The 282851-nt window shown below is 40.6% G+C and overlaps 5 protein-coding genes, 1 non-coding gene and 2 pseudogenes across 11 annotated transcripts; 5 read left to right on the top strand and 3 right to left on the bottom strand.

Moving 5' to 3' along the window:
• Window positions 1–13874: 13874 nt before the first annotated feature.
• LOC138992593 (F-box only protein 31 pseudogene) lies at window positions 13875–15113 on the top strand (annotated as a pseudogene).
• A 7837-nt stretch (window positions 15114–22950) lies between these two features.
• On the bottom strand, window positions 22951–28011 carry DSPP (dentin sialophosphoprotein). The gene is made up of 4 exons (XM_070409190.1): window positions 27961–28011; window positions 26861–26947; window positions 25769–26737; window positions 22951–25059 (listed from the first exon to the last, which is right to left on the bottom strand). Exons 1-4 carry the CDS (start codon window positions 28009–28011, stop codon window positions 22951–22953), a joined length of 3216 nt encoding a protein of 1071 aa, XP_070265291.1.
• A 36642-nt stretch (window positions 28012–64653) lies between these two features.
• On the top strand, window positions 64654–126912 carry SPARCL1 (SPARC like 1). 3 transcript variants are annotated; one of them, XM_070393146.1, is made up of 12 exons: window positions 76937–77292; window positions 100811–100884; window positions 107714–107778; window positions 112564–112740; window positions 113121–114059; window positions 115396–115468; window positions 116641–116759; window positions 117213–117333; window positions 118849–118985; window positions 120790–120938; window positions 121533–121681; window positions 126489–126912. In XM_070393146.1, the coding sequence occupies exons 3-12, from the start codon at window positions 107725–107727 to the stop codon at window positions 126515–126517; spliced, it is 1947 nt and encodes a 648-aa protein (XP_070249247.1). In that variant the 5' UTR covers window positions 76937–77292; window positions 100811–100884; window positions 107714–107724; the 3' UTR covers window positions 126518–126912. The 3 variants fall into 3 exon arrangements, with proteins under 3 accessions (XP_070249232.1, XP_070249247.1, XP_070249240.1); XM_070393131.1 differs by lacking the exons at window positions 76937–77292; window positions 100811–100884 and adding an exon at window positions 64654–64756; XM_070393139.1 differs by lacking the exon at window positions 100811–100884.
• Window positions 126913–133543: 6631 nt separating this feature from the next.
• On the top strand, window positions 133544–133678 carry LOC139001411 (small nucleolar RNA SNORA29). The gene has a single exon (XR_011470002.1). It is a non-coding gene; the product is annotated as a small nucleolar RNA SNORA29 (small nucleolar RNA).
• An 11490-nt stretch (window positions 133679–145168) lies between these two features.
• On the bottom strand, window positions 145169–174140 carry NUDT9 (nudix hydrolase 9). Of its 4 annotated transcripts, XM_070393066.1 has the most exons (9): window positions 173935–174140; window positions 173026–173034; window positions 161045–161284; window positions 158888–158983; window positions 156896–156982; window positions 152374–152485; window positions 148843–148989; window positions 147004–147088; window positions 145169–145684 (listed from the first exon to the last, which is right to left on the bottom strand). In XM_070393066.1, the coding sequence occupies exons 1-9, from the start codon at window positions 174138–174140 to the stop codon at window positions 145506–145508; spliced, it is 1161 nt and encodes a 386-aa protein (XP_070249167.1). In that variant the 3' UTR covers window positions 145169–145505. The 4 variants fall into 4 exon arrangements, with proteins under 4 accessions (XP_070249167.1, XP_070249160.1, XP_070249144.1 ...); XM_070393059.1 differs by lacking the exon at window positions 173026–173034 and having other exon boundaries at window positions 173927–173945; XM_070393043.1 differs by lacking the exons at window positions 173026–173034; window positions 173935–174140 and adding an exon at window positions 173174–173588.
• A 25649-nt stretch (window positions 174141–199789) lies between these two features.
• On the top strand, window positions 199790–225089 carry HSD17B11 (hydroxysteroid 17-beta dehydrogenase 11). Its single transcript, XM_070393078.1, has 7 exons — window positions 199790–200122; window positions 203112–203219; window positions 207195–207326; window positions 208912–209018; window positions 215199–215336; window positions 220951–221067; window positions 224339–225089. The coding sequence occupies exons 1-7, from the start codon at window positions 199910–199912 to the stop codon at window positions 224427–224429; spliced, it is 906 nt and encodes a 301-aa protein (XP_070249179.1). The 5' UTR covers window positions 199790–199909; the 3' UTR covers window positions 224430–225089.
• A 9217-nt stretch (window positions 225090–234306) lies between these two features.
• On the bottom strand, window positions 234307–236495 carry G6PD (glucose-6-phosphate dehydrogenase). Its single transcript, XM_070393089.1, has one exon. It carries the CDS (start codon window positions 236484–236486, stop codon window positions 234939–234941), a length of 1548 nt encoding a protein of 515 aa, XP_070249190.1. The 5' UTR covers window positions 236487–236495; the 3' UTR covers window positions 234307–234938.
• A 21455-nt stretch (window positions 236496–257950) lies between these two features.
• On the top strand, window positions 257951–259226 carry LOC138992672 (tubulin alpha-1B chain pseudogene; annotated as a pseudogene).
• Window positions 259227–282851: the final 23625 nt, after the last annotated feature.

Consider the following 282851-nt stretch of genomic DNA (forward strand, 5'->3'; position numbering starts at 1 on the left):
AGTTTGGAGCCAGTGTCCAGTAGTCCCCACAGGTCCGATTATTTCCTTTCCTGCATTGATGTATGGTTTCCCTCATGAAATTTCATAGATCTCTTTGGGAGAAATATTAATGGTGTAAATTTTTGGTAGTAGACTGGGGGTTTTCCTCAAGGGAATCTGGTCTCCCCTTCATTCAAGGGGTTCTGGATCTGCACGCAGCGTCTCAAGTCTGGGAATTGATTGAGGGGCTGTATACCCATCTCTGTTTTTATTTGAGTTAGACTTTTGTTCACTTGATGTAGAACTTTTCTGTTTATACATAGAAAGTAAGAATTTCATAAGCTCACCATCTATTTCACTTCTAGGAACACCATGATTAACTAGCCAATGCCACCAGTCTGTGCAAGTCAGACTTCTAATTACTGTTTTGACGCTGCTGTCCATTACCGTAACCACACCAACTTGTCTTTGGCAGTTGAGGACCGTCGCTTGGACCCTGCCTCCAAGATCCATTACCCTTATTGCATTTAGGTTTTCAAACTGAAGGATCCCATGTAAGGTTTGGCCTTCAGAGAAGAACAAGTTCCTTTCTCAGAGTATTGATGAAAGCTGTGTCTGCTGGACCCTCCCGGAGTAGGTAAATACATCTTAAACGACAAATCCACTCCAGTATCCCCATCTCCCTAAGTTTCTGAACCCCTTCCTCTACATCAAACCAAGGGGAGCCAAATATTTCCATTTCACTCACTAACAGCCACCTTTGGTCCATGTTTCAGTCAACCAATCAACCAAGCCCTTAGAGCCCTTTCTAACCACCAAGCTGCAACATTAAATGCATATTCTCTACTTAGCAAGCACATATCAATAAATTTAGCCTGATCCAACCTTATGTTCCTTTTACCATTACTCCCCACCCTAAATATCCATTCCCACACATTTCCTGAATTTCTGCTATAAAAATACAATGAAAATGAATTACTAGAAAAATTATCACACTTGAATTTCATGCAGTGTCAAGTTGCTATAAAGATTATAAATGTTTACTCTCAATTTCTCTATTTCTTAACTCTAACAAATTGTTTATAGGCTGTAATTATTCCACTGGTCACACTTTGATTAGCATTGATACCAATATTATAAACATATGTAGGTTGAAAAAGTTGTTTCAAGAGCTCTAATAAGTTAGAATTAGCAATCATGTTGCCAAAGCTCTAGCCACAGGCATTCTAGATGGGAACATTTCTCCATCAAACACTACTCTGAAGATAGGTAATTAAAACAAGGAAGAAAGCGTGTGACCAAATTTATCTATACACAACTCCAATATTATTGAGCTGTTGTTTACCTACCTGATAAGTCTAAGATAAACTTACTTATCAATGACCATTTTGATTCTAGATATCAGGCTTTCACTGTCACAGTGGTTCTCAACCTGTGGGTCGCAACCCCTTTGGCGGTCGAATGACCCTTTCACAGGGGTTGCCTAAGACCATCCTGCATATAAGATATTTACATTATGATTCATAACAATAGCAACATTACAGTTATGAAGTAGCAAGGAAAATAATGTATGGTTGGGTCACAACATGAGGAACTGTATTTAAAGGGCCAGAAGGTTGAGAACCACTGGAGAACCATGAAGACTATTGTGGATTTATTTTTCTGTTTCTGATTGTTCATATTGGGGGGGGGGGGGTTTATTGAAAGGGCGAGGGCTGCGCCCTCCATATTGCCCCGAATCCTCCATTTTGGGCAGCAGCCATGTGCTCAGCAAGGAGCTTCTTCCTGGAAGCCCAAACCTCTGCTAGCCACACCTAGGATTTCTTTAAACTAACCAATGATAATCAAGGGAAGTACGTGCCATAGATACGACCACATCCTGTGTAACAAGACACCGACTTGTGCCTGGCCAATCGGCAGGGCCCACAGTCCTCTCTCCTCCCCTTACTCCAACCCCCCTATCAAACCCCTCTACCCACAAAGCTCGATCTCTCTCTCTTCTTGCCGCTGTGTCGATAAGGAGGCTGGGGGAGCCAAGCCCGGGCTTGAATAAAGACTCTTATGCTTTTGCATCGGACACGGCTGGCTCCCTGGTGTGGTTTCTTGGGGATCCTGAAATCTGGGCATAACACTTATCTTGTTTGTCTTAGGTCTAGTCAGAACGGAAAAGAAGATGGGGATAAGATTCTTTGGTTGAACAAACTGGCTACATTACTCATTTACCTTCTTCAAAATGAAATTCAGTCCCAACAATTGGCAGGTAATGACAGGTGAATATTTGAGTTTTACCAAAAGATAAAGCCCAGAACCCATTAATAACATCAGGCTCCTAACTGTCCTTCAGACAAACCACAAAAGGTGAGGAGAAATATGTCAACAAACCAGAAACCCAGGGTCAGAGAGACTCCTGGGGGAAAAAAATATCTATGAAATCAGTGCACAACAACCTGGAAATTTAGAAGAGGTCTCAAGTTCAATTTAGAGATGGGAACTGTTAAATACCAGAACTTGACCAATTAGGGATGAGATCCTAGTAGCAGAATGAAATAGACAGGACGGAGACAGAACATGGACCTCTGGTCTACATGAGACAGGTGAGAAATGGCAGTGGGAAAGTTATGCCATGCTCAGGTTTAAACAGCGGGAAATCTGTGTTCAGAACACTGGCACTAAGAGGAAATGACAATGTGTTTTCAGAGTATAGAGAGTAATCAGCAAGACAGAAACACAATTTATGGGAATAATGCAAAGTCCAACAGTTGCTGGAATGGGCAATATTCAAAGAGCAGGTGGACATCTGGGAATTCTGCCAGAATTTGGGAAAAAGACTAGCAAGATAAGCAGAGTCTTGGTTTTAGCAGAAACATACTTCCTGAGAAAGTATAAATGAGCTCGGGCTGAGAGAGTAAAAATCTCCCCACCATTTATCAGAGTGGACTCACAGTCAGTTGCAAACTTAACAGAAGACATCTCTCCCAAGGACACTGAGGCTGTACAGTGTCATAACAACCCCCTACTTTAAATGATTCCTGATTTATAAATTAAATTACTGGGAGCTTTATTCTCTAGAACCATAGATTATCAGATATTTTGCTTTTTAAAATGTCAGTAAAGATAAAACACCTCACATTTGCTTGGAGGATCTAAGGTACTTTGACACAGAGAACCATTCTCAACTTACAACCTAGGAGCAGAGAGTCAAATAAGGGGTCTCGGGCTACAACAGTCCACATCCATCTTAACTTTGCACATTCCAAGGACATGGGAACCTGCATTTACTTTCATAGTCCAAACCTGACATTGACCCCTTTGGCCACAGCTTGCTTTGCTTTGAGCCTCTCCAACACTTTTAAATATTATCTAAATCCCACCCTTTCCCCAAACCCTATAGTAGTTCTATCTTTTCCTTTGTTTGCTGAGATGCCTGAGGTTGCTCTGATGCGCAATCTCCTTCCATGGGTTGGATCGATAAGTCTGACTGTGTCAGACAACAGCTTGCTCCTGGTCATCGCAGGCTGGCTGGGCTGGGAAAATTCTAATCAGCATACCACAGAGCGATGAGGAAGCCATGTGGAAGCCCAGTGAGAAAGGTCAAAGGGGATTGCCATGTGGGGACAAGGTAAGAGTCCACCTTCCAGAATCAGGCTATTAGAAAAAGACAAGAAGTAAATGGGCTTTGGTGCAAGGCTAAGTGTTGGTCTGTGAGAGCCTGAGTATCTGCCTCCAGTTCAGGTTGGTCTGAGGATAGGGAGGTGGAACTAGAGTGGCAAAGAAACATTCAGTGGTTTCAATTAAGGAAAGTACTAGGGAGGCAGGAGCTGGAACCCAGCTGGTTGTCTACAATATAGGACAGTGGTTCTCAACCTTCCTAATGCCGCAACCCTTTAATACAGTTCCTCATGTTGTGGTGACCCCCAATTTCATTGTTACAAATTGAACATAATTAAAGCATAATAATTAATCACAAAAACAATATGTAATTATATATGTGTTTTCCAATGGTCTTAGGCGACCCCTGTAAAAGGGTTGTTTGACCCCCAAAGGGGTCTCGACCCACAGGTTGAGAACCGATGATAGAGGAGCTGGCAAAAGGAAGCTCAACACAGCAAACTCTGCCTGGGGGGGTCTGCCTGCAGCCTCACCCAGGGAGATGCCTGGGAAGTAAATTCTGCAAAGGACAAAGCATTTCCTCCGCAGACATTTCTTCATCTCTTCAAAGAGAAAAAAATACTAGAGAGAAAAAGAGGGGAAGGGTAAAGGAAGGAGGGGTATAACCAATGGCAATGCCCAAAATAACGGACTTGGAAGTGAAGGAGGGAGCTGGGATAAAGCACTCTGTAAATGCAGTGCTTCATGCTGGAGTGGACTTGCCAACTAATGGAAAACACGTGGAGTCTAATGTGTTAGTGATCTTTAGACTACACCATTTTCCTGAGCTACATGAGTGCCCCATAGGAATATTCTTTTTTATTTCCATTTTTCTCTCCCTTTTTTAGCATGTGAACCCAAGATCTCTATTCAGAGCGGAGAGTTTGGGAACATTGTATTGTTGACTTGTTTCTTTCTCTGGAGGATTTGCCTGTGAGCAGCAGTGAATGGATCTCTGTGAGAACACAATGATATTTTCATCTCTGACCGAACTATTCCATTTTGTTCCTGCTCCTTTTAGGGAGAGGAAAATTGTTCCTGGTTATTTTGGTCTAAAGTTTTTCAAAACTTCCATTACAAACCATAAAGCAAGTTTGAATTCTGGGAAATTCCATCCCAGTTAATAACTTTAAATGTATTTATATGGTGAGGTATGACTCTCTAAAGGTTATCTTTTTATAATCTGTTTTTAAGAAATAGATTTTATTTTATTTTTTTTTTTATTTTCCTCTTAAAGTATTACAAAGGGTATTACATAAGTATCCTTTTTCCCCCCCCCGCCCTTGACAAACCACTACCCTCCCTTACCCCCCAGTGTCTTATGTCCATTAGTTATGCTTATATGCATGCATACAAGTCCTTCGGTTGATCTCTTACTCCCCTCCCTCCTGCCCCCCAACTCTCTCTGGCCTTCCCACTGCAGTTTGACAATCAGTTTGAGGCAGCTCTGCCTCTGTATCTATTATTGTTCAAAAGTTTGTAATGGTTTTTATTATCCATGAATGAGTGAGATCATGTGGTATTTTTCCTTCATTGACTGGCTTGTTTCACTTAGCATAATGCTCTCCAGTTCCATCCATGATGTTGCAAATGGTAGGAGTTCCTTCTTTTTAACAGCAGCATAGTATTCCATCGTGTAGATGTACCACAGTTTTCTAATCCATTCATCTACTGATGGGCACTTAGGCTGTTTCCAGATCTTAGCTATGGTGAATTGTGCTGCTATGAACATCTGGGTGCATATATCCTTTCTGATAGGTGTTTCTGGTTTCTTGGGATATATTCCTAGTAGTGGGATCACAGGGTCAAATGGGAGTTCCATTTCCAATTTTTTGAGGAACCTCCATACTGCCTTCCATAGTGGCTGCACCAGTCTGCATTCCCACCAGCAGTGCACAAGTGTTCCTTTTTCTCCACATCCTCTCCAGCACTTGTCGTTTGTTGATTTGTTGATGATGGCCATTCTGACAGGTGTGAGATGGTACCTCATTGTTGTTTTGATTTGCATCTCTCGGATGATTAGTGACTTTGAGCATGTTTTCATATGTCTCTTGGCTTTCTGAATGTCCTCTTTTGAAAGGTGTCTATTTAGATCCTTTGCCCATTTTTTGATTGGATTGTTTATCTTCTTTTTGTTAAGTTGTATGAGTTCCCTATAAATTTTGGAGATTAAGCCCTTATCAGATATGACGTTGGCAAATATGTTTTCCCACGAGGTGGGTTTTCTTGTTGTTTTGTTGATGGTTTCTTTTGCTGTGCAGAAGCTTTTTATTTTGATGTAGTCCCATTTGTTCATTTTCTCTTTAGTTTCAACTGCCCTAGGAGCTGTATCAGTGAAGAAATTGTTTTGGCATATGTCTGAGATTTTGTTGCCTTTGTATTCTTCTAGAATTTTTATGGTTTCCTGTCGTACATTTAAGTCCTTTATCCATTTTGAGTTTATTCTTGTGTATGGTGTAAGTTGGTGGTCTAGTTTCATTTTCTTGCATATGTCTGTCCAATTTTCCCAACACCATTTATTGAAGAGACTATCTTGGCTCCATTGTATGTTCATGCCTCCTTTGTCAAAAATTAATTGAGCATATTGGTTCGGGCTAATTTCTGGACTCTCTATTCTATTCCACTGATCTATATGTCTGTTCTTGTGCCAGTACCAGGCAGTTTTGAGAACAGTGGCTTTGTAATACAGCTTGATATCTGGCATTGAGATCCCACCTACTTTGTTCTTTCTCAGGATCGTTGCAGCTATTCGGGGTCTTTTTTTATTCCAGATGAATTTTTGGAGAGTTCGTTCTAGATCTTTGAAGAAGGCCATTGGAATTTTAATGGGAAGTGCGTTGAATGTATAGATTGCTTTGGGTAGTATGGACATTTTAATGATGTTGATTCTACCAATCCAAGAACATGGTATGTTCTTCCATCTGTTTATGTCTTCCTCTATCTCTTTTTTCAACGTCCTGTAGTTTTCTGAGTAGAGGTCTTTAACCTCTTTAGTTAAGTTTATTCCTAGGTATCTTAATTTTTTTGGTGCGATGGTAAATGGGATTGTTTTTCTGATCTCCCTTTCTGAAAGTTCACTATTGGTGTATAGAAATGCCTCAGATTTCTTGGGGTTAATTTTGTATCCTGCTACATTGCCAAATTCATGTATTAAGTCTAGTAGCTTTTTGATGGAGTCTCTAGGGTTTTGTATGTATAATATCGTGTCATCTGCAAATAAGGACAGTTTTACTTCCTCTTTTCCAATTTGGATGCCTTTTATTCCTTCTTCTTGCCTAATTGCAATGGCTAATACTTCCAGTACTATGTTGAACAGGAGTGGTGAGAGTGGGCATCCCTGTCTTGTTCCTGTTCTTAGGGGAAATGGTGTTAGTTTTTGTCCATTGAGTATGATGTTGGCTGTGGGCCTGTCATATATGGCTTTTATTATGTTGAGGTATGATCCTTCTATTCCCACCTTTCTGAGAGTTTTTATCAAAAATGGGTGTTGGATTTTGTCGAATGCTTTTTCTGCATCAATTGATATGACCATGTGGTTTTTTTCTTTCAATTTGTTTATGTGATGTATCACATTTATTGATTTACGGATGTTGTACCATCCTTGCATCTCTGGGATGAATCCTACTTGGTCATGGTGTATGATCCTTCTGATGTACTGCTGGATCCGATTTGCTAAGATTTTGTTGAGGATTTTGGCATCTATGTTCATGAGGGATATTGGCCTGTAATTCTCTTTCATTGTGATGTCTTTACCTGGTTTTGGTATTAGGGTGATGCTGGCTTCATAGAATGAGCTTGGAAGCGTTCCTTCCTCTTGAATTTTTTGTAGTAGTCTGAGGAGGGTAGGTTTTAGTTCTTCCTTGAATGTTTGGTAGAACTCCCCTGTGAAGCCGTCTGGCCCTGGGCTTTTGTTTGCTGGAAGCTTTCTGATGACTGCTTCAATTTCTTCCATAGTTATTGGCCTATTGAGGTTTTTAGATTCTTCCTGATTGAGTTTTGGAATGTTGTATTTTTCTAGGAATTTGTCCATTTCCTCCAGGTTGTCCAGTTTGTTGGAGTAGAGTTGCTCGTAGTATTGTTTAACAATCATTTGTATTTCTGTGGGGTCTGTTGTTATTTCGCCTCTATCATTTCTGATTTGGTTTATTTGGGACCTCTCTCTTTGCTTCTTGGTGAGCCTGGCTAGGGGTTTGTCAATCTTGTTTATCCTTTCAAAGAACCAGCTCTTGGTTTCATTGATTTTCTGTATTGTTTTTTTGGTCTCTATTTCATTGATTTCTGCTCTAATCTTTATTATCTCCTTCCTTCTGCTCACTCTGGGGTTTTCTTGTTGCTCTCTTTCTAATTCTTTGAGTTGTAGAGTTAGATGATTGACTACCATTTTTTCTTGTTTTTTGAGATAGGCCTGTAGAGCTATAAACTTCCCTCTCAGGACTGCTTTCATTGTGTCCCAGAGGTTTTGGATTGTTGTGTTTTCATTGTCATTAGTGTCCAGGATGTTTTTAATTTCTTCTTTGATGTCATCGGTAACCCAATCAATATTTAATAACATGCTATTCAGCTTCCAAGTGTTTGAGTATTTTGGGTTGTTTTTATTGTAGTTTATTTCTAACATTATGCCATCGTGGTCTGTGAAGAAGCTTTTTATGATTTCAATCTTCTTGAATTTGTGGAGACTTTGCTTGTGACCCAATATGTGGTCTATTTTTGAATATGTCCCATGAGCACCTGAGAGGAATGTATATTCCGCAGCGGTGGGGTGAAGTGTTCTGAAGATGTCAATTAAGTCCATCTGATCTAGTGAGTCATTTAGGATTGCTGTTTCTTTGCTGAGTTTTTGTCTAGCGGATTTATCCAGTGATGTCAGTGGTGTATTAAAGTCCCCTACTATGATTGTATTGTTGTCGATCTCTCCCCTGATATCTTCCAGAAGTTTTCTTATGTATGTGGGTGCTCCTGCATTGGGTGCATATATGTTTACCAGGGTTATATCTTCTTGTTGTATTGATCCCTTTAGTATTATGAAGTGGCCTTCCTTATCTCTGGTTATGGCCTTCACTTTGAGATGTACTTTGTCAGATATAAGTATTGCTACCCCAGCTTTCTTTTCCTTTCCATTTGCGTGAAAGATATTTTTCCATCCCTTCACTTTCAGTCTGTGTGAGTCCCTTCTAATGAGGTGGGTCTCTTGTAGACAGCAGATGTATGGGTCATGTTTTTTTATCCATTCAGCCACTCGATGTCTTTTGGTTGGAGCATTTAGTCCATTTACATTTAAAGTTATTATTGAAAGGTATTTGTTTGTAGCCATTTCTTTTTGTGTGTGTGTGTGTGGCTGTTTTCTTTCTGAGCTTGATATTTCTTCTTTTTACACCAGTCCCTTTAGCATTTCTTGCATGGCTGGCTTGGTGGTGATAAACTCCCTTAGCCCTTTTTTGTCTGTGAAGCTTCTTATTTCCCCTTCAATTTTGAATGATAGCCTTGCTGGATAGAGTATTCTTGGATTCAGTCCTTTGCTTTGCATCACTTTGTAGATTTCCGTCCATTCTTTTCTGGCCTGATGTGTTTCTGTTGAGAAATCATTTGATAATCTAATGGGAGATCCCTTGTATGTTACTTTCCGTCTCTCTCTTGCAGCCTGTAAGATTCTCTCTTTATCCTGAACATTTGCCATGGTAATTATGATGTGTCTTGGTGTGGGTCTTTTCGGGTTCACCTTGTTTGGGACTCTCTGGGCTTGTGTGACTTTTTTCTTCCCCACCTCAGGGAAGTTTTCTGATATTATTTCTTCGAATAGGTTTTCTAATCTATGTTCATCTTTCTGTTGTTCTGGCACCCCTATTATTCGTATGTTGTTTCGTTTCATGTTGTCCCAAAGCTCCCTTAGGCTCTCCTCCTGTCTTTTAATTTTTTTCTCCATTTGCCGTACAGTTTGAGTGTGTTTTGCTTCCTTGTCTTCTAATTCACTAATTCGGTCCTCCGCTTCTCCCAGTCTACTGTTGATACTTTCAATGGAGTTTTTTATTGAAGCTATGTCACTCTTCATTTCTTCTTGGGACTTACTTAAGTTGTTGATTTTTTCATCTGTTTCTTCTAGCTTCTTGCATAAGTAGTTGAGTTTTTCATCTGTTTCTTCTTGCTTCTTGAACATGTGGTGCATGTACTCTAGGAACCTTATTCTGAATTCTTTTTCCGTCATGTTGCATATCTCTGTCTCACTTAGCTGCTTTTCTGGCGAGTCCTCCTTTTCTTTCCTTTGGGGGTTTCTTTGCCTACCCATGTTTGATCTCGCTGACATATGTAGATGTTGAGGTGTTCAGTGGCTGCTCCCTGGGTGGCAGGGGCTCCTTGGGTTGTGGTTGCTGCTCAGACGGTTGCAGTAGCAGCTGCTTTCCAGTTGGCAGCAGCTCCTCTGGTGGGTGTTGTTCACAGCTGTGTTGGCTCTTCTGGCTGGTGGGGGGAGGCTTCACGTACAGTTGCTGTTCCACAGACAGAGGGTGTGGTGATCAGGAGGCTGTGGTGATCAGGAGGCTGCGGTGATCAGGGGGCTGCTGTTGCTTGGATCGGTCTGGGAAACGCTCCTCTTACCAGCACTGCATGGTCTGGGAAACGCTCCTCTCTTATGGGCACTGCATGGTCTGGTCAGTTCCTCAGGATGCCCCCTTTAGTCTCAGTTCTCCGCAATCACAAAATCCAAATCTCAAATCTCCTGGCGCCAGCAAACCCGCGGAACTCCTTACCCTGGTCAGGGTCTGTGTCTGTCCCAAGAGACGCGGCTGTCTGCCATGCGGTCTCCCTCCGACCCTCTGGGCTCAGGTCTGGCAAACTTTCCTGCCCAGATCCCTGGTTTTTAACCTTTCCAGGGGAGGTCTGCCCTTCCAGGCTGCAAGCCGTCTCACCAGCTGAGTAAATTTGCCAATTCGGGGTGGGTGTTATTAGTTTCAGCTGCTTACTCCGTTTGCTCCGGGACAAGACCTGGGACGCGTCTGCCTATATCGCCGCCATCTTGCTTCCCTCAAGAAATAGATTTTATACGAACAAAACAAAACGCACACCCTACTACCTTTCCTTATTTGTGGTCTAAGCAGGTGTGGAAGGAATTCCAAGGTCAGGATCAAGATGGACCTCTGAGAGCCAGCTCAAAAGATGACACTGTTACCTTGCCTCTTTTACTGCAGCACAAATCAATCCAAAAACCCATCCCCACAACCACTGTTGCCCCAATCTCTAAACATACACAACTACTCCTATGTTTCTTTTATTTTTTAAACACTGCTTCAAAGAGGGAAAGAAACGTGGCTGTACGGAGAAATGTAAATGTGAAAAGTAAATATGGAATGATTACTAGCAATAATAATATTTTTCCAAACCAATGGCAGTCAAATCTTTTTATGACAACCAACAGTCAGAATGACATTTTATTATTTTATTATTTTTTATTTTATTTTATTTTTTACCAGATATTATGACTGCATTTATGTGAAATACCCCCCCTCCCCCACCACCACCATCACCATAGGCATATCCCTGGAGGCATATCTGTACAGAAATCAGATTAGTGACTGCCTGGGGCTAGGGCGGGAAGACAGGGAGGGGGCACTGGGAAAGGGAGGCTACTGTTATTGGGTATGAGTTTCTTTCAAAGTATTGCTAAAGTCCTACAATTGGCTCATCTCTGAGGGGGCATGGCTAGGCCCTAGGGGGTGTGGCTGGACTCTGGGGCCTGACCAAGCCAGCTTAAAGCCCAGCTGAGGCATAGCAGCCCACACTGTGGTGGCTGTTACACATGGAGGCTTGGAGGAGTGCCCTGGCGTCTGCAGCCTGGGCTCTTCACTGGGATGTCGGTGTCCGAAGGAGTGCCAGGGCCCAGCTGAAACAGCAGAGGCCTAAGGCAAGCGGTGTATTCAGGAACACTAAGCCGAGCTGAGAAGGCAGCGGCCTAAGACAACCTGCCCTGGCAGAAAAGCACGTGGAGGCGAACACAGCAGCACTCTGATGTGCAGGGCGTGGAGGAATCGCAATCCCAATGCTGCTCCCGCACTGCTTGCTGCAGGACCTGCCTGTGGAGATGCTGGTGGAGATCTTCACCTGGGTTCCCGGCACTGACCAGCCCAACCTGGCCAGGCCTGCACCAAATTCCACCACATCCTCCACATCGACAGCATCTGGAGAAGGCGCTTCCAGGAGGAATTTGGCGTTCGTGAAAACATGCAGAACCTGGATATGATGGGTATGTCTGATCTAGAAGTCCATGCGAAGCTGTTCCCATACAGAAACATTTTGGGATTAGAACACTAGCGTATGTAGCGGTAGACAGCTTATGCATTACTGGTTGGACATACAGGCCTTCCCTTCACACCCATGTAGGTGGCTCAATACATTTCAAGCCCTCTTTCAGAATTCACCTGACGGAGAGGAAACCAGCCACAGTGGAGTGCATGGAAGGCAGCCACAGCAGGCCCCACAACCCCACATACAGATTGGAAAGGACAGGTTCACCACCCAGTGCAAGAACACAGACCACCGAACTGATTTCCCAACGGGGGTTAGGGAAGAATGGGGGCAGGTGCTGGAGGACAGACAGCGGTTTGACTGGCTGACCTACTGCCGCCTCTATCTCCCGCCGAGCCACCCTGACAACCTCATCAGGCCAGGCCTCTTCCAATACGACTATGATGCCTTCGGCCTAAAGATTGCCATGCTCAGCTTCCATGGGAAGTATGCCAGGGTCACCAAGATCACGGAAGTCTCCAACGAGATGTTAGAGATCCACCTCATGCGCCGCATCAAGCTCCGAGATGGCGAGATCTTCCACAACTTCAACCAGCTCTCCCACGAGGTCCAGGAGAACGATGAGCAGGTGATCCGAGAGCAGCAGCAGCAGCAGCAAGAAGACAGGACTGAGGAAAGCGAGGGCCATGGCTGGCAGAGCCCTGCCCAGCCCAGCATCAGGGAGTCCAGGGCTGCAGCTTTGGAGGAGCAGCCGGTCCCATTTGTTCTGCCAGTGGGCGTGGTCCCAAGAGACTGGAACTACCCCCACACCTGCAGGATGTGTTTCTATGGCGTGGACACTTTTACCTTACTTGGCTCAGCCGACCGCTGGCGCTTTCCTGGAGTCTTCATCCTGTTCGATGAGAACCACTTCGGGTTCATCTTCTGGAGGTGAAATCTTTCTTCCTGTGGGGCAGAGTCCAGAACACCTTCCAGAATGCAGAGGCACCATCCCCGCAGGCCTTCCTGGAGATGCTCAAGAACATTCAGTCCATGCCCTAACCGGTTTGGCTCAGTAAATAGAATGTCGGCCTGCGGCCTGAAGGGTCCCAGGTTAGATTCTGGTCAGTGGCATGTACCTTGGTTGCCGGCACATCCCCTGTGGGGGGTGTGCAGGACGCAGCTGATCAATGTTTCTCTCTCATCAATGTTTCTAACTCTCTACCTCTCTCCCTTCCTCTCTGTAAGAAATTAATAAAATATGTTTTTTAAAGAATCAATTGTATAAATATAAAATAACATAAAAAACATTCATGAGAATGTTTAAATTTGGACCCCTCGTACATTGCTGGTGGAAATGTAAAATAGCTGTGCCAGGTTGAAAAACGAGACTCACCAAATGGCCCAGAAGTTCCACTTCTAGGTACATACCCAGCAGAAATGGAAACATGTTCACACAAAAAACTTGTACACAATGTTCATAGCAGCGTCACTGATAACAGCCTCAAACGGAAACAACCCGAATACTCATCAACTGGTGAATGGGTAAACAAAAGGTGTAAACCCATACACTAGAATATAGCATACAGAAAACTTTAAAATGTTATGCCAAGTGAAAGAAGCCAGTCACAGAAGACGAGATATTATGACTGCATTTATGTGAACTGTCCTTGTCCCCCGCCCCCATCTCTCTCTCTCTCCACACACACACACACACACACACACACACACACACACACACACCCTCTGCCCATAGGCATATCCCTGGTGGCATATCGATACAGAAACCAGATTAGTGACTGCCTGGGGCTAGGGCGGGAGGGAAGAGAGGGGGCACTGGGAAAGGGAGGCGACTGTGACTGTTAATGGGTATGGGTTTAAAGTCCTACAATTGGCTCCTGTCTGAGGGGGGCCAGCCTGGACTAGCCCTCTTAAAGCCTGGCTGAGGAGCAGCAGCCCACATTGTGGTGGCTGTTACCTCTGGAGACATGGAGGGGTGAGCTTGCTTCTGCGGTGTGGGCTCTTTGGGGGGATGTATGTATCCTCAGAAGCACCAGCGCCCAGCTAAGGCAGCGGCCGAGGTCAAGCCGACCCCTGCAGAAAAGCACGTTCAGGGGGATGCGGCATTGTGGTGCTGTACGGGGAGTGGAAGAATAGCGAGCCCCATGCCGCCCCCGCATTGCTCACTGCAGGACCTGCCAGTGGAGATGTTGGTGAAGATCTTCGCCTGGGTTCCCGGCACTGACCTGCCCAGCCTGGCCCAGGCCTGCACCAAAGTCCACCACATCCTGCACGACAGCATCTGGAGAAGGCGCTGCCAGGAGGAGTTTGGCATTCGTGACAACATGCAAAATCTGGAGATGATGGGTATGTCTTATCGAGAAGTCTATGTGAAGCTGTTCCCATACAAAAACATTTTGGGATTGTGGCAGCTAGATACTGAGCACTATAGAACACTAGTGAATGTAGTGGTGGATGGCTTATGCATTACTGGTTGGACGTACGGGCTTTCCCTTAACACCCATGTGGATGGCCCACTGCAATTCATCCCCCTCGTTCAGAATTTGCCTGACAGAGAGGAAACCTGCCAAGGTGGAGTGCATGGAAGGCCGCCTCAGCAGGCCCCACAACCGCCACATGCAGATTCAAAAGGACAGGCTCACCCTCGGTGCAACAATAGAGACCACCAAGAGGTTTTAACAATGAGACTTAGGGGAGAATGGTGGTTGGTGCTGACGCAGGAGGACAGATACCAGTATGACTGCCTGACCTACCACTGCTTCTACCTCTCACCGAGTCACCCGGGCCCCCTCATTTGGCCAGGCCTCTTCCAAGGCAACTACGATGTCTTCGGCCTAATGATTGCCATGCTCAGCTTCCATGGGAAGTATGCCAGTGTCACGAAGATCACGGGAAACTCCAAGGAGACGTTAGAGATCCACCTCTTGTGCTGTATCCAGCTGCCAGACGGCGAGATCTTCCACAACTTCAATGAGCTCTCCCGGGTGGTCCAGGAGATTGACAAGCAGGTGATCCGGGAGCAGCAGCAGCAGCAGCAGCAGCAGCAGCAGCAAGAAGACAGGACTGAAGAAAGCAAGGGCTATGGCTGGCAGAGCCCTGCCCAGCTCAGCATCGGGGTGTCCAGGGCTACAGTTTTGATGGAGCAGCCTGTCCCGTTTGTTCTGCCTGTGGGCATGTGCTCAAGACTCCACAACTACCCCCGAACTTGCAGGATGTGTTTCTATGGCTTGGCCTACCCCAGAAGCTTCCCTTGAGTCTTCATCCTGTTTGATGAGAACACTTCGGGTTCATCTGTCTGGAGGTGAAATACTTCATCCTGTTCGGCAGAGTCCAGAACACCTTCCAGAATGTGGAGGCACCATCCCCACAGGTCTTCCTGGAGATGCTCAAGGACATTCATTCCCAAACCCCTGGGAGGAGCAGCTTGAAGATTTGACCTTCTGAACAGGTTACCCACCTTTGTTTTTTTAATCCTCACCTGAGGTTATTTTCCCATTGATATTTAGAGAGAGAGGGAAAGACAGAAATATTGATGAGAGAGAAACACATCAGTTGGTTGCCTCCTGCCAAAGCCCGGACCAGGGCCAGGCTGGGTAGGAGCCAGCAACTGAGGTAGAAATAAACCTTAGTCCAGTTGTCTCAACCTTCCTAATGCTGCGACCCTTTAATACAGTTCCTCATGTTGTGGCGACCCCCAATTTCATTGTTACAAATTGAACATAATTAAATCATAGTGATTAATCACAAAAACAATATGTAATTATATATGTGTTTTCTGATGGTCTTAGGCGACCCTTGTGAAAGGATCATTCGACCCCCAAAGGAGTCGTGACCCACAGGTTGAGAACCGCTGCCATAGCCCTTTCCATCCACAGGTCCAGGTTCTATCCACTGAGTCAAACCAGCTAGGGCTGAGCAGGTATTTTATATATATAATTTTTAAATTAAATATTTATTGTTCAGATTATTACATTTGTTCCTCTTTTTCACCTATAGCTCCCCTCCATCTAGTTCCCACCCCATCCTCTACCCTTACCCCCCACCCTCACTATCCTCATCCATAGGTGTACAATTTTTTTCCAGTCTCTTCCGGTACCCCCCACACCCCGAGAATTGTCAGTCCCCTCCCTTTCTATGCCCCTGATTCTATTATATTCACCGGTTTATTCTGTTCATCAGATTATTTATTCACTTGATTTTTAGATTCACTTGTGGATAGATATGTATTTGTTGTTCATAATTTTTATCTTTACCTTTTTCTTCTTCTTCCTCTTCTTAAAGGATACCTTTCAGCATTTCATATAATACTGGTTTGGTGGTGATGAATTCCTTTAGCTTTTTCTTATCTGTCAAACTCTTTATCTGACCTTCAATTCTGAATGATAGCTTTGCTGGATAAAGTAATCTTGGTTGTAAGTTCTTGGCATTCATCACTTTGAATATTTCTTGCCACTCCTTTCTGGCCTGCATAGTTTCTGATGAGAAATCAGCTGACAGTTGTATGGGTACTCCCTTGTAGGTAACTGACTTTCTTTTTCTTGCTGCTTTTAAGATTCTCTCTTTGTCTTTTGCTCTTGGCACTTTAATTATGATGTGTCTTGGTGTAGTCCTCTTTGGGTTCCTTTTGTTTGGGGTTCTCTGCGCTTCCTGGACTTATAAGTCTATTTCTTTCATCAGGTAAGGAAAGTTTTCTGTCATTATTTCTTCAAATAGGTTTTCAATATCTTGCTCTCTCTCTCTTCCACCACCCCCATAATTCAGATGTTGATACACTTGAAGTTGTCCCAGAGGCTCCTTACACTATCTTCATATTTTTGGATTCTTTTTGTTTTTGTTTTTCCGGTTCGGTGTTTTTTGCTTCTTCGTATTTCAAATCTTTGACTTGATTCTTGGGATCCTCTTGTCTGCTGTTGGATCTCTGTGTAATATTCTTTATTTCAGTCAGTGTATGCTTCATTTCTAGTTGGTTCTTTTTCATATCCTCGAGAGTCTTACTAAATATATCAGTGGTTTCTAGAAAATTCTTGAAAAACCTTATAACCGTGGTTTTGAACTCTATATCCAGCAGTTTGCTTTCCTCCATTTCTGTCATTTGTGACCTGTTTGTTTCTCTCCGCATTTTGGCTGGTTCCCTGTGTTAATAGGGTGGCTTTCTGTGCTAGGTGTCCTATAGAGCCCAGTGGCTCAGCCTCCCCAATTACCTGAGGTGGACACTCTTGGTGCACCCCTTTGTGGGCTGTTTGCACAGTCTTGTTGTAGTTAAGCCTTGATTGTTGTGGGTATTTCTGGAAGCTAGTCCATCCTTGCTGCTTGACACAGTCACTGCAGGAAAGAAACATCTGCACAGCATATGTTTCAATGGACCTGGCATACTATTCTTAATATCTTTGCTCCCCTTCTTAGTGGTATGTGTTTTAACCAAAGTCACCTCTCTGAGAAAGGTTGTTTCCCCAGGTGGGAATTTTTCCCTGGAGTTAGGGATCAACAGGACTAAGGAAGGTAATAAATCAGTAAAATCCCTTAACTAGGTGCCAGGCAGGTAGTTAATCACTTTAACTATGAACAATCACGCTTAAGCTACATAAACTTTACTTAGGATAATCTCCTTCAGTTACTTCCTTATAGCTTAACAGAGCAATAGAATAGTGATCTTGGAATGGAGATAACAAGTGCCCTAACCTTTGGAATAGAATGGATAGGATTAAAATCAAATGGTATAAATACAGATGTAACAGGAAAATAAAAACAGAACCTGGCTAGAGAACCTGGCTAGGCTGCTGATCACCTGAACACTGTCTCCGTGTCATTCATTCTTCGCTGACTCTTGTCCACACTTTTGGGAACCCCTGGACCTGTTGGGGCTGGACCCCAACAAGGTATCACTGGGAGTAATTGACCTTCAGGCCAATTGGCTGTGAGAATCAGCTGTGTCTGCAGTGGGAGAACTTTTGTGCTGGAGACTTATGGGGCAAGACTTGCTTCAGTGGGGCTTTGGTGCTCACTGAGTCTGCCCCCTGAGTGTCCCTTATGGATATGAGGAGCTATAATCTGGATGGTCGCACTCTGACCACTGGGTACACTGGCTCTTGGATCTCTAAGAAGGTGCTAATTTAGCCTCTGCCTGAGGCTACCCAGCAGGAGCTATAGAGAGATCTGCAGATTCCTCTTCTTTGTTTGGATTTTGGAGATGCTCAGATGAGGCCCAGCTGTGAAGCAATGCAAGCTGCTGTGGGGCCTTGGGCCTTCTTTTGGTTGTTCTGGGTCTCTCTTACTCAGCCGCAATTTGTTAGGTAATTTTAGATTGCAACGGACCAGACCCTTTCTTATGCAAAAGCCTCTGGGCACAGCTTGGGTGGGGCAGGGTCTCAGGGAATCAACAGGGCAGAGCAAACAGCTATGGCTGGTCCTCAGCCCTGCCGGGAGTAGCCCCGGGTCTCAGTGTCCCATGGTAATCGCTGCAAGCACCTCTGAGAGAAAGCCTCTCTTGAGGTCTCCCGGCTGCCAGACAGTCCAGTTTCTCCCTGTATGAGTCTGGGTCCCCAGTCACTTGCCTGGAACTGGAGTTCAGAGCAGTTGGGAGCTTGAGACTCCCTCTGTATTGAAAGAAACAACCATATCCTCAGTTTCCAGCCCTTTCCATGTGCACCTCTGTACCTCTGCACCTCTGCACTTTACTTCTGCACCTCCTCTGAGTCTCAGTGTGCTTTTCTCTTTCCATTTAGTTGTAGAATTTCCACTATGCCAGCCTTTCTGTGGTTCTGGATGATGTCCATTTTGTCTTTTAGTTGTATTTTTGAAGTGGTTGTGCGAGGCAGCAATTTCTGGTGTTTACCTATGCCGCCATCTTGGTTTCTCCTTCCAGAATGACATTTTACATCATGTCCTGGTATAAGCATACTTAGACATATGTGTGTATATCCTATATAATAAAAGCCTATTATGCCAAGTGTCCAGTTGTCTGCTTGGCCATTCAACCAATCAATGCATAATATGTTAATGATATGCTAAGGCTGCTCAACTGCTCACTATGACGTACACTAACCACCAGGGGGCAGATAGTCCACAGGTCAACCAGTCGCTATGACATGCACTGACCACCAAGGGGCAGACGCTCCACCTGGTAGGTTGGCTTCCTGCTGGGGTACGGCTGATTGGGACTAAGTGAGACGAGCTGGACATGCCCTGGAGCCCACAGTCCCTCCCTGGCTGGCCAACCTCCAGTGTCCCTCCCTGGCCCCAATTATGCACCGTTGTGGTCCCTCAGCCTGGCCTGTGCCTTCTCACAATCCAGGACCCCTTGGGGGATGTTGGAGAGCTGGTTTCAGCCCAATCCTGCAGGCTGGGCTGAAGGACCCCACTGGTGCATGAATTTATGCACCAGGCCTCTAGTGAGTATATAGAGATAAATGTCAAGTTTCACAAAACACTACATCTGATGCACTATGATTTTCCTTTTTTATTATTTCATTTTATAAAATTTTGGTCATAAGTCACTAAACTGATATCAGTACTTACTGAGTGACAAGCCCTAGCTGGTTTGGTTCAGTGGGTAGAGCATTGCCCTGCAGACTGAGGGTCTCAGGTTCAATTCTGGTTAAGGGCACATGCTGGGTTGTGGGCTCAATCCCAAGTAGGGGGTGTGCAGAAGGCAGCTGATCAATGATTCTCTCTCATCATTGATGTTTCTATTTCTTTCTCCCTCTCCTTTCCTCTCTGAAATCAATAAAAAATATATTTTTAAAAAATTAGTGACAACATGCAGTTTAAAAAATTACTCTTGTGGGCAATATTAGCAGATAGCTTATTAATCTTTATTCCAGAAAATGACCCCAAACTAATTGTGTTTTCTAACAGCAGACTTCCTGTGTACAAAGGGTCTACTCTTGAGACATTCTTTTAAAGTGTCTCCACTTTTGCCTCAAAGGTCCAGAGGCTGATGCCAATTTCATTACATAAGAAAACCAGGATCATAGTCTTCCTTTGCTGTTTCTGGAATCAGCTTTAAGTTCTGAACATCTTCCACCCTCAGGAACACTTCTTAAGATGAAATCTTTATTAGAACTGGCTGAAACTGTATGCAGCTTGGGCCATTAGACTCTGGTGACACCTGAGGAGTTCACTCCATGAATGGCTCAGAAAGTAATGGAAAAATAGGCAGAGATTAAATACTTATGGCAGTTCACAAAGTGAAATACAACACAGATTATCAATCTGTGTTCTATTCAAGGTACATTCTTAGGTTAAAAAGTGCATTGTGTATAGTAGACTTCCATGTGTTTTAAAAAGGGGACATATATGATTATATGTGTATAAAATATTTTTGGAGAGTTCAACAGGATATTAGTCATGGGAATTGCCTCTAGGGAAGAGAAATAGAGGACTGGGAGTCTAGGATTGCAGAGATCTAATATTTTTGTACTCCTTTTCATAGTGTTTGAATTTTTTATTTTGTATATATACATATATTACTTTTTCAATTAAAAATAGTTCATTTTTGCCTGGCCAGTGTGGTTCAGTGGTTGAGTGTTGACAGATAATCCAGGAGGTCACAGTTCAATTCCCAGTTAATAATTCTCTCTCATCATTGATGTTTTTCTCTCTCTCCCTCTCCCTTCCTCTCTGAAATCAATAAAGATGTATTTATTTTAAAGTTAATTTTATAACATGTTATGTAAACTCATTAAGATAAAGGGAGATTTCTTTGAGGACAATTATATAAACAGATGTTTATTATAACACCAAAATTCATTACCTGTCATTTACATATCTTGTACAACTTACAGAGTTCCACATCCATTGCCTGAGTGCTCATCACAACCTTTTGAAATAGGTGGGACAAATACTAGAAGCAGCACTTCATACATTTTTAAAAAAAAAATAACCTAAAGTTTAAAGGAGTTCAAAACCTAGAGCATACTTTCACAAAAGAAGTTTGAAGTGATTGACATGATTTGCATATGTTGAAACCTGAAATTTCACAGTATTTTGAGCTATCAAGTAGTTTATGAATAGCAGTGTTTTAAAGCCTTCAGAGATATTCCTTGCAGTATCGATCTCTTAACGAAGAAACTCTTGTATATGGGAGTAAGGAGGCAGAAAAAACAACCTACTGAAACTCTTTGTGTAAAATACGCCTAATCTTAGAGCATACATTGTCAACTAATGCCTGGTTGAAAATTAACATTTAAAAAGTTGCATCCAGCCAAACCGGTTTGGCTCAGTGGATAGAGTGTCAGCCTGCGACTGAAAGGTCCCAGGTTCGATTCCGGTCGAGGGCATGTACCTTGGTTGCGGGCACATACCCAGTGGGAGGTGTGCAGGAGGCAGCTGGTCGATGTTTCTCTCTCATTGATGTTTCTAACTCTCTATCCCTCTCCCTTCCTCTCTGTAAAAAATCAATAAAATACATTTTTAAAAAATAGTTGCATCCAAAACTTCCCTATATAGATGTTTAACTTTGAAATAGAACAAACCTAAAATAATTGCCTACATGAAAAAGAGGGAAATGAAAAATCATCACTACTAAATCTTGAAAATATACCCTAAAGTTTTATGGCTATGTTCATTGTATCTCCAGTGTCCCCGGACAGTCCAATTTTCACCTCCTGTCCCCAAGTAATTATTGATAGCACCCCTTTTACTCTCAAAAGTGTCCTAGTTTGAGTAATAAAGTATATCTCCACCCTATGAAATATGACAGTCTAGGGCCGTAGACTCTAGGCCCATGGTCAGTAAACTGCAGCTCGCGAGCCACATGTGGCTCTTTGGCCCCTTGAGTGTGGCTCTTCCTAAGCCTTATTAAGTTAATAACAATGTACCTACCTATATAGTTTAAGTTTTAAAAAGTTGGCTCTCAAAAGAAATTTCAATCATTGTACTGTTGATATTTGGCTCTGTTGACTAATGAGTTTGCCGACCACTGTAGACTCTAGGCTCATACATTTTTAAGATCCTCACATTCTAGCATTTGGGCTTCCTCCCAAAACTAAAAATTACCCTCATTCATGAAAAGGCTGAAGATCCATGCTCAGATTTTAGCTACATACGTATAAGACTCAAATAATAATAAAAACGAGTCGTTTCCAAACACTGCTCACCAGCAACTGTTGGCTTTATTAAAGATGAATAGTGAGAAGAGTGTCTCCAGGCCTGATCTGGAAGTTTTGGTTTGTGGGGGTTTAAAAGGGAAATGTGAACCAAGTTTGACTTTGTGAGATTGAGGCAGAAGACAACTGATTTCACTTAACAGAGTTCAAAATTGAACACCACCATCCCTCCCCACTCCGCCCCACCCAAAGTCCATTCTTGTCTCCATTTATTTATTACTATTTGGAAAGTGGCTCCTGGAGGCAAGACACTGTTCTAAGCACTGCACCAGTTTTGTCAGTAGTTTTAGGGACTTTGTGCTAAATTTCCAGTGGTTTGCAGGAATGTAATACTAAGTATCAGGTTTTGTTTAAATCAATGTTTCGATTCCTCTCTAACACTCTAGAATTTCCCTAACTTGGAATTGCTCTATTCAATAATTACAAAGATTATTCCCCAAAAGGTTAAAATATTGCTGCTTTTTTTTTCCGTTACAGGTGCATTTCTTGGGATAAGTAAATGAATTAGTAGCCAAGGTGGGTATGGTAACAGCATCCTTTACTCAGCAGTGAGCAGACCATCTATTCAGAAAATATAATTACTCAAAAGATTAAGGCAAAGTCACAAGCTGTTTTTAAGAAGTATTTACTTGCCACATTCTAAAGCACTTGGCATTTGGATTGAGATTATCCTGTAGTACGTGATTACTTGAGATATCTGTATAAAGTATTCAATAATACTTTAATTGTTCTCTTACGTTTAGATGTACAACTTTAGCAAAATCTTTTCAGAATATATTTTAACACGCATGTACCAAAGGCCACTCATTCAGATTCTCTCTGAGGGAATTGGGAGTTGGACTGAATCCAGCCATTGGGCTTAATTCTGTGGTTGTTTACATGCCTTCTGTTTTTTTCTCCCTTCTCCTTACTTTCTTGGAAATCTTTATTTCCTGTCACTCACCAAACTTTTCACACAAGAAATCTTGTGGGGTTTTTGTTTATTCTAATCATCACTGGTTGAGTGATTACTGTCACTGCCTTCACTGTCACTGTCACTGTCACTATCACTTCCATTGTTGTTGCCATTAGGAGACTTGCTCTTGCTGTCATTCTCATCACTACTGTCAGATGCACTGTCGCTGCTTTCATTGCTGTCACTGCTGTCACTGCTGTCTGATTTGCTGTCACTGCTGTCACTACTGTCACTGCTGTCACTACTATCGCTGCTGTCACTGCTGTCATTACTGTCACTGCTGTCACTACTATCACTGCTGTCACTGCTGTCATTACTGTCGCTGCTGTCACTACTATCACTACTATCACTGCTGTCACTGCTGTCACTGCTGTCACTACTATCACTGCTGTCACTGCTGTCACTGCTGTCACTACTGTCACTGCTGTCACTGCTGTCACTGCTATCTGATTTAGTGTCACTACTATCACTACTGTCACTGCTGTCACTACTGTCACTGCTATTTGATTTACTGTCACTACTATCACTACTGTCACTGCTGTCACTACTATCGCTGCTGTCACTGCTGTCACTACTATCACTGCTGTCACTGCTGTCACTGCTATCTGATTTACTGTCACTACTATCACTACTGTCACTGCTGTCACTACTATCACTGCTGTCACTGCTGTCACTACTGTCACTGCTGTCACTACTGTCACTACTATCTGATTTACTGTCACTACTGTCACTGCTGTCACTGCTATCTGATTTACTGTCACTACTATCACTACTGTCACTGCTGTCACTACTATCGCTGCTGTCACTGCTGTCACTACTGTCACTGCTGTCACTACTATCTGATTTACTGTCACTACTATCACTGCTGTCACTACTGTCACTGCTGTCACTACTGTCACTACTATCTGATTTACTGTCACTACTATCACTACTGTCACTGCTGTCACTACTATCACTACTATCGCTGCTGTCACTGCTGTCACTACTATCACTACTATCACTGCTGTCACTACTATCGCTGCTGTCACTGCTGTCACTACTATCGCTGCTGTCACTACTATCACTGCTGTCACTGCTGTCACTACTGTCACTGCTATCTGATTTACTGTCACTACTATCACTACTATCGCTGCTATCACTACTATCACTGCTGTCACTACTGTCACTGCTGTCACTGCTGTCACTGCTGTCTGATTTACTGTCACTACTATCACTACTGTCACTGCTGTCACTGCTGTCTGATTTACTGTCACTACTATCACTACTGTCACTGCTGTCACTACTATCACTGCTGTCACTGCTGTCACTACTGTCACTGCTGTCACTGCTGTCACTGCTGTCTGATTTACTGTCACTACTATCACTACTGTCACTGCTGTCACTACTTTCACTGCTGTCACTGCTGTCACTACTATCGCTGTTGTCACTACTGTCACTGCTGTCTGATTTGCTGTTACTGCTGTCACTGCTATCACTACTGTCACTGCTGTCACTGCTGTCACTGCTTTCACTGCTGTCACTGCTGTCACTGCTATCTGATTTGCTGTCACTGCTGTCACTACTATCACTGCTGTCACTACTGTCACTGCTGTCACTACTATCACTACTGTCACTGCTGTCTGATTTATCTTTGCTGCTCTCTGATTCACTATCATCACTCCCGTTGTTACCATTGCCGTTACTGTCACTATCGCTAGCATCTGATGTGTTGTCACTGTCCTCATCTCCTTCTCCTTTTGAATCACTGTCGTTGTCATTATCTTTTGATTCATCTGAGTTATAAGATGCATCTCCTCGGCTACTGCTGTCATTGTCACCTTCAGAATTGGCATCATCATTGCCATTAGACTCATCGCTGCTGTTGGGATCATCGCCTTGCATGGATTCATCGTCAAACTCATAACTATCATAACCATCACTGTTACTCTCACTACCTGTTTGGCTGTGTTCAACCTTATTTCCAGGTTCTGACTTCTGGCCAGGTTCTTGCATGTTGTCAATCTCCCCTTGTGTCTGGACATTTCCGTTGCCCACAATCACTCCATGTTGTCCTTTACTCTCTTTATCGCCAATGACTTTCCCAGCTTCTTTGGTAATATTGTTTCTATTGCCACTGCTGGGACCTCCAATTTCTATTCCCTGTGGAAGAATGGATAGAAGAATGGGTAATTAGTAAGTTTTATACTGCAAAATTGCATTGGTCTGAGGAACACTGGCTGAGAAAATTGACCTGTGAAACAGAAGGTCAGCTTCCAGTACTTCAGAAACATCTGTTTGTGAAAATGTGCTGGATTCAGTACTTGAAAATGCTCTAGTGTTTGGGTTATATAACAACCCAGCCACATATTTCACCCAGTAGGAACTTTTATGGTGCAGACATTATTTAGCATAAGACTTTTCTAGAATTTTAACCAAATTTTCAGAAATATCTGATTTTTTTTTTTTGTATATTTTTGTTGTATATTGCCTAACCAGTTTTGCTCAGTGGATAACGCATGGACCTGTGGACTGAAAGGTCTCAGGTTCGATTCTGGTCAAGGGCATGTACCTTGGTTGCGGGCACATCCCCAGTGGGAGGTGTACAGGAGGCATCTGATCAATGTTTCTCTCTCATCAATGTTTCTAACTCTCTATCCCTCTCCCTTCCTCTCTATAAAAAATTGATAAAATATTTTTTAAATGTTGTATATCAGAATCTAGTAAGAACTCTGGCTTTCCCATCAGATAGTCAAGTAATTTAGGTATGAAAATACATGAACGCTAGTCATGATTATTTTTTGTGCTACCATTAGTTGGGTAGAAGAGAGAATTTAAACTGCTATTTAAAAAATCAACTTCACAAACTAACCTTATCTTGGCTCTTCCCATTCGTACTTGGCTCTGATTCTTTGGTAATTCCATTATCCACACCATGGCTTTCTCTGTGATTGGTGCTCTGGATGTCCTCCATTCTTGGGCTATCATTTTCTTCTAGGATCCGATCGGAATCCTCCTCACTCTCGGAGTCATTGTCTCCATCTGTGTCGTGGGGATCTTCTTTGTCCTCAGGGTCATCATCTTCACTGCTAATTGAATTTTTACCTGAGCTATTATCATTGCCGCCTTCTTTTCCATGACCCTGGCCCTCCTGGCCCTGGCTGTTATCAGTGCCATCTTTTCCATTTCCCGTTTCTTCACCTTCATTATCACCAGAGCCCTTGTCTTCACCCTCATCTGTTCCATCCCCACTAGGACTCCCATCAGAATTATCGAGGCCAGCATCTTCTCTATTGCCAACTCCGTTTCCCCCTGGTGTTACCCCTGCCCCCTCATGACCATTTCTCTCACCTTCTTTCTGAGGTGTTACTGCACTTGTGTCACCCTCATTCGTACAGGAATTCCCATTCGTGTCATCCTCACGGCCTGTACTATTACTGCTTCCAGATACTTGATGCTCATCTTCGTCAACCACAGTGGCATTCTCACTCTGACTTGCATCTCCAACATCCCCATTTTTAAAATTCTCATCAGTAGTTCCATTAATATTGCTCCCATTTGCTGCGCCAGTCATGTCAATAGTGCTTACTTGTCCCCTAATACCATGTATTCCATCATGACCATATGTTTCTGGCTTTTCTGTGCCCCCATTCACATCCTCGGGATTTCCCTCTTCATTTGCTGACATGGAATGTGTAGAACTTTCCCCTCCTATTCCTGCCCACTCAGGGCCATTTCCTTCTACTTTGTAACCATCTTTGGTATACTGTTGCCTTCCCGTTTCATTTTCATGCATAGGGATACCACTTTCTTTGGTGGTATCATTAGCATATAACTCATCCTAAAAAAGAAACAATTCAAAATAAAGAGTGAATATCATCGTGAAACTGAAAAGCTGAGCATCAATTTTTTGGAAGGTAATGAAATCTAAAAACACCTTAGAAACACATTTTATACCCTATACCTGTACTGGCACTTTTAATTTTGCTGGAAGACTTAAATTCACAGATTGGCCAACAGCATGTCTCTCCAATGACTTGATTTGAGGAACCTATGAAAATCAAAAACATTCTTATTTTGTGTGCATTCACACACACACACACACACACACACACACATTTTTCCCTAAATGAAGGGGTGGGGGGAGATATAACACAAAGGCCAACATATGCTCTAATTAGGTGGAAAAGAGAAATGACTTTTTATAGGGTTTATATGGAATTTAAACGGGCATACAGATCGTTTTCACAACGGTGTTGCCAATTTTATTGAAGAATTAACCAGACCATTCATCTCAACTACAGAAGAGGAACAGTCTTTTCTAAAGATAAGAGGGTAGATCTTGGGTGTTTCTCTACAATAAGCCTCTTGCAAAGTATAAGACCTACCCTAAGTATAATCCTGGCCAAATCCCCCAGGAGGATAGTTGGTATGACCAGAGCCAGTGCATAAGAAAAACCAAGTAATAGACTATGTGTCCTCAGGAGCACATTTGAAATAGTTGAGGAAATTCTCAACTACATTAATACCAAAGCATTTGGTATTATGAAAACATGTAAAAAATGTTAACCATAGCAGCTGGCTAATAAAATTACAAATGGTTGAATTTTCTTAATTTTTCTTTGTTGGTGTTGTTTTTATTTTCCAAATTTTCTACCGTGAGCATATAAACATTAACTCTGTTAGTTTTCTTCTATGTTAAAGAATGCTACTTTTCTTTCTTGAAAACTTTCTAAGCAATACAGGTTTCTTTGATATTAGTGCAGTTCAGGGCACATGAGCAAAGATGAACAAAATCTTCATGATTTCTGGGGATTGAATGTAAATTGATCTAAATGAATTTTTAAATAAGAATCCTTCTGAGCAGCATGAGTTTTGATTGGAGAAATAGGGGCATGAACTTGGAGTCATGTTTGGCTTTGTTGAGACCCCCAGAGATATCCTGTCAAGTCTTTCATGCAAATCTGACTGTTTAGGCTCAGCTTACGTGAAAAGGCTTCTATATTTATGTTAGGTTAAAAGGGATAGACAAATAAGGAGGTTTTCTGAAGATGGCATACTCACCGGAATGGCCCATGCTGCTGCCCAAATGCAAAAACAGATGATTATCTTCATTTTCTTCAAAAATATTAGTTAATGGCTGTTTAAAAAAGAGAATAGCACAACATTGCTTACAGAACAAAAGAGAATAACCACAGTAATGTATCATTTGGTTTGTAAGCATTTGCCTTTTTCTCAGGCAAGGAGTATTTATCGAGCATAAGAAGGCAGCTGCCAGGACTCCGTGTTCCAGAACATCCCTGGAGTGGTCGTGGAGATGTACGGGCATCCTCAGGTTCAGCACCAATGGAACCATCTAGAGCAGCGGTTCTCAACCTGTGGGTTGCGACCCCTTTGGGGGTCAAACGACTCTTTCATAGGGGTTGCCTAAGACCATCGGAAAACACATATATAATTACATATTGTTTTTGTGATTAATCACTATGCTTTAATTATGTTTAATTTGTAACAATAAAAATACATCCTACATATCAGATATTTACATTACGATTCATAACAGTAGCAAAATTACTGTTACGAAGTAGCAACGAAAATAATTTTATGGTTGGGGGTCACCACAACATGAGGAACTGTATTAAAGGGTCGCGGCATTAGGAAGGTTGAGAACCACTGATCTAGACTTTTTTGCCTCTGCCAGTGAAGGGGAGCAGCCATATAGCCACAAAGTCATCGCCATAATTTGTGTCCTTCTGCTGTTCTTAATGGTAATAATATCTGTCTCTTCCGAATAGTTTTAATCAAGTATTAACTAATGGTACTAAGATTGTGTTTAAAAGATGAAGCACTTATCAACCCCTCTCTAAATGCATCCACTTGGGTTCTGCTACTGTAAGGGACAGGCATGAGGGGGCCTAGGCTCATGGAAATAACATAGAGTTTGGATTAGAGACCTGGGCTCGAATTCTACCTTTGCTACTTCCTGTGTGAGTCTGAGAAATTTAAACACTTTACTCAGCCTTGTTTCCTGCATCTGGGATAATAGTAATGCCTGCACTGCAGGACTGCCCCAACCATCTCAGCAGAAAAATCTTCTAGGAGAAGCCTTCTATGGCTCCATTTCTGAGGGTGCTTAGTGTCTCTTTTTTACATGCAGCAGCGTCTACACACCTCACTGGTAGCCTATTGTACTGTTTTTGGTGGGGTTTTTTTTCAAAACAAAAAACCTAAATTTGTTAAAACAGTTGATGAATTCAGAAAATGATCACGGAGATCCAATTTCTGTAGATGAGGAGTTTCAGATGAAATACACAGAGAACATAATTACAAAAATAGTCAGATTTTCAAAACTGGAGGTGAATAAAAAAACACTTCAGCCAGACAATTAAGAAAAGTATACAGAGAGCCTCTCAGCGTTTATTGTACTGTTTTAAAATAGCCTGGCTACCTGCACGTTCCCCTTCCCTACTGAGCGCTCCCGAGACCCACGAGAATGTCTTGGAAATCACTGTATTCCAATACAGAGCACAGAAAAAGACCTTTTCTGAATATGGTTGATGAATAAATACTTACTAATATAAGCAATACCTGGCACTGCCCTCTGTATGGAGCAATCTCTTAATAAATAATAGCAATTATTATGAGGGACTTATAAACATATGACCCTTTATTCCTGTTAGAATTTACATTCAGAAATGGTCGAATATACATTCTGATACATTGGGATAGGCATTGTATAGTCCATGTGAATCAAAACTTTAAATTCCCATTTATTGCAAATTGGATTGCTTGATGTAATGATTCCATTACTGTAGAAAGGAAAGGAGAGTTTTATTCCTATTTCATGAACTCCCACTGGGTTTATAGTTTCTAACGCTGCATGTTATAAAATAGCCTTTATTGGACTTAATGTTGTTAGTGGAAACATAATAAAGCCTCCGTGAACATCAACTGCCATAGTCATTGACATTTCTTCACAGGAGAGAGGACACAGTTTCAGGGCTACTGAGAGAGGGGCGGGGGGAGTGCTTACTCTTGTAGCCGCTCAGCAGAAAGCCAAGACCTCCTTCCAAAATGCTGTAGGTGAAAAGCGAGGCCAAGGTGACCTCAGGACAAGCATAATGCAGAGCTCTGGCATGGATGTTGAAGGGCAGCTGTTTAATAAGCAGGAATTATACTGTACTTTGCAGTCTCAACCCTAATTATTACAGAGAGTCTGCCGAAGGCCAGTCTACACTGTGATTTAGAGGAGCCATGGTGTCCTGGAAAGGTACCTGTAGTGAAGGCCGGGGTTATGTGCAGCCCGTTTCTAAACTGTAATCCAGAAATCTGACCACATTAGCTCCCTTTCATATCCGCTCCAGAACAATTCAATGATGCATGATGATGCTCAGCTGTTTCCACAGGTAGGTAAATGGCTTGAAAGATTCCTATAGAAATAACCTCACGCTAGCCAGTTTGGCTCAGTGGATAGAGCGTCGGCCTGTGGACTGAAGGGTCCTGGGTACGATTCCGGTCAAGGGCACATACTCAGGTTGCAGGCTCAATCCCCGGTAGGGAACATGCAGGAGGCAGCCGATCAATGATTCTCTCTCATCATTGATGTTTCTATCTCTCCCCCTCTCCCTTCTTCTCTGAAATCAATAAAAATATATTTTTTAAAAAGAAGAAAAAGAAATGCCCTTAATTTTGTCAGCCTGAAAACAGAGTCTTAAGAATTATGTGTACCCCCTCCAGATTATTTCATGTCACAAATTAAATGAGATTTAGAAATTTTACCTATTTTGGACAACTTTTTTAAGTGAAAAGCAAAGCCTAATTAAAGCCCTGTTTGAAAGCCCAAGATGGGTTTTTAAAATCTGCCTTATCTAATTTCTTAACAAAACTAACCAAAGCACCAGATAATGATCAAATTTCCACCTCAGTTTGCCAATTTTTTAGTAATGTATCTTTCTTTTTTCAAAGCTATCATCTTGTAAAATGGAAAAGCCTGACAGAAGTCAGAATCTCTAGCTATTCTGAGTAGAAGTGTTTGGGTACAGCTTTTAAAGCCCTAATGTCAACTGGCAAAAAAATAATTTTTTAGGTCAAAAATTGGGGTTTTTTTAGGGACCAAGAAATTATATGTAAACTGAGATCCATTCATGAATTCAACAAGCATTTGAAGATCTAATATGAGCCGGATAAAGGCTCTAGAAGACAGACATGGGCCTTATCACCGAATTGATTAGACAAACTTTGAAATAAATATAACTTAATGTGCTAAATCAAATTCATGTTTATTTTTTAACATAATCAGTGTTTAAGTGTTACTATTGTTGGTATTTAAAAGAGGAAGAGCCCTGGCCAGGTGGCTCAGTTGGTTGGAGCATCATTCCATACACCAAAAGTTTGTGAGTTCAATTCCCAGTCAAGGCACATACCTAGGTTGCAGGTTTGATCCCGTCAGGGCACATGCAGGAGATGAGTAATAGATGCTTCTTGCATCAATGTTTCTAACTCTCTCCCTTCCTTCCTCTCTGAAAATCAATAAAAACATATCCTTGTGTGAGAATTAAAAATAATAATAATTTTTAAAAATAATAATAAATAAAAATAATAAATAAAAAAGGAAGAGATTGTTTCTTTTTCATTCAATCCCATCATGTCTTGCATTGATGAGACTAAAAAAATCATTTAACTAGGCTCAAGGTTCTCAAAACTGGGTTTCTGAATAAAAATAACAGTAATGGCACTTTAGCGAGTTATACATAAAATATTTTAATCACTCATTCTGTTGTTAAGATTTTAGATTTAAAATATTTGCTTCATCTTACATATATTCTTTCTATTAGCAACTGGTATTTTAACACTGGCTATTTTTTCAAAAAAAACCTACTCTTCAGTAATGCAATATTTTGCTAGATGGAATCAGTATTGCTTACCACATAATTTCTCGAGATCTTTTAAAACAAACTCTTGATTTGACAAGTCAAAAGAGGAGGAAAAAAATCTAATCATACAGGGTTATTCACTTTTTAAAGTCTAGTTGGCTTCTCTGAAATTCAAATTTCTTTCTAAAGGTATCTGTTGGTTCTGAGTAAAGAGGATGTTTCATCTTACCTTAAAAGCCTTCAAAGGGACTTTGAAAATTCAGGATTTCTTATCTTTTTCTTTGGAGCCTGAGTGGCACACTGTCCTAGACTTTTGCATGATAATTTCGTACCTGCCGAAATTTAAACTCAGTTTGATAATTTTCTCCACCAATCACTGTTTAGGATCCCTGATATAGGGTTATAGCGTGTCACCGTGTCTGTGAAGCACATAATAACTTCCTCCTCTCCCTCCACTTGCTGATATGCGTTTGCTCACTGAACCATTTGGTACTAGACTTACTTTTACTTAATTAAATAGCTTTGGGAGGCTGTTTTGCATTTTAAATATAGAGAATCAGTGTAACATATCTGAAAAGAGCCACTTAAACTCTGTCACCCTGACATTTCTTGTCTTACTAAGGTTGGCAATCTAAGAAAACTCTAGGTTTCTCTAGTAAATATGACTGCTTATTTAAGACCCCTGTCATTCCTTAGGTGGGTATTAAAGTTTCTGTGCTATAATCCCAGAAATGTCCACATACAACAGCCTTGATATTGCTCTGAGAGGTGTCTTTAACAATCTATAAATAGTAACTCCATAAATTCTCTCTGACCCAGACACTGACGTGAAGTTTTAAAATGTATCAATTTATTATTCAAACTACGTTTTTAAAATACCAAAATTTTTTGTGAGGTACTTAGATGTGCAAAAGGATGTACAGACAAAAGATTGAGCTACCAATGATCTGTTTTCTGTCAGCTGTGCAAGACAAAATAGAAAACCAGGTCATATTTCTAGCAGAAAGTTTTGGTACTTGAACTCAGCATTGTTTTGAGCCCCCGACATGTGCTATGATGCAGGTACTGTAATCTCTAAACGGTTTCTCCAATTTGTGAGTTTAAAAACTTGACAATCTATGTCTTTCCATGAACTTGTTCAAAATTTTCAGGAATAATCTGATATTTTTGTACGTTATAACATCAAAAGATACGAACCACGTTGGACCACTTAATATACTACTACCCAACAGTAGTACAGAATAACTACAGAATTAAATAGAAGACTATTAGAGGGAAAGCAGTAAAGTTGGAGGATAGTAGGGAGAATGGAAAGAGGATTTGCCTGGAAACTATGCTTTCATAGCAAGCATTTTGTTTTTATTTAGACAGCATGTTTATGTGGGTGGCTTAAAAGAGCTAACCAAGTTTTAAGAAGTCTTAGGTTATGTGTGGGAGTAACACAACACCCTCACTCTCACACAGACACCAGTGGAGCTTAATGAACTGAGCCTGCCTTCCCTTTCCTTTCATTTGAATGAACATGAGTTATAGTCAGAGTTTCAATAATTGATAGAATTAGTAGATAGAAAAATCAGTACAGATAACAAGTTTTTAAAAGAAATATCAACCAACTTGATCCAATTGACATTTGTTGAACACTCTGTCCAACAGCAGATCACACATTCTTTTCGAGTACGGGTGGAACATTTACTAAGATAGACCTTATTCTAGGTCCCGAAACAAATCTCAATAAATCTAAAAGGATGTGAGTCATACAAAGTATGTTTACTGATCACAATGGAATTAAATTAGAAATCAGTAACAGAAAGATCTCTGGAAAGCCCAAATATTTGGAAGCTAAATAACACAGTTCTAAATAATCAATGCGTGAAAGAAGAAACCAAAGGGAAATTCAAAATGTATTGAATTAAAGGAAAACACAACAATTTATCAAAAATTGCAGACCGTCACTAAAGCAGTTTGTAGGGAGAAATGTATAGCACTAAATTCCTGTATTAAAAAAGAAAAGGGTTTCAAAACAATGACTTCACCTTCCACCTTAAGACACTTCAAAAATAAGAAAAAACTTAAATTCAAATTAAGAAAAAGAAATGAAATAATAAAGATCAGAACAGAAATTGATAAAAAAAAATTTAAATAGAGAAAGTTAATGAAAGCAAAATCTGGGGTTTTGTTTTGTTTTGGTGGCTGTTGTTGTTTTGAGAAGCTCAATAAAATTTATAAGACTCTGTCCTAGTTAATTAGATAAATGAGAGAGAAGACATAATTATTAATATAAAGAATAAGAGATGAAAATACTACAGGTTTTATAGACATTAAAAGATTAAAAAGAGAATACTATGAACAACATTATGCCAATAAATTCAATAACTCTAATGAAATGGTTAGATTGTGTGAAACCACCAACGCTCACTCAAAAAGAAATGGACCCTGGCTGGGTGGCTTAGTTGGTTGGAGCATCGTCCAATACACCAAAAGGGGGTTCTATTCCCCGTCAGGGCACATACCCAGGTTTTGGGTTTTATCCCAGTCAGGGCTTGTGCTGGGAGCAACCGATCAATGTTTCTCTCTCTCTTTCTCTCTCTCCTTTCTTGCTCTAAAATAAATAAATAAATAAAAACATGTCCTCAAGTGAAAATAAAAGAAAATTCTGCCTGCTATACATTTTAATCTATAGTAAAGGAAAATAGATCAGTGGCTTCATGGGGCCTGGGATGGGGGGAGGCATGGAAAGGAAGAGGTTATAAAGCATTATGAGGACATTTTTATGGTTACTTGTCATTGTCTTAAATAGGATGATGGTTTCATAGGTGTATATATGTCAAAACATCAAATTTTACACTTTAAATCTGTGCAGTTTATTGTCCATTACACCTCCATAAAGCTGTTACAGAGAAAAAGTAATTAAATCATTTCAAATCCTGTAAATTGATAAGTTAAAACTATGGTTTTAACAAGGGCTCCCCAAAAGGAAACATAGACCTCAATTGATTATGGAAACCAAAATGTAAGATCTGTATTCAGATATCTATATCAATTTAGTAACTAAACATGTTATCTAAAAAACCCTCAATTAGGATTGTTATTCTGTCCCTAAGGAAAGAATTTTGGAATGGAACTCAACCTAGTGGCTACTCTATTACCATGACTTTGAACTATCTTCTTTCCTGTTTTCTTAAATTTGGATAAACAGTAGCTGAGCCAAGTGCCAAAACTAAGGCAAGAATAACAATAGCAATACAGAGCCTGAGAGAATGTCCCAACTCAGATTACTTCTTGTTGACTCAAACTGGTTCACAAACCAGCAGAAGGCAGGCGAGTCGTGCTTCTCTGTGGGGGCAGATGTATAACATCCCAGCCGGGCATCTTTGATTGGTGAAAGCTTAAAAGGCAAAAACCTTCAATTCAGCCCTAGTCGGCTTGGCTCTCTCACATCAATGTTTCTCTCTCTCCATTCTCTCTCTCAAAAAAAAAAAATCAATGGAAAAATATCCTCTGGTGAGGATTAACAAGAAAAAATGAGGAAAAAACACACCTTCAATTCCATTGTCCACTGTTGAATTAATGCCCGTGCAATTGGGAAAACAGATATTATCTTAATTTTTGAGGAAAAGCAACCATAGTAGGTTTTTTTTAAAAGTGGCAAACATTTCTTCTAGAATTTCTTATTCTATTTCCCTCAAGTCTACAGTTGGCATAATGTCTTTGAAATATCTTTATTTTAAAAAGACATTATAACTGACCTCAAGTAACAGACATGTCTTTGGGGCAGTCTTAGCTTCCATTGTCTTTTTTTTTCTTTTTTTACAGAGAGGAAGGGAGAGGGATAGAGAGTTAGAAATATCAATGAGAAAGAAACATTGATCAGCTGCCTCCTGCACACTCCCCACTGGGGATGTGCCCGCAAACAAGGTACATGCCCTTGACTGGAATCATACCTGGGACCCTTTAATTCACAGGCTGATGCTCTATCCACTGTGCCAAACCGGTCAGGGCTCCATTGTATTATTATGACTGCAAATACAACAGTTATTAGACCACATAACCTTTTCTTCCTATGAAAAAAGGAATACTTCAACTGTTCTCTTTTCATTTGCATATATTTTCTCCCCTTTTTTTGAAAACTGTGTTTTAGATATTGAGAGCTATTAGAGAGCAATAATTAAGATTAGAGGCTTTGAAGTCAGATATATCTGGGTCAACCCCTACCTGTCACTTACTGTGTAACCTCATCTAAGATTCAGTTCCTCATCTGTATAATTGTGTTATAATAGCTAACTTATTGAGCACTTATATATACACAACAATCTAAGCTTATCTCATCATCCTTAAAATGATCACACATGATAACACAGTTATCTACATCATAGAGATAAAGAAACTACATCCTAAAGTGTCACAACCATTAAGTGACAGAACCCAGATTTGAAACCCAGAATTCTGACCTTAGAACCTGACTCAGCCATTGCGCTGAATTAACTGCTTACTTCTTAATGACACTGTGATGGTAATACATGGAACACTGCACAGTTCCCAGCACACACACCTAACTCCTTATAGGGGGAGCTATTATGAATTTCATGGTTTTTCACTAAGTCCGAGTCGTTTGTCACTGACCAAATTGTCCTAGGATTATTGGCAAAGTGATGCCTTTTAAATAAGACCCCCAAACTTTGACAGGTATTTTATTCAATACTATAAGTAACTTACTAATCTTTAGTGAAAACAAAAGTAAAATGGCTCTCATTCTTTCTCTCCGACTGAATGTTATGACTCCTAACAGATTTACCTGCTTCCAGTCTCTGGACCCTGCTCCTAAACCTCTCACACCGATGCCTGAGTGATCTTTCTAAAATGCACATCTAATCATGCCACTACTTAGATTCAAACTGTGTTTTTAAATTTTCACCCAAGGATATGTTTTTACTGATCCCAAAGAGAGAGAGTAAAACATTGATGGTTGCCTCCATACACACCCTGACCTGGGATCGAACCCACAACCTTTTTGGTGTGTAGGACGATGCTTCAGCCAGCAGAACCACCCAGCTTGGGCTAGATGCAAACCTTTGAGTGACTCTTTCATCTGGCTTGGAACTTCTTACACTCCAGCCTCACCTTGGGCCACTCCCCTTTGAAAATCCCAAGACCCTGAGCATGACGGGGAAGGTCACAGAGAAGCAGGGCCAAAGACATGGCTGGGATCAGGTTGCCAGATGTCCTGAATACCGAGGGCATAGCCTGTATTTTAAGGACTTTTTCTGCTTTCCGTATTGACTTTGTGAGGATGACTTAAATGTCCTGTACTCAGCTCTTCTCAATCATCACAAAAAGCTGGCAATTTATGCTAGTTTTCTACCACAGTAATTGGTGCTTAAATCTTTTATTTGGCAGCACTGAAAATCATTCCTCCACAAATAAAGATTTTATACAATGTAATACTTTATCCTCTTGCAGACAAACAAGGTCAGAAAAAGAAGAAAGCAAGACAGGCTTAACTTGGACAGCAAAACTTTTATTTTTGGTGTGTGTGTATGTGTGTAAACTTCATTTCTACCACTTCCTTCCTCATTACATTCTCTGATTCAACCCTCCCCTACCCTTCTAAGTGCCTACTGAACAAAAGTCACCTGCCAACCTAGTCTTTTGCTAATATGCAATGATATAATTACATCCCCATCACAGGGCTGCTATGAGGATTCAATAATGATGACGGGTGTGACGTGTTTGATGCAGTTCCTGAAACCCAGATGACTATCGATGCCAATAATAATTAAAATCTGGCATAATCACTGACAGACCCATGGTTCTAAAAGCAATCCGACAGTGGGCCAAGAAATTGAAGTCCCTAATTCCCGTCACTCAAGGAAGAGTTGTGAATGGATGTGACTCCAATGGGCACATCATGGCACCCACCAGGAAATGGGTTAGGAATGCCAGACCACCCAAGCACACTCTGTCCCATGGAGTATTGCCAGGGTAAGTGATACACAGCCCAACTCCACCACTACCACCACCCAAAACACCCACTCGGAGAGGGTTTTCAGCCAAATGTAAATCAGTGGATAACTTGCCTACGATTGCCTGTTATAGACATGGGCTTAGACTCTCCTCAAATAACAAACCACCCTTCAGTTCAGAAAATAACAGGGTTCAATTTTAATGTTGTATCTTCCCCATCACAGGGATGTGGTAAAGGGGGATGAGGGCGGGAGGGAAGAAAGAAGGAAGGAAAAGAGAGAGAAAGAAGCTAAAATATCTAAGGCCACAGCAAGAATTGAGCTACAATGTTTTGCATGAGCTACTATGAATTTAAATAAGCAAAGACTAGCTAAGATAGTATCCCTTTTACTTTTGGTATGTAAGATCTGATGAAGCTTCGAACAGAAAGGGTCTTCCAAAATATTAATATAATTAAAAGAAAGGGAAAATACCATGCTCTGTTTTTCAATTTTAGGTCACAACCTACTAATAGATCATAAAATCAATTTCAGTGTTTTTGTGATGAAAGAATAGAATAGGACACCACACATGGTAAATGTGTTTTTTAAAGGTTTCTTTCACTTTGCATATGTATTTGGGTTACAATGTAATATTTATTGTTTATAGTGGATTGTAGCAAGCTAATTGCTCCTGGCATCACAGGAGTTTGATCCAGGCTCTATTACTTACTAATTTTATGGCTTGTGACAAGCTGTAATTTGCTTGGATGTCAAATGGAGATAACACCTGCAAGAATTCTTAGGAACACCCTGACTGGTTTGGCTCAGTGGATAGAGCGTCGGCCTGCGGACTGAAGGGTCCCGGGTTCAATTCCGATCAATTGCATGTACCTTGGTTGCATATCCCTGGTGGAGCGTGCAGGAGGCAGCTGATCGATGTTTGTCTCTCATCGATGTTTCTGACTCTCTATTCCTCTCTGTAAAAAATCAATAAAATATATTTTTTTTAAAAGAATTTTTAGGAAGTAAAACAGGACGGTGAATATAAATAAACTCTTTCGGCATGGTGTCTGCCCCCAAACAGTCACTTAAATGTCAGTTTTCTTCTCCTTTCCACTTAAGGTCTCATCTACATGAATAAATGCAGGTACCACAGCAACAGTCATTTCATTTCCCTTGGCCTCAGTTTTCTTATTTTGAAAGAGAAGAGCTGAACTAGATGAATGATGTGCCTGCTCTACAATGACCTGACTTAATTGAATGGTCATTCTATTATCCAATGAGAGGGATTTTCACTGAAATGTCTTGTAAATCTCAAGTGCTGGGAGGGTGGTGCACCCAGAGTGGGCATGGAGGCTCCATCCCCTTACCCGCCTCCCCATACCTTGCCCAATGAACGCCTCTCTTCCATTTTGCTGTGAAATGTAGAGAACAGAGAATATCCATCTTACAACCATTGTAAAGGAAGTTGATTGAGACAGAAATTATCAATGGTTGTTGAAGATGTGGGCATATATTGGATGAGGTACAGGATATTAGCAAAATGTCCAAATAACCCCCCTTATATATACCCCAAATATTAATTAACTGCAAAGGGGAAGTGAGGACTTTAAGGTGGAGAAATCTGGTGGAGAGCAACATGCCAAGTGATCGAGGTCAACACCAGCAGCAGTAGGATGGGTTAGCACCACGTGCCCCCCTGTTGTGAGGCACTGAGAAGAGCACAGTGTCATTCCAGTGGTACACTTGCCAACAACAGGTGGCCTGAGTCTGGTCATCTGGTTATAAGAACAAAGAAATGGACCCCATTGAAGACCATCCCATTGAATGAAAGGCTTCAGCTTTTTAAAACTGTCAAGCATGTGAAAGGCAGATACGGAGTGGGAGCTACCTGGCTGGTGTAGCTCAGTGGCGAGCGTCAACCCATAAACCAGGAGATCACAATTCGATTTCTGGTCGTGGCACATGCCCGGTTGCAGGCTTGATCCCCAGTAGGGGGTGTGCAGGAAGCAGCCAATCGATTATTCTCTCTCATCATTGGTGTTTCTATCTCTATCTCCCTCATCCTTTCCCTTCCTCTCTCTGAAATCAATTATTTAAAAAAAAATTTTTATAAAAGGAGTGGGAACTATTCCAAATTGAAGGTGTCTTAGAAGACAAGACAGCTGAATGCAACTCCTTTTCCTGGATAGGATCCTGAATCAAAAAGGAAAAGAACCATTTGGCAAAATTTGAATGGGGTTATAGGGTTAGACAGTTGTATTTTACCAACGTTGACATGATTATTTGGAGAACTGTGGGTTGTTTTTATATGAGGGTGTCATTACTTTTAGGAAATACACATGGGAGTATCTAGGGGTGATGGACATCATTTCTGCAGTTAATCTCCAAAGGTTCAGAAGAAGGCTAATGATAATGAGTGTGGGTGATGCAGCACATGAAGTAAATAATAACATTTGAGGAATCTGGGTGAAAGGGATATAGCGATTCTTTTATGTGTTCTGGCAACTGTCCTATAAGTTTGGGACTATTTCACAATAAATTGTTTAAAAAATTAAAAATAAGCATCTTCATTATATTGATAGAATCTTAAGACAATTTAATGAAAAGCAAAAATCTCAGAGAGTTACATTGCCACTCGACACAATTGTAACAAATATTTCTCTACCAAGGTGATCAGTGGCACTCAGATACTTACTCCTGCTAGAGGTTTGTGTATTTACCTCGAGATCAATCCCTAACTTTGAGTCAAATGGTGTGTCTAGTTTTGAAAGACAATGTAGAAATTGTAATTATCTGTCTATAAAAACACTGTTTTTCCATGGAAATACTATTTTTATGGGAAGCAGTTTATGTGATGCTATCTTAAAACATATAAACTAGTGACACAGAACACAGAAAAGACCCTTTTACAACAAGTCATGCTGGAGTGTAGACATAACAAGTAAAACTACTTTCCAAATACATGGCATGAATCTGCTATTTTTCTGATCTTTATAGCTTTTCTAACACACACTGGCCTCATTTTATGATTTTGTTTTTTCAATTTTATTTGCTTATAAATTGCAATGGTAACACTACACCTTATCAAATTTTAATATGTTCATAGCAACTTGAAAAGCTCCCTGAGAGTTATAAAGGAGCATGTAACAAGTTGTTCTTGCCTACAAGCCCTGTATATTGGCAATCAGCTTGCTTCGAGGTATGCCAGAAATGTGTACCTAACGTACTTATGCATATGCCTGCATTTGGGCAGAGGAGAAAAACCGGTGCTATGCTATACCTTGGGCTGAGGTTTGCAGGTTTCTGGAGACCTCCTGGGATATGAATGTGCTAGTATATGAAACATGAGTTTATTATTTTTTAAAGAATTCCAGAAATAGTCTTTTCTAGTATTAGAAAAATCATTTTTATCTTGGGATATTTTCTTTTTATTTAATTTCATGGTCCCATGGGTTAGGATAAGAATGAGAGTGAAATTGAAAATGTACCCCACTCCGTAGCACGGCCTGTTTGTTTTTTAAAATAGAGAAGAATCAAGCTCAGCAGTGTCACACCACCATGTACAGCACCAGACTCCTCCCCACCCCTTCAGTCCCCACCCGGCCCATGGTGAGACACACCCGCGCACTCCTCTGCATGCACCTGCAATTGGACCAGAGGAGAAAACCCGGTGACATGCGGAACCTCCGGCTGCAAGGCTGGCAAAGTGCTGGGGGGGGTTGCGGGGGGGGGGGGGCGGGTGTCGGAATCTAGTGTATTTGGAAAAAGAGTAAAAAGAGAAGGAAGGCTCTCCCTGGGGGATACTAAGTGTAGCGGGTAAACTATTGGCCCCTGTGACCTTTGACCCCCAGTGTTACACCCATGAATATGTTACCTTACATGGCAAAAAACACACATGACTTTGCGTGTATAATTAAGGTTATGACTCAGTTGACCTTAAAGTAAGGAAATTATCTTAGATAATTTGGGTGGGCCCAAGGCAACTTAGGAGTGGGAACTGTTCCAAATTGAAGGTGTCTTAAAAGACAAGCCCTTAAGAGTCAGAGAGGGGACAGGGTAGAGACATTGAAAGCATAAGAAGCAATCAGTGCACTGTTGCTGACTTGCAGAGGGAGGAAGCCACAAGAAAATGGGAACCTCAGTCCTACAGCTGCCAGGAACTGAATTCTGCCAGCAACCTGAATGAGCTCAGAAATGAGTTCTTCCTCAGAGCCTCCAGAAAAGCACACATTCCTGCCAACACTTGATTTGGGTTTGTAGTACCCTGAGCAGAGAATCCAGCCATGCCATAGAACTGAGAGATAATAACTTAGTGTTGTGTTAAAGCCATTAAATTTATGATAATTTGGTAGATCACCGTAGAAAACAAATACACTAGGTGTTGAGGTTGTCACTGTATGTGGCAAAAGGTAATGAAACAGACAAGAGGCCTAAAAACATGATCACTTCTTACTTCTGCTTAAAACTTCATCAGAATCCAAGAAAAGATGGTGTGATAGAGACAATGCTACCTTCACCAAAGCATTCGCTTCCTGGACACATGGTTCCCAGCTGTTTGTGCATCTGGAGTGGATCCATGGGACTGAGCTCTGGTTGAAAGAATGTGGGCAAAAGAGACATATGCACGTCTAAGCTTGCCCCTAAATTGTCCCGTGCAGTCTCCCATTTCTCTCCCTCCCCCGTGCATACATGCAGACAGTGAAGACATCTACCCAGAAGGTAAAAGGACTGACATAAGTTTTACCTTTTACTTCCTATTGTCACCACATATTTCAAATAAGGAAGCATATTTTAACACCAAACCAATAGGAAGAATATACTCTCATTAAAAATTAGTCTTTCTCAAGAGAGCACAGTTGACAACCCTAGTGATACATATATATCACTGTCTCTATCCTTTTCATTTCACTTTATAGTCTTTAAATCTTTGACATGGACTGGCACTACCTCGAAGACAAGTGCTTGGGAACCACGGTACTGGATGGGAATCTCAAAGGCCGTTGATTTCCATGAATACAATAGAGCTTAAAGTTCAGAGCCCTGGGAGGGGCCCTAACAATTTGTTCATGTGGTCATATGATTTTCTGAAATATGCAAAAGTGACAGATTTTAACCACAATCAGTGAAGACTTTGTTTTTTCTTTCCACTCTGACTTCCCTGATGTCCACCGCTGTTGCATGGCCGCAGGCACTTTGGGAGTCTAGTTAAAATAAAAGGTGAGATGGGGATACACTCATTTTGAGCCGAGTGGGATATTTATGTGGTTCACGCTGGTTTCTGTGCAGAGTGGACTTATTGTTAGCTGTCCCCGTGGAGAAATGGCTCCGGAAATACCGCTACCACCGCGGAGCCAGCTCACCTGGCCTCACCAAGCGGCAGGGTCAGAGCCAGTTCAAGAGACGGCCCCAGAGGCATGTGGGTCGCCATTGAGAAGCAAGGGTTGAAATGCAAGGAGACAGAAATTAGTCTGTAAAAGGGCTTTTAACATCAGACAGGCAAAATGGTAGTGGGAGATTCAGGTGTCATCTATATCTTCTCAAAGCAGAAGTTCTTTCTTGTCAAGATTATATACTCAATGATGCAGGATATACAATTTTTAAAAACACCATACATTATTTATGTCAAATCCTCACTGGAGGATATGTTTTTATTGATTTTTAGAGGGGGGGGGGGGGGGGGGGAGAGAGGGAGAAAGAGAGAGAGAGAGAGAGAGAGAGAGAGAGAGAGAGAGAGAAACACATCTATGCGAGTGAGAAACATAGATCAGTTGCCTCCCAAAGACACCCTGACCCAGGACTGAACCTGTAGCCTAGGTATGTGCCCTAACAGGGAATCAAACTCACAACCTTTTGGTGCACAGGACAATGCACCAACAAGCTGAGCCACCCGGCCTGGGCCATACATCTTTTTTTTTTTTTTTTTTTTTTTATGAAAATGGCAAGAAATTTAGCTTGTTTTTTTTTTTAAACAGTGAGAAATTACAATCTTCTAATTTGGTTTTTATATAAGGCGTAACTTCTTTTATAATTTAAATTCATTTGATCTATAACTAAAGAAAAATATAAAATAAAAATTAATTGACTATAAGGCAAAAGCAGTAAAGATGAGAATGAAATACATTGAAATAAATCCAATGTTGAGAAGAGAACTGTAATATCCTTTTCAGATTATACCAAAAGCAAAAATTAATTAAGAGAAAGTGATAAATTTCAAATATAAGTAACTAGTAGACACTTATTTAGCCTGGAAATCTAAATAATGAGGAAAAGTAAATCATTGGAAAATGTTTTCAATTTTCTTTCTGCTGATTTGACATCTACAAAGATATAACAATAAATCAATATAATGAGGACATAGACACCAACTAGTTTAATGTGTCACCAACTCAGAGTATTTACAATTAATCATTACACGGGGAAAAGTTTAATATACTGACATCTTTATACTCAGAAATGAAAGACATTTGAGAGATCTTTTTTCCAAATTTGACAATGTTATGGGCTGATTTGAGACCCTTCAAAATTCTTATGTTGAAACCCTAACCCTCAGTACCACAGAATGTGACTGTAGTGGAGATATGGCCTTTTGAGAAGTAATTGAGTTAAAACGGGGTCCTTGGAGTGGGCCCTAACCCAACCTGACTGCTGTGTCAATAAGGAAAGGATATTAGGACACAGACAACAAAGACAGAGGTGCAGCCATATGTGGTCATAGCAAGAAAGTCACCATCTGTGAGCCAGGAGGAGAGGCCTCGGGAGAAACCAAACCTGCTTGCATCTTGATCTTGGACTTTCAGCCTCCAGAACTGTGAGAAACTAAATGTTTGTTGTTTAAGCCACACAGTCTATGCTATTTTGTTAGGGCAGCCCTGGAAAACTAATACAGACAGCAACCTAAAAATTTTACATGATATTGCAGTAGCAAGTTGGGAAGCTAGAAGGAAGTTTTCTCAACCATCATCAATAAATAACAAACTTCAATCAACTATGCCAAAGGAAAGACCAAATAGTTGTTCTCTTCTCTCTAAACATAAGTCAGACCATGAATTGAATAAATGTAAAATAAAAAGAATCCAAGAGCCATGTAAGGCATTAATTAATAAAAATATTTTGAGGAATTCTCTATGTTTGTGAAATTTGTAAGCTTTTTAAATTTTGTAATTTGTTGTGCTTTATTTTCTCATTCTACAAAAACATTTATTTTTCTTACCTAATTTTGTATTATTTTTCTTTAAAAGAATTCCAAAATTATACAGGCTTCAGGCTTCACAAAATCTGGATCCACCCCTGCACTTCACTTACCTCACTTCTCAGTGACAAACGAACCCATTCTAGCCACGCCCCCAGTCCAATGGCACTCCCATAGCTGTCAAGCGAAAAGTTCCCGAAACTTGCCTCATGACTCCCTGGATATTCTGACTTAGTGGGTCCTATATGAGACCCAGCATTTGTACTATTGAAAAGTTCCACGAGTAGTTCCGATGTTGGGCCCAGTGGAAAGCCCCATCCTGAGATGCTAGGGATGCCACATGACCTGACAAAACGTGGGTGGGTCATCACTATCGGTTGGGAAATCAATTTACAGGGTCCCCAGCATTGTTTTAACAAGATGGAATAGGTTAGCATGTGTCACAAGATTAGTGGTTTTTGTCAAACTGTTGTTTCTAAACAAAATCTGCAATACCCACATTGCCCTGGGGACCCACTTCTTAACGTCCGGGCATTGCAAGCTTCACAGCACCATTGTTTTTGTTTGGTTTTTTGGGGGGTTTTTGTTGTTGTTGTTGTTTTAATTTTTTTATTGATTAAGTTATTACATATGTGTCCTTATCCCCACATTACCCCCTCTTCCCCCAACTCATGCCTTCACCCCGCTGTTGTCTGTGTCCATTGGTTAGGCCTATATGCTAGCATATTGTTTTAAGTCAAAAAAGAATGACCTAGAGTTTAACTAATGGTAAGCAGCCTATCTTGCTTATGCCCTGACAGGTAACTTTGTAACAGCACTTGAGAGGAAAAACTGCAGAATAGAGAAATTATAAGCTCACAAGACTGTTTTTTAAGAGATGGTGATTGTGGGCGGGGTGAGTGTGTGTGTGTGTGTGTGTGTGTGTGTGTGTGTGTGTTCAAGTCCTGGAAATACTAAAATAGCTGTAGAAAGAGGAAAGGCAACTTGAGATTTTCTTTAAAAAATTATTGTTTTACTATGGAATGTGGTAAGGAAAGGAAATAGGAGTTTGGAAAAGCTTCCTTCGTACAAGCAAAAGTTTCTATCCATGTACTTTAGAAGAAAGTAATAACCACAGACAAAAGGACATGGTATGAAAGCAAATGGTGTGACATTTGTAGGGCAAAAAGACCAAGTTCTTTATACTCAAAATAAAATGCGTAAGTTATGCTGTCTGGCAAATCCCACTGAGAGCTGGTAATGTGTTTGTACCTGGATATCTTTGCTTCCTGGGGCCCCTAAAAATAAAAAGTCATATTCTATGTGGCATTTAGATTTAGTCATCAGCTAACCCGGGGCTGTTTTTGCTAAGAAGCTGCTGCACTTTAATTTAAGCAGCAGTGAATCATCTTTTCTCCTTGAATTTATGAGCAGATAATCATGAACTTGGAAGACCTTGAATATTCAAGGCAGCAAGTTTTTCCAAAGTATTTTAACAAGAAACTTTATATTATGGGTCAATAAGAACTTCTGCACTTTTCTGTGAGGAAAAAGTGTTTTCTGTGTTCTAGTTTCATTAGTGTAGGACAATATTAGGACATTATTCTATTAGTTGTGTTGGTATTTACTGAAGACAGTATTGCAAGTGAAGTAAAGCCACGAGCTCGGGAGTTAGACAACTTTAGTGACAATCCAGCACTGTACTTATTAGTTGCAGGAACCTATGCCTTAGTTTCCCCATTTGTAAGTGGAAATACTAATGAATATATCATGGGGGTTCTGTGAACATTAAATCAATAATACAAACAACATGCTTAAAACAGTTCCTGGCATGTAGAAAGCATTAAATAAATTGAAAAACTATTGAAAATTCAATAAAAATTTTAAAAATACACCCATAAAGATCAAAGAAGATATTTTTATCCTAATTAAACATTTTTAATCAAACATTTTTCTAACTATTCTTGTCCAGTTTCAATTTCAATATATTGGAAACAAACAATGTTAGCAAAATGGAACTATTATTAAAAAGGGTCAAATAATGATATTTATAACAGATTCTAATACGATGATTCTTAAAATGAGGCATTGAGGATCCTGGGCACTTCATTGAGTAATACTACTATTTTTTTTAATCTTTATTGTTAGAGTGTTACAGATGTCCCCCATTTTCCCCTCTTTGCCTCTCTCCACATGGTTCCCACCTCACCCCAGGCCTTTACCACCCTTCTATCTGTGTCGACAGGTAATGCATATATGCATATTAGATAGACCTTTGGTTAAACTCTTCCCATCCCCCCTCCTCTCTTCCCTCTGAGATTCTTCAGTCTATTCCATTTTTCCATGCCTCTTAATGTATTTTATTCACCAGTTCATTGTGTTCATTAGATTCCTTATTTACTTATTTTTAGATTCAATTGTGGATAGATATGTATTTATTGCCATATTGTTGTTTGTATTTTTATTTCTCTTCTTCTTCTTCTTCTTCTTCTTCTTCTTCTTCTTCTTCTTCTTCTTCTTCTCCTCCTCCTCCTTCTTCTCCTCCTCCTCCTCCTCCTCCTCCTTCTTCAAGAATACAGAACATATCATGTAATGCTGGTTTGGTGATGATGAACTCCTTTAGCTTTTTCTTGTCTGTGAAGCTCTTTATCTGACCTTCAATTCTAAATGAGAGCTTTGCTGGGTAGAGTAATCTTGGTTTTAGATCCTTATTACTCATCACTTTGAATATTTCTTGCCACTTCCTTCTGGCCTGCAAAGATTCTGTTGAGAAATCAGCTGACAGTCATATGGGTGCTCCCTTGCAGGTAACTAACTGCTTTTTACTTGCTGCTTTTAAGATTCTCTCTTTGTCTTTAACCCTTGGCATTTTAATTATGATATGTCTTGATGTGGGCCTCTTTGGGCTCCTCTTGTTTGGTACTTTCTGTGCTTCCTGGACTTATAAATCTATTTCTTTCACTGGGTAGGGGAAGTTTTCTGTTATTATTTCTTCAAGTAGGTTTTCAATATCTTGCTCTCTCTTCTCCTTCTGGCACTTTCATAATGTGAAAGTTGGTATACTTGAATTTCTCCCAGAGGCTCCTTATACTATCTTCATATTTTTTATTCTTTTTGCTTTTCTGATTGAGTGCTTCCTCATATTCCAAATCATTGATTTGATTCTCAGAACCCTCTACTCTACTTTTGAATCCCTATAAATTATCCTTTTTAAAAAATATTTTTTTATTGACTTCAGAGAGGAAGTGAGAGCGAGAGAGGGATAGAAACATCAATGACGAGAGAGTCATTGATTGGCTGCCTTCTGCACACCCCTACTGGGGATCAAGCCTGCAACCTGGGTATGTGTCCTGACCAGGAATCAAACCCATGACCTCTTGGTTCATAGATTAATGTTCAGCTGGGCCAGCTGGGCTAAATTATTATTTATTTCAGTTAGTGTATACTTAATTTCTGACTGGTCCTTTTTTATGTACTTGAAATTCGCACTAAGATTCTTGGAAGTTTCACTAAGTCCCTTGAAACTCTCATTAAGTCCACTGAAGCTCTCATTAAGATCCTTGAGCAACCTCATAACCATTGTTTTGAACTCTGTATCCAGTAGTTTGCTTGCTTCCACTTCTTTCATTTGTGACATGTTTCTTTGTCTCTGCATTTTGGCTGCTTCCCCTGTGCTCATTTCTATGTATTGTTGAGCTGCTATATCTCCTGGAGGTTTATAGTTTCATCGCTCCAATCTCTGCCTCTATTATCACACTGCCTTCTTCCCTCTGTATCTCTCAGTGTCCTCTCCTCCTCTGTAAGAGCACCAGACTTGGACTTAGGGCCCACTCTAAATCTGTGATAATTTTATCTCAGGGTTTTTAACTAATTACATCTACAAAGACAATCTTTCCAAATAAAGCTACATTTTGAGGTTCTAGGTAGGCATGAATTTTGGAGAGACACTGTTCAACTCATTCTAAAAAGAGAAAAATTAGAATATCAGGAAAAAGGAAGTCTGGGAAACAGGCATATAGTGAACATTAGAGATTGAGCACAAGGTCTGAGAAGCTTCATAACATACTAATACATGTAAACACTCACCCAAGAGAACCAAGATGGGAGGGGTACCAAACAACCAGGTAGACAAAAATGACTTGGCCAGTGGACATTAGCCATCCTCTGTCATCAGCCACCCACTGCTAGCACAACGGGAAAATGGAGGAAGTGGCTTTGTGTCAGGGAGAGAGGCTATGCATGTGCCCAGCCTATGCTCCTATTCACCAATGCTGATTTAGCCACTACCCCTGCCTAATGTTCAACCTGCAAGCAAGAGAGACCCATGCTGAGTGCTCCATAAAGCATCACACTCCCCTGCATCTTGTTTTCTGTACTCAACAATAATTTGTGGAAATTCCTGAAAATCATTTGGATTAGCTCTAATTCCGTGTTAATGGCCCATAGTATTCCAGGGCCTTCCAAAGCTTTTCCTGCTATGGCCTCTTTTCACATTATAACTCCCTCAAGTTTCCTCCTGTGATAGGAAAACAGGACAAGTAGCCAAGAGCAATAGACGGTGAGGACACCTGAGAAGATCCTGTCTGACTTGTCTCCCCACAAACAACAGACTTCCTGCTCTCCTGCTCCAATTTCACACCACACATCCAAATTTAACAGTTCAGAGAGAAGTTGGATTTCTGCAACTGATAAGTTTAACCCTGAGAATAACCCTGGTTATATTTTTAAAATTTGTTTTTGGCCACAAGCTAATAAAGCTACTGTTCTCTCAAATAAATGATGAAAGCAGAGAAACTCTTTGAAGAACTTTCCAGGAGACTTGGCAGTAAGATAATAGTGTTGAAAAAGCTGCAAAAACATTCTCAGAGTCACTGTAAGCAGAGGAAGGTCAAAATCAAGTCTTCCCAATTCTAGTGTGAAAGTTCACGTAGGTCCTTTGGAAGATCACTGTAGAAACACAAGTTTCACTTCATGATAAGCCTCAAATTGACTGAGGAAGGGGAGACGGCGATGGTGCCAGAGAACATGTCCACCTTCCAGTTGTCCACAGCTGCTACAGGATGTCCTTACATGGCATTTGTTTCCTGTTGTCCCCGAGTGTAGTCTGCGGGGACACACTAGGGCAAGTGGTACTTGCCATTTCCTGGAAGACAACCACAAGGCCAACCCTGTAATTACTCAGAGGCCCCATCTAAGTACCAGTCATCAGGCCTCGGTCACCGGAAGTAGAGACTTGCTGGGGCTCTGGGTAGATATGTGGGGCCTGGAGAGCGAAGGGTCCAACCACCTCTGGTCAGATCCTACCAGGAAAGCTTTGCCTCCACAGATGCTGCAAGAAACACTTCTACAGGGAGTGGTTGACGGCCACCTCAGATTGTCTGCTGTCCAAAACCCCTGACTGAGGACAAAATCTCGTGACAGCAAATAAAGATTTTTTTGAATGTGTAGAGATAGTTTATGTTGGCAACAAATTCTGTGCTAAGCTAAGGAGTTTTATAGCTGTCTGGTCTTGCTTAACCAGATCTCAGATTTTAAAAATCACTGTGCTACTAGCTAACTGCTTTTTTAAAGACTTCTAGGAAGAATCCATCAATAATTTCTTTTCCCTACACTGCAGCAAGCACTATATAAGCTATGGTTAACATTAGCAGCTGTAATTTTATAACAAACCAGTTCTGACACCATGTCTAAAATATGTGGTCACTTGTAATCACTTCCCTTGAAATCTGTAGCCCTCTGTTATAATAAATAAACAAAATGCCTTCTAAAGCATACCACGCCTCCTTTTCTTGATTAAAAACTAAACCATTGCACATGATTTGATTTTGATTGTCTCAAAAAATTTCCACAACCTTTTAGAAGTGGTTTTCAAACTTTATCCCAGAAATTCTCTATTCAGAATAAATCTTCCCAGAGGGATAGACACATAAAAGCAGAACTGTTCTGATTAAAACAGTTTGACCTGCTCCCCCGTCCTCATAAAATAAAATAAATAGATTAAAAATAAACTGTTATAGTTGGTGAGCTAATGTAATCACTGTTTTTAATTTTTTTATTTTAAAATAATTATAGATTCACAAGAAGTTACAAAAATAGTAGAGCGGTCCTATGAACCCTTTGCCCCAAAAGAAGCACCGCACAGAACTATTGTGCATTATCAAAACCAGAAATACTATTAAGTACACCAGCGACTTCAATCTTTTTCATCTCATGGCACACATAAACTAATTACTAAAATTCTGTGGCACACCAAAAAGTATGTTATATTTTTTTGCCAATCTGACAAAAAAAAAAAGATATAATCTTGATTCATTCACACTGGACAACTATTGTTGTGTTGGCTGTTGTCATTGTTTTACTTCACAATCTAAAGGAAAAGAGATCAGTGACCCTGACTAAAAAGTCAGGTATTGTATGTTTTAAAAATTCTTGCGGCACACCAGTTGAAAATCACTGATGTAGACTACAGACTTTACTCAAAATCCACTAGCTTTCACATACCCTCATTGTTTCATCTAGTTCTATGAAATCTTATCACAAATACATTCTGTGTCCACAAAGGAACACCCTCATGATATCCTTTATAGCCACACCTTCCTTCCATCCCCATTTCTAACTCTTAGCAACCATTGATCTGTTCTCTGCTAATCTGATTCTTATAATTTTCCTATTTCAATAATATTATATCCATGAAATCAAACAATGTGTAATCTTTTGAGTACCTTTTTTTATTTAGCATAATGCCCTGAGATCCATCCAAGCTGATGTCTGGTCTTGCCTAACTGGATCTCAGATTTTAAAAATCACTGTGTTACTAGCTAACTGCTAGTTTTAAATGACTTCTAGAAAAAACCCATCAACAATAGTTGATCCAACAATCAGTAGTTGATTTCTTTGTATTTCAGAGTAACTTTCCATCGTATAGATTTACCTCAGTTTGTGTATCCATTCACCTTTTTAAGGACATTTATGTTGTTTCCAGTTACGTCGATTATAAATAAAGCTTCGAGAACATTTGTGTACAGGTTTTTGTGTGAACATGTTTTCATTTTTCCAGGATAAATGCCCATTGGGGCAACTGCTAGGCTGTATGATGAGTATGTGCTTAATTATATAAGAAACTGTCAAACTTTTTTTCAGAGTACTTGCCCCATTTTGCGTTTTAACCAGGAATATTTGAGTGATCCAATTTCTCTGCATTCTTGACAGCATCAGTATTATAAGTATTTCCCTCCAGGTTAATTGGTGTGTAGTGCGGTAATCATCTATTTTCAAGATCAGTATAACCTTTCCTTTCTTTATATGCCCAACTGAAATTGAGAACTGCTAAAATAATATAAAACCATGTTTCCAAAATATAAAATCAGAAGTGGTTATATGAACCCAAGGATAGCTATTTCAGATGAAATCTCAATGGATGGCTTTTACTGAGTGATCTGGTCTCAGCTCTAACGGTTTAAAAGCTTTATTTAATTAATTGACCAAGAGATAAAAGGATTTACAAGTATTGAACCATACCAAACAAACTCCTAAGAGACTTATGCACAGGCTAGAATGTCAGGCATAACAATATCAGACAAACCTGGCCTACAGAGATGGTGTTATTTCCTCTGACATGGTGGGTCTACCCAAGAGCCCAACTCTCAGTGCAAAGGTTTACAGAAGGAAAGCACAGGACATTCTTGCAGGCATTGTTATGACACCGTGCTAGCCTGATAGAGGCTCCCTTCTCCTTAGATCCTCCCCAGTGAATCACAATCACAGCCTGTACCATGAAATCATGCTTTGGCCATGACCATGCTAAAGAAAAGACCCACTTTTAATCCCTTTCTACAGCAGGGTCACTTACCTCTATTTGGATTTAACATTGCACCATGAGCCTGCTTCTTTCAACTTCGCTTATCATGAGAATTCCCCGATGTACTGACTAGTTTTCATGTATTATATTTTAACATGCTAACTTCCTGAGGGTGTGTGGGCTTACTCTTATGGAGAAGTAAACTACCTCTAAATTGCAGGCTAATTCTAAAGTTGTGGAAAATCAATTGCAACCTTACCATGTAATTTTATATAATTTATGTAAATATATATGTTATTTTAAATATAAAAGCAGTACATGCTCACAATAAATAATTCAAACTTGCAAGTCTTGAGCACCTCATTCCCTGCTGTGTTTATATTGACCTCTTTCTGATATTGTAATCTACTTATCTTTTATCCTAAATGTTAGGGTCTATCTCACTCTATCTATGGACTGAATATAAATTATTTAGATAATCACACTGATACTTGTTTGAATTCTAAACATATGAAATGGTATCTAACCATAAATCCAAAAGACATCTGGTAACTGATAACATTGAAAATATGACTGAGTTATTCTGATCCCTAGAGCAGGGCTTTCATTATGGCACAAAATGTGGCCGGCGGGGGGGGGGTTGGGGGGGGGTGGGGGGCAGGGGGACTTGGAAACTGCTTTAAAGTTCAAATTTTTATTTGATCTCTTGAATTTAAATTTATCTCCCTCAAAGACTGATGTATTTCCTTTCTGAACCTGTCTTTATTCTATTCAGACTGTTTGAAATTGTCTTCCTTTATGATTGTAGTTGAGTTAGAATGCCATTTTTATTGAGTTAATTTGACTGTATTTGTTGCAGGCTAAGAGATCCCAAAATCTAGTGGCTAATGCAAGAGAAAAGTGTATTGCTGTCTCGTACATAAAGGTCCAGAGATGATGATCTCTGCCATTCTCTTTAAGAACCTTCCATCTCTGGGTCTAAAACGGCTGCTCTGTGCCCTCCATCATATCTACATCCCAAGTAGTCAGAAGTAGGAAAAGAAAAGAAAAGAAAAGAAAAGAAAAGAAAAGAAAAGAAAAGAAAAGAAAAGAACTATGCATTACCCACTTCTTTAAGGGTGTAACCTGGAAGAGATACATATCACTTCTGTTGTCAAGAACTTAAGTTATAAAGGAATAGCTAGCCACAAGAGAATCTGGGAAATAAAGGAATAGCTAGCTGCAAGAGAATCTGGGAAATAGAGTCTTAAGCTAAAAAGCAGAGAGTGCCCAGCTATGACCCAGCAGTTTTAATATTGCAGAAAGAAGGACAAAATAGATATTGGTAGACAACTCATAATCTCTCCCACAGTAACCAGTTAATTATTCTTCAATTATATCCAGCTTCTTATCTCTTCCATTATTTTCAGTGGGTCACCAAGCCTAAGTAGAAATGAAATAAACTGGAAAACAAAGTCTTTTGCCCTCAAATATGCTGTTCAAATGACAATCCAAGAAACTCCATGAGTGCTTCTAGAGTCCAGAATCTGAAGGGTATCCCCATACTTTAGTATCTCAATAGCATTGACCAATTTCTAATGATAAGTGACTATACCTGAGTGCTAAACAAAGGAATATAGATAAGAAGGTGAGGGAAAGTGTTTTTAAAAACTGTAAACACACGTTTTCTTGAGAATAAAGTTTAGGGGTTGTTGTTGTTTTTCCCAGCCTTCCCATAATAATAGTAATAGTAGTAGTAATTGTATTGGCAAATATGTATAATATAAGTGCCTTTTTTTCCTCACTTGTTACGTGTCAGGTCTTTCCTAAGTTGTTTGCCAAAACTATTTTTTTGGGGGATCCTTATAACAATCTTTTGAGACAAATAATTTGCCTCTTGAAAATGAAGCTGAAGGAAAGTAAGGTATAGCATCTTGCCCCAAGTTGCATGGCACGTTAAGTAGTAAAGCCAGAATTTTAATATCGGCAGTCTGACTACCTATATTACAGTAGGACATGCCCAAGAGATACTCTTTATGAATGCACCGTGCTTTACATCTACATTAATTCATTTTATCCTCACAATGATCTCATGGTACTATTTACAGATGGGGAAGCAGAGGGTTAAAAGGATTAGATAATACTCCTGAAGTCCCACAGCTGTGAACTAATAGCGCCCAGGCAGTCTGGTTCCTACCTTCCAAATTAATACAGAGCTGTGCTCAGAGCTGTGCTCATGGGGAGTGTCCTCATGCTGGGGAAGAGCACAAACTGATGCGACGTCATCTTCTTCCCATAACATTTTCATTCTGTCTCCTAATTCAGCCAGCGCTACTGGAATATCAAGTTAAAACAACTTCCCAAGGGGGAACAGGTGGGTTTGGAAAAGTACATTTGTTTTGTCTGATGACTCATCTTTGTCTTGTGCCTGGTAAAAATGAAGTTGTTTTGTCTCATTGTGGCCCTGGTTATATCCAGAGATATCTTGAGTTTGTCATCTTTGTCTGGCTATAAAAATAAAACCAGATGGCGTGCTACAGGTATGAGCACAAAAGTGAGTATAAGGTCTGAGAGGTCAAGTGAGTGATGGGAAGTTTCTTTGCAATGCCTTCTCGTCTCTCTTCTCTTTCTCTCTCTCTCTCTCTCTCTCTCTCTCTCTCTCTCTCTCTCCCTCTCTCTCTCCCTCTCCCTCTCCCTCTCCCCTTGCCCCCTTCTCTCTCACACACACACACTCCTAAAATACCCTGGAGACAGCTGTTTATGAGTGACTATAACCAAGCATTTTCAGGTACTCTCCACAAGGCTGTTTGTCTTCTTTTCTTTCCTTGTTGAATGGTATCTTCAAGCTGCACTCTTGACAGTTGTAAATTCCTCATAAAAGCTCCTGCCCTAACTATAGTGCTCTGTCCCTGCCTGTGCTTAACCAACCCTTCACTTATTCAACAAATATGTCTGGAATGGCTACTGTGAGCCAGGCACTGTTCTGGGCTCTTGAGCAATGTTAGTAAGCAAAACAGATCAATTTCCTACCATTCAGAAGTTTACATCCTAGCAGGAGAAGACAGAAAACAAACACAATGAATTATAAACGAGTAAATTACTTAGGTTGTTAAATTATTATTGTTGCTGTTGTTGTTGTTGTTGTTGTTATTATTATTATTATGTTTTAAAAAAGAAGAAGAAATGTTGAGCCAGGAAGAAGAATCAAGAGAGCTAAGGGGAAAATGGAAAGCTGTGGTTTGCAATATTAAATGGCATGGTTAAAAGAGGTCTCACTGAGGAGAAATTAGAACAAAGACTTGAGGTTAGGAGATAGAGAGCCAAATGGATAAGCTAGGAAAGAACATTTGAGGTAAAAGAAAAAGCAAGAATAAAGGTCCCAGGCCAGAAGGTGTCAGAAGGGTTTGAGGAGCAGCAAGGAGACCAGAGTGTGGAACAGAATGAGTGAGTGAGCGACTGAAGAGTAGTCGGAAATGAGTCGGCGAGATAGTAGCAGCCATAGCTTCTAGACCTTATAGGCCAAGACAAAGACTTTGGATGTTAATGTGAGTGCAGATGGAAAGTAAATTACACTTTCTCTTGAATTTAATTGATACAGATAGACTATCTCTCCTTTTTTAAGAAAATATATAAAAACCTAAGAAATAACCTAATGGGAAGGATCAATGACCTATCCAACTCAATCTTCTACATCTAAAGTGTTTCCAGCTTGCTCAGTAGAAGAGCTCTGTGCTACATCCTAATCACTAACTTCCTCTAAAATCAGACACCTATGTGGACATGCACACAATCCCATCTTAAGATATATGCTTTTAGTTTGCATAAACTCTTGTGAGAGCTGATAGGTATAAGATAGGAGGGTCCATCCCTAAGGCTTATCATTTGGGTCTTCCTTTTATGTAGCAGTCACAACCTTCATGCTAGTCTTATACCCCATAACCCAAAACTTATATAAAATTAAAAAGCAAACAAACACAGGTTTCCCCCCCCCAAAAAATATATAGTTTGAGGACTTAGGTGTCTTAGACATTAGGAACCTGGTTTAAAGTCAGAATGTTCTCTTTTCTGCCCCAAATAAATAATTCCATGAAGTGATTTTTTTCTCTGGTTTTCATTTTGTACTAATTACTATTTAGCCATTACTGAACTGAGATGGGCTAGGTGGCATAAAATTATTAAACATTCAAGGGGAAATATTTATATTTATATTTATATTTATATTTATATTTATATTTATATTTATATGAAGAACATTTTATTCACCTTGTAAGAGCACTGTATTTATTCAGAAAAAAATTGCTGATAAGCTATTGGGTGAAGGGTAAGACTCCAAGGGAATGCTTGAGTAACAAACGAAAGTTGATGAAATACCAAAGAATTAAGGGAGAAGGAATGAGAGGGTTGAGCAAAGCCATCCTTCGAGGGGAGAAAGAAGCCAGGGAGGCCGGGGATGAGGACAGAGAGAAGAAACACTGAAATGGGACAGCCACAAAGAGACAAAGAAGAGCAAGCATGTCAGCTGCAGATTCATTTACATGGATTTCTGCATCCTGTGTTCTGTGGCCTTCCTCTGACCTCTCAAAGGGACAGCTAACATGTAGGTTTTTAGCTTTCCTAAATTATTTAAACTTTTAAAAAGCAATCCTGAGACAATACAGCCATGAAATCCAGAGACATACCATTCTCTCTTAGTAAATAGTGACAGTTGTTTCCCTTTGGGACTTTGAATGCTTTAAGGTGCCGTATGGTCATTATCCCCTCCCACTGGAGAAAGAAATGAGCACTTATTATTAACCCTAGATTGCATGTGATGACATCGCCAAGGCAACAAGAAAGCAAATGGCTTTGAAAGGAAAGGGGAAAACGTTAACTATATTTAGGGCAATGTGTCTCAACCTTGGCACTACTAACATTTTAGACAAGATAAAATCTTTGTCGCATGTAGGGAGGGAGGGAGGCCCTATCCTAGGCATTGTAGGATGCTTGGCAGCATTGCCGCTGATACTAAGTACCGTGAAGAGGCCAGTAGCACCTTCCCAGTCATGCCCATCTAAATGTCTCCAGAATTTGTGAAATGCACAGTCACCCAGTTGAGGCTGGCTGTCATGGGTTGGCCCTGTTGTGCTATACATAGCTCTTGGCTCATGCTCACCCTCACAAACTGCCTAAAAACAATAAGGAGGTTGATATCGCTGTGCTTTTAAAGCTACCACAGAAGTGGGGATTAAAAGTCAGCAGACATGAAAAATAAATTTCAGAAATCTGCTTAGATACAATCCTACCTTAATGCTTTTGCAGTGACTATGTGGATATTTTGCATAAATCAACGAGACTACTGTATATAAATTAGTGTTTGTTGATGAGATCAAGATGTAACCCATATGAAAAAAAAAAATTCTCAATTGCTGAGGAACTGGAAGGCTGAAGCTTTTATTTCCTTGGTCAAAAGGTGAGCCTATCCATTTCCCCTCTTCTTTTAGGTAAAATAAAGACATTGTTTGAAAACACACCTACCCATTTAGCTCAAAAGTTAAGTCTTGTCTGGCTGTAATGTAAAAATAGCCATTCTTCTGTCTGCACATGAAAATAGCACTTCCCAACAAAGGCAATGTCTTAGAGCTGCAAAAGATGTTTACTTTCAAAAAAATAAAAAAAGCCTCTTCCTCCAGTGTTTATTTTAGAATCATGTGGGTGTTCTAGGAGAGGTAAGCAGGTATATAAGGCTCAGAGGCAAACTTACAAGAGCATGCTCCTTGCAGTCGCGGAGAAAGTCTTGTGATATTTGCAACTTCCCACATGTTAGGTTGAGAATATGTGCTGGTAGGATGCATAACTTCCCCTTTGAAAAGTTGTAGATATATTGAAATAATAATAAACTATAACTGTCTAATCTCTGCGGAACACTTTATATTCATCCATCCATCCATCCATCCATCCATGCATTCATTCATTCAGCAAATACTTATGGAAGACCCACCACGTACTTTGCAGGCCACACTGTCTCTCAGCTCTGCTGTTGTAGGGCAAAATCAGCTACAGTCAAAACATTAACAAATGGATATGGTTGTGTCCAATAAAACTTTATTTGCACGAAGGGTCATAAATTGTCAAGTTCTGGAATAGGGTAAAAGGAATCAGAAGCTCAAGTATGTCATCAGTTTTAAATAAGATGAGCAAAGTGATTCTCATTGAGAAGGTAACATTCAATCAAATACTAGAAGTAGGTGAGCAACTTAACTTGCGGTTAAAAAGAGGAAGAGAATTCCAGGTAGAGGGAGCAGCCGGTGCTCCAGTCCTGTGGCAGCAATGTGCCTGGTGTGCTTTGAGGCTTAGGAAGTGGCTCAGTCCAGCTAAGAGAGAATGTGGGTAATCCTATTTGTAACCGCTTCAATTGGTATCTCCAATTCAGTTTTTCTTTCTTCCTTTCCCCGCCTTCTGTCAAATGAAACATGTTTTGCCACACCAAGTAAAGGCTCAGAAATAGACCTTTTCCTGATTAGGAAAGGTAAGCAACTTTGATATGTTTTGTTTTGTTCCCATGAAAGCCTTGGTTTACCTCTATATCAAGAGCAGGGGCCATAGATGAAGGGAAGAGCAGCTAATGACCCAGGTTTCCACTAGGAATCCTTAACCAACACGTTCTAATCCTCAGCAAAGTTGGAAGAATGGAGATTTATAATCAGAAAAGCAACTTTAAAATACTGCCTTTTTATTCACCTGGCTTTTTTGTTCCTGACGTGAAGAGGCAGCTGGCGATACTGCTTTTACAGAACCGGAGGCTATTCGAAATGGCTATTTTGAAATTGTCAACAAAACTGTCTTCTTCTAAGAAGAATTCTCTGCCTCTGGACCCTGACGTGCTGCAGAGGAAGAATAACAGCAGCCCGCAGAGCAAAGCCGACCTGCGTTCTCCAGTGCGTGGGCTCACCCGGAGTGGGCAGCCCACCTGTGTCCATCTGTTCCGCAAAAGTAGAATTATTATGAAAGGATAACACAGACGAGAGATAGAGGGTAAAACAACAGCCTGGGTGAGACTAGCAAGCAGAAACACATGTACTAGTACAACCGCCAACACCTCACCTTCCTCTCAGCCTTGCCCCAAACCTGCCCCACATTCCCCTGCACTCCAGCACACACACACACCCGCCCCCCCGGAATTCTTCTGCCAGGTGCCAGAATGCACAACAGTGCTGTCCCCTTCTGGTCAGGACTGCTCGTGCCCCACCCTGTCTCTCAGGTAACTCCTACTCATCCTTGGGTTCAAAGGGCACTTTTTCCAATTAAGTCCAGACCTGCTGTTTTGCACTCTCCTGGTACAAAGCTTCCTTTCTTCAATAGCACTTTTCAGTTTGTAGTTTACACATTCATCTGAGTGATTAATGAATATCGATCTGTCTCTCCCACCAAAATGGAGGTTTCCTGAAGACAGTAATCCTCCCTTAGTGTGCCCCATTGTATCTCCGGCAGCACCTGACATGTGATGGCCACTCCATGAATATCAGCTGAATAACAAAAGCCTCCCAGCAGTCAAAGAAAAGAGATGAGCATGAAAAGTTAAAATATTTACAAAGTCGTAAGTAAAAGCAAACAGCTTTTCCTTCATTCTGAGTTTTGAGCAAAATTGGCTTCTCAAAAGCATAACACTGTGTGAATTGGTAGGTGACATCCTTATATTGATATAATACATTTCAAACAGCTGTTTTTTACACCATCCCTCAACAGAGGCCTATGACAAGATGCCAAATTGCCGTTCAATATAAACAATTCTAAATGGAGCAAAACAAGGTGATCGGAGAACTCAGTTTTCTCTGGATTCCGATGCAAAAGTAAAATAATGTTAGCAAAATTGAGGGAGAGGGACTACATGTCCTCCAGGCCCTCCTGCATAAATATTTCTCCCAGTCGGGTTTATGGTATGATTGGACAGCGGAGAGTTGAAGGTTATATTCTCTGCGAACACATAAAGGGCAAACCCACATTCATCCTTTGACAATCAGCTGGAAGAAGGATGATTATTCAATTGACTTGTTCAGAGTAGAACACGCATCAGCTGGAGAGAAAATGAGTCATGGGTTCCATTCATTTGTGAAAGAAAGACCTTGGTTCACACTGCCCTCCTGTGGCCACTTTACAGTTTTCCGGCTTGCACACACAAACAGGCAAATGAGCAGATTTCGTCTTTCAAGTTGGGTAACCTGAGAATCATTTATTCCTTAGTTCTCTAGAAGGTGAGACCAATTTTTTTCTTTTTTCTTTTTTTTTCTTTTTTTTAGAAAACTGGCATGATATTTAACAGGGTGGGGCAGTAGCATTCCCTTAAAACAAGGGTCAATAGGTGTTGTATTAAATTTGCAATTATCACTGTATAAAAAGCTCAGCATTTGACCTAAAGCTGGTGGAAGGTTTGATGCACACACATGAGAGGCCTGACCATCCCTTGCTCATTACCCTTCCTTAACTCGATTGACCTTTTCTCAATCTGTGCCCTTCAACTAGCACACCAGTAGATCTGAAACTTTTGGAGAGTGTGGGAAGGAATGATCTGGTGGGTGAAGCAATCAACAGTCACAAAATGCTCATTTTACATATATTTACTGAGTTTAATTACCACTGAAGGAAAGCAAGGTCATATAAGAAATAATCTCAGTTTTAAAATACTATATAATAGGGGAGTGGTAACCTGTATAATATAACTCTATTACAGGATGAAAGTGATAAATACCCCCCAATTGAATTAATATGTTATTTCCCTGTGACACAGGACAAACCCAGAGATAGGACGTGAAGGGTGACAGATGATGTGCTGCTTTTTCTGAGTCAGTACATTCTAGTGCAGGACTAATATGCACATAGCACTTACTCTGTGTCAGGTGCTCTGAGCACTTCATAAAAAAAAAAAATGCTATTCACCTCAGACCCATTAGAGTGTGTGTGTACATTCTGTGCCATTGAGTCGGCTCAACTCCTGGTGACCCTATGAATGAGTGAGGTCCACAATGTTCCACCCCCAAAAGCCCTGCTCAGCTCCTGTAGCATCCATTAGAATGGTTATCATAAAAAAAATCCCAAAAATAACAAATGTTGGCCAGGATAAGGAGAAATTGAAACCCTTATGCACTGTTGCAGGGAATATAAATGCTACGGCCTCTGTGTAAAACAATATAACTAGTCTCAAAAACACTTAAAATAGAATTACCATATGGCCCAGCAATACCCTTCCTGGGTATATACCCAAGAGAATTGAAAACAGGGTCTCAAAGAAACATTTGTACATCGTGTTCATAGCAATTACTTACAATAGCTAAAATGTAGAAGCAATACTATGTCTATTGACAGATGCTATCTGTCACTGTGAATAAGCTAAATGTGGTATATGCATACAAAGGGATGTTATTCAGCCTTAAAAAGGAAAGGAATTCTGATGCATGCTACAACATGGATGACATTGTGCTAAGTAAAATAAGCCAGTCACAAAAAGATAAATACTGTATGGTTGCACTCATATGAGATGCTCAGAGTAGTCAAAATCATAGGGACAGAAATAGAAACCTTGTTGCCAGCTTTGAGGGGAGGGGGAACTGGGGGTTATTGTCTAATGGGTACAGAGTTCCAGTTTTACAAGATGAAGAGTTATGGAGCTAGGTAGTGCTTGCTGATGGTTGCACACTGTCATGAATGTATTTTTTATTTGTATATTTAATGTATTTGTATATTTAATATCACTGAACTGTACACTTAAAATGCATATGGTGGTACATTTCATCTTATATGTATTTTACTGCAATAAAAAATCTTTTTTAAAATAAGCTATTGAAACTAAGATCTAATGCTAATACCTAACCTGATTTCAGTTTCAGCCTCTCCCAGGAACGTCATCTTAAGTGGTTAATCTGGAATTTTCTTGTCTGCATCAGTGAGGCAATCTGACTAATAGATCCCATTGTCCCCCCAAATGAGGTGACCTCTCCAGAAACAATCCTTTTTTAAGTTTTTTACTTCCTTGTCTCACCTTTAAACACCTTTCCTTTTCTGTATCTCCTTGAAACTCCTTTCTACTTGCTCAATGGAATGCTGCCCAATTCATAAATTGGTCAATAAAGCCAATTACATTTTAACATTTAAAAATATATACTAATTATATGCCTAACCCATGGAAACACAATAGTGTGGTGAAGGCCTGGGGTGGGGCAGGAACTGGATGGAAGGGGTCAATGGGAGACATCTATAATACTCTCAACAATAAAGATAAATTATATATATATATATATATATACTAGAGGCCCAGTGCATGAAATTCATGCACTGAGGATGGGGGGTCCCCTAGCCCACACTGCACCCTCTCCAATCCAGACATCACTCTCACAATCCTGGACCACTGGCTCCTAATGGCTCGCCTGCCTACCTGGTCACCCCTAACTGCCCCCCCCCCCACCGGCCTGGTTGTCCCCAACTGCACCCCCCCCCTGCTGGCCTGGTTGCCCCCAACTGCCCCCGTCGGCCAGCCTGGTTGCCCCTCATGGCCCCCCTGCCAATGTGGTTGCCCCATGCAGCCTGCTGTTCAGTTGTTTGGTTGTCCCTCACTAACCCCCCTGCCGGCCTGGTCGTAGGCAGCTATCTTTGTGAGGGTGTGAGGGTTAATTTGCATATTACCTCTTTATTATATAGGATATATATATATATATATAGAGAGAGAGAGAGAGAGAGAGAGAGATACTATTGACATCCAGAGAAAAAATAACTTCTTATCAGAGGTAGCAGAGAAGGCTTCTTGGAAAGGACACATCTATGTTGGACCTTGAAAAATGATAGGAATTAAGGATGAAGGTTGCAGGCAGAGGGAACTACCAAGCAAAAGCATCAAGGCAGAAAATTACAAAGCAAGGAAAGAGTGAAGGGAAGATAATGCATACAGGGGCACATGGCCTTAAATGCCTGGCTCCTGAGTTTAGAATTGACTTGGTCGGCAGTGAGAAGCTATTGCAAGCATGTGCAAGAGATATTTGTCCTGCTATTTTTGCTGAATCTCAACTATTAACACACAACATGAGAAGTGCTAACAAGATGAAAAAATTGTAATCATTAAAATATTGCATTTCCTCAGAAAAGCAACTATAATGTTTTCAAAAAGTTATTTCAACTTGTTCCTTCATAAACTTTTTGGAGTAATGAATACTATTATAAGTATTTTATAGAGTTCAATAGGGAGACATTTATGACTAAGTTTCTCCACCCACAGTAATTGATCACACCACAGTAATCTGCACATTTTTATGTGTGAGTTGTGTTTCAGTCAATTGGTGAGGCTCATTAGTCAAGGGGACAAAATTGGTTCTTGAGAGGGGTGAAAAATCCTATTATTTTTTAAATATATATGTACTACAGTTATAGATATAGTACATAAACGAATATACAATATATCTGTGGTATTACAACTTCATGGAGTGGGGGGAGGGTGGAGACAGGAAAAAACATATTCAAAAAACCCCTTGGGAAAGTGATAACGAAAGAAATTTTTGAGAAATACTAGAGAGAACAGACATGGTACAAATTGTTCACATTGTCTCCGTTTGAGTGGCCAGCCCATTAATGCCAGTGAAAACTCCAGCCAGTCCTAGCCTGGTTCTACTACCATTTGCTACAGCTAGAGCTTCAGCACAGTATCACCAGGTCTCACATGTACATCCAAATCACACGAAATCTCTATAACAGCTCAGGTCTCTTTCACAACTGAAATATTTAGAAAAATACAAATGCTGTTGCTCAAAACCTAGAAGAAAGCACAACCACTGGAACAAATCTCCAGAGTAGGATTGCTTCATCACACAAACAGTCCTTCTTAGTCTAAAACATCTTGCTCTGGGAACTTAACGCGGGAGCCAAAAAAGCATCAGACAGATTTGGAGTGGGGCAGCTTTTGGCTAGCAACTGCAAAGTGACCTCACCCGTGAGAAGGCCTGAATATAAACTCCAGTCTTGGTAAACGAGACACATCCTGCAGGTCAAATGCACAGAAATATGAAGAGATGCAGCTGCAGCTCACTTGGACAAGAGATCGGCACACCAGGCCATTTGATGGATTGGGCTCAAAGTCTCTCCCAAGGTAAGGTCGGAACAAGAGAGCAGCTACACAGTTCACATTGCTAGTGTGTAGCCCACCCCTGTTTTCCCAAACTCAGTGAGGGTTCGGTCTGAAAAAAGACGGGGACGTAGGACTCCAGGGATTGATGTGAGCAGCTGCTGTGTTTACAGAGCTTGACTAAAAGGATGTGTTTCATCTCTCTGCATGAAAGTCATCATCCCTCACAGAGTATATGTGAAAAGAGGAGGCGTTCTAATGTCTATTACAGAAGGCTCCATGACAATCTCCAGCAACATTCGGCTTCCATATTGATGGCCTTCATCATCATCATCATTATTTATTAAACCCTAGTCCAGTCACAGTTGGACAAAGCACCTCTTTTCCTCAAAATGATCCTATGAAGTAGGTATTACTATCATCCTCATTTGACAGATAAGACATGGCGACACAGAGCGGTTAGGTAATTTGCCTAAGGTCACACAGCTAGAAAGTCTCAGAGCTGGGAATTGCTCTCTGAATCAATCCTTCTTTTCCAGAGAAAAGAAGGATTTTGAACATGGGCTTTATCTTCCAAGGATTTGATTGGTGTAATTTAGATTGCCAGGTAGTAGAACTTATTTCTGGTAGTATTCAATGGCATCAGTGATTAGCACAATCCTATTAGGCCTGCTGAATATACTTTGTTAATCTGGCACCTGATAGGGAGGTAAGCACAAAAGATTGGAGGTACAAGAAAATGGCAGACATTGAACTTCAACTCCTATTGTCCTTCAATTTAGAATTTATCAGTTCTGAAGTAAAGCTATATATATATATTTTAGATGGGACAACTAGGTTCAAACTGAATCCACAGACCAAAGGTAAGAATTATTACAAATAGCAGTTAGTTTTTTGGGTTTGTTGTTGTTATTTTTAGTGTAGTGTGTTGTTGTGTGTTTTTTGTTTGTTTTCTTGAGTTTTGAGTTTTGCAGATGTCAATATTGAAGAACAAATATCACAGATCATTTGTCACTGTCTCCCAAAATGTCTTTACGTAATTGCACTTCAGCCCTTTTCCATTACCTATCCACCAAGGGATGCTATAGGAAACACCTAAAAGAAACATGATATTGCAAGGATGCTGTAAGGGTACCATTTGCTGTTTTACCTAGTGTCTTGCATGTATTTTCTGAATTTTTTTTAAATTATGAATTCTACCACTAATCATATTTACCTCATTCCTTTGGTCAACTAGAAGTTTAGAGTCAAATCTGCAACTTAACCTTGTAGTGGGTTGAAATGTGTCCCTCAGAATGGTATGTTCAAGTTTCAAACCCCCGGTACATGTGAATGGAGCCTTATTTGGAAATAGGGTCTTTGCAGATGTAATTAAGATAAAGTCATACTGGATGAGGATGGACCATAGATCCAAATACTAGTGTCCTTCTAGGAAAATAGGACAGAGAGATTCAGAGGTGACACATGCGGGAAGAAAGCCATGTGAAGACAGAGGTAGAGATTAGAATGATACAGCTACAAACCAAGGAATGCCAGAGATTGTTGGAAGCCACCAGAAGCCAGGAAGAGGTAAGGAAGGATTATTCCCTAAAGCATTCTTAAGGAGCCTGTGCCTGCTGATTTCAGATTCCTAGCCCCTAGCACTTTGAGAAAATAAATTCCTATTGTTTTAAGCCATTCAACTTTTGGTTATTTGTTCTGGCAACTGTTAGCAACTAATAGAAGTTTTTGTACTGATAAATGGCACTGCTATACCAAATTCCCAAAAATGTGGAAGTGACTTTGGAATTAGATAATCGGTAGTGGTTGGAAGAATTTTGAGGCATATGATAGAAAAAGTCTAGATTTCCTTAAAGAGGTTGTTGATAGAAATGTGAACATTAAAGGAGATTCTGGTGAGGGCTTAGAAAGAATTGAGAACCACAGAGAAATCTTCTATCTTAAGAGAATGCATATATTATCATGAACAAAATGTTGGTAGAAATATAAATGTTAAAGGTAATACTGGTGAGGTCTCAGAGGGAATGATGAACATGTTACTGGACACTAGAGAAAAGGCAGCCCTTGTTATAAATCAGCAGGAACTTTGCTTAATTATCTTCTACTATTGGGTGGAAAGCAAAACTTGTAAGTGACGAACCTGAATATTGAGCTAAGGAGATTTCCAACATATGGGAGGCAGAGCCTGTTTCCCTTGCTGTTTATAGTAAAATGTGAGCGGGAAGAGATAAGTGGAGGAAGAAGCTACTCTCAAAAATGAAGTAGAACTTAATGATTTTGAAAATTCTCAGCCTTCAGATAGCGAAAGAACATCAAGGGTATAGCTGGACAACCTTCTGCTACCTAGGCTTGTGAATGTGACCCATGGATCTGGTCAACCTTCTCAGCAGAAGCCAGAAATACAGATGGACTTATCTAGAAAGAACCCTCTTTTCTGGTGGTTTGGACCCCTATAGAGTGCACAGACCAACAATTTCTTGAGAATGTTATACCAGCAGGAAGAGGGACAGAATGAAATAAAGGCTGTCAGACTTCCAAAATTTATTATGGCTACAAACATGTTATTCTTCTAGGAAAAGGAAGAATGATTCCTGTTATGGACTGAATTGTGTTCCCCCAAAATTCATATCTTAAAGTCCTAATCCCCAGTATCTCTGAAATTGACGATATTTGGAGATAAGGTCTTTAAATTAGGTCAACAAATATGACTGATGTCCTTAGAAGAGCTTAGGCTACAGGCACACACAGAATAAAGACCATGTGGAAAATTCTGTTATCTAAGTTACCAGTGAGTGGTATTTTGTTATAGTAGCCCTAGCAAACTAGCCCATGGTGTAAGCAAGGAGGAGGGTCCTTCCTATAGGTGTTATGAACTAAATTGTGTGTCCCCCACCATCATCCCAAAATCCTATATGTTGAAACCTTAACCCCCAATGTTGCTGAATTTGGAGATAGAGCCTTTGAAGAGTTAATTAAGATTACATTAGGTCGTAAGTTGGAGCTCTAGTCTAATAGGACTTGTGTTCTTATAATAAGAGGAAGAGACACCAGGGATGCATGAGCACAGAGAAAAAGCCATGTGAGAAGACAGCCATCTGCAAGCAGAGGAAAGAAGTCTGGGGAGAAACCAACCCAGTTAGCATCTTGATCTTGGACTTCTAGCCTCTAGAACTGTGAGAAAATAATTTCTGTTATGTAAGCCACCCACTGTGCAGTATTTTGTTATGGTATCCCTAGAAAACTAGTACATGGTGTAAGCAAGGAGGGTCCTACATGCCGGCTCCTGGCCAAGATAATTATCAACACTATTTTCATTGCAGCTTTCCTTCATCTATACTCACTACCTCCTGGGGCTTTCCACTACTCCCAGGGAGCCATGCCTCCTCTGACAAGGAGTACATGCCTTGTCTCTTACACCCTTAATAGGCAGGAATAATGATATTCTCTCATGTCACCCAGAAACTTGTGCTACGTATAACAAAAAGCCTCATTCGATGCTTGAGGATTGACTCTTGGGTTCTCTAGTCCTTCACTTGAATCAGAAGATCTTAACTTCATGGAACCCCTGAGTGCAGGAGTTCATAGCTAGGCTTTAGGAGCTTACCCACAGCTTTCAACAAACTCTCAAAGGGACTCATAGCACTAGAAGGTTAAAAAATATGCAAGCTTTGTTGTTGACTTTACTAAACCCTCCTCCCCAATACTGATGTTATATAGGTCAGTTCACATGCAGTGACGTGACAAGTTCTTTATTAGTCAAAGTTCTCCCATCACATTTAGGCACTGGATAAGCTTCTAAATCTGAGCTCCAACTTTATTTGTTGAATGAGTATTGTTGTAGGTTTACTGTCCTCAGCTTCATGAGCTGTATTTTATAAAGGACAGCTGCAAGAAACAATAAGAGTTTGGATATTTGCCCAAGAACATTCCCAAAATAAAACCATACTTAAAAGACATTGTGGATTCAAGGTCCTTTTATTGTTTCAAAATTGTTGTGCCCTTTCCAGGTGGCTCAGTTGGTTGGAGCATCATCCCATACACCAAAAGGTTGTGGGTTTGATTATGATCACTGCTTCTCTCACATCTATGTCTCTCTCTCTCTCTCTCTCTCCCGCTCTCTCTCCCTCTCTCTCTCTCTTCTTTCTCCTTCTCTCTCTATAAATGATGAAAAACACATCCTGGGGTTAGGATTTTAAAAATTTTTATATTTTCTATTTATAAGCAATACCGTGAGAAAAAGAAATACAGTGCTGTAAGTTAATAAGACCTAGAGAAAACATTCAGTATAACAGAGTTGAAATTCTCAAGCTTTGCCATCTACAAATGAACCCCCTAGGTACATATTTACATTTACTAGTAAGAGATAAATCCAGTTTTCTCTAACCAAATTATTTTTTATGTTAACATAAATTTCTATAAGAAATTTTATTTCAATCACTTCATAGAAACATAAAATGCCAATTTTTGTATTAGAAAAAATATGTTTGTCAGTCAAATCTTTTTTTCCATTGCCCTCTAGCTAAAACTTTCTCTATATTCTCATTGACCTAAAATAAATCACCTAAAATAAATCTCGTAGAATTATCTCAAATAAGTGAGGAATGGTATTAGAATAAGGAGTTGACATTGTGGGTCCAAGAAAAATTTCCCTTAGCTAAACTGGGCAAAATCTTGAGAAATGCTTGTCCTGCATCCCCTGCAATAGTCCTGCCACACCGGTGGCCCTCAGGAGTGTTGGGGAAATGGTGTCTGTGTCTCTCGCACTTCTCAGACCCAGATGTGCACAGAGGCAGAGAAACAAAGTCAAATACAGCCTACCCCTTTGATCTTTTCTCCAAGGAGACTGTCCACACCCCAGACCTTGGCTGAGGAAAAACATCCCATTGTCTGAGGCAAAAGGACATCACGTCATTTCATCCTGTGCCTGGAAAGGCAGCTTGAAACAAGTCATCCTGATTCTAGAGGCGTGAGACTCTTCCCAGCTGCGCCATGACTTGTTTTCAGTTCCTGGGCAAATTGCCCAGTTTCCTCTGCTCCCAAATTTCCCCAACTGCAAAAGAGAGATAATTCTTGTTACCTTTCCTTGTGGTGTTCTGAAAACTAAACAGGGCAAAGGTTCCTAAAGTGCTTGGAGGCAATTGTTGAAGGCAGATTTACCTAGAACTAGAGGTGGGTTTTTATTTATTTTTGTTGTTGGTTTGCTTTTGGCCTGAATTGGGCATAAATGTAGAAAATCTAAATTGATCAGATCCTGATCAGTTCCTAACCAGAACTCCGACCAGAACTTTGGCTGGAGATCCTGGCTAGAGGTCCTGACTAGGCTGCTGATCAACTGAAGGCTGTCTTCGTGTCATTCCTTCTTCGCCGACTCCGTCCACACCTTTGGGGACCCCTGGACCCGCTGGGATTGGACCCCAGCAACTAAGTAGTCTTTTTTCAAGCTGACTAGGAGTTCAGAACCAACACGGTGATGAATAAGAGTGGTTACTTTCTTCCTTTCCCTGGCTGCTTTGAGAATTTTTGACAGCTCCAATATCAACTGCCTTGGAGAGGGCATCATTGGATTGAGCAGATCCAAGCAACAGCAGCCCCCTGATCACCGCAGCCTCCTGATCACCGCAGCCTCCTGATCACCACACCCTCTGTCTGTGGAACAGCAACTGTACGTGAAGCCTCCCCCCACCAGCCAGAAGAGCCAACACAGCTGTGAACAACACCCACCAGAGGAGCTGCTGCCAACTGGAAAGCAGCTGCTACCGCAACCGTCTGAGCAGCAACCACAACCCAAGGAGCCCCTGCCACCCAGGGAGCAGCCACTGAACACCTCAACATCTACATATGTCAGCGAGATCAAACATGGGTAGGCAAAGAAACCCCCAAAGGAAAGAAAAGGAGGACTCGCCAGAAAAGCAGCTAAGTGAGACAGAGATATGCAACATGACGGAAAAAGAATTCAGAATAAGGTTCCTAGAGTACATGCACCACATGTTCAAGAAGCAAGAAGAAACAGATGAAAAACTCAACTACTTATGCAAGAAGCTAGAAGAAACAGATGAAAAAATCAACAACTTAAGTAAGTCCCAAGAAGAAATGAAGAGTGACATAGCTTCAATAAAAAACTCCATTGAAAGTATCAACAGTAGACTGGGAGAAGCGGAGGACCGAATTAGTGAATTAGAAGACAAGGAAGCAAAACACACTCAAACTGTACGGCAAATGGAGAAAAAAATTAAAAGACAGGAGGAGAGCCTAAGGGAGCTTTGGGACAACATGAAACGAAACAACATACGAATAATAGGGGTGCCAGAACAACAGAAAGATGAACATGGATTAGAAAACCTATTCGAAGAAATAATATCAGAAAACTTCCCTGAGGTGGGGAAGAAAAAAGTCACACAAGCCCAGAGAGTCCCAAACAAGGTGAACCCGAAAAGACCCACACCAAGACACATCATAATTACCATGGCAAATGTTCAGGATAAAGAGAGAATCTTACAGGCTGCAAGAGAGAGACGGAAAGTAACATACAAGGGATCTCCCATTAGATTATCAAATGATTTCTCAACAGAAACACATCAGGCCAGAAAAGAATGGACGGAAATCTACAAAGTGATGCAAAGCAAAGGACTGAATCCAAGAATACTCTATCCAGCAAGGCTATCATTCAAAATTGAAGGGGAAATAAGAAGCTTCACAGACAAAAAAGGGCTAAGGGAGTTTATCACCACCAAGCCAGCCATGCAAGAAATGCTAAAGGGACTGGTGTAAAAAGAAGAAATATCAAGCTCAGAAAGAAAACAGCCACACACACACACACAAAAAGAAATGGCTACAAACAAATACCTTTCAATAATAACTTTAAATGTAAATGGACTAAATGCTCCAACCAAAAGACATCGAGTGGCTGAATGGATAAAAAAACATGACCCATACATCTGCTGTCTACAAGAGACCCACCTCATTAGAAGGGACTCACACAGACTGAAAGTGAAGGGATGGAAAAATATCTTTCACGCAAATGGAAAGGAAAAGAAAGCTGGGGTAGCAATACTTATATCTGACAAAGTACATCTCAAAGTGAAGGCCATAACCAGAGATAAGGAAGGCCACTTCATAATACTAAAGGGATCAATACAACAAGAAGATATAACCCTGGTAAACATATATGCACCCAATGCAGGAGCACCCACATACATAAGAAAACTTCTGGAAGATATCAGGGGAGAGATCGACAACAATACAATCATAGTAGGGGACTTTAATACACCACTGACATCACTGGATAAATCCGCTAGACAAAAACTCAGCAAAGAAACAGCAATCCTAAATGACTCACTAGATCAGATGGACTTAATTGACATCTTCAGAACACTTCACCCCACAGCTGCGGAATATACATTCCTCTCAGGTGCTCATGGGACATATTCAAAAATAGACCATATATTGGGTCACAAGCAAAGTCTCCACAAATTCAAGAAGATTGAAATCATAAAAAGCTTCTTCACAGACCACGATGGCATAATGTTAGAAATAAACTACAATAAAAACAACCCAAAATACTCAAACACTTGGAAGCTGAATAGCATGTTATTAAATATTGATTGGGTTACCGATGACATCAAAGAAGAAATTAAAAACATCCTGGACACTAATGACAATGAAAACACAACAATCCAAAACCTCTGGGACACAATGAAAGCAGTCCTGAGAGGGAAGTTTATAGCTCTACAGGCCTATCTCAAAAAACAAGAAAAAATGGTAGTCAATCATCTAACTCTACAACTCAAAGAATTAGAAAGAGAGCAACAAGAAAACCCCAGAGTGAGCAGAAGGAAGGAGATAATAAAGATTAGAGCAGAAATCAATGAAATAGAGACCAAAAAAACAATACAGAAAATCAATGAAACCAAGAGCTGGTTCTTTGAAAGGATAAACAAGATTGACAAACCCCTAGCCAGGCTCACCAAGAAGCAAAGAGAGAGGTCCCAAATAAACCAAATCAGAAATGATAGAGGCGAAATAACAACAGACCCCACAGAAATACAAATGATTGTTAAACAATACTACGAGCAACTCTACTCCAACAAACTGGACAACCTGGAGGAAATGGACAAATTCCTAGAAAAATACAACATTCCAAAACTCAATCAGGAAGAATCTAAAAACCTCAATAGGCCAATAACTATGGAAGAAATTGAAGCAGTCATCAGAAAGCTTCCAGCAAACAAAAGCCCAGGGCCAGACGGCTTCACAGGGGAGTTCTACCAAACATTCAAGGAAGAACTAAAACCTACCCTCCTCAGACTACTACAAAAAATTCAAGAGGAAGGAACGCTTCCAAGCTCATTCTATGAAGCCAGCATCACCCTAATACCAAAACCAGGTAAAGACATCACAATGAAAGAGAATTACAGGCCAATATCCCTCATGAACATAGATGCCAAAATCCTCAACAAAATCTTAGCAAATCGGATCCAGCAGTACATCAGAAGGATCATACACCATGACCAAGTAGGATTCATCCCAGAGATGCAAGGATGGTACAACATCCGTAAATCAATAAATGTGATACATCACATAAACAAATTGAAAGAAAAAAACCACATGGTCATATCAATTGATGCAGAAAAAGCATTCGACAAAATCCAACACCCATTTTTGATAAAAACTCTCAGAAAGGTGGGAATAGAAGGATCATACCTCAACATAATAAAAGCCATATATGACAGGCCCACAGCCAACATCATACTCAATGGACAAAAACTAACACCATTTCCCCTAAGAACAGGAACAAGACAGGGATGCCCACTCTCACCACTCCTGTTCAACATAGTACTGGAAGTATTAGCCATTGCAATTAGGCAAGAAGAAGGAATAAAAGGCATCCAAATTGGAAAAGAGGAAGTAAAACTGTCCTTATTTGCAGATGACATGATATTATACATACAAAACCCTAGAGACTCCATCAAAAAGCTACTAGACTTAATACATGAATTTGGCAATGTAGCAGGATACAAAATTAACCCCAAGAAATCTGAGGCATTTCTATACACCAACAGTGAACTTTCAGAAAGGGAGATCAGAAAAACAATCCCATTTACCATCGCACCAAAAAAATTAAGATACCTAGGAATAAACTTAACTAAAGAGGTTAAAGACCTCTACTCAGAAAACTACAGGACGTTGAAAAAAGAGATAGAGGAAGACATAAACAGATGGAAGAACATACCATGTTCTTGGATTGGTAGAATCAACATCATTAAAATGTCCATACTACCCAAAGCAATCTATACATTCAACGCACTTCCCATTAAAATACCAATGGCCTTCTTCAAAGATCTAGAACGAACTCTCCAAAAATTCATCTGGAATAAAAAAAGACCCCGAATAGCTGCAACGATCCTGAGAAAGAACAAAGTAGGTGGGATCTCAATGCCAGATATCAAGCTGTATTACAAAGCCACTGTTCTCAAAACTGCCTGGTACTGGCACAAGAACAGACATATAGATCAGTGGAATAGAATAGAGAGTCCAGAAATTAGCCCGAACCAATATGCTCAATTAATTTTTGACAAAGGAGGCATGAACATACAATGGAGCCAAGATAGTCTCTTCAATAAATGGTGTTGGGAAAATTGGACAGACATATGCAAGAAAATGAAACTAGACCACCAACTTACACCATACACAAGAATAAACTCAAAATGGATAAAGGACTTAAATGTACGACAGGAAACCATAAAAATTCTAGAAGAATACAAAGGCAACAAAATCTCAGACATATGCCAAAACAATTTCTTCACTGATACAGCTCCTAGGGCAGTTGAAACTAAAGAGAAACTGAACAAATGGGACTACATCAAAATAAAAAGCTTCTGCACAGCAAAAGAAACCATCAACAAAACAACAAGAAAACCCACCTCGTGGGAAAACATATTTGCCAACGTCATATCTGATAAGGGCTTAATCTCCAAAATTTATAGGGAACTCATACAACTTAACAAAAGGAAGATAAACAATCCAATCAAAAAATGGGCAAAGGATCTAAATAGACACCTTTCAAAAGAGGACATTCAGAAAGCCAAGAGACATATGAAAACATGCTCAAAGTCACTAATCATCCGAGAGATGCAAATCAAAACAACAATGAGGTACCATCTCACACCTGTCAGAATGGCCATCATCAACAAATCAACAAACGACAAGTGCTGGAGAGGATGTGGAGAAAAAGGAACACTTGTGCACTGCTGGTGGGAATGCAGACTGGTGCAGCCACTATGGAAGGCAGTATGGAGGTTCCTCAAAAAATTGGAAATGGAACTCCCATTTGACCCTGTGATCCCACTACTAGGAATATATCCCAAGAAACCAGAAACACCTATCAGAAAGGATATATGCACCCAGATGTTCATAGCAGCACAATTCACCATAGCTAAGATCTGGAAACAGCCTAAGTGCCCATCAGTAGATGAATGGATTAGAAAACTGTGGTACATCTACACGATGGAATACTATGCTGCTGTTAAAAAGAAGGAACTCCTACCATTTGCAACATCATGGATGGAACTGGAGAGCATTATGCTAAGTGAAACAAGCCAGTCAATGAAGGAAAAATACCACATGATCTCACTCATTCATGGATAATAAAGACCATTACAAACTTTTGAACAATAATAGATACAGAGGCAGAGCTGCCTCAAACTGATTGTCAAACTGCAGTGGGAAGGCCAGAGAGAGTTGGGGGGCAGGAGGGAGGGGAGTAAGAGATCAACCGAAGGACTTGTATGCATGCATATAAGCATAACAAATGGACATAAGACACTGGGGGGTAAGGGAGGGTAGTGGTTTGTCAAGGGCGGGGGGGGGGGGGGAAAGGATACTTATGTAATACCCTTTGTAATACTTTAAGAGGAAAATAAAAAAAAAAAAAAAAAAAAAAAAAAAAAAAATAAATTAAATTACATTACAACCATTCACCCCATGTTGATGAAGCACTTACAGTATGCAAAGCACTGTGCTAGGCACATGGAGAATAGAGAGGGGGCACATTTCCACCCTCAACCAGCTCATAGCTCACTCAGGAGGTATTATAGCCTGGAGGTTGAATAACTCAACACAGCCCCATGCTATAGATATGGCTGCTGAAGCTTAGGAAGGTTATATACCTTTTCTGAGGTCATACAATTAGGAAGTGTATGACCCAGGTTGCAAACCCAGGATGCGTGGCCTCAAACCATGCATACTTTACCACTTATACACACTTCCCTCAAGTGGGAACATACTAATACTCACCTCATATAGATTGTGAGGACCAACTAAAATAATGCATTAAAAAAATGTTAGCACAGCCCTAGCCGGTTTTGCTCAGTGGATAGAGTGTTGGCCCACGGACCAAAGGGTCCCGGGTTCAATTTCATTCAAGGGCACATACCTCAGTTGCAGGCTCCATCCCTGGCCCTGGTTGGGTGTGTGCATGAGACAACCAATCAATGTGTCTCTCTCACACCAATGTTTCTCTCTGTCTCTCCCCTTTCATTCCATCTTACTAAAAATCAATGGGAAATATCCTCCGGTGAAGATTAACAATAACAAATATGTTACCACAGTGTCTGGAGCATTATAAATGTGCAATAAATGTAGAAGTAGCAATAGAGGAGATCAGACTCATATATAAATAACAAGAATGTCAAATCAAAAATAAATGCATGCCTATTTATGGGAAAAATCCTTCTTATAAACCAATCATTATACAAGGGGTTTCAGTAAGGAGTTGTGTTGGGGAAGCATAGTTTATGACCTGCAACATTTGTGAATCAGCATACAAGTGATCTGTAATATGAAGGAGTGGTGCTCTGTCCATACATAAATTTCTGAAGGTCATTTACAGAAAGGTTAAAGTATCTCAAGTACCCTGCTATTATTAAAATTCAGATTGTTTTCTTGAGAATAATTTCCAATTAAGCAATGTGGAAATGCATCTGCTACAATTCTTCTCTCCTTTCTTAACCCCCACCCCTAATTTCCTTTAGGAAGAAAGAACAGCATGGAGTTTCTTTTCAAAGTCTTAAAATAAAAATCCCCTAAAAAGGGATCCTGCTTATAAAACCTTTTAGAGTTGTTTGGAGGAAGAAAAATGCATAAAGAGCCAAGCGCTTATATTCTGGCCAAGTTATGAGCTTCTGAGAACAAGAGCTTGAGGGGAAGACTGTTAACTCTCTCCCTGTTGGTTTGCACTGCTCATAAAGCTCATCGCTCCCTCGCGAGAGGCCAGCCTGCCAGAGAACTGCAGGAATCTGCAACAAAAGCGATGACAGTCTGAAATACACCCGGTGCCACCTCCTAACTGGTCCGTCACCTCAGACCCTGACTAGTTGACAGAGCAGCAGAATTTCAACTCCAATAGTCTCAAATGTGTTTCTGTGCAAAGAAGCAAAGCTAATGAGGGAAGAGATTTAAAGAGTATTGGGAATTTGTCAAACTTTTATTCACTGGCTGTGTGCAAAGAGGGGATTCAACTTCCATTTTCTGCTAAGGCTCTGGGTCCAGCCGCCTACCTGAAGGTAAATTTTAACAAGTTTACTCGATCATCTAATTGCATGTGCTTAACTGATTTGCATGATCTGATAAAAATATCTAAGATTTTTGTCTAATACAAAGCCATTCATTTATATTTTTTTTGAACTTTTGTATGATTTATAGAAAAGCTACTTAATAGGGAATTTTAATTCTTGTATTCATGTTTCCTTTTCTTCTCCAAGATTAAATAGCAAGTACTAATAAATGATGGTTTTAGTATAGATCAAGAATACAAATGTAGAATTATTGTCAGCTAGAATTTCATTCAGATCTTGGTTAAGTCTGAACCCTGAGCTGTGTTTTGTAGAAATACTTTACTAATTATACTAAATAAATCATAATGAAAGTCTTTTTAAAAACTTTCAAATCAAAGCAATTTGCGCATTTTCCATATCTAAATCATGTGAAGTTATTCATCACCACCATTGCCCCAGTCTGTACTTAACAGCAATGTAGAAATGGAACATTTTGCTTTTCCAAAAGGTAGACAAATCCCTAATCAACTATTCATCCTTGATTATTTTTTAGTTATTGTGACTATTTTTCCTCTCCTGATTCACTCTTATAGTTTTATGACAAATTGTCTCTTGTTTCCTTCTCTCATTTTTAAGATGTTCACACACATAACATAAAATTTCTCTAATTCCCAATGATGTCTTATTTAAGAAGGGGGAAAAGAGGGAGGGGACTTAAAGAGCTAAAGAGATTATGACAGCTCTTATATTGTAAGGCACTATCATTTCTTGCTCTATCTTCTAAAATAAAAATTAAAATGCAAGTCATGCTCATTCATTCCTCCCGGTATTAGAGGTCACCCTGCAGGAGGAAACCATGCTTTCAGCTGCCGATCGATACTGTTGATAGTATAACCAAGAGGTACTGCAGAAAGAGTATCTCTCTCGTACAGCCTTTAATCTGCAAAGAGGTTAAATATGTCACCTTGGCCTTGTAGCTGAGCTCTCCTCTGGCCCAGGGCCGAAGTACACTGAATAGAAATGTTCCCTTGGTCCAACGCAGCAGAAATCTTTTTTTTTTTTAACTGCACCTTTTTCATGGATACCAGCTTTTTCTGTTCACAGCTAAACCTTGATGGTTATGAACATTGTTAACGAGGACTATTAAAAAAAAAAAGGGGACGCCCATCTTGGGAAGATTTAAGTACATATTTCTCTTCATTCGACAAGATCTAGCAAAGCAAAGCAAATCCATGGGTTTCATCTACTTATCATCCAATCAACTAATGCTGCTTTCCACATTTTGGAAAAGAATATGTACATGTTATTAATAAATCTTGCCTTTTTTCTTTCAGGAACTTTCTGTACTGCCATTTAGCAATTAGAGTATTGGATTTCCTTTCCAGGTCCTTTGGGATATAATCCCCAATAGTTTCTCGTGAGCAGTTTCAGTTATCAACTAAGTAAAAATAATAAATAGCAATGACAAAAATAAAATAAATAGTCATGTATCTGGATGACTCCAAAAAACTATTCATTTTCTTTTCCTCTTGCCTGGGTGTTATTTTTATTCAGTTGATTTGTAAGACTATGCAAACACTGCTATTTTAGTGAAGTTTAGCACAATGTTCCGAACATGTTAGGAATCTTTTTTCACCAAGAACATGAAAAACTGTTGTTAAAAGACTTCAGGTGCCCTTTAACCTCACATATCATTCTGCAACAACCCTTAGCGAAGGAGAAGGGGACCCCATATACCCAGGAGAATTTCCCCAGTAGACCTAGCTGCCCAAGAGATGCCCAACTAGGCCAGAGTCTCATTCATGCAGGGCCCACAGGGCATCTTCCCCCAAAAGCTGAGTCTGCAATGGTGGTTCACCTGGGGCTAGCCTGGTTTTTGACCTGGGCATCGAAAGGTAGACAGCCCTAGGCGGTTTGGCTCAGTAGAGCATCGGCCTGCAGATGGAAGGGCCCCGGGTTTGATTTCAGTCAAAGGCACAGGCCCGGGTTATGGGATTGATCCCCAGTAGGAGGCATTCAGGAGGCAGCCAATCAATGATTCCCTCTCATCATTGATGTTATTGATGTTTCTATCTCTCTTTCCCTCTCCTTTCCTCTCTGAAATCAATAGATAGGTAGATAGATAGATAGATAGATAGATAGATAGATAGATAGATAGATATTTAAAAAGGTAGAATTCTGGAAAACAGAGCGACTGTGGGTAGGTGGTATAATAAAGTGAATAAGACTCTGGGAGCATCCCGACCTGGTTCACATCTGGGCTTTACCAGGCTCTGGACAAAGGACTCTTTGCACCTCAGTTCCCTCATTTGTGGAAGTGGGGATCATAACATTAGAAACACGTTGTAATAATTTAGTGAAGAAAACAGCTACTCCTGGTACATATGAAGTGATCAATTGATCATAGCTAATATTAAAGCACTAGGCTACCTACATGTCCTGATTGGAACCCTGTGGAAAGGGAATTTAGCACCAGGTTTTCCCTCGGGGTTTCTTCCTTATACGTACAAGCTTTGCTGTGTAATGAAATGTCAATGCCAAGTCTCTGCCTCAGAGTCAGCACAGCAGCATGGATAGAGCATGGGTTCAGAGTCTAACACTCTTGGACTTGAATCCTGACTCTGCCCCTTACAGGTTGTGATGTGAGCTTGGCAGTCACATCACACCTCCAAGACTCAGCTTGCCCATTTATGAAGCAAATAGTGATAATACAACCCACAACTTGGGTTTTTGTAGGAATTAAATGAATTTTTTTAATGCTAAATATAGCTCCTGACAGAGTACTGAACACACAGTGTTTGGTTATGCACTTGGAATGATTTTTCTGGTAGTAAAACTGGGGACCAAGAAAGAAATATTCTTTAAATGAATTATCTTTTTTTTACCCAAAGAAATGAAAAAAAAAATCTGACACTCCTGTATTCCCCTGGGGGCCTCAACATGAAGCATGTATAACTGTGAGTCTTTATGCTTCATCAATTAGTTGATTCTTAATGGCCAAGTCAAATGAAACCAAAGAGAGTTTTCTGTTTCGGATTGCCATTAGGGAGAGTGAGAAGAAATGCTGCCTTGCAGTTAATTCTCTTTTATTGGCCTACTTGGACAGGGGAGAAGGCCCCCAGCATTTCTCCTTTCTTATCTTTTCTAAAGGCAAGAATAGGGGTTTTGACTTGCTCTAGGGGGTAGTTTTCCTCTCTAACTGAAATTCAAACCAGAGGGCTTGGTTTTTGTTTTTGTAAACCTCTCCCCCTATGTTCCTATCATTGAAATGTCAGCTGCTTTTTCTGGCTACATGTAGCAGGAGCAGCCTGTCGTCATAGCAATGAAAGGGTATGGAGAGACTCAAGTTTCGTGACCACTCTGTGAAATAACTCTTAGCCTGCTTTAAAATCCTTCTTTAGAAATGTAGTCTCTAGTCCTGGCTTGTTTCCTTCCTATTATGCAACCATGTTATGTATACCAATTGCAGCAGTTAAATGTTTCCTTTAAAGATTCAATGAATAGATGTTAAGAAAATGAACAAGGAAACTACTAAAACACTGTGGAGTGCAAGGGAAAAAAAACTGGGAAGGCAATGAAAGAGAGAAAAATGACCTCACTTCATAGCACATACTTCACACCCGGAATAAATCCATTTTCCCAGTTCCTACCACCTCCTCCCAACTTCACGATGAGTGATAGTATGGTGGATATCTAGGGGGATTCTGGGGCAGGCAGCCTGGACTCGAATCCTGGCGTTCATACTTTCTAGTTTGTTTATCGTATCCACTCTTTGCCTCCATTTTCTAATATGTAAAATAGAGATGATAACAATAGTCATAAAGTTATCTTGGGAATTGAATGAGATAGTGTATGTAAGGCTCTTATTACAGTATCTGAACAGTAGTAATGGTTGGCTGTTAAGCTTGACAAGCTTCACTTCCCCCTAATTGTTAAATGGAGATAACAGGAAATTCTTAAGATTGTAGGATTAACTGAAGTAATAGTGACTTTAACTGCTCAGAGTGTAGTAGTTCTCTTAATATTTTTCATCATGAGGTCTAACTCTAATAAGAATGGCTTTTTCCAAGTTGGACTCTCCCAGTGATAAACGAAGGCCTCATAAACATTATTGTATAAATGTGAACCACTGAATTCCCAAAGAGAAAAAAAAAGAAATGGGTTTTTTTTTACATTTATAAAGAGTAAAGAAGATGCTTCTCATCCTGATTAACATTCTCGTATTTCATGAAATAATTTTGTTAAAGCTTTCTATATGCAACTCTAACATCAGTGCCTTGCTCACTGGATCCGCTCTGTACTTATTTCACGCAAGTATGTCATCCATCCTCTGGATGTTGTTTGTAGCACACATCTTAGAAAGCTGCTGACGCCGCACATTGGATCCCCACACAGGCATTCTCATTCTCTGGCAAGGATCTCTACATGTAATTGCTTACTCGGTTGCTTTTACCAGGGCTCTTTAAAAAGGGCTTATTTGAATCCACTGTAGTCTGTAAAGTGTGGCTTTCTAAAATTGTTCAGTTCCAACATTTGCAATGAAGTCATACCTCAAGAATAATTACTAATCTGCTTTCAATATCTTTATCTCCTTTTTTATTGTCATGGTGACCATCTTAAGAACATAAATAAGCATTATTAGAGATCATCTTAGGCTGTTTTCTTGAAATGGTACTTTGTTGTTCAAAATGAAGTACTTGAGAAAATGGCCTTTAATGTGAGAGACCTCAGAATGACTGGAATATAAAAACAAGTCCCTCTTTTTTTATAGCGTGATTTTAGGGGGTGAAAATTTTCAAATTATATCTAATGTGCATTTCATATAATTATACACTGAAGTAAGTGCTAAGAAGGCAAAGCACTTTTGTTCTAAGTATGTGAAGAGCCTGACCTCTGCTCAAGGTCAGTGATGGCTTTCCTTGATCCAAAGGTTAAACAAGGTTAACTCTGTGGTGTGGGGGTGGGTATATGTTGGGTGGTGGTAGTTAGGGTGAGTGGATGCTGACAGGAGGATTATGAGAGGGTAAACACTTTGCACAAAGACCCTGCAGCAGGAGGGGTCATGGCCTATTCCGGGAACAAACAGAAGGTCAGCTCCTCTGCACAAAGGGCAGAGCAGTGAGAAATGCAGACCCCAAGCAACTCCCCATAATGTCCTCTTACCTGAGCACTATAGGTATTTATCCTCTCCTTGATTTAATGTGTATCTTTACCATTTTTGTTGAATTCTGGTTAGAGTTAAAGTTCCTATAGGCATGACCCATGTTTAACACTAGCTCAGACCCCCATGGTGAAAGGTTCAGTTAGGAAGAATGAAGGTCGGAACTCCAGAAAAGTCTGTACTTTGAGACTGAGTGTATTATATACACGCACAGGGCTGGACATCTTGATGTCAGATAGTGGTGACTCAACCGAGAACTCGAAATAGAAGAGCATCTTTTTTAATCCTTCAGATGACTTTAACCCCAAGCTGCAAAGCTCTCCCAAGAGACTCATTAATATTCTAAAAGCCTTAAAGCATCAGTGTTAACTCCAGATCAGGTAATAACAGGTATGTGTTAGCCAAAATAAGACTAAAGGATTTTCTCTCTGATACCGAAGGCTTTGGCTATCATATAAAGATAGGGTGAAGGAGAACGGTCTGTTTGAGGATGACTATGAAGCACTTACAATAATCATTTTGTTTACTACATTTCCCTGAAAGAAAATTTTTTCATAGTTATAGTAATTACTAAAAATAGCAGCCTACAGGCTTCCTCTGATATAAACGAATTCAACAGAAGATACCTGTCCTTATTTGGAAGTGTGAATGTACATACTCCAGGAAGTGATATGCCAATAGTGGGAAGAAAAATAAAATAATGGGGGAAACGTCTCCTTCTTCTAGGGTATGTGGTATGTCTTTCACCTTGAGACCAGATAGGATGAACAATTAAGTACTACCCATCTGCCTTGAAAACCAAACATGCTGAAGCAAGTTTCCTTGGTCCAGAAGGAAAGGAGGAGGACTTGCAAGTTTGGCTGAGGTTGCCAACCAGGGAGCCAATGACTGGAGAGGAACTCAGGCAAAATGAGGAAAATTCAATTAGAAGGACTTGGAGCGATAACCCCCAGCACTGAAATGTCCTAGGAGCCATTGATATGGCTAATACAGAGAGGGAAAACAATAGTCCCCAAGCCTGTTCCTCCCTTTGGAGGCATGGGAGGCCACTCAAGTTCAGTGGTCAGACAGCTTTTTAAACACTTGAGAGAAAAAGAAAGAGAAGGAAAGTAAAGAGAGAGAAGAGGTATAGTGAGACACGAAGTGCTCAGTGGAGACAGATGGTTAGGGTAAGTAGATTTAAGTGGCAAGGCAACATGCAGAACTTCAAAAATAACATTTACCATATTAAATGTAAATTTAAATTAATGGTCCAAATTAATTATATTAATGTTCTTTAAAAGCTATAGAAACTGACTAGAAATCAAATACAAAAATCTACTCTGACCTAATCTTATTCTAACTTAAACTTCTAGAAATTATTATAGAAACTAAAATGGAACCAATCTACACTAATAAAATACAAACATGCAAATTGACTGTACCTTTGCTACACCTTAAGCCACACCCACTAGCCAATCAGAGCGACTATATGCAAATTAACCCAACCAAAATGGCGGCAGGCAGCCATGGAGCTGGAGCAAGCAGGAGGCTTGGTTGCCTGGGCGATGGAGGAAGCCAAGCTTCCTGCCTGCCGCAGCTGACTCTGAGCTCCACTCAAAGCAATAAAGTTTCAATTATAGAAGGTAAATAAACCCCAGATACCTGCTTTCAGCCAGCTGTGGCCACGGAGCTGGAGCAAGCAGGAGGCTTGGGTTGCCCCTGGCAATGGAGGAAGCCAAGCTTCCCTCCTTCCCGCTCTGGCTGGCTCTGAGCTCCTCTCAAGGCTACAAAGTTTCAATTATAGAAGGTAAATAAATCCCAGAATTAAAAAAAAAGAAAAATAGGAGAGACTGGGAGCTCCCATCGCCGGGGGGCTTGGCCAGCCTGAAAACGGCCCTCAGCCCTTCACCCAGACTGGCCAGGCACCCCAGTTGGGACCCCCCACCCTAAAGGGGGTGTGGCCAGCCTGAAAACAGCCATCAGCTCCTTACCCAGGCTGGCCAGGCACCCCAGTGGGGACCCCCACCCTGAAGGGGGTGTGACCAGCCTGCAAACAGCCATCAGTCCCTCACCCAGGCTGGCCAGGCACCCCAGCAGGGCCCCCACCCTGATCCGGGACACCCTTCAGGGCAAACCAGCCGGCCCCCACCCATGCACCAGGCCTCTATCCTATATAATAAAAGGGTAATATGCAAATTGACCCTAACAGCAGAACGACTGGGAATGACTGGTCACTATGACACACACTGACCACCAGGGGGCAGACGCTCAATGCAGGAGCTGCACCTTGGTGGTCAGTGTGCTCCCACAGGGGGAGTTCTGCTCAGCCACAAGCCAGGCTGATGGCTGCCAGTACAGCGGTGGTGGTGGGAGCTTCTCCCGCCTCCTCAGCAGCGCTAAGGATGTCTGACTGCAGCTTAGGTCTGCTCCCTGCTGGTAAGTGGACATCCCCCGAGGGCTGCCAGGCTTCCAGAGGATGTCTGACTGCCAGCTTGGTCCCGCTCCTCCAGGGAGCGGGCCTAACCCAGCAGGTGGACATCCTCTGAGGGGTCCCAGACTGTGAGAGGACACAGGCCAGGCTGAGGGACCCTCCCGAGTGCACAAATTTTTGTGCACTGGGCCTCTAGTTACAAATAAGAACTCAAAATGAACCAGATTACCCAAAGCCTATTCTGGGTTTTTGTGTGCAAATTCACTTCTAAATCTAGATGGAGAGTGATGTTCTAGGGTGTTCCAAACTTTAAGTGCCCTCCCTTTATCTGGGAGATAGAAATTTTAGGACACCAGGAATCAGAGGGTTTCATTCACAGAAATATCCTATGTTCCTTACCAAATGCAATGTCCAAGGAATATTTGCTCTTACATGCACGGCTTTCCTACCCCCACCTGAAGGGCCATGCACTCTGTCTTGGAGGTGCTGGACACACGCATAGCCCTTTCTGCCTGTGCCTTTCAGACCAATCTCTGCACGCTTGCCTGGGCTACCTCTACAGCTACAGGAAAAATATTCAGGCCCCTTTCCTTATTTTTCCAGGGACAGAACTTGTAGGCCTGCTGAGAAATCTAATTACAACCTCCTGTCAGGGTGAAAATCCTATTACAACCTCTCCCATGGTCAGAGCCAATCCTTTTGATGTAAAAGGAAGCAAAACAAAGAGGTTTCAAGCAGGGGATGTGCCTGTGTTCTGCCTTCCCTCGGAGGCAACTAGACAGAAAGGTTGCAGTGACCTTGGCTTGCTTGGCTTGGAAACAGTGGTCATGATCTATTGCTACCACCACTCCCATAAGAAGGAAGAATTCTTTCATATCTAATGCAGGATTTTTCTGGGGATTTTTCAAGGATTCATTTGATGGGCAAAACAAATTCTGAACCACTCTCTGCACAACCATTTTTTATTCAGTCAGATAACTTCTCTTATTGAACTTGGAATGTCGTGTTAGACAAGAAAAAAAGGTAGTGAGTTATTTAAGCCTCCTATAATCTGTTTCTGACATCTTTAATGTTCTGTGCCACCCTTTCAGCCAATCTGCTTGCTTGAGGCTAATGAAGAAATGCAGTGCTGCTGGGAGAAGTGTCTCCCAAAATCTCTAACACCGAATTGAGAAAAATGGAGACAGTTATCAAAATAGTCATTTATGGTACATATTTTACAAGGACATAGCATAAGTCTATAATTGCTGAAATAATGAAATTAGTAACCTCATACTAATCACATCTCTATCATGGCTATGCAATCATTGTAATCCACTGAATAGGTATGAAACCCAGAGTTGCAGCTTATCCCCCCCCCCAAAAAAATGGGCAAAATTTTTAGAAGGAGCATTCAGTCAACTAATACATTATTTGTGAGTAGAGTGAGAAGTGGTAAATGTTTTATTTTATTGTTGTTGTTGTTTCAATAGGTTGAAGTTTATCCTAGGTTTAATAAAAGTGCTATGCCTGTACTGTTAATAAAAGTAAATAAAGAGGGATAAGAATCTACCATTGAGAGTGACCCTCAAATAGCTCTGAAAGCAAAGCATTTTTAAATACTTGATTCCACTTGAATTACCTAATCATTCATAATAAAATAATAGGGACCCAGGAGGAAGGTGGCCTGAGATCTACAAAAGTCAGAAAACTTGAATCTTGAGTATGGGTCAATGAAAACCTGTGACTGCTTTCAAGACATGGTGTGGTTAGATCTTCACACTCTCTTAGCACATTGGAATCATTTTTAACTCTCAAGTTAAATCAAGAGAATTCCCCAACCTTTTACAAAGACCAAACAACTGCCCTAACCGGTTTGGCTCAGTAGATAGAACATCGGCCTGAGAACTGAAGGGCCCCAGGTTCGATTCTCGTCAAGAGCATGTACCTTGGTTGCGGGCACATCCCCAGTGGGGGGCATGCAGGAGGCAGCTGATCGATGTTTCTCTCTCATTGATGTTTCTAACTCGCTATCCCACTCCCCTCCTCTCTGTAAAAAATCAATAAAATATATTTAAAAAAAACAAAAACAAAGACCAAACAACTTCGAGCTAACTCTAAAGCAACACCACATTCTATTGGAATTCAGAAGAAACAAAACACAAAGGCTAAACCCCAGGCATCTTCTTTCCATTTTTTTCTTACCTGATCCCCAATTCTAGCACACAATGAGGACTTCATAGTGGGGTGCAAGGTAAGCTCTTTCTAGGAAAACTTTTCAGTCATTTCTTTTTTTAAAAAAAGCTTTATTGTAGAAAGTATGATCTATGCTCCCTTTACCCCCTTTGCTTCTAGCCCACCTCCAGCCCCTGCCTTAAGCCTTCACCACCCTATTGTCTGTGTCCACGGGTTATGCATATATGCATGCAAGTTCTTTGGTTGATCTCTACACGCCCACTCATCCCCACCTTTCCTCTGAGGTTTGACAGTCTGTTCCATGCTTCTATCTCTGGATCTGTTTTGTCCATCAGTTTATTTTGTTCATTAGATTCCACATATGAATGAGATCATATGATACTTGTCTTTCTCTGACTGGCCTATTTTGCTTAGCACAATACTCTCCAGGTCCCCCATGCTATCTCAAAGGGTAAGAAATCCTTCTTTTTTACAGCTGCATAGTATTCCATGGTGTAAATGTACCACAGACTTTTTGGCCACTCATCTACTGATAAGCACTTGGATTGTTTCCAGATCTTAGCTATAAATTGTGCTGCTATGAACATAAGGTTGCATACATTCTTTCTCATTGGTGTTTTGGGTTTCTTATGATATATTCCTAGAAGTGGGATCACTGGGTCAAATGGCAGTTCCATTTTTAATTTTTTGAGGGAACTCCATAATGTTTTGCATAGTGGCTGCACCAGTCTGCATTCCCACCAGCAGTATACTAGAGTTCCCTTTTCTCCACATCCTTGCCAGCACTTGTCATTCGTTGGTTTCTTTCTTTTTTATATATTTTTTCTTCTTTATTGATTAAGGTATTACATACTATGTGTCCTGAGCCCCCCATTGCCCTCCCACCCCATCCCTATTAGTTCCCTCACCCCCGTAGTGTCTGTGTCCATTGGTTAGGTTATATGCATGTATACAAGTCCTTTGGTTGATCTCTCCCCCTTCTCCCCACCCTCCTCTGCCTTCCTTGTGAGGTTTGACAGTCTGATTGATGCTTCTCTATCTCTGGATCTGTTTTTGTTCACCAGTTTATGTCGGTCATTAATTGCACAAATGAGTGAGATCATGTGATATTTTTCTTTCTCTGACTGACTTATTTCACTTAGCATAATGCTCTCCAGGTCCATCCATGCTGTTGCAAATGGTAGGAGTTCCTTCCTTTTTACAGCAGCATAGTATTCCATAGTGTAGATGTACCACAGTTTTCTAATCCACTCATCTGCTGATGGGCACTTAGGCTGTTTCCAAATCTTAGCTATTGTAAATTGTGCTCCTATGAACATAGGGGTGCATATATCCTTTCTGATTGGTTTTTCTGATTTCTTGGGATGTATTTCTAGAAGTGGGATTACTGGGTCAAATGGGAGTTCCATTTTTAATTCTTTGAGGAAACTCCATACTGTTCTCCACAGTGGCTGCACCAGTCTACATTCCTGTTGATTTCTTAATGATAGCCATTCTGACAGGTGTGAGATGGTATGTACCTCATTGTCGTTTTAATTTGCATCATTCTGATGATCAGTGACTGAGTGTTTTTTCACAAGTCTCTTGGCTATCTGTATGTCCACTTTGGAGAAGTGTCTATATAGGTCCTTTGCCCATTTTTTAATTGGATTGTTTGTCTTCCTTTTGTTAAGTTGTATGAGCTCCTTACATATTTGGAATATTAACCCTTTATAAGATATGTTTTGACAAATATGTTGCCAAATATGTTCTCCCATACAATGGACCCCCTTTTCATTTTGTTGATGGTTTCTTTTGCTGTGCAGAAGCCATGTATTTTCAGGTAGTCCCATTAATTTATTTTCTCCTTAGTTTCCTTTGCCCTAGGATAGTGGTCGGCAAACAGCAGCTCGCGAGCCACATGCGGCTCTTTGGCCCCTTGAGTGTGGCTCTTCCACAAAATACTGGCTCTTCTACAAAATACCGACTTCTGCGCATTGGCCACGAAGTTTCAATTGCACTGTACGTGCACGCCCGCACATGGTATTGTGTGGAAGAGCCACACTCAAGGGGCCAAAGAGCCGCATGTGGCTCATGAGCCGCGGTTTGCCTACCACGGCCCCAGGAGATGTATCCGAAAACATTGCTATGAAAGATGTCTGAGATTTTACTGCCTATGGTTTCTTCTAGGATTTTTATGGTTTCACATCTTACATTTAAGTCTTTCATCCATTTTTAGTTTATTCTTATGTTTGGTGTAAGTTGGTGGTCTAGTTTCATTTTTTTTACATGTATCTGTCCCAGCACCATTTATTGAAGAGACTGTATTGACTTCATTGTATGCTCTTGCCTCCTTTGTCAAATATTAATTGTCCATAATGGCTTAGGTCAATGTTCTATTTTATTGATCTATATGCCTGTTCTTGTGCTAGTATCAGGCTGTTGTGACTACAGTGGTTTTGTAGTATAACTTGATATCTGGTATTGTAATCCCTCCAATCTTGTTCTTCTTTCCCAAGATTGCTGTGGCTATGTGGGGTCTTTTTTTGGTTCCACATAAATTTTTGGAGTTTAGATCTGTGAAATATGGTTTTGGTAATTTAATAGGGATTTCATGGAATCTGTAGATTGCTTTGAGTAGTATGGACATTTTAATAATGTTAATTCTAGCAATCCATGAATATGGTATATTCTCCCACTTGTTTATATCTTCCTCTATCTCTTTTTCAATGTCCTATAGTTTTCTGAGTACAGGTCTTTTGCCTCCTTGATTAAGTTTATTCCTAAGTATCTTAATTTTTTTGTTGCAATGATAAATGAGATTATTTGTTTAGTTTCTCTTTCTGAGAATTCATTATTGGTGTATAAAAATGCCATCGATTTCTGGGTGTTAATTTTGTATCCTGCTACATTGCCAAATTCATTTATTAAATCTAGTCTTTTGGTAGCTCCTTTAGGGTTTTCTATGTACAATATCATGTCATCTGCGAATAATGAGAGTTTTACTTCCTCCTTGTCAATTTGGATGCTTTTTATGTATTTTTTCTATATGTTCACTATGGCTAGCACTTCCAGTGCTATGTTAAATAAGAGTGTTAAAAGTGGACATCCCTGCCTTGTTTCTGTCTTTAGGGGGAGTGATTTTAGTTTTTGCCCATTGAGTATGATGTTCGCTGTAGGCTTGTCATATATGGCCTTTATTATATTGAGATATGTTCCTTCTATTTCCACTTTGCTGATGGTTTTTATCAAAAATGGTTGTTGGATTTTTGTTTACTTTTTCTGCATCTATTGATATGATCATGTGATTTTTGTCTTTCAGTTTGTTTATGTGTTATATCACATTTATTAATTTTCAAATATTGTACCAGCCTTGCATCCCTGGAATAAATCCCACTTGGTCATGGTGTATGATCTTTTTAATATATTGCTGGATCCTATTTGCTAATGTTTTGTTGAGGATTTTAGCATCTATATTCATCAAGGATATTGGCTTGTACGTAATTCTCTTTCTTTGTAGTGTGTTTATCTGGTTTTGGAATTTGGATAATCCTGGCCTCATAAAAAGAGGTTGGAAGTGTTTCTTCCTCTTGGATTTTTTGGGATAGTTTCAGGAGGATAGGTTTTAGTTCACTGAATGTTTGGTAAAACTCCCCTGTGAAGCTGTCCGGACTAGGGTTTTTGTTTGCTGGGAGTTTTTTTATTACTGCTTCAATTTTATCTATTGTTATTGGGCTATTCAGGTTTTCTGATTCTTCCTGATTCAGTTTAGGAAGATTGCATTTTTCTAGGAATTTCTTTATTTCATCCACATTGTCCATCTTTTTGTCATATAGCTGCTCACAGTATTTTCTTACAATTCTTTGTATTTCTGTGGTGTCAGTTGTTACCTCTCTGCTTTCATTCTCATTTTATTTATTTGGGTCTTCTCTGATTATTTCTTGATGAGTCTAGCTACCAGTTCATTAATCTTGTTTATCTTTTCAAAGAGCCAGGTTTTGGTTTCATTGATCTTTTGTATTGTTTTTTTAGTCTCCTACTCATTTATTTCTGCTCTAATCTTTATTATTTCCTTTCTTCTACTTACGCTTTTCTCTCTTTTGTTTTTTAAATATATATTTTTTTATTGATTTTAGAGAGTAAGGGAGAGGGAGAGAGAGATAGAAATATCAATGACGAGAGAGAATAAGCTGCCTCCTGCTTGCCCCACATTGGGGATTGAGCCCACAACCTGGGCATGTGCCCTGACTGAGAATTGAACAGTGACCTCCTAGTTCATAGGTCAATACTCAACTACTGGACCATACTGGCCAGGCACTCTGGGATTTTTTTATTGTTCTCTTCTAAGTCTTTAAATTATAGGGTTAAATAGTTTATTATTAATTTTTCTTGTTTTTTTGAGGTAGGCTTGTATTACTATGAACTTCCCTCTCAGGACTGCTTTTGCTGCATCCCAGAGATTTGGGGTTGTTTTGTGTTCATCTTTATTTGTTTCCAGGAATTTTTAAATTTTTTTCTTGATCTCAGTGGTAACCCATTCATTGTTTCAGAACATGCTATTTAGCCTCCATGTGTTTGAATGTTTTTGAGTGTTTTTACTGTAATTGATTTCTAATTTCATTCCATTGTGATCTAAAAAGATGCTTGATATAATTTCAGTCTTCTTGAATTTATAGAGACTTGTTTTGTGTCCTAACATGTGGTCTATCTTTGTGAATGACCCATGTGTGCTTGAGAAGAATGTATATTCTGCAGCTTTGGGGTGAAATGTTCTATAAATGTCAATTAAATCCATCTGATCCAGTGTGTCATTTAGAGTCACTGTTTCCTTGTTAATTTTTTGTCTGGAAGATCTATCCAGTGAAGTCAGTGAGGTGTTAAAGTTCCCTACTATGACTGTATTGCTGTTTATCTCTCCCTTAATGTCCTCCAGATGTTTTTTATATATTTAGATGCTCCTGTATTGGGCGCAAACATATTCACCAGGGTTATGTCCTCCTGTTGGATGGATCCCTTTAGTACTATGTAGTGACCTTTATTGTCTCTTGTGATGGCCTTCATTTTGAAGTCTATTTTGTCAGATATGAGTATTGCTACCCAAGCTTTTTTTTTCCATTTCCATTTGCATGGAAAACTTTTTTCCATCCCTTCACTCTCATCCTGTGTGAGTCTTTTGTTCTGAGGTGGTTCTTTTGTAGATAGCATAGATATTTGGGTCATGATTTTATATCCATTCAACTACTCTATGTCTTTTGATTGGAGTATTTAATCCATTTACATTTAAGGTTATTATTGATGAGTACTTATTTATTGCCATTTTAATTCTCTCTCTCTCTCTCTCTCTTCCTTCTTCTCATTACAGCAGTCCCTTAGCATTTCTTGCAGTGCTAGTTTGGTGGTGGTAAACTCATTTTAGCCTTTTTTGCTTGGGAAGCTCTTATTTTGCCATCTATTTTGAATGATAGCCTTGCTGGATATAGTAATAATGGTTTCAAATTCTTGCTTTTCATTACCTTGAATACTTCATATCATTCCCTTTTGGCCTGTAGAGTTTCTGATGAAAAATCAGCTGACAGCCTATAGGAGCTCCTTTCTAGGTAACAAACTGCTTTCTCTTGCTGCCTTTAAGATCCTCTCTTTATCTTTAATCTTTGGCATTTTAATTATGATGTGTCTGGGTGTGTGCCTGTTTGAGTTCTTCTTGGTTGGAACTCTCTGTGCCTCCTGAACTTGTGTGACTTTTTCTTTCACCAGGTTAGGGAAGTTTTCTGCCATTATTTCTTTAAACACATTCTCTATTCCTTGCTCACTTTCTTCTACTTCTAGTACTCCTATGATGCAAATATTGTTATATTTCATGTTGTCCCACAGCTTCCTTAAGTTGTCCTGGTTTTAATTGTTACTTTCTTTTTGGTTCTCTGATTGAATGGTTTTTTTTCTATCCTGTCTTTTAATTCATTGATCCAATCCTCAGCTTCCCCTAATCTTCTGTGTATTCCTTCCACTGTTTTTTATTAGTGCTATGTCATTCTTCATAGTTACTATATATTTTCTCATGCTATTGAGCATCCTTGCCATCATTATTCTGAACTCTATGTCTGCTAAAGTTCTTATCTCCATTTCATTTAGCTTTTCTTCTGCAGAATTCTCTTGTTCTTTCATTTTGGGATTTTTTTTTTTGTCTCCCCATTTTGGCTGCCTGTTTGAGTTTGTGTCTATGTATTAGATAGATCTGCTCTGATTCCCAATGTCAGACGCTGTTCCTGAGTACCCTGTTTGGAGCAATCAGCAATCCACAGCTTTTGTCTCCCTCTGCTGGGGCTGGATGCCTTTGGAAAGGACCAAGATGTACACCAAGATCTGCTTGTCTTAGCCCTGGGCCCCAGATTAGATCAGGAAAATATTCAAAGCCTCCAGAGACCTGCCTCTGCTTATAGTCTGATTTTTATTCAGTCCTGATTAGCCTCAGGCTATCAACAACAGAATGGACTGGGAGATTTCCCAACAGGGTAGGGTCATTGCTTCTGCCTGCAGGCTGATTGCTATTCCCAGTCTCTTAATGGGCCTCAGAAACTCCACAGAGTGGGGCAAGGGTTTTTCCAATAGGGTGGGCAATTGCTTCACCCTCACCCCTAGGCAAAAGCTGCCTAGATGGTAAAGGTCAGAAAGATGTCCTCTGCAGTATGAGGAAATGACTCGTCACAGTAAACCAGTGTGTCCACCTCCCAAGCTCTAACCCCAGAGCCTGCAACCCTTGCTTCTGCTCACACAACTCCAGTTCACTCTGCCTTCTCTCTGCTGGACCCAAGGTGAGTGGCTGCACATAAAATTTTCTGCCTTGGCCCTTTAAGAGGGTACATGCATTTCCAGCCATCTCTCTCTAGCAGACAGCAACTCTGCTGCTTTTCACAGACAGACGTTCTGTGGGCACCTTTCTTAGTTCTGGTGCTCTGAGCTGGGGAACCCAGCTTGGGGTTTAGACCCCAGAGCTCTCAGTGGGAACCCCCCACAGCTGAGATATCCCTCCAGAACTTGAGCTGCTGTCTGTGGGAGTCCAGCCAGCCCTTTCATGCCTCTGCCCTTCCTACCAGTCTCTATGTGGTCTCCACTTTCCCTCCTTGGTTATCAGGGTTCTTTCCAGCTAGTCTTCAGTTGGTTATTCAGGATGCTTTCTCTGTATTTTAGTTGTAATTCCAGTTTGGGCCTAGGAATGTGTCAGTGTAGCTTCCACTTACTCCACTGCCATTTTGGAATCCCCCTTCAGTAATTTCTTAAAATATAGGTAGAGGAATACTAGAAGATTTGTTTCAATTGGGGAAGGTTTGGGATTAAAGCTTGGTACTCCTAGTGATCTTGCATTTAGTAGCGTCTTAGAAATGCAAGGGAGAAGTAGGGGGTGGAGTACCAGCATCAGCTCTCTGATAAAAACACCTAATTAATGTCTTCTTGTGATCTGAAAACAACTTCTAGCCCATGCTTACGCTATGTTTGGTTCTTTGTTGTTTTCTTTTTCTCAAATCCCATGTGTGTGGATGACAGCCACAGTAAGGTCTGAGGTTGTGGTTATGGCTGGAGGTGGCTGACTCCCCTTCAGCTTCCCAGCATCTTGATAAGAGGGCTAATATCTCTAGGGATTCATAGCCTAGTTTTTAAATGTGGTGTGCACATTTTAGTGCCATGAAAACAAAATTAGTCATTGTCCAAAAAGAATTAACAACAGATTGCCTTGCATAGTATTATTTACCCAAAATACAGCTTTGTTTCAATTTGGCTAGTTAGACTACTTTTGATTAGGCAAATTTCTACATGTTCTAAGACTAACCACCCAAACCCAGTACTTTTAGAACAATGCTTAAAATATTCAGTCAAATTGCACTAATGAATTGAGTTCCTTCTCGGGTGGGAAGAGAAAAGAACAGAGAGACTAATTTATTTCCCAAGGTTCCAGATTGATCCAGTGTCATAACGTTCTGTGCTGAGTCATTTCCTCATACTGCAGAGGACTGCATGAAAGGAGAAATGGGAGTACCATAGAGTGAAGCATGCCTTCTTCCAACACAAAATGCTCTCAGAGCTGGTTGCCCATATCTCCTTCTAAATCTCTTTAATTCCAAGCACCTTCAAACTTTGTGATTATATCAGTGAAAGCATCTTCACTGAGTGCTGATCACATTTTAATGCCTTATAGCTTTTGATTTTCCCAAAGATGAGGCCTGTTATGCTCCTTTTAAAAAGAAAAATGTGCACCCACTAAGGCAATGTCAGTAAGAAAAAACTTTCTCTGCTACCCTCTTATGTTCAGTAATTGGGCCCTGCAAATTAAACTGACAAGAGACAGGTCAACAGAAGAAAATGACTTATTCATATGCCCATAGGAGCCAACAAAAGCACTAATTCCCTAAACTGTTAAAGTTGGATGCTTATATATCTAACTTAGTAGGGGAAAGGGAGGGAGGAGAAACGGCTTCTATGGGAAGAACAAAAATATTTCTTTAGGAAATACAAATGGATGTTTAGACACAATGGGAGATAAGAGAGTTTGTGACGTTTTTCCATAGATGTATAGATGGTCTTTCTGTCTTGTTCTGAGTCATAAAGTTCCCCTGTAAAGGGATTCATAGTAGGTTTTCTCATGTGTTCTTGTGCCTGGGAGTAGATGCCACTCCAAAGGAAATTTATGGCAGTTCTCACTTCTCAGAAGTTTCTACTTTTAGTGCAATAAGGGAAGCTCCAAAAAACTTCCTTTTGCATCTGTTGAATCTCAAATGTCTTTGTCTAGAAATAATTTTGATACCATCTCTAAGGTTCCAGGTAGGTCCCATAGCAACTATAGAAAGACTTGAAACAGGGCAGCACTGAGGAGCAGGAGGCAGCTTTGTTGGCAGGAGATCTGAAAATATTCAAACCCTTGAATCCTAAACTTTGAATCAAGGGTGGTATTGGTCCAGGTCTCCGCAAGGAAATGATAGATCCGGGCAAAAAAAAATTTAAGTGCTGGAGGAGAATGTGATTAAAGGATTATTTACCAAGGTGTAGGCAGGATATGGAGCAGCTACAAGGGGCTATAGGAACAGGCTAGTAAGAGTTAAGCTTGTAGGATCCAGGGATGGGAGCAATTTCTGAACCCAGACAGAAAATGTTGTGTGGAGGTCACTGAGAGGGGCTGTGACCTTCAGGAGAGGGACTCAGTCACAGAGAAGGAGCTTGGGAAATACATATCCTGATTTAATCTCCTTTCCTCAAATATCTCCCCATTGGCCAGACCCAACATAAACCTTCAGGCATGAGAACCTGATTATGCAATTCACACAGGCCCTGGGACAGCTCAGGATGGATAAGGCTGGAGAGTGGATGTGGAGTGAATCTGGGGGAACAAATGAAAAATATCTAGATATTCAGAGAGAAACTCCCTTCCCCATGTGGGAGAGACAGGATTCCCAGCTGCAGGCCAGCTGTCTCCTCTCCTTGCTCTAATGAATTTTCTAGCACTACCCTTGTCAGGCATAAATAAGCTAAGCGTTTCCAACCTATTTTCAAAGAATCCTTCAATCCCCAGCCGTGAAATCCATTAGGGTTTATTGTTTCTGCTTCTTTCAGAAAAGGCAGGTAATGAGTAACATTGCACCACTGGGGCACCCGATTGCTTCTCCTTTGCAATGTGTTGCCCCTCACCAATGCAAATGAGAAGTGCCCACCGCGTGCTGAATCCTGGAGGGACTGCTGCCTGGACAGAGTGCTTTCATTAGTGGTTCACACAAGAACTACTCATCAAAGCCCACCATTGTTCCCCATGGGTCCCAGCACCATGAGAATGAGGCTACTTGGAACTGTTTTTAGGTATGATTTGCTGTTTTTCTTAATCCTGGGAGACAACTACCCCAGTAAATAATTCTTTGTGCATTCAAAGAGCTGAAAGCACTTGAAATTCCTCTCCCAACTTTAGCAGAACTTAACAACCAACTTGCTCTATTAACAAAAGAAGAGAGACACCCTGGCTGGTTTTGTTCAGTGGATAGAGCGTCAGCCTGCAGACTGAAGGGTCCCAGGTTTGATTCCGGTCAAGGGCACATGCCCAGGTTGCAGGCTTGATCCCCACCGGGGGGCATGCAAGAGGCAGCCCATCAATGATTCTCTCTCATCATTGATGTTTCTAGCTCTTTCCCTCTCCCTTCCTCTCTGAAACCAATAAAAATATATTTTAAAAAAAGAAGAGAGACAATTTCCACCGAATCCAAAGAGGTTTTATTTTATGTTGGCAGAGTTTAACAAATAAGGGAAATTCAAATAAGAGCAGTCAGAAGAGAAAGCTAAGAACCTGGCATTCAAGGAAAAGAAATTCCAGGAAGGTAGAGAATAAAATAAATTAGGGGGTAGAGAGGAGAGCTGGCAGAAAAAGAATAAGATTAATGTTTCTGGTCATTTCAGTGATAAGGTAGGCTTCCAACGGTGAGTTGTCATGCTATTAATACTATGCAGAAAATCACTCAGATATTATTAAGTCCTGCAGCAAATGCTACAGGCCTTCAGGTGAGCCTTACGCAGGAGTGGACTCGGAATTTATTAACAGGATGTTTACACAATGTGTGGGGTTCTCTTTTTAAAAAAAAAAAAAAAATAGGAAAAAATCAAAATCAAGTACAGGGCTTTGTAAGGAGCTTGTACCAACTGAGACCTTTTTAGTTTCGTCGTACATCCATGTCTGGCCATACTCAAATGCCTGTTCCCCAAAGAATACGCAAAAAGGAGAGGGGGAGAAAATCCTGCCTTCACAGGTCAAGAGGAAATGAGAGGACATATACCATAATACGATTTGAGCAAAGAAAAATAAATATAACCAAAATAATTTCTTCCTCTACACCACAGGCCAGGGTGTGGCGGAGACTTTCTGAAGGGTTAGCAAATGCCTGAGGGAGAGAACAGAGTATGCCTCCATGAACACATTCCATATGGAGTTGTGAAATAGGACCCAGCGAGGTCAGTAGTGGTGAGCAGTACAATAAGATGAGGAATTCTGAAAGGCATGATGAAAAAGTGTGGAAACATGGCTATTGCACAATCTAGCCAAAGATAAGTCATGGGGATCCTCTAAATATAATTAAAGTAATCCTTCAATTACACATTATAGAAGAGGAGAATGTAGAAAGAACTTCTCCTGAGCTATAGAAAGAGATGTTTAAGAGTGTCCCTGAAAAGCCACCCATTTGAAATTCTCACATCCGGTCACTCATGACTGGGCACCGTGGCACAGAGGGATGTTCAGGAAGCTCTCACGGGATGGACATGATGTGGAGATCAGGTGACAAGTGGGAATACATGTATGTACACAGGTGAAGTGCTTAGCATTGTACCTGGCATATAATAAAATCTCAAACACTGTAAGCCATCACATTAGCTACCATATTAAATAGTCAATAATAAAAACTTACTTTTTCAATAAATAAGACTTTGATGAACATAAGTGATTCTACTACTAATGAATATACTTGAGTACTATTTCACTCAAGATAGTTAATGTTTATTCCAATTCTTTATTGCTGCTTACAAACTTAGTGACTAAAAATAGCAACAGTCTCATAATGTCTTGGGATTTCGTGGGTCAGGAGTTTGGGCAGGTCACCCAGAGGTGCTGAGCTGCTCTAGAGAGTTGAAGTGGCTCCACTCACATGTCCTGTGTCTTTGTGAGGACAGATGGAAAGCTGGGATCTGTGGGACTGTTGAACAGTGTCTTCTGTGGCATTCCAGTCTCTTACAAAGTGGCTTGTGGCTCCCAAAATGAGGGTTCCGAGTGATCCAGGTCAAAACTCCAAGGCTTCTTACAAACCAACCTTTGAAATCACTTCTGTCACAACAATTTGAGAGACTAAGTCACTAAGACCCGTCCAGATTCAAGGGGAGGGAAATTCAACTCCACCTCCACGCAAGAGCAGGGAAGAACTTACATCCATCTTTGCTGTACCAGAGAGTTTATACATGTTTAAGGGGAAATGTTCGAAATTGTCTCCAAACAGCTACCCACATGACTTGGATAGAGTTGATGGTTGTGGATGTTTGGTTCTTAATGGGAAAACTCTTTCTGCCATGCCAAATGTTCCATCTGGACATTTGCTTGGGTGGTATATGGTTCCAGCCAATTGAAGAACTCCCAGCATTTGAAATTCCAAATCCTGGCTTCCCCCAGGAAGGCCATACTGAAGAAAGGCGGTTTAGCTGTCATCTTTCAGAAATCCAGGTGAGGTTCTCCTGAAAGTTTGGTCTTTGGCACTCTGCTCCTAACACAGTGGTTCTCAACCTGTGGGTCGCGACCCCTTTGGGGGTCGAACGACCCTTTCACAGGGGTCGCCTAAGACCATCCTGCATATCAGATATTTACATTACGATTCATAACAGTAGCAACATTACAGTTATGAGGTAGCAACGAAAATAATTTTATGTTTGGGTCACAACATGAGGTACTGTATTTAAAGGGCCAGAAGGTTGAGAACCACTGTGAAGGAAAAGGCTCTCCTCAAAGCTCCCCAACGTCTCTCACCTTTAACCTCTCTCCACCCATGAAAAGAAACAGTAGTGCAGAGGAAAGAAAGAAATAACTAAGTAAAGAAATCAATTCAAGTCTCTGAGAAGTAATAATTATTCGGGTTATTAAGCCATTTTTTGCCATATGAGTGTCTCAAATAAATGGTATCTTTCAACTCATTTTTACAGTTGGTAAAATTGCCAAATGACTATATGATCACATTTGGATCTCAAAACAACCCTAAAAATAAATAGGAAATGTACTATCATTTTCTTATTTTGTGGATAAAGAAACCAGTCACTTGCCCAAAGTCTCTTGGCTGGCTTAAGGTAGCTCAGGTCTGGAACTTAGATCTTCCAGTTCTATACCAAGTGTTCTTTCAGCTATGCCACTGCCTTTGAATAAGCTCATACATTTGGGCAAAATAATATTTATCTAACTTCATGCAAACACTGTGTATTTAAGCCTTGAAGAATAATAACTCTGCATTTTAAAATGTATCTAATTTTTGCCCTAGCCGGTTTGGCTCAGTGGATAGAGCATCAGCCTACAGATTGAAGGGTCATGGGTTCAATTCTGATCAAGGGCATGTACTGTGGTCGCAGGCTCCTCCCCGGCCTGGGCCCTGGCTAGGGTGTGTGCAGGAGGCATCCAGTTGATGTGTTCCTCTCACATTGATGCTTCTCTTTGTCTTTCCCTCTCTTCCACTCTCTCTAAAAGATCAATGGAAAAATATCCTCAGGTGAGGATTAACCATAAAAAAATAAATAAATAAATAAAATGTGTCTAATTTTTGCATTTTTCTCCTAGAATTTTATTTGCTCTTTCTGCAGAAATAACAATCTGCTTTTGTAGAAAGTACTCACCAAATTTGAATGTCTTGAAATATATAAATGCAATGTTTATTAACATACATTTCTTTTTCAAAATTGAGCCATCAGCTGTTAAAGTGTATATACATTTTGGGGGACATGCTGTATATGACTTTTTACTAATCCAATAATAAACTATATTCATCATACTTAGCAAGAACATCAAGGATTTCATTTTCAAAGTACTTTGCAAGCATCAGCTAATTAAGCCTCCTTGTAGACTTCAGTATGACAGTTGTTTTCAAAATATCTCTTGTTTCCCAGCACATTTGTTCAATTCTTAAAATAAGAAGCTAAAGGCCGGGAAATTAATTATATCAGTGTGTGTGGCAAATACAATTAGCTCATGAGACAGAAATGCCCAGTGACTGGTTTGAAGGACAATGTGAAACTCAAGGCCTTCTCCATTCTAGGTACTGGATTGTTCCACAAGGTCTTATCTTCAAAAATGCAACGCAGGCATCTGCTTTATAATTGACACCTTGAGGTAATTTCCCACTTGGATCATTCTAAGTGACAACCATATTCTGTCTTTAAGTCTTGTTTTCAATTACCAGAGGGAAATATAAATAAACATGAGACCCCTGAAAATAGTTCCATCCTGGGACACAGTAAATGATCAGGGACCATGCAGGAAATGTTGAGGTTGACTCTCAAAAAACCCTGCACAGCTAGCCACTGAAGGTCATGGGACAAACCCTATACTTTTTGTATTAATATGTCTCTCCCACAGCTATGCCAAGATTCTCAGCATTCTATCTAGTAGCTCCTTTGGGCTAAAGCCACGGTGAAAATACCTCTTACCTGAGAATAGAAAAGACATTAATTCAGGAACATTCTTATATTCTAAGTATAGATGAGATGCATATTTAAAAAATGGAATTTAGCCCTAACCGGTTTGGCTCAGTGGATAGAGCGTCAGCCTGCGGACTCAAGGGTCCCAGGTTTGATTCCGGTCAAGGGCATGTACCTTGGTTGTTGGCGTGTCCCCAGTGGGGAGTGTGCAGGAGGCAGCTGATGGCTGTTTCTCTCTCATCGATGTTTCTAACTCTCTATCCCTCTCCCTTCCTCTCTGTAGAAAATCAATAAAATATATTTTTTAAATGGAATTTAAATGCATGAAATATAAGACAAGTGAGTTTGTTTAATGAGTGAATTAAATGTGAAAATATTATGTAACTAGGAGGCCTGGGCAGCTTGAAATCCTGCAAGGGGAAGAAGACATGAAAGGAGAGAGGAGAAAAAGTAAGGGAACACTAAAGGTTCATTTCCCTTATCACTTAATACACAGCATAGATGACGATAGTGATAATACTGATGAGTGGCACCAGGCAGAGCAATGGAATAATCATCACTTATATGTTTATGTTACTTCAGAGTTTACGGAGAGCTCCCCCACCTCAATGGCTCCCTTAGACACTGGAAGGAATTGTCATTTCTTTTCTATAGATGAGGTTTGGAGACATTAAGTAATTGCTCAAAGTAGCATTTAGTTCTTAGTAAAGCCAGGGCCCAAAGCCAAAACCTCTGATTTCTAGTCTGCAGCTTGTTCTGCTGAACCATGTGAGAACCCTGGGTTCTGAGTCCAAAGTGTAGTGTCTAGTTCTTGCTCACCTCGTACCCTTGCACATTGAGCCAAGTAAAAATTTATGTTCTCCAAACTTCTGTTTCTTGTAGTTAAACTAGAGGCCCAGTGCAAGGGATTTGTGCACTGGTGGGGGGTGTGGCCTGGGGGATTGGCCTCTGTGGGAATGGCTGGCTGTGGGCCTTCCCTCTAAGCAGCTGTTCCCGGGAGCGCCGCTCATCCCAGTCAGCTGAGTGGTACTCCCACTGTGGGAGTGCACTGACCACCAGGGGGCAGCTCCTGCGTTGAGCATCGTTCTGTCTTTCTGCTGTTGGGTCGCTGGGCTTTTATAATATAGGATGTTATCTACTCTCCTTTTCTTATTGGATCAAATGAGACAGCATATAAGAAAATATTTTATAAACTATAAAATGCTATATAAATATAAGGCAGGAGTAGCCACGTCTGACTGAATGAATTGATATCCCTGGGGCCTTGTCTCAACACATCCTTACAGTTAAGCTTTTCTCTGTTTATTCTGGAAAAAAAAAAAAGAAAGTAAGAATCCCTCCTTCTCTTCAGAGTTAAACCTTCCACCTGTGCTTTAACATTAGACCAGCAAATATTTATCAAGGGCTTACTGAGATCCTATCACCTCACTTTATCCTCATCATCACTGTACAGGTAAAGAACTTAAAAAAGAGGCTTAAAAAAAAACTATATAATTTACTCAGGATTATGCAAATTCAGTAGTAATGTCTAGGAAGACCTGTTTCAGAGTTTATGTCATGAATTGCTGTGCAATATTAGCTACACAATGATTCAGGCAACTTCACTGTTTTCCCCTATTTCAGGTATCTATTCCTGCATAACCATCCACTCCCAAGCTAAATGGCTTAAAACTAGCTCCCTTATTTGCACATGATTCTGTAGTCTGAACTGGACTCAACTGGGTGGTTTTTCTGTTGATTTTGTCTGGAATTACTCATGTGGCTCCAGCAAGCTGGGAGCTCAGCTAAGGCTGAGCCATCCCAAATGGTCTCTCATCCTCCAAGTTTCTCTCTGCATGGTTGCTTATCATTAAACGATTGAGCTGGTGAGTAGTCCAAACTTTTTCATAGCATGGCAGATGGCTTTCACAGGAGGACAAATTCTAGTGTGCAAGTGCTTGCCAAGCCTCTGCTGGCAACGTGCTTGCTAATTTCCCATTGGCTAAAGCAAGTCACAAGGCCAAGGCCAAAGTCCATGGCATACAGCCCAGGAGTTGTGGGTCACTGGGGCAATCATTGCTTACCACATTTCCTCTCTTCTCCTCTATCTTTACATGTAGGCTTCTTTTTTTCTTGTTTTTAATATATTTTTATTGATTTCAGGGAGGAAGGGAGAGGGAGAGAGAGATAGAAACATCAATGATGAAAGAGAATTACTGAACAGTTGTCTCCTGCACACCCCACACTGGGGATGGAGCCCCAACCCTGGCATGTGCCCTGATGGGTATCGAACCCTGACCTCCTGGTTCATAGGTCAATGTTCAACCACTGAGCCATGCCAGCTGGGCTCATTTGGGTTTCTTTTGCTTTCCTGTAAGCGTAAAAAGCACTTGGATGACTACATTTTAATACAAATAAAATTTGCCTGTGATCACACATTCCCTTTACTCTCCTTACTTTCATAGACAACCATCTTCACACCCGCTGTCTTTACTTCATCACTATCTACCTACTCCTCAGTCACTACAGACTGGCTCTACCAACACTACTGCCCCACAACTCCTCTCCCACAACTCTCCAGTAACCTCTGTAATTCCCAAAGCAGGGGGTAATTTCCTGGCCTTGTTTACTTTGGCCTCTCTGGGACATTTAACACTCTTTTTCTTATATGAAACTCCTGTCTCTCATCCTTTGTATCGTTAGCTCTTCCCATCCTCTAATGGACCTAATGGTCTTCACTCACCAGGCTTCTGGCCTCAGCCCTCTGCTCTACTCATTATATAGCTTCTCATGCCCACAGCACCCAAGGTATACCTTTAACCCCCCGATCAATGCTTACCTGCAGATGCACTTATTCAAGTATAGCTCTACTCAAATTCAACAAGTCCAAAACGAATGCATCACCTTTCTTCTAAAACCTGATCTTCCTCTTATTAATTCCTTACCTTAGTGATTAATACTACCATTTACCCATTTGCCCAAATTAGAAATGTGATAGCCTAAGACTCTTCCTTCTCTTCTTCCAACAATATCCAAGTGGTTATTAAATCTTATCTCTTCTGCTTTTAAATATTTTCCATTGATATGCTGGTAAATATTTTTAATTGAGATTATTTGGGTGACCTTAGTTAACAAAACCATACAGGTTTCAAGTGTACAACTCAATATGCTGATGAATGTTTAGCAATCAGCTTTGGGGAAGGATGGAGATAAATTGAGCAGTATTTGATGATTTCCATGGTATAATCCTCCCACTATGGCTAATTTCAAACTACTAGCATGACATCACTGAACAAAATTGGGAACAGATGCACAGTAGCACATTATATAGTATTTCCACCTACAGATACAACAGGCAAAAATAACCATAAGAGAGTAAGTAACAGTAAAATGTAGCATAATACGTGTGAAGTGATGAGTTTTGAGTATTTATTTTCTTTGTTTGATATTATTAATTTAAGTATATGTGTGTATAATTTAATTTTTAATAATGGCTTTATTTAATAGTCAACTAAATTTCTGAAAATTTAACAATTGACTCTCAGGGGCCAGTACAAACTGAATCTATTTTTCTCTTCTCTATTTCCAAGGCCACAGCCAAAATTCAATGCTCTGACCACCTCTCACCTTAATATTGCTATTTCCTCCTATTAAGTCTTTCACTGGTCTATCCTCATACATAACTTTCCCAAAGACCATTTCTAACATGCTACAAGCTTTTATTTAGACATGTTCTTCATTTAAGGGAACTTTAATTTCTATGCAAAGGCCTTGTTTGGACTAAAAGGCATTATTGAAAGGGACTTTTGCTATCAAGTAAACCAGCCAATCTTCTATGATCAGCCTCCACCCCCCCCACCCCCCACCCCACCCCCAACGCAGAAAAATATTTATTTGCCACATCGGCAAAAACCTTAAACCTTAAAATGCTTGGAACCCCTTAATTCAAAGTGAACTCTGAATTTCTTCCAATACTGGTTTGGGGTTATTTGTTTGTTGTTTTTCTCCTTCCCAGCATCTTTCTGTAAGAGGTAAATGAAGATCTTTATTTACAAGTGAGCTGGGAGAGTACCAGAACAGGAGCCAGGGAAGCTGGGTTCCAATCCAATTCCCCTTCTTAACAGCTCTTTGACCCTGAGTGTGACCTATCATAACCTTTCTAGGCCTGTTCATCTACCATATCAATGAAGTTGTTAAAATGATCAAATAAGATAATATCCCAGTTATAAATCTGATAAACCCAACGCACTTTGATAATATAACCTGGTATCTGTTATACACCATTACTAGTTCTATATAATGTTTATTTAAAGGTATAAATAATGTAACACACATTTCACTGTCAGTACTCTGAATTTCTACTTAAGTAATGAAGAGTCATTTTCAGAGGCGGCCTTTAGGGGAATTAAACTCCCCAAGCAGAGTACATGTTATTTTTATTAAAACTAGAATGGATTATTACTTAAGGTTATACACGATTTGAGTTTTTCCTCCATACTCCATCCCAAATTACCTCCTATGTGCAGCTTTTCTCTCCATCCTTCCAAAGCACTGTTCCCTAATCCAGGTCTACCTCGAGATGTTCAAATAGTGGGATAGGTGAGAATGAGTTCTAATTTGTTTCTGGCATGTTTCTGTGCTCACGCCTATAACCTCCTTTTCTTCAATAAAAACTTTATTTGCTGCCCGGCTTGTGTGGCTCAATGGTTGAGCGTCAACTTATGAACCAGAAGGTCACAGTTCAATTCCTGGTCAGGGCACACACCTGGGTTGCAGGCTCAATGCCCAGTCGGGGGCATGCAAGAGGTAGTCGATCAATGATTCTCTCTCATCGCTGATGTTTCTATCTCTTTCTTCATCTCCCTTCCTCTCTGAAATCAATAAAAAATACATATTTTTGTTGTTGTTGTTAATCTGCATCCGAGGATATTTTTCCATTGATTTTTCAGGGAGGAAGGGAAACAGAGAGAGAGAAACATCGATGTGGGAAAGACACATCAATTGGTTGCCTCCTGCACATGACCTGACCAGGGGCAGGGATCAAGCCTGTAACTGAGATATGTGCCCTTGACCGGAATCAAACCCAGGACCCTTCAGTCTGTGGGTTAACACTCTATCCACTGAGCCAACCAGGTAGAGCAATAAAAATACATTTTTTTAAACATTATTTGCTAATGAAGTTAGAACCAAATACCTGTAGTAATTCCTATGCTTCTTAAAAATAAATAAATAAATAAATAAATAAATAAGAATAATAAGTAATAAAAATATAAATCAGATGAAGAAACAAAAATCTCTGTTGATTAAATGGGATGGACAAAACATACGCATATATATTTTTTAATTTATCTTTATTGTTGAAAGTATTACAGATGTCCCTCTTTTTTCCCCCATCGATCCCCTCCACCCCACTCCCATCCCCCAGACCTTCCTTTAAATATCCATTTAAGCATGTTAGCTTAAAATATTGAGGTAACTATCAAACTACTCACTTTCTTTTTAAACCTCATTAAAGGTTTATTTAATGTCATTTAAAACTCTGTAATACATGTATGTATAAAACTATTATTGCAAGAAGTAATTTAAAAGAGTTATCTACTATTTCTGGGAGTTTCAGAGATAGAAAATCTCTATTAGCGATTAAAAACTGTATCGTGAATCTCAGTCAGAGTTCAGATTACCAGGCTTAAGGACACTGTGTAAGAAATTGTAGACTGCCCACTCCTTTTAAGAGAGTTCACCTAGAGGCCAATTTACTTAGCCTGTTTGTTTCACTTGTCTCATCTCTAAACTGAAAAAAGTTAGTTTGGAACTAACTGAACTCAAAAATGCAAGCAAATAACAAAAGTGAAACAAACCAAATACAAATGCCAGCGTCCCTTACACAGGACAGTCTCTACTCAGACCTAGCCAACTGTCGCCATGAGAGCCTGCTGTTGCCGAGAGGGCCAATGGTTCAAGAGAAACTGCATATGTGGATCTTTTACGTGAAACCTCCAGAGTTTTCAATGTTAATTTAAAATGCACACTGCCTACCAAACCAAACCCATTTGCAGGCCACCACCAACTCACAGATTGCCAACGTGAAAGCTCTAAATTAGGTGAACGTTGGTGGCCCCTTCAGTGCAGTACGATGTCTCATGCCTAAAACTCTTCCCTGAATGTGTGGGCTTCTTCACCACCAAAGAGACTTTTTTTCACACCCTATTTCTTCACTTTGTGACTGCTAACTGCACTTTGAATATTCCCAAGTCTTAAGACCCGAGATTTGCATAGAGCTTTCATTCAAGGACACACAGTCATAAGCACAGACAGTTTCCACCAATACAGCGGGGCCAAAAAATCAAGGAGTCCTCACAGGGACACCGTTGGGTCAAAACTGTCATTAATCTGTCTTTGCAGACACGTTAGTCCACAAAGACAGCAATCACCTGTAAATACAAAGGACAGTATCACGCTCAATATTTGCTAAGATTATCTTTTAGCCTTTCATACGTAAGGAAACTTTACCCACCACTACTAATTATCTTCTTGGTTCACAGGTCTTGGAAGCATGAAGACTGTGCTTTTTTTCCTGTACATTTTGGGAACTGCAGCAGCAATCCCGGTAAAATTTTTTTTCTGTTATTACATCTCTCCCTCCTGATATTAGTTTAGAAATCCTCCATTTAAAAGAAAATGTTCTGCCCTGACCGGTTTGGCTCAGTGGATAGAGCGTCGGCCTGCGGACCCAAGGGTCCCAGGTTCGATTCCGGTCAAGGGCATGTACCTTGGTTGCGGGCACATCCTCAATAGGGAGTGTGCAGGAGGCAGCTGATCGATGTTTCTCTCTCATCGATCTTTCTAACTCTCTATCCCTCTCCCTTCCTCTCTGTAAAAAATAAATAAAATATATTTTTAAAAAAGAAAAAAAAAAGAAAATGTTCTTTCCCTGGCCGATGTGGCTCAGTTGGTTGAGGGTCATCCCACACACCAAGAGGTCACCAGTTCAATTCCTGGTCAGGGCATATGCCCGGGTTTTGGGCTCAATCCCTGGCAAGGGGCAGGAGGCAGCTGATTGATGTTTCTTTTTCACATCAATTTCTCTCTCTCTCTCTCTCTCTCTCTCTCTCTCTCAATAAATAAAGGCAATTTTTTAAAAAAGAAAAAATGTTCTTATATAGTGGCTTACAACTTTTTTGTTTGTTTTAGTCACATTACATATTTTTTGCCCAAGTGAGGAATGGATGCTTAGGAAAATTGAGATATGGCACTTTAAATATATATATTTCTTTCAGAACTAACAGATTCTGTAAGATGCCTTATATATGTAGCTGAAAGTGCTGATTATCAGTTTATTAGTCAGGAAATATGCCCAAATACGAAAGAGCACAGGGAGAAATAAATTCTCCTCAGGAAGCTCATCACATTAGCATGAGAAATTTAAGAAATTCGTATGAGAAATCGTGGAGGGCACAGCCACACTCTCCAGCAGCATTTTCTTCAAGGTCAAATACAACCTGGATGAGAAATGCTGAGTCTGTAATAAAAACAGGAACCAAGGGGTTAGGGACAGGAAATGGTACGGTAACCACAAATCAGTTCTTAACTCGTCCTTAGGGAGTTGTTCAAATAAACACACTGAAAATAGACAAGACTAAAACATCCTTTTTTTTTCAGTCACATATACTGGCCCCACCATTCACACAGCAATAAGTCAGCTGTACAAATCAAATCCTTTGAGACATATCAGCAGCCTCAAAATAATGTGGAAAATAAAAAATATATATATATAATCTCCATGGCTGGTGACCATTTAAATGTCCCCCCAAAGAGCCATATCATCCATCCTTAACCAAACGAAAGGATTTGTGTATTTTTTTTCTTTTTCACCAAATGGAGGAATAGAGCTCCTTTAAATCGACAAAGAAGTTTATCTGTTGTCCCTGCTGTCCCTCCCTCTCAGACGCGATCCCAGCTAGTGAATAGCTTCTGGCTGACAGATGTGTCAGCAAAGACAAACGCCATGCCACCAGACCAGGCAGTTCTGAGGAAACAGAATTTATGACCACTGCCAAGAGTCATGTGTAAATAGTGTGGAGCTACTCCAGCTGAAATTATACATTGTCCTTGGAAATTACAAACAAGGGATAAATTATGTTCAGCAAAGAAAGGGGCTCCCACAGAACCATTGTTTTCCCCTGAAACTGTGTTTTGCCCTCGAAGCTGTTGCTGCTATGCAGACGGGCATCAAAAGTAGGCTTTGAAAGAAGTGTTTGAATGACCTGCCTGCATAGAGACACATTCCAGATGTTTCTTTTCTAGGACAATTTGTTTATCACACAGACCTAGAAAATGCTCAAAATACCTTCTCATAGCTCTATCTATTAGAAATCTTGTATCATTTCCCCCTCCTGCTGAGTTCTCCAGAAGTCAGTGGGTTGATTCTGTGTGGTTACAAATTCCATGCAGATATCCAGAGGGTACGTTGTTTAAAATATAGATGTGAGCCTAAGGACAAAACAACTTCATTTTCAAGAAACTTCTGAAAGAAAAGAAGCTGCCGTGTTCTTGTGCATCTCTTCCATTTTGAGGAGGGGAAATTGGAGAGGAAGGGAGCAGAGAGGGGGAGCAGTCCTCCACTAATAAGTCTAAAATCTCCAGCCTTGGTTTACGTGATGCCCCTGCCAGCAACTTACCAACCTGGCTGCCATTCTTTCTCCTTTTCCCTCTTACAAATAGCTTCTTTGGAAATTTTAAAACATATTATCCTTCTTCTTAGTTGGTAATAAGAAGCAGGAGAGCAAACCACATCTAAAATAAATCCTGTACTCCCAGCCTTTCCTTATATTGCACAATCAGCACTGTAGGACCTGCTAATGGAATAAAGATGAGTCCATCCAAATAGAATCTGAGTCTTATGCTAGTACTTACACCTGATCTGACATCTGAGTGTCCACAGCATCTCTTTAATAAAGACTCATGGAGACTACCTGCCTAAGATACCAGACACTTTGTATTATTACCACTGCATGCTATTGCTATTAGCCATAGTAATTTTTCACTTAGGTAACTCCTTAAAATTTATAACATATTTTAATATACATGACCTTATCTTTTTAATGTATTTTTTGTTGTTGGTAGTATTACATATATCTCCCATTTTCCCCTTCTTGCCCCCCTCTTCCCAACCCCTACCCCTCCCTCAGGTCTTCACTACCCTATTGCCCATGTCTATGGGCTATGCATATCTATAATAATAAAAACATAATATGCTAATTAGACCGGACAGCCGGACATCATTCCGGACATCCTTCCAGACAAAGCTGCGGCGGCGGGGACCGAGGCAGAGGCAGTTAGGGTTGATCAGGCAGGCAGGCAAGTGGTTAGGGGCGATAAGACAGGCAGGTAGAGGCAGTTAGGGGCTATAAGACAGGCAGGCAGAGGCAGTTAGGGGCGATCAGGCAGGCAGGCAGAGGCAGTTAGGGGCTATAAGACAGGCAGGCAGAGGCAGTTAGGGGCGATCAGGCAGGCAGGCCAGTGGTTAGGAGCCAGTCGTCCCGGATTGCGAGGGGGATGTCCGACTGCCGGTTTAGGCCTGATCCCCCTGGATCTGGGATCAGGCCTAAACCAGCAGTCAGACATCCCCCAAGCAGTCCCGGATTGCAAGAGGGTGCAGGCTGGGCTGAGGGACTCCCCCACACACACACACACCATCCTGTGCACGAATTTTGTGCACCGGGCCTCTAGTAAGTATGTAAGTTCTTTGGTTTATCTCTTCTCATCCTCTCAACCCCACATTGAGGTATGTCAGTCTGTTCCATGCCTCCCTGCTTCGGGTCTTATTTTGTTGGTCAAGTCATTTTGTTCATTAGATTCCACACATAAGTGAGATCATGTGATATTTTTCCTTCTCAGTTTGGCTTATTTCACCTAGTGTAATATTTTCCAGGTCCATCCATGCTGTCCCAAAGGGTAAGAGATCCCTCTCTTTTAGAGCTGCATGGTATTCCATAGAATAAATGTCCCACAGCTTTTTTTATCCATTCATCTACTGATGGGCACTTGACCTTATCCTGATATTTCTGCTTACTTCACCTTGAGAGATGACAGGTTAAAGAGGAGCAAAACTACAGATAGTAAATAGGTGAGTCAAGACTTGAAGGGAGGTGCCTTATCTCAACTTCTCCAACCAGGCTTCTGATCTCTGATCTGTTTTTGTTATTGTTGTTGATTCTCACCCAATGATATTTTTTCCATTGATATTTAGAGAGAGTGGAAAGTAGAGAGGGAGGGAGGGAGGGAGAGAGAGAGAGAGAGAGAGAGAGAGAGAGAGAAACACTGATGTGAAAGAGACACATCCATTGGCTGCCTCCTGCATGCACTTCTACTGGGGCCAGGGATAAAACTTGCAACCCAGGTACAAGGCCTTGACCAGGAATTGAACCTAAATCCTTCAGTGCATGTGCCAGTGCTCTAACCACTGTGCACACTGGCCAGAGCATGCCTCTGATCTTGCTAGAAATAGACAGAGCCATCCATCTAGTGGAAATAATATGCCTTAGCTACTCTTCCCTACTAGACTTGGTGTTCTGTTCCACAGTTTTTTAATTAGTTGACATTAAATTATTTTTATTAAAGGATTTCTTGATGGATTTAGGCTGATAATGTTAAGGAAGTAAACAAATATTGAATAAAAGGTTTACAGCCTTTCTGCTAATTATCATTGAGTAATTAACTTAAGCAAATGTACAATGCTATACCCTATATGGTTAACTTAATTTAACCTCAACTTTCTGCTATACAAACAATATTTTTCAAAATTATAAAGTACAATTGTTTTGTAAAAGTTTGAAAAACACAGAAAGTAAAATTTATTATTATTGAAACTTTATTTTCACTCAGTCTCTGCATGTATAACTTTTTCTTAAACATGATTGGGATTCTGTTTTCACTTAAGATTATATTCTGGACATTTGCTTGTATCCTTATAAATTCTAGAGAATATCTTTTAATTTATTTTTGAAATGAAGTGTATTGCTACTAATAATCCTATATAAAAAAAGCCCAGAGACTGAATGGTGGAACAACCAGAAGGACCAGTCAAGCAGTCGCTATGATGCGCACTGACCACCAGAGGGCAGACGCTCAACGCAAGAGCTGCCCCCTAGTGGTCAGTGTGCTCCCACAGTGGGAGCAGCCGCTCAGAGCGGGGGTCCACAGCCACTCGTCTGACCGGGATGAGAGGCACTCCCACAGCAGGCCAATCCCCGAAATCCCTGCCCTCCACCCCGACCCGAAGTGCATGAATCCCATATACCAGGCCTCTAGTGACGACAATAACAGACTTACTAAAAATTTTAAACATTAACATATATACATGAATAACACAAACCAATTTTTTAATTTTCAGACAAATGCAAGGTTCCTATCTGACCATTCCCAACCAACTGCTGAGTCCTTGAGTTCCATCCAACAGGCTGAACTGTTAGTAACACCTGGCGACACTAAGGTGCCCATTTTAGGGGGTGAAGATGCAGAAGATGAAAAGGAAACTATGGTATCTGTAGAAGAGCAGCCCAACAATCAGGTAAAAGTCACATAGTTATGCTAAGATAATTTCCAAATTCTCCAAAGGTTTCCATTTCAAAGCATGGCCAAAGGGATTATTTCATTCTCATCTCAGTTTAATTTTTTATATCATATCAATTGCCTCCGATCACTAGAAGAATTGTGAGAATTAATGAGTTTCACTCCTTCAATTGAGGTGCTATATAATTGTTTCATTTCACAAAATTCAAATTCAGGTAAAACTTGTAGCTATAGAATATGAAGAACATTATAAATGTAAGTTTACATGTCATTATATTAACAAAGAATAATAAATATTAAATGTTGGCTTTATGAATTGTAAATGTGAGGTATATAATAAATTATCATTTGTTTCAAAATAAACATTTTTCTTTTAAGGCTGAAAAATCTGCAGTACAAAAATTAAAGGAGAAAAATCATGACCAGTCAGCAGATCAGGGATTACAGGATCAAGAGGAAAGTGAAAGCGACTTAAGTGAGAATTTAGAGGACGCACTCGCTGGAGGTACATTGGACCTAAAAGAAGATACGAGTGAGCCTCAAAAGGAAAAACTCCCAGAGAATATTGATTTCCTTGCTCCTGATGTTAGTCCCACTGTAGATTCTAACCAACAAGAAAGCATCACAAACACAGAGGAAAACCAAGAGCAGCTTGTAACTGATTCACATCATCATTTAAACAGGAGCAGCAAACATGGTGAAGACCTAGGTGATGAAGAAAACCAAGAGCAGGATCCAAACATTCCAAATGGAGAAGAGGAAGGGACGAGACTAGAGCCAAGCGAAGTTGGTACCCACAATGATAACCAAGAAAGAGAGGGAGAATTTCCCCAGGAGCATTCTAACAGCAAGCAGGAAGAAGACGCTACCCGATCTGATGATATTTTGGAAGAGTCCAGTCAACCAACTCAAGTAAGCAAGATGCAGAAAGATGAATTTGAGGAGGGTCACCAAGAGCAAGAAGAGGATAACTCCAATGAAGAAATGGAAGAGGAAACTGCATCAAAAATCAAGAAGCACAATCAAGATACTGAATGGCAGAGCCAAGAGGGAAAAGCTGGCCTTGAAGTCATCAGCAACCCTGAGGAGAAGGAGAAAAAGACTGTTTCTGAGGCTTTACTCGCAGAGCCTGCTGCTGGTGGTAGTGATGATGGCCCCAGGCACAGTGCAAGCGACGACTACTTCCTCCCAAGCGAGGCCTTCCAGGAGGCTGAAAGGGCTACTTCCGATAGCTATCACATCAAATATGAGGAGCAAAGAGAAAGAGCTCCTGAGAATGAGAATGAAGATGCCAGTGAACCTAGAGAATCCCAAGGGGTGAGATTATTTACAGTGATGCTTGTCTGATAAAGCAGTTAGCTTTATCAAGAAGCAGCCATGACCTTTCTCTGTGCTTTCCCAGTCTCCTATGCTTACTTACCTCTATCAGTACATTACTAAATATATTGCAGCTTCTTATTTTTCTCTGCATCTCCATTATTAGGCTGAAAATGACTACTTTATTTTGGTTCCCCTAGAAGCAGATCTTGAATCTTAGTGCAGGTTTTGTTTGTTGTTGTTGTTTTGTTTTTGTTGTGTGTGTGTGTGTGTGTGTGTGTGTGTGTGTTTGGGTGGGGGGCGGAATTGTTGTTTTTGTTTTGTTTTTTTAGAAGTTCAGGGAACAAAGAGGAGTGGAGAAGTGACACAGGAAAGGAAAGGAGGCTAATCAAAGGTACCTAATTTATACAGGCTTAGAGGGGTGTCAGTTCCCTACAACTTGCAGTCTGTTCTTTGAGCAGGCTAAATAGAATTCCATAGTTTTGAAGCCACAAAGACACAGATGCTGGCCGTTGGAAGTCCCTGGAGCTAACTAGAATGGTAAACAATGACAGATAGGAGGGTGGGAGACACTGACAACTGCTGCTCTAATGCCTTGAGGGCAGGTAGGTGTCAGGTCATATCAAGTTGGATTACCAACTTCTAGCAAAATGCCTCTAACATAACAGGAGATCCAGCAATGTCTGTTGATTTGGTTATAAAGATGAAGAACAAAGACTTCAGCTACAACTTCATGAAGCAAACAGGCACAAAGTGATAATTGGGAGACAGCAGAGTGAGAGAGGGGTAGGGGGAAGCATATTGTTATTTGGTTGTTTAATCATTTGGAGCTTCTGTGCAAAACCTTGGCAGCCCCCCACCAGGAAGTCTTGACAGCTTTTGGTGGGCAAGGTCAACAACCTCGATTTCTGAGAACTCTGCTGCCATTCTAAGAGAGGAATTTTCTCCACTTTAGAACCTGTAAGGAATCTTTACCAGCAGCTTCACAGAGATTACTGAGGTAACATGTCTTACCCACAGAATTGCACGATGATACTATATTTCTACTGTTTTTCCCCAATCCCAAGGGGAGCTTCCAACTTTGCTCCTGATGTTAGTTAGTTCCAACTTTTATTGCGTAATCCCCAGAGATAGAGCCTGGATCCAGTGCAGGAAGATGGAAATAGCTCCTGTTCTCAAAGGATTGCTGTCTATTTCCACAGTTATGACTGGTGTCTCTTTTTGAGATCTGACGTGATTTGGATATGAGAAGTTCAGTGAATGTATGCACATCAGAAATATAAAATAGGTAACAGCTTGCCAATAGACTTAACCTTCTCCTCTTGTTACTATAAAGGCCAAAAAAGCAGAGAGCTCACTGAATGAAGATGAAAGTTCAACTGAAGGCAACATTAGGGTATACGATGTTGGTGAGTATGGGCTGTTTGTGACTATATCAAGGAAGAGATGGAATCGGCTATATTGGGCTACCCCTATCCCTTTATTTCACAGAATTCTCCTCTCCCCAGTTCTCCCTAAGGAAATGCTCTCATAAATTATAGACATTCTCTCTCTCTTTTTAAAAATTGATTTGAGAGAGAGAGATGAAGAGAGACAGAAACATCAATCTGTTGTTCCACTTATTTATGCATTCATTGGTTGCTTCTTGTATGCGTATCAGGCAGGCGATGCTCTAACCAACCGAGCTACCTGGTCAGGGCCTGTTGTAGACATTCTCTTGCCCACATTTCATATACAGTAGTCTACCCCATTCGCAGTTTTGCTTTCCAGTTTCAGCTATCTGTAGTCAACATCAGTCCAAAAATATTAAATTTTTCCAATGATGAACATCATCTGCTCCTGACATCCAGCCATCAATATCATCATGATGATCCAGGCTCTCCCAAAACCAGTGATCTCCCCCCTGGCATATCGCCAGAAGGTCAATAGTAGCTTAAAGCTACTTCACGATGCTTAGTTTATAAATTATACTTTACCATAGGTATGTATGTATAGGAAAAAAACATAGTATAAAGTGTTCAGTACTATCCATGGTTTCAGGCATCCACTGAGGGTCTTGGAAAGTATTCCCTGCAGATGAGGGGGACTACTATATAGCTATGAGTATGTGTGTTTACCAAATGGAAGTCCTGTTGCAATATTACTGAATTTAGAATTCATTTTATCTAAATCCTTTTGCTTCTGAGAGGAATTAATTCTACCTTCTTGATTCTTAAATTCATAACTTACTAGGAAATTTAGATCCCATATTTAATTAAAACCTAATTCCCAATCACAAATATTTTTAATTCCAACACAACAAAATTCTCATGGCTTATTTAACTTCTAAACAAATTGCACTATAGACTTCAGACTATGACTATTGTTTGTTTTTCCTAAATTTCTGAGCCAAAGTGTATAGAACAATCTAGACTATGTGTAACATAGTCTATGCCAGAGGACCTGACCTGAAAATTGACATTAAAATGGTTTCTGAAGTTTTCCCAAATTTTCTCTTCTTAATGAAAGTGGAGCTAATTATCTGGATGAATTTGAGTTTATATATTCAATTTAGCTTACCCTGTCCAAACTTTTATCTTAGATTCTTGCATGAACTTCCAGTGTAAAAGAGGACACATGTGCAAGGCTGACCAACAGGGAAAACCCCACTGTGTTTGCCAAGATCCAATGACTTGCCCTCCTACAAAACTCCTCGACCAGGTAAGTATTCTACAAACTGGTCTCTACGGCACACCAACTAGTGATTTACATGAAAGAAGCTATTGAAATTTTTTGTAATAAAAAGGTAAAAGCCCAGGTTATCATCTAACATTTGAATTAATATTAAGTAGGAACAAATGGCAGCCAAGTCAAAAAATTTCAACTGTGCCCTAGAAAGGTAATAATGGCACTGATCTATAGAAATCATTTTAAAAGTCACTCTATCCTTGGAACATCTTCAGTTTCATTCTACTGAGCTTATCTGAAGTTAAATAGTCATCACCATTGGTATAACTTAGTTAATTTTTTTGTGCCCAATGGGATAGTTACAATTTTAATAGCCTCACCTACCTGACCACCTGTGGGGCACAGCACAGTGAGCTTTAAGGAGCTGAGCGTTTTCCCAATGAGCATGCAGAGACATGAGTTTTTTCTCGTGCTTGTCTTTCCTAGGTTTGTGGCACTGACAATCAGACCTATGCTAGCTCCTGCCATCTGTTTGCTACTAAGTGCAGACTGGAGGGGACCAAAAAGGGGCACCAACTGCAGCTGGATTATTTCGGAGCCTGCAAATGTAAGAGTCCATCACTGCTACCAGCCACCATTGCTCAGAGGGTTGGGTGAATCTGTGCAGAGCTGAACAACATACTTACATGTGCTCATACGTATGCTAACAGGAGAAAGCTAATATAGTCCTGAACCCAGACTGCACATTAAAACCAACCTGGGAGACTTAAAAAAAGAAGAAGAAAAAGCAGAATGCCCAGGCTTTAAGCATAAGAGATTTCAATTTTATTGAACTGGGTTGGAACCTTGGTTTGTTTTGTTTTTTCCATTTGTTTTTAAAGTAACCTAGACAATTCTAATGTGTGGCTGGGATTCAGGACCACTATACAATGTTATCCACTTAATAATTGAGATGAATCACTGGAATTTTGCTAAATTATTTGTCCTTTTCCCTAGTCAAGTTAAGCCTCTGCCAAGAACTTTTATGACAACATATTCTTCCAGAAGTTTTTTGTATTTTTTTTTAATCCTCTTCCTTTCCCAGGATATTCTCAATTGTCTTTGGATCTCCTCACCGATAAGTGATTCTCCACATCAGCAGTGCTCACTAATATTTCCGGTTCTCCTCTCCTAGACCCAGGAGAGGACTAAATGTCTCAGGCCCCTTGCTTTTAGATGTACCCATATCAGTTGCTTTGTCCAAGGAAATTTGAGCAAAAATCACCCATGTGCGTTCTGGGCAGCAGCATTTCAGAGCCGCTGTGCGGTTCTCCCCGATCCCTTTTCCCTGTGCTGAGAGGTGGCGTCTCCATCGTGCTGAGGCCCAGAGAGACTGCCATGAGCAGAGAGCCCTCCTGCCAACTTGTGCTGGGCTTGCAGAGGTCTCAAGAAAGAAACCATCGATGCAATGTTGACTACATAGTTAATACCACTGTCTGGCATGTTTGAAACTTGCTAAGAGAGTAAATCCTGAAAGTTCTCATCACAAGTAAAAAAAAAAAAATTGTAACTATGTGAGGTCATGATAGATATTAATAAACTTACTGTGGAATCATCTCACAATATATGCATGTCAAGTCGTTCCTCTGCACACCTTAAATGTATGCGGTGTTGTATGTCAATTGTATCTCAGCAGAACTGAGAAAACAAATGTTGGTTCCTTTAAGCCACTGAATTTCTAAGTATTGCATGGTGACCACAGTAAGAGCTAACTTCTAGCTTTTTCTCTTTTCCCCTGATAAACAGCCTTGTCCTCCACCTCTAAGTCCCAGCTCTCCGGTTCTGGAGATGTGGTTCTCAGCCCTGGCTGCACATCTAAGCTACCGTTGGAGCCTGTGAAACATCCTGATACCAGGCTCCACCCAGAGCAATCAAATCAGAATTTCTTTGAGTAGAAGCTGGCATCTGATAGGTTTCTTCAACACCCAGGGCAGTGCTGCTGTGCCGCCAGGGTTAAGGGCCATGTTGTGGTGGCTGGGCCGTAAGGGTGCTGTCAGTCGCCACACTTCCTGTTCTGAGGACTTGCCATAGGACAGGAGTAAGACCCAAAGGTTAACATCGATTTACTTTCTGCTTGAAACAGCTATTCCTACTTGTACAGACTTTGAAGTGACTCAGTTCCCTCTAAGAATGAGAGACTGGCTGAAGAATATCCTCATGCAACTTTATGAGCCTAACCCTGAACATGCTGGATATTTAAATGAGAAGCAGAGAAATAAAGTAAGTTATGCACAGGTCAGCTCCCTACATGTCTGTCCAGAAGGCCTGAGGAAAAAAGGGGTCAGGGCATAGGTGGGGAGGGGGTTACCTCCCTAAGCATATAGCAAAAGCCCACTTTGCCTCCCCAGTCTGGTTGGCACATATGGAATAGTAGCGGTGACCATTCATGCCACAGGGTATGGGACATGCTAAACCACCCCATTCCATGCAAAGGGCAGTAGCCCTGAGGGAGAGCTGTCTAACTCATACCTAGAGCAACCTCTGTTTAAGCAAGCTGAACCTCAATTCAACATTTATATATTCATGCCCAGACATATTATTTAAACCTAAATGTCTTTTTGCCCTCATAGGCCAGACATAGATTTATGGTATAAGAGAATTCATTACTCACAATGTCAGTAATATATTAATATTAAAGTGTGCAGAATATTGATTCCAGAAGGTCCCAGGAAAAATTTATTCCAGTAGCTGAAATTGATTTATGTGCTGGAGATACAGCAATAAACAAAACAAAGATATCTGCCTTCATGAGCTTACATTCTAGGCAAAAAGACAAACTCTTAACTAATAAGTGTATATGTGCATATGTATTTAAATATATGATTTGTGCATGCATATGTATATATTCACATATGCAAATATGAACATACATGCAAATATGTAAACATATGTATAAAATATGCATATGGAATGTGCTATAAAGAAAAAATAAAACAAGAAGATGGGTGCACCTAAACTGTGTCAAAGCTGTTTATAGGTTGTAAGAGGAGGACTAAGAGTTGGCCATTGATCTGGCCTGTGATGATCATAGTTGGCCTTGACAAGAGCTGTTAATGCAGAATGGAGAGGAGAAAAGCTTTAGTGGACAGGGTTCAAAATAGATTAAGAGGAAGGATACGGAAGCAGCAAGTATAAACAATATTTTCAAGAGATTTTGCTGCAAAGGAAAACAGTGAAATAGGGAGGAAGCTGGAGGGGGATGTAAGTTTAAGAGTTCCAGCCCCCAGTGGGAGCTGGTGGATGATCTCCTGTGTTTCTGGAAATAAGCCAGTGAAGAAGGAAAGGTGCCCAGTAGGTTATCCTGAGTAGATGAGGAGGGGTGGGGAGGGGTGGGCTCCGGGCACCAGTGAGGGGAGGGCTTAGATTAGGAGCACAGGAAGTTCATGCACACTGATAAGGAGGGAAGCTGGTAGATGTGGTCATGGGAATGGTTAGAAGTTCTGTTCTGATTGCTTCCAATTACTCAGTGAAATAACGGGTAACACCACAAGCTAGGAGTTTTGCACACATTTCCCCAAAATAATTTCTATCCTCTCTCTTTAATACCTCATCACAGAGAGCCATGAGAGCATTAGAAACAAAACAGAACTTTCAGGTAGGGTGGACAAACAGTATCGCACTAGGGCTGCACTGAGCCTGAGCAGGCAGTGGATGGCAATACCCTGAGGATTAAGAATGGAGTATGCCAATGGGGGAAGAGTGGGCTTTTCACTCACTAATCAACAATTTTGCCTAAATCAGTTAAAATCTTCTCATAGTTTTAAGGAATGCAATAAACATTATTTAGTTAAAAAAATCAAAAAGGACAAATTTCTTCTGAAAACTTAAGTTGTTTTACTGTTGGCTGTTATTCTATGTAGAAAAAAGAAAGGCTGTTGTTGATTAGAAGGCATTTCATTTGGTCTCATACAATGGCCTGGGCTTGTTTTCCTCCGTCATGTTATTGCATTGCTCTTCAAGTAAGCTTTAGCAAAGGATAATTTGATTACATTTCTCTGTGATCTTTCTCCCTTCCTAATTCCAGGTCAAGAAAATTTACCTGGATGAAAAGAGACTCTTGGCTGGGGACCATTCCATTGACCTTCTCTTAAGGGACTTTAAGAAAAACTACCACATGTATGTGTATCCTGTACACTGGCAGTTCAGTGAACTTGACCAACATCCTATGGACAGGTAAGAACTCTTTACCTTCCCATGACCAGGTCACTTCACTGATTTAATGTCTAATTATCTCGACAAAGAGAATTCTAAACAGATTTAGGGGATTTCCCAGTTCTAGTCTAGAAGACTGAAATGTCAAATAAATGTGGTTTGGTGTTTAAACACAAAACTGCTTTGAAAATAATAGAGTCTGGCCACACCCCAGCTCCCAAGTTCACACGTTTCCCACTGAGACTCTTCTAATTCTCTCACTCTTGATCCTAAAGTCCCAAGATAATCTGATTGGCCCAACTTGGGTCAAGTGCTACATCTGGAACCATCAGGTAGGGCCAGTTTGCAGAAACATGATCTCTGGGGGCACTCCTACAAATTTAGAATGGCGGGAGGGCAGTTTTCAATGAAAAAGGAAACCTTAAGTATTGACACCCCAAAAGCTATCTCTATCTTACCCAAAGATAGTTTCTTTCATTTGCAACTTTTCATGAGCCTTCTATTCATTTGGCATAGTCGGCAATCTTGTGGAAGAAAGACGCCCTTGGTGATTCTAAGAGTTAACTTTCACAGACAAGCTACTCAGCTAATAGGCTGCCATGAATTTCATTGCAGAGTCTTGACACATTCGGAGCTCGCTCCTTTGCGAGCATCTCTGGTGCCCATGGAACACTGCATCACTCGCTTCTTTGATGAGTGTGACCCCAACAAGGATAAGCACATCACCCTGAAGGAGTGGGGCCACTGCTTTGGAATTAAAGAAGGTAAATTCATCATCATTCTCTACCAGTGGTTCTCAACCTTCCTGATGCCGCGACCCTTTAATACAGTTCCTCATGTTGTGGTGACACCCAACCATAAAATTATTTTCGTTACTACTTCATAACTGTAATTTTGCTACTGTCATGAATCGTAATGTAAATATCTGATATGCAGGATGTATTTTCAGGGGTCGCGACCCACAGGTTGAGAACCGCTGAACCTAAGCCCTGTAGCCCTCATAGAGACAACCTGCTGCGTGTTCCAATCGAAACCTAGAAACTGCAAGGTGGCAGCATCCCAGGCAGGACTCCTTCAGAGAAAGTACTCTCACGGCAAGGTTTTCTTTGACTCCCTTTATGCTGCTCAAAGAGTAGCAAGTGTGAATATTTAGAGGATAACTGCATTGAGGTCTCAGCAGTTGGTTAAGCCTAATAAAATGATGTGAACCCAGAGAGTTGTGGCAAATCTCAGAAGGCTGCCCTTCTGAGAAAAGGATTTGATAGCCTTCCTTAACCTGGGCATCGCATATATAATTGATTTCAGAGAGGAAGGGAGAGGGAGAGAGAGAGAGAAACATCAATGATGAGAGACAAGCACTGATCAGCTGCCTCCTGCACATCCCACACTGGGGATCAAGCCCACAACCCAGGCATGTGCCCTGACTGGAAATCAAACCGTGACCTCCTGGCTCATATGCTGACGCTCAATCACTGAGCTACACCAGCCAGGCTGGACCAAACTTTTAAAAAATCATATGTGAAGAGTAAAACAGCCAGCCTGCTTCTGCCGACGGGAGACATCAGAAGAATCTCAGAATTCATTACCAACACACCAACAAGAGCTGGGTCTTACATCACAAGTTGTATCCCAATAGTATTCCTTTAACCCAAAGTGACCCATTACTTCATCTTCAGTGACAAAAATAAAAAATTAAATTAAGAGGGTTTTTCTTTACTTACTCCCACAGTGGAGGAATTTAAATTTAGACATTTATTTTGCTAGGTTATGTCTTAATCTACTTGCTTTTCTTTTCCTAAGTTAGAGTTGATTTTTATGAGCAAGCATGTTTTCAATAATCAAAATTTGAAAGATTTTTGTTGTTGTTGTTGTTGTTAATCTTCACCTGAGGATATTTTTCCATTGACTTTTTAGAGAGAGTGGAAGAGAGAGGGAGAGACAGAGAGAAACATTGATGTGAGAGAAACACATCAATGGGTTGCCTCCTGCACATGCCCCAACCCGGGCCTAGGCCAGGGAGGATCCTTCAACCGAGGTTCGTGCCCTTGACTGGAATTGAACCCTGGACCCTTCGGTCTGCAGGCCGAGGCTCTATCCACTGAGCCAAACCGGCTAGGGCTGAAAGATGTTTTTAAAAATAGGAAATCAAAACTTACAATGCTTACAATGTAAATGAACAGTGAAGATCAAATCCTTAAGACTGAGGTTTTAGACATATATTCACAATATACATGTAGAATAACATATGACCAAGCAGTAAATTAAGTTCCTCAAAGGTCAGAAGTTCCCCAAAAGGGGTAACTTGTGTGAACTTCACTTTTAGAGTAGTCTTTATGCACATGTATAATGCCTTGAAATTAGAAAGAGCTGAGAATATGATGAATTAGTTATCTATATATCCTATATAATAAAAAGCTAATATGCAAATTGACTGAACAGTGGAACAACTGGTCGCTATGACACACACTGACCACCAGGGGGGAGATTTTCAATGCAGGAGCTGCCCCCTGGTGGTCAGTGCACTCCTATAGGGGGTGAGCTGCTCAGCCAGAAGCCCGCTTACAGCTGGTGAGCGCAGCCATGGTGGCGGGAGCCCCTCCCACCTCCACAGCAGCACTATGGATGTCCTACTGCAGGCTTAGGCCCACTCCCGCTGGACATCCCTTGAGGGGTCCTAGACTACAAGAGTGCACAGGCCAGGCTGAGGCACCTCCCCCCCTTGTGCACTGGACCTCTAGTCTATATATAAAAAAGCCCAGCGACCCTTACGGCGGAAGGACCAGAACAACTGGTAGCTATGACACACACTGACCACCAGGGGGGCAGATACTCAACACAGGAGCTGCCCCCTGGTGGTCAGCGCACTCCCACAGCGGGAGCGCCACTCAGCCAGAAGCCGGACTCATGTCTGGCAAGCGCAGCAGCGCTAAGGAGTGGTGAGCCAAGTAGTAAGGAGCAAGCAGGCGGGCAGTTAGGAGTGAGGGGTCCTGGATTGTGAGAGGGCTCAGGCCAGGCTGAGGAACCCCCTTCCCCATGCACAAATTTCCTGCATCGGGCCTCTAGTTTATTGATAAATAGGCAAGCAGAAAGTATTAGTTCTTTTTCTCTACAATATTGTTCTGTGAAATAAGCACAACCATAATGAGCAAAGAATGTATATTTTTGTAAGGAACCACTTCTGTGTATTAGTTGTCTGTTGCTGCGTAACAAATCACCCTAACCTGGCCAGAGTGGCTTAGTTCGTTGACATCGTCCTGTACACTGAAAGGTTGCAGGTTCGATTCCCGGTTAGGTCACTTGTGAAAGGCAGCCAACTGGTGTTTCTCTTGTTTCTCTCTCACATTGAGATGTGTGTGTGTGTGTGTGTGTGTGTGTGTGCGCGCCTGCACGTCTCCCCCTGCCACCCACCATTCTGGAGAGGGAATAACGTGGCTGGGGCAGGATGTACTTGTGTATGCCCTTTTAGATGGCACTTGATTTTAAAGAAGGAAGCAAAAGACAAATATGAACAGAGACCGTTTATTTAAGGAAACTGTGGCCACTGTTCAGCACGTAGGCTCCCTCAGGCTCTGGGCTGGGCGGTTGTCTGGGAGGAGCAGGAAGAGCTTAAAGTCCAGTGACTGCAAAGCTCCTAATGGTCTTGTTTGTTCAGTGTGGTTTGGCTGTGATTACGTTATTATGAAGAAGGGAAAGAATTATCACACAGTAAGCCAATAAAGCAGATATGAAACATTCAGTCAGAACCAGTAAACAAGTTACTGCTTTGGGATACAGATAGGGAAAGCAAAAACAGGTATGTCTCAGTTTATAAGTATATCCTTCCTTTCTTCTAGGCTGAGAAATCAACAGAAGAACACGATAATTTTAGCCAGACTTTTCCTGAATTTTAATGGCCTTTGATGTGAACTAAATGTGCTCAAATATTCCAGCTCTGTCATTAACTGGCTATGTGAATTAGGGTATGCCACTCGTCCCCCGCAGGTCTCATTTTCCTTCTATGTCTAAAAAGGGGTTCATTTAAGAGGTGGTGGAGTCTTACTTATTTACTGCCCAGGACATAACATGTGTATGTATACTTATTGACATATATCCACACTAATCTTCAGGAAAGCCTTCCTAGTGGGACTAATAGGGTAAACAAGTTGGATCATGCAGGTCCTACTAAGCCAGTTAAAGACATCACCCTAGGAGTCCTGGAGGATCACCAAAGTGTTTTAAACAGGGAGTGATTTCATTGGGTTTATATTTAAGGAAGATTCTTTTGGTTGCATTGTGGAGAAGCCAAAAAACAGTTGAGAAGATGTTGTGGTAGATTTAGGCAAGAGTTGATGAGAGCTTGAACTAGGGCAGTTACATTAAGGAAATGAAAAATAAACACATTCAAGTTATATATTAGAAACCTATTCAAGATATATTCAAGAATATAAACAAACTAGAGGCCCAGTACACGAATTCATGCACCAGTGGAGTCCTTTGGCCTGGCCTGTGGGATGGGGCCAAAATTGGCTCTCCAACATCCCCCATGGGGTCCCGGATTGCAAGAGGGCACAGGCAAGGCTGAGGGACCCCACCGGTGCACGATCGGGGCTGGGGGGGGACACAGGAGGTTGGCCAGCAGGGAGGGACAGTGGGAAGGTTCCAAGGCATGTCCAACCCCATCTCACTCAGTCCCAATTGACCGGACCCCAGCAGCAAGCTAACCTACTGGTTGGAGCATCTGCCCCCTGGTGGTCAGTGAGCATCATAGCAACTGGCCGACCAGTTGACTGTCTGCCCCCTGCTGGTCAGTGCATGTCATAGTGAGCAGTTGAGCTGCCTTTGCATATCATTAACATATTACACTTTGGTTGAACGGCCGACCAGACAACTGGACACTTAGCATATTAGGCTTTTATTATATAGGATATAAATTAGTTTATAAGTAATGAAACTATTATCCCAATTTTACAAATGAAGCCAGTGCTCCAAAGAAATAGACCAAACTCATCATTTTTCCCGCTATTGGAGTAAGAGGAAGATTTATATTAGGCAGGAGAATTACCTGGTGCCCCAGACAGGGTAGTAGCTTAGTCTGCAACAATTACTGAGTGAGGGAGGGCCATGCTGGTAAGGGGCAGTCTTATAGCCCCCTGAGGATGCTGTCTTCTTCCGTAGGTGCAGCAACAAGTTCTTTTCCAATTACTCGATTGGAAATTTGATTTGTCACTGGACCTCCACTTATTTCCATTCTATCTTAACAACCCTTACAGATTAGTATACTTGGCATTACTTGGCTGGGCCTCCCTGCAACATCCTCTATCAGTGGTTCTCAACCCTCCATCAGAACTACCTGCAGAGCTTTCTAAATGTACACACGCCACTGGCCCACCCTTGGGGGTTCTGATTCAGGAAGCCAGGCAAGAAGCCTGAAATTCTATATTTTTTTAAGCTTCACAGGTGACCAATGCCCTCCCCAGGATGAGAACCATCATGCTGCCTGTTCTAATCCTTCAGCTCCAATGTTGTTTGTTTCTAGTACTACTCTGGCTACTTCCTAAAAATGTGCTTTGTTTTGTTTTCGATTTTTTACAGAAGACATAGATGAAAACCTCCTGTTTTGAATTAAGATCTGAAAAAACTCAAACTTCCCAGCATCCTCCTCTATGCTGACCACTTCTGAAATCCATGCAGCTGTGATACGTGTAGATTTATATTTAGCAGAATGTTTGCATGTCTGAGAAGACAATGAGTAATTGCTTGATAACTGTATATGCACCAGCCATTTAACATTGATGTTGGAAATAAGACTTTAACAGTAAGTGAAGTTGATATATGCAAAATGCTGTATGCTGTTTGTAAACAGTTTAACTCATCACACTGTATCAATTTATGAGATACGTCCTTTTGTCTGTAATACCATGTGCATGTCGTCGAGAAAATGCAACAATGCCCTTTTGTTGTGAATGTGTATTATTTTCCATGTATTAATACCCTAATAAAACCCATAGAAATCCAAGTACTTGTTCAAGTTTTTTTCCAGTCACTTATTTAAAGAACTATATGTGAAAGATCAACCCAGGGCTCACACTTCATATCAAATTATAATTGTGCTTCCTAGACCCTATTAGTTAAAAAAAAAAATACAAGTGTGAACGTGGTTGGGAGAGACGTTTCCTATGGGAAACAAATGTTCAGTTGTTAAATGGTAGTTGCTCATGAATGTCCTTTGTCATAATGTAAGTTTAAACAGGGAACAAGTGAATTCAAGTGTTCTTTATCAATTCAATTAAAAATGTAGACGATTGTGCACTGCTTGATACAACTAACTTTAGCTTTTATGCAGGTGTCCATGTGTTTTGGGGAGAGAGGGTGGCCCTGCAAAAATTCTACACATTTCATGTCCTCAAAATAGTGTAAAGATAACACGGACAGTGGAAATTCCTGAATTGCTGTGATGCCCAATAGAGTCAGCGGTAAACATCACTACTGTAAATTGAAGCAAGAACATTTGTCTTAAGAGAAAGTGTGTTCTCATTTGAGCTCATTTTTGGTAACTATTATTACAGTAAAAGCTAGATTGCAAAAATATAAAAGACACCATAATAGAGTTTCTAGGATCTGAAAGACCTTGTCTCCCTTACTCTACTTTAAATATTTGAAAGAAAATAAAATGTTTTTTTACATATTTTCTTACATGAAAGAAAAGATATCAATGCAATTATCTCTGATTATTTCTTTCAACAATCAGAAATGTGTTGTTGGTAAAAGCTTTATCTCTGATAGTCACTGAGAGAATGTGCCCCTAAGAACTTTATCTGTAGGATACTTACGGCAGAGTTTCTTTTTATCAGGATAATCTTCCCTGATTAGCTTCAAAATTTTATTTATCTCTCTTCTTAGCTCAGTGAGTCACCTGCTCTTAACCAGAGCACATCACACCATGTCATGTCTAAGTAATTAAGTTCAATTTGATTAGTCAAAATCTAATTATTATATTTTTCCAATGAGGGAAATAATTTTAGAAATTATCCCAAATTTAGAATGTTTTTGTATGTAGCTCTAAAGAAATGTCATGAGAGGTCTTAACTAATTACAAAACAAGTTTCTATTCATGAGTTTGCTGGGAACAGTGAAATTGTACTTAGTGGTATTAATTAGACCTAAATTATCATTTTAAATGTTTTGCATGTTTTGGAATAGTGAAAAGTGATTTTTATTGCTGAAAACACTACCTAAATATTTACTAAAAATGTTTTATTTTGAAATAAAAAATATTATCTAAAAATAGAAAATTTTAGAAGCTTAACATTTTCTATCTGTTCAGGCTCCCATGTGTCTCACTGCCCTAAATGACATATTGTAGAAGCACTTTAATATTCTTGGTGGTCACAGTGTTTAATTGTGGGTTGTGATAAAGACATTACCCTAATCCCAACCAAGGGGATGAAGTTATTTTCTCAGTAATCAGTCTTTAATCCTATCTCTGTGCAATTGAGAGACTTTATGAGTTGGAATTTCTAGTCTGGAAACAATTATTCACTTTAGCTTTAAATTTTATGACTCATATTGCCCATACCCATGAAGGCATTAGTAATACAGCTTAAATACTAGATGGGCATAGAGGTACTAGGAGATCACACTGCCCCTTGAATTCTTGCTCCGAGGGCCATTTGAAGCAAAGGTAATTTTTTAAAAAGACATACAGTGTCATTGGGTTGATTCTATTGCACTAGGTAAAAGAATGTAAGATATTCTTGTGTTGAAGAATTTAATGATTTCTAATAGTTTCAGTTGACAAAGGAAAAAAGAAATTCAAGGGTTTGAATCTAAGGAAGAAAACTACAAAGGAGAGATGTGGGGAAAGGAGGGAGAGGGGGATAAGTTGCTTAAATTCAGGCAAAATAAAATGGCACAAAGTTAAATCAGATTTCAGTTTCAAATACATGTGAAATAGTTGAAGAGTGACTTATATATAAAGAGGTACATCTTGCTTCAGATCCTGGGGACAAGTCTTAATAAGAACATGATGAAGTTTCTTTTTCTTCCAAAATTCAGTTCTAGAGTTCAGTGATTTGACTGGAAACTCACAAGGTAAGTTCATTTAAATTAAGTGTGATTGAGGACTATAAAAAGGTTTGCTTTCTGAATCAACTAGCCAGTAAAGATGACATTGATTTGCTTTATGGAATCTACTCATATTATGCTTTTTGTCTGCCAACCCATTATGCCTTACAAGATTTTTTCCAGATCCTTTCCTCCTTGAGAAATTAAAATTGTCAGTAACAGCATCCAGACCATGGTGAGTCTCACAGGGTTCGTAGAAGCTCAAGGTGGATTTATTTGTATATTACATAAGGAATCTCATTTGAGCCAGTAATGGTACATCCCCAATACTAAGCATGATATAACACTGGTGTTTGAAGATCTGTGGGTAGCATAACAAATTCAAATAACTTCAGGGACCGAACAGAATAGATCAGCGGTTCTCAACCTGTGGGTCGCGACCCCTTTGGTGGTTGAATGACTCTTTCACAGGGGTCGCCTAAGACCATCCTGCATATCAGATATTTACATTACAATTCATAATAGTAGCAACATTACAGTTATGAAGTAGCAACAAAAATAATTTTATGGTTGGGTCACAACATGAGGAACTGTATTTAAAGGGCCAGAAGGTTGAGAACCACTGGAATAGATTATGAGGAAGAGTAGGAATGCAATGCTATGAACCAGAGAATGAGTGTCTCATCTAAAGGCATTCAATGCATTTTAAAGCACAGTCTAGGCTTACAGAGCCTGAATCTAGAGGCAGAAGTTAGCCTGACCACGATTTCAACATCTCTCACTAAACAGTCTATTACAATGGGAATAGGAGGTAGGCAAAAAAAGAAACACCTGATAATGATCTCCTAAACCAGTGGTCGGCAAACTCATTAGTCAACAGAGCCAAATATCAACAGTACAACGATTGAAATTTCTTTTGAGAGCCAAATTTTTTAAACTTAAACTCTATAGGTAGGTACACTGTTATTAACTTAATTAGGGTACTCCTAAGCTGGCCTTTGCTAAAAACATCCTCAATCTGAGGGGTCGACCTCAGTGAATGTACCCCCACTTCTTCTAACGCCACTTCTTCAAAATAGACTCACCCACGCCGAAAACCGACTTCTGCGCATGGGCCACGAAGTCTCAATTGCTCTGTACGTGTGCGCCCACACGTGGTATTTTGTGGAAGAGCCACACTCAAGGGGGCAAAGAGCCACATGTGGCTCACGAGCCACGATTTGCTGACCACTGTCCTAACCCTTTCATTCCAGACTCCTCCCTCAGAATGGAACTTCTCATCCTGGCTGGCCTTTTGAGCACTGCCACTGCTCTGCCCATCCCTGTGAGTACTTCCTGCCAGTTGCCCACTCCACTTCCATTCTAGAGACAGTATTTCTGGGCTAGAAAGCATTTCCTATGTGTTCTCATTTCACAAAAGAGGATCGTGGAGTCCAGCAATGTTGTGGACCCAGACACGTCCCGTGTTTCCTTCAGCCCAAGGGTCTTCCCAATACAAATCCCAGCTGCATGGTGCCATTTGCTAAGTGCGTGACCTTGAGCGAGGAAGAAACCCGTGGCTTCCCAGTCTGTAAAGTGAGTTATAAGAGCGACCTCAGGACCTACAGAGAATGATAAAAATGCAGGAGCACTGAAGAGTCCTAATTGGAGCACAGGAAACTCTTAAGTAAACTTAGCAAGAGAGAACAAATATTCTGCAGTGACCTAGGTCTTTTTTTTTTTTTAATCCTCACTCGAGGATATCTTTCCATTGATTTTTAGAGAGAGTGGAAGAGAGAGAAAAAGACAGAGAGAAATAGCGATGTGAGAGACATACATCGATTGGTTGCCTCCTGCACAAGCCCTGACCAGGACCTGGGCCAGGGAGGAGCCTGACCAAAGTACATGGCCTTGACCGGAATCGAATGTGGGACTCTTTGGTCCACAGGCTGACGCTCTATCCACTGAGCCAAACTGGCTAGGGCATGACCTAGGCCTTAATTACAGTTTGAATTGAGTTTCATTTATAACTAGAGCACAAAACTCATGCACTGGTAGTGTCCCTAGTGGCTGTCGGCTGCCAGCTGGGGCCTCCCTCCCTTCCCCCGGCTGGCCCCGCCCCCTGGTCAAACTCCTGACGACCTCCCTGTCCAGGGGACAATTTGCATACCACGCTTTTATTGTGTAGGATACCCTTACCCCAAACTGCCTCAGGTTGACTATAGCCGTGCTTTCTACATCTATACAAGTGAGATCTATGAGTCTAACCTGTGTCTATTATAGTTTGAATACGTAGGACACCAAGTAGGCAAGAAACCCTCTTCCCTGCACATTTTTTTTAACAGAGGGGTTTTCGAAGAAGTGAGGGAGCTTTCAAAATTTGTGTTTGGGGATACCAAATCTAAACTTATACTTCCATCTCCCTTCACATTTAACTTCCAGATGCTGAGAACATTGTTGATTCAAAGAAAAACAGGCATGTAGTATTAATTAATCTGAAGAAACTTATTTCCATTCTGATCACTGGGCAGAATTAATTCAACTTTTCCTTATTAGATACTCAGCCGTGTTTTATTTCAGAGGTGAAGCTACATTACTGATGAGTATCATGCTCAGTAGCAGCTTGTTACCTACCCTCAGTTAGAATAAAATCTCTTTGTAATGAGTAATGTTTTGCCACATATGTTGCTTCACCTCACTGCTGTTATTGTTTTACAAGCTCGAACAATCTGGAGGCAGTTCCAGTGGTCAGGTAAACTTCTAGTTGTATTTTCAAAGGGCATGTTCATCATTTTAAAAGTTTGCAATTGGGGGAGGTGGGGGTAGGAGATCAACCAAAGGACTTGTATGCATGCATATAAGCATAACCAATGGACACAAGACACTGGGGGGTAGGGGAGGCCGGGGGAAGGTCAAGGGGAAAAAAAAGGAGAAAAATGTACTACTTGTTGTAATATTTTAAGCAATTAAAAAAAGTTTAAAAAAATAAAATAAGTTTGCAATTGTGTGCAATCACTGACATCGTGTTTCTTCTTACAGAGATTTAGCTTTTACCCACCCCAAGGACTACCATTTTTTCCTCAGTTCCCATTTTTCCCACCTCCACAACTTCCCCCAGTAAGTATGAATTTGGGAAATCTCAAATTGTGAAGAATACTTATTAGTTGGATGATGATGATAAAAATTTTCAAATTTTAATAGAGAAATGTGAAGCTTTACAAGGTTGCCAGGCATCAGCTACTCACACTCCCCTCCCCACGTAGCTTGTGGTGGAGTGTGACAAGGGACTAGCAAACTTCCCCCTAAATTTTCAGTGTCCCCTCCTCTTGCCATCAAGAAAGTATTTATACTGAGTTACTTAAACTATGATGAGGCTAGTTACTCTCCATGGAGAGAATACTAACCTCTTTCTATAAGACCCATTCTTTTTTTCTTTTTTTTAATCACCTTGTTGCTTTCTTTTCTCTACAAAGTTTTTTTTTTCCAGCTCTTCCTAAGTTTTTCTCACAAGTCAAACAATATAATTGGTTTTCTCTTCTTATTGGACCCTCTCCCATCTTTTTAATATCTGAATTCTTATAACACTTTTTAATAAAGGTCAGAACAATGCTAAATACATAATAGAATTGCCTTTATTCTGTATGTAATACTTTTATTGACGCCAACAGCATGCATTCGGTTAATATTTACTGAGTGTCTATTATCTAATGGGGTCTATAGTGAGGGCTGGAAATACAAAAGGGTATAAGTTCACAGTCTGATGAGGAAGAGAAATTCATAAATGAAAAAAAACACTGTGATTTGGTAAGTGCGTCTAGATGCAAATGCCAAGCTGACTTCGGCTGTGGATCAAAGACTTCATTCACAGGGAGATGGCATCTGAGCCAGGATGAGAAGTGGGTGAGGCAGAGGGAACCGCAGTGCTTGGGACAGACCTAAGAAGGACCTTGCAATTTGGGGGAAGAATGACCAGTACAATGGGGCTGCAACACAGGTTGGAAACGTTAACTTTGGACAGTATTTAAGCAATGATGTTTTGAAAAGTTCACACAAATTTTAAAATAGCATCTTGCTTAACATCTTATCACCTAAAAATATGTTTAAAACATAAATACGATTCTGTGTAATTTTGTTTTTATATTTAAATATAACAAACACCTTCCCTTTGCTGGCATTTAATTTCAAATGGTTTACTTCTCAACTTCAAGTAGGCTTTTGGAAATTTGTCACCAAAGTTACAGTCCTCACTGGAACATTCTTTTTAAACATTTTCACATGTCCTAACTGAATCTTAGCCACTAAATTTCTAAGTACTTACATTTTAATTAGTTGCTAATTATTTTTATTCTAGTCAAATCTAGGTGCATTGTTCCCCTTTTTGGGCTGACCTTCAGTAAGATTTGTTTTAAATTAATACAAAATTCTAAAGTCTTGGTTTATAATTAGAATATAGGAATCTCTATATAAAATTATAGAGATGATGTCTATATCATCCCTATTATAAAATTAAGTGTAAATCTCTATGGAAAAAAAAATCACTGGTATTTGAAATGGAAACTCTTCCTTCCACCAGGTGGCAGAGTAGTATTAACTATCAGGCAAAGTTTCCCCTTTGCCACGTTTTCTCCTAATAATAGATCTTAGTGGCTGTGCTTATGGGGTAATTAAAATTGCCATGATCTGAAGAGGGAAGATTTATTTGTGTCCTCTTCCTATATGAAATGGCTGAACAGGAAAAAATATATCAGGCAAAGAATGAACTGTAGAGTGATAGATTTGCAAGAATTACCAACATGTAGAACAGATTCCTGGGCTTTAGGTTTGGCTAATTAAGCAAAGTAAGCATACCTCTTGAAAGAAAAAAATTAGGAAGATTTGGAATCTAACCTCCACGAATTAGAAGGTGGGCTCTCTGAGGGCACATGATTGCTCCATAATTACTGGATGGATGGATGACTGGATTGATGAGAAAATGAATGCATAAGTGAAAAAAAAGCCAAAGCAAAATGTTCACATTTTATTTTATTCGCAACTCACTTTTTTCTTTCTTTTTTTTTTTTTTTTTTTTTTGGTAGATTCCAATTCCTCTTCCTTTTCCATATAATCCAAATCAGGTAATCATACTTAAAGTTTCCTTTTAAAAAGTATTTAAATGAATACAAAACAAAACTTGAAAATTACTTCAATTTAATCAGAGGAGAATTTGATATAAGAATTAATGGTTATTATTCTCTTACAGGGATCATTAGTTATTGACACTTTGTCTGACTTGAGTCCTTTAATGTACAAATCTCACATACCTAAGACCTGAAATTTTCTTGATTATGTAGAGCAGTGTTTCTCAACCTTCCTAATGCCGCAACCCTTTAATACAGTTCCTCATGTTGTGGTGACCCCCAATTTCATTGTTACAAATTGAACATAATTAAAGCATAGTGATTAATCACAAAAACAATATGTAGTTATATATGTGTTTTCTGATGGCCTTAGGTGACCCCTGTGAAAGGGTCATTCGACCCCCAAAGGGGTCGAAATCCACAGTTGAGAACTGCTGATTTAAATTTTACTTCTGAAGGGGTTTTATTGAATGAGGAATAATTACAAATGACAAGATTGACTCAGTCACAAACCAAAAAGTAAGTTGTGTACATAACAATAATCTTTCCTAAAATTATAGGAAATGACATTAAAGTTTTCTCTCATAAAGAAGTAATCCCAAAATATAGCCTTTTTCCAACCCAGTAAGCATAAGTTTAATGATCTTCCCTAAAAGTCCCTACTACATCTGGAGCTCACAAAAGAAAATGGGGGAGTTGGCCGTAGGGATTTACTTAAAATATTAGCAAATATGAATTTCAATGACATAATTTTAGTAATGCTAAGAATTCTAAAAAGCATGTTTTCATTTAATCAAGCTAAAATGTGTAACATAAAAAAGATAAAATGCTGAATTACACCTCCTTGATTATTTGATTGTTTCCTTTATTTTAGGTCCTGACACCTAATGACATAATAGCGGTAAATATATTCTAGCCTGCTAATCCATAAAGTTTATAAAAATACTAGGGGTCCAGTGCACGAATTCGTGCACCTTGCAAGGAACTGTGAGCCATGAGGCTGCAGTGGGCACAGGAGTGGGTCTTGGCCCATCCTCCACGCCCCCACCTGGCCTCTCCCACTGCAGCCCCTGGTCCCCTGTCTGCCAGCAGCCCTGCTCCCGTTGCCACTCCCATGCGCTGACAACACCAGCACCACTCACACCCACTGATGGTGCGAAGCAATTGGGGCCAGCACTATCAGCGGGTGTGAGCCATGGCTGCTGCCCTGATCGCCCCTCAGGAGCAGGGGGAGGTGGATAAGCCCTCAGGGTGCTCGCAATGGATGCAAGCGGTGGTTCTGGTGCCAGCAGCGGATGCGAGCAGGGCCGGCGTCAGCAGCAGGTGCGAGCACCCAGCGGGACCTTGGTGTGTGGGAGCAAAGAATTTTCAGTAACCACCAGAGGTTCACCCCGATGACAGCAACCAGACCCCACCATGGTCTGGCTCCCCCATTCACCTGCTCCACCATCCCACTGTGGCCGACACCCGCCATGTTCCGTGTGCGCCCCCTGGTGGTCAGCACACGTCATAGCGACCAGTTGTTTGGTTGTCCTGCCATTCAGTCTATTTGCATATTAGGGTTTTATATATATAGATTACATTCAATACCCTACATATGATGAGCCACTTCATCATGAATAGTACTATATTATTCCAATTCATTTGGAAACTAAATAAAGCATGGCTATTAAATTCAAAAACAAAAAAACAATCTCAATGCCTGCGAACAGTTCTACATTCATTTACTCAATTAATACAAACTATAAATCAACAAAACAACCTCATCTCTTATTGATGAGGGTGAAAGTGAAGAGTCATAAGACTAAATAGTTACAGAATAAGTTGCATTATAAGAGGTGAAACAGACTTGATTATTTCTTCTAACAAAGCATTAGCATAAACATAAATATATTAAAGATTATAAATCTAAATCCCAACAGATAATTTTTTACTGAATTGCACATCATTCAACTTTTTTAAGGAGGCCGTTTATTGATACAATAAGTTATTCAGAATCTTAGTTTACAGAAACACAGGATAAATACGTGGAATTACAAAAGATATTTAAAAATTCTATGTCCTGGTCTCAAAATACTTTTCACACTTAAACATTTTCTCAAATTAGGACACATATGACAGCAGATAGTAGATTTCATCTAGAATCTCCTTTTTCTTCAAATTGCTCTCATTAACTAAATGGTGCATTTTATAATTATGGTACCATAGAATCAGGGACATGCAGTATTTTGCAATAATGTCAGAAAGTTAGGCCAAAATTACAAGATAAAATTTTCAGGATCCTTCAATATAGACTATTTAAAGTCTACCATCTTGAAGAACATTGAAGTGTCCCAGAAACGTTAAGGTCAAACAGGTAGCTCTGAGCCCAACGAAAAAAGAACCTAAGTCTTTTGAGTTCAAATACCTAAGTGCTCTTCCCATAATCCATTCTGTTTAAGCAGCATTACTGTCTAACTCCAAAAGGAAAATATCTCTAACTAAAAATGTTTTAAGAAACTACCTTCAATGACTAATTATTGGTAATTACAAAAATTAGCAAGTTCATCTTTCTATCAAAACATGGCTAAAAGAGCACTGGCCTGTGATTTGAAAGTCTAAATTCTAATCTCATTGTTACAATTAAATTATCTACATGACCTTAGATAAATGTGTATATTTGGCTCCAAGGTCCCCTCCAGTGAAAATATTGACTCCTCAGACACATGACTCATTCAGTTTACCTACTAGTAGATCTGAACTCTTAACATCTACTTATATTTTTGTTTTTCTGAATTTTTTTAAAGCACTGTTGGCCACAACCCATCGTGGAAAGAATCCTGACAGAATAATTTATAGAAACTGCTGTATCTTCATGGTCATACTTTTTTCTTCTCCCAGTGATCCTACTTAAGTCAGGGAGCAGGAAAAAGCATCCTGAGAGAACAAACGATACTCAGGTCAAGAACAAGTCAAGACAGTGCCTAACCTGGCAGCTCTACAAATAGAGAGCTTTGCCTTGCCGGTCAAAAGGTCAATGGTCTTTGAGCAAGCTGCCAGCCTCCTAAAACGGAATGACCACGTGGAAGCTACAAAGCAATACTTTTCCAGTGAAACTGGTTGTGTAAGCAAACCCTCAGTGCAAAGTACTCATAGTTGTCCTAAAATGTCGGTTCCAGTATCATTCACACAGGGAATTTACGTAATATAAGTAAGCACTTGTATGCTTGTATGGAAGTGTACACAGTGAGTTTATTAACCATTCACATCAATTTTCTATCTTTTAGATACAGTGAATACAGTTACAAGGCAGTTATAGGAAAATAGTTCTGTGAATTAAGGGAATTTATTTTTGTTCAGTTTTTTTTTTCCTGTTTATTATCATCTCTTAATACCAATAGTATTAAGTGAAACAAGCAAGTCACTAAATAGCCAAGATATTAAACTATTGCTGGTACTACAAGTGACTTTTTTTTTTTACCAATTTCTCCACTTTTTTATTATAGTTGACAGAATTAAGATAATTTGAATCTAGATATTGCATTCTCATTTAAAAATCTTACATCATGCAAATAAACTAAGCAGTAAAAAGGAATTAATTTTTCATTAAAAACATTTTCATATAGAAAATATTTTAACTTATGTATGTACTAAGTTAAAATAAATCCATGATAGCACTGATCATTGATTTTTCTTCTCTCACAGATAATCAGTTCTATTTTGAACCAACTCCTGGTAAGTTCATATTAATTTTTAAGCTATTATAAACTAAAAATCTACTTAATACATTTAAGATAATATTTTTTTTTATTTTTAGGGGTTACTTGGGGTAAGGCTTCATTTCTATGATTATACTGATAAAAGTAAGTGACATTTAACCTCAGAAAAGGTAAGCATATTCTTGAGAACCATAAAAACATATGGCAGAATCACACAACTGATTTACTCAAATTGGAGCTCATGAATTATAAACTCAATTTCCTCCAAGAACTTTAGATTATAATTTCTGCAGGACTAAAAGGTATTCTTTTCATAATGCCCATGGTATTTAACAAAACTTCCTTTTACAGAAATATATGCAATATTAGGTTAAGAAATTTCAATCAGTAAATTTTACCTCAAGCTTATTGTTGTCTTGTGGACAATTATGTCAGCAGTAAGCAAAGCCTGCTGTGAAATTACCAAACCTCAGAATGTCTGATGGCAAGACAGCACCTCTCCTTAACACACAAGCATCAGCTCGCTTGGTGGAAAGGCTGCAAACCTTGAGACTCTACTTTGAGTCTCACTCAAGTTTGCTTTCATTTAAAATATATGCAAAAAACATAGACCAAAAATGTGTATCCCTTTTTTAAATATCTGAATTAATGTCAATTCAAATTATATACAATATGCTTATTTTAAGCTACCTAGAGAGAATCCTACAAATCAAAATACTCTCAATTCCAATCCTGATAAAGGAATTGGATTTCACCCGTTTTACTTCTAACAAGTTTCAGTGCCCTAGAGTGCTTATTTAGTGTTTCCTACCACTTTTTTGTTGTTGTTAATCCTCACCTGAGGATATTTTTCTATTGATTTTTAAAGAGAGTGGAAGGTAGGCGGAGAGACAGAGAGAGAGAAACATCAATGTGAGAGAGACACATGGATTGGTTGCCTCCTTCGTGGGCCTAACCAGGACTGGAGATCAATGCAACCAAGGTCCGTGCCCTTGAGCAGGCCGACGTACTACCCCCTGAGCCAATCTGGCTAATGCTCCTACCACTTTTAACATTCTATTCCCTGAGCCAAATTGGCTAAGGCTCCTACTACTTTTAAGGTTCTATTCCCTGAGCCAAATTGGCTAAGGTTCCTACCACTTTTAATATTCTTATCAGGCCATCAGGAGCCGAGTGGGAGGAATTAAGTCTGTGTTGCAGAAAAGGCAATTGAGGATTCAATGTATCAGTATAACAGAATCACATTATTCTCTACCTCCTAATATACAAGATTATACCAATACTAATCCATCAGCAATAAATAACCCTAATATGGGAGATGTGGGTAGGGGTGAAGAAGAAATTATGGCAAAAACTACCTTCATATAATAACTATAATCTGTATCATTTATTTTTTCAGTAATAATTCTCTCACTACTATGCCACAAGTTCTATAAGGTTAGTGAAATCTCCTTTTTAGCATTATTATACATTTTCAGTATTTTTATTTTAAGAATTTAATAGATTCAGATTGTGTATGTATGGGTAAGTTAATAATCTATACCAGTGGTCGACAAACTCATTAGTCAACAGAGCCAAATATCAACAGGACAATGATTGAAATTTCTTTTGATTGCCAAATTTCTTAAACTTAGACTATATAGGTAGATACATTGTTATTAACTTAACTAGAGGCCCGGTGCACAAAAATTTGTGCACTCGGGTGGGTCCCTCAGCCCAGCCTGTGCCCTCTCGCAGTCTGGGACCCCTCCGGGGATGTCCACCTGCTGGCTTAGGCCCACTCCCCGGGGGATTGGGCCTAAGCTGGCAGTCAGACATCCCTCTGGCAGCCCGGCAGCCCTCGGGGGATGTTCACTTGCCAGAGGGGAGCAGGCCTAAGCTGCAGTCGGACATCCTTAGCACTGCTGAGGAGGCGGGAGAGGCTCCCACCACCACCTCTGTACTGGCAGCTGTCAGCCTGGCTTGTGGCTGAGCAGAGCTCCCTCTATGGGAGCGCACTGACCACCAGGGGGCAGCTCCTGCATTGAGCGTCTGCCCCCTGGTGGTCAGTGTGTGTCATAATGACCAGTCATTCCCAGTCGTTCTGCTGTTAGGGTCAATTTGCATATTACCCTTTTATTATATAGGATAGAGGCCTGGTGCATGGGTGGGGGCTGACTGGTTTGCCCTGAAGGGTGTCCCGGATCAGGGTGGGGGTCCCTGCTGGGGTGCCTGGCCAGCCTGGGTAAGGGGCTAATGGCTGTTTTCAGGCTGGCCACAGCCCCTTCAGGGTGGGGGTCCCCACTGGGGTGCCTGGCCAGCCTGCGTGAGGGGCTGAGGGCCATTTTCAAACTGGCCAACCCCTTTCAGGGTGGGGGTCCTGCTGGGGTGCCTGGTCAGTCTGGGTGAGGGGCTGATGGCTGTTTTCAGGCTGGCCAAGCCCCACAGCAGGGACCTTCACCCCATGAGGGTGTGGCCATCCTGGGTGAGGGGCTGATGGCTGTTTGAAGGCTGGCCATGGCCCCCAGCCACCTAAGCTCCCAGTGGAGGCTGGCTGGAAGCAGGTATCTGAGATTTATTTATCTTCTATAATTAAAACTTTGTTGCCTTGAGCGGAGGCCACAGCCGGCCGGGGCAATCAGGAAGCTTGGCTTCCTCCATCGCCAGGGCAACCAAGCCTCCTGCTTGCTCCAGCTCCGTGGCTGCTGGCCACCATCTTGGTTGGGTTGATTTGCATATAGTTGATCTGATTGGCTGGTGGTGTGGCTTGGGGAGTAGCAGAGGTGTGGTCAATTTGCATATTTCTCTTTTATTATATTCGATTAGGGTACTCCTAAACTGGCTTTTGCTAAAAACGTCCTCAATCTGAGGGGTCGACCTCAGCGAACGTACCCCCACTTCTTCTAACACCACTTCTTCAAAATAGACTTGCCCAGGCCAAAAACTGACTTCTGCGCATGGGCCACGAAGTTTCAATTGCACTATACGTGCGCGCCCGCACATGGTATTTTGTGGAAGAGCCACACTCAAGGGGCCAAAGAGCCGCATGTGGCTCGCGAGCCATGGTTTGCCAACCACTGATCTATACTAATAATAGCCTAGGGCTGTCACAACCTAAACAACCAGACAGATGATCGGTCACCAGGAAGTGCATGGAGCACTTCTCAGTCCCTCCCCCATGGCCCACAAGGCTGGTGGCAGGCAGGCAGGTGGGGTGACGGGGGCGGGGGGGGGTAGAGGGGGTAAAGGGTGGGCAGGGCGAGGCAGGTGTGGCAGCTGCAGATCAGGCCCAGAGAGAGGCAAGTCCTGATCACCAACCACTACAGCTGCTGGCGAGGCCCAGAGAGATAGAGAGGCAGGGCCTGATCAGCAGGTGCTGCAGAGGCTGTGGATCAGGCCCAGAGAGAGAGGCAGCTGTCAGCAGGGCCACTCTGGATTCCCAGAAGAGCCAATGGCTGCCTAGGAGGCAGAGCTTTTGACGCTGACTGGCATAGAAACGGACCAATCAGAACCTAATCTGGGTGAACTGTGAAAGAAGAACCTAAGGTGGGGGCTGAGGAGGGGTTTTAAGGGCAACAGCTGTTTGGTGTAAGGTGTAAGAAAGTGGTTCAATTTTTTAATGACCGGTTTGGCAGTATAGTGCATATGGCTGGCTATCAGTCCAGATATAGGGGTTATGTATTTTTGTCTGCCAAGAGTATCTCCTCCTGATGAAAATGGCCCCCCACCCCCGCATTTTTGCAATCCTATCCTATACAATCTATATTAATAAAAGGGTAATATGCTAACTAGACCAGGTCGACTGGCCATCTTCCAGATGTCCAACTTCCTTCCGGATAAAGCCATGGTGGTGGGAGCCAAGGCAGAGGTAGTTAGGGGCCACCAGGCCAGCAGGGAGGGCAGTTAGGGGCAACTAGGCTGGCAGGGAGATCAGTTAGGGGCAATCAGGTCAGCACGGGAGAGCAGTTAGGGGCGATCAGGCTGGCAGGGGAGAGCAGTTGGGAGCAATCAGGCCAGCAGGGGAGCAGTTAGGGGTGATCAGGCAGGCAGGCAGAGGGTTTAGGGGCAATCGGGCAGGCAGGCAGGTGAGCGGTTTGGAGCCAGTGGTCCTAGATTGCAAGAGGGATGTCCGACTGCTGGTTTAGGGATCGGGCCACAGGGATCGGGCCTAAACCGGCAGTCGGACATCCCCCAAGGGGTCCCCAATTGGAGAGGGTGCAGGCTGGGCTGAGGAAACCTCCCTCCTTGCATAAATTTCGTGCACCAGGCCTCTAGTATAATAGAAGTAGATGTAAACAAAATCAAATTAATACTAATGATTTCTTCAAAGTATATATTTTAAAATCAGTTTGTTAAACTTCACAGATACCAATCACTTAAGTCCTTATACTGTAAGACAAAGTAGCATTTAGCCTCTAAACATGGTTCGAATTTTCAAGTGCCCCTTTAGCTACCAAATATTTAGATTTTTAGATAGTTATGCTCTTATGTAAGTTTAGCATATGCTTCCATTTGAGTTTAAAATGCTTTCTAATCTCAAAAATACCTGCTGGCAAGACAAACACTAATAATCCTTAGATTAAGATATTATTAAATAAATTGCCTTTGGGCCAAATTATGCAAACCATTTCAACAATGCTAGTCAAATCAGATATGGCCTTTAATTTTAAGTCACAAACCGTAACTGTATTACATATGGGTAACATTACTGCTAAGTAATAGATGAAGTCCAAACTGTATACTTAAACAAATCATAAAAGCTTCCTAACCTTAGTTGGGAATATGGTAGACAGAAAGTAAGTTTTGAACCAGGCAGACCAGGATTCAAACCTAGTTCTATCCCTTAGAGAATAAACCTGGGGCACTCTTTTTAAATACCATTTTCATCTGTGAAATGGGAATAATACTACCTAACTTCACAGTACTGCCGTGAGGATTAAGTGATATGGTGTTGATTCAATCAATGGCATCTATTATTACTAAGTATTTAAATGTCTCTAAAAAACAAAAATATTCCTTATATTTAAAATTTAAAAAAGAAAAATACACAACCAATATTGCCTAGTGATATAGTAGTAGATACTCCTTCAGAAATGTCTTAAACTAAAATTTTAATCCCGTCTTTCTCTACTATAGATGGTGCTGGATACTCAGTTATCAGAAGATTATCTACTTAGATCCAATGTATAATTTATAGTAGCAGTTTTATCTTTTCGCAAACTTTGCAAATTTCCAGTGAAAACTCCGAAGTGCCACAAAAAATTTATCTGTAGACCATGTGCTTTAGTAATTCTTTAAATAAAGTACTAATATAACCCAGTATCTTTACTAATGTCAGTTTAAATGTATCAAAACTGTTTAACAGCCTGGCTGGTATGGCTCAATTGGTTGGGTGACATCCTGTGCACTAAAAAGTTGCCAGTTAGATTCCCAGTCAGGGGTCAGGGCGGGTTGCGGGCTCTATCCCCAGTGGGGGGCATGCAGGAGGCTGCTGATTGATGTTTTGCTCTCACATCAAGATTTCTCTCTACCTTCCTCTCTTCTCTAAAAATAAATAAATAAATAAAAAATCTTTAAAAACAACAAAAAAACACTATTAAACATAAGTAAATGCCATTCTTGAGAAAATTGCTCAAACCTTCTCAAAAGCTTTTGTAAGCCATTTCAATTTTAGAGAATTCTATATGGTGCCAGAAAGAAGCAATTCCTTCCTGCCAAACAGTAAAAGTAGATCAGACTCATGCTGGGAGCAGGTCATCCTATCCCTCATCAATGAGAATGTCATCCTTTTCAGGCACAAGAGCATCCCAAACACCATCTCTTTTCCTTTTCTCTGGGAATGATATTAACAGTGAGTCCCTCAAACGCCTACTTCAAGCCTTAATATGCCTAACCTAACAAAAGTACTGACCCCCAAATTTAACAGATTTTAGAAAATTAGTACTGTACATAAACCTTGTAACTCTTCCAGGGGGGTTCAAGGCAAGCATCTGGAAACCAAACATTCTAATGTTTATCAGCAAAACTGACAGTCACACTCGAGGAGAAAAAGCTTCCTGCCAGTCAGATCAGTCCAGTTTTACCACCAAAGGAGTTTTTACACTAAATCGGGGAGGCGAGGGCGGGGAGAATCCCAAACTGTGTGATTTACCTGAGCCCTAGTTCTGACCTCTAGCTACAAAGTAAGCCTAATACTGTTTTCAAATGTCTTAAGCAGCAGGAGGGTGTGCAGGGAGTGGGGGGGGGAGGGCGGGGGGGATCAGGCCCACGGGCCACATAAGGCCTGCAAAAATCATTTGGTCTGGCCCTGCCAAGGCAACTGCAGGCGGGACTTGAAATTCAATAAATCTAGGAGCTTTTTCCATAGCAACATAAATTTATATTAAGTGAATTAGATTAAACAAATGATGTTATAAATATCCAAATGGACTTTGGCAGAAAAAAGGTTTCCCGCTCCTGGCAGGTTTCCTAAAGAAAAGACAACAACCATGTCTCTACCCCCAAACCTCCTTTTTGTCAAATGCCCATCTGTAGTCCAACTGGAATGAAGATGGAATTGAGACAGACCCCACTTCAGGTTGGCAGGAGTTGCTATCATGGGACAAGGCAGTGTTGTTTTCTTTCCTCCTCCCTGTTCCCAAGAGCATCCTAAACACCATCTCTTTTCCTTTTCTCTGGGAATTATATTAACAGTGAGTCTCTTAAAAGCCTATTTCAATCCTTAATATGCCTAACCTAACAAAAGCACTGACCCCCAAAGACTTCCCTCTGTCTGTCTGACTTCAGTTCCTTTTTTAACATCTATTTTAATTCATTTATAACATGTACTTACAGTGGAGTAAAATAAATATACATATTAATTCAAATTACTAATGTCCTGGACATATTTTTTTAAATATATTTTTATTGATTTCAGAGAGGAAGGGAGAGGGATATAGAAACATCAAGGATGAGAGAGAATCATTGATCGGCTGCCTCCTGTTTGCCCCATACTGGGGACTGCGCCTGCTACGGGGATCAAGCCTGCAATGCAGGCATGTGCCCTGACCGGGAAATCGAATCCTGACCTTCTGGTTCATAGGTTGATGCTCACTGAGACACACTGGCCAAGCTGGACATATTTTTACTTCAGAATTTTTGAAATGAGAACATCAGCTCTTATTTATTGATCTTTATTAATTAAAAGAGGGCTGAAATTTCCTCATAAAACTGACGGCTCTAAAGACAAAAATACAGTTTCCATTTTTTAAATCAGCTTCAACAAGTACATGTAAAGCAAGATGTAAAGCCAATAATTAAAAGATAATTCAGATTGCATGATGGTGGTGCTCCTCCTAAAGGAATTTGATGTGGCAGGAACACCCCTTTAGACCACAGAAGAGCAAGGGGATCAGAAAAAAAAACTGACAAACAAGAACCAGATGGAAAGCAGAAGTCAGGGCTCATCAGAAATTTATCTTTATTCAGATTACAATTCTTCAGAGCATCGAAGCTGTTTAAATTTGGTTAAAAGCATGCTTAAATCGAATATATATAAAATATGACTGTTTATATTTCTTTTGACTGGAAAGCAGAAAATACCATGTTATATTTCACCATATTTACTAATTTTATTCTGATGTAAAATCTTCTACATGAAAAAAAAATCACTTTAAAAGTGAATAAAATAATTTCCAAGTTACCAACCCTGCTTGCTCGTTTGAGTTCTGTGATATTGCCTTCTTTGCAGTACATGCTCCTCTGTTGGCCTTTGGCTTACATGAGGCTGTGAGCTACAACCCGTGGCAGTCAGTTTCAGAGTCCTCACTCCAGTGTGCATCTCGTTTCTCTGCCACAAGTTTGATGAATTGAGCGTGACTAGCATAAAGCTTGAGTTTATCACTGATGTCCACCCACTTCACTTTTCCAGCATCATCTCCAGCTTCGAGGGTGAGGTTATCCATTATTTCACCTGGTTACCAAAGAAAAAACATCACCAAGAAAAAGTAATTCATTTATTCATTTCTTTTTCAGCATAACTGTATCTTCAAGTATTCTTACTAAAAATAAGTAAACAATCATCGTCTTAGGTGGCCAAGTGAATTAAAAACTAGGATATTCCAAATTTTCCAAATGCCCAAATTTTAACCAAGTTTCTAAATTTTAAGTGGAGGTATCAGTAAGAAAGCGTTTCTCTTTAGAAAGTAAGAATATTATCATAAAATTCATATTAAATAAGCATGAAACTTTGTATCAAAATATATTCCAGAGCAATTAGGGACTTAAATGTGAAAAAAAAAAATTACTGGTAAATTTTCTAAGTATGACACCAAATAAAAAACCATAAAAGAAAATACTTATCAATTACATTAATAAATTAAAAATAAGTGCTCTCACCTGGAGGTTTCCTCCACTTTGCTTCCTCCCAATCCCTAATCTATAACCAACAAATTTCATGTAACCCACTTACAACTCCTCTTTTGATAGTAATGTATGAAACAGTGCAAAACTGCCATTTTTCCAGAGCATTTTTTTCAATCCACCAAGACTTTACTTCCTGGCAATTGTTGTCAGTTTGGCTCAGATAAACTCACAAAAATTCTCCACAGGTTTGAATTATGTTTATGTTGAAACACGCTTGTTATAAAATTATTTCAAACAGTAAGACAGATATAAATCACATTTATTTTATCCTAGCCATACTTCCTACCCAAATCTCCAGTTGCTTTTGTTTTTTATTTTATACAAATGGACTCACACTATATAATTTAATAACTTTAAGGCACATAATTTTAGTCCATAAATTCAATCTTAATTGTATATACTACTAATGGATTAAAGAAAATACTTTTAAGGCTTTCTTTTTTGTTGTTGTTGCTAATCCTCACCTGAGGATATTTTTCTATTGACTTATTTTTTGTAGAGAAAGTGGAAAGGAGGGGGAGAGACAAAGAAGGTGAAACATCGATGTGAGAAAGACAGATTGATTGGTTGCCTCCCACACCAGGGCTGGGGCTAGAGCCTGTAACCAAGGTATGTGCCCTTGACTGGAATCAAACCTGGGACCCTTCAGTTCACAGGCTGATGCTCTATCTACTGAGCCAAAACAGCTGGGTCAAGGCTTTTTTCTATGTATTCTTTTAATATCAACAATTTTAAATATAATCCCATACTTAGTAATTGACTGGTTTAAGTTATTAAAATAGTCCAGATTTAATTATGCCCTGGAAGGCTGCTAGACTTAGACTGATCTTCTAACTCAGTCAGTTTAATAAACATAGGTAAAATTACCTGTTTCATCATGGTAGTTCACAGCTTCTGTCTCCATCCATGCATTATCAGTGTTCCGAGGATCATCAACATATCCCTTATATATCTATTTTTAAGAGGAGGCAGACAAAAAAAGGTGTAAGGTGAAACAGGAATTCGTAGAGCAAAAGCGTGTTAACTGTTATTAAAATCAGCAATGTAAATATCTTGTTCCAAAGAAATATGCATATAATTAACACTAGAGGCGCAGTGCACAAAATTCGTGCATGGGAGGAGTGTCCCTCAGCCTGGCCTGCACGCTCTCCAATCTGGGATCCCTTGGGGAACATCCCTCTCAGAATCCAGGACTGCTGGCTCCTAATCACTCACCTGCCTGCCAGCCTGATCACCCCTAAGTGCTCCCCTGCAGGCCTGATTGACATCTAACTGCTCCCCTGATGGCCCGATCGTCTCCAACTGCCCTCCCCTGCCGGCCTGGTCGCTCCCAACTGTCCTCCCTGCAGACCTGATCTCACCCCCAACTACCCTCCCCTGCCATCCGATTGCCCCCAACTGCCCTCCCCTGCTGGCCTGATTGCCCACAACTGCCTTTCCCTGTCGGCCATCTTGCGACGGCAATCTTGTGGTGGCCATCTTGTAATGACATGAGGGCAGCCATCTTTTGATGACGTGAAGGCATCTCACGAGGGCACGAGGACCACCTAGGCTTTTATTAGTATAGATAACTATTCACTTAAAGTAGTTAAGATGGTAAATTATATGTTTTTTACCACAATAAAAAAATATATAAATACCATAACACCTTTAATATAGCATTCCTTATGCTTTTTTTAAATTTCCCAAAGAACAATATTCTCAAGAACCTTTGAGGCAGCTTTAAAATTCACAAAACACTCAACACCTCAGATTCTAATTTCAGAATTTAGTAACAATAATATTTGGGCCGTATGGTTTTTTTAAAAGTCTTTATAATTTAAGTATCTGTTAAATGAAATATATAAGTAAAGTTAGTAAAGACTAATATTTAAACTATCAATACATGAAAAGATTTGGATCTAGCTACCTAACACAAATGTGAACTGGATGATACAGATAAATAATTAAGAAATCCTAATTCTAAAAAGAAAACAAAGCAATAAAAAAAGCCAACAAAAAAAAAGAAAATCGGTCCTTTTCCTTATTATTAGTGTACATATACCTTATAAGGTGATTTTTAAATTTTTACAAAGGATATGTAGACAAAACAGACATGAGACTTAAATGGTTATAAACCAGAGAAACCCTGAATAACATAATTTCAAATGTAAATGTCCTTTCAAAAGAGCTGAATTCATGCAAAAAATAAATAAATAAATGTTTTCTGTTGGATGAGCTCAGTATTACATTAGCTCACACCTAGTCTGAACCAAAAACTAAGAGAAAAAAATGTATTATAATAAACTAGAGGCCCAGTGCACAAAATTCGTGCATGGGTAGGGTCCCTAGGCCTGGCCGGTGATCAGGGCCGATCGGGGCCTTCTGGCCGCCGGCCAGGGCCTTTCTTCCCTGGCTGCCGGCTGGGGCCTTCCTTCATTCTGCGTCGCCCCCTGGTGATCAGCACACGTCATAGTGAGCAATCGAAATCCCGGTATCCCGGTTGAACTCCCTCGGGGGCACTCTGCATATTAGCCTTTTATATATATAGATGATGTAATCGAACTAAAGTTGGGCTATAAAAATAAGTTGTTTTATGAACAGGTATTGCAAACATACAATATTTCACTTTATTCAGAGAATGATCTACCAGATTTCCAGGTGAACTTTAAGAAAGTCTCACTAATGCATAGGACTAACTCCTTCCTGGGAACCACCATTTCTTACCACTAGATGTTCCTGACTGAAGAGTTTGTGCAACTGTTCCTCTAATTGTTTTTTTTCAGCACTGGATTTCTGTAAGGAGTTGAGAGCTTCCTCACCAAATTCTCTCTTCAGTGTAGCACTAATCTTCTCTCCTGGGTCCACCATTCCCTAAGAGCACATTTAAAAAAGAAAAAAAAGAAAGAAAAGTAATAAGCTTTAATTTATCCAACAAATATTTACTGAGTAATGCATGGATCTTTACTGGTCTATCTGCCCATAAACATGATCCCTATTCTTCTGTCATATATTCTTCCCTAAACCATGTGTTTCTAGTAGAAGCAGTCAGGGTATCTCAAATATATTTGACCACAGTAATTGGTCCAAGGTTAGCCTATGGTAAACTGAGCGAATCAGACTCCTTTCCAGCTAAGGAAGGAAGGCCTGGAGGCAAGAAAGAATATAGAAAGTTGATACTTTCCCCATCGTTCATTCCATTCCAGCCACACTGACCTCCTCAATGTTCTTAAGACATGCCAGACATACTCTCATCTTAGGGACTTTGCACCTGTTATGTTACTTCTGTCCAAGATGCTTTTCCTCAGATATCCACATAATTTATGCATTCACCTGTTCAGATCTTTACTAAAGGTCTTCTCAGGGAGACCTTCTCTAGCCTCTCTGTCTAAAATGGCAAAATCTCCAACACGTCCTAGTGTCCTTCCTTAAAATGTATCACCTTCTAAGATACAATTAGTTATTTATCTTATGTTATCTGTCTCCCCCACTAGAGTGTGAGCACCAAGAGGACAGGGATGTTTGTTCATGTTGCTCTGTTGCATCCTCAATATCTGCATTGTTAGATGACAAAATATACTGATTAGATGACTGACTCTCAAAATGATATCAGTGACAACAATTGCCTGACTAATTGGAATTTCAAATGAGAATAAAAATATAAAATCCTATGACGAAATCATTATTGCGTTTTGTACTCAGTATGAGCAAAGTTTTACTACTCGGCTTGAAATAATTAGCCTAGGCTTTCATCACAGTCAGCTGATATTCATTTCCATTCCATTTTTATCTTACAAAGAAAAAACAATTCTTGCAAATAGTGGTATGTGTATAAAAAGTCATCCTCTTGTAAAACTATCTCCATTTAACATTAGGGCATTAAATATAAAACTCTCTGCCATACATCTATACATTTTTTAAAAGCCACTTAAAATATGCTACTGGGCCCTGCTGGGGTGGCTCAGTGGTTGAATGTCAACCTATGAACCAGGATGTCATGGTTCAATTCCCAGTCAGGGCACATGCCTGGGTTGCAGGCTCAATCCCCAGTATGGGGTGTGAGTCTCTCTCATCTTTGATGTTTCTCTCCCTTCCTCTCTAAAATCAATAAAAATATATTAAAAAAAGATATATATATATATGTGTGTGTGTGTGTGTGTGTGTGTGTGTGTATATATATATATATATATATGATCTTTTTTACATCCGTACCACTGATGTGAAGTCAAAGTACACTCTTCCTGCTGATATGGAAATGTTTAAAACTGTAAGAATTATTAAGTAATAAAAGTTATATAGTTTACTATGTCTAAAGTTTTCACAATTCAACAAAAAAAAATGCTAAAAATCTTACCTTGGGCTTGGAGTAGGGGTTGATTTCTGAGATGGGACCCAAATTAGTGAGTACCTACTGTATAACCACTGCTCTGCATGCTATTTCTAGTAATCCTATGAAGTAGATAAGATGATCTTTATTATAAAGAGTAGAGGCCCGGTGCACAAAAATTTGTGCACTCGGGAGGGTCCCTCAGCCCGGCCTGTGCCCTCTCGCAGTCTGGGACCCCTCGGGGAATGACCACCTACTGGCTTAGGCCTGCTCCCCGGGAAATTGGGCCTAAGCTGGCAGTCAGACATCCCTCTGGCAGCCCTGGAGCCCTCGGGGGATGTCCACTTGCCAGCAGGGAGCAGGCCTAGCTGCAGTCTGACATCCTTAGCATTGCTGAGGAGGCAGGAGAGGCTCCCACTACCGCTTGTACTGGCAGCCATCAGCCTGGCTTGTGGCTGAGCAGAGCTCCCCCTGTGGGAGCACACTGACCACCAGGGGGCAGCTCTTGCATTGAGCGTCTGCCCCCTGGTGGTCAGTGTGTGTCATAGTGACCAGTGATTCCCAGTCATTCTGCTGTTAGGGTCAATTTGCATATTACCCTTTTATTATATAGGATAGAGGCCTGGTACATGGGTGGGGGCCAGCTGGTTGACCTGAAGGATGTCCCGGCTCAGGGTGGGGGTCCCTGCTGGGGTGCCTGGCCAGCCTGGGTGAGGGGCTGAGGGCCGTTTTCAGACTGGCCACACCCCCTTCAGGGTGGGGGTCCCCGCTGGGGTGCCTGGCCAGCCTGGGTGAGGGGCTGATGGCTGTTTTCAGGCTGGCCACAGCCCCTTCAGGGTAGGAGTCCCCGCTGGGGTGCCTGGCCAGCCTGGGTGAGGGGCTAAGAACCGTTTTCATGCTGGCCACAACCCCTTCAGGGTGAGGGTCTTTGCTGGGGTCCCTGGCCAGTCTGGGTGAGGGACTGGTGGCTGTTTGCAGGCTGGCCAAGCCCCACAGCAGGGACCCTCACCCCATGAGGTTGTGGCCACCTGGGTGAGGGGCTGATGGCTGTTTTCAGGCTGGCCACAGCCCCTTCAGGGTAGGAGTCCCCGCTGGGGTGCCTGGCCAGCCTGGGTGAGGGGCTAAGAACCGTTTTCATGCTGGCCACAACCCCTTCAGGGTGAGGGTCTTTGCTGGGGTCCCTGGCCAGTCTGGGTGAGGGACTGGTGGCTGTTTGCAGGCTGGCCAAGCCCCACAGCAGGGACCCTCACCCCATGAGGTTGTGGCCACCTGGGTGAGGGGCTGATGGCTGTTTTCAGGCAGACTACAGCACCCAGCCACCCAAGCTCCCAGTGGAGGCTGGCTGGAAGCAGGTATCTGGGATTTATTTAGCTTCTATAATTGAAACTTTGTTGCCTTTTGCGGAGGCCACAGCCAGCCGGGGCAATCGGGAAGCTTGGCTTCCTCCATCGCCAGGGCAACCAAGCCTCCTGCTTGCTCCAGCTCCGTGGCTGCTGGCCACCATCTTGGTTGGGTTAATTTGCATATAGTCACTCTGATTGGCTGATGGGCGTGGCTTTGGCATAGCAAAGCTACAGTCAATTAGCATCTTTGTCTTCTATTAGTGTAGATGAGGTCAGAACTCCATATCACTCATCTCAAAGTGGAAAGACCAGGATACGAGCCTAGGTCTAACACCGAAGTCCGTGTTCTTTCCCAAGGGGTTCAGATGCAGACTCAGATTCTAACAGCCTTGTTGTATTTATTATCCTACTGTTGTTACTGACAATGACACTTCATTGCAGTGATGAATGACAAAATAATTACTAATTGAAGTGGTGAGGAATGGAGGATAGGTGGAGTAGAAAAGGTCCATACACAATGATCTTGTGGTAAATAAAGCAAATAAAACTAAACAGAATTTGAAACATTAATTTAATTTTAATGCTCACCCCTGGAATTGCCCATTCTCCACAGTCTTTCCTTTTGATTGCAACAAACTGTAAGATGTTTTTCCCAGAAATGGGGTGGGTGATTTTATTTCCACTCTTATCCCTTTTCCACCTGTAAATAGTAATGTACGATCATAACCAATTTAGAACAAAAGCCAAGGTTCTAGCTCAAGCTTGTGTCAAAGTTATAAAGATGTATTTCTCTTTATAACAGAGTACACATAAATTTACCTCAAAATCAGCTTTTTTTACCAAAAAAAATATTGTTTTAAAAATATGTCTACTTTCATAATGAAAATTCAAAATATAAACAGTTTTTACAGTACTAAAATACAACCAAAAAATAAGTTTAAAACCAGGACGGAATTTACAGGAAGGGTCACAGAAGTTTTTTGGGGTTTTTCTTAAGTCCACGGACCCTTTTTAAGAATTACAAGATCTGGTAATATTTGCTTTTTACGGTTATCAGAAAAGCAGATTATATGATACAGATTTAGTGCTTCTCAATCTTTATGCCCCTTTTTTATTTAAAAAATATCTCACTCTATCTTTAGTTTCATTTTAAGTTTAGAATTGCATATGGCGTTTTTAAATAGTATCAAGGCTATGCTAATTTCAGAATGCACTTTTTCTAACCACAGCCTCTTCCCCAGAGATATTGATAGATCTCCCCCCTTCCCCTGTCCTACCCCCACCACATTTACCTCCCTCCACCCAATTTCAAAAATTGTTCTAATAACTCCCTTAGGCAAAGAGAAAGATTTTGAACTTCTAATACTAAACTAAAAAGAAACCTATGCTCTGATCATTGCTCTGCAGAAGACTCAATGAAATAAACTAGTTTAGATATAAGTTTCCAAATTTCTTCATATAGTGGCTAACTATCATATCTAACCTATACTTCCTCCCCTGGAAGAAGTGATAGTCTAGCAATGGAGCTATACACGTATGTGAATAAACTATAAGCCACAGTGACAGCTTGATAAGTAAAGTAACTAGAAATGAAAGGATAATTGGTACAAGAAGACAAAATCTGTTTGTTTTTGTTTTTTAAATTCTCTACAGGTTAGAACATTTTTAAAAATACATTTTTATTGATTTCAGAGGGGAAGGGAGAGGGAAAGATAGATAGAAACAACAATGATGAGAATCACTGATCAGCTGCCTCCTGCACACCTCCCATTGGCGATCGAGCCCACAACCCAGGCATGTGCCCTGACCAGGAATCAAACCATGACCTCCAGGTTCATAGCTTGACACTCAACCACTGAGCCACACCACCAGGTCACAACATCTGTTTTTAAGGATGCCAGACAGACAAATCACGAGGGAGAAACGAAGTTGTAAAATAAAATGATGTGTTCAACACACAGAGTCCCCAGTCTGTTGCTTTAAAAAAAAAATTACTTATTTACAATATCCTTCACTGGATAAAAAAATAAATAAAATGTGTTTAAGAAAGTGAATGTAGCCCTGGCCAGGTAGCCCACTTCATTAGAATGTCGTCCTGTACACCAAAAAGTTGCAGGTTCCATTCTGGATCAGGGCACATACCTAGGTTGTGGGTTCAATCACCGGTAGGGGCACTTATGGAAGGCAACAGATCAATGTTTCTCTCTCACCTTGATGTCTCTCTCTCTCTTTTCCTCCCTGTCTAAAACAAAAAATCAATTAAAAAACAAACAACCATATCCTCGGGTGAGGATTTAAAAAGAGAGAGAGAGAAAGCACAATATTTACAGCCAAATACCTGATTCAAATTTCAGATCTACAAGATTTAGGCAAGTCATTTACCTTCAAGTGAGTCTCCAATCAGGTATACAAAACAGATGTGTTAATACCTACTTTGAGGAATTTTGTGAGAAACAAATGGAAAAACTACTAGCACCTAGCAAAATACCTAGATTAGAGCTATATTTTTAATAATTTGTTTAGTCTTGTTGATTTTTCAACATCTTTCATTCTTTGCTTCCTTCCTTTCCCACAACCACTCCTCTATTTAGAGGAGCTCATCATTTAATATATGCATTACTGACACAGCAAAGAATATCAACCTAGGAGTACAGTTGAAAGCTAGATGCCACCACTTGTGGGATCTTTTATAGCCTGGACCATCATCTCTAAGGCTTCAGTTCTCTCATCTGTGTAATGACAGAGTTATGCTCATAAAGCCTACATTTCAAAAAACATGACATAGAATTGCCATGTTTAATCAGAGCTCATATTTGGTCTACCACAGATAAAGATAAGCTAATTAGAGGCTAACTTACAATTCTCTGGCTTCTTTTGCTGCTTCTTGTCCCCTTACTAGCATTCCTCCTTCAAATGTTTCACACCTTCCTGCTTTTAGCAAGCCTCACCAAAATTAGGAAGAAACTGATACTGCCATTAATACTTACATTATTTTATTTATATTCATTAATAAGAATATATTACTCTTCCTATCTCATTTAAACTGTAGTTTCTAGATAAGGCGGGGGCAGAGGGAAGGCAGAAGGCCCCTTCTCTCCCGTTGGGAGCACTCAGTCAGTTAGGAGAACAGCGTGGACAGAAATGAACTCTGAAAGAAGAATCTTGACAAATAGGTGAGGTGCTCAAACAGGGCTCCCGGTAGCTTGAACATATTAGGCACTCAATAAGTAAAATTATTGAATTAATAAATGGCAACAACAAAATAAATAAACTGTAGTTTCTAAAGTAAATTAGATGAATAGATAGGTATGTTCATAGGTTTTGGGTTCAATCAGCTCTGGATTTGATCCAGGAGTAGACAGGTAGGTAGTTAGATGAGTGGGTGGCTAAGTGGATGGATGGGTGGATGGAAGGAAGATAGATACATGGATAGATGAAAGATAAAACTGGGGTGCAATATAAAGGACTAAGATTAAGATCCCTTTTGGCAGAGGAATAGAAAGGGCAAGTAAAAGAATGAGATGGGGTGAGTACTGGTACCCCTTCCGATAACCTGAAAATAAGAAAAATAAGCTGTTTTCCTAGAGTTAAATTATGAAATCATTATTATATCTCAAATGAGAGAAAAACAAAGTCTCTTGTGAGAAGGAAAGGTCCTTAAAATATCAAAACTAAAAAAGTAAGAATATTGAGATTATTTGCATTACTTAAAGAGGAAAAGTAACAACTACATGTGAGAAGGGAGTTGGTCAGTGAAGAAATCCTAAAAATAAGAACAAATAATTTTAAGGATGACAGAGATGACAGAAAATTCCAGATGTGTTGGAAACATGATTTCTATAGAGACTTATGCTAAGTCCATCTAAACATTAGATTCATCTTTTTTATTCTGATTTTCACTCACCAAGGAACCTTCAGTGTATGATTTAGCCTACCAGATAGATCTGCCTCGGAAAGAGAGTGCCTTTTCCCTGTTATGAAACCTTCAATGTCTCCAGTTCACATTTCTTAATTTTGGCATTTAATATTCTCCACAAGAGAATTGCATAAAAGTTAATTTTAAGTTTAATGTACCATTCACTATTCTCCTACATGAATCTAACCATGCTGGTCTTTTCATTGTCTCTCAATACTCAAATAGGTATTACTACAAGGCTTTTTCTTAGGACTCCTCCTGTCCCCCATCCAGGTCTCAAGTTCAGCTCTAATCGACCTCCTTCATAACGCCATTCTCAGGTACTCCGGTTTACCATCATCCTGCCCACATGCAATCTTCTAATTCTCTAAAGCAGTGGTTCTCAACCTTCCTAATGCCGCGACCCATTAATACAGTTCCTCATGCTGTGGCGACCCCTAACCATAAAATTATTTTCGTTGCTACTTCATAACTGTAATTTTGCTACTGTTATGAGTCGTAATGTAAATATCTGATATGCAGGATGTATTTTCATTGTTACAAATTGAACATAATTAAAGCATAGTGATTAATCACAAAAACAATATGTAATTATATATGCGTTTTCCGATGGTCTTAGGTGACCCCTGTGAAAGGGTCGTTCGACCCCCAAAGGGGTCGCGACCCACAGGTTGAGAACCGCTGCTCTAAAGCATCCTGTATCACCCATGTTACTTAGACATGTTTTCTTATTTCATATCTTCCATCTTGTAAATGAAGCCATAGCTCTTCAATGATAGGGAGCAGAAATTTAGAACTGTTACACTTTTTTATATCCTCCAAAGCACCTACTCAATTCTGAGAACAAATAGATGCTCAATAAGTATCTTGATGAATTAACTTTGTTTAGATAATGCCTAACCTAGTCATACAACAAACTACAGCTTCACACTTATATCACATCACTGTAATTTTACATAAAGTCCTTTTAACATATAGATTTTATGTGTGTACATATGTATATGTTTGTATGTGTACATATATAAACATGTGTATATACAAACATATATAAACATGTATACTAGTATATACAAACACATAATACATGTATACATATGTGCATACACCTATATCTGTATATGTAAACACATGGTTATAGTCTGTATTTTTCCAATCACTTAGCTCTCTGCTACTGAAATGTTTTTTAGTTCTTACCTGGTTATGATGGGATCTGCAGCATGATTTGGGCCCCATCGCCCCAAAAGCCCTCGGCCAACCAATCCTGTGCGTCCTGCAGGGTTTCTGAAAAAAAAAAAAAAAAAAAATCAACTGAATGGGTTTATCTTTTTTAACCTAACTTGATATGACTCAATAAAAGGTAGTAAGATCAATAAAAGGAAAATAGTATCCCTCCCTAATTCAGTAGCACTATCACATATCTGTACTGAAAGCACATATTGCCTTACATGGATTGTTACTGAACTTTCCTTTGTGCATGTCTTCAGTTCTGGACTTGATCCAGGAGCAAGATCATTTCCAAAGCTATTCTACGATTTAAGAATTTGTCACCTGTACTCCTAAATTCAAACTAAAACGTTACTGGACTCTTAAATCTTGGAGGATAAAATGCTCTGCACCTAACCATCTATCTCTACAACAGTGACAATTTATTCAGGATGCTCACATTTCTCTTCACTTTCTCATCAGCCTCTCTTTTTACTCCACTCTCCTATAACCCTTTCCATTAAAATATTTTTTGTTACATTTTGAAGTCCATTTTTCCCTCAGTGTGTTCTGAATTTTTATTACCAGTAATATGTATTTTGTAGCATATAATGTAGTAGTATTAAACATCTCAAAATTTCAAGTATTCAATTTTTAAAGAAAACTATTTTATAAAAATGCCAACTTACCATTTAACCTAATGCCACAACCCAATATTACAAAGTCTGTCAGATAAACCTAACTCATGCCTGAGTGTTTTTCTTCCAATCAATATTCCTTAAATGTTCAACTTTCATCATTATGCATCAATAAAATGCCCAACCCACAATTTTAACCTCTGTAACATTATATCTTTTGTCCTCCTAGTAGATAAAAGCAAATAACTTGCCAAAATTTTTCTTTCAACCATCTCTTCTTATTCTGGTCTGTTATTAAAATTAAATGAATTTTTATCTTATTTTGTACTGGACTTAGAAATATTTCAGCAAGACATGCAGATAAAGACAGAAAGACAAAACACCTGGCCAGGTGTCAATAATTCTACTTTGGGCCACTTAAAATGATCCTATAGGGCCTAGACTAAAGATAAATCTCACTGTTTGCTCTAGGCAAACTAGAGTTGGTTTCTATTAGTCCAAGAGTCTGGACTAAAGCAACATGCTACTTGGCTTTGCTGCCTATCCTTTTATATGTGTACGTCTCTTTTAATATATTTTACCAAAAAAAGAACCTAAGGAATAAGTCAAATACAAGGACAGTTTGACTTAAAAAAGATCCAGTAACATACAAAAGTGAATAAGTTATGAGCAAAGAAAGAATTTAGCAAAACTGAAGGACCAGGTTGCAGTAAGAGGAGCACTATTAATTTCCTTGTCCTAGAGAAACTAAGAACACAAATTGCAACATTTTTGCAAGGTGAGAATCATGATTACAAAACTGTGAACCTCCCTTTGTTTTATTTGGGGTGTGCTAATTTTTACATTTCTCCTAAACTTTTATAATGCCTTCTTAAAGAAAATGGAAATTTTTGGAGTTGTGTAGAAAAATCCTTTTTAAAAGTATACAAAGATTTTTGATATTACATTATTGGGTTATTCTTATTTTTACTCTTATGTTTGGATAATTCTTACTTTAAAGCATTATCACATTTAATAAATAACTACTTAACATACAATTTTCAATCCTTTCTCTGTTAACTTATTCAATTATTTCTACCTTCAAGGTTGAGTTACAAAAAGATGCACTCAGATCCTGCCTCTGCCACTTATGAACTATATGCAACACCACTTAACATTCTCTCTCTTTATCTGTAAATGGAACTAGAAATATCAACCCACAGAGTTATTGTGACAATTTAATTAGATCACATATATAAATTCTTTTGTACAATGTCTGGCACAGACAAGCACTTGATAATTGTTCATTATATTTTCTACCTTTTAAAGACCCACTATTATAAAAAGTTCCATTCCCAGTACCTACCTAGGTCTTCCATTTTTAATCTCATACCGGCCATTCTGGCTCTTTCTCTCAACATGCCCATCTTTTTCATTAAACTTGGGAGAAAAGTTACTTTCACTGTAACGAGAATACCGATGCAAAGTAAGAAATAATAGTCCAGTACTACCAACAGCCTTATAATGCCAATCTGTTATTTATAATAAGTAGTATCCCTGAAATTAAAAATTTTAAGGCTTAGTTTTCATTTATAAATCCATCTGATCCCTTCAAAACAGTTTCTGAGAAAAAAAATGTTAACCAAAACACTTTTCAATACAAGGATGTGTAACATAATCAAACTGTGAAGGACTTATGGCAGAAGAACTGGACTTCCTCACACACGCTACAAAAAGTCTGTATTACGATTAGTAACAAAGAACTGTCTGTGGGCAAATTATGGCAATTAATAATTTCTATGTGGTTCTAAAAGTAAGATTCCTTCTGATATCTTGATGTCTCTAATTTCTTCAAATGTACACTGACTGTAATTTTTATCAAAGTAAACCCACAAAACAGTGAATTTACCCCACAAGTTTCATAATAAATATAATGTAAATTAAAATAGGAATGCTGAAAATGTTCTAGATCTTAATCTGGGTATTAGTTACAGAGCTATATAAACATAAAATCTGACTGAGCTACACCTGCACACTTAAGAAATTTATAGTTTACTGCATTTATGCCAGACCTCAAAAACATTTTAAAAATGGATATAAGTAAACTACTTTCTTCCCAATATGAAATCACTGACATAATTGCACTGTCGGCGAATAAAGAGTTGTATAGCAGTGGATAGTTTCTGGACAATTCTGACATAAGTTTCACTTTTTTCTTGCTTTAATTCCAATAAGTGAGCACAAAATATTTGTACTCTGTTTTGGGAATAATTTCCAATTTGGATAATCCAAACATTCTCTTAAGACTTCTAATCAATCTTCCATCTAACACACAAACAAAAAGAACTAAGTGGTTAAAATGATAAAACCAGAATTACAATGCTCTTGGGGCTCCAAAAATTTACCATTAAAATAGAAAAAATACAAACTTAATTATTATCTTCCTCTATTTACACTATATAGCACCCCTGCCAATGTCATTAATTTTTATTGTGTATAATGTGTATTTATAATGCATATATAAATATGTGCATCCTCTAAAATCCGGGAAATGGAACAATTTAAAGCTAGTAATTTTTCCACAGGTGAGCTTCATTATTAATTCATATTCCAAGTGCTATTACAAAGTTACAAACACATCTTTGGATAAAATAAGGAAACTGTGGGTCAAAATCAAATGACAGCAATAAGTCAGTGGTAAAGTTTAACAACCTAATGAACTAATACTGGGTCTACTCAACTAGCAAAACTTTTTACTTAACTGACTAAATGATGTCTCAAGAGGACTATGATTTACAATAAATTCACCCATCAAATATATAAAAGGGTCCCAAAACTAGCTTGTTTTTCTATAAAGTAGAAATAATAATCCTGTTTGCCTTCCAGAATACTTGTAAGAATAAAATAAAATAATGCTTATAAAACATTTAGTGCAGTGCCTAGATCAAAGGTAGTAAATTTTTTAAAACTTATCGCTGTATTTATTAAAAGGAATATAAGTATAAAATATGAGTCATTGTAGCACTTTAATGACTTTAGTCAAAGCACTTTTTGCTCAATTATTTTGCTTTCCTCCTTCTCTCCTTTATCAATCCCTTTTCTATTTTTTCACACTGCTCTAATTTTATCATCACCCCATTCTTAGTAATTTGGAAAATATTTCTGAAAAATATTTTCACCTCTTCAAACACAACTCTAGGTATGTTGGAAAACAACCACAAAAGATGTTCTATTGATAACCGAGACAGAACAAATGAAAACAGACACTACTTGTCATTTCATAAAACAAAATACTGAGTAACAAAATAGACCCACTTAGAATGATCACCATTGAAATCCCAAAAAAATAAATGAATATTTTCTATCTAGCTTTGGCAAGAATTCAAGCAAATGTGGAAACCAAGTTATAATAAAATCAGGCACTAGATAAAAATAGTTCAGCTGTCAAAATGATAATTTACAAATACAACCATTACTTTCTCTAACAGTCTTACAACCCAGCAATGCCAGCTAATTTGCTCACCTTATCTGAGGATCTGCCCACCTAGGTCCAGCCAAGACAGAGACTGCAGTGTATTCCACAGGATTATAGTCTTGCCACTCAACAAGCCAGCCTACTTTCTCATTAGGAACCTGGCTGCGTTGAACTTTTGAACCTGGGTAAGGAGATGTCCGAGCCTTCTTGTGGGAATTCTCTTTAGCACCATTAGAACCAGACATGATATTGGAGTTAAGATGAAACCCACACGATGAAAATGAGCTTCTGGGAGAGGGAAAAAAGAAAAAAAAATTAAATAAATATATATGTATCTATAATAATAAAAGCATAATTGCTAATTAGACCACATGGCCAAATGACCTTCCAGACAAAGCCGAGCTTCGAGGGCCAAGGCAAGCGGGAGCTGCGAGGGCCAAGGCAAGTCTCGGCTGCGAGGGCTGAGCCCCTTGCATGAATTTCGTGCATCGGGCCTCTAGTGTGTGTGTGTGTGTATATACACACACTAGAGGCCCGGTGCACAAAAATCTGTGCACTGGCGGGGGGAGGGGGGGTTGTGCCTCAGCCCCACTTGTGCCCTCTCACAGTCTAGAACCCCTCCGGAGATAACCACCTGCTGGCTTAGGCCCGCTCCCGGGTGGCAGAGGGCAGGCCCGATCCCTCGGTGCCTGTCCCGCCTCCCCAGGTCAGGCACACAGCAGGGCTGATCCGGGGGTTGGGGCACCACCCCGGGTCGCGCACACGGCAGAGCAGATACAGGGGTTGGGGCGCCGCCCCATGTCGGGTTGCACACAGGACGCCCAGGCGGGCCGGCCAATCGCTGCTGCCCCGCCCGGCCACCCCGGGTCAGGTCGCACACGGGACGCCCAGACGGCGGCCGGGTGGGCTGGCTGATCGCTGCTGCACCACCCAGCCGCCCCGGGTCGGGTCGCACACAGATGCCCGCCGCCCCGGGTCACAGATAGCAGGCCCGGATGGCAGCAGGGCAGGTGGGATGGCACTGTCCCGCCCTGCCTGCAGTATGCAAATTAGCTGCTGTCTTTGTTGGTGGTTAATTTGCATATCATGCTGATTAACCCATGGGAGGCATAGCAAAGGTACGGTCAATTACCATGTTTGCCCAAAACATACTTTTCAATTTCAAAGACTTAAAACTCAGAAAATTCAAATTTGATGAATATTAGTATAAAGGTCCAACATATATGAAATATTATTTTCAAATATGAAAATTTGGAAAATATTCCTAAACTCTATTAATTGGAACCTATACTGCACTTATTTTTTTTTTTTTTTTTTTTTTTTATTTCAGAGAGGGAAGGGGGAGGGATAGAGAGATAGAAACATCAACGATGAGAGAGAATCACTGATTGGCTGCTTCCTGCACACCCCATACTGGGAATGGAGCCTGCAACCAGGGCATGTGTCCTGACCAGGAATCAAACCATGACCTCCTGGCTCATAAGTCAACACTCAACCACTGAGCTATGCCAGCCCGGCTATACTGCGCTTATTTTAGTTGAGAAAAAAAGACAGAAGTTTACTTTTATTAGCACAAACATTGGGGAATAGAAGTTTATTATGAAAATTCAACCATAAAAACAAATGTAAAAGAAGATTGTTTAAGTATACATGAAGAAATAAGTTTTTTAAGAGAAGTCTACAATCTAACACACATGTATAAAATGTATGGCAAAAATAGCACAGAGGAGGAATAACTGGAAAATATAAATATACTGTAATAAGGTTCCTACATTGTACATGAAGTAATATAACAATTCTTAAAGTCAGACTGTGATAATTATATAAACTATAAACTTTAGACTAAAATTTAAAGTAAAATCAAGAGGTATAAATCTGAAATAATTAGATAATATAGACAAAAAACTCAACTGTAACCTTTATTTTACAGCATATACAAAAATGTTTCATGCCTCCTCCTTCTCATTATTTTTAAAATAAAGATTAAGATTCCTAATGACCCTAAATTAGGACATCTAAAGTGAAAAAAGGAATTCTGAGAACATGGTAAAGTGATCACACTCCATTCTCCTGCTCTCATAATACCAATCTGTCCTTCCTGAAACAAATAGTTGATGAGCAAACACTGACATGATGGGGTAGTGAAATAAGTCGACATCATGTGCCTCGATATCATAGATTGAGAAGTGCACAGTGATCATTTCGAGGTATTCCTTATAAGAATATTTGACCAGTCTAGACATGAGGAACTATAGAACAAACCTAAAGGACATCTTATAGAATAAAAATCTTTGCTCTTTCAATTGATAAAGTCATGAAAGATAAAGTCAGAGGAACTTTTATAGATAGATGGAGACTAAAGAGACATAAAAGTGAAAACTAAGTGCAGTCACTGATCCTGGGTTGGTTCCTAAACCATAAAGGAAAATAAAATTGCAGGACAAGTGGTGAAATTTGAATGAGGCTGTATAAATAATTTTAAAAGGTGATACAAAAACCTTATTTATTTACTTCCAACAAACAAAAGCTTAGGACCACATAGTTTCACTGGTGAATGCTATTAAACATTTAAAGAAGAATTAACACCAATGCTCCTTAAACTCTTCTGAATATTGAAGAGGAGAAAATACTTCCAAATTCTATGTGGCCAGAATTATTACCTTGATATCAAAACTAGACAAAGACACTACCAGAAAACTATAGGCCAATATCCCTGATGAATATCAATGCCAAAATCCTCAACAAAATAGTAGCAAACAAAATTCAACAGCACATTAAAAGGATTATACACCATGAGGAAATGGGATTTATTTCTGGAGTGGAAGATGTTTTAACATACAAAAATCAATCAATGTAATACACCACTTAAACAGAATGAAAAAAAAACAACAAATGACCATCTCAATTGATGCAGAAAAAGCCTTTGACAAAATTCAATGTCCTTACATGATAAATACATTCAACAAATTAGGAATAAAAGGAAATTATCTCAATATAATAAAGGCCATATATGAAATGCCCACAGTTTTTTGGTTTATTGATGAAAGGCTGAAAGCTCTTCCTCTAAGATTAGGAACAAGGGTCCCCAAATAACCAAAACAATATTGAAAAAAGAAAAACAAAGTTGGAGGTCTCATTCTTCTTGATTTAAAACTTACTACAAAGCTATAGTGTAGTACTGGCATAAAGAGAGACATAAAGACCAATGAAATAGAACCAAAAGCCCATAAATAAACCCTCACATATATGGTCATATGATTTTTCAACAAGGATGCCAAAAACATTCAGTGGGGAAAGACAGTCTTTTCAACAAGTGGTGCTGGGAAATTAGATATCTACAAATGGTTGAAGATGGACCCTTACTTGGCAGCATATACAAACATTAATTCAAAACGGGTCAAAGAACCAAACATAAGATCAAAAAATACAACTCTCAGAAGAAAACATAGGAAAAATTTCATATTTTTCCAAAGAAGACAGACAGACAAGATACATGTAAAGTACTCAACATCACTAATCAGGGAAATGCAAATCAAAATCACAATGAGATACCACCTCACTCATGTCAGAATGGCTAATATCAAAAGACAAGAAATAACGAGTATGTTGTCAAGGATATGGAAAAAAAGGAAACGCTTGTGCATTGTTAGTGGGAATATAAACTGGTGCAGCCAGGAGGGAAAACAATATGAAGGTTCCTCAAGAAATTAAAAATAGAACTACCATACTTTCAACAATGTTAAATTTTAAAAAACTGAACTACCATATGATCCAGCAATTTCACTTCTAGGTATTTACACTAATTTGAAAGATATATGTATGCAACCCCATGTTCATTGCAGCATTTTTGCAATAGCCAAGATATGGTAACCCTAAGTGCTTGTCCATTAACAGAAAAATGGATAAAGAAAATATTCAACACACAATGGAATATTACTCAGCCATCAAAAAATGAAATCTTTCCATGTGTGATAATATGGATGGGTCTTGAGGGCATTTTGCTAAGTAAAATAAGAAAGACAAATATCATGTGGTCTCACTTATGTGTGGAATCTAAAACACAAAACAAAAACCAAATTCAAACAAAGAACAGAGGCAAGGTTGGTGATGGGGAGCGGAGACAAAATGAGTAAAAGGAGTCATAAGGTTGCAGATGACATGATATTATACATACAAAACCCTAGAGACTCCATCAAAAAGCTACTAGACTTAATACATGAATTTGGCAATGTAGCAGGATACAAAATTAACCCCAAGAAATCTGAGGCATTTCTATACACCAACAGTGAACTTTCAGAAAGGGAGATCAGAAAAACAATCCCATTTACCATCGCACCAAAAAAATTAAGATACCTAGGAATAAACTTAACTAAAGAGGTTAAAGACCTCTACTCAGAAAACTACAGGACGTTGAAAAAAGAGATAGAGGAAGACATAAACAGATGGAAGAACATACCATGTTCTTGGATTGGTAGAATCAACATCATTAAAATGTCCATACTACCCAAAGCAATCTATACATTCAACGCACTTCCCATTAAAATACCAATGGCCTTCTTCAAAGATCTAGAACGAACTCTCCAAAAATTCATCTGGAATAAAAAAAGACCCCGAATAGCTGCAACGATCCTGAGAAAGAACAAAGTAGGTGGGATCTCAATGCCAGATATCAAGCTGTATTACAAAGCCACTGTTCTCAAAACTGCCTGGTACTGGCACAAGAACAGACATATAGATCAGTGGAATAGAATAGAGAGTCCAGAAATTAGCCCGAACCAATATGCTCAATTAATTTTTGACAAAGGAGGCATGAACATACAATGGAGCCAAGATAGTCTCTTCAATAAATGGTGTTGGGAAAATTGGACAGACATATGCAAGAAAATGAAACTAGACCACCAACTTACACCATACACAAGAATAAACTCAAAATGGATAAAGGACTTAAATGTACGACAGGAAACCATAAAAATTCTAGAAGAATACAAAGGCAACAAAATCTCAGACATATGCCAAAACAATTTCTTCACTGATACAGCTCCTAGGGCAGTTGAAACTAAAGAGAAAATGAACAAATGGGACTACATCAAAATAAAAAGCTTCTGCACAGCAAAAGAAACCATCAACAAAACAACAAGAAAACCCACCTCGTGGGAAAACATATTTGCCAACGTCATATCTGATAAGGGCTTAATCTCCAAAATTTATAGGGAACTCATACAACTTAACAAAAAGAAGATAAACAATCCAATCAAAAAATGGGCAAAGGATCTAAATAGACACCTTTCAAAAGAGGACATTCAGAAAGCCAAGAGACATATGAAAACATGCTCAAAGTCACTAATCATCCGAGAGATGCAAATCAAAACAACAATGAGGTACCATCTCACACCTGTCAGAATGGCCATCATCAACAAATCAACAAACGACAAGTGCTGGAGAGGATGTGGAGAAAAAGGAACACTTGTGCACTGCTGGTGGGAATGCAGACTGGTGCAGCCACTATGGAAGGCAGTATGGAGGTTCCTCAAAAAATTGGAAATGGAACTCCCATTTGACCCTGTGATCCCACTTCTAGGAATATATCCCAAGAAACCAGAAACACCAATCAGAAAGGATATATGCACCCAGATGTTCATAGCAGCACAATTCACCATAGCTAAGATCTGGAAACAGCCTAAGTGCCCATCAGTAGATGAATGGATTAGAAAACTTTGGTACATCTACACGATGGAATACTATGCTGCTGTTAAAAAGAAGGAACTCCTACCATTTGCAACATCATGGATGGAACTGGAGAGCATTATGCTAAGTGAAACAAGCCAGTCAATGAAGGAAAAATACCACATGATCTCACTCATTCATGGATAATTAAGACCATTACAAACTTTTGAACAATAATAGATACAGAGGCAGAGCTGCCTCAAACTGATTGTCAAACTGCAGTGGGAAGGCCAGAGAGAGTTGGGGGGCAGGAGGGAGGGGAGTAAGAGATCAACCAAAGGACTTGTATGCATGCATATAAGCATAACTAATGGACATAAGACACTGGGGGGTAAGGGAGGGTAGGGGTTTGTCAAGGGCGGGGGGGGGGGGGGGGAAGGATTCTTATGTAATACCCTTTGTAATACTTTAAGCGAATAATAAAAAAAAAAAAAAGAGAGAAAAAAAAAAAAGGAGTCATAAGGTACAAACTTTCAGCTATAAAACAAATAAGTCATGGGGATGTAATATACAGTTTGGTGACTATAGTGAATAATATGGTATTGCATATTAGAAAGTGGCTAAGAGAATATATCTTAAACGTTCCTATCACAAGAAAAAAATTTCTGTAACTATGTATAGGAACAGGTGTTAGATTTATTGTGGTGATCATTTTGCAATATATACAAATATTATCATATTGCACACCTAAAAATGATATAATGTTATCTGTTGATTATACCTCAATAAAATACAAGTTTATTATTTTATAGTTATTTAGAAATCAGACACAAGTCTCACTGGGTTAAAATCAACATAGCATACTGACTGGGCTGCATCTCTTTACAGAGATTCTAGAGGCCATTTCTGTGCCTTTCCCAGATTCTAGAACAGCGATGGCAAACCTTTTGAGCTCGGTGTGTCAGCATTTTGAAAAACCCTAACTTAACTCTGGTGCCGTGTCACATATAGAAATTTTTTGATATTTGCAACCATAGTAAAACAAAGACTTATATTTTTGATATTTATTTTATATATTTAAATGCCATTTAACAAAGAAAAATCAACCAAAAAAATGAGTTCGCATGTCACCTCTGACAAGCATGTCATAGGTTCGCCATCACTGTTCTAGAGGCCACCCCATTCTGTGGCTCATGTTTCCCTTTCTTAGTCCTCAAAGCCAGCACCAACTGAATCTTTCTCTGACCCTGTTTCAGTAGTGACAGCCCTCTCTGACCACAGCTGGGAACACTTCTCTATTTTTAAAGACTCATGATTAAACTGGGCTCACCTAGAAAGCCCAGGATACTCGTCCCTTCTGAAACTCGTACTCACATCTATAGTCTCTTTTGCCATGTAAGGCAACATATGCCCAGGTTTCAGGGACTGTGGACATCTTTGGGGAGCCATTATTCTGCCTACTACAAATGTCTATACTATTTATTATATGAGAATGATAAAAATGTAAAAGGATCTATATCATCAGGTTCTAAATGTGGATTAGAGAATATAGTGCAGATATGAGACAAAGGAAAAGGGAAGAGGTGAGGAAAAGGGGAGGGACTAGGAAAAGAAGAGGAAGGGAAAAGGGAGAGGAGAAAGGGAGACGGAAAGGGGAAGTTGAAGGGGAACAAAGGGTGAGGGGAAAGAGGTGGGTGGCAGAAAAGGGGAGAAGGGGAGAGAAAAGGGGAAAAGGTTGAAAAAGAAATATGAAAGGAAACAGAAGATAAAGAAAGGAGAAAAGCAAGCAAGAGAAAGAGAAAGAGAGAGAGAGGGAGAGAGGGAGAGAGAGTGGGAGAGAGGGAGAGGGGGAGAGGGGGGGAGAGAGAGAGAGAGAGAGAGAGAGAGACTACTCAAACACACCAAAGAAAAGGAGAAACGAAAGATCATATTTATGTATTTGGTCAATGTATGTCATTGTATTTACATGAAGAAATATTAAAATTCTTAACCTGAATTTCAAGGACTCCCTACCATACTCCTCTTCAACTCTTTGTGATTTTGCTGTGCTGATCCCAGTACATAAAAGTTCCCATGTTCCCTCCCAATATGGAAAGCCACACGCTGTTATTTCTGCCTACTATAGTTTTCCTTCCTCCTCCACCTAGCTCATTTGAACCCATCCTTCAGATCAACGTACACTTCCTCAGGGTAGTCTATCTCCCTAACTCCCTTGGAGAAGTAGGTTTCCCCTGCTGTGTGCTATCAGAGCTCCATTATTCTTTTCATGGAATTACCACAATTGGGATTTTACATTTATTAGGGTGCCACCTGATTTTAAGCAAATGGAGAACAGGGAGCATGTCTGTTGTAGCTCAACATTATATGCTGTGTAGAGACCAAACTTTTGTTTTAATTAGTGAAAAGGAGCTTGATTAGAGTTTCATCTTTAAAATAAAATTTTAAATTAGTTAAATAAGCTAGGTTATAACCATATACATATATGTGTGTGTATGTATATACACACACACACACACACACTAAGTTTTAGAACAGAATTAAATATTTTGTTTTCAACGAATTCGTATAACTTCATAATACAATCTTCACTTTTCTTTTCACCTTCACAAATCATAGGGGATAATTTTGGCCAAAATATTAGAAGGCTTCATCAAAATTTTCCCAAGACCTCCCGTCAGAGCAGGTTCCTCCTTTATTCTCTACTTGCTGCGCCACTGTTGGAAGCACAGGTCCTGATCCTGCCCTACTACACTAATTGTCGGGTCTGAGCCCCTCTGCCAGGGGCTGGACATTCTTGAACCCTGGGTGGTAGATGAAGAAGCCATGAGAAGTTGTGAGTGTATAAGAGAATCTTTATTGTAGAAGCCAGTGGCCATGTAGCCCAAGTAGCTATTGCTAACAAGGAGCCACCAGACAAAACAGTTCTGTAAGTCCTATACAGTAGGTAGCCGAACACCGGCTAGGTAACAATACATCTTTCCAACACAGTAGCAGCAGCCTCTGTTCCTACAGCCATCATCTGAGCAGCCGCGAGCTGTCTCTGTACCCAGCAGATAATGCGGCCTCGTACTGGCTGGTCAGTTTCAACTTTACACTACTTAGACAAAAGAGGCTTCTTTATATATAGTAACAACAATCATCTGGGTTATAGAAGGGCATGCTTACGCAGTGCGTAGATTTCTGCATCCTTGTACCTGCGTATAGTCCTTGGACACCCTGATTACGATTCCCATGCTCAGAGTGGCCTTGAACATCTGGCATACTCTCAATAGGGCCCCCACACCTCCTTTAATTCTATGATACTCAAATCATTCTTTCTTGAAACACTATCCTTTCTCAGCCTTCTCAACTTTTCTTTTAATAAGATCAATAGTTTATTTTCCATGTATCTGTCTCTGAATTGAAGCAAGTAGCCAAGGTTACTATCTGCCCCCCCGCCCCCTTTTTTAACGGACTTTATTGTTTAGAGCTCTAGCCACTGGACCAAACCAGTTAGGGCTCAACTTCATTTTTAGCTCACATATATATTTATATGTAGTCACAGGAATAAAATATACACCATTCTCCATACATTGCTGATAAATCCTGATGGAAAATTTGAAAGCACTCACATCTTTATATACTATGTTTATTTTTCTAGAAAATAGGCATTTGCAACTCTCTAGTTCAGCGGTTCTCAATCTGTGGGTTGCGACCCCTTTGGGGGTCGAACGACCCTTTCACGGGGGTCGCCTAAGACCATAGAAAAACACATATATAATTACATATTGTTTTTGTGATTAATCACTACACTTTAATTATGTTCAATTTGTAACAATGAAATTGGGGGTCACCACAACATAAGGAACTGTATTAAAGGGTCGCAGCATTAGGAAGGTTGAGAACCACTGCGTCTAGTCAAACCACAAAAACCAACTACAGCCCAGCAAGGGTGGTTCAGTGGTTGAGCGTAAACCTATGAACCAGGAGGTCATGGTTCAATTCCCATTCAGGGCACATACCTGGGGTTGCAGGCTCAAACCCCACTAGAGGGCGTGCAGGAGGCAGCCAATGGATGTTTCTCTCTCATCATTGATGTTTCTCTCTCTCTCTCCCCTCACTTCCTGCTTGAAATCAATAAAAAATATATTTTTTTAAAAACCAACTACAAAACTATGACTTTCTGGATTTACCCAAGTTAATAAAGCGTAGTAAAATTCTAAATGCTAAATTTCTTATGTCTCTTCCAGGATGCCTTGCAATATAAGATACCTGATACTCCACATACTTATTGGCTTAACTTTTGGCTTTTTCTTCCAAGCCAGTAAGCAGTCACAGGTTTTAGATATACTCTGCTTCACCTAGGATTCCCAGCATTATAAAAATGAAGAATAACTGCCAAGCAATTTCACATTATTCTAGTGGCATCTATCAAAAACAGCATTAGTGACTTCCAGAGAACACAGATGTTTATCCCTTCCCTCCCCAAATCCCACTGAAGAGATAGATGTATAAAAGGCAACAACATCCACAGCAAGAAGAGAGACTAGGACACCACCAGTGAATAAGATTTCAACAAGTTTCAGAAAGATTTCAAGTAGGTGGAATGATACTGACCTACAAACCAAAGTAGAGCAAGTTATATTTGAGAATATTCACAAAAGGGTGAGGAAAAGATGCCATTTCTACAAGAGGACCCTGAGAGGTTTCAAGATTGAAATAAGTGGACAGTGGGACAGTAACCATGAAAATCAGTCCTCTTCCCTCCCTTACAGTCAGCAACAGTTAGATTAGGATAACGCCAAAAGTTAAAGAAAATTAAGAACTAGGTCTTTTATTGTGAATACTAGAGGCTCGGTTCACGACATTCATGCATGGGGGTCCCCCAGCCCGGCCTGCACCCTCTCACAATTCAGGACCCCTTGGGGGATGTTCAACTAGTTGGACATCCCTCTCGCAATCTGGAATCGCTGGCTCCTAACCGCTTGCCTGCCTGCCTGCTAGATCGCCCCTAATCACTCTGCCTGCCTGTCTGATCGCCCCTAACCGCCTCTGGCCCCCACCGCCATGGCTTCCTCCGGAAGGACATCCAGAATGACATCCAGCTGTCCGGTCTAGTTAGCATATTATGCTTTTATTATTATAGATTGGTGTTAGCACAATAGAAACCGGGGCTTACTATTTCTACAACACACTGAGGAAGTAAAGTTAAAGCAGCTATGCTCAGCAAAGAAGTTGCTCCACTAGCATAAACCCTAGGGGAAATGGGCAGGAGGGAGTTTCCCAGCCTGTCCACCTGCTACCTGATCCCACACACTGAAACCTTCCAGTCTAGGCACCCTGGTACGTGGGGCAATATTCAATCAGTCCTCCCATTTAGAGAAAACAATACTTATTATCTACATTTTAATGTATATTTGAAATATTCATTAAAATGTAGATGAATAACCAGTGTCAAAATATAAGTAGATAACTAGTGTCCACCAGATGTTTGAGGAAAAAAAAAAAGGGAAAAAGAACCAAATGGTAACAGAACCACGTACCCAAAACAAACAGGTAATTCAGGAGAAAGAAGGTAATTTTTTATCATTTTTATAGTTTCAAAACGTTTTTTATGTTCATAAAAAAATAAAATAAAATAAGAAAAGTGGAAGAAACTACTTCCACTAAAGAGAGTAGTTAAGAGTAAGAAAAGGTTCTTGTCAACATTTACAATTCCATGGAGATGACTAACAGAATGCACAGGTCTTAAGTTTGAATGAATAATTCAGTAGCCACTGTGTGTTTCCTGAACAATGGACTCGAAGAATAAAAACCTGGAAAGAGGAAAATAAAAGCAGGAGGCAGTGTGAGACACAAGAAATCCCTAAATTTATCCAGAGTTGACAAATAAAGGAAGAAGTAGATCATACATACAAACATTATCTACAGTGAGGTTCAGAGGAAGAATGACAACTTTCGCTTCTCATTTTACACCAATTATACGGGCCACGCATTTAAACCGTGTGAATGTATTCATTTGAATAATGATGTTTTAAGTATTAACCAGAAGAAAATAGCACAGGACAGCACCACACCCGAACAAGTGCTATTTAAACGCTCTGCGGACAACAACGATGGTGACTTATGAAGGACGGCACCAGCTTAACCTCAAAGGGCTTACAGTGGTTCTCAACCTTCTGGCCCTTTAAATACAGTTCCTCATGTTGTGACCCAACCATAAAATTACTTTCGTTGCTACTTCGTAACTGTGATGTTGCTACTGTTATGAATCGTCATGTAAATATCTGATATGCAGGATCGTCTTAGGCGACCCCTGTGAAAGGGTCCTTCCACGGCCAAAGGGGTCGCGACCCACAGGTTGAGAACCGCTGGCAGACAAGCACATTCTGAGCCTTCTGAACGCGTGTCTCTATGCGACTAGAAAAACCCGAGCCGCAAGCAAAGCCCATAGAAGCCGCCGGCCCGGAAGCTGGTTCCCACCGGCACCTAAGGCCTGGGGAGGAGCCAGCACGAGAAGTGGGGGTGGGATACCTGCACTCCGGGATGCCGCAAGGGCCCGAGGACTTGACAGTCACAGAGGCCAAGGCCACAGAGAGAGACACGGTGGCTAAAGTCCTCCCCAAGATGCGTCCGGCCATCAGCGCCCCGCGCACGGCTTCACGCGGCGAGGTCCCTCTCAGCGTGGGCCGCAGCCTCCGCCCACCCCACAGCCCCGGCCCCAGGGAGCCAGCGGGCACTAGGACCCGGCCGCCCTCCCGTTCCCGGAGGGAGTCGCTGGGTCTAATGATTAGACTCTAATCTCATAAACCCTAGACCCTAGGGGACCAGGAGCCCTCCCAAAATAACAGTCCAGCGCTTCCCCCAGGGGGTGCGACTAGCCAGACCGGCCGCGGAAGCCGAAGCTCCCAGCCTCCGCAGCCCGGGAAACTGCAGGCCGGAGCGGGGACTGCCGGGCCGTGACGGAGCTTTACGGCTTTGCCGCAAAGCAAAGACCGTCGAGCTGCGTCGCGCGCGCCTTCTCGGATCTCCCACTCCGCGCAGGCGTCGTAGCGGCGCAGGGGGCCGGAAATAGCGAGCATGAAAGAAGGCGAGGAAGTGGAAGGGGAAGAGAGAAAGAAGGGAAGGGGGTTAGGAGGAGTTCGTTGCCCTGTTTGGGGGGGCAGGAAGGATTACAAACAGCTGATGTACTGAGTCACGCGCGTCCTAGTCATATCTGAGGAAGCGGCCGCAGGGAAGGGAGGGAGGCCAGGGATGCGGTCAGCGGAGCTGGCGCTCGTCTCTTACTTTTTTACCAGTTATTCGCTGCAGTCGCTACATTTCGCAACGCTTTGCCCGGGGTGATCCTGACAAACCGGAGGAGTAAGCCATCTGTGAAATTGGCACTCAGCCCGGAGCAGGATCGAAGGGGCGACGCCCAGGCAGAAATTAGACCAACCGCCCGGCCGGTGGCCCCGTCAGTGGGACGGTGGTCCCAGCACCGGAAGGTCGCGGGCTCCATCCGGGTCAGGACACACACCTGGGCTTGGGGTTCCATCCGGGCGGGGTGCGCACCGGAGGCAACCGGTGGGTGCTCTCCCTCTCCCGCCCTCCCTCTCCTTCCCTACCTCGCTCTCTCCCTAAAATGAATAAAAAAGATCCCCTTAAAAAAAAAAAAAAAAAAAAAAAAAGATAAACTGCCCAACTGAAATTTGGAAAAACAACTTGTAACCAGGATTTATCTTATGAATGTGGCAAATATTTAACTTTTAAGTATATAATGAGATGTTACAATGGTGTGTCATAGACAGACATTATGAAACCTCTATTTTAAAAGCCAGAGTAACCAAACTTGAAGGAGCACAGCTCTGGAGACTGCAGAACTCTTGTCGTGTAACGACTCCATCCAAACCACTGCGCCTGGGGACTTGGCCAAACTCCGCTGTGGCTTCCAGCTGCTTAAGGGCGTCGTCCCTGGGAGGATCCCAGCAACAACACCCGCCCACGCCCTCCGCACCCCCACCCCCGCTTTAAATGCCAGCCTCGACAATCTCAGCACACCTGGCGATTGGCAGGGAGGCCCAGGACCCCTTTCTGTAGAAGGCTTGCTATTATAAGTCCTTTCTCTGCCCTTGGTGCTGCAAATCGGCCACCCAGAACTGTTTCTCAAGGACCTGAGAGCCCCTGTCTTTGAAAAGCAAACATCCAGGGGGATATGGCTCTGTACTACCTCCCAGCCCCGGGTGGAAGGATAAGGGCCCAACTAAAGGGGCACCTTTCTTCCACTTGCACAACTGCCTCCTGCTTTAAAAATAAAAGTTTGTTTCTCCACCGATAAGCGCCAATTAACAAACCCAGACGGCCTTATCACATAGGTCATCCAGCCACCCCTATAACACCCCTCAACACCCCTCAGTGCCTTTCCCTTAGCACACTCCACTCTTCAACACGTCTCCAGCCTTCTGTTTCAAGGAAGTAGAATTCAGTTCATGCAGTGGTATTACTGAATTAAATGTGTCTTTACAGTTTTATCTTTGATAGTTCTTTTGGATAGTGAAGTATTATTATTAAAATGTACTTGCTTTTGGCTTGACCAACTGGAAGTAAGTCCTGCAGTCAGCGCTGGGTCGCCGTGGTGACCCAGCACCCACTCCTGAGGGGACTGCGAATCAGGCCTGGAGAGAGGCTAAAAGAGAGAAGCAGGGTCTGATCTGTAGCCTCTGTGGCAGCTGTTGATTAGCACTTGCCTCCATTTCTCTCCAGGCTTCCACCCAGGCTGCTGATCAGCCCCGCCTTTCTGATCAGGCCCCATTGATAGGCCCAGAGATGCTGACTAGCATAAAAACCAATCAATCAGAACCAAATCTGGGTCAACTGTGAGGAGCCAATGGCTGCCTAGGAGATGGAACTTTTGATGCTGACTGGCATAGAAACCGACCAATCAGAACCAAATTGGCCAGCAGAGGAGGGCAATTGGGGGAGAGATCAGGCCTGCAGGGGAGGGCAGTTGGGAGTGATTAGGCTGGCAGGGGAGGGCAGTTGGGGTGATTAGGCTGGCAGGAGAGCAGTTAGGTGTTAATCACGCCAGCAGGGGAGCGGTTAAGAGGGGATCAGGCTGGCAGGCAGAAGCAGTAGGGGCAATCAGGCAGGCAGGCAGGCGAGCAGTTAGGAGCCAGCAGTCCTGGATTGTGAGAGAAATGTCCGACTGCCAGCAGTTGGACCTGAGGGGTCCCAGATTGAGAGGGTGCAGGCTGGGTGAGAGACATACCCCCCCCACCCCCGTGCACGAATTTCATGCACCGGGCCTCTAGTGTACGTGTGTGTGTGTGTGTGTGTGTGTGTGTGTGTGTGTGTGTGTGTTGTACTTGCTTTTTAAAAAATACCTGGATTTAGCTTTCTCTGGTCAGATAGTGTTGATGTCAATGTTGTCAACAACCATCAACCTCTGCTTAAGATGGAAAGGTATTAGGTAGGTTCTATTTAATTCAGCTCATTTCACCCTAGCCATTGGCTCAGTTGGTTGAATGTCCTCCCATGCACCAAAAGGTCACCTGTTCAATTCCCAGTCAGTATAGGGGGTGTCTTTCCCTCCCTATATCTCTCTAAAATCAATAAAAACATATTTAAAAAAAATAAAAGGTTCAGCTCATTTTAAAGTCTGCTGACATTAGGGAGGAGAGAGGTAAGGCAGTGAGTTACAAAACATCTGTTCAAAGAATGGGAAAAATAGAAAGGAGTTATGGGAACTTCTCTGAACCCTAGTCTTCTAACTCTACATTCCTTAAGGGAGGTTGGAGTGGAGTTAGTTTAAAGACCCACACAACTATGCAAACAAAACCAAGTCCATGGCACGGGCCTGCAACACTATTAGTTCAGACAGCTGGGTCTCCTGCATTCCCCCCCTCACAGACTGTACTCCCAGGTCTGCTAGAACTTACCCAGTGAGTATGTGCTGCAGTCCACTCTTGGGCAGAACCAAAATGCCATCTCAAAATATTTACTGTTCGATATAACTGTCCGTTTACTCACATCCCAAATTAAATGGGTGTCATCAGAACTTAAGTGATGGCTTTTGTTTTTTATTTGTTTTTAATTTATTTTTTATTTAGAAGCCACATACCAACTTTAAAAAGGGTATCATAATAGTTGGTGAGACAAGCAAAAACTGCTGAGAAATACATATTTTTAAATAGGAAAGCAGTGTATGTGATTACTGGAATCGATAGGTATGCTAAAAATAAGAGTAAGAATTCCAACTGTCCCCGCCTTTTTCCATTTATTTCAACACTAGAGGCCCGGTGCATGAATTCGTGCATGAGTGGGGTCTAGCCAGCCTCGCCCCAGATCTGGGGTGGGGGATCCAGGGGCGGGGCTGGCGGGGGTGGAGGGAGCTGTGGGCTGTTGACCAGCCAGTCCCACCCCCTGGTTGAACTCCCAGTTGAGGGGACAATTTGCATATTAGCCTTTTATTATATAGGATACAACAACTACTAGTATTTACTGATTACTTACTATTTATCAAGCACTGTCCTGCATGCCAGGAATGCAGTTGTGAACAAGATGGATAAGGTCCTGCTCTCTTGAAGCTTACTTTCTAGGGGAGGGGCATCAACTATAAGTATTCTAGGAATTGCAGATTAGGAGAAGTGCTATGAAAGAGACAGACAACTTTCTGTGGAAAAAAATGACAAGCAGCAGTGACTACTTCAGATTATAGGGGAGGGGTATCAGAGAAGGCTTTTCTGAGGAGATCACATTTGAGAGATACTTATAGACCTGACACTGCCAGCCATTGGGAAAGCTGTGGAAAGAGCATTCCAGGCAGAGGGGACTCTACGTGCAACATCTCTGTGGTTGGAAAGACTTGGCCATAATCAAGGAATGGGAAAGTCAATGTGCTAAAGCACAGTAGAAAGCTGGGGGCACGATCTGTGATGAAGCATGGCAGACACAATTCACTGCTTCCCCCTCCCATTTACCCATTGTCCCTTCTTCTCTGTCCTATGTAGAATGTGTCCAGTGAAAAAATCATCTCCCTGTGCTCCCTGCAGCTAAAGGGGCCATATGACCCTCCCTGACCATCCTGAATGGAAGGTGAAGCCTACTGTGTGGGTCTCTAGAAAGGCTATTATTTTCCCGGTGAAAAGAGACTGGCTCATTTGCCCTCCCTCCTTTATTCCTGCTGGAAATGAGGGCACAATTCCTAGAGAAGGAGCAGCCATATTGAGACCATAAAGACCAGCCACACACAGGGATGGCAGAATAGAGTGCAAGAAAGAGCCTGGAGTCTTTTATGGCTTCTGGGCTAATGAGGGGTGGGGAAGAGAGCCCTTATTTGGTTACACTATTATGGTTGGGTTTATTTTATGTAAAAATTTTGACACAAGAGCCAAATCATTTAAGGTCTTCAAGGCCATGGTAAGGAATTGGGAGTTTATCCCAAGAGCAATGAAAAGCCATTAAACCTCTACCAAACTTTATTCCTCACAACATAGAGAGGTAGATACTCTAAAGTTAGAACTGGATAAATAACAACAACAGGCCAAAACCGGTTTGGCTCAGTGGATAGAGCATCGTCCTGCGGACTGAAGGGTCCCAGGTTCGATTCCGGTCAAGGGCATGTACCTGGGTTGCGGGCACATCCCCAGTAGGAGATGTGCAGGAGGCGGCTGATCGATGTTTCTCTCTCATCGATGTTTCTGGCTCTCTATCTCTCTCCCTTCCTCTCTGTAAAAAATCAATAAAATATATTTTTTAAAAAAATAAATAAATAACAACAACAGGCCAGAGGTTGGAATGAAAAGTCAGGTTAACTAGCTTCTGACTACTCCACTACTGCCATCTCTCACTTCTTTCCCATAACCCTCTGGGTCAGAAGTAACCAGCTTCCTTCTTTCTGTTCCCTTACGGCAAGGCTTTTATTCTATGTTTTGTATTCTTTCAATCATAGGAGACTTCATACCTACCAGTTCTGTTTCTTAATAAGCGAATGCATATTGAAGGAAAATTAAAAACCCTGTTTCCCTTGACAAAGCCTAGCTTTCAAGATTAATCCTGTGCCAGAGACTCAGCATTCCCATTTGACAGTCACTTCTTTGTTCTAATTCATATCTGTTCTCCCCCTTGAAACACTGAAACTATTATGTCAAGGGATGGGGTGTCCCAGGGCAATAAGATACACAGAATATTAAAAAAAACACATCTAAAAATATTTCAAAAGTATTATTCTCATCATATTTTTTTACTTTGACCATGTAACTTGGACACATTATTTACCTTCCCTGTGCCTGTTTCCTCACCTGTGAAATGAGGACATAGGGTACTCAACATCCTAGAGCTATGAGAATTAAAGAAGGTAACTTTTGTTAAATGTCTAACAAAAGTTGTAACAATTATTCTTTACACCTATTACCACATTTCATCCCGAGGGCTCATGTAATTGTCCCTACTTTAGAGTGGAGGATACAGACTCCAGAAGTTAAATAACTTGCCCAAGAACACACAGCCTATCTAATAATTTGTAAAGTCAGGTGTGTGTATTTCCCAGGGCTGCTGTAACAAATTACCACAAACTTGGTAGTGGAAAACAAGAGGAATTTATTTTCTCACAGTTCTGGAGACCAGAAGTTTTAATTCAGTTTATGGTGCCAAATCAGGTTGTCATCAGGCACACACTCCTGGGGACTGTCCTTTGCTTGCCTGTCCCAGCTTCTGGTGGCCGCTGGCTTCCAGGGCTGTGGCCACAGTGCTTTGCATTGCTCCCAATAGTCACACTGCCTTCCCCCTTTCTGTTTGTGTCACTTCTCTCTGACTCTCTCTTATGAGGATACTTGTGATTTCATTTCATGATCTTCACATTATCTAGGACCTTAATTACACCTGCAAAGACCCCTTTCTACGTTAGGTAACATGACAGGTTCCAGGGTTTAGGACCTGATTTTCTTTGGGGTCATTATTCAGCCTACTTTATCAGGACTCAAATTTAAGTCTGTCTGGCAATACACTCAAATTCCTAACCAGACATTTGTTCAATAAATATTTTTTAAACACCTGATGCATGTAAGTACTGAGGTAGGTACTGCAGATACAATGATGAGCAAAACCAATCAAGAGCACTGCCCTCATGAATCTACCGCCTGGTTGGGGAGAAAAGCATTGGTAGACTAATCACACAAATAAATGTCCAATTGTAACTGTGATCAATGTTATGAAGGGAGGTTTCTGATGCTCTGAGAATTATGAAAGGGAGATGTGGTCAAGTTTGGGAAAGTTCCATTAAAAAGTAAGGCTTGAGATCTGAAGGAAGATGAGGAGCCCATTAGACATAAATGGAGAGAAATATAAAAACCCTTATGCAGTCCTTCTAGCAGGATATCTGGCACATATAAGTGCTCAGTAAATCAAGTTCTCTCTTCCCTACCTGCTCCCTTCCTTAGGGAATCTACTCTACTAGTGAAGCTACAGGGCGGTTCCAAGAGATACAGAAATACCACAGTGAGACTCTGCACACGTTTCCGCAAAAGTCTTCCCAACCACACTCTATGCAATAGTCCATGCAATAGCTGTCCTCACAAGCTATAGTGCAGCTCTAGCTACATAATAAATATATCTGTAGTGTAGCTTGCATCAGCAAGGCAGGAAACAAGAATCAGATGTAGTCTTTTTTACAAAGAGCCAAGCAAGTTCTCAATGTAATCATCGTTACAGGGTGGGACTGCATGTGATCAGGACATTCAAAAAGCCCAAAAATAAAAGCATTCTCTAATGGGACATTTATTTAAAAAAGAAGGCCTTCTTGACTCTTGGGTTTTTAATTAGACAAGAAAGTCGTTCAAGGAGACCTTTGCAAATGTTACTATGTGTTTCGTGAAATGTTACTATGTGTTTCATGAAAGATAATTCAAATAATGTTCTTTTGTAGTTGAAAATAAGTGTTTCCCAAAGTTTTCATTGATATTCTGTTAGTGTTGTTATGTGGAAGAAACAAAATTTATTTAACGGCTAGTTAAAGAACAAAACATATTTTGTTTCCACATTTTATGCCAGTGATTTTTTTCCTTCCAGTGAGTTCCATAAGGTCGCAAAATAGCCTCTCATCAATATTTATTGCTAGAGAAAGAACTTAAAAACATGGAATTACGTCAAATAAAAAACTGCTGCATATGTAGCAATGCTGCAAGGAAGGGTATAAGAGCTATCTGGATTTATCTCCATAATTATCCCTACCTTTCCACCTCTCATTTCTTCTATCTGTTGAAGTATATATGCATTTCATTTGTTACTAGTTTGGGATGGGTATCTTCTATATTGAATTCAATATCTTATTTACTTGTTTGCTTTTAAGAATTAACTTGAATTTATCAAAAGGGACAGGTCACTTTCACCTAATATTAACAGGGGTGGAGGGGAAAAGGTCAACACAAATACTGGTAAGAATGTAAAATGGCACAACTATTTAGAGTGGGCATTTAGGCAATCATATGTTGGGGTCCAACCCCAGCAGGTCCAGGGGTTCCCAAAGGTGTGGATGGAGTCGGCAAAGAAGGAATAACACGGAGACAACGTTCAGTTGATCAGCATAGCCAGGTTCTCCAGCCAAGTTCTAGCCAGGTTCTCCAGCCAGGTTCTGTTCTTATTCTCCTATTACATCTGTATTTATACCAGTTGATTTTAATCCTATCCATTCTATTCCAAAGGTTAGGGCGTTTCTTATCTCCATTCCAAGGTCACTACTCTATTGTTCTGTTAAGCTACAAGGAAGTAACTGAAGGAGATTATCCTAAGTAAAGATTATGTAGCTTAAGCGTGATTGTTCATAGTTAAAGTGATTAACTACCCACCTGGCACTTAGTTAATCGGTTTTATTCCCTTCCTTAGTCCTGTTAATCCCTAACTCCAGGGGGAAATCCCCACCTGGGGAAACAACCTTTATCGGAGAGGTGACCTTGGTTAAAACACATAGCGCTAAGAAGGGGAGCAAACATGTTAAGAACAGTATGCCATATATGCCAGGTGCCTTGAAACATATGCTGTGCAGATGTTTCTTCCCTGCAGCGACTGTGTCAAGCAGCAAGGATGGACCGGCTTCCAGCAATCATAGGTTTTCCTTTAAAAAAATGCACAAAAATTTCTAAATACAGTGGCATTCCTAAAGGGCTTTCCTTTGGTACAAAAAAAAATTGATTTGAATATAATTGATTATTCATCTTTATGGATAGCTTGCTAAAGGGATTTGGCAGATTGCTAGCTCACACTGACTCAGCCCCTTGACCTGTACCACTGGTCAAATATAAATTAAATGGGCAAGTTATAAATTAAACAAAGTTTAATTCTCTCTCTGAAGAGACCCTCTCCTCCCCTTTCAGAATCTGCATGCCCTTTTCAAATGTAAATCTCTTTAATGGCCAAGTCTCTAATTAGTTTCAACACAGGTTTTACTAGTAAAGTTTTGGTAGTCCACTGGACCCCAGCCATTGGAATATTTATTGAGATTGTGTGTGGAACATTCAAAAGCTTCTCAGAAAGCTGGAATTCTCTTTGTAGCTTTGGTCTAGGATTACTAGGAAACAATGTCCAAAGTGGGACATTAGTGTTTAATGAGGGGATAAATTAAAGTGCCATACTAGCACATGGAAGAAAATAAAACTCCTTAAGAGCTAGGAATATATGGATCATGTGGCAGGGTCACTATGAAAGGGTAGGGGAACTCCAGTTCATATTCTTTCCCTGAGCCCAAATCAGTCCCATGTGGACATTGTCTACCAATTTTGGAGAAAGGCCCCAGTATTCTTCCCTCTGAAGCAGCAGTTCTCAACCTGTGGGTCGCGACCCCTTCGGCGGTCGAACGACCCTTTCACAGGGGTCGCCTAAGACCATCCTGCATATCAGATATTTACATGACGATTTATAACAGTAGCAACATTACAGTTATGAAGTAGCAACGAAAATAATTTTATGGTTGGGTCACAACATGAGGAGCTGTATTTAAAGGGCCAGAAGGTTGAGAACCACTGTACTGAAGGAAACCCCAGACAGTATTCCCCATTCATGCCATTAAGCTTTTCCTGTCCTGGTTAAAGGCATATTAAGGCAGAGACTAGGGTTCATTCATGAGACCCAAGACCCTGGCCATCTGTCCCCCTCCCTTCTCACTCCAGGAGATGTATGGGGACATCACATCCACAAGCACCCCACTCCACCCCCACCCCCGTTTCCATCTTCAGGCCTACTTGGGAAAATAGACAAATTGCTGGTAGTCACTCTGAGGAATCCACATTCAAATGTTGCATGGGTATATAGTTTTACTTTACCTGTAACACATTAAAATGTTACCATTAGATATTGAGCATTATTATGTGTTGGTCTCATGTCTGCAGATTTTTAAAAGGTAACAATAAATAGACTTAAAAATGTGACGTAGTAAACATTAATTGTAGCATCAGGACCTAGATTCTAGGTGGTGGTAAAATTCTAGGTGAAGGTTGTGCTTTATACTTCCACACTAAGAAAGAGGGACAGTGCCCCTTTGGGGTTTGCAGGGGGCATATACATAACAACAGCTCCTTGGTTAATCAGAATGCCGCCAGTTTTGAGCGCTGTATGTCAGGTCCAAGCTATGCTCCAAGCTTGCCTATTTCTTGGTCCTTATCGCCCTGTAGATCTGTTGGGCAAGAGTTATCCATGGTGGATGAGGAAGTTGTGTGAAGTTCACAGAGCAAAACCCCTAGGGCTCTGGAGCAGAACTGTGCCTTCCAAGGCAGAGAGCTCCTAGCTGTTTGATTATCAGCTCCTGGCATGTTAATCGGCCCTTGTAAATACCAAGCTGCTAACCCTGGGAAGTCAACTGACTAGGTCAGTGGTCAGCAAACTCATTAGTCAACAGAGCCAAATATCAACAGTACAACGACTGAAATTTCTTTTGAGAGCCACATTTTTTAAACTTAAACTATATAGGTAGGTACATTGTTATTAACTTAATTAGGGTACTCCTAAGGCTTAGGATAAGCCACACTCAAGGGGCCAAAGAGCCGCATGTGGCTCGCGAGCTGCAGTTTGCCGACCACGGGACTAGGTGACTCAAGGAAGCTGCATTAATATCATGCCATGAAGACAGCCTTTAACACACTCAGGGAACAATTTTCAAATGACCTTTCCAATGTTATTACATTAGTAAATCTTCTATGGGTTGTTGTCTCTTACACATTTGTCCCAAAGAAATCGGGTTCTGTGTTTAGTTCCAACAGAAGACCCAGGTGTGCTGATGACAGAGGGATTAATGTGAACAGGGAGGCACGCGGAGACCACATCATGGAGAGCTTTGTAGAAGGGGACAGGCGTTTGGATTTTATTCTAAGTCCAATGAGAAGCCTGCGTGAGTTAATCCGGAGACTGATGATCTAATCTTCATTTTTCAAATAGCCCTCTGGCTCCTATGAAGAGGAGTTGAGAAATGGAGTGATCCATTTTTTCAGTGCTAAGAAGGGGTCCAGAATATGCCCTGTAGCATAAAAAATGTTTTTTTTTAAATATATTTTTATTGATTTCAGAGAGGAAGGGAGAGGAAGAGAGAGATAGAAACATCAATGATGATGTTGCAGAAGACCAAAGAAAAACCAAGCAACGCTTTTAGAGAAAAGAAGTTATACTGTTTAATATGCGGGCGGACTCAGTGGAATAACTCCCAAATCTGAGTAAAGTAACATGCAGGGGGCTTCTCTTTTATATCTTTCTGGGGTCTTTGTCCCTCGAATATGAATTATGCCTCAGGCCCTTTTCTTGGGGTGTGCAAGAAGGCCCCCAGGTGTTGGGGTCTCCAGGCCATATCTTATGGTCTGGCCTGGCGCCAGCATTAATAACCCTCCCTCTGGGGCAGTGCACTGTTCACAGTTTTATGGCCTCTTTAACAGGTTCTGCGAGACCAGTTTCTGGGAAAGAGGTAGTGACTTAACTATAGGTTATCAAGAATGTACACTGGGCTTGCTGGCATGGATTCAGATTGCTAGCCCCTCCTCCCCCTCCCCAAATATCAGGGTTACATTGGAATTAGCCCTTTTTAGCCTTCTCAATGAGAGAGAATCATTGATTGGCTGCCTCCTGCTCACCCCTACTGGGGTTCGAGCCTGCAACCCCGGGCATGTGCCCTTGACCAGAATCAAACCCAGTCTGCAGGCCGACACTCTATGCACTGAGCCAAACCAGCTAGGGCTGTAGCATAAAAATTGTTAAGCTAAAGGCACTTGAGAATAAAAGGCCTTTTAAAAAATCCACACTTTATTCCCATTTTCTTAGATTTTTGGTTGTTGCTGTTTTGTTTGTTTTTAAGATTCTTAGAGAGGGAGAGAGAAACATTGATGTGAGAAGGAAACACCTATCAGCTGCTTCCTGTATGCCCACTACAAGGGATCAAACCCGCAACTGGGCATGTGCTCTGACCAGGTATTGAACTAGCAACCTGTCAGGGTGCACGGAAGGATGCCCAATGGAGCCACACAGGCCAGGGCACAAAAGGCTTTTTTAAAAATATATATTTTATTGATTTTTTACAGAGAGGAAGGGAGAGAGATAGAGAGTTAGAAACATTGATGAGAGAGAAACATCGATCAGCTGCCTACTGCACATCTGCTACTGGGGATGTGCCCACAACCCAGGTACATGCCCTTGACTGGAATCGAACCTGGGACCCTTCAGTCCGCAGGCCGATGCTCTATCCACTGAGCCAAACCGGCTTCGGCAAAAAGCTTTTTTAAAAAATATATATATTTTATTGATATTTTACAGAGAGGAAGGGAGAGGGATAGAGAGTTTGAAACATTGATCAGCTGCCTCCTGCACGGCCCCACTGGAGATGTGCTGGCAACCAAGGTACATGCCTTTGACCGGAATCAAACTTGGGACCATTCAGTCTGCAGGCCAATGCTCTATTCACTAAGGCTAAGCCAAACCAAAAAGGGCTTTTTAAATTAACTCCCTTATCTACTAAAAACCAGAGCCTCCTTCAAAACCCAGTAGTCATAAATCCTCTCACCTGGAGTTTTGGGAGTTTCACAACTAGGGAAGATTGTCACAGACATTGTCACAAAACCATCACATCCCCCATGTATTTCCCTAGGGTTCCATTTGTTTCACCTAAAAGTCATTTGTTTACCCAGGAGGATCCTTCTCTCACACCCCTTTCCCTCTTAAAACGCTATTTCTACCCTCCTCTTTGAATCACATTTTTCTGTGGACTCCTGTCTTTTCTCTTGCTAGTCTGTGTGTGCGGTTGTTTTGTTTTGTTTATTTATTTGCTTGTTTTTAGTCTGTTTAATTCACAGAATCTCATTACTCAACATAGCAGGAAAATGTTTCCTCCTCGATGGCTAGATAATTATTTAGTAAGAACGTCACAGAGCTGACCCCCAGGGCTCTGGAGGAGACCCTGCTTTACAGGCAGAGAACTATTTGCAATTTAAAAATCAACTCCAACAGGAAGAGGAAGTAATTGCAAAAGTGAAGCTCTTCCAAACCCTGGAAGGGTAAGAGCTGTAGAAAGGGATGGGATTCAGCGCCTAGTAGGGGAGTTTCCCTGACGATGACACAGGAGCAGGGACCTCCTTCAGAGGAACGGAGAGGAGGCAGAAGCCTGGGATCAGGCGCAGAGAGTCTGACTGATCCGGTAGTTGGACAACGAGGACATTCCTTGTGATTTCTTCCGTGTTTCTCCGTTGAGATAGGTTCACCGGCTCAGAGGAAGGGTAGGAAAGGGAGCGGAGGCAGTGTGCAGAGAGGACAACGTGAGATGGGGTCTCTTCCCCAGGGTGGGAAAAGAAGCATCATAGGAAATTCCCTTCCAGGGAGTACTCCACACCCAGCTGGAATGTGTGCTCACAAATTCTCTCTGCATGGTTGAGGCTGTTGATTTATTTTGTGAATAAAGAAAATTCAACTAAGTACATTTTAAAGATCTTAATTGGTTTTATTTAATGGTCGTGAATCGGGCAGCCTCCCATTTAGCAGATAGAAAAGAGGTCTGAGGAGCTGCACAAATTGAAAGACTTTTTAAGCAGGAGGGAGTGGGACAAAGAAGTTATGCTACTGGCAAAAAGCAGACTGGCTGTGGCCAAGTCGCCTTCTTTGGGGTTAGGGGGCCTCTGTCAGATAGATTACCTCACTAGTGCTGACCAGGTGATCCAGGTTGACTGGGTTAAGATTCCATTCCTGCGAGAGGCTGAAACTGTGATTAAGTTAGGAGTTAAGTCTCTATGGGGTTTAACATAATTGACTCAATTTGGGGCCTGTTATCTGTTTTTTTTAACAGATTTTTTCCCCCAGAAGTACTCAGCTCCTTGGGGCAAGCATCAAAGCTGAGTAAGGGGGAGAGGGAGGGGACTGAGTGGGGTAATCTGGAAGTGGATGAGCCAGCTGACTGAAATACACCAGTCAAGTAGTTGCTGTAGTGGGTGCATTCAAGTGGGGAGTTGGCAGGAGAGGGCTGGTGGCAAGAGTGTGGGGGGATCTAGCTGAGATTGGGATGTGATGTAGTTACTATGTTTATCAAGATCATGAATACAACCCTGGGCATGGGTGGTAAATAGAACTGCATAAAAGACCAAACTATCATTTGTTGGCCTTAGTCTACTCTCTTCTCTGCATATTGGTCTCCAACATGTAACTGTTTTTAACCGTTGCACAATAGCAGTAGATTTGGTAGTTCTCAGAGGATGTTGAGTCAAGGTTTTTGAAAGAGCAGTGAACTCTTAACGGTGAGCACTGGCAGGTAGTCGTTAAGGCACATTACATAGATTCTTAACATTCACACAGGAGAGATCATAAAACAAAGGGCCCTGGCAGCTCCAGGAAAAAGCCAAGGTGTACCCCTTTGCAGCTTGGAAGGCTGCAGAGAATAAAGGCGACAAAATGGAATAGCGTTGAGTGCTTTTGCTTTTGCATACACTGAAGTAGACCGCTCAACAGTGGAAAAGAGGAATTGAATTAAGCAAATTCACTGTAATTCTCAGAGTTACAACCAAGAACAAATAACCCTGTATGCTCTTTTATTTACTTCCTCCTCTTTCTATAGAGGGATATTTTCCTGTTAAATGAGTCAAGGTTTGATGAATATTCACAGTAGCCTGAGGAGGAAAACAAGTTAGAACAAAACAAAGGAGGCAACTATAGGAAAGATTCTGAACCTCTTTCTCTCAGTACAAGGTATATGCTGAGTCACTGAGTTACAGAAAACGGTAGGCAAATTGGATTAAAATCAGCATTAAATTCTGGCGCAGGGTGTAAACGCCAACCTTTATCAAATCCTGGATTAGCCTGGCCAGCTTGGCCCCGAGGCTGAGCGTTGATCCATGAACCAGGAGGACACAATTCGATTCCAGGTCAAGGCACATGCCCGGGGTTGCAGGCTCAATTCCCAATGGGGGGTGTGCAGGAGGCAGCCAATCAATGATTCTCTGGCATTGGTATTTCTCTCTCTTTCCTCTCCCTTCCTCTCCAAAATCAACAAAACTTATTTAAAAAAAAAAAAATCCTGGATTAAAAATTGTACAGTTTGCATAAGTTCTTAGATAAGAAATCCAGATTCAAATTCAGGTCTCATTTATGAGGCAAAAAAGAAGTCTATATATCCAGACCAACTGCTTTAACATATATCTGGTTTGACAACTTTATCATCCCATTGATGAATTTGTTGATATACTTTCCTCAGAGCACAAACTTAGGCAATTTACATATAGCGTGTTTTCTTACTGGCCATCAGATTTATAGATCACTGTTTGCTGAAACTTTCCACTACTGTGGAAATTATTCTTTTTTTTTCTTTTTCTTTATTTTGTGTTTTCTTTTTTTGTTTTGTTTTGTTTTATTGCTTAAAGTTGTAGAAATTATTCTTAAAAATTGTTACCTTTTGTACATATTTGACCCTCCTTTCCTTGATTCAATCAACATAGTCGCATCACCTTTATACTATAAGGCACTGAATTAGATTTACTCTCCCAGGTTAATAAAAATGTACTATTTTTTGAAAAGAATAAAATTTTGGTTATCTTCCCAGATACTATTCAAATGTTATTTGCTGCCCTACTATTAAAAAAATCATTTAAATATCATTCCTTAATCACTTACACTAACAAAAAATCACAATGAAAACACTGAAGACTGAATGAAAGATATGCAGCTGCACTACCCTCAGCATTGGGTGTGATTGGAGAATAAGGAGATGAGTTTTAAACAAACCTGCCACAAAGTAAACACCTCTTTCAAACAGTTTCCCAGAGAGGAGGTGCACTGTACACACTAGAGTTATGGTATTCCTATCACAAATGATGAACCTACTGGGACTCACTGGGCCTTAAGTAACTGACTCTCAACCGAGGGTTAAAATATGGCCCAGAAGGCAAAACAGAGGCCTGGATAACCAGGATCTCCAGGATAATGTGTGATATCTGGGTGTGGGGGGAGAGTAGGGTTGAAGCATATTATACATCAACATGGTTAATTATATTTAATACTAGAGGCCTGGTGCACGGATTCATGCACATTTAAAGGAAATTAATTAGAAGGTGGCCAGTGGGGCAGGACTGGGTGAGACGGGCTGGACATGCCCTTGAGCCAACCTCCCATAGTCCCTCCCTGACTTCTGCGGGGTGAGCAGGGTCCCTCTGGCAGGTGGGGTCCCTCAGCCTGGCCTGGAGGGATTGGCCCAAAACCGGCTCTCCGACATCCCCCGAAGGGTCCCGGAGTGCAAGAGGGCACTCTGCAAAGTTACTGTCACTCAGCAGCTCCTGTGTTGAGTGTCTGCCCCCTGGTAGTCAGTACGTGTCATACCTACCTTCCAGTCAGCCAGTGGCCGGTCAGCCAGTCACTTAGCCTTTTATATATACAGGTAAACTCCCAAAGACATAGTTTAACATTAATTAATTGAAGCATAAAGTTTAAAAACTATTTTTTAAATCTAAGTGTCCCCAAGCTAAAAATATAAAACCAAACAAAACACCTCGAAACGAATATTTAGCTCTTTGTCCTAGGCCTTGACTGATATGTGCAGGGTCAGAAAGCCCAGGCCAGTTTGACTTCAAATGCCGTATGTGTTTCACTCAAACATGCCAGGCACATCCTGCCTCAGGGCCTTTGCACTTGCACAAATGTGTGACTTGCAGTGTAAAACATATTTACTTCTATGGATCCTGAAATGAAATATTTTAAAGACAGTACATTATATCAAGCTGCCTCCACTTCTCTACTCTCTCATACTTGAGGCCTCCTAAACACAGGAACAAAAGTAAGCTTTTTGTATAGTTACATAATGAAATTAACCTTTTGATAAAGCAGTAGTTTTTTTAACTAGATGACTTCGCTTTTCCATATTTTTTCATAGCTCAGATGTTGCTTTGGCTATATTTCGTTATTACACATTTTAGAGTTTGTGCAAAAATATGAGTGGGAAATAAGTTGTTAGAATGGCGTTTTCCTTAATCTTTAAGAAGATAGAGTTTAGTTAGAGCTTGCGGTTGTGAGAGAACTTAAGGTATTAATGTGCAACAGGAAGTTGGATGAAAGGTATAAAGTTCAGGAGAAAGGTCAAGTCCAGAGCAGTACATCCCTGAGTCACTGTGCTACAGATCAAATATTTGTGTGTTCCCACATTCATAGGTTGAAACTCGATCTCCAGTGTGATGGTATTTGGAGTTGGAGCCTTTGAAAGGTGATTAGATCATGAGAGCAGAGTCCTCCTGAACGGGATTAGTGACCTTACAAAACAGCTCCCTCAGCCCCCGTGAGATGTGAGGACACAGAGAGAAGACACCATCTCTGAACCAGGACGCAGGGTCTCACCAGGTACAAAATCTGCTGGCACCTTGATCTTAGACGTACCAGCCTCCAGAACTGTGAGAAATACATTTCTGTTGTTTATAAGCCTCCCAGTATTCTGTTACAACAACCTGAACAGACGAAGACACAATCACAGAGAGGTGGGAACTGAAGTTATGGGCTTGAGCTAAATGTCTAGAGCAGTGGTTCTCAACCTTCTGGCTCTTTAAATACGGTTCCTCATGTTGTGACCCAACCATAAAATTATTTTCGTTGCTACTTCATAACTGTGATGTTGCTACTGCTATGAATTGCCATGTAAATATCTGATATGCAGGATGGTCTTAGGCAACCCCTGTGAAAGGGTCGTTCGACCGCCAAAGGGGTCACAACCCACAGGTTGAGAACCACTGGTCTAGAGAAAAGAGTGTTTGACTGATTCTTCAGATTCAATATTATGTCCTCTGGCCACCCTAAATAAAGAAGGCATCCCTCCAACCTCCCCGTTACTCTCTTGATTCTTTCATATAATTTTTATAATAGCAAATTTGTAATTATATTTGCAAATGAATTACTTCATTTTCTACATTATCCACTAGGATAAGAGATTCGAAAGGACAGATAGTGAGTGTCTTAGTGTTTTCTGTATATTAATAAATTTATCCTCACAGCAATCCTAAAAGTTTGATTTTATTCTTATCTGTATTGTGTAGGTGAGGAAAATGAGGTACAGAGGGATTGACTAACTTGTCCAAGTCATGAAGCTAGTCACAATAGAGCCAGAATTCCAACCCTAGAAATGTGGCTCCAAAATCAGTGCTCTTAACCTCTGCTACGGTGTCGCTCCGCCCTCCTAAGCCCAGAACCTATCTCAGTCATGGCAAAGGGCAGTGTGTAGTAATATGTTACATGAATGAAGGATTCAATCATGTTACCCTACTGCTTAAAATGTATCAATATTTCTGATATCCAAATGGATAGTATCCTATTCTAGTCTTTAACATAGAAAGCCCTCCAAGACTTGGCCTCAATCCATCTCCTCTGTCTATTCTCCCTTCTCTCCCCCTTGGAATCTTACATGGTTCCCAGAACAGGGCATGTCATACCCATCTTGCCCAGTACCACCTGCTGCAAGCGCTCTCCCTTATCTTCCTGTGCATTAATGTGCCAGACTCCTATTTAACTTGCCTGTGATGCCTTCCCCAGCCTGCATAGGGAGAAGTGACTACTGCTTTCTGGGAACATCCATTGACCCCAGTTTTAGTCTCTATAATACTTTCTACACTGTTCAGCATTCATCATTTTGCAAATGTGTTTCACCTTTAAATGCTTCTGAAACAAACAAACAAAAAAGGATTTGGGTTAATTTAAAATTAATTAAAACAGTGGCTTTCAAAATGTTTGCCTGAGACTCTTGGTCACACATGCACAGGTTACCATGTATCAAGTTCTATTAAGAGCATTTTATAAATATTACTAGAGGCCTGTTGCACGAAGAGATTCGTGCAATAGGCCTTCCTTTCCCCTGGCTGCTGGCACCGGTTTTCCTCCGGCACCCGGGACCCAGGCCTTCATTCTGACCGGGCTCGGGCCGGAGCCAGCCCTGGGGCCGTGAGGCCTCGCTGCTCTGCTGGCCTCCGGCCCCCGGGCCGTCAGGCTTTGCTCCACCACTTGGAGCCTACGTATGCAAATTAACCACCATCTTTGTTAGTTTAATTTGCATACTCTTCTGATTGGCTGGTTAGTGTAGTGAAGTACAGTCAATTTACATGTTTGTCTATTATTAGGTAAGATTTCTTCACAATATTTCTTCACAATATTCACTTAATCTTCACAATAATCACAATTAGACACTAAATCAGCTTCCCTCTTACAGACAAGGAAACTAAAATGAAATAATTATGTAACTTGCACAAGGTCACAGACAGTATTTGGTGAGCAAGGGTTCAACATCAGGTAATCTGGCTCCAGTCTATTCTCTTAGCACTTTGCTCTGTTGCCCCTGAAGTAACTAATATAAACAGGTGCACATACACACAAACATGCACAGAGACACACATTCCTCCACCCCATCTACCTCTATGAAACTGATAATAAAAGTTTCACTAGAATACTTACCCAGAACTATACCATATGGTATTTTCTTTATATTATGTATTTTTTAACACTGGTATGACCCTCTAAATTGATTTCACAACAAAATCAATTCCTTGACCCATTAATTGGTAATGAAGCACAATTTTTAAAAACTCCAGATTGGAATATCAATACACTTTCTTTCCCAATTGGGTGGGAGTTCCTTCAGTCTGCTTAGTTGTTGATGAAGCAAGTCAACTTGATATTGAATGGTTTTAAAAGAGTTTAATGATCTTAAAATAGAATGCAATATTTGAAAATGAAGATTTCTTACATGGAACACCACAATTTTTTCCCCTATTTGGATTTAGGAGAGAATTGAAATGCCCTTCCCAATGCCCTACCCTGCCTATTAGAATCCTACACACCCTCTACACACAACTCAAATCCAATCTTCCAGTAAACCATTCCTAAGTCCCTTATGTGCCCATAGCACTTTTTTCTTTCAGTTTCTATTCAAATATGTGTTTGTTTCCCCGGGGTAATGTATTGGTCTGTACTCTCTTAGACTGCAGAATCTTAAGGAGATAGAGGTCTTTTTCTCTATAGTTGTGCAGTGCATAAAATTCTGGTCTATGACGGACTGAATATAAAATGCTGGCCTCAAAAGATTCTAATGGAACTGAATGCCTATCATCTAGTGACATTGTAGTTGTTTCTTTTTGTTGTTTTATTGTGGTAAAATACGCATAACAGAAAATGTCCTCACAGCTGTCTTAAATGTTGTAGGACCAACGCATTACTCTCGTGTTTGTGGTGATGCTGGTATAAACACAACTACTGTGTTGCCAGTCGTATAAAAGTATAGCACATACAATCACGTACAGTGCATAATACTTGATAATGATAATAAATGGCCATATTACTGATTTATATACGTACTGTTCTATGCTTTCTATTGTTATTTTTGGTGTGTATTCTTTCTACTTATTAAATGTTTGCTGTAACAGTGTGCTGTGTTGCTCTGGCAGCAGTCTCATGTTTACAGTCTCGTGATTGCATCATTTTCTGTCGTACTTGATTTCATCTCACATTGTGTTGTACAAGCACATACTGTACAGGCTTGTAGCCTAGGAGTAATAGGCTATATGATGCAGCGTAGGAGTACAGTAGATTTGGGTAAGTGCATTCCATGAAGTTCGCACAGTGGTGAAATCGCCTAACAATGTTGTTAAGTGGCAGAAAACTATGCTTCATGTCCCTCATGGTGCCTTGCACACAGAATGTGTAGTAACATTTGTTGAACTGAATTAAGTAGAATTGATAGTAATCCCTCAATAGTATTTTAGTAATAAAAGAGTTTCTTAAGGGAATAAAGAAAAGGAAGAATTCAAAAAAGAAAAAGAATCCCTTTCAGCCTTTCTGCAGTATAATAATGGCATTTTCTTTGATTCATTTGTTTTAGAAAAGGGCCATTTTTATGGATAACTTTTAATGTTTAAATCAAAAAACAATTCAAAAATTTAACCAAGAAATTATGTAAAATTCTTTGTTTTTCAATAAATGAATTACTGAATTAAGAAATGAACCTATGACCTGAGATTTCTAAATGGATCTTCACCTACTTTCAAAAATGACAGTTTGTGCATTTTATGTTGCAGTGCAGTTTGTAATAAGGACCTTTGCTTCATTTCCCATAGCCTGCAAAATGAGAAAATGTGGGATAAGGCAGATAATGAGAGAAAATAACAGTGGAGAGCTTAATTGTATCTTTGTTCAATTCTAAATAGAGAAAGTGGGAATGTCTGAGTTTCGGCCCCTTAAATAACAATCTTATAACAGCTGAAAAATCTTCCAAGAAAAACAGGGGCCATGGCACAGAATAACTTTGTTGGAACAACTTTTTGCAGCATTAGTTACCTCCATATTTGCCTCTTAGATGAGAAAGCCAGTCTTTGATTTTTTTAAAATATATTTTTATTGATTTCAGAGAGGAAGAGAGAGGGAGAGATAGATAGAAACATCCATGATGAGAGAGAATCATTGATCAGCTGCCTCCGGCACCCCCCACACTGGGGATTGAGCCTGCAACCCCGGGCATGTGCCTTAACTGGGAATCAAACCATGACCTCCTGGTTCATAGCTCGACACTCAACAACTGAACCACACCAGCCAAGCCAGTCTTTGATTTTTTTTTTTGAAAATTCATATACTTTCAATGGACCAGCATTTTTTAAAATACTTGATAAAGACTAACTCTTTTAATCCTCTTGACAATCCTACAGGGTACTTAGTGATATTTTATAGATAAGGAAACTGAGGCACAAGGAATATAAATGACCTGTCCAAACTCACACATCTAGAGTGTAACAGAGCTAGAACTCCACCCTAACTGCAGAGCCTTTGCTCTGACACGATGCTGCCATAGCTTTACAAAGGCCAGTGATGAACAGTTTAGAGATGGCAGTAATTTCCTCTGGTCCAGCCCAATGAGCAGCATCACGCTGAGGAAGGCTACTGTCGTTAGTCCTAAGAATATGAATGCTATTTGTTGACTTAGCTTTCAGAGTCAACCAATAGACCAAGCACAGGAGATGTTACAGTTACAAAATGGGAAGTACATATTATCAGTCCTGGCATTGTGAAAGTAAATGTGCAGAAAACGGGAGCTGGGAGGTAGAAATGGACAGCTGAGGAAAAGAACAGGGCATACCCTCCTCTTATAAAATCGAGGCCGCCCTAGCCAGTTTGGCTCAGTGGATAGAGCGTCAGCCTGCAGACTGAAGAGTCATGGGTTTGATTCCAGTCAAGGGCACATGCCTGGGTTGCGGGCTCCATCCCTCATAGGGGGTGTGCAGGAGGCAGCCGATCAATGATTCTCTCTCATCATTGATGTTTCTATCTCCCTCTCCCTTCCTCTCTGAAATCAATAAAGACATATTTTAAATAAATAAATAAATAAAATTGAAGCCAATAATTTCAGCAGGTAGTTGCTGGAATAAGAAAAAAAAAAGTGTAAACGTTTAAAATATAACCTTATAAAAGTAGCAAAGATAATGACATAATTATATTGGGAATATATAGGGTGTCCCAAAAAATGTATACACTCTTTGAATAATTATTAATTCCAATGGGTTAAATCTGAAAGGCAACATCAATTGTGAGCTATCAGCTGTTAAAGTGTGTACAACCTGTATACATTTTTTGAGACACCCTGTATGTAGAGGGAAGAGGGAATTAGGGAAAGAGTAAGCTACAACCTCAGCTGTTATAGGAGAAAACTGATTGATAATGTCTACTATTGATTAATCAGGACATGGCATTGAAAGCCTTTATTAGACAGCTAAATGGACTAAAAGTCGTTGGTCTGAGGAGCCAGACAAAAGTCAGACTGTGAGTTTTTAATATCTGCCCTGCTGATTCGTGTTTAAACCAGATATACTCATTACTTTGAATTCATAGATTCATTACTTGGAAAAAAGAAAAACCAGATGTGGCTGGACAAGCTAACATCTAACTCCCTCCAGCTCTCAAATCGGGACTACAGAGCCAAGTGTGGAGGCTTCTATCCCAGGATGACAGGAGAGCTCTTTGAAGTTCCTCCTTCAGCTATCACTTCTGGATGTGCTTCCTCAGCGTTTTCTAGAGCAATGGGGAGAAGAATGGCTGTGCAATTGCTAAGTAGGGTGGCCTTTTGTCCTGAATCCACTAGGATGCTATAGAGCCACAGCCTTACAGAAGACCAGTTCAGCTATGGTAACAGCTACCATGCATCAGGTACATCTGTATGTAAGATGTCATGCTCTGTGCTGTTTAAACATCTCACTTACTAAACCAAGCTGTTACTTTTTGTTTGGTTGGAGTTTTTTGTTTTGTTTTTTAGCATTTTTTTAGCAGTATTTTTTTTTATTTTTGTTTTGTTTAAAGTATTACATATAGTATTACATATATGTCCTTTTCCCCCATTGACCTCCCCCCACCCACCCCCACCTCCCCCGCACATGCCCTCACCCCCCTAGTATCTGTATCTGTGTCTATTGGTTTGCTTATATGCATATATACAAGTCCTTTGGTTGATCTCTTACCCGCTGCCCCCCCCCCCTCCCGCCACCAAGTTATTATTATATCCATTTTACAGATGAAATAATTAAGACCTCAGGTGAGGGTAATTAATTAACCAGCTATCACATCTACACTAATAAAAGAGGAAGATGCAAATTGACTGTACCTTCATGACACCCACCAGCCAATCAGAAGTATGCAAATTAACCCAACAAAGATGGCAGGTTAATTTACGTACACAGGAGCCGAGCGGCTGGGGGCGGGGCCTCTGGGCAGTGTGGGAAGGCGGAAAGGCGGCTCCCAGTCAGAGCAAAGGTGGTGCCGGCAGCCAGGGGAAGGAAGGCCCATTCTTGCAGGAATCTTCATGCAGTGGGCCTCTAGTAACTAATAAAACCCTTGGTAGGAATTAAAACTCATTGTTTTAACAGCTGCACTCTGTTGCCTGCTAATTAGTCAGTTAAGTGACCTAATCACATGAGAAGGAGGTGTTATGAATGCTGTTGGAGTTATGAATAGTGGGAATTTTGATCCTTTTGGATTTTCACAGTGATCTAGAACTGGATTAATTTTTCTTTTTTGCCCTAAGAAAGAAGGCAATCTAGCACAGTCATATTGGCCTAGGCTTAAATTCAGCTCTACCATTTATACTATGACCTCAGATGATTTGCTGAATTTTTCTTAATCCTTTATTTTTTCATTCGTATAACAGAGTTCCTAACTGAACCTACTGCTTAAGGTTATCGAGAAGATAAAGTGAACTGTGTAGGTTATGTGAACATTCAGCATAATGCCTGGCCATTCATAGTAAGTGCTCAAACATTGTAGAGGAACCCCTTAATCTTTTTAATGCCACTTCAATAGGTGGGAAGGCAGCATGAAATTAAGATGTTGCACATATAAAACATATTAAACTCTCCTAATGAAAGGTATTTTTAATTTTTTTTCTTTTCCTTTCTTTTTAATACTCACCCAAGAATATATTTTCATTGATTTTTAGAAAGTGGAAGGGAGGGAAGAAAGGGGGGAGAGAGAGAAACTTGATTTGAGAGAGACACATTTGTTGTCTCCTGCAGAACCACCCTCCACCCCCCCAATCCGGGCCAGGATGAAACCTGCAGCCCAAGTAGGTGCCCTTGGTGGGGAATTGAACCCAAGACCCTTCAGTGTGAGGGCAGATGTTCTAACCACTGGGAAACACCAGCCAGGGTAACAGATATTTTTTAAAATCACGAATATACTGTAATAAAATCATGTACTTTACCACTGTATCAGATCAGTAGCTAATCATCACTCTCAAAACCATTCAGATTATAATTATATTAGTGTTAATTATAATTTATATAGAGTTGAACAGTAGATAAAGTACTGTGCTTTATGTTAACGTTTTTGAACTTCACAAGAATCCTGCATAGTGAGTACTAGTAGCATCCCAGTTTTACAAATTAGAACACATGCTCAGGGAGGTGAAGTCACATACACATTTGGGATTCAGGGATGAATGTTTCTTGGATTCTTTCCTCGGTCAACTTAGTGAATGAAAACTACCCAGTTTTTACTTAATACAAATTTTTAATAGAAAAAAATAGTCTGAGCCTCAGTATATATTAAAGTCAACATACACAAAAGCAAACACATACATACACTAGGTCACCATGGAAAATGTGGTTTCTTCCTATAGGTATTGGGCAAAAAAAGTTTAATAAATACTGACCCTGTATCTAGCTTCACATTTTTACTTGCTGTGGGAGCTTTAATAGTCAATCTAACTGATTTATTCGTTTATAAAATAAGGAGAAAAATTTTTCTTCTGTACTTCCTAGAAGGCTTTTTGAACATCAAATGAAATAATAGATGGAGAAAAAAGCTCTGGAAACTGGAAACTTTCTATTGATATGCATGTACCTTCGTAAACTTGGATTTGGGGGGCATAAGAAAGAGTTGCAGTTGAGATTCAGAACTTCCAAGAACTCCACAGTGTTCTGCCTTAGCAGGACTGTCACACCCCTTCCTCCCTCTAACAGTGTAGGGCTGCCAAAGTAAGAGGAAGGAGTATGAATTCGTTGGGAACTTCCATTTCTTGCTGTTTTCCTGCCTCTTAAACATAAAAGGGTAACCATTAGTTCCCCTCCTGACAGAAGTCTCTTCCTAAGAAGAGACTGTAATGTATTGCAAAAAGTCCCAATAAAATTACTGTCAAAAACTGAATTGAAAAAATACATGCAAGAGACATTAAGCTCTTACTGCACACAAGCCCAGAGTTTGGTCTTTTCTTTCAATAACCAATCACTAGGATTAAAAAAAAAAAAATCACCAGTGACATATTGAATTCTCACATATATAGGCTACTAAACCAAAAATTACAATTTTGAGACAAAAATTTTCTTTCTAGTTTATTACCCATTCTGTGGGCAGTGATTTATTAACCTGGATAAATATACAATTCCTAAATCATAACATATGTTTTTTCACAAATTCTAATAGGGTGAGTGAAAGGGGTTACCCAGTGGTTCTCACCCTTCTGGCCCTTTAAATACAGTTCCTCATGTTGTGACCCAACCATAAAATTATTTTTGTTGCTACTTCATAACTGTAATGTTGCTACTGTTATGAATCGTAATGTAAATATCCGATATTCAGGATCGTCTTAGGCGGCCCCTGTGAAAGGGTCGTTCGACCGCCCAAGGGGTCGCGACCCACAGGTTGAGAACCGCTGGCAAATATACAGCTCTTCCTTGCGGAAACAATCTCCTTTAATATGATCAGGTATTTCCTGGGTCTTGATTATTGTTGTCCCAAGAAAGGACAAGTTTTCCTCTGTCCCCCAAACTAGAATGTGATGCAGCATCATTTCTCAGCGGGAGCGGGACAACTGGCCCTCCCCCAGGTTCATTTAAGACGGACAACGATATTTGCATCGCTAACTAGTAGTAATGGGCAACCATCAAGTTTCACAGAAGCATCTGGGCTGCGGACCCTGTCAATTACCCTTGCAACTTTAAGAGGAATGTATCCAATTTAGGAAAACGGGCGGCTAGGAACCCTCGGGCTTCGGCTCAGGAGGTCGGGAGGGAGTGGGTGAAAGAAGACTTTAGCTTTTGCTCTCCTCGGACTTGTCCCTCCCAGATTTCCGCGCCGGCGAGCAGTGGCTCCGCGCTGCAGCCCGAGCCAATTGCGAAGGACCTAGCCAAGCCCAGCCCAGCGGAAGGAACGGTTTCAGGGTTGTTTGTTTCTCTTTGATAAAGAAGCCCTGCCTTGCTCTGGCTCTTACTCTCCCTAGGGTTAGACGGAACAACCCTCCCACCCCCCTCAGCAATTTAGAGTGATCGGTAAACATACCCAATCCTCGCAGCAACAAAAATGATAAAATTCGTTCTGGACTGCCTCCTGCTTCTGCCCTTACTGCTCGTCTTCATCTTAGAATCTCTCCTGAAGTCTTTTATTCCTAAGAAGAGGAAGTCAGTCACTGGAGAAATCGTCCTGATTACGGGAGCTGGGCATGGAATCGGGAGACTGACGGCCTATGAATTTGCCAAACTTAAAAGCAAACTGGTTCTGTGGGATATAAATAAGGTAATAATGATGCTTTACTGTCTTCCTTTCTGGTACCTGTAATCTGTGGACATGTGTGCATGTTGCAGGCAACAACCCCTTACAGCCTCTCTGTGAAGGAGGTAGAACAAATTACTATTGCCAAGTTATAGATGGGGGAAAACATGGATTAATTAATGTGTTTATGATCATGTGATAAATGGACCTAGAGGATAAGATTCTCAGTTGCTGCCCATTTGACATTGTAAATTTATCCTCACTTTTGCCCTGAAAGTAATTTGTAATTTCCTCTTCAACTTGATTTCACTGACCCCTCAATCTTCATCATATGGAAAAAGTAATAGTTTTAGCTAGTATGACAAAAGAGTAAGAGGTTTGTACCTATTAAGAAAAAAATCCTACCTGCAGTTAACTGAGGTGGGTGGGTTTAAGATACCCAACAGAAAGCAACATTACTATGCCATAGTAATTTCCAAGAGTACTTTTTAAAAAATCACATTTTAGCCCTAACTGGTTTGGCTCAGTGGAAGGAGCCTCGGCCTGCGGACTTGAAGGTCCCAGGTTCAGTTCCGGTCAGGGGCATGGACCTTGGTTGTGGGCACATCCCCAGTAGGAGGTGTGCAGGAGGCAGCTGATCGATGTTTCTAACTCTCTATCCCTCTCCTTTCCTCTATGTAAAAAAATCAATAAAATATATTTTTTTAAAAATCACATTTTTACCAGAATAGGCTTAAGAAAGAGAGGGGTACTTAGAATCTTACCTTTTTTTCTTCAAAAAAAAAAAAAAAGTAAATATATATATTTATATATGTATCTATATGTATATTTATATATGTATATATATATATATATATATTTTTATTGATTTTTGAGAGGAAGGGAGAGGGAGAGAAACATGAATCTGCTGCTTCCTGCACGCTCCCTACTGGGGATCGGCCCGCGGGCCTGCTGTGACCTCTTGGTGCATGGGAGGATGCTCAACCAACTGATCTATATGGGCCAGGGCTAAAATCTTAACTTTTACTTGGCTGTCATTGATGTACAAAGAGATTCCTGGAAGCACCTGCTGGCCTGAAATGCCATACCTTACCATTAGTTACAATGATGTAAACAAGAATTCATGGGATGTGAAGTTAAATGATCGGCAAGGCCAACCCAGTGCGTGGCTAATTGAGAGAGCTATCAACAAGTATTTCCAGAGTATCTGTTGCCTAGATTTTAGGAACACAGGTCAAACAGGAGCAGGGTCAGATGCCCTTACTATAGTAAGGAAAATAGACATTAAATAATTACATATAAATGAAAAATACAAACTAGGCCCAGCCTAGTCTCGTGCTGTCAAGGAAGTGTCTGGTAGGGTGTGGACAGACTCATCTGACTCCTCTATTTCTTCATGGATAACTTACCCAATACCCTGGGTAACTCCCTAGAGCAGTGGTTCTCAACCTTCCTAATGTCGGGACCCTTTAATACAGTTCCTCATGTTATGGTGACACCCAACCATAAAATTATTTTCGTTGCTACTTCATAACTGTAATTTTGCTACTGTTATGAATCGTAATGTAAATATCTGATATGCAGGATGTATTTTCATTGTTACAAATTGAACATAATTAACGCATAGTGATTAGTCACAAAAACAATATGTAATTATATATGTGTTTTCCTATGGTCTTAGGCGACCCTTGTGAAAGGGTTGTTCGACCCCCAAAGGGGTCACGACACACAGCTTGAGAACCGCTGCCCTAGAGCTTTAGGTTCCTTTTCTGAAAAATGGGTAAAATAATATTACTTACCTTAGAGGGCTGCAAGGATTATATTAGATAATACACACAAAGCACAAGGTCTGCCACACGGTATATGCCAAATAGTGCACACTTACTATGACATATAATGCCCTTTAATTTGGGCTTCTGCTGGCCTTGAACCTTATGACCCAGCATCACCAATCTCCTAATGCTTCCCCAGAGGATCTTTCTCCTTTACTTACACTCTGCCTGGCGTGCCCTGCCCTCTCTTTGCATAGCTGTTCTACTCACTTTTAAGACCCAACTCAGGTACCTCCTCTTCTGGAATTGTACTGCATGCCCCTTCTCTGTGTTCCCATAACTCTATGTAGCTCTGTCAATATACTTACACAATATATTAGTTTGAACCATATGAAACTGCCAATATTCAATCCTTTATTCTAAAACAGTAATAAAGTTTCATCCTGGCTGGCATGGTTCAGTGTTTAAAGCATGGGCCTACACACCAAAGGGTTGCGGGTTTGATTCCGGGTCAAGAGCAAGTACCTTATTTGCAGGTTCAATCCCCAGCTTGGGTCGGGCACAATGTGCTTCTCTCATATACATGTTTCTCTCTCTCTCTCTCTTTCTCCCCCTCCCCCTCTCCCATCCACTCTCTAAAAATCAATGGGAAAGAATATTCTTGGGTGAGGATTAATAAAAAAATTTAAAAATAAGAATTTCGTACGGTCCTACCTAATTATTATACTTATTTTTTTCTACAACATTGAGCTCACTGAGGTTAGGACTCTGACTCATTCATATTTGTGTCTACAGGGCTCTACTAAGCACCATGAATATGACCTACACATTAAAATGTTGGAGGAATGAGTGAATGAATGAATGAATTATAGTTAACTCCTTATTTATTTTGCAGCCAGAAAATTGACGTCCATGAGTAGCTTTTAGTGACAGAGAAGAAAAAAAGCTTAGTGTTATTTTTTAAAGCCTATTATGGAATATACACTCAAACATATATGCATTCACAATGTAAAATTAATAATACAAAATTAGTATTTTAAGATTTTTATCTTATTTTTCAAAGCTTGCTTTAAATTCACTTCCAACTAAAAGAAGCTCTTCAAAGCATTGTCAAAAATGTGTCAGTGGAATTCTTGCCCAGTCCCAGTTCAAAGAATCTGACTCCCCTTAATTATTTTCAGCTGTTGATATAATTCGCTCACCATTATTGTATTCTCCTGCCTCTCTGTTGCTTTTCCTAGCATGGAATTGAGGAAACGGCTGCTGAATGCAGGAAACTGGGTGCACAAGCGCATGCCTTTGTGGTAGACTGCAGCAACCGAGAAGATATTTACAGTTCAGCAAAGAAGGTGACTTTTCACATTTGGTTAGAATCATATTGTGACAGGGCTGGGAGGGATTTTGGAGATGGCCCAATCATGATGCAGAGAAACTAACAGAAGTTGGTGATTTGCCCAAAGTTGTTCAGCTAGCTAGTGGCAGACCCAGAACTAAAGCCCAGAACTGAGGTTCCCAGACTTTAATGTGTTGCGCAATCTTCCAGGGAGCTTGTTTAAAAAATAATAGGCACCCCAGAAGTTTTCTTTCAGTGGGCCGAGGGCTGGGCCCAGGAATTTGAATGTTTAGTACCCTTGCACCCACTCCTCACCATCTGATTCTGATACAGGTAAATCCTTGGATGACACTGCAGAATCACTAACAGAGTCTTCTGAACTCCAGTCAAAGAACTCATTTAGGAGGATAGGATAACTGTTCATCAGTCTTCGAGCATAGACCTATTTCTATAAAGCAGTATTTGCCTCATCTATACATAACTGAGCTGTGCTATATATATAATGGGGTTTCTTCTGAGCACATTTTATAAATATGCTTGTTAATTAAATATGGTAATAGTAGGAAGGCCAGTAGAATTACCTGGGCAAATTCCTTAAAATAGACCTTCCTGGACCTCACCCCTGGATATTCTGATTCCACCAAGACTTGAGAACCTCTTGAATTTTAGTTTTGAGAACATCTTTAACTTCTATTTTAAATTATAATTTTTTATTTCAAACGGATGCCCCGATTGTTGGTTAGGCCTTCGAAAGATCAGTATAATCGGTAGACAGTACCCAGGCTAGTGGTGGGAAATGGCCTTCCAGGGTAAGAAACATCTGCATTCCTCACAATAACGAGTTTACTTACATTAATAATGATTTTCCTTCATAGAGATGAGTGCTCTTCCAGTTAATACTGGCTTTATCACCTTGGGCAAGTTACCCAACCTCTTTGTGCCCAACTTTCCTCAGTTATAAAATGGGGATCACAGCAATCCCTACCTCATAGGGTTGTTATGAGGAGTAAATGAATGAATGATGTAAAGTTATTAGAACAATACCTGGTGCTCAGTAGTCACTTGGCCAGAATTAGTTAGTTATTAGTGTTGTAATGTTGCCAGTGGAAATGGGGGCCTGCTTGGGGGTACTCGGTCTCCGAGGGTAGAGGATACCCTGGGGAGTGTGTGAAGCTGTAACTTCCTAGTGAAGCAAGCAGGCTTGTTGCTCGTGTCAGCTCCCTGGTTTATTGGGCTGAATAAGGTCTGGTTCCTTTTGCTCCTGACCTTTATGAACATCTAGCTACCTCTGCTAACAATAATAGAATCACCAATATAATCTATACTAGAGGCCCGGTGCACAAAAATTTGTGCACTCGGGGGGGGAGGGAGGTCCCTCAGCCCGGCCTGTGCCCTCTCGCAGTCTGGGACCCCTCAGGAGATAACGACCTGCTGGCTTAGGCCTGCTCCCGGGTGGCAGAGGGCACGCCCAATCCCTAGGTGCAGCCCCTGGTCAGGCTCAGAGCAGGGCTGATTGGGGAGTTGGGGCGCCACCCCCTGTCATGCACAGAGCAGGGCGGATTGGGAGGTTGTGATGCCACCCTCAGTCACGCTCAGGGTAGGGCCGATTGGGGGGTTGGGGCACCGCCCCCTGTCACACTCAAGGCAGGGTTGATGGGGAGGTTGCGGCGCCACCCCCTGTCACACACAGAGCTGCAGGGCGATCAGGGGGTTTGGGCGCTGCCCCCTGTCACGCTGATCCGGTGCCAGGATGCCTCGCGGCTCCGCTGATCCCGGTGCTGGGAGGCATATTACCCTTTTACTATATAGGATAGAGGCCTGGGGGCCGGCTGGTTTGCCCTGAAGGGTGTCCTGGATCAGGGTGGGGTCCCCACTGAGGTGCCTGGCCAGCCTGGATGAGGGGATGATGGCTGTTTGCAGCTGGTCACACACCCTTCAGGGTGGGGGTCCCCACTGGGGTGCCTGGCCAGTCTGGGTGAGGGGCTGAGGGCTGCTTTCAGGCTGGTGGTTGTTGACTGAAGCTCCCAACCGCTCCTTTTTTTTCTCTTTTTTTTATTTTATTCTGGGCCAGCTTTAGCTCTGGCTCTAGCTCTGAGGCTTCCGCTGCTGAGCGTTCTATAATCGAAACAATGTATAACTTCAGCTCTGAGATCCCGGCCTTTTATATTTGTTAGAATGTTTCAAACTGCCAGCTCAGAGGCCGGCAAGTCAGGCGGGGAACATTGGAATCCTCCTTCACTGCAGCAAGCAAGCCTCATGTTCGCTTCCAGCTGCCTGGCTGCCGGCCACCATCTTGGCTGACAGTTAATTTGCATAAGGATATGCTGATTAGCCAATGGGAAGGGTAGCGGTTGTACGCCAATTACCATGTTTCTCTTTTATTAGTGTAGATAACTTTCTTATCAGCCAATATTAAGGGGATTTAGGAGTGTTAGTTACCTAAAGGGAGGGAACACATTCATTTCCAGACTCATTTGGGAATAGGCTTTTCTGGGAGAGATAACTTTATTATTTGAAACCATTTCATGTATTTTAAACATAGTGTTTTCACTGAAATTGTCCTAAGATGAACTAACTGTGTGTTTAAACAGAGTACACACAATGACGTATGATTACCAGATATTTTGAAGTAGCTATTTTGATGTGGCTGTTTTGATATCAGGACACTTTTACGCCACCTAAGCAATAAAGCTCTAGGCTCGCTTTCATTATTAAGAAATGTTCAAGTCAACATTCTCATCCTGGGGGGAGACCATGGGTGACGATGGGGAGGATGAAGGAAGGGTCAGGGGGTCTGAGCAAATGCTTTGGCAATATGAAACGGTAATTTATAGTTTGAGTCATGTTAATTTGGAGGCATTACAGCAGCTTCATCAATTCAATCACAGAAAGTGTCCTGTTTTTCTCATAACTTAGGGGCATTATTCTAAATAACAATTTTCCTATTGTGCTAGAGATGTGGATATAGGTACAAAAATGTGTTGATTAAGGACCAAAATAACTTAGCTTGACTCTAACAATTTAATACAACCTGATGAAACTCAGTCTGGCTGAGGAACTGATGTCCTTCTGGGATGGTGATGGGCCTCACCCTCCTGACTTCCCCTCTGTTTGAGGTTTGAGATGTGTCTTGGTCTCGGAGGTCAGTATATCTGGGAGAGTCCCAGCTCCATGTGACCTTTGGCAAGAAAGTGAACCATTCTGGGTTTCATGTTTCTCCTTAGAATGAGCGTACTAAGAGTTGCTATCTCATAGGATCATTGTGAGAGTTAAATGAGATAGTGAAATTCTGTAAAATGCATAGCAATTACATATGTGAAAGCTTTTAATAGGCTAGTTGTCTCAGTTCCCCAAGACCCCACAGCAATATCTAAATAAGGATGGCTCTATTAATAGAGGCTTGCTTTTGTTTGGAACACAATGTATAACGAATTGCATTGTGACTCTAGGGTTCCATCCACCAAGCAGCCTGAAATATTGAATAAGATATTCTTGCATTGCTAGCCCTGAAGTCTACTGCAACTTCATGGAGAAAGGTTGAAGAGCAATAGAATGGAGTGACCATAAAAACAAATAGAGGATGTAGTTAGTTTAATGGTGTAATCATTTTTACAGAGTTCCTCATAATAGTCCCTATACTTGACAATTAATTAACCTTTTATTTCTTACCTTTTAAAGTAGTATTTTAAAAAGAAAGCTGCTTATTTGTCACTGGTTATGTTTTTGTTAGCCAAATGCCTCCAGAGCTATAATCAATAGAGCAAAGTCAAGAGACTAAGTTGCAAAAGAAAATGTACAAGCAGAGTTATTTTGAAATTAAGTACCTAAGATTAAAAGGTTCTTTTTTTCATGTTGGCACATAGATTCAAAACTGCCTATTTCCCCCACAGCTAATAAAAAAACACACACACTTTTTAAAGTAATCATTGCATGCAAACCTACCTGCATACTTCTTAATGATGCAGATATTTTTCTTATTTTATTTTTAAAGGTGAAGACAGAAGTTGGAGATGTTAGCATTCTGGTAAATAATGCTGGTGTGGTCTATACATCAGATTTGTTTGCTACACAAGACCCTCAAATTGAAAAAACTTTTGAAGTTAATGTACTTGCACATTTCTGGGTAAGTATGATTTCTTTTACAATTTCTTTGAGTCTTCTTGTAAGACTCAAAGATTAATTTTAAAGTGAAGCTTTCATTAGAGATAAGGACATATCAACTCAATACTAAAGTTTTAGTTAGGTACCAGGGATAATATACAAAAAGATCATTTTTCTTTTTAATATATTTTAATTGCTTTCAGAAAGGAAGGGAGAGGAAGAGAGATAGAAACATCAATGATGAGAGAGGATCATTGATTGGCTGCCTCCTGCATGCCCCCTACAGGGGATCGAGCCCACAACCGGGGCACGTGCCCCTGGCCAGAATCGAACCTGGGACCCTTCAGTCCTCAGGCTGATGCTCTATCCATTGAGCCAAACTGGCTAGGGTGAGATCATTTTCCTTTTTGCTACAACCAAATTTCATCAGTTATTTTTCCTCCCCCCTCAAAAAATATTAATAATAATAAATAGTAATAAACCTCAGGTGGTATTTATGTTTTAAGTCTAAGCTAGATTCTCATGGCTCTGTCTGTTTAAAGATGAAGAAGGGATTAGGGATACTCTAAGTTACCTGCTGTGGTTCTATAAAAGGGAAACCCAGTTTGCTTTTTGATTCTCATGAGACCCAGGCCTCCCGTTATATCCTGGCCCCAAATGCAAACTTTATTATGAAACTCACCATTCAAGGTCTTACACACACGCACACACACACACACACACACAGAGTTTCTGAGGGGTTTACTGCCCAAATAGCCAGTTCCTTAAAGGGCCCCTGAATGTTTTCTTGGATGAGAGTTTGGGATGAGTAATCTCAAAAGAATATTGGAGTTAGTTGGTAAAAATGCAGTATTATGTTATGTTAACATTCCCAAGTTGTTGACACTTAACTGTATTTTTAAAAAATATTTTTATTGATTTCAGAGAGGAAGGAAGAGGGGGAGAGAGATAGAAACATCAATGATGAGAGAGAATCATTGATCGGCTGCCTCCTGCACACCCCCTACTGGGGATTGATCCTGCAACCCTGGCATGTGCCCTTGACCAGAATCGAACCTGGGACCCTTCAGTCCGCAGGCCGATGCTCTATATTCACCAAGCCAAACCGGCCAGGGCACACCTATCTGTATTTTAATGACTTAGGAATTTGCTTATCTTCCTGCCTCTTTTGGAATGTATGGTATTGCCTTACTTGTTGCTGAATCCCCATCACATAGCAGGTGCTCAATAAGTATTGTGTGGATCATTCAGTGACTATTGGAAGATTGCTGTTCACTTCAATATTTTTATGGCAAACTCTTTCCTAACAATTTCACATTATGATAGAATATATCATTAACAAAAGGTGGAGGACCAGTGGACATAAGTTGTTCGCAATTTACATGAAATGGATTCTTAAAGTTTTCAGTATCCATGGTTTACCTTAATTTTTCTAATCTGGCATCCTATCCAATTGCCTTGTGTTGCCACATTTGGCAATTAATCTAGGTATTTTAATTTATGTCAGGAACAATGTTAACAGAATGTATCTTTGTTTCAAAATATTCCCAATGGGTCTGCAAATCAGAAATAAATTTTTTTTTCTGTTTTATAATAACTATTTCTAGACCACCAAGGCATTTCTTCCAGCGATGATGAGGAATAATCATGGCCATATTGTCACTGTGGCTTCAGCAGCTGGGCATACTACAGTTCCCTTTTTAATGGCTTATTGGTAAGTGAACATGTGTTTTTTCATTGGTTGCTATGCTTAGCTTTGTTGCACAAGATCTCTTGTGCAACAACATTATCAGCCATTAACCTCCTACTATGTTGACCACGCTAGTGGTGGCTACAGGGAAATTATCCAATTAGAAGCCAACTGCTTCAACATTTCTTATCTGTTTTAGCAGCAAGGAATTATAAAATAAGAGCAATACCATGAACAGAAGTTAATATTAATAATTTTAGCCCTGGCTGGTGTAGATAAGTAGTTAGAGTGTCAGCCCAAGCACCAAAGGGTCTCAGGTTCGATTCCCAGTCAGGGGCACGTGGCTGGGTTGCAGGTTAATCCCCAGCCCTGGTCGGGGAGTGTATGGGAGGCAACCAATTGATGTGATTCTCTCAGCATCAATGTTTCTCTTTTTCTGTCTCCTTCTCTCTCTTTTCCCTTCCTCCCTTTCACTCTCTCTTTTAAAATAACCAATGGAAAAAATGTCCTTGGGTGAGGCTTAACCACAAAAAAATTAATACATAAGTTTGCAAAGATATATACCAAACCATTTATCTAACCACAGCTAGAGAGTGGTTAATCTTAGGTAACGGCAATAAAAATGATTTTTATTTTATTATTTTTGTTCATCTATGTTTTCTTTCTTCCTTTCTGACCATTTATTTGTTTTATAATAGTTTAAAAAATAAATATAGACATGGATTGAGTTTTTTAAAAAAAAAAAGATGAAATAACTGCTGAGGCCGTCACAGAACAGATCTACAGTCCTTGTCTTATCTCTTTCAGGGTCAGTTTAACTTAGAAGATTGGCCCCTACCATCAAGGGCTAACACAATTGTATATGCATTTACTTCCTTGATGAAAGACAGTTGCAAGTGCTGCTGCTAAGCTAGCACATGACATGCCACCGCCCTGCCAAATTTCGTCTTAGTCCCAGCTAATTAGGGAATGTAACAGGGCCTGTTGCGCTTCCTCCTTCCCTTGCCATAGTAAATATTGTAGTTCTTCTGATTCTGATTTGGTTCTACCCTACTGAGGTTTACAGTGAAAGTCAAGCGAGGATGTGCTTTGTGTGAGAAACAGATTTACTGTGGTGACTAGTGATGGTGCTCTCAACAGAAGTAAAGGTTCCTACCAGGTATTGCCGGAGCAGGAGCAACATACCCAGATTGTGCAGATTGTGGGCTACACAATTCTAGGGGGCGCTGCTCATGTCAGGTCCTTTTAGACTTGAATGATTTTCCAGATGTATAGGCAGTAAAATAGCTTGAGAAGAGAAGTGGCCTTTCCTAATTCACACAGGGGCGCCATTTGGGCTCCTTAAAAGGCAGGTTGCAGCTACACGGGTGGTTTTTACACTTCCAGCTCGGGGACAGACCAGTGCTGTGCTTGCCCTCGCAGGACTCCTGTTTGGACCCTCAGCTCTCACTGGCCTGAGATGCAGTCTGTGATCCTTATTGACCACAATTATCTTAAATTCAGTTGACTCTGGTTTTTGCTCAATATCAGATCAATGGCAGAGCTTTCACAGAGACACACAGAAGACTTCACCCAGCAGAAAACAATGTTTATCAGTTGTTGTTATCACCAACTGGGTGGTTAAACTGAGATGCTGCTTTTTAAAACATAAACTGAAGTGTAACATACACTTACAAAAATGCAGAAATCATGAGTGTACAGCTCAATGAGTTACTGCAGAGTGGACGCAGCTATTTAACCTCCATGCAGGTCAAAAACAGAACTTTACAGAAGTTCCTCCTCCCAACCACCAATTCCTCTTTCCTTCCCAGAGGAAACTCCTATATTGACTTGTTATACCATCGATTAATTTTGCCTATTTTTTATCTTTATATACATGGAAGCACACCATGTTGTTGTTGGTAGCTGTAGTTTAATCACTTGTATGCCCATCTAGTATTGCATCATATAAGCAGACAATAATTTATTATCCTACCACCATTGATGAACATTTGTATTGTTTACAGGGCATGATTACTATGAATAATGATGTTTGGAATCTTGACTTAATCACTTAACTAGCCTTATGTGACCTTTGGCAAGTTACTCAACTTATATATGCGTCATTTTTCTCATCCATAACTTAATGCTAACCATAGCAACTAACTAACTCATCAGGATGCATAGTATCTGGAATTTTGCAAGTGTTCAATAACAGGAGGGTTCCTATGGATTTTCTGTTCCACTTCCACTTCTCTCTGTTCACACAAATGGTAAGGGCCCACCTCTCATTTTAGCTTCCAAAATGCTTTGCCCCAGTGCAGTGGTTCTCAACCTTCTGGCCCTTTAAATACAGTTCCTCATGTTGTGACCCAACCATAAAATTATTTTCATTGCTACTTCTTAACTGTAATGTTGCTACTGTTATGAATCGTAATGTAAGTATCTGATATGCAGGATGGTCTTAGGCGATCCCTGTGAAAGGATCGTTCGACCGCCAAAGGGGTAGTGACCCACAGGTTGAGAACCACTGCCCTAGTGGAATGAGTCATATGTGCTCTGCTCCTATTTGTTAGAATGAAATAAGAGGGGACCTAGAATTACCTGTTTTAGGCCCTGTAATCCAGCCTTCAGCTGTCATTATCCTGAGTTGCTGCAGCCATGGCAAAGGCATCTATTACAGCTCTACTCACCTATATTAGGAAAAAAAAAGTCAATTTCTTTTGGATTTATAATTCAACAGTTTTAATGATTAATGCGAAAAAAAACAAGATGGAAAAACTGACTTCATGATGAGAGAGGTTAATCCTTTGATTACGTTCTTTTGCTGCTCACTAAGTATTTTGTCCAAAAGTGTCTTGATTTTTAAAAAGAAAGCAATTTGGTGCCGCGAAACTCTGGCGAATACATCTTGTCAATTCAAATAGCCAATTTATAAGCATGAAAGTTAGCATTGTGGGAAGACAAGGTGAAACTGAGTTCTGATCATTAGCTCGTAATGAAATGTTATTTAAAAAAGTAATTTGGAATAAGAAATACTAATTCAGATTACTAAGAATAAGAAATTTGATATACTGTTACAAAGTGCAGAAAAAAAAACGCACTCAACCTAAAGTTCAAAACCATAAAATTATTTTAACACATTCAAGATCATTAACTCTGAGTTTTAATATATTCCTGCATTCTTGATTCGCTTAAGAAAAATCAGAAAATACACTTCAGTAAAAGAAAAAAAAAATTACTGATAATTTCACCGTGCAGAAAAAACCTTGGTAAGCATTTGTTAGAATTTTTTAGGGCATTTTATTTATTTATTTATTTTAAATATGTTTTTATTGATTTCAGAGAGAGGAAGGGAGAGATAGAAACATCAATGAGAGAGAATCATTGATCGGCTGCCTCCTAGCTTGAAACCTGGGCTTGTGTCCTGACCAGGAATCGGACTGAGACCTCCTGGTTCACGGGTCAACGCTCAACCACTGAGCACACTGGCCTGGTTAGGGCATTTTCAATGCAGATATATAGTCATGCATTAAAAAAAAAATCTACATACATGATCTTGCTTTCTTAAAACTTTAAAATGAACTTTTTGCCTGTTAATAAATGTATATGTGCTACATCATCTTCAATTCCTGCATGGTATGCAACTGTTTATTTAATTTATCCATTTTTGTTGGGTCCATTTGTCTGAACTCTTTATATATATATATATTTATTTATTTTAGAGCAGAAGAGAGAGGGATAGAGAGATAGAAACATCAATGATGAGAGAGAATCATTGATCGCCTGCCTCCTGCATGCCCCCTACTCGGGATCAAGTCCGAAACCCAGGCATGTGCCCTTGACCAGAATCGAATCTGGGACCCTTTAGTCCACAGGCCGACGCTCTATCCACTGAGCCAAACCGGCTAGGGCTGGACTCTTTTTTTAACATTTATATATTTTTTACATTTTTCCCCTTATTGTTGAGAGGATTATATTTTTTCATTAGACTGATTTCATTTTTTCATTGGGAAACTCAGGTAGGTGCTCTCTACCCAGGAACCTGGTTGAAGTTCCTCTCAGCTGATTATCATCCGCTGCTCTTTCCCCAGTATCATATCAAAATCTAATTAAAATGTGTTACTGTTTTTGGTGACCATTTGTTTAATTAGATTACCAGTTCAATAGATGAAATAGAATGGCTCAAAATAAAAGTGATTTCAGCAAGATAAATTCTCTGTCACACAACAAGTCGGAGTTAACAGGTCTACTGTCCTCTGCAAAGTTTAAGGGTCCAGGCTCCTTCCCTGATGTTTTTACCATCACTAAGGTGCCATGCCTGGACTCTTTCAGCTGCAAGGAACACAAAACTTAAACTGGCCCAGGCCAAAGAGGGCTTTTTTTGCCTCTGTGATTAAAGTCTTAGGCAGGCTTTCCTTCTCTTTGGCAAGTTAGCTACCAGCAGTTCCAGAGGGAAATCCATTCAACTCCGAGTCTGGCAGTTGGGAGAAGCCTGACTTCCCAGTGATGCCTTAAAAGGTTCTGGCTCTAGAGTTCACTCTAATCAGACCAGCTTGGATCCAACCACTGAATGGGTAGGCAAAGTCAGAATGACGTTGCAGAATAAGGGACTATGAATGCCAATGAGCAAAAACAACAGCTGTCCACTCCAGACGTTTAAAATTGTTTCCACGTACAAGAACAAAATAAACAAATTCATCGAGGCAGACAACAGATTGGTGGTTACCAGAGGACAAGAAGGTGGAAGGAGGGTGAAACAGGTAAAGGGGGTCAATTGTATGGTTACGGATGGAAACTAGACTTTGGTGGTGAGCACAATGTAGTCTATACAAATGTTGACTGATAATGTTGCATACCTAAACTTATCTAATGGTATAAGTCAGTGTTACCTAAGTTAATTAATTTAATTAAATATTGTTTTTAACTATTTGCCTTCATGAACTGTGTACCCAGGGACTATCCTTGAATAAACCTTTAGAAATGTGATTGATTATGTCCTTAGGGTACTTAAAAGAGAAATCACCGGATCTAAGAGCATAGCATGTCTTAATGAATTTGATACCTTTTGCCAAATTGTCTTCCAAAAAAGCTGCCAACTAACACTGTGCTTTGGAAAATAGAAAGTTCTCTGTCAGTTTTTCTTTTTAAGCTTAGACATATATTGAAGACTTCAAAAGAAAAGATTGCTAGTTCAGTTATATAAAATAAAAAATATTCTGTACGGCCCTAACTGGTTTGGCTCAGTGGATAGAGTGTCGGCCTTCGGACTGAATGGTCCCAGGTTTGATTCTGGTCAAGGGCATGTACCTTGGTTTGGGCACAACCCCAGTAGGGGGTGTGCAGGAGGCGGCTGATCTTGCTGGCCTGCTCGCCCACAACTGCCTGGTTGGGGGCAGTTGCCAGCCTGATTGCCCCTAACCACCTCTTCCTCGGCCCCGCCACCATGGCTTTGTCCAGAAGGTCTCCCGGTCTAATTAGCATATTACCCTTTTAGTAGTATAGATGGGGGAATAATTTAGTCCAGGGTTTAGGAAAGGCCTCTTTGAGGAAGTCCAGCTGAGACTTAAAGGAAGAATAGAACTATGCAGGAGAATTTTCCAATGAATTTCATGAACATATTAAATAATGAGCAGCCTACAGTGTCATTAAATTTTATGGAAACAGCAACAACAAAACAAGCACCCTACCAATTTTCCTAATGAAACATTTAAATCTACTCAGATGTCACTCTGATAAATGATGTTGGGGTGCAGTCACTGCTTCTTTTTTTATTTTTATTGATTTCAGAGAGGAAGGGAGAGAGAGAAGGAGAGGGAGACAGAAACATCAGTGATGGGAAAGAATCATTGATCAGCTGCTTCCTGCATGCACCCCACCTCAGGCCACTGGGTACTGAGCCCTCAACTGGTGCATATGCCCTGACCAGGAATGGAACAGTGACCTCCTGGTTCCTAGGTCAATGCTCAAGCACCAAGCCACACCCGCCAGGCCTGTCCGTGCTTCTTAGACTTGAACGTGCCTCAGTTTCCCCAAGGATCTTCTGAATGCAGGTTCTGTGTCAGTAGGTCTGGGCTGGGCGTTTTTGAGATCCAGGTGCTGAACACGCTTCTCAGCAGGGGACCGCACTTCACTAAGGAAAACAGATCTCTGAATTACATAGAAGCAGCAGCCTTCTTGAATTATTTCTTGAAAATACAACGACCTCTCTCTGTGTATTTTCAGTTCCAGCAAGTTTGCTGCTGTGGGATTTCACAGAGCTTTGACTGAAGAACTGGTGGCCTTAGGAAGAACTGGAGTCAAAACATCATGTCTCTGCCCTAATTTCATAAACACTGGCTTCATCAAAAACCCAAGTACCAGGTAAGCTGAGACAGAAATGGAGATAAAAGGGTTGGCGATTACATGAGAATGAGCCATTCTGTGGGGTTTCTTCAGTATTTTAATCCTTTAAATACCTGGTATTCAATGCCCTTAGCTCATCTCAATTTCAGCCTCTGTAGGTTGTGTGAAAACAGGTGTAGAGACAAAGAAAGAGGGAGAGAATGTATACAAGTGTTCATATGAATGACACAGGTGAACCCGCTACTCCTCCCTTTATTCCTTCCCCTAACCCAGTGATGGCGAACCTTTTGAGCTCGGCGTGTCAGCATTTTGAAAAACCCTAACTTAACTCTGGTGCTGTGTCACATATAGAAATTTTTTGATATTTGCAACCATAGTAAAACAAAGACTTATATTTTTGATATTTATTTTATATATTTAAATGCCATTTAACAAAGAAAAATCAACCAAAAAAATGAGTTCGCATGTCACCTCTGACAGGCGTGTCATAGGTTCGCCATCACTGCCAGTGGTTCTCACCCTTCTGGCCCTTTAAATACAGTTCCTCATGTTGTGACCCAACCATAAAATTATTTTCGTTGCTACTTCATAACTGTAATGTTGCTACTGTTATGAATCATAATGTAAATATCTGATATGCAGGATGGTCTTAGGTGACCCCTGTGAAAGAGTCGTTCGACCACCAAAGGGGTCTCGACCCACAGGTTGAGAACCGCTGCAGTGGTTCCTGACTTAAGTAGATACACATTTCAACATGAGTGCTTGGGAACCGTGTAGAGGACCCACCCCCAGGGATGCTGATTTTTATTCGGTTTGGTTGGGATGGGGTAGTTAGTAGTTGGGTTGGGGACTTGGAACTGTGTATGTTTAACAAGCTCCATAGGTCATTTTGATGGAGCTAAATGAGGACCACACTGTGAGGAACACTTTCCTTTGGTAATCTAGAGCTAATCTTCTAAAGGAAGTACCAGACTACCGTGTTTCCTTGGTTAAAAAGTAAAATTGTAAGGATCTGCTCTGAGGTTAATTTTAATGTTTCCTGTCTTTGGGAATAGCTTTAATGTCTTTGTAAACATAATGTATACTTTTAAAAAATTCCAACACACAGGAATGTACAAATAAAAAAGTTTTGTTTTGAAATTTCTTAAAACCTTCTATCCAGTGGAAACTACTCAACATTTCTATGACATTTCCCTATGTACAGATTAAATGTCTAAATTGTATGTAACTAGCACGTATCACACGTGGGGTTCTAGAAACAGTAAGTAAACTGCTCACTTCCCTCAGCATTATGTTTATAGACAATACTATATTAAAAACTTCAAAGTTGCTAAGAAGTTGGATCTTAACTGTTCCCACCACAAAAAAGAAATAATAATTATGTGACATGACATAATTATGCTCATGCCACAGTGATAATCATACTGCAATATGTAACTATATCAAATCAACACGTAGTACACCTTAAACCTACTTCGTGTGATATTTCAATTATATCTCAATAAAAATTAATTCAAATAGTTCACTAAACTGAAAGGGGGTGTCAAAGGAAGAGGTATCATACCCAAGGATAGAATTTGCCAATTTCCTCCATTATTTCAGAATTTAGGTACTAAAATAATATATTTAAGTCAAGTTTTTCTCAAACTATCTTTCAGCAGTTAAAAACAGACAGCATATTTTTAAAAATTATAATTGGATTTTTTACCCTTGCCCCCAGAACAGGGCTGCACAAAGCTTAGACTTGAATGTACCTCTCAGTTTTCCCGAAGATCTTCTGAATGCAGGTTCAGTGTCAGTAGGTCTGGGCTGGGGTACCCTCTTTTGGCAAAGCTCTACTAGCACAATTGAAAAATAACTGGGAAGCTTGCTGGAGGGGTGGGGGGTTGGGTAGGGGGAAAGGAATAGAAGCCCACAGGATTCTAACCGAGTCACAGGAATATGACCTGGCTAAGAAAAGGTCTGGGGCTTAGTCCTGCTCCATGAACCCCTTTGAAGATAACCAGATACTAGAGTGGATGCCTAAGGTGAAGTTGGTTTTAATCTAGAAATTTACTTGTGATTCGAGGACAGACAGATCTTACTCGTTTATATTTTGTACACTAAATAAAATCTGTAATTTTCTTTTTAAAAGATATATTTTTATTGATTTCAGAGAGGGAGAGGGAGAGGGAGGGAGAGGTAGAAGCATTAATGATGAAAGAGAATCATTGATTGGCTGCCTCCTGCATGCCTCCTACTGGGGATCAAGTCTGCAACCCGGGCATGTGCCCTGACTAGGAATCAAACCATGACCTCCTGATTCATAGGTCAATGCTCAACGACTGAGCCACACCAGCTGGGCAAATCTGTAATTTTCTTAAACCTCACCACAATATTTTGCTCAGAGAGATCAAGTAACTTGCCTGTAAGTAGCAGAACTGAGATACAGACCAAACTTTCCGTTTTGTACAGAGGACACCTTTCTGAAAGAAGGAAACGGAACCAACCTCTAAATGACAATTCAAAATAATTTGTGTCTTACTAATATTGGAACTGAAATTCTCCTTTAAAGCACATCAAAGGTGTAGTTTATTGTTGTTGTTTTCTAATCCTCACCTAAAGATATGTTTATTGCTTTTAGAGAGAAAGGAAGGCAGAGAGAGGGGTAGGGAGGGAGAGAGGGAAGGAAAGAGAGTGGAAGAGAGAGAAACATTGATGTGAGAGAGAAACATCAATCAATTGCCTCTTGTACGAGTCCCCATGGGTATCCAACCTGCAGCCTAGGTATGTGCCTGACCAGGAATTGAACTCACAGCCTTTAGGTGTACTAGGTGATGCTCCAACCAACTGAGCCATACCAGCCAGGGCTGTTGGTTCTTATATTTACACATCTAACACACTATAGAGAGAAACTAGTTTGCTATTTATAAATTTATAATTTACTATAATTATTGGAATTAAGTGTAATCAGATGTTCTGACTAATTTTTTTTAAAATATATTTTATTGATTTTCTACAGAGAGGAAGGGAGGAGGGAGAGAGAGTTAGAAACATTGATGAGACAGAAACATCGATCAGCTGCCTCCTGCACACCCCCTACTGGGGATGTGCCCACAACCAAGGTACATGCCCTTGACTGGAATCGAACCCGGGGCCCTTGAGTCCGCAGGCCAACGCTCTATCCATTGAGCCAAACCGGCCAGGGCATCTGACTAATTTTTGACTGCTAAGAATTATTTTTGTTAAATGAACTTGGATATCAAGAGATCATTTTATTAAAAGTATTTATTGAAGGTCTACTAAATACAGGTACCCTACTGGGTCTGGATACTTTACATAAATTACTTCTCACCTAAATTTGGCCCCATAGTTTGCCTAACCCTGCCCTAATCCTTCTAACAATTCTGCAAGATAAGTATTACTATGCTCCTTTTATGGACAAACAGAAACTTGGAAGAATTAAGAAAATTATAGCTTCCCAATTTAAGAGTCTACACTTCTTAATTTAATGCATTTCTTTTTCTGGTACATGGAAACATACATACTATTCTGTAAGCTGCCCTTTTTATTTAACAATATGCTATTGTTGTGTTATTTACAATGGCCAAGATATGGAAGGAACCCAAGCGCCCATCAATAGACAAGTGGGTAAAAAAGCTCTGGTACATATATACAATGAAATATTCCTTGTCATAAGAAGAATGAAATCTTACCATTTGCAACAGTATGGATTGTTCTGGAGGGTATTATGCTAAGTGAAATAAGTCAGTCAAAAACAAATAACATGATATCACATATATGTGGAATCTAAAGAATATAAGAAAACAAAACTTGGTAAAAAAGGTGAGGGAATTAGGAAGTACAAACTGGTAGTTTCAAAATAGTCATGGGAGGTAAAGTACAGCATAAGAAATATAGTCAATAATCTATATATATAAAGAGGCAATATGCAAATTAAGCCAGGACGCCATAACGGGTCATGACCAGACAGGAGGAGGTTGCACACACAGGTGAGGCCCGGAGTGGAGACGGAGACAGAGACGAGGGCCTGCCCAAGCCGGTGTGGTGACTCCGCAGCCCAGAGCAGACACAGGCCGGGGGCCAGGAGGGCCTGGGGCGGAAGTCAGGCGCAGGTCCCTGCTGCCTGTGACGTCGGTCCAGCCTGACTCCTGCGGTGGCCTGCAGGGTGTCTCCTCGCACGATATCAATCGTGCGCTGGGCCTCTAGTATTGTAATAACTATGTATGGTACTAGGTGGGTACTGGAAATATTGGGGGGAACACTTTGTAAAATACTATATGATTGCCTAACCACTATGTTGTACACCTAATACAAAATAATATCGAATGTGAACTATAATTAAAAAATAAAATTTACTAAAAAGGAAAAATACCATAAGTACACACACACAAAAATAAAAACCAATATGCTGTTGTTAGCTTTTTGTGTTGATAAATAAAGAACTCCTTCGCCTTATTCTTTTTTTCTTTTTGGTTAATCCTTACCTGAGGATAATTTTTTCCATTGATTTTAAGAGAATGAAAGGGGGAGAGAGGGAGAGAGAGAGAGAGAACATCAATGATGAGAGAGAATCATTGATAGGCTGCCTCCTGCATGCCCCTACTGTGGATCAAGCCCGCAACCTCCTGGTTCATGGGTCAAAGCTCAACCACTGAGCCACACCGGCTGGGTACAATACTACTTTTCTCATTTGTCCCACCTTTACTGCATATTTTATCTGTCTGAATGAGCTATTCTGTATTTGTTCATAAGGAATCTCATCCAATTCTTTTTGCCTCACTTCTCTTAACTATTCACAAAATTTAACATCTGCCTACCCAAAATGTTAGTCACCCAGTTTGGTGACATTGGCAAATTTGAGAAGTTTATTTAATTATGTATCTTTTTTTCTAAATCATTAGTAAAATGTTAAAAACTCAGGACCAACTCTTGTGCAACTCCATCCTAAGTGCATTTATTCTAACACCCAGATAACAAAGGTCACTTTTTAAGGATTGCATACTACTCAGTAGAACATATACCAGGGTGATTGATTACACAGTGAAGATGTAACATGGAACTAAGTAACAACACTGGAAATGAAACAAAGACCTAATAAAGTGGTGAAGTTAGATCATCAAAGCCATACTAGGGTTCCATATAGACATCAAGGACCTAGAGCCAGACACATTCCTGTATCTTAATTCCTTGACACTTTAGAAATTATTCACTAAAACATCTTAGTATATAATAACACTTGCATAATGGTGTCTGACTTCTTTCCCAAAGCTTCTAAAGATTTAAAAGTGAATTTATCAGTCTTAATCGAGCTAAATTATTTTTTGAGTCTTAGTTACCTTTATACTCCTCATTTGCATAATAGGGACTATAGTCTCTCCTTCATAGGGTGTTGTAAAACTTCAAGGAGATAACCTGTGGAAAATGTTTAGCACAGTGGGCAGTACATGGTAAACACTATGTAAATGGTTGTTGGTGTTATTAGTGCCAAAGCAGCTACCATCTTTGAGTATCTAGAATGGGCTAGATGCCACAAGTCAGTTAGGTTATGGTTTCTATAGTAACATAACGTATTTGTTTAGCACTAAACTAAAGCTGAAGCCTCTGTGAAATGATTTGTTTCTGATTTCAGTTTGGGACCCACCCTGGAACCTGAGGAAGTGGTGAGCAAGCTGATGAAGGGAGTCCTGACTGACCAGAAAATGATTTTTGTTCCATCTTCTATAAGCGCTATGACAGTGGTGGAAAGGTAAGCAACAGTTATGTTTGCCAGCATTATGAATATTCATCCTACATGTTTTTACTCAGATTTAAGACCAAATCTTTGTAGAGTACAATGAAATGGAATTAAGTTAACAAAAATAATAGGTTTAAAGAGTCCACCAATTTTTAAACTACATTTGTTAGTTATTGAAGCAAGATTAGTGTAGCAATTGGGTAAATGAACTGAATAATTTCCACAAGTTTTTACATGTTTTTTTTAAAGAAGTTTCTTTAAATTTTTATATATTTAATTTTTTAAAATATTTTGGAAGTCTTATCTTATAAATGAATAAATATGAAGAAAGACTATTTTTAAACATTAGTACATAATAGGACAATGATATTGGAGGAGACCATAGTTAAGTTTTATTTATTCACTAGAGGCCCGGTGCATGAAATTTGTGCACTTGCCGGGGGGTTCCCTCAGCCAGGCCTGCGCCCTCTCCCAGTCTGGGAGCTCTCGGGAGATGTCTGACTGACAGCAGTCGGACATCCTTAGTGCTGCTGCAGAGGCAGGAGAGGTTCCCGCCGCCGCTGCGTTTGCCAGCCATGAGCCCGGCTTCTGGCTGAGTGGCCCTACCCCTGTGGGAGCACACTGACCATCAAGGGGTAGCTCCTGTGTTGAGCGTCTGCCCCCTGGTGGTCAGTGTGCGTCATAGCGACTGGTCGTTCTGCCGTTCAGTCGATTTGCATATTAGCCTTTTATTATATAGTATTTAAATATACAACAGATAATCATTGACTTTGTACAAAATCATACTGAAGCACAGGAATTGCTAAATAATTGTAGAGGTTCTCGAGCCTTGCTACCTCAGATGTGGTCCACGGGCCAGTGACATCCACATCACCTGGGAGCTTCTTAGAAATACAGAATATCCTGATCTCCTGAATCAGAATTTGCATTTTAATAAGATCCACAGGTGATCGGCATGCATATTAGATTTAGAAGCATTTCTTTAGAGCAGTAACTCTCAACTTAGGTGCACATTGGAATTCACCTGGGAGTTTTAAACATGCTCGTGCCTGAGACCTACTCCCCAAGATTCTGAGTTAATTGGTCTGGAGTGTGGCCTGGTGTCTGAGAGATAGAACACTTTCCCGGTGATTCTAATGTAATGTCAAGATTGGACAGCTTTGGTTTAAAGAATGCCTCATCATAAACATTGCCTCATCACTCATCTGGGAAAGCTGTGTGACAGTGAGGCTGGTCAGGTAATGAGGGGAAACGGAAGAGGCACCTAAGGTTAAAAAAAAAAAAACTCTTCCTGTTCCTAGAGTCCAGCTTCTCCCTCATAGTAGGGTTTCAGGATCACTGGGGAAGTCAATTTAAAAAATAGATTCCTGCCCTGGTCGGTGCACCAGAAGGTCACTGGTTCGATTCTGGTCAGGGCACATGACCAGCTTGCAGGCTCGATCCCCAGTAGATGACGTGCAGAAGGCAGCCAATTGATGTTTCTTTCCTCCTTCTCTAAAAGAAAATTTTAAATATCATATATATTTAAAAAATAGATTCCTCACCTCTTGAGATTTTAATACAGTTGGGACCCAGAAATCTGTATTTTAACAGGCAATTGCCACAAGCAATTGGTTCAAAGATCATTCTTTGAGAACTACAGACAGAAAAAAATGTAAGAGACCAAAAGCATTTGGGCAGATGTCAGGTTTTTAGCCCCTTCTGCTAAGGGACTATGGTTGAACATACTTTACAGGTTTCAGAAGTAAAGCCAGAGCATCTCCTTGGTGGGTAAACAACTTAAAACCTTTGAGGTGTTTAGCATTCGACTTGTCACATCACCGAAGTAGGCACTCAGTGACTACAGTGCTTTAGAATATAACTGCGAGGGGAGGAATTTGGCCTGTTTTCCTCACTACATCCCCTGCACTTGGAAGAGTGGATAGACACATTCCAGGCATCAAAATGTTTGCTGATTGAATAAGTTGATTCTGTTTCCTAAACCTTTAACATAGAGACTCAAGGTTTGTGCTCTGGAGTTAGGCGAAGCTGTGTTTGTGTGACTTGCTTGCAACGTGAACATGAATGAGTTATTTAACTTTTTTGAAGCTCAGTCTCTTCATCTGTCACATGGAGGCAACAATAAGACTTATCGGGCTATGAGGAATAAATAAAATAAGGCATTTAAAGTATTCAGTACCCTATAAATACTCAATAAATGTTATCTATCATTGTTACCTTTATAATTACCACTATTACCATTGCCTGATTTTCCTCTGACTATGAGTGTTCAGTGCTCAATTTCCAAACTGTATTTGAATGCCATCCAGGCAGATGTCTGTATATAGTTTTACTGACTTATATAGTCTCTTTAGTTTCTCTCAGACTCATTGGAATATGACCTGTTCCTCAATATTTTTAACTGTAGAGTGGGGAGAAAAAAATTAGGCCTACTGGATGTCTATCACTGTGTGTAAGGCATCTTATATTAACACATTGAATCTTCAAATAACACTGTGGGGTAGGTGTTAATTTTTTCCATTTACATGTGAGGAATTTAAACTCAAAAGTTAAATAACTTGTTCAGCATTATGCTGAAAACCAAGTGTATTGTCTGCATTTTATTGAGCAGTTCTGATTCCCCAGTCTCTTAGTGGGCCATTTTGATGATATACTGGATTTTAAAGTATAAAATTAGTTCCTATTCTCACTTCTTTTCCAATGTCAGGTGTGTGGGGGTTTTTTGTTTTTTGTTTTTAAAATATATTTTACTGATTTTTCACAGAGAAAAAAGGAGAGGGAGAGCTAGAAACATCGATGAGAGAGAAACATCGATCAGCTGCCTCCTGCACTCCCCCTACTGGGGATGTGCCTGCAACCAAGGTACATGCCCTTGACCCAATCGAACCGGGACCCTTCAGCCTGCAGGCCGATGCTCAGATCCAACTGAGCCAAACCGGGTAGGGCTGTGGGTTGTTTTTTTTTAAATTAAGCTTTTAGCATCTCAACTATTCAGTTCTATACACCTCTCACAGATCTTTTGAAAAATATAGAATATATTTATTTTTAAAAACAAATATTTCAAGTCACTTCTACTCAAAATAATTAAACCTTTCTTTTCCTTATGAAAAGAAAATGGATTTAATTGGAAATAACATATAGTAGTGATTATGTGTTAAAATTCTTAATCTTGTTTAAAATGAACATGGACATGATGCATGATAAACAAAAGTATTTTAAGAGAAGATATCTTAAAAATGCACTTGATATTAATTATATTTATATATATATATCTTTCTTTTAGGATCTTTCCTGAGCGTTTCCTGGCAGTTTTAAAACGGAAGATCAACGTTAGGTTTGACGCAGTTATTGGATATAAAAGTAAAGGAGAATAAGTGCTTGGTTTTTTGGAAATTGATTTACCAGGTTTAAGTTGATTCCATCCAATGTTAATTAGAATTTTAATGTTTGAACTTCTGCTTTTACCTTTTTTTTCCCTTCAATATCACCTTTTGATGCTCTGGCGGTCCTCATTTATTATCACTGTTCTTTAGCTGAAGGCTAATTTCATATAATACCAAGAGAAAAATACCTGAGCAATTGCCTTATGGAAAATGGAGGAAAAAGAACAAAAGCAGTTTTACAATAATTTCTAAGATTGCGTGGCTCATATGAAGTTTTGCAAAATTTGTACTATAAATGTTTAAGATATATTTTATTTTTAATTACACTTAAATTTTATATAATCCACTTGTTTCTTTTCCCTATTGTACATAAAATGGAAATTTCAAGCTCTTTAAATATAATGAAGGACTATATCTAGTAGCATTTCACAAGGAATTTTTACGTGATGTAAGAAATGTTCAAACATTTCATCCTACACATCACCACTGTTTCCTGAGAGATACCTCATATTTCAATGACAAACATTTCAGCACAGGGAAACTGGAGGTGGACACGTGTTGCAAATAAAAAAAAAAATCATTGGGATTTCAGGTAGAGAAATGTAAGGATGTACCCATAAGTGACAAAATAATAAATGGATCAAACTTAAACTTGTGGTGCTTTCATCTTTGTGTTTTGAATAAAACATGGCTTAATCTTCAACTGAAAGGAAAATGTATTATGTACTCAAAGGTCTTGTTTATTTTTTGTTTTGTTTTGTAGTGTCTGGAAATATCTCAGATGTGAGACTCAGTGAGATGGTAATATAAGTTCAGACTTATAAATTGAAAAGATAAGTAGGTTTGTTGGATTTCTATTAAAGAAAAAATATTTTCAAGACTGTGTTAGACACATGAAGTAAAGAACATACATATGAAGTAAAGAACTTTGTTCGTATATCAAAAAGTTCATACTCAGAAAACATAAACCTGAGTAACCGATCGCTGTGAAATGTAGCAAATGAACCACATTTAGGTTCAGACACTTCATGGTAAAAGATTTTGATCCATTTTATAAGCAGGAATTAATATTTATTCAACATATGTCAGGTGCTATCTTAAACACTTATTGAACAAGTAATATCAATGTCACTGCAGATTCTAAGGACCATATGCCAGTCTGTTTAAGGAAGGTTATTCTATAGATTCTATACCATAAAAGAGAATTTCAGAAGGTATCATTCCTACATAAATGTCTTCCTTTTGTCCATCAACTACCATCCTCTAATATAGAGAATCAAAACACAATTACTGTTGGGCTATGTTCAACATTTAGTTGAAGTAAAGACACATCTCAGTAAAAATGCCTGCTTTCCAAATCATCATTACGTTTAAATACTGTGACTTCGATTCCTCTCCATACATTTGTCATACTGTAGTAGCACCCTACTAGAGTCTCTATAATAATAAAAGGATAATATGCTAATTAGACCAGACATCCTTCCAGATGTCCTTCCTTCTGGACAAAGCTGCAGTGGGCAGGGGCCGAGGCAGAGGCAGCAGAGGCCCCCGGCCTTGCAAGAATTTCGTACATCGGGCCTCTAGTCTATGAGAATGACACTAGAAGTCTGTACAGTCAGCTTCTAACTCATTTTGAAGTAAATGTAATTGATTATTCTTTTAGTTAAGTTATATCTGTTCCAGTTTGCCCAGTGGAACCATGAGGAGAAAGGCTAGGAGAAAGCCGATAGTGAAACTTCAGTGAGATAACCGAGGTTCAAAGTGCACTGATAACTTTCCACATTTCATAACATGTTTTGGCTCTTAACACAGTTGTCTGAAATCAGCACTTGGATGAACTTTGGCCTTAACCATTATGGTGAAGTAATGCTTTTTGGATATTAGACTGAAAGAATGGTAACCAGTTCTTTTTATTGAATGTTAACCACATACAAGGCACAGTTTGCCATTCAACCTCCCAGCAATCCTGTGCAGCAGGCATTGTTGAAGGGCTTGAAATAGCTGTGAACACAGCAGGAGTGAGCAGGAACCCAGAGGAACCTTAGAGATGGAGCCTGACTCTGCGGGAAGGTGGATGATGAATTTAGGTTCCTCTGGGTTCCTGCTCACTCCTGCTGTGTTCTTTGCATTTTTCTAAAAAGCTTGCTACAATTCACCAACATCAGGCAATCACTGCTATGACTCTAAGTTTGAAAACTTTTGTCATTTGAATGAAGTTAATCTTATCTCTGAACCTACTTCTCAACAGGTTTACAGCCAATTATAGGGTTGCTTCTGAAGGTCACACAAAAATCAGAGGCTTCATCAGTTTATGCTGTTCATTATATTCTATAAATGAGTGAGATCGTGTGATAGTTATCTTTCTCTGACTGGTTTATTTTGCTTAGCATAATGCTCTCCAGTTCTATCCATGCTGTTGCAAATGGTAAGAATTTTCTTTTTTACCGCAGCGTAGTATTCCATTGTGTAAATGTACCACAGTTTTTTAATCCATTCATCTACTGATGGGCACTTAGGCTGTTTCCAAATCTTAGCTATGGTGAACAAAAACAGATCCAGGGACAGAGAAACATCGATCAGACCATCAAACCTCAGAGGGAAGGTAGGGGAGGGTGGGGGTAAGGGGAAGAGATCAACCAAAGGACTTGTATGCATGCATATAGGCCTAACCAATGGACACAGACAACAGGGGGGTGAGGGCATGAGTGGGGGAGTTAGGGGGAGTAATGTGGGGATAAGGGCACATATGTAATAACTAAATAAATAAATAAATAAATAAAAGTGAAAAAAATCAGTGGCTTGTGTACATTGTCTTGGGGTGAAAGGAAGAAGACTCCTTATGTCAACTATTATGGTCCTGAACTAGGACCTTAATGACAGATGGCTTGCTCTTTTGCGTGATAAAGAAATCCTGACTGTCAAGAAACCCACCCTTCAATGACACACCATAAAGCCTTTCTCTGAGCCCTTACTGTCACCCTGGAGCTCTGAAGGGTCACGGGTTCAATTCCCGGTCAAGGGCATGTACAGGTGAGGATTAAAAAATAAAATAAAATAAAATAAAATGCTGAGCCTGAAAATATTGGGAGAGTCTTAATCCACACTGGACATCACATCCTTCCCCAAAATAGATAAGAATTCCCACTTAACCTTAGAGCCAATGTGACCACTCAAGTTTTTGTTTTTCTTTTTTATGTTTAGGGATGACTGGTCAACCTCAGAATTAGGGAGATATGCCTTTTATTTTTATAGTCTTCTCTATAGCTACCTAATCTAATTCAAGCTAGCCGTTCTGGAACCTCAGCTTCCTCACTTATAAAAGGATCAAATTAGACTACATAGTCTGGATTATCTCCAGTTCAAGTTAAATAAATGTCTATAATAAACACACGGAAAACCAAATATCTCTCTATCTCATCTGTATTTCCTAACAGAAAATGGTGCCCTTCCTTCTGACCCTTATTCCTCACCTTACCAACATCTAATCCACACACACATATTCAATATCAGTCATTATTACCATACTTATATTTTCAGCCTGAATCTTTTGAACATCAGATACATATCCAAATGCCTTCTTGATATCTCTGCCTGTATGGCCAACAGGCATTTCAAGGTAATACTGCCAAAATTAAGCATTTGATGTTATCCCAAAACTGCTCCAAACCCTGTTATTCCCAATGCTCAAGCCAATAAAAAAAGTGTCATCCTTCATCCTTCTCTCTGACTCCCCCTCCCTATCCATGATCACCAGGGAACTGATTGCATAATATAACCTAAACTCTTCCCTCAAATCAAGAGGTTTTCAGGGAAATGGGCATTTCATAAAGTGACGAGCTAACTGAAACATCAATGCTGAGCATTCATGAATAACTGAATCAAACTAAACAAGATTTTAAGATTAGAAAAATTGTAAATTTTTTTTGAGAATCACATTTTCCATAAATCATAGTGATATTAATTGCCATTACATTTTACTCTGTCAGATTCTTTGTTATCATGTCTAGTTGGCACCTATTTTCTTAAGGCCTTGAAAAATGTCTCTTGAAGATGCAAATCAAAACAACAATGAGGTACCATCTCACACCTGTCAGAATGGCCATCATCAACAAATCAACAAACGACAAGTGCTGGAGAGGATGTGGAGAAAAAGGAACACTTGTGCACTGCTGGTGGGAATGCAGACTGGTGCAGCCACTATGGAAGGCAGTATGGAGGTTCCTCAAAAAATTGGAAATGGAACTCCCATTTGACCCTGTGATCCCACTACTAGGAATATATCCCAAGAAACCAGAAACACCAATCAGAAAGGATATATGTAACCAGATGTTCATAGCAGCACAATTCACCATAGCTAAGATCTGGAAATAGCCTAAGTGCCCATCAGTAGATGAATGGATTAGAAAGCTGTGGTACATCTACACGATGGAATACTATGCTGCTGTTAAAAAGAAGGAACTCGTACCATTTGCAACAGCATGGATGGAACTGGAGAGCATTATGCTAAGTGAAACAAGCCAGTCAATGAAGGAAAAATACCACATGATCTCACTCATTCATGGATAATAAAGACCATTACAAACTTTTGAACAATAATAGATACAGAGGCAGAGCTGCCTCAAACTGATTGTCAAACTGCAGTGGGAAGGCCAGAGAGAGTTGGGGGGCAGGAGGGAGGGGAGTAAGAGATCAACCGAAGGACTTGTATGCATGCATATAAGCATAACTAATGGACATAAGACACTGGGGGGTAAGGGAGGGTAGGGGTTTGTCAAGGGCGGGGGGGAAAAAAGGACACTTATGTAATACCCTTTGTAATACTTTAAGCGAAAAATAAAAAAAAGAAAAAAAAAAGAAAAGAAAAATGTCTCTTGAGTTTAGAAAACAACTTATCTGATTCTTTCTAGACAGTGAAGAATACTATACAAGAGAAAGTTGATATATTTTTATATAACAGGTATGGACATTTACATAATACATGAGCTGATATACATGAAAGTAATTTGGCATCAGTTTGGTCCTTGAAGAAATGCCAGCGACTTTCTAGAAGAGGACATGATTTACAAAGTAAAAACACAACAGCTGTCATCTGCTGTTCTCATTCATTTATAAAATATATATAAATAAATGAAAATCTATGAAAAAGGCTTGATGAAATCTAATCTTTAGATCTCTTTCTAGATGTGTATTTTTAGGGAGAAGATGGATAGTTATTACATTTTTAATTTTCAAATTTTTAGTGACAAGAGAAAAGCAAAATTAGAAAGAAGTAATAATGAAAATATGGAAATAAGATTGTGCCTGAAGGATGTCTATGAATCCCGGACCTTTATGGTTAAACAGTTGCGGTATTAAATGATCCCCCAAAGGCTATAAATGTAACTCAGAGCTCCCCTTCACCTGTGGGAGGTGCCAACTGCCTTCGTGTTCCAGAGGTTTCTTCTGCCTTACAGGTGAGTTATGCTAGCAGTTGGCCCTCATTTCATCTAAACCATTACTTTAGGAACACTGGGGTACATGGACAAACAATGCACTCTGGAATTGAAGCTATAGCAAGCAACTGCTTACAAAAAAACGAGGCATTACATTTTGCAATGCCCTAGCTCAGTCAAAGCATCGTGTGAAAGCTCTGGTTACTAATGCTCTTGATCAGCCTTGAATCCAGAGACAAAACAGTGTGTAGTCGTTCTTGTAGTCTGGAATTGAGGGAGCTGCCAGCTGAAGCTAAATCGGTGAGCCATGCTCCTGTCCTCCCTCTACTCCTTTCCTGCAAGCCCCCAAAAGGCTCTGAGGGGACTGTGGCTTTGTGACTAGTGTGCTAATCTCTGTTTGAGCCTGTTCTGTGGATTTCAGGCTGCTGCTCCAGGGTTTAGCCCACCCTACTGAAAAACGAAGGGCCTATGCCCTAGGGAGATGGCTCTGGCTAAGGTATAGCACCTGCCACTCATTTAGGGATGCTCCAAATAGCAGCCACACCACTAAATCTCAACCTGGGAAAAGGGCATTTCAGGTGTCCGCGCCCCTGCATCACAGAGAAGAGTTTACAAACTGTGAGAGGAAAAAGTATAATTGTTAAAACCTTACCATCTTCTCTACAAAAGTCAGCAGGTGTCAAAATTTGAAAAGAATTCTTCTTTTCCAGAAACACAGGCCAAGAAACATCATGGCAATTTTATCTCTGGAAAGAGGACTTTGATTTAGGGTGAAGAGAAGTTGCTCTGTCTCCATGTCCTGGAGTTGTGGGCAGTTGTTACGTCGGTGGGGACCCATCCGGAGGCCCGTGCTCATTTTCACTCCAGAACACTTGAAGAACATAATATTACATCCCCATGTAATACTTTTGAGAAAAGTATTCCGGGCAGAGGGGCATAGCTAAAATCACCACTAGTTCGAAATTGCTACATGGTGCCTTACTGCCTACTACATTGTTGGTGCTCAACAGATACATGTGCAATGAATTGCTGAGTTTTCCTTCCTTCTGCGTACTCAGTCATCTCCTTTCATGACACTACAAAGAGCAACATCTTTCAGGCATCTTTTTAAAGCTTGAGAGTAGCCTGCTTTCAAGAAATGCCCCCTGGAGAACCTCCAAACCAAGATGAAAAGTTGGAAACACAAGAAGGATTTTTATTCTTGCTTTGGTGCAGAATGGCTGTTAAGAATGTAGAAAAACAGCCTTGGGCAGTTTGGCTCAGTGGTTGGAGCATCGGCCCTTGGACTGAGCGGTCGTAGGTTTGATTCCCAGTCATGGGCATGTACCTCAGTCGGTTGCAGGCTCAGTCCCCAGCCCTGGTCGGGTCACATGTGGGAGGCAACCAATCGAAGTGTCTCTTTCACATTAATGTTTCTCTCTCCCCCCCCACCCCCTCCCTTCTCTCCACTCTCTCTAATAAAAAATCAATAGAAAAAATATTCTTGGGTGAGAATTAAAAAAAAAAGAATGTAGAAAAATAAGGTGGAAATACGTGACTGACATGAGCATTCACAGCTTTATTTCACATTTTCTCAATGCTGTTAATATTAAAAATATTGGTTTGGCATTAGTAGCAGTCAAGTGAAAAAAAACTACCTGTCTTTCTATTTCTCAAGCATATTAGTGTAGTTTTAATACACAGGTCCATTTTTCATCCCATGCCTCTTAAAAACTTCTATTTTTATGTAGGCATACTTAAAAGGTCATTTTTCTTTAAGATATTTCATTTCTTTTCTTTCTGTTTAAAGGTGGATGAAACTACCTCCCTGAGAGTAAATACAAGCAGCACTGGTTTATACATGGAAGATTTAAGACTGTTCTCAAGGTAGCCTTCTCTTCAGTAGTGAGGCCACAAAATGTCAACAGGTAGAGTGTGAGCTAGTAGCCAAAGATCAAGTTTACGCTGGCAGCTGTGTTCCAAACGACAGACTCACTTCTGTGATATTCAACCTTCGGATGCTTTCTCTAGCCCCTCCCGTGTTTATCAGCAGGAAACAGTGCAACAATATTCTAGACTTTCTGGATCCTGAACAGTGTGTAGCTCTTACATGCACCAAGAGTGAGTCCTCCGTACTTTCTGTCCTTTTCAATATCTCTTAGAATACTATGACATTACAAAGGGTTTGAATCTCAGAGCATCTGGAATTTTAATGCCATAATAACCTCTTTCTTTGTAGTTTATGTTTTCACATACCATTGATACCAGAGATGTTTAGACATTTTTGAGCTTCAACAATAAAAGCTAATACAGGAAAAGGAATTAGGCTAGCTACCTAATACTTGACAATGGCTCAGTGGTTAGAGTGTTGGCCCACGCACCAAAGCAGTGGTTCTCAACCTTCTGGCCCTTTAAATACAGTTCCTCATGTTGTGACCCAACCATAAAATTATTTTCTTTGCTACCTCAAACTGTAATGTTGCTACTGTTATGAATCATAATGTAAATATCTGATATGCAGGATGGTCTTAGGCGACCCCTGTGAAAGGGTCGTTCGACCGCCAAAGGGGTCTCGACCCACAGGTTGAGAACCGCTATGTCACTGGGGCTGTACTAGGTGGAAACTGGTGATATAAAAATAACTTTTTGCCTTGGCTAGGTGGCTCAGTTAATTGGAGCGTCGTCCCATACACCAAAAAGTTGTGGGTTCAATTCCCCATCAGGGCACATGCCTAGATTTCTGGTTCCATCCCCAGTTGGGGTGCATATGGGAGGTAACCAATTAATGTTTTTCTCTCTTTCTCTCCCTTCCCCCTCCCCCACCCCCCATCCCTTTGAAATCAATGGAAACATGTCCTCAGGTGAGGACTTAAAAAATTTTTTTTTCATTTTCCAGTGAGAATGACAATCATATTTTTGACTGGCTAGTATTATACAAAAGTAATTTAATCCTTTCAAATATTGGTCAACTTCTACTGTGCTTATTTTTCTCTGAGACATTTATCTACCAGTTTTACATACATTTACTCATTTAATCTTTACAACAGTGCTGTGAGATAGCTATTGCCATTGGCAACCCTTTCCGATAAGTGACTGTAAAGTGTCAATGCCTACCAGGGGTCCTCAAACTACGGCCCGCGGGCCACATGCAAATACAAATATTGTATTTGTTCCCATTTTGTTTTTTTACTTCAAAATAAGATATGTGCATTGTGCATAGAAATTTGTTCATAGTTTTTTTTAAAACTATAGTCCGGCCCTACAACGGTCTGAGGGACAGTGAACTGGCCCCCTGTTTAAAAAGTTAGAGGACCCCTGGCCCTAGACCAAAGGCACACAAGCTGGTGAGTGTATGGTGGAGCAACAGCCCAGCTCCAAGGCCCATGATCTTAATCATCATGCTATCCTGCCTCTCATGTGAGTCAATCATACTTTTCAGTTCCCCCCAATTTTTCTCTGATTTCTCTGACTGATTATCTCTTCCTCCTTTTCAGGGTCCTCTTCTTCCTCCTGCTCCTTAAATACAGCTGTTCCTCCAGTGACAGGTGTAGTGAAAGCAAGTCAGGCCAGTGGAACTCCCAGGTGGCGCCCAAGACTTCAGTCCCTGGTGGACACACCCCGCATCCTCCTGGCACTGGGACCGGGATGGATTTTGCTGTCGGATGAAGTTATGTTATATGACACAGTTGATCCTAAGAAAGGGAGATTATGCTGGTGAGCCTAAGCACATCACATGAGCTTTCTGAAAGCAGAGGATTTTCGGAGCCTGTCTCAGGAGGGGAAGTGAGAGAAATGCATCTGGTGGCCTGGAAGAAAGCAACATGTTTCTTCATTCTGTGAACTGTGTGTGTAGAAGGGTGGCTAGAAAGAGCTGAACTCAGTCCCCAGCCCACAGCCGGCAGGAAAATGGCGCTCTCAGTCCTACAGCTGCCAGGATATTAATCCTGCCCCAAACCCAGTGAATTTGGAAGAGGACTTTGGGCCCAGGTGAGATCACAGCCCTTATTGACATCTTTAAAAAAAAAAAAATGTTCTTATTGACTTCAGAGAGAGAGAGAGAGAGACCAATGATGAGAGAGAATCATTGATTGGCTGCCTCCTGAATACCCCATACTGGGGATGGAGCCTGCAACATGGGCATGAGCCCTGACCAGGAATCAAACCGTGACCTCCTTGTTCATAGGTTGGCATTCAACCACTGAGCCACGGCGGGGCACTTGCTGATATCTTGATATCACCAAGATACTCTATCTGGAAAAGACCCAGAGCAGAGAATGCAACCACCCTGTGCCTGGACTTCTGACCTATGAACTGGGAGTTAATAAATGGTGTTTTTAAGCCGTGGAGTTTTAAATTTGTGGCATTTTGTTACACAGAAATAGAAAACTAATACAGGATGTCACAGTGATAAGAGTCTCTTCCCCTGATTAAATAAACACCATGTAACTGTCACTCTCTTTTTCTTTTTTTTTCCAGGTGTGTTTGTGGATTTAATGGGAAGGGCGGAGGTGGGGCATCCCACCTGCTGCTTCTGCTTTCCTAGTAGCAAGAGGGACACCTGTGGGGGTGGGCCATGGAGTGCAGAGTTGGCCTGGCGGGGCACAGGGATGGTCAGGGGGCCCAAAACATGGGCGACTGCTGGGCAGCATGGAGTCCCCTCCAATGGGTGATGAGGAATGTAGAGTGGCCCTGAGGTTGGTATGGCCACCCTGGCGCCCTTCCCCGGGCTCTGAGGAGCCTGCCCACAGCCAGCAGAGGGGTCTGCCGGCCACTGGCCCAAGTGAGGCCCACCCACTGATCCTCCGCCTCGTCCCTGACTCCTGTCCTAGGAGGAGCCTGGGACAAACGGAAGGGCCATTCTTCTTCCTTCCGTTCGGGCTCAGTCCCGTAGACAGAGGCTGGCTCAGGTGGGGCCAGTGGTGGCCAGGGATGGTCACAGCGCGAGTGTCGGTGGTTGAGGAATGTAGCTGGGCCCGAGGCCAGGAGTGGGAAGCTGAGGCCTATCGTCCCGAAGTCTTCCGATGTGGGGTCAGGCGGTGGGGGGGTGGAAAGGGCAGAAACCAACAGGGGGTGGGGAGGGGCCCAGGGCTCAGAGCTTGTGGGGTGTCACCCACTTGTAAGTGCCCCCATACTGGAAGCCCACTCTCTTCATCAGCTCATCTGCTTCCACTGGACCTCGGCTGCCATAAACGTAGGGGATGGGCTGCGGCTTCTCGCGCTCGATCTGGTGCAGCAGCGGCGTGAAGACCCGCCAGGCCTGCCGGAGCTCGTCGCTGCGCACAAAGTGCATCTGGTTCCCACAGAACACGTCCAGGATGAGGCGCTCATAGGCATCGGGGAGCTTCACGTTCTTGTATCTGTTGCCGTAGGTGAGGTCCAGCTCGGACTCCTCGGGGTTGAAGAACATGCCGGGCTTCTTGGTCATCATCTTGGCGTACACGGCCTCGTTGGGCTGCACACGGATCACCAGCTCGTTGCGCTTGCACTGGTGCTGGAAGATGTCGCCGGCCACGTCGCGGAACTGCAGGCGCACCTCGGCCTTGCGCTCGTTCAGGGCTTTGCCGCAGCGCAGGATGAAGGGCACCCCATCCCACCTCTCGTTTTCCACATAGAGGACAACAGCTGCGAAGGTGGCAGTGGTGGATCCCTGGGGCACCGTGGGGTCGTCCAGGTACCCTTTGGTGGCCTCGCCTTCCCCGTTGGGATTGCCCACGTACTGGCCCAACACCACATTTTTCAACTGCGCCTCTGAGATGCATTTCAACACCTTGACCTTCTCATTGCGGACGTCATCCGAGTCGGTGGAGGCCGGCTTCTCCATGGCCACCAGACACAGCATCTGCAGCAGGTGGTTCTGCATCACGTCCCGGATGATCCCAAATTCATCGAAGTATCCCCCGCGGCCCTCAATACCAAAGGGCTCCTTGAAGGTGAGGATGACGCAGGCGACATTGTCCCGGTTCCAGATGGGGCCAAAGATCCTGTTGGCAAACCTCAGCACCATCAGGTTCTGGACCATCTCCTTGCCCAGGTAGTGGTCGATGCGGTAGATCTGGTCCTCACAGAACAGGGAGGAGATGTGGTTGGACAGGCGGTCGGAGCTCTGGAGGTCCTTCCCGAAGGGCTTCTCTACAATGATGCGGTTCCAGCCCGTCCGGCTCATGCAGGTCTCTCGGATGTTCGTGGTGACGGCCTCGTAGACAGTGGGGGGCAAGGCCAGGTAGAAGAGGCGGTTGGCCTGGGACCCCTGGCAGAGGGCATTTATGTGGTCATTGAGGTGCTCATAGGAGGCCGCTTGATCGTACTGGCCAGACACGTAGGAGTTACGGGCAAAGAACTCCTCCAGCTTGGCCTTCTCCTCGGGGGTGGCTTTGAAGAAGGGCTCGCTCTGCTGACGAATGTCAGCCACGGTGAGGCGAGAGCGGGCGTAGCCCACGACGAAGGTGTTGTCAGGCAGGAGGCCATCCCGGAGCAGCCACCAGATGGTGGGGTAGATCTTCTTCTTGGCCAGGTCACCCGATGCCCCCATGATGATGAGGATATGTGTTTCGGACTGATGGAAGTCATCACCCCGGTACAGCTCTTCCCGCAGGATCCCGCACACCTGGGTCCGGCTCAGTTCCACCTGCTCTGCCATGATGCTCTCTGCGCCGGTTCTTGGGCCGCAGTCAGGCCGCTGTTCCGCGTACCTGATGCCTAGCAGGTGCGGGCGCAGCTCCGCGCCGTTCGCTCACTCATCCAGCCCAGGCTCGGCCCGGCCCGGCCCCTGCAACCGGCTTTCGCCTCCGACCCCGGTCGCCCTGCGCCCTCGCGGAGGGCTCCACATCCGCCAGCCTCGTGGCCACGCCTCCTGGACCCCCGTTTACGGATGGCCCCGCCTCCTGGACCTCGGTTTACGGATGGCCCCGCCTCCTGGACCCCCGTTTACGGATGGCCCCGCCTCCTGGACCCCCGTTTACGGATGGCTCCGCCTCCTGGACGCCTGATTACGGATGGCCCCGCCTCCTGGTCCAGACAGGTCGCGGGCTAGGGTCCAACCAGCCCTATTAAATCGCCTCGTCGTGGCTCCTCCCCTTGCAGGGGCGGGGTGGCCGAGCGACCGGGGCTGGATGCGGCCGCTGGAGAGACTGGGGGAGAGTGGGCTTGACGCCGCCGGGAAAGCAGCGGGTGGTACACGTCACTAGGGAACGTACTGCGGGCCGGCTGAGGCTGGCGGGCTCGGGATTTCTTCTCCCTTTTTCTATTTAAGATATAAAATCCATTTTTTCTTTTTGTAAACATAAAGCAGTTGTCTCCTTTCTCTTGTGAAAATATGTTTTATAAGTATTTTAAGTTGTTTGGGGGAATATTGATACCTCCAGGTATTTTTTTCTCAGTAAGAAAATGTTAGGACCCATGGGCTGCTCCTGAAGTGGCTGAAATCTACAAGGTAGGAGTTCAGGCAACCTGCAGTATAGTTTTGTTTTGTTCTTCACTTGACTCAGCTAGTTCTATACAATTGTCTAAAGCAGTGGTTCTCAACCTTCCTAATGCCGCGACCCTTTAATACAGTTCCTCATGTTGTGACCCCCAATGTCATTGTTACAAATTGAACATAATTAAAGCATAGTGATTAATCACAAAAACAATATATAATTATATATATGTAATTATATATATGTTTTCCGATGGTCTTACGCGACCGCTGTGAAAGGGTCGTTCGACCCCCAAAGGGGTCGCGACCCACAGGTTGAGAACCGCTGGTCTAAAGCCACCTCCTTTCTCCGCAGGCAGGACAAAGCCGGGGAAACTTGGGCTGATCCATCAGGCAGCACATCCCCTGGTGCTTTTGTTTCTCTGCTTGCACCTCAGAGATGCTGGTCTGGGAAAGGCAGTGGCCACATCGTCGCGGGCTGTGCTGAAATAGATGCCTCACCACCGCTGAGCTTATTGACCTTGACTTCTCTCCCCTCTCCTCTCGGGAGGGCTTGGTGGGTATCCATTTGCTGAGAGTAGAATAAAAAAAGAGAAGATTACTTGTTTGAGAGGTTAATTTTGAGAGTCACTTGTTCCTATGTCAGTAACATTAGAGATTCCGCCAAAGAGCTTACTCTTTCTCACCACACCCATTGCACTCTGCCTCTAAGTGGAAGCCTTCTGTGTCCAACAACTTCATTCACCCTGAAGGAGGCAGACCGCTGGCTTTGACGGGGTTGCACAAGGTCCAGACAACATTCTTGCCATTTTGCTGGGGGAGCCGCAGGGTCAACGTAACCTTTGCTGAACGTGGGCAAGGTACATGTTTGACGTTCCATGTGATTTGTAGGAAACAGCCCAGAGGCAGTTCTCCCCACCCTGTCCCCAAGCCCTCCACTGAAACCCCTGGAAGCTGTGGTTCTCTGGTTCCTTTTCTACTGATGCTGGTAGTTGCCGTTGAAAATCGTTAAAGCAGATACTTTCAGAGTAGTCCATCTGAGAGGTTTTGATGTGCAGGTCTCTAAGTTTTATTAGCTTTGGAAAAAGGAGCCTTCCCCATGAAGTCTTAGCCTATTGGCATTTCCACATTGGGCTCTGAAGCAAAGGCTTCAGCGACTAGTCAAGTTTTCCTTGCCTGTTTTGCCTTCTTTGATGATGTGGAATAATGATTAAATGAGTGAAAGAAATGATAAGTTGTTATATAACCATTCTATGCAATAACAAAACATTTTATAATGGAGTTAAATTTTATTTACTAAGAGAACAGCATTTAATATGAAATTTGTATATTATTTTAATAGTGTAGCTAAAGAGTAAGGTTTGCTGGATTAAGTAATTCAAGAAAAATGCCTGGCTGGTATGGCTCAGTGGTTGAGTGTCAACCCAGAAACCAAGAGGTCGCTGATTCGATTCCTGGTCATGGCACATGCCCGGGGTTGCGGGCTCGATCCACAGTAGGGGGTGTGCAAGAGGCAGCTCATGGATGATGTTCCACTCTCTTATTGAACTTTTACTCAATACCACCTAAAGGAATATTTATTAAAGTATTAGGGTAATTGCTAACAACAAATTAGTGCATGAACACAATAAAACATTAGTTACCTGCAAAATACAAAAGCACTTAAGTTTATATAACATATATAAATGTTAATAACATTTTTAAAATATATTTTTATTGATTTCCGAGAGGAAGGGAGAGGGAGAGAGAGATAGAAACATCAATGAGGAGAATCCTGCACGCCCCCCATTGGGGATCGAGCTTGCAGCCAGGGCATGTGCCCTTGACTGGAATTGAACCTGGGACCCTTCAATCCACAGGCCGAGGCTCTATCCACTGAGCCAAACAGGGCTTAATAACATTTTTTAAAATATGTTTTTTATTTATTTTTTAGAGAAAGGAAGAGAGAGGGAGAAAGAGCGAAATATGGATGAGAGAGAAACATTAATAGGCTGCCTCCTGCATGCCCCCCACTGAGGGTGGAGCCCACAACCTGGGCAAGTGCCCTGACCAGAAATTGAACCACTGACCTCATGGTGCATGGGACAACACTCAACCAACTGAGCCACACTGACCAGGGCAATCTTAAAAACATTTAAAAAACCAAGCTTCTTTTTATTAGAGAAAGGAAGAAATTATTGCTAATAGAACAAATAAAATCTGGCATTAGGTGATTATTTTCACCTGGTAAAGATGTGTATTATTAATTTCAAAGTTGAATTACAATTTTATTTTTACTTTTTAAAGATTTTTTCTTTTTTTTTCCCTTCATGTTTTTTTTCATCACAATTTATCTCCCATATATATCTTCTTCCACCTCCACTCACCCAAGATTTTTTATTTATTGATTTGAGAGAGAGGGGATGGGAAACATTGATTTGTTGTTCTACCTATTTATGCATTCATTGGTTGTTTCTTCTTTGTGCCCTGACCAGGGATCGAACCCACAACCTAGATGTAGTGGGACAACACTCTAACCAACAGAGCTATCCAGCCAGGGCCTTAATTAAAATTTTTGAAAAGGCCTTCAAAATTTTTTCTTAATGAAGAAATGACTGGCTACAAAGACTTGTTTGAATAGAACATATAATCTCAACCCACTTCAGTCACAGTATCCTTTGAAATCCTGATTAAAGCTTTGGGTTCCCTCCAAAAAGAAAAATAAAGCCTATATATAAACACATAATTTTGTTTATACAATGTGTAATTGATAATTTATACATCTGTTGAAAGACTTTCTTGATAAGCAAGGAAGGAGTCATTTTCCATATGATGTACTAGTAAGTATGGGTTCTTGTCATCTGATGGTAACAAACTGACATTAAAATCTATTTTTCATTTAAATATTCTGGAAGGATATACACCAAAATATTTTCAGTGGATGGTGGGATTTTAGATGATTTTTAATTTTTTTCTACTGTCATATCTGTTGTCAAGATACTTCCAGATTTTTTTGTTTATATTTTGTTTTTAATTTATTTGTTTAGGTTAGGTTTTTTTCCTTATATTTTGACAGTTAACATTTAAAATATAAAATTTTCATAAGAGGAAAGCTATTTGAATTTGGGATAAAGACTGATGTGTGATTATAAATGATGTTAAGAAAATATTACCCAGAAGTAAGGAACTTTTAAATTTTGGGCTTTTTATTATAGATATTTATAAATAAATAAATATATATATACTAGAGGCCTGTTGCACGAAGAGATTTGTGCAATAGGCTTTCCCTTCCCCTGGCTGCCGGCACCAGTTTTCCTCCGGCACCCGGGACCCAGGCCTTCGCTCTGGCCGGAGCCACCTTCTGTCTTCGCTGCTCCAGCCGGAGCCACTTTCAGTCTTCGCTCCACTGCTTCACACCTATGTATGCAAATTAACTGCCATCTTTGTTGGGTTAATTTGCATACTCTCCTGATTGGCTGGTTAGCATAGCAAAGGTACAGTCAATTTACATGTTTGTCTAATATATATATATATTATAATGAATCTTATATACCCATCACAGCCTCTGCAGTTGTCAGCTCTTGGTCAACTTATTTAATATATACTTCTACCCACTTTTATTTCTTCTATTATTTTTTTGTGATTAAAAAAATAACATTACACTTACCATCTTAACCATTAAAAATTTATTATTATTATTTTTTTTTAGAGAGAGAGGGGAAGGGAGAGAAACATTGATTTGTTGTTTCACTTATTTACACTTTCATTGGTTGTTTCTTGTATGTGCCCTAACTGAACCCACTACCTTAGCATAGAGGGATGGTGGTCTAACCAACTGAGATACCCAGCCAGGGCCCATCTTAACCATTTTTAAGTGTAAAGTTCAGTAGTGTTAAGTGTATTCACATTGTTGCAACAGATCTCTAGAACATTTTCATCTTGCAAAACTGAAACCCTATACCCATGAGGCACTAATTTCCCCTTATCTCCTATTCCCAGCCTGGGAACCACCTTTCTACTTTCTGTTTCTATAATTTTGACTACTTTGGATACTTCATATAACCATACAGGTTTGTTGTTTTGTGACTGATTCATTTCACTTAGTCCTCAAGGTTCATCTACATGGTAGCGTGTGACAATGTCCTTCTTTCTTAAGGCGTCACAGCACTCCACTGTGTATATAAGCCACATTTCTTTATCTATTCATCTGACAATGGACATTTGGATTGCCTTCACCTCTTTCTTCTATTATTTTAATGCAAATTCTACATATCATATTGGAAACATCATTATTTAATATTAATCCAATCTAAGTTAGGCCATTCATACTAAGTCAAGCACCTAATACAATATTATATACATCTGGGTAATCATTTTGTTATGTGATATGTAATTGGACAGAGGGCATAATCAAATAAGAAAAAGAGCTTATCAGTGGGTAAAATGTTCAATTTTTTAATCTAGGGATTTGTTGCACTGTTATTGCAGCTCACCAATTCATCTTTCCAGAGTTAAGAGGAAACAAATTCACTATTTCAGCACTAAAACGGGGTAATGTATAATGATTGCTTTAATGTGATAACTTCAGATTTTCACCAGCATCAGTGTTTGCTCTAAGACTACAAACAACTCAGTTGGTAAACATACTTTCAAGAAAAAAATTCTTATATTAGAAAATTACTTGTGATCAGTTGCATCTTACTACAAAATCAGTGGGATAGGTGGCAAAATTTAAATAAGATCTATTAATTATAGAATTATAACAATGTTAATTACCCAGCTTTAATATTTGTACTATGGTTTATATAAGATATCAACACTTAGAGAAGCTGGTTGAAGATTATACTTGAAGATTATATTTTGCCACCATTGTGTAAATCTGAAATTATTTCTAAATGAAAAAGGTTTTGAGTTCTAGTTTCTCTATATAGAGTTGGCATCTTCTGAGTAAAACAGATTTGCCCTTTTAAAATCCCAAACTTGATGGACTAGAGATTGAGAAATTCACGTACTATAGAAAGAAAAATAAAAGGTCAATTATCTTGGTTATCCTACATCTGGACCAGCAGCAGGAGATGCTGGGAGCTTCCTGCCCAGAGATCCAACTACCTTTCTCATGTGTAAAGGATGGCCAGGTGCCAACAACCAAGCAAAGATAGCCACCAAGTTCTTAATCTTTGACTTTTTTCCATATGAACAGAATTTTTATCTGCAAAATGACAGACTAAATATGAAAACTGAAGCCATGTAGAAGATAGAAAAAAGGGGGATTAGTGTCTTTTTAATTTATTATTATTAGCATAAAGGAAAATATGCAAATTAAATGAACTATCTTAGTTTTCTTAATAACTGGACATAATTACTTTTTCATTATTTTCTTGCTTTCTTCCTGTGTGCCCACTTGATTTAATCAAAAAAGCTTTCCCTGTGTTCAATAAATTTGAGCTAATGCTTGGCCTTTTATTGTGCAGTTAATATCATCTTTGAGCTTCATATTAAAAACTATGAGTAGCCATTAATTTTACAGTAGTCATTCGCCAGTAAGCAAGCACAAGTCTTATCTTAAAGATAAAACTTTAGGCACAAGAGCCAGCTATGAAAGAAAACTCTGAGCTTAGCTGATATGATACAAGGCATATAACTGACCTGAGAAAAATTCGAAGAAGCAACCATTTTACTTAAATGGTGCCAAAGACCCAGTTTTACTAAACCAGATACTTTCTATCATGTAGACACTACTTCAATGTTGAGTTACTTTTCTAACTTTCTAGTTATGTCAGTGTGTTGAAGATAAGACCAGCTTCATAGACATGTGAACTGTACAGCTGCACAGGGCCCTCTGCTCAGAAGGACGCCATAACTGGCTTAATGCTCTCCTATCACTATGTTGAAATTCTTAATAATTTTGGAACAAGTGATCCTGCATTTTTATTTTGCCCAGGGTCCTGCACTCTGGATCGGACCTTGGCTGAACCACCTCCAGTACCAATCATAAGACTTCCTGGACATCATGACATGAAACGCCTAATCCCCAGCCTCAGCCCCTGTTCCTTTAAGCTGGAAAATAAGACTCTAACCTCAAGGCTGTTTATCATTTATCCAAAACAGCAATTTTCAACCTTTTTGATCTCATGGCACACATAAACTAATTACTAAAATTCTGCGGTACACCAAAGAACATATGTATATTTTTGCTGATCTCACCCCCCGCCCCCCCAAAAAAGGGGTATAATTTTGATTCATTCACACCAGACAGCTATTTTTGTGTTGGCTGTTTTCATTTTTTTATTTGACAGTCTAAGGGAAAAGAGGTAAGTGCCCCTGTCTAAAATGCATGTGGGAGGCAGTCAATTGATGTGTCTCTCTCACATGTAATGTTTCTCTTCTCCCTCCCTCCCTCCCTCCCTCCTTCCCTCTCTCTCTAAAAATCAATGGAAAAAATATCCTTGAGTGAGGATTAACCAAAAAAAGAAAAAGAGGTATTTTACAAAGCTATTGAGAATTGTGGGAAACTTTAGCCAAAATTTCAAAGAAAACTAAGCCAGTAGGGGGGAAATGAGGCAATTGTTATGTCTAGGAAAAAACAAAAAGTGCACAATAAATATACCATAATTATAATGCATTATCTGGCTCAGCTATAGGCAAAATTTACATAACAATAATAATCATGAAAGCACTGAATGTGGATTTAATAAAAATTGGAGTATAGTTATATGGGAGGAAAAAAAGGGAAGGTGGTCTAAGGGAGCTAAAATCTTTACTAGTCATATTGGAAGTGGTGGCAGGCATAAGAGAGCCCCCTTTCAGATCTCCAAGTACAGGACCTATCTGTCCAACGGGCCCAGTGCCTTTTGAAATCCCCCGCTACATTCATACAGAGCCCATACTCCCAAAGGGCTGCTTCCAGCCAATGACTGTGAGAAAGGGATGTGAAGGTAGGCTGATTCCTGGGAGTAGAGAATACCTCTGATGAGTGACTGCGACTCAGGGACTCTCAAAGGCCTTGTTGACCTTTCCTTAGAACTGCTCTGTGGTCCCAATCTTCCTCCTTTTTCTCTCTCCTGACTTAATAAGACCTGCAGGGCAATCTGATAGCAGTCCAAGCCTTTCCTGGTTTCCTCCTCAATTTCCTCAAAGGCATTTACCCTAATAAATTTCTTGCTTTTGTCTCTGCCTCTTGAAGGGTCTGAACTAAAAAAGAAGTCAATTAGTAATACGACATAATAGTTAATCAAAAGATAACAGTATATACATTTTTCTTGGAATATGCATATAAATATCAGAAGAAATAGCTATGAGAAGCAGTGATGAGGGGGCACACATTTTAAAGTCTTTAGCACTAACTGACTTATTAATATATGTAAGTAACTTTTTAAGTAAACTGTTTTAAAGAGTGAAAGACCACTCCCATAAACATAGGTTGCTTTAGATTATTGAGGGAAACCAAAGTAATCTGTACTTTTAGCAGATGATGAGCCTACCCAGCTGTTCTCAACCTGTGGGTCGCGACCCCTTTGGGGGTCGAACGACCCTTTCACAGGAGTCGCCTAAGACCATCGGAAAACACATATATAATTACATATTGATTTTGTGATTAATCACTATGTTTTAATTATGTTTAATTTGTAACAATGAAATTGGGGGTCACCACAACATGAGGAACTGTATTAAAGGGTCGCGGCATTAGGAAGGTTGAGAACCACTGGGCCCTAAACGATGACTCCTTTCATTTTCTTTTCGGCTATCAGTGGCAATTAATTAAACCCCTTGAAGGCAGCGCCACCTAGAGGTAGCAAAATGATCTGCCACCTAAGGGCCCACTGGGATGGAAGCACTATTGACAGTGTCCTTGAGTTGCTGTTTTTATGTTTAATATCCCTGGAAGGATAATTTTTAGAGATGTTATTGTTTTCCACCCTCTTCTCCTCCACAGTTTGGGTAGACAAGCCCTTAGATCTTGCCTGCAGATTTTTGCAAATGCCACCAAAAGTGGGATAAATCCTCAAAAAATTCCCTAGAACTTATAACAAAATCCAGGACACTACCTTTTCACACTTGTAAAAAATGTTTTAGCCCTAGCTGGTTTGGCTCAGTGGATAGAGCGTTGGCCTGCAGACTGGAGGGTCCCAGGTGTGATTCCAGTCAAGGGCACATGCCAGGGTTGCGGATCCCCAATAGGGGGTGTACAGGAGGCAGCCCATCAATGATTCTTTCATCATTGATGTTTCTCTCTCTCCCTCTCTGAAATCAATATATATATATATATATATATAATATATATATATAATATATATATATAATGTTTTTATAGGACAGTTTATTAAAACATCATATTTTAGTATCTAAAAACAATATTAACACCATCCACCATCTTCATGATAAAGACGTTTCCTCCGGCTGTGCTGAAGTCTCTATGAAAAAGCTACTTCATTCTAAATCCTTCAATTTTTTCACGGAAAATGTAGTGCAAAATTCTAGTTAAATTCGTAGATTAAAACATATACTTACCATCATTTTCCCTCATAATTTCTCTAAAATGGCAATGAAGGAACCTTTAAAAAGTATAAAGTGATAGGATTAAAATAGAAAAGACTACAACAAAGAAGAGAATACAGAAAGCCGATGGATGAGGGGTAAGTAACTTAGTGGCCAGAGAAAGCTGAAACCTAAACCCCTAGAGGAGTAAACCAAAAAGAAGCAAACTGGTATTTGCATCTGACTTTTGAGTAAATTAAAGTAAAACAAGCAAACAAATATGCTATCCTAAAAGATTTAAGATATAAGATATCCTCAGAACAAAAAAGAGGGTGCTATTTCATAAAGGGAACATTTTTAAAACAAAAAGAGAAATCTTGGAAATTAAACATAATATTACAGATTTTAGAAATGTAATAAGAGACGTAGGAGATAAAGCTAAGAAATTCCACAGAAATTAAAATGAAGAGACAGAGAGATTTTAAAAAGGAGAAAGAAAACAAGAGAACCAAAGAATTCTAGAAAATGGAGAGGGAGAAAATTAACAAAAAAACTATTACCAAGAAATGTCCCTATTCATTCCATCGTGATGCCATTTGTTCACTTTTAGAGAGTGTCTACTATGTGCCAGATTCTACTCTAGGTGGTGAAAATTCTGTACTGAACAATAAAGCAGTAAAATTCCCCATCTCCTGGAGTTTATTCAGAAACAAATGTTATAACGTTTTAGATGGAAAGAGTCCTCTGAATATCATGTGCAATAAATGGAAAAGATGGACAATAAGGCATATAATCACAAATTTTCAGAACACCAGGATGATGAAAAGCACCTAAAATCTTCCAGAAAGATGAAATAGTTTATATACAAAAGATGGGAATGAAAAACATGGGCTTCTCAACTTTCACACAGAAAGGGAGAAAATAATGGAACAATGTCTTCACGATTCCAGGGGAAACTATTTTCTACCTGGAATTAAATTTTCAGACATTCCAATTTTTCAAAAACTTTACCGATCATCTATTCTTTCTTGGGAAGCTACTAGAGAGGTTCTACACACAATGGAAAGTAAACTAAAAAAGATCTAGATCGCCCTGGCCAGTGTGCTCAGTAGTTAGAGTTTTGGCCTGCACACACAAGGGTCTCAGGTTCGATTCCAGGTCAAGGATACATGCCTGGGTTGCAGGTTGGATCCCCACCCTAGTCGGGGCATGTGTGGAAGGCAATTAATGTGTGTATCTCTCTCTCTCATGTTGATATTTCTCTTCCCCTCCCCCCCCCCTCCCCTCTCTCTAAAAACCAATGGAAAAATATCCTCAGGTAAGAATTAATAAGAAAATTAAAAAATAATCTAGGATCTAGGGAATAGGGAATCCAATACAGGGAAACAAAGACAATTCTAGGACAGGAGTTGGGTCTCAGACCTAGACAGCAACCAATCTCAGTTGGAACTGAAGGTCAGAGAGCCTCAGGGAGTCGCTGTTTGCAGAAGGAGTGAGAGCAGGAGAGAAGGGGCTAAGGGAGAGCACATGTCTTACCTGATACATGTGTATAACTTCAGATAATATTTACCCTACTATTGAGAGCTATAAACTAATAAAGGACTGGTGACTTAAAAAAAAGAATAAGCTAAAAAAAAAAAAGGCAATTATTAATGCAGGGGGAAATTGTATAGGAAAGGAAATATAATCATAGTACACTATATGGCTGACTTGTGAGTAATACTTACATAGTCATAATAATGTAAACTCTGAATATTTCCTTAGTTAAAAAGGATTGTGGGGTTCCAGGCCAAGATGGCAATGTGGGGAGATCTTGAACTCACCTCCTCGGGGAGACACTCTGAATCTACAGCTATATATGGGTCAATTTCCTCTAAAAAGGATCATATAACTGTACTGGAAGGATAGAGGCTGGAAGACTGTGCATGTTTAGAGAGGAGCTATTGGGAGTGTAAGATGGCCAATTTGTAGGAAGTAATTAGGAATATGTAAAATTAGAGAAAGGAAAAAAAGTAATAAGAACATGTTATTTAGAACTAAATACCCAAAGAGCTTGTTGAAACAAGTAAATGTTTCTTCTGGTGAAAAGATTCCTGTTTTTCATAATAAGCCTTGTTAAAATCTGAGCACATGCATTTCTCTGATAAAAAATTTTAAGGAATTTATAAAAAGGCAGATGGTTAAAAATTAATGTGACTTAGAACAGTTGTCAAACAGCATATAATAAAATATAAAAATAATTGCTCAATAAATCTATTTTATTTGACAAATAAAAAGAAGTGGAATACTCTAGCTAGTTCAGGCATTCATGGAATGTGAGGGAAGAGTAAGGGAATAAGTCATCTGTGCCGGTCTGCTGGGGCTGACCAGCAGACCCTGAGCGACAGATGAATGATTACTCTGACACACGTTTCTGTGAAAAAGAGGGCTAAGGGACTGCCTGGCTAAAGGAACCAGACAGCCTTGGTCACCTGCCTCCTTAGGCTTTTATTGTAACAACAGCTTGAACTAAAATTAACTATTAGATACTATCAGCAGGGTAAGTATCCTTGAGAAAGCACGTGTATCTGTAGTGTCTTTTAAACAAGGACATTTTGAAGTCTAAACATAAAGATTCCCGTAAAACACCCAGGGACTCAGACTTGTTTGGAAAAGTCAAGGCAGGGTCTGCCACCTTTGGCAAGAATCCCCTAGAGGCCTCCAACCTTTCAGAGATTCCTCCTTATGGACTTTCCAACCAAGTCCTGTGTTTCCCCACACTGGTCCATGACCATGGAACAAAAAGAAATCAGAAAGGCCTAATGCTATTTAGGCCATGGTTACTGCAGCAAGTCACTAAGTAGGCGTAAGGCTCTGCTCTGCCTTCTGTTCATTTCTAATTTTCAGGGCAGTCGTGTTTGTAAAGGAACTCTGAGTCATTTGGCAGCACCATTAGTACTCATAGTCTCCTTTCTCCCTAAAAGGGAAGTAGTATAACATTCCCAGTGTCCAAAAAAAAAAGTGGATGGAAACAATGTTAAATATTTGTAGAATATTTTAAAAGGAGAATAAAACTGGAAAAAGAAAAACAGAGAGCAAGAGAGAGTGATATAGAGAGAGAAAGGGAGAAAAGAGAGTGCATCAAACAGAAATTTATAACAGGACAATTTTTGTTATATTATCAAATAAACTATGTGCAAAATACTCTTTGAAGTCCCATCTGGGATGGATTTAATATCAGGCCAGAAAAATAACTGTAAATTCCCTAAGCATTTAAAGTAAAAAGTATTCTTCAAATTTCTTCATTTAAATTTTGACAAAGTAAGTAAAACACAAAGAAAGAAATAATGGAATAAACAAAAGGAAGTAACCTGTCTCCCCTCAATGATTAATAGTACAACAAAGATGGGGAAAAATGCATTTTCTTATAATCTATTCTTGGTCATGTACCCAATTAATAGCTTGTTCTCTCTTTCACGTACTAATGTCATACATAATAATGGGTATCAAATGAAAATTTTCTTTCAGAGAATATGCAGTGTCTTCTACTGAAAAAGACAGCCTCCAGGGCTTCAGACGGCCTTTGTAACAAATAAGGCAAAATAGCGATGATTAAGCAGCTCTTCTGCTCCTTCCTCCTTCCTCTTCCTCTTCTCCTTCTTCCTCCCCACTCTTGCTCCTGCTCCTCCTTTTCCCTCACTTCCCTCTTTTCAAACAACCTGCTTAAACGGGGATGAACTAATAGAAATAAGAAGAATGATGAGGGAGGAAGGCATGGTGTATCTCACTGAAATATAAAAAAATCAGTTAATTACACTAGCTGAGATTTTGCATCAAATTAGAATCTCAAGGAAAGGAGACCCAAATAGAAAGCATAATCAAATCAACAATACGTGGGTCAAGGGTGAACTATTTCTTTGTCTCAGACGCCTGTAAAAATTATTCTAGCTTGTGCTATTTGAAGCTACTTGGCAAAAATCAAGTAAAAAAGAAACAGACTACAAAAGTAAAGATGAAGTACTTCCTCCTCCCAGTATATTGCTCTCAACAGTTCCTGCCATGGCAGGAACTTTCAAAATCTGTTTTTGTAGTGTAATGAAGTGGAAAAATTGAATTCACCAGAATGTCCTTCAAGGAGAATGCTGTATTTGTACAGAAATGCCTTGTCAAACCTGCGTGTGTTGGAACCTGAGAAATTGAGAGGGTTTGAATGAGAGTAGAATGTTCTATACAAAACAAGGGGTGGATCGTGTGGTAGTTTCTGAAAAGGAAAAAAATAGAGAAAGGAAGAAAAGAAGGAAATGGCATGGTGGAAAGAGGATAGGAAACCCTACAATGTGGCATCGCGCTGAGATCACTATTCTTCATGCAGATCTACAAGAAAATGTCATGGCAGCCTCGAGGTTGGTGAGTAGAAAGTAATGACTATAGAGATTTCATCTCCAAGATCTCATGGGACTGATGAGAGATAGTCTGAAAGGAAGAGAGAAGCATGTTGTTGGACCCTCACAGAGCATGATAGTAAGGTTTTGAGCCAAGCTAAGGCAACTCTTTGAAGGACCAGGTGCCCAAATGGCATATAGGTAATAAGTTTTTTGTTTTATTTTGTCATTTTGTTTTTCAATTTATCCAGGCTGCTTTGACCTAAGGTGGAAAACCCAGTTTGATCTCAGATGAAATAATCATTTTAGAAGCAGGTTTGCCCCTCATTGTTCTACCAAACTGTTAGACTCCTTGTGAAGGAAAGAGAATAGACCCTAACATAGCATGAGTTGTGAGGGCCTTCAGAATTCAACATCAGTGTCACAGGGAAGTTAGGCAAACTCCTGGGTTGTGATTAGTCTGGGGTGTGGTGAGTGGGGATTAAAGGAGGTTCAAGTTGAGAGAGAATGTTTCAGAGACCCAGGCTACTTCGCCTCCCTAAAAAGCATTTTCTAAAGACTTAATGGTGTCAACCAATGGTCGTTGGTGCCAATTGAACACCAACTGGAACCCCCTATTTGGGGTGCAGTGAAGAAGGGAACTTTATTCGGTGCAACTCAATTATGATACAGCACAGCCGTTAGGCAACCCTGGAGCCAGGCGACCCTAGGGGCAGGCCCCTCTCTAGCTAGACAGCTCTGCTCTGCTCCTCCCTGGTCTGCTTCGTGCTGCCCTGGTCTGCTTTGCTCTACCCTGGTGTGCTCCATTCTGTGCAGTCTGCTCTGGTCTGTGCTGGTCAGCTCTGCTCTGCTCCAGGGAGACATCTTCACTGTTTCAGATCAGCCAGGCAGACTGTCTTCAGTCTTCACTGGAAAGGGAAAGTGTGTTCTCAGAGCCAGAGGGGAGTCTGCAATGTCCACCCAGTCCCTGCCCCCATCCCTAATTGGTTTGTCCTCATGCAAATGAAGACTCCAAGTCTTTGAAGTTTAATTGGTCCAAAAGGCACTGTCCTGATGGGTCAGAATAGAGCCACTCTGGTGGGTAGGAGCTGTACAGCTCTGATTGGATGGGGAAAGCCTCAGTCCTACTGGTTGAAATAGGATTCCAGGAACTCCTTTATAAAGGCTGGCTCATAGGACAGAGACTGTGCAGGCAGGCAGTTCAGTGCAGGCTTCTTCCTGAAGTGCAGTTTGGGTGAGAGGCCCTTGTGCAGAAAGGGCTGCTAGGCTCTGTTTTGAAAAAATTTGAGCACAGCCCGGTCGGAGTGGCTCAGTGGTTGAGTGTTGACCCAGGAACCAAGAGGTCACTGGTTTGATCACAGGTCAGGACACATGCCTGGGTTGTGGGATAGGGGTGTGCAGGAGGCAGCTGATTGATGTTTCTCTCTCATCAATGTTTCTCTCTATATATCCCTCTCTCTTTCTCTCTCTCTAAAAATCAGTAAAACCATTTTAAAAAATTGAGCCCAGTTAACCACCAGAAGCCCTTTTTTCATAGGAATCTTCTTTCTCAGGGTTCATAATGGTTTCTGTGGGGCTGGTGATCATGACAGATATGGGAACCCTGGTCTAAGCTACATGTTACCAGTAACTAGGGACATTTTGGAAGACAGCAGGGATGGAAGAAGAGGATTCGGAGTGCTAGTAAAATATACCACTCACACAGAGAAAGGATGGTGATTAAAATAAAATGTACAGGGCCCAGCATTGGGAACTGGCATGGACTCAAAGGTATCAGTGCATTTATACTGGTTACAAAATGCTTTCCAGGTTAAAGAGGAAATTCATATGCCAACTTTGAGACTATGTACAAATGGGAATTCGAAAAGACCTCCACATATGTGCTAATATTAAAAGGATTTTTGCCATGGAAGATGCAACAAGGTGGTAGGGAGCCACAGTTTGGAAAACAGGGCCAGTGGGAAGACATTGCTTCAATAGTAATCTGAACAAAAATTTATTTTAAAAAATCAAGTTCAAGTACCTCCTCACCTCCCCTGATTGAGGGTAAAAAGGTACCCACATAACTCACTCTGCCTGGCTCACTCTGGATCCTAGTGACTGATGACACATGCATGCATTATATCCTCTCTAAGCAATAAGTGGTGTTCCAATATACAAATCGTTCACCTAAGAAACCCCACTTCTTTCCAGATTTGATTCTTGGCTCTCTGCATATTTAGCAACTTTGCTCCCTAGTTCTGGATTCTACTCTGGTGTTCTATCCTGGCGTGAGGACATCGCTTACTATGCACAGCTCCTGGCAGAAGCAGTTCCCATTATCTCAAATGAGGACTCCACACCCTTGCTCCTGGGCCTAAGATGTAAGAGAGGATATCCCGGTGAAAATCAATACTATGGCCTTAGAGGCCCAAATAGCAACATAAAATAAACATAAGATATATGCAAGGCATAACAGGTCTCTCTCCAAGGTTCCAGCCCTGAAAGAATAAATGTCCAAGGAACACACCCAAAACAATAACACTAGATGCAAAAGGTCCTAGAATAGTCCTAACCTGTGCCTAGGGTAGTTACTTGAATCCTAGCCTCTTCTCATTTTTTTCTGTTCTTGAAACAGTTTCATGATCATTTCCAAAGAGTCCCTAATAGGGCAGGCCAGATGGAGAGAGAGAGAAAAGGAAGCTGCCTTCATAATGCAAATTATAAAAGTGCTCCATTTGAACCAGCTGAAAAGCCGTGACCTGAACGTTTGCTGCTTGCCTGACAGTTTTATCATGTAGAAGACGTGAACTGCTCTGTGGCAAACTCTGACCAATGGGAGGACTTTATTAGTGAAGTGGAAGTGACAAGCATCTTGGGAGAAAGATATGTCAGCTAGAATTGGTAATATTTAGCAAGAAGAAGGATGGACTCATGAGGCATACAATTGGCCAAGAAAGATGAAAGTACAGCAGAGACACAAAAAGTGGTAATGTTATCTGTGAAATTCAAATGGGGCTGTTGGCTATGCAGCCGGAGGAACTTAGTGAAGACAAACTTATCCCCATACATAAGGAAAGCAGTTGTAACAAAACAGATAAAGATGTTCCAGGGGAGATGACAACAGCAAAGTAACTTCACGATAAAGCAACTCTCAAAGATATTTTACAGCACTGAAAGCACAAGGGATAAAATGTTGGAGTGTGAGAATTAGCCAGGGCACAGAAATGATGCTCTCTTTGTATGTCATGTTATACAATGAGAAGGTGAGCACTCTTCAAACTACCCGTGATGCTGAGGGCACCTGGGGAGGCCAAGGGAGACCTCAACCCAATAGCAGGGTCCAGGTCCTTGTGCACAAGAAAGAATTCAAGGGCGAGACAGAAAGAGACAGCAAAGCACAGTACATTTATTAAAGTGGAAGTGTGCACTCAAGAAGTGAGAGCAGGACTCAGAGAACAAGACGTCCCCGTGGGGTCTGGGTAGAAGGTTATTATTAAGCGTGGCAAGAGGGGGTGGGGAGGGGTAGGGTGGTCCTCAGCTTCTGACGCTTGTGGAGTGACTGCTGATGTGGCTGCCCTTGTCCCTCATCTCCAGATAGTGATTTCTTTCCCTTTCTCTCTTTCTTTCTTTCTTTCTTTCTTTCTTTCTTTCTTTCTTTCTTTCTTTCTTTCTTTCTTTCTTTCTTTCTTTCTTTCTTTCTCTCTCTCTCTCTCTCTTTCTTTCTTTCTTTCTTTCTTTCTTCCTTCCTTCCTTCCTTCCTTCCTTCCTTCCTTCCTTCCTTCCTTCCTTTCTTTCTTTCTTGTCCTTTTGGAACTGTCATGGCAATTCAGGAGGCGGAGTGCTTCCAAAATCATGATGTAGACTTATTATAATGATATTATAATGGCCCTGTTGATCATTTTTAGGTTAAAATGGCTGCCAAATCTGGTAGAAACCAGCTTTTGTTTGTCTTAACTATAGAAAATTGAGAGGGGAAAGCGGGGGGGCAGGTGTTCAGCAAAAGCCGAGTCTGCACTGTCCACCCAGAATGAAAAGGGGGATAGCGCTTGAAGCCTTTGCTCTCTATTCTAACTGGCTCTTTGTGGTAAGTTTTTTAACAAATAAACATTTTACTTTTCAATGTGTCTAGTGTTTTAAATTATAGAGTACAAATAAATATTAATTTTATTTTTTTCATTTCCTTATACATTCATAGCCAACAATAAGACAGTTCTTAATGTTTTGACAAAAGGTCACAGAACAATTGTAATTCTTCCCATTGACTATTAAGATTTTTTTTGTAAGCCTCACCTGAGGATATGTTTTTTATTGATTTTAGGGAGAGAAACATTAATCAGTTGCCACCCATACATGCCCAGGGATTGATGCCAAAAAAGGGGTATGTGCCCTGACAGGGAATCAAACCCACAACCTTTTGGTGTACAGGAGGATGCTCCAACCAACTGAGTCACCCAGCCAGGGCTTGAATATTAAGATTTCTTTGCATAGTTTCATCTTGCAGCCGTTTCTGTTGTTGTTTTAAATATATTTTTATTGATTTCAGAGAGAAAGGGAGAGGGAGAAAGAGATAGAAACATCAATGATGAGAGAAAATCATTGATTGGCTGCCTCCTGCATGCCCCCTACTGGAGATCGAGCCTACAACCCGGGCTTGTGCCCTTGATCGGAACCAAACCTGGACCCTTCAGTCCGTGGGCCGAAGCTCTATCCACTGAGCCAAACCAGCCAGGGTGCAGAGTTGCTTTTATGGTCTCACAGTACTGTGCAAAGAGAGGACTGTTAGTACAGAAACTTCCTTCTCAATGAGATTGCTTTATATAGTTACTAGGTTTGAAATTGTTTTGAGTGTAGTAACTCTGTAAATAAGAATAAAAAAATAGATGTTAGGAAAACAAATTGGGTTGTTTTTTAACTTATTGTTTAAAGTATTACATATGTCTCCCTTTTTCCCAATTCACCTGCCTCCCCCCACCCCCCGCACGCCCGGCCACTCCCACCCACAGGACAAATCTCCACTGCCCCAGTGTCTGTGTCCATTGGTTATGTTAACATGCATGCATACAAGCCCTTGGGTTGATCTCTAACCTACTCCCCCTCCCCCACCCCACCACCTTCTCTCTGAGGTTGGATTGGTCTGTTCAGTGTTACCTTGTCTCTGGATCTATTTTTTTAAACCTCAAACTCATATTTTATTTTATTTCATTTTTTATTGTCTAAAGTTTTACATATGTCTCCTTTTCCCCCCAATTGCCCTCCTCCCAGTCATTCCCACCCCGGGCAAGCCCCCACCTCCCCAGTGTCTGAATCCATTGGTTATGCTAATATGCATGCATACAAGTCCATTGGTTGCTCTCTGACCTCCCTCCTCCCCTACCATTTGTCTCTGGATCTATTCTTGTTCATCAAATTATGTTGATCATTATATCGCACATATGAGTGAGATCATGTGATATTTATCTTTCTCCGACTGGCTTATTTAGCTTAGTATAATGCTCTCCAGTTCCATCCGTGCTGTTGCAAATAGTAAAAGTTCCTTCCTTTTTATAGTGGCATAGTATTCCATTGTGTAGATGTACCACAGTTTTCTAATCCACCCATCTGCTGATGGGCACTTAGGCTGTTTCCAAATCTTAGCTATTGTAAATTGTGCTGCTATGAACATGGGGTGCATATATCCTTTCTGATTGGTGTTTCTAGTTTCTTGGGATATATTCCTAGAAGTGAGATCACTGGGTCAAATGGGAGTTCCATTTTTAACTTTTTGAGGAAACGCCATACTGTTTTCCACAGTGGCTGCACCAGTCTGCATTTCCACCAGCAGTGCACGAAGGTTCCTTTTTCTCCACATCCTCTCCAGCACTTGTCATCTGTTGATTTGTTGATGATAGCCATTCTGACAGATGTGAGATGGTACCTCATTGCTGTTTTGATTTGCATCTCTTGGATGATTAGTGACTTTGAGCATGTTTTCATATGTCTCTCCGCCTTCTGTATGTCCACTTTCAAAAAGTGTCTATTTAGGTCTGTGCCCATTTTTTGATTGGATTGTTTATGTTCATTTTGTTAAGTTGTATGAGTTCCCTGTAAATTTTGAAGATTAAATCTTTATCTGAGATAGCATTGGCAAATATGTTCTCCCATGTAGTGGGCTTTCTTGTTTTTTGTTGGTGGTTTCTTTTGCTGTGCAGAAGCTTTTTATTTTGATGTAGTGCCATTTGTTTATTTTTTTTGCTTAGTTTCCATTGCCCTAGGAGCTGTATCAGTAAAGATATTGCTATGACTTACGTCTGATATTTTGCTGCCTATGGAGTCTTCTAACATTTTTATGGTTTCCCATCTTACATTTAAGTCCTTTAACCATTTTGAGTTTGTTTTTTGTGTATGGTGTAAGTTGCTGATCTAGTTTTATTTTATTTTTTGCATGTATCTGACCAATTTTCCCAGCACTATTGAAGAGACTGTCTTAACTCCATTGTATGCTCTTCCTCCTTTGTCAAATATTAGTTGAGCATAATGACTTGGGTCAATTTCTGGGTTCTCTGTTCTGTTCCATTGCTCTATAAGTCTGTTCTTGTGCCAGTACCAGGCAGTTTTGATAACTGTGGCTTTGTAACATAGCTTGATATCTGGTATTGAGATTCCTCCAACTTTGTTCTTCTTTCTCAGGCTTGCTGTGGCTATTCGGGGTCTTTTTTTATTTATGTTTGGGGAGTTTGTTCTAGGTCTGTGAAATATGCTGTTGGTATTTTAACAGGGATTGCATTGAATCTGTAAATTGCTTTGGGTTTTAATAAATAAAAGTATTTTTTAATTAGAACTAATCCACGGTTTAAAATCCATGCTTGGGATCTAGTAAACTGCTCCCAGAAGGAAAACCAGAGATATGTTTTTCCCTAAACATTGCTTCAGAGCCAAAAATAATGATGTTGATGAGCAACAGCACATCTTTATCAAGAATAGAAGCTTTTGCTCCAAAATAAAAATTGGTTACAGCCTTATCTAAAATGAAAAACTTCCAAATTTTGAAAGCATGCTAGTGCTTTTGGGGGTAGGGTGGGGCGTGGCAGGAGCTCACTACCAATCTTGGAGCATGCTTTGTTCATATTGGTCCCTTTAGTCATCTGAGCTAGGGGGAAAAATAAGAACACTGGCAAGGTCAATTCTTCCATAATTTTCCCAGGGCCTTACGGCCCAATCCAAAAATGCTGGTGGGAGCATTAAGGCTGGAAACCAAATTATGTGTCCAACAAATCAAGTTCACACACCAAAATAAGCTTTACTAAGACATATGCCTGGATCATCACTCTTCTTCCCACACAATTATATGGCTCAAAATAATGTCCCTTCTGAGAAAAAGAAGAAAATAGAAGATAGAGGGGGAAATGCAAACGTAGGTCTTATATATGTTACAAATATTTCTTTTGAGAGTCTCTTCATCTTAAATTATCCTGGCAATCTAAATATGGATTTGTTTCAAGGTAATAAGGAAATTGTCATATTTATTTATTGAATGAATACTTACATGGCTTTCACCATATGCCAGGCACTGTTCTAAGCATTTTATAAATATTCTAGGAAGAAATCATCTCAACAATTCTTTCAGGTATTTTCATTTACCTCATTTTAGAAGAAACTTACCCAATATCACATTAGTAAGTAGCAAAGCTGGAATTTGAACCCAGGCAGGCTGGCGACAGAGTCTCTGCCCTTTATCGCTATGCTGTGACATGTCGTTGATTTTTCCCACCCAGCCACTTAGTTTGGTGTGTTTTTGTTTTTCCTTCTAGATCCTTCCCACTGATTTCTATTTGTTCTGCTGAAACTTGGAAAACATTTATCCTCTTCACTATTTATAAGAACTTGGATCTGACTCCTAATCTGTGATTTTCATTCCACCCTGAGCAGCTCATCACAGGCGAGGGAGATGCTGCAATGATTATGCCTGTGGGCACTACAGCATTGGCAAGGACACCACTGACTTCATCTTGGACCGAATTCACAAAGTGGCAGACCTGGACATAGGCCTCCAGTACTTCTTGGTTTTCCATAGCTTTGATGGAGGAACTGGTTCTGGATTCACCTGCCTGCTGAGGGCTCTCTGTTGATTATGGCAAGAAGTCCAAGCTAGAGTTCTCCACTTACCCAGCCCCTCCCAGGTCTCCACAGCTGTAGTTGAGCCCTACAACTCCATCCTCACCACCGACGCCACTCTGGAGCACTCTGATTGTGCCTTCATGGTTGACAACAAGGCCATCTACAACATTTGTCGTAGAAAACTTGATATTGAGTGCCCAACCTACACTAACCTTAACCGCCTTATTATCCAGACCAGCGGTCCTCAAACTTTTTAAACAGGGGGCCAGTTCACTGCCCCTCAGACCGTTGGAGGGCCGGACTATAGTTTAAAAAAAAAACTATGAACAAATTCCTATGCACACTGCACATATCTTATTTTGAAGTAAAAAAACAAAACTGGAACAAATACAATATTTGTATTTGCATGTGGCCCGCGGGCCGTAGTTTGAGGACCCCTGATCCAGACTGTGTCCTCCATCACTGCTTTCCTCAGGTTTGATGGAGCCCTGAGTGTTGATCTGACAGAATTCTAGACCAACCTGTCCCTGAATCCACTTCCCTCCAGCCACATATGTCATCTCTGCTGAGAAAGCCCACCATGAACAGCTTACTGTAGTAGAGGTTACCAGTGTGTGCTTGAGCCAGCCAACCAGGTGGTGAAATGTACCTCACACCACAGTAGAGACATGGCTTGCCACCTGCTGTACCACGGAAACCTGGTTCCCAAAGATGTCAATGCTCCCATTGCCACCATCAAAACCAAGCGTACCATCCAGTTTGTGGACTGGTGCCCCACTGGCTTCAAAGTTGGCATTGATACCAGCCTCCCGCTGAGGTACCTGGTGGAGACCTGGCCAAAGTACTGTGAGCTGTGAGCGTGCTGAGCAACACCACAGCTACTGCTGAGGCCTGGACCACAAGTTTAACCTAATGGATGCCATGTGCCTTTGTCTGCTGGTACGTGGGTGAGGGCATGGAAGAAGGAGAGTTGTCTGAGGCTCCTGAGGACATGGCTGCCCTTGAGAAGGATTATGAGGAGGTTGGTGTGGATTCTGTTGAAGGAGAGGGTGAGAAAGAAGAAGAACACTAATTACCGTTCTTTCAGCCCTGCAACATGTCATACTCAGAACTTCAGGTTCAACAGCTAACAGGTGTTAATGCTTTCAGGTTAAATTGTCTTCACTTTTACCTGTGATCATATCTGTCTTTTTCTTGTGTACCTATAAGATTTCCCCCTCATATCCCAAAATAAAGGCATTGAGAAAGAAAAACAAAAACAATCAAACAAAAATATGCCATGTACCCTTTTAAGCATCATTTCCTTTGAAAAAGAAATATAAAGAGAAAGCAAAAAGAAACAATGTATAATGAAGTTTTTCCTTTTCTTATTATTAGTTTCAGATATACAGCATATTGGTTAGACAATCATATGCTTTACAAAGTGTTCCTCCTGATATTTCCAATACCACCTGCCACCATTCAGAGTTATTACAATACTAGAGGCCTGGTGCACGAAATTTGTGCACTGGGGGGGGGGGGGGTCCCTCGGCCCAGCCTGTGCCCTCTCACAGTCCTCGAGCCCTCAGGATATGTCCATCAGTCAGACATCCTTAGTGCTACCACGGAGGTGGAAGAGGCTCCTGCCACCACCGCTGCACTCGCCAGCCACGAGCCCAGCTTCTGGCTGAGTGGTGCTCCCCCTGTGGGAGTGCACTGACCACCAGGGGGAAGCTCCTGTGTTGAGTGTCTGCCCCCTGGTGGTCAGTGCGTGTCATAGCAACCAGTCATTCCACTGTTGGTCTATTTGCATATTAGCCTTTTATTATGTAGGTTTATTGACTATATTTCCTATGCTGTACTTTACATCCCAATGACTGTTTTCCAACTAACAATCTGTACTTCTCAAACCTTTCACCTTTTTCACCAAAGCCTCCTCCCTCTGGCAACCATCAGTCTGTTCTCTGTATCTATGAGTCTGTTTCTGTTTTGTTGGTTCATTTATACTATTCTTGAGATTCCACATATAAGTGAAATCATATGGTATTTGTCTGTCTCTGACTGACTTATTTCACTTAGCATAATACCATCTAGGTATATTCATGATGTCACAAATGGTAAGATTTCATTCTTTTGTTATGGCCAAGTACTATTCCATTGCATATATGTGCCACAGATTTTATTCCACTTTTCTTTTGATGGGCACTTAGGTTGCTTCCATATCTTGGCTGTTGTGAATAATGCTACAATGAACATAGGGGTGCATATATTCTTTTGAATTAGTGTTTCAGGTTTCTTTGAATATATACCCAGAAATGGAATCGCTGGGTCATAAGGCAGTTCTATTTTTGAGGAACTTCCATATTGTTTTCCATAGTATATAATAAATTAATTTTAGATACAATGCCTCATGTTTTTTCAAGATGGATTAACTTATAATTTAGAGGCCATTCTGGGTGCTTATTTATAACTTGGCTATTTTATAACAAACTAGAGGCCCAATGCATGAAAATTTGTGCAAAAGTAGGCCTTCCTTTCCCCAGCTGCTGGCACCAGCTTCCCTCCGGCACCCAGGACCCAGGCTTCCCTCTGGCCACTGGCAGGCACCCGGGACCCGGGCTTAGCTCCAGCCCCAGCTTCATCCAGAAGGACGTCTGGAAGGATGTCTGGTCTAATTAGCATATTACACTTTTATTATTATAGATCAGCGGTTCTCAACCTGTGGGTTACAACCCCTTTGAGGGTCGAACGATCCTTTCACAGGGGTCGCCTAAGACCATCGGAAAACACATATATAATTACATATTGTTTTTGTGATTAATCACTATGCTTTAATTATGTTCAATTTGTAACAATGAAATTGGGGGTCACCACAACATGAGGAACTGTATTAAAGGGTCTCGGCATTAGGAAGGTTGCGAACCACTGTTATAGATTATTTAAATAATGACTCTCCATATTCATATCTTCCTTTTTTTAAAAAAAATATTTATTTTTAGGACTATCTCACCTCTCCCTCCTTGTGGCTCCCAAGCAACTACCATGGTCTCATGGTGGGGAGAAGGATAGGATTGCATATTATTTTATTCCCTCCTCAGCTGTTACAAATAGATTTTTTTTAAAAAGAATATTAACTTTTAAAAAGCAAAAGCTCCATTCTTTTTGAAAGAACTTGTTCAGCTATGACTGTCAACTGATGGCATCAATTCACTACAACAGGAACCCCCAGTGAAAAAGGAAACTTTATTCAGTACAAACAGCTCAATTGTAATACAGCCCAATTTCGAGAACAGCACAGCTATGGAACAGCTCGAAAGTGTTATAGCTCAGTTATGAAGCAGCATGGCTTCAAAACTGCTTGGCTGCAAGGTGGCCCTGGGATGCGAAGACCCTGGGCCCAGGGCCCTCTCTGGCTAAACAGCTCTGCTCTGCTCTGCGTGTCCTCCACTCTGGCCCAGGGAGATGTCTTTGATGTCTCAGCTTAGGTGTTTCAGCCCCATCAGGGGAAACACAACCTTTTGTTTTTGGTAGAAAGGAGGACTTTCTCATGCAAATGAGGACTTCAAATCCTCATGCAAATGAGGACTTTAAATCCTCACAGTTTGATTGGTCCAAAAGTTACTTCTTGATTGGGCAGGGTGGAGCCACTCTGATTGGTTGGTAAAGATGTTGGGGATATAGCTGCACAGGTCCAATTGGAGGGGGAAAGTTTCAGTCCTATTGGTTGAAATAGGATTCCAGGAACTCCTTTATAAAGGCTGGCTCAGCTGGCAGGAACACTTCAGGCAGGCAGTTCAGTGCAGTTTGTGGAAGAAGTTTCTGTGTAGAAATGGTTGCTAGGCTGTTTGTTTTGTTTTGTTGATTTGAGCCTTGTTAGCTACCAGGAGTCCTTCTTGATGAGTATCTTCTTTCTCAGGGTCCACATGATCTTTTTACATGAATTTACCACTTCCATTGGGAATTTATCAAAATACGAGTGGCCCACGGCATGGATTCATGCTCATTGAAAGGAAATTAATTAGAAGAAATATTTTAATAGCACTATTCGCCCTTTCTCTATAATAGAAGTGTCAGAGGTGAAAGAAAATTAATAAAATGTTATATGAAAATAATATATACATTGATTAATAAATAAACAATAACATGATATAACAACAACAAAGACATGATATAAAAACAACAAAAACATGATATAAAAACAACATTGATACAAACAATGACTGATAAATTGATTAAACTTATTCTAATGTCTCCCTGTACACCACATTAAAAGTAAAAGCACTTTCAGAGTGCTTGACTAATTTCTTTTGTGATGAAGTATTTACAACTTTAACTTTAATGTCATACACTCTTCGAACTCCAGAGAAAGCAGCATATAACTGACCATGTCCGAAAACAGGTTCAGGAAGGAATATTCCTACTCTGTCTAGAGTTTGTTCTTGTGATTTATTAATAGTCATTGCAAATGCTGGCATCAGGGGAAACTGTCTTTGAATTAATTTAAATGGGAGGCCAGTGTCAGACAGAGACAAATCAATTCTTGGAATCAGAACAACCTCTCCTTCCACAGATGCTGTTAATACTTCAGCTTCAATTATGCTAGGTCACAATCTTTTGATAATAAATCTAGTACCATTACAAAGACGCCATTTACTATTAAAATTTCTCAGTAGCATGATTATTGCACCTACGTTCAATTTTGCTTTATGACACAGCATTCCCGAAGGAGTAATACTATTAAGAAATTCAATGGGAAAATTTTCCTTTTCATCATCATCTGCTGAATTGATAGAATCATCACTCAAATAGGTGTGAAAATCTCCATCGAGTATATCCAAAATTCACCAAATTCATGATCAACAATAACAGATGGAAACACACGTGTAAGATTGGCGCCAGCGGGAGCTTTATATGTATCATGCATGTGCGAGTCAATGTTTATTTTTAAATTGCCAATGCGCATCATATGTGCTGGCCAGTCGGACAGTCACACGGTCATACAGACATACGGTCAGTCACTTAGCCTTTTATATATATAATACTTAAGAAAATATAAAAGAAACCTGTTATAAAATGAGATGTTTTATTATTCTGCCAAATTAACCATAAGGCACCTATTCAGTAATTCACTCCTTAATTCTCAAATTTTCCTCAGCCCAAAGTCCTTTGCCTTTTTTTCCCCACCCCCACCAAGGCCCCACTAAAATTTTTAAAAAGTATTCAACAAAATATATTTTAAGTAGTAACAATTTCCTCCATTTTATAAGTGCTGGACAGAAGGGTGTGAGGGCTGACTATGTGGTTTCCCCCTCAAAGCCCTGGGTCAAACCTGCACTGGAGATAGAAAAAGATTTATATAGAATTTCAGAATGAAGCATTAAACTGGACTGGACTGACTTGTATTAACCACAATGGGCATGGTGAGAATTAGATGAGATAACATAGGGAGCATCTTTGCCTTCAAACAGTGGGGAGAAGACACGTAATTAATTCAAGAGCAACAGGGAAATCTCCCTCAACATTCAATTACACAAATCCACCAATACATCCCTTTCTGACACATTTCCTCCAGTCTTCTCTTCGCTGGCCCAGAATGTCTAAACCAGTTGGTTTTTATTTGTGTAATCTAAACCTGAATGAAAAGTTGAAGAATTTTTCTGCACACCACCAAAATGCACATACAACACGGCATCACTCTCTCTCAGATCTCGCTTCTCGGGTTAAATGCTGATGAGCATAATATAAGGGTCGCTGCCCACTCAAAACCCAGTACCACACGTGCCCTTTTCCCTCCTCACCACAGCCTCCAGCGTCTTTATACATCATTCTCCAAGGCTCTAGTGTTACAGGAGTTACACTCAGGCTAGATTGAAGGGTTTAATGAGTGGAAGAATTAAACAAAAACAAAAACAAAAGGGCCATCACAAACTGAAAATTAAGAGATCAGCAAACTCCCTGTTGGTTTAAAAATTCCATTTGACCGTGCCAATGCACTAATTAATATAATAAAACACACAAAGACCTTGCTTAACATTAAGTGAGCAGGCTGCCCACGGCTTGCTGCCCACTCTCTGAGCAAGCATCTGCTTAGAATGTAACCAATTGTCTCTTGGGGAGGCTAAGGGAAGGGAGGGGAAGTTGCTTTGGCAGAGAGTCTAACAGTTAACTAGGCTCCTTTTGAAAATAGAATTCTTATCCTGTTTTCAATGCCAAGCATATACGATGTCAAGTAAATTGGTCTTCATACAAAACATGTCAGAACTGCAGCAAGTGGATGAGAAAAAAAATGTATACAATTAATCTGTGCTAACCAGTATTTGAAATGTTTCTTCTTTTTAACTTGCACTCCTCTCTTGTGCCTAGAACAGAGCTTGGCACATATTGGGCACGCAATAAGTATGTTTTTAATAACTCTAGTTAATAAACAGGCCCTCACCGGTTTGGCTCAGTGGATAGAGAGTGTCAGCCCGCAGACTGAGGGTCTCGGGTTTGATTCCGGTCAAGGGCAATTGCCTGCGTTGCGGACTCAAGGCCCAGTAGGGGTCATGCAGGAGGCAGCCGATCAGTGATTCTCATCATTGATGTTTCTATCTTTCTCTCCTTCTTCCTTCTTCTCTGAAATCAATAAAAATATATTTAAAGATAAATAAACAGTACACCTGTTGATGTTCCACAGACATTATTAATATTAATGATTCACTATTCACTCTTGATGCCCAAACTCAGAGGCTACACATCTTATCTGGCTTTGTTCAGTTGCTAATCACTTATTATGCCCATCACTGTTCTAGGCACAATAAGCAATATTTTTAAGGTCAGCTTTCTTAAACAGCTTATGTTCCTGTCTGCAAGAAAAAAATGCACAGATAGGAAAAGTTAAATAACTTTTAACTTTTAGGAATAAGAACTGAGTCATATAGGAATAAACTGCTCCACTTCCATTACTGTTTCTTCATAAATAGTAAAAGATGCCACTGATTAAGCATCTTCTATGTGCTAGACACATACATGGGTTAGATACATAATTTCATTTAGTTCTCACTTTGCTTCAGAGTAGGTTTTATAATCCTTAGTTTTATATAGAAAATAGAGAGGTTACTCAAGGTGGTGCTGTTAGTAAAATACAAAGTTTAGGATTCCAGATACCTTACTTCAAAGTAATACTTACACTATTACCAAGATGTCATGCTGTTCCCTGTTTTTAAAATTTTTGAAGTATGCTGTGCTCCTTCTTGCAGGTACAGAGATATTCAGGAGATAGTAGCTTGAATACTGAATTCAGGATTTGCTAGGACATCTTGAAATTTTCATGAGAGGAAAAATGGTCCAAGAATTTGAAATCAGGATTATTTTGGAAAGTTTGTGCTTTCTGTTCAGTGTACATGTGTAAAAATGAATGATTACTTAAAAGCTAGGCAGGAAATTTTCATGGAAGGGATGATATTGGAGCTATGCCTAAAGGACTCTAATGTAAGATTCAACCCTTGCACTCAAGGAACTAATGGTCAAGAAGATTGTAAATCAATGGACGTTTATATAGGATAAAGACATTTGGAATTTTATTAATTTTTGTTCACACAACTAAAACATGGGTTTTACACTTCCATAATTAGCTGTTTGGCCTTAGTCAGGATTCTTTTTGTCTGTTTGTTTGTTTGTTCTGTTAATCCTCACCTGAGGGTATTTTTCCATTGATTTTCAGAAAGAGTGGAAAGGAGGAGGAGAGACAAAGAGAAAAGCATTGATATGATCGAATGGAACCTGCGACCATGGGCCGACACTCTATCCACTTAGCCGAATCAGCTAGAGCTCAGGCAGGGTTCTTAATGACAGCTGTGACTCCTATTAAACACATCTGTCATTTTCCTACTACGTGAAAAGTAGGATTCTAATAACTCAATGGGCCAAAGAAACTCTTCAGAATTACATTTGGGACTGTCTATAGTATTAAAGACAGAATTTATAATTCTGTTACATATAATTTTAAATAATAAAGATAAAACATTATCATAAAAAATTCTAGCAATAAAAAATTATAAAGCATAAAGTAAAAACCTCTCCTCCCCTTAATCTTACTTCTCTGGAATCTTTCTGTTCATTCCTTATTTAACAGATATTTATTGAGTATCTACTGTGTGCCAGGCAATGTCCTACCTAGACTCTTAGACAATCCATGAACAAAATAGAGTAATATCCTTATTCTCATGGATTTTGCATTCTAAAGAGAGAAAGGGAACAAATAATACATATTTAAATTATGTGGTATGTTAGATGGTGCTAAGTGTTATGGGAAAAAAAAGTAATACAGGGCAAGTACAAAAGGGCAGGTTAGGAATACAAACTGAGTGGGGTGCAATTTTAAAGAGGGAGTCCAGGGTAGGCCTCATTGAGAAGTGCCATTGTCTATGCAAATCCAAATACATGCTTATCCATTATTATTTTTACAAACATAAGATCATATTCTGGCAATGCTTTTTTTCAGTTCAAAAATAGATTGTGGCCTGGCTGGCATGGCTCAGTGGTTGAGCATCAACCTATGAACCAGGAGGTCACAAGTTGGATTCCTAGTCAAAGCACATACCTGGGTTGCAGGCTCAATCCTCAGTGGGGGTGTGCAGGACTCAGCCAATCAATAATTTTCTTTTATCATTGATGTTTCTATCTCTCTCTCCCTCTCCCTTCCTCTCTGAAATAAATAAAAATATATTTAAAAGGTTGTGGGCATAACTCCATGTCATTATATATGAATCTGCTTCTTTCTTTTTAATCATGGCATGGAATTTCATTATACTTGTGTGTATCTTTTTTTTATACCTTCATACACCATAGGCATTATCATTTCATTTAAACCTTTGTCAATAATTGGTTTTCTAAACAACAACAACAACAAAAAAACTCTTGCAAAATATTTGCAGTTCGCCCTAACTGGTTTGGCTCAGTAGATAGAGCATCGGCCTGTGGACTCAAGGGTCCCAGGTTCGATTCGGGTCAAGGGCATGTACCTTGGTTGCAGGCACATACCCAGTAGGGAGTGTGCAGAAGGCAGCTGATTGATGTTTCTCTCTCATCGATGTTTCTAACTCTCTATTCCTGTCCCTTTCTCTCTGTAAAAAAATCAATAATAAAAAAATGTATGTAAAATAAAAAATATATATTTGCAATTCTCTGATTATTATTTTATCATATGTTTATTGTTCACTGATTTATAATTACAAATCTAAAGTGCTGTCAAAATATATTTCTTTTGTGGTTTACTTGCATATTTATTAAATATTCGATTCTATAATTGTCTCTTCTAGAATATTCTGAATATTTAATATTAACTGAAATAATATTATTAAAGTCAGAATAGAAGGACACAAGATCAAGAGCCATGCCTAAGTACTAGAGGCAGCAAGAACTTTGCCTGTTTCTACATTTGTCCCACTACAATCTATTGCCTACACAGTAGTGAGAATGAGAATGAGGTTAAAAAAAAAATCAGATCATAATATTCTGCTTTCCTAATGGCTTCCCATTGTACATAAAATACAAAGTCCTTACAATAATCTATAAAGGCCTCAAAGATCTAGCCCCTGGCTGCATATCTGAGCCCCGCTCCTACTTCTCTCTCGCTCTGTCCCTATGTCCTAGCTAAGCTTGCTTTTTTCTAGTTCTCGGCACACCAAGTGTCTGCACACCATGGGACCTTTAATTGTGCATTTTCCTCTGGCTTCAGCATTTTCCCTGGGTGGTCAGATGATAAGATCTTTCATTAGCACTTGCTAGGCTGTCGATAAATATTTGTTAAATGAGTAAAGGAAGAAGGTGGCAAATATTAGGTTTAGACATATATCAATTCATTCAGCTAGTACTTTGGGATCATCTATTATGTTCTGGGTGTTGGTGATACAAAGATGAACACAAGACAAGCTACTGCCTTACTTTCCTCTCTTTTCTGTAGAAAAAGGACTGTTGTTTTAGATGCACGCAGAAACCTTAAAATACCAACTCAAAAATACCAACTTCGGCACAGGATTGCTAAATCAAAAATTAAATTAACATGGAAACAATTTAACAATAAAGCTTAAATTTAAAGATTCTTCCTCAGTGTGTAATCTAATTTTGCTCTCTTAGTGAGTTTTTCCAGATGCAGTTACTCACATGTTTTCTTCTTTCAGGAAACTCCTGTGACTATCCTCAAGTCTGATATAAAAACATCAGGTGTGGCTGAGTGGTTGAGCGTCAATCCATGAATCAAGAGATCATGGTTCAATTCCGATTCAGGGCACATGCCTGGGTTGCAGTCTCAATCCCCAGTAGGGGGCGTGCAGGAGGCAGCCAATCAATGATTCTCTCTCATCATTGACTCTTCTATCTCTCTTTCCTTCTCCCTTCCTCTCTCTGAAATCGATAAAAAAATATTTTAAAACATAAGGTTTTATGATCTTTGATATATGTTTGCATATGTAAGTATTTAAAAATAATTTTTAATGATATATATTTTTTGTCCATGAATTTTGGATTTTATCCTATCTCAATTATGTTTGAAATGGACAAGTAATACATATAGTTGGAGATCAATTAAATTTAAAAAAAATCCAAAGTAAAACTTATCCAAGAATTAGACATGGTGAATTTCAGGAGAGTATGGTAAAAGAGAGATTTTTAAAAGGCAAAGAAGAAGAAAGAGGTTTCATGCTGAATGACCTAAGCCTTCAAAAATAAAGTAGAACACATCTTCTGTTGAATTAAGATCTGAGGGCCTGAGCTTGTGGGGAAATTTTGAAGAATCACAATGGAGAAAGTGAAAATAATTTAATAAAACACTGAAGTGGTCAAGTGGAAATTTGCAGTAATCTCAATCAAAAGGGTTTTATACAACTTTAGGATAAATAAAGAAAAAAACGATAGTGCTCTGGATTTGAAGATAACTAATAGGAATGGCAACTGGGCAGAAAAGTCAAGGACCCTCAGGAAAGTAGAGAGAATTACAGAATAAACGCCCATGTTCTCATCATCCATCCTCAATAATTATCTCCTCAGGGCTGATCTTGTTTTATTTATACCTTCACACTTCTCCCCCAGGCATTAGATTATTTTTTAAAATATATTTTATTGATTTTTTTTATAGAGAGGAAAGGAGAGGGATGGAGAGCTAGAAACATTGATGAGAGAGAAACATCGATCAGCTGCCTCCCGCACACCTCCTACTGGGGATGTGCCCGTAACCAAGGTACATGCCCTTGACCAGAATCAAACCTGGGACCCTTCAATTCACAGTCCGACGCTCTATCCACTGAGCCAAACCGATTAGGGCTAGATTATTTTGACATCATATTATTTTACTTGGATTTTAGTATGTGTCTCTAAAAGATAAGGATGCTTTTTAAAAACCATAATCACAATACCATATTGCACCTGAAAAATTAAAAATAATTCTTAATACAAATATTCACTCCATGTTCAAGTGACTCCAATTGCCTCATAATTTTTTATAGTTGTCTTATTCAATGCAGAATCCAACCAGAATTCATGGATTAAATATGGTTTATAGGTCTCTTATGTTTCTTCAAACTTATAGTTCTCCCTGCAATTCTTTGTTTCTTTGTAATTTTTTTTTTACTTTTTTATTTTATTTTTATTTTTCGCTAAAAGTATTACAAAGGGTATTACATAAGTGTCCTTTTTTCCCCCCCGAATTTCTTTGTAATTTTTGCTGAAGAAGCTAGAAGCAGGAGAGGAGATCAAATATGCAGCCAGTGGGGCTAGATCTTGTAGGGCAAGCATGTCAAACTCGAGGCCCGCAGGCTGCATGTGGCCCACAACAAATATTTTTGCAGCCCAGCCAATATAACGGTATCTAAGAAATGTTTTAATAAAAATTTCATAACTTAATTTTTACAATATCCTGTTATACATAATCCTATCTAATAAAAGAGTAATATGCAAATTGACAGTCACTCCAACACACAAGATGGCCGCCCCCATGTGGTCAAAGATGGCCACCACAAGATGGCCGGCAGGAGAGGGCAGTTGGGGGGGACCAGGCCAGCAGGGGAGGGCAGTTGGGGGCAATCGGGCCGGCAGGGGAGCAGTTAGGTGTTGATCAGGCTGGCAGGGGAGTGGTTAGGGGTGATCAGGCAGGCAGGCAGGTGAGCAGTTGGGAGCCAGCAGTCCTGGATTGTGAGAGGAATGTCTGACTGCCCATTTAGGCCGGATCCCACACCGGGCAGTCGGGCATCCCTAAATAGGCAGTTGGACATCCCTCAAGGGGTCCCAGATTGGAGAGGGCGCAGGCTGGGCTGAGAGACATACCCTCCCCGCACCCCCGTGCACAAATTTCGTGCATTGAGCCTCTAGTTATTAATAACAAACTACAATGTTCACTAATGACTGATTACTATAATCGTGTTGCCTTCGTTTCCCTTACGCGCAGGCACACCAGTTCTCTCCACTAATACCAGCAGCGAATATTTTAACAGCTGATTGCCATGTCATTAGTCTTGGACTGACTTGTTTGGTGTGTGCAACAGGAAATATTTTGCTTTCAGAGAACAAGAAAAATAGGTTTATTTGCATTATGCTTATTGATTTGTGCAGTTATGCAGTGTCTGGTAAGTTAATGTTCAAGAAAAAATATTAATTTTTATTTAAATGTTCTTTTATTTTATGTTAATGATTACTCATTTACTTCAGCCCTTTGTATTCAGCATGTCTCTACCAAAATAAACCTACGTTTCTATGAAAATTGAAGCTTTTGTTTTTTTGTGGCCCACATAAACTTAAAACCTTGTTTATTTGGCCCGTATTAGCCTTTGAGTTTGACATGCTTGTTGTAAGGCTTTGTAGACCATTATAAGACCTTTGGGTTTTAAGTGCAATGGAAAGCTATTAGGAATGTAGAATACTGTGATCTCAATGTTTTCATTCTCATTCTGGCTACAGTGTGGACAATGGATTGTGTGGGCAAGAGTGGAAACAGGCAGACTCATTGCCATCTCCAGCACTTAGGCACTACCCTTAGTCTTGTGTCCCCAAGTTATGACTTCACATGAAGATTATTCTGTTTTTTAAGATAAATGACTAGATTGGGTGTAGACATATTCTACAAAAAGCTCTCTTTGAGAGAAGAGACAACCGTCTCTTTGGGATTCTTAATAATGAACATGAGTGAACATACTGCAGATTAATTTGGGCACAGCAGAGAATAAGCCCTCGCTTGCTCTGAAATGCTCCCCTCTGTGCAGAGACAAAGTGGACCTCAGCCAGACTCACAGTGTGAACTGAATCCCACTGTTAGCAGCTTGTGGCACAAGCACCACTAAGTCCGCTTGAGTTGGCAGCAGTAAAGGAAACTCAGTCCTTGTTGTAATTATGAAAGCCAAATGCCCCATCCTGTTTCTTCCAACTTCCACTTCAAAATAAAGTGAATATCCTTATTCTATTGAGCGCCACAAATAGAACTCAAAGATGTAATAAAATACACCCTCCAAAGAGAATTAATATGGAAGCTTTGGGGTTAGCCCGCTGCCAATAATGTCTGAAATGTAAGTGGCAGGAAAGCACCTTTCCTAACTCAGGAAAATAAAACTTTATTCTATTCTTCTGAATTTTATTCGTCTGTTTAAAAAGATTCAGTTTTTCAATGTCCTCTAGAAGGCACAGTACTTTTTGTCACCATAAATTATTTTGCATAACGTTATTTCCTGTTTATCAGTTCCTTCAGAACCTGGTTGCATAGTCACAATGACAAGCTAATAATGTACTGGTTGAATAGACTTCCATGGCAGACTGCTTGGTTTTAAATCTCAACTCTGTCCATTTCTTACGGGTGCAACCGTAGGCAAGTTACTTAACCTCTCTCAGTTCAAGTTTCTGCCTCTAAAAAGTGGATATAATGTAGGACTAAATCAAAGGCTTGTAATAAAGACTAAAGAAGTTAATATCTGGCTGGGCTGGCGTAGTTCAGTGGTTGAGCATTGACCTATGAACCAGGAGGTCATTGTTCCATTCCTGGTCAGGGCATATGCCTGGGTTGTGGCCTTGATTCCCTCCTTTTGAAGGAGGCAGCTGATCAATGATTCACTCTCATCATTGATGTTTCTCTCTCTCTCTCTCTGAAATCAACAAAAATATATTTTTAAAAAAGAAGTTAATATCTGTAATCCAATAATCTGAATTTTGAGCACTCCACAGCTTTAAAATGTTGTTGAGGCTATGATTTTTTAAAATTAATTGTTTAAATACATAATTCAGTGGTATTGGTATATTCACAAAGTTGTGCAACCATGCCCTGAATGGGTAGCTCAGTTGGTTAGACTGTCAGCCCAGTACGCCAAGTTTGCCAGTTCAATCCCTGGTCAGGGCACACACAAGAATCAACCAATGAATACATCAATAAGTGGAACAAAAATATCTATATCGCCTTTCCTCTCTCTGTCTCTCTCTCTCTCCCCCTTCTCTCTCTAAAATCAATCAATTATTTAAAAATTTTAAAAAGGGTTGTGCAACCGTCACCAGTATCTAATGCCAGAGCATTTTCATCACTGCCCAAAGAAACTATACATACTATACCAGTCACTCCCCACTCCCTGGCAACCACTAATCTACTTTTGTCTCTATAAATCTGTCTGTTCTGGATATTACATGTAAATGGAATAATAGACTATGTGGTCTATAGTGTCTGATTTCTTTCACTTAAAATGATATTTTCAAGTTTCATCCATTTCATAGCTCATACCAGTACTTTATTTGTTTTTATGGCTAAATAGTATTTATTGTGTGAACATAACACATTTTGTTTATCCATTTACCAGATGATGGACATTTGGGGCTATTATGAATAACGTTCTTATGAATATTTACTTACAAGTTTTTATATAAACATAAGTTTTCAATTCTCTTGGGTAAATATCAAAGAGTGGGATTGAGATATCATTTGATAACTCTATTTTTAACTTTTGAGAAAATGCCAAACTTTTTTTTCCAAGTTGGTTACACCATTTTACATTCCTACCAGCAAGGTATGAGGGTTCCAACTTCTCCACATTTTGTCAACACTTGTTATGGTTTATCTTTTTTATTGTAGCCATACTAGTGTGTGTGAACTGGTATCTTCTGTGGTTTTGACTTGCAATTTTGCTAATGACTAATGATGTTAAGCATCTTTCCATGTGCTTATTGGCCATTTGTATATATTCTTTGGAGAAACGTTTATTCAAATCTTTGGCCAATTTAAAAATTGGGTTATTTGTTTTTTATTGTGGGGATGTAGATACTCTTTATACACTTTGGATACAAGTCTCTTATGAAATATATGATTTGCAAATATTTTCTCCCATTCTGTGAGTTGTCTTTTTACTTCCTTTATGGTGTCCTTTGAAGCCCAAACGTTTTTATTGCTGAGAAAGCCCATCTCCCTCCCCTGTTCGGCCTTGTCTTCACAGCACACACCACCTTCAGACTGCTACATATTTTACTTGTGATCTGGTCTCCTCCCATGATTAGACCATAACCTCCAAGGGTAGGGATCATTGTCTGCTTTTTTAAAAAATATATATTTACTGATTTTTTACAGAGAGGAAGGGAGAGGGATAGAGAGTTAGAAACATCAATGAGAGAGAAACATCAACCAGCTGCCTCCTGCACACCTCGTACTGGGCATGTGCCCGCAACCAAGGTACATGCCCTTGACTGGAATCGAACCTGGGACCTTTCAGTCCGTAGGTCTACGCTCTATCCACTGAGCCAAACCGGTTTGGCTCATTGTCTGCTTTGATCATTGAACTATCCCCACTACACAGAATAGTGTTTAGCGCTCAGTAGGTGTTCAATACATGTTTGTTGAATGATCACATGAGGGGACAAGTACGTCCTCCTTCAAGTCCCAGCTCAAACACAACTTTTCTTTGAAGCTTTTTCTGATCCTCTTCCAAGAGATTATCATAGGATTTGCCATGTTTTATTGTTATTGTTTGTGTTACAGTGTCTTCCCAGTAGGTGTTAAACTGAGTTCTGGGAGGGTGAGGAGCATGCTTTACTCATCACTGTAGCACTGGGGCCTGACTCGGTGCCTGGGAAGCAACACTCATCCGGGAACATGGTTACCGACCGCTTCTGGAATTTTAGCCGTGAGTGGTTATGGCACTTTGGAAGTTTGTTTCGCATCTGTCGCCTTCTTGTTTACCCTCCCGTTACCAAAGTGGTTGGGACTGTTACTGTCATCTTCACTTTAAATTAGAAGGACCCAGTACAGGGAAGTTAAATTACTTTCTAAAGATTACATAGGGAATACAAGTCTAGGGTGCGAATGAAAGTTTAGAGCGCTGATGTTCAGCCATCAGCGTTCTAAAGTAATGTGCTCTTTCCTGAGGTTGCTCCTGTAGGTGCTAATTGACGAATCAAGGTCATGCTCTTTCCTACTATAAGGCCACTATTCCTTACTGGTAAGTAAAAGGAAAACTGACAAATTCTACAGAAAACCCTAGAAGGAAGCCTACTGTCGTTTTAAACTCCCCCTTTAACCTAACTTAGAGAGAGCCCTTTGTTTCCTTTAGCTTCCCTGACCTCTGCTCCTTTGACAACACGTTCCAGCAGAGCGAGCCTCCAGTGTTTCACGACTAGATACCCATTGCTATTGTGCCATCACTTCCTCCCTCTCCACTACCCCAAAGACTCAAGTTTGAGCCTGATTCTGCTGCCAAGTCATTGAACAGGCCTGGCTTTCCCTAAGGTTACATTAAGAGCTAGTAGGGTTTGAAAAACCTGAAAAGAGAGACTATATTTTAACATACCTCTCCATATTCCATTAAGGAGATAATACTTAAATATACCATATAAAGTACAGAGCATGATTTTTATTTTATTTTACTTTTTTCTTTATTGATTAAGGTATTACATATGTGTCCTTACCCCCCCCCCAATTGGCCCCCCATCCCCCCCACTCATGCCCTCACCCCCCTGGTGTCTGTGTCCATTAGGCTTATATGCATGCATACAAGTCCTTTGGTTGATCTCTCCCCCTTACCCCCACCCTCCCCTACCTTCCCTCTGAGGTTTGATGGTCTGATCGATGCCCTTGACTAGGAATCAAACCCGAGACCTTCCGTGTGTGGCCAATGCTCTAACCACTGAGTATACCGGCCAGGGCCAATTTCTCTTTTTTAATGCTGGCTTATAAACTCCCAAAGAGAATCACTTACAAAGAGAATCTGAAAAATTGAGCTTCTTTTTGCTCCATTTGTGCAAGGATCATGGGTGCATGAGTTCTAGGTTGTGCTGAGTACAGCCAGCAACCATTTAGGTAAAAGAATACATCATCTTCAAAAGGTTACAACATGATAACCTCAAAGTATTGTCTTAGAGTCCCTGAGCAAACAGGTCAAGGCCTCGTGAAGCCAATTCACATACCTTCTCTGATACTTCCCTGGTTGTTAGTGTGCTCAGACTCAGGGAAAGTCCTAGGACTGAAAATCTACCTCCATGACTGGAGGGCAGGGAAAGGCAGAAGATAGAGGCTGGCCACTCCAACAAGGTAATTAGTAGAGTTTATTAAGGGAAACTAACATATAAGGCATGACTTGGGAGGCTACGAGACAAAGTGGATCCCTGAAATGCTTACTAGACACCAGAGAATTATATGGGATAAGGTGTGAGGGGGGGGGGGGGGGGGTGCGCGGGGCACGGGCCCTAGTATTTGAAGGCTATGGGAAAGTGCGTGCTTAACCAGTTCAGGACAATGGCCTATTCCAGGATCCAGCTTGGAACAGGAGGCAGGGGAGGGGTTTATGGCAGAATGGACATCAACTACAATCTTTGAGGTGGTTTTCTGCAAGCACTCCTGATCTCCCATTTGGCCCCAGGACAGCTCCCTGGGGAGGACAACCATCATGCCATGGAACAGTCTCTCCTCCTCACTCGTTTACCTCTTCCAATCAGTGGTTTCCATCAGCTGGTCTCTTTATGGCTCCTGACTGTCATGTCCAGGGGTCCTCAAACTTTTTAAACAGGGGGCCAGTTCACTGTCCCTCAGACCGTTGGAGGGCCGGACTATAGTTTAAAAAAAAACTATGAACAAATTCCTATGCACACTGCACATATCTTATTTTGAAGTAAAAAAACAAAACGGGAACAAATACAATATTTGTATTTGCATGTGGCCGCGGGCTGTAGTTTGAGGACCCCTGGTCATGTCTTCTTTCTCCACTGACCCAGTGAAAGAGCAGCCCTAAATTGCTAATTAGTAAGGAAAGAAAGCCTGCAAGCCGGGGCAGGCCATCGTGCTAGTTCCAAAATTTGGAAGCAGCACATTCTGTTTATCAAAGATAAATATTTTCCTTTTGCAGCTGGAAATTCCAACCCCTCGGGCCTATAGTGAGACTGTTTTGCTGGTTCGGTGGTCATCAGTGACTCAGTCTTCATCATCTGTCATTCTTCCACCATCATATATGTGACTTCCATCTTCAAATAGGCTCATAGTCGTCAATGAAAAGAAGACTTGAACCTTGGTGGATTTAAGAAAAGAGATTTTTATTTATATTGATTTCAGAGAGAGGAAAAGAGAGGGAGAGAGAGATAGAAACACCAGTAGTGGGTGAGAATCATCCATCGCTGGCTGGGCCCATCCGAGGATCTTACTCGAGAGCAGAGTTCCAAGAAGACTTCAAACAGTGCTCTAACTTTAGGAAAATGAGGAGATGCTCATATATACAGGAGGACAAAGAAAAATACAACTATGCACCAGCAGTTTCAGTTAGTTATAGTCAAAGGTTAACAGTTTTACATCAGGTGGAGAGAATATACAGATAAGGTAGGGCCATCAAGCACCTGGAGATGGGAGTGTGGGAGGGGTCTGGACGCAATTATTTTTACATTTTTGTCAGAATGTGTGAAGAACAGCCACTGCCTTCTCTAGCTTTTTATCTTCTTTATTGGAACTGTTGGAAAGTGTACGGTGGCTAGCCCCACCGAGGGCCGTGGACAGGAATTTATTGTGTTCCCTTGGGTACTGACCAAGTTGGAGCAGCAGCTTAGCCAGCCTTTCCTCTCTGAGTCCTAGACGGCTGCTAAGATCTAAGTCATTACTTCCAAAAGGAAAGAAGGAAGAGCTCGGCTGGTGTGGCTCAGCATCGACCCAGGAACCAAGAAGTCGCAGTTAGATTCCCAGGCAGGGCTCATGCCTGGTTGCGGGCTCCATCCCCAGTGGGGGATGTGCAGGAGGCAGCTGATTGATGATGTTCCTCTCTCATCGATTTCTATCTCTCTTGTCATCTCCCTTCCTCTCCCTCTAAAAGTAAATAAAAACCTTTAAAGGGGGGGGGGGGGGGGGGAGGGAGGAAGAAAAGAGAGCTACCTCCCAGTTGAATCAATTCCCTTTAGGCAGCCATCCCCAAAGTCCCATGAAACAATGTACTTATATCTCATGGACAGAATTGAGTCTTCCAGGGAGGGTGAAAAACAATATATTATCTAGGTACATAGTCATCTCCCAAAAAACACTGGAGTTCTTTTATGAATGAAGAAGCAAAAAGATACTGTTTAAGCAGTTAGCAGTATCTGTAATGATGCATTTATTTTAATTTCAAAAATCAAATAATAAACCTTTCAGAGATAGATTCCGTTAGGAGAATGTGAAGATGATATCAGAAGGCTAATGTCATATGTAATATTTATAATATCTTTTTTTAAATACACACCTGAGGATATTTTTTCCATTGATTTTTAGAGAGTGGAAGGGAGGGGGGGGGAAACAAAGAGAGGAACATCAATGTGAGAGAGACATATGGGTTACCTCCCACGCACGCCTGACCAGGGGATCGAACCTACAACCCAGGTACATACCCTTGACTGGGAATCAAACACATGACCCTTTGGTTCTCAGGCTGATGCTTTAACCACTGAACAACACTGGCCAGGGCTAGATCTATATCTTAATGAAACATGATATGTTTACAGTATTATTAGAATTGAAACACAATTGTATTTTGTTTCACTGTGCCAGTTTCTACCATGCATATGGATATAATTTTGTTCAGAAATGTATTACACATATTTCAAACATAGAGATTGGAAAACAAAGTTTCTCTCAATGTGTTTTATTGATAGCTAAAGTCACAGTGCTTCTGGAGGGTGGTAGGGACAAATTGCTCTCATCCTGTCCTTTCACGTATTGCTCTAGAGTCTAGAGAATTCCACTCCCCTCATATGCAGCCTAAAAGCTCCACCACATCTAGTCAACTTCATGGGAAGTGGAAAGTGTTTGACTTGGGCAGGGTGCAACAGCACAAGTGAAATGTTAAAAATGGAAAAACAACAACCAGCTCTGATTAAATGATAAATTAAAAAAAAACCAACACAGTAATTTTCAAAAGTATTTTGTGTACAAACTGAACTAGCAGTGCCCATATTAAGAACACCTTCTTTTTTAGCTCCATCCACCCATCTAGGCCCAAACTCTAATCACTCTAAAGAAGAACAATACAATATACCAGTTATGGAAACATATCCTCAAGTATAGTCCTCTAGTCTAGCCCCTAGATGCACCCTTCTCCTTCCACTCAAACATTTAAACTCAAGTTCTGTCTTCTATTGATATTCTGGAGAGAACTAGCCATTGTTAGGTCTGATCAAATAATCAAGTCAATACCTCTTCCCTCGGGAAACTGACCTTTTGCAACCAACAGTCCCTTTCATTTAGACCACATTCCATTTACTAAGACCAGTAACTTTCCCCTCCGGACTTGCCCAGTACCCGGACCCACCCAGAGAATTCCCTGCTGAAAAAGCCCGCCTGGAGTCCTTTAAAACATCTGATTCCCCGGTCCCTTGATGCTGACGCCACTTTGGGGCACCTGAGTATTTATTAAACAGCTGTTATATATCAAGTACTGTGCTCCTACTTTCTATTTAAGAAGCTCTCAGACAAATGAAAGAGGAGATAACTAATTAAAATGCTTACTGATACGTGCTACCTTAGGGGCAAAAATAGGTTGTAATGACCTTGGTTGGTGTGGCTCAGTAATAGGGCATCAGCCCACGCATGGAAGGGTTGCAGGTTCAATTCCTGGTCAAGGGCAGGTACCTGGGTTGCAGGTTCATTCCCTGGGCCTGGTGGGGGCTTGTGCAGAAGGCAACCAATTGTGTCTCTCTCACATCAATGTTTCTCTCTCTCTCTCTCTGGCTTCACCTTCCACTCTCTCTAAAAATAAATGGAAAAAATATCCTCAGGTGAGAATGAACAACAAAAAGTTTGCAATATAAGCGTATAAGGAGGCATTAACACAGGATAGAGGGGCACTGTAACCAGGAAGGACTTCCTGATGAAAACAGTATCTAAGTTGGTATTGGATGCTGAGTAGGAGTTAGCCATGCAAAGAGGAAGAAAGCACAGCAATTACAAAGGCCAGAAAGAAATTAGGGAACTACAAACATTTCAGAGGGGCTAGTGAAAAGAGGTCAGCAAAGAAATGTTTAGAGATACCTATGTCAGATTGCTAGCGAGGGTGATGGATGAAAGAACTGTCCTACACTAACTAAAATAGCGTAAGCGGGGCCACAGGGCCAAGGCCAGAAAAAACAAGTTTGCAGTGGGGCAGAAGGCAGGAAGTGGTTGTTGTTAAGGGAAGCTGAAGCATCACACTGACGGGTGGCTGTGGAGAACAGTGATAAGACTGGAGAGGAATGGGAAGGAAGGTTAGCTGCAGGCCAGTGACTCTGACCTGGACAGGGAGGGGTGGTGTTGAGGCTCTTTAACGAAGTTTTCATAGACAGGCAGCTGTCCAGAGGACTGCCTTCTAGTTGCAAACTTTGCCTCCAAGGCAAATGAAGATAAAATTGTTATCTTCATTAATCTTTCCAAATCTCTCCATAGGTCACATCTGAAATTCTTTTGGCTATTATAAAGTCTTTTATTCCAGGATTAGGGATAAAGACTTAAAATGCAATTGTCGATTGAGGTTAAAACAGCGCCATTTATTCAGACCAAAGTACAACAATGTGCCAACAGATATCAGAGCATTTCCGGTTTTAATTTATGGGATTTTAGCGAAGGGAAGGAGTTTTTAATGGAAGATCCTTACTTATTAAGGGCCTGTCCTGTTTAGTCTCAAAGGGAGACACAGAGCAATGAATAAAAGCTAACAGATACTCTTAGTCAGATGTAGGAAATATGTGTTCTTTCCTTTCAGTTGAGGTTGTAAGGGAGAAAAAAGTTTTCTTCAACCCTCCTAAAGTCCCTGGCTGGGTCTGAAATTTAAAATAACAAAGACAGATTATCAGGAGAAAAATATACAAATTTTATTGAATTTTTACGTGTACATGGGAACCTTCACAAGAGAATGAAGACCCAAAGAAGTGACCAGAGCAGGGAGCTTTTATATCTTTTTAAACAAAGAAACAAATTTGTGAAGAATTGACAAGACAAAGGTATTTTGGCTAGGGTTAGTAAGTGGCGAGGAAGTATCTAGGAAGACAAGGGTTAGTTCAATAAGGTTTGTTTATACAGCCTTCTCAGCCCTAAATTCCCTCTGGTGATAAGAATGTCTTTCTTACTGGTATAGGGGGAGTACCTTCTATCTAGGAGTTTTATGGCCTATTTGGGGGAAAGAGGGGGAGATGGTGGGAGGGGGTATAGTGACATTCCTCTTTCTGTCATCAAATTCCTTCAGTTTAATATATTCAATATGCCAAGCTGTCATATTTTAGGGTAGCATATCTTGAACCACATCAAGGTATAGCTTGTTTTGTAAGATATATATTTTAAAAAAATAATTATTTGAGAGCAATGTTGTGGATATGTCATTTTTTAGGGAGAACTCTCCCCCCCTATGCCCCCCCCCCCCCCCCGAGTTTATCATTTGCTTTGAGAATTTCACTTAATTTTCAGAACTTTTGCCTGACTCCTCTCTCCCAACAAATAGCTCTACAGTGGTGTACTTTATATGTTCCTCCTCCCCTGGCCACTCTATGCATACTGTTAGGTCTAATCAGATAATTGAATCGATACTCCTTCCCTGGGAACTGACCTTTAGACCACTTCACACCTGACATTCCCTTTCGCTTAGACCTCATTATTCCACTTGCTGACCATTAGCTTTCCCCTCCGGACTTTCCCAGGATCAGGACCCATCCATCCATAGAGTTCCAGACCAAAAAAAGCCCACCTACTGTCCTTTAAGACCAATAATTCCCCATCCCTAGGTGCTGGTGCCATTTTGTGGCTCAGCCCATCTGGTCTCCAGATGACCTAATCTATACTATTAAAAGGGTAATATGCTAATTAGACCAGACATCCTTCTGAAGAAAGCCATGGTGGCAGGGCCGAGGCAGAGGTGGTTAGGGGCAATTAGGCCAGCAGGGGAGAGCAGTTAGGGCGATCAGGCAGGCAGGCAGGCAAGTGAGTGGTTAGGAGCCAGCAGTCCCGGATTGTGAGAGGGATGTCCAAGATTGAACATCCCGGATTGGAGAGGGTTCAGGCTGGGCTGAGGGACCCCTCCCCTCCCATGCACGAATTTTGTGCACCGGGCCTCTAGTAAATTTATAATTCTTTACCATTTTAGGCCTATCTATTTCTCATTATCTGTCTCCTCTATTAGATATTAAGTCTCTATCAGAGCAGGGATTTCAGTTTTGCTCACTTTGTATTTCCCAGTTCCTTGCTCAGGGTCTGGCATATAGTAGATGCTCAATAAATATTTTTGAACAAATAATGAATAGCAATATGGAAACATGGTGTATATTTCTTTAATGTAGTTAGTAACTACAAGCATTCTAATGTTTGCATAAGTCAGTTAGCAAAGAAAAAGATCTGCTCCATAAACATTTTTTTAGGAAACACTGCATACCTGACTAAAAAGAGTTCAGAATATATAAAAAAAAAAGAATTCTGTAGAACATGGTTTTATGAAATATACATTGTATTATATCATGCTTCCAGACAACTTTTACAGTTTTTGTATGCACACTTTAAGACTGGTGTTGCTTTATTTTTCCAAGGGCATTTGCATTACATTTGCAAAATATGCTCTAAAGAGAAATATCTTAAAATATTAAGAATTATTTATTTCTACTTCTGCTATGTAAAAAACAAGTGGTTTTCTTTTTTTAGAAATGAAATTTCAAATGGAAGTACTAGTAGTCACTTTTGGGTTTTTACATAAGATGCAAATGTAAAAAAAAAAAAAAAGCTCTTTTCTAGCATAATACAAACCTATGTGTTAATATTCATAAATGTACTTCAGATTGAATTTATTCTGAACTAGATTCCTAGGGTTGTAGAAGCTTGAGGTTGCTTTAACAAAAGACACGTGTAGGGGAATACCCTCTTGTAAAAATGTTTCTTTGCTTTCTCTTCATCTCTACCCTCCTACACGCCATTAACTGTATCTAAGAGTTCATTTAGCCGAAACCGGTTTGGCTCAGTGGATAGAGCCTCGGCCTGCAGACTGAAAGGTCCCGGGTTCGATTCCGGTCAAAGGCATGTACCTGGGTTGCGGGCACATCCCCAGTAGGAGATGTGCAGGAGGCAGCTGGTTGATGTTTCTAACTCTCTATCTCTCTCCCTTCCTCTGTAAAAAATCAGTAAAATATATTTTTTTAAAAAAAGAGTTTTTTTACTTCAGTATCACTTTTACTCTCATGTTGGTAGCAGAGGATGCTTAGGTCAATACACTGCTTCCTTATGTTTATAACCCGTGGGTATTTATAAACATGAGCTGTTTGGCATTTCCTTTGTGGAGCA

This window comes from Myotis yumanensis, unplaced genomic scaffold, assembly GCF_028538775.1.
Source record: "Myotis yumanensis isolate MYYU_CA2020_CCGP unplaced genomic scaffold, mMyoYum1.0.hap1 SCAF_1, whole genome shotgun sequence".
Taxonomy (NCBI): domain Eukaryota; kingdom Metazoa; phylum Chordata; class Mammalia; order Chiroptera; family Vespertilionidae; genus Myotis; species Myotis yumanensis.

Excerpts from the sequence above, each read along its gene's own strand:
- DSPP (XM_070409190.1), bottom strand. The coding sequence starts at position 28,011 with ATGAAGATAATCATCTGTTTTTGCATTTGGGCAGCAGCATGGGCCATT. Across the intron at positions 26,738-26,860 it reads AATTAAAAGTGCCAGTACAG|GATGAGTTATATGCTAATGA; the intron begins GTATAGGGTATA and ends TTTCTTTTTTAG. Across the intron at positions 25,060-25,768 it reads ATGGGAAGAGCCAAGATAAG|GGAATAGAAATTGGAGGTCC; the intron begins GTTAGTTTGTGA and ends ATTCTTCCACAG.
- SPARCL1 (XM_070393131.1), top strand. The coding sequence starts at position 64,660 with ATGCACAGAAATATGAAGAGATGCAGCTGCAGCTCACTTGGACAAGAG. Across the intron at positions 117,334-118,848 it reads TTATTTCGGAGCCTGCAAAT|CTATTCCTACTTGTACAGAC; the intron begins GTAAGAGTCCAT and ends TGCTTGAAACAG. Across the intron at positions 120,939-121,532 it reads GACCAACATCCTATGGACAG|AGTCTTGACACATTCGGAGC; the intron begins GTAAGAACTCTT and ends ATTTCATTGCAG.
- NUDT9 (XM_070393066.1), bottom strand. The coding sequence starts at position 174,140 with ATGGAGCCCGCGACCTTCCGGTGCTGGGACCACCGTCCCACTGACGGG. Across the intron at positions 148,990-152,373 it reads GAGAATGGGCAATTCCAGGG|GGAATGGTGGACCCAGGAGA; the intron begins GTGAGCATTAAA and ends ATGTGCTCTTAG. Across the intron at positions 145,685-147,003 it reads GAACTACCATGATGAAACAG|GTGAAATAATGGATAACCTC; the intron begins GTAATTTTACCT and ends TTTGGTAACCAG.
- HSD17B11 (XM_070393078.1), top strand. The coding sequence starts at position 199,910 with ATGATAAAATTCGTTCTGGACTGCCTCCTGCTTCTGCCCTTACTGCTC. Across the intron at positions 207,327-208,911 it reads ATGTACTTGCACATTTCTGG|ACCACCAAGGCATTTCTTCC; the intron begins GTAAGTATGATT and ends AACTATTTCTAG. Across the intron at positions 221,068-224,338 it reads GCTATGACAGTGGTGGAAAG|GATCTTTCCTGAGCGTTTCC; the intron begins GTAAGCAACAGT and ends TCTTTCTTTTAG.
- G6PD (XM_070393089.1), bottom strand. The coding sequence starts at position 236,486 with ATGGCAGAGCAGGTGGAACTGAGCCGGACCCAGGTGTGCGGGATCCTG.